The 217025-nt window shown below is 35.2% G+C and overlaps 3 protein-coding genes, 2 long non-coding RNA genes and 1 pseudogene across 17 annotated transcripts; 4 read left to right on the top strand and 2 right to left on the bottom strand.

The window, feature by feature from the left end:
• Nucleotides 1-12322: 12322 nt before the first annotated feature.
• LOC105148535 (mitochondrial import inner membrane translocase subunit Tim10 B) lies at nucleotides 12323-23228 on the bottom strand. 5 transcript variants are annotated; one of them, XM_087406845.1, is made up of 6 exons: nucleotides 23210-23228; nucleotides 22612-22716; nucleotides 22367-22528; nucleotides 22116-22211; nucleotides 21845-22040; nucleotides 18993-19470 (listed from the first exon to the last, which is right to left on the bottom strand). In XM_087406845.1, the coding sequence occupies exons 3-5, from the start codon at nucleotides 22388-22390 to the stop codon at nucleotides 21861-21863; spliced, it is 300 nt and encodes a 99-aa protein (XP_087262971.1). In that variant the 5' UTR covers nucleotides 22391-22528; nucleotides 22612-22716; nucleotides 23210-23228; the 3' UTR covers nucleotides 18993-19470; nucleotides 21845-21860. The 5 variants fall into 5 exon arrangements, 4 of the variants coding, with proteins under 4 accessions (XP_087262970.1, XP_087262971.1, XP_087262969.1 ...); XM_087406843.1 differs by lacking the exon at nucleotides 23210-23228 and adding an exon at nucleotides 22802-23020; XM_087406846.1 differs by lacking the exon at nucleotides 23210-23228 and adding an exon at nucleotides 22802-23020 and having other exon boundaries at nucleotides 22627-22716.
• Nucleotides 15111-19767, top strand: LOC147909444 (uncharacterized). The gene is made up of 3 exons (XR_015545295.1): nucleotides 15111-18672; nucleotides 18997-19207; nucleotides 19395-19767. It is a non-coding gene; the product is annotated as an uncharacterized LOC147909444 (long non-coding RNA).
• A 1902-nt stretch (nucleotides 23229-25130) lies between the features above and the next one.
• Sara (Smad anchor for receptor activation) lies at nucleotides 25131-213491 on the top strand. 9 transcript variants are annotated; one of them, XM_087406959.1, is made up of 16 exons: nucleotides 25131-25288; nucleotides 25361-25747; nucleotides 45295-47259; nucleotides 75485-75714; nucleotides 75880-75979; nucleotides 109596-109675; nucleotides 156505-156679; nucleotides 189030-189248; nucleotides 189339-189461; nucleotides 189524-189688; nucleotides 191276-191438; nucleotides 210261-210676; nucleotides 210740-210983; nucleotides 211630-211750; nucleotides 212849-213010; nucleotides 213161-213491. In XM_087406959.1, exons 2-16 carry the CDS (start codon nucleotides 25690-25692, stop codon nucleotides 213314-213316), a joined length of 4377 nt encoding a protein of 1458 aa, XP_087263085.1. In that variant the 5' UTR covers nucleotides 25131-25288; nucleotides 25361-25689; the 3' UTR covers nucleotides 213317-213491. The 9 variants fall into 9 exon arrangements, 8 of the variants coding, with proteins under 8 accessions (XP_087263085.1, XP_087263088.1, XP_087263090.1 ...); XR_015545342.1 differs by having other exon boundaries at nucleotides 25153-25747; nucleotides 212886-213010; nucleotides 213161-213267; XM_087406960.1 differs by having other exon boundaries at nucleotides 25154-25747; nucleotides 109599-109675.
• LOC147909443 (uncharacterized) lies at nucleotides 35115-35962 on the bottom strand. The gene is made up of 2 exons (XR_015545444.1): nucleotides 35343-35962; nucleotides 35115-35206 (listed from the first exon to the last, which is right to left on the bottom strand). It is a non-coding gene; the product is annotated as an uncharacterized LOC147909443 (long non-coding RNA).
• Nucleotides 150273-155815, top strand: LOC147909442 (uncharacterized; annotated as a pseudogene).
• LOC147909441 (uncharacterized) lies at nucleotides 168578-176862 on the top strand. The gene has a single exon (XM_087406987.1). It carries the CDS (start codon nucleotides 168578-168580, stop codon nucleotides 169574-169576), a length of 999 nt encoding a protein of 332 aa, XP_087263113.1. The 3' UTR covers nucleotides 169577-176862.
• Nucleotides 213492-217025: the final 3534 nt, after the last annotated feature.

Here is a 217025-nt window from a genome sequence, read left to right as displayed (position 1 = left end):
GGACTATCCCCTGACTATATGAATGTCCTATAATGTCCCAGGATGTTCTAAGACATATTCAGGATGAGGGTCTTAATCAAGGTAATGCTTAAGGCGAGAGCTTAAGATTATCTTAAGTCGCGATTATGAATCTAGACAGTGTCTTAAGAGCATACTTAAGACGATCTTAAATATAAGATCTGAATACCGGTCTCTGATTGGTTCGTGACTTCTTAAGACCATACTTAAGATGGTTTTGAGTATAAGATCTAACTATAAATACCAACCTAGAACTCGCTCGCTTTCGACAAATATCAAACATATTTGAATAGCTATTTGAAATATATATTTGAAATAGATATTGCGTGGTTTCTCGCCGTAAATGATGCAACGAAGAAGAAGAGCATGCAGTTGACAGGCGAAAACTTCGCATATTAAAAAAACGTTTGCGTAATGTTAAATTGAATATATGAGTAAAATATAAAAATATGAAATGCATAAAAATCACATGAAAATTTAAAAATAAGAATTATAATAAAAAATAGAAATTTATGAAACAGGTTAAAAAATAATCTTTTTCCATTCAGATGAAGATTTCTCCGGCCCTAATCCAGAAAAATAAGGGTTTGTGCTATGTTCTCCCATACATTTTTCTACGAATTTTAAATACATATTGTTTTTTACTACATACAATCAAGAACAAGAGCAATAAAATAACATGTTTTTACCAGTTCCATACGACTCTGAGAATTTCGCGACACTCACACTTTCCCACACAATATTCAAATTTTTTGGCATTATGTCTAACAGCATTTCCTTTTGTTTTTGAGTTATTAGGTGTTGGAATTAATTCGTAGCGTTTTACAAGTGATGGGAAGTACTTTCATTAATGTATTTTTTAATGCTCATGTGAAATAAATAACATTCTTTCATTAAAAAACGCTACGAATTAATTCCAACACCTAATACATTCATTGTTATTCTCGATTATATGTATAAGGAACAATAAATAATGAGCACAATGTGATTTCCTATCAAAATATATATGTACGTACATACTTGTATGTATATACACCTGTGAACATTTGTTAAATTTTCATAAATTTAAGAGGAACGATGTAAATTCGAGTTATGATCTCACTTTCCCGTAATATCCTTACATTTGATTTCACTTTCTCATAATTTTCTTACAAAATTACTAAGTCTGATATTGTTTGAAAGTGAAACTTTTCACGTGAGATTGGTACGTACAAAAAGTGAAAAAATTAAAGTTTCGTGAAAATTTACATAATTGATACCTAGATTCGAGACGAGAAGCGCCCTGATATTTTTTTCTGTTATCATCAATTGCTTACAGCTCAGAAGTGGGATTACTGTGACCCGTATTCATAGTCAAAACTCAAGGCAGCGTTTAAGGTCTTTTGGTCAAGACTGTCTTATTCAATCAAGATCAAGATTAATCAAGATCTTATTCAATCAAAATCGTTTTGAGATCAATTCATAGTCACGAAAATGATCTTCGAGAAGAAGTTTTTCCTTAAGAAATTCTTGTTTAATTTAAAGTCGTCTTTATGAAGATAGTCTTAAGATTGAACTTATTTAATATTCGACTGTTTCCATAATATTAGGTGTAGTAAAAAGAAATCCATTATTTTTCCAATAGATGACTTTAGTAATCTGTATCATGCATAGACGAGATACAGATTACTAAAGCCATCTATTGGAAAAATAATGGATTTCTTTTTACTACACCTAATATTTCGGTTAGATTCTCCAATAGAAACACTGCATTTGAGAAGTATAATTTTACGAAATGTATTATTATATTATCTTTTGTATAATTAGACTGTGATTATAGATTCCGATTTGAAGTGCGTTCCCTGGTGAAAAAATTTCGCTGAAGTTATTTCATGTTTGGAACATTTTAGCAAAATTGTTGATTGAAAAATTATTAAAATTTCACTGAAAGTTAATTTTTCAGCTGACATACTGAAAAATCGCTGAAATTGAACTAAAATTTCTCTGAACTTCTGTAGAAACTTTTCGGAAACTTTTCTTAAAATTTCTCTGAAATTTTACCAAAATTTTGCTAAAAATAAATTTTTCAACAAAAAATCACTGAAATTAAACTGAATTTTTTCTGAAATGCCATTCTAAAACGAGGATTAATTTCAATAAAATGTTTCCATCTGAGTTGAAGAAAAGATGTCGTGCTGCTCCGCGAACCGAAATATATCATTAAAGTTGACTATTTAGTTTATTGCTTTTAAGACACAAATTCACTACTTTAAAAATAATATAAGAAAACAATTTGTATTTTTAAAGCAGTGAATTTGTGTTTTTAAAGCAGATTTGTTTTAAAGCAAAAAGAAACTTAAGTTATTTAAAATTAATACCTTTTTAATTTTTTTTTTACATAAATTAAAGTTTAAATCCAGTATTTCCTTAAAATACATGCTGTAATTATAAACGCGACTTCACCGTTGTCCAAATTCCTATAAATTTTGAAAAAAGTTACAAATATTTTATAATGTACTATTAAATTTGTTAATTATAAAATTAATAATATTATCTAACGATTTAAGTATAAATAGATCTATCGTGAATCTCTCATGTTTCCGACATTTTATATATGCTTGTTTTAATGTGAAATATAAAATGTCATATAAAAAAATCTTTTGATGTTGCATTTATATAAAATTTACAAAATTTACAAGAATCATATTCGTTTATGATCGGATAAATCTCGATCAAAACATTTCCCGTATGAATTTTAGCCATAAGTTTGCATTATCAACAAATTTTTGAATAGCAAGCTAAGAACCTTTATTTAATTGCTTTATTAAATATATCATTTTTCAATACAATCAAATAAGAGTCTGCAGTAGAAAAATATCTTGTCTGCCTACAAGAACTTGCATACGTGATAACAACGACGCATAATCATATCGATACATTTAAGTATGACAGATTTCCTAACAACGTGATATAACAGGCTAATAAGAGTAAAAAAAAAACTTAATAGAACTCCATTATTCGTTTAACATAAGTATAATTAAAGATAGAAATAATAAATCAAACTATAAAAAGTACAAAAGTTAAAACATTAGAATACAATTACAATTACATACATGTTTCGATCTTATGTTTAGGCCCTCTTCACATGTACAACAAATTTTTTATTTCACGGCGCAGTATAATAACTTATTCAAAAATTTAAAAAGCGACTGTTTCGTTACATAATTAGATGAGAGTCAAAACAGAGAAAACGGAAAATTGCTCGTCAAATAATTGGTTGATCGATTGCGAAAATTTCTCGTTGTTCTAGAGAAAACATAAAGAAACATAGAAACGTTATAAGTTATCAAACCTAAAATTTTTTAATTTAGCACAAGCATAATTCTCTCTGGTAAAAACTCATCTCATAGTAGATAATTGAGAAAAACCATGTTAGTCTTATAAAAAAAAAACGTCAAATTTCGATGTCAAAAACAATAAAAAAATTAATGTCACATTATATGCGTGTAACGTCCAATGTATAAAATAAAATAAAAAACAGCGAAAAGCGTCTAACGTTCTCGACGGATTCGACTGTACTGCGATAAATTTTGGCAATGCGAAGTCAAACATTGTTATTATCAGAATGTATGATTTGTAAAGACCTTCTGTATCCGTCTGTAGGTTAAGACTATTACACTGTTTTTTAAGCATCTCTGAGACAAGGCGCTTATTGTAAATCGATTCTTCATCCAAGATTTATATTAGAATATTATTCCAATCAAAATTATGCGCCCAATTGCGATTGATGATCCGTTATTACCAATTTAAAGCTTCCAACATATATGATTTTGATGTTCTGAAATCCGAGTTTTCGGCTTTCTCTCCGTTTATCCCACATAAGATGCGTCACAATCATTGCAGTTTATCTTATACACAACATTAGACTTCGAAAAAGAGTCCAAGGGATTTTTAGGTATTTTGATAAATTTCATTAATTTGTTTGCACTATAATAAGAGACCTTGATATCATTTCTATTGAATTGTTTGAATTTTTCTGTTAAAATCGATGAACCAAGATGGATTAATAGATTCTTTATTATTCTCTAAATTATTATTGTAGTTCTAGATATCTTTTTCCGAATGATATCGTTGATTCTATTATTAATGGTATCAAAAATAAACTTAAGCGGAAAATTGTTTTCTATCAAAATATTTATGATGAGAGTAATATTTTTTGCTTGGAAAATAGGATCCAACAATAATAGAATGTCTCTGTCCTAAACTGAAAATTATGCCTTTCTGTTGGGACATTGGATGGTTAGAGAAAAAATTTAAAAATGCCTGAAAATGTGTTTATGATACCAATCAAACATCAAATGATTGTCTTTAATGATAATAGAAACATCCAGAAAATTTAACGAATTATCCCCAACTTTCATGGTAAATTGTAGACGAGGATGGAACGAATTAAACGCATTGAGAAAAGAACCCATCTTAGAAACCGAAACTCCCGCGCATAAGTCGTCGACATACCGATAATAAAAATACATTATCTCCAAACAACATCAAAGCGGACCTTTCTAGTTTTTGCATTACCGAATCTGCAACGAGGGGATGGGATACAGGAGAGAACCCACGGGCGTACCAAAATTTTGTTTATAAATAATGTTGTCAAATACAAAAAAAAAGTCGAATCAAGAACAAAATTAATTGCAGTCAAAAATTCTGTTTTTGGAAGTGCATATTTTTTTTAATTGTAAGTCCAATTATCATTAATACAATCCACTGCTAAGTCTATTGGTATATTAGTAACAAGTAACACCATATCTAGAAAAATTAATTTATAATTATCATTGAAGTAAATTCCTTTGAGTTTATCAACCAACTGAAAACTATCTTTAATATGACTCTCAGCTTTCGGAAGAGAGTCATATAATATATTTTGTAAAAAGAATGCCAAAACATGTGATGGACTATCAACAGACGAAACAATGATCCTAAAAAGGCAATTTTGTTTATGAATTTTAGGAAGTGCATACGCTGGGAAGAATCCCATCACTGCTGTATAACTACTTATATTTCAAGTTATCGATATAATTGCAAGTTTTTTATCTTGAGAGCGAAGTCCTAAGAGATGTTGATAGATGTTGATAGTTTCTTGATAGGATCTTTTTTTATAAACCGTATAAGTCTCTCTGTCATTCAACATATTGTTAACGTTGCTGAGATAAAAATGTTTGTCTAACACAACAATTACATTGCCCTTGTCTGCACCAGTCCATCCTTACGGATGATATTGGGATAAGAAGACAAATTTTTTGGTACTCTTCTCCAATTTCAGTTAGTCTCTCTTCAGTAGGAGATAAATTAATCAGAGTAGAAACAATATTATTAAGGATGGATATAGAGTGGTTGGTGATATCGATCCTCTATGAGTAATTTACGCACACTACTCAATGTTTTTAATACAATCAAACATAATGTTTCTTTTATTGGTTGTGGGTAAGGCAAAATTTTCACCCAACTATAAAAAGCATTGAACACCAACAGGAATATTAACAGACGACAAATTAATGAACCATTGTTTGCGGATTAGTAGATAACGTAAGAGACATATTAGAAAGAGGAAAAGAGTCAGGGTATATGACCATTGGACAACAAGAAATTTGATTTGTCGATACGTGTGCCTCAGACATCGGTGCAATCAAAATAGGTTTAATATTCATATGATCTTGTTTCGTTTTTTTATTAGAGAGCCAATTTATTTCCGAAAAATTTCTACAGAAATTCAGAGAAATTTCAGTTCAATTTCAGCGATTTTTCAGTATGTCAGTTGAAAAATTAACAATCTAGAACAACGAGAAATTTTCACAATCAGTCAATCAATCATTTGACGAGCAATTTTCTCTGTTTTAACTCTCATCTAATTATATAACGAAACAGTCGCTTTTTTAATTTTTGAATAAGTTTAATATTATACAGCGCCGTGAAATAAAAAATTTTTTGTACATTTGAAGAGGGCCTAAACATAAGGTCGAAACATGTATGTAATTGTAATTGTATTCTAGTGTTTTAACTTTTGTATTTTCTCTTTGATTTATTATTTTTATCTTTAATTATACTTATGTTAAACGAATAATGGAGTTCTATTAAGTTTTTTTTTTTTGGTTCTTATTAGTCTTTTATATCATGTTGTTGGATGTTAACATTATGATTTCTATTACTTCAAGTTTTTTATTCAGATTTCCTAACCTCGTCGTAATAGTCGTCATCTTTGATATTTAATATCTTGGTTCGCGGGACAGAGTGACATTTTTTCATTATCAAATATTATTTTTACGCGAAAACGCATCTATTCAATGTATTTTTATTAAAATTTGAGGTAAACGAGGTTTTCTTAACATTTTTAATTTTTACTTAAGTCCCCGAACTCGTCTTGATGAAGACATCTTATTTATTACATATATATGTCAAATAAGATGTCTTAGAATAACTATGAATTCGTAACTAGAAGGCAGTCTTAAGTCTTATGCTTATTTTAAACAAGATATGTTTATGAATCATGTCAAGACTGTTCGAGACGTTTTGAAATAAGATCGTCTTCGATAAGTTTTATCTTGAGATTTTATTCAAGTACCGTCTTATTTTTTGACTATGAATTTAGAAGACATCTTAAGACCATACTTAAGACAATCTTAAATATAAGAACGGATTATGAATACCGGCCTGTGTCTGCTTCTCCTCAGGGGAAGGGGATCAAGATTTAAAAAAAATGTTCTGGAGTTAAGAAATCGGAACCGATGGCGAGAATGCCCGAAGTGCTCGGAATGATTCGATAAAAGAAGAACTGGGACTTAGATACAGAACATAAAAATAAAGAATTGCTCAGATGACCAAGAGATGCCTAGACGGAGAACACGAATCGGTTGTGTTACCCGGTAAATGATGGTCATGCCCCGCTCCGACGACTTTTGGAAAAAGATCCTGGATATAGCCGGAAAATGCCATGGGAACATTCTAAGTTAGATGTGTTGTCAGACGGATCGAGCTCATTAGGGACTCCAACAATAGTTATGGTCAGGGGTCGATTCTATATCTTCAAACAAAGTGAAAATTACAAAAGCGAGCAAATTTACTAGATGTTGAATAATAAAATAATCAGTAATCTAGTAAATTCGTTTTTATAATTTTCACCTTATTTCAAATGTTACATCCAGGCTCCAAGATTCTTTTATTTCGATAGGAAGAAGGAGTTAGAAGAGGGGACCGCAACTGACTCTTGTGATTATCGCTCTGAGGCAGATGCCACAAGTCGGACGCACTTGATTATGTCCCAGACGTAGGTCAACGTCGATACGCGACGCTATTACTCAATTTAAGATTGCATCCGTCGGTCCTCTTTTAAATCAAAGAATTTAATCCTTTTGACCAGGGATTGGATCTGTACGATCTTTGTCAAGACGCAGTGAATCGGAAGGGCGGCGAAATAAAATTTAAGCAATCATTTAGAAATATTCATATATAATTTTTCTATAGTTCTCTTAATTAAGATTAGATACAAATGTATGCGCATACTTATATAATCATGTTGTTCGAGATTAGCATCTGTAAAGCCGATTTTACGAAATTAATGTATGTACAGCATGTAGTTTAGAAACGTCTAGAAATATTATATCATTTAAAATTGTTCTAGAAGTTTCCAAATGAACTTGACAATCACCTTTCTTTGTTGAAGTCAAGAGTAATCAAAACCGCATGTTGTACATACACAAAAACCAATTGTTAAAAACAGCAATTACAATTCTGATCGATCACAACGCACGCGCGCTGGCGTGACGCGAAACGCGTAACACTCCAATCATAACCGCTGATTTTATGGCGCGCATGGCAATAACATGCCGTTTGGCCATCGTCGTTAAAAATTGTCAATCGCTGCCCGAATCAAACCAATAAAAGGCCGAATCGAGCGGTCGATCAAAGCCTTAGTCGTAGTTAACGCTCCGCAATCTAGATCAATCGCCTCCGAGACACTCCGCCGAAAGAAAACCGTCGTTCGACTCGTTACAGAAATCCGAAAGGATGTTCGCCTGTAAAAAGGAAACATTGATTTCCATTCGCGTTTATTTGTGTTGTACTGTATTAAATTCATTTTAAAATTTGTTACACATTTTTGTGAAATCATCAACTCTAAATTGTTTTAAATAAAAATTGTGATCTGTTATGTGAACATTCGCGTTGATTTAATTTCCGCTCGAAAACGTCTTCCCGTTCAATCTCTCTCTCTCTCTCTCTCTCTCTCTCTCTCTCTCTCTCTCTTATTCTCGAACACATGTTAATGTATAAAATTTACAATAATATAAAAATTATTGGGATTTTTATTGCTGAATAACAAAACAAAATACAGAGCTTGGTTTTCGGAGCGTGCGAACAATAATAAAGAAACAAAGGTAAGGTTAGTACGAGAAGGGTGCTCACGCCATCTGTCTGGTAACAGATATAATAAAAACAAGAACACGTGATATATATAGTGGGACTAACGGCATACAATCAACACCCCCTCTTGACGTAGTCTCACTCGATAAAAAGAAGATTACAGCAATGGAGCAGCTTTGCATGGGGTAGAGGCTTCGTTAGCATGTCCGCTGGGTTCTCTGTGCCCGCAATATGTTTAACTTCTACATTGTTGTCTCCAACAGTCTGTCGTAGAAAATTAAAGCGAACATTGACGTGCTTGGTTTTCTTCTTTATTTCCTCGGATTTTGACAGCTTAACAGCCGCTTCATTGTCGCAATAGATTATTATTGATTTCTCAGAAGACGTTATGAGTTCTTCCAAGAGATCTTTAATCCATATGGCTTGTTTCGATGCTTCATAAGCAGCCTGCAGTTCAGCAACAGTTGTGGAGTCAGCGACAATCGTGCTCTTCCGTGATTCCCAGGATATTGGTCCACCGTTTAATACGAACACATGTCCATAAGTACTTTTAGCAGTGTCCGGACATCCTGCATAGTCTGAATCACAATATCCAACAACTTCGTTTTTACCTTCACCAAACTGAATTCCTACTGACATTGTGCCTTTTAAGTAACGGAAAATTCTTTTCACTTCCTTCACGTTATACGGTGTTGGTGCTTCAACAGCGCGAGCAGCATGATTAACCTGAAACGAGATATCTGGTCTCGTATGCGTCGCTGCATATAGTAAACATCCAATAGCCTGTCGATAAGGGAATGGAACTCCAAATGTTTCATCGTCCGTTAGTTGATGTTTCCTAATTTGAACTTCTCCCGGAGTATGGGCTTTGTTACAATTTTCCATTCCAAAACGAGCGAGCATATTACGAATATATCCCTGTTGATTTACGCGAATACGTCCTGATCTTCGGTCAACATTTAGTTCCAAACCTAGGAAACAGGTTGGCTCTTCGATCTTTATCTCGAACGCAGCCTTCATGAAATCTAGCAATTCAGTCACAACGTTTTCTGGTTGTCCAGCAACGAGGATGTCGTCTACATATATTGCCAACAACAAACGCCCCTTCTGACCATTTCCATAATATATGCAAGGATCAGCTATAGAACGAATCAAACCGAAGGTTGTGACAAGCTTATTAAATTTCTTGTTCCAATTCCGAGGTGACTGCTTCAGACCATAGAGCGATTTTTTTAATTTCCAAACTTTTCCATCATCAATGTCTACTGCATCAGGAGGTCGCACATAAATTTCTTCCTCGATGTCTCCGTAGAGAAATGCCGACTTGACATCGCATTGCTTGATCACCGGCTTCTCATGAGCTGCAATAGCTAACAAAATTCTAATTGAATCCATACGAACTACAGGTGCGAATGTCTCGGTAAAATCAATCCCGCGTTTTTGACTGTATCCACGGCAAACAATTCTAGCCTTTAGCTTGTTGATTTCACCATTTGGATATCGTTTGATCTTCAATACCCAGCCTGTGTCAATAACATTCTTTCCCGATGGTAAGACACATGTCTCAACCACATCATTTTTCGCGAAGGAATCGAGTTCATCTTGCATAGCCATTTGCCATCCGGTGGAGTCCTTACCCTCAAGAGCCTCTCTTGCTGTCTTGGGTTCTTCCATGTTTAACGCCATCAGGACTTCATGCCCTCCTTGTTGCTCTTCGTCAAGAACATCCTCACTGATGATGCTACGACTTCGGAGCTTCATGGTTAAAGGTCCACTGGGTTTGCGTACATTTGTTGACTTCGGATGAGTAGATACTTTAACGATCTCATCTACAATCTTAGTAGAATCATTTTCTTTGACTTCATAAGTTTCGTCATTGGATAATGATTTTATCTCGTCTTCTACATAGAAAGAATTTTGCTTTCCTTCATTGAATTTTACATCACGTGCGATGCGAACATCTTGAAGATCCTGAAAGTAAACTCAATACAGCTTCGTACTCGGTCCGTAACCTATCAGCTGACCTTTTCGAGCTTTCTTGTCGAACTTATTTCGCTTCGGTTTTGGGATGTGCACAAAAACATCACAACCGAATGCACGCAGATGTTCAATGGACGGCTCCTTCCCATGCCAGAGTTCATACGATGTCTTCTTTAGATCACGAGTGGCGACGAGATTGGACAGATAACAAGCAGTCGAGACACACTCGGCCCACATAAACTTTGGCAAGTTTGCATCTGCAAGTAGAGATCGAGCCTTTTCTGTAAGAGATCGAATGGCACGTTCGGCCATACCGTTCGACTGTGGTGTATACTCAACACTCATCTCATGCTTGATTTTATATTCTTTCAGAAGATCTTGAAATGATATACCAATGAATTCAGTGCCTTGATCAGTCCGCAAAATCTCAATTGGATGACCCGTCTCTTCCTTGACTTCCTGAATCACTTTCTTGAATTCTTCGACAAGTTCCTTCTTTTTCAGCATGGCAACTTTCTTGTATCCTGAGCTCTCGTCAACAAAAACAGCAAAATATTTGCAACCACCTGCCGATTCAATTGAAACCTTTCCACTAAGGTCGCAGTGAATTTTTGCACCTGGTTTGAAATCCTTATTAACGATTTCCTTGAATGGTCCTTTGGTCATTTTTCCAAAAATACAGGCTTCGCAGAAGAAATCTTCTTTTCCAGTTGCACAATATCCTTTAGATTCTAATAGAGCTTTGACCTTGTTTTTTCCTGCATGTCCAAGTCGACGGTGCCAGGTTTCCCATGATGCGGAGATCTCCTTCTGAGCCGTGCAAACCTTAGCTGGTTTCTCGACTTTGATCAGCATTCGATACGTCGAGTGTCCTTTTTTAATACCACGGACAATCACCTCGCCTTTTGAATTCTTTACAACAACCTCTGACTTACTAAAAAGTGCTTCGTAACCAAGGTCGGTCGTGGCTACAATAGAGAAAAGATTGAATGATCCAAAATCAGGAACTAACCTTACATCCTTGAGACATCTCGGTACCCACTCTTTACCGTTATGGACTGTTACATTTATTTTGCCAATAGCCGTCGCCATTAGAATCCTGCCATCCCCTATTTTCACTTCTTCCGGAGGATTCAATGCCTTTGATTCTACAAACCAATCACTATTACGAGTAATATGGCTGTACGCACCTGAATCACCGATCCACTCATCAATATCTCCTAATTGTTGTTTTGCTGGCATTGCCACACGATTGCTAGACGAATGTCCTTCTGAGCTCGTGTCTTTCTTCTCGGATGGGCAGTCACGAGCAAAATGTCCAAAACCTTTGCAGTTGTGACATTGTAGCTTCTTTCGGTCCTTTTTCCAGCCTGCTTTCTTCTTATCTTTGAAAACTTCTCGGTCTTTCTGATCTTTCTGACCAGATAACGCTACACCATGATTTCCGGATGACGTCACGTTAACGTCACGTTCGACATCTAACAATTTTGCTTGTAATTGTTCCACCGTAATGTCCTTCGTAGGACAAATCCGCCATACTTGCTTGAAGTTATCAAATTTTTGCGGTAGACCACGAACAATTTTTGTAATAATCATTTCCTTTTCGATGTTTTTTTTTTGCGCCTTGAGCTTATTTTCAATGAGCATAAGCCCTGAAATATACGACGTCACAGTCATATCGTTTTTCCAGTGATAGTCGTTGTATGCTTCCAATGCAGCTAGCTTCGTCGTGTTTGAAACCTCATCATAATGTCCCACGAGAGTCTTCCACATATCAGCGGATGATTTACAGGCGACCACCAAATTAAAATGTGCATCATCGAGAGATTTACTTAACAAAGACCTCGCCAAGGCGTCCTTCTTTTTCCAATCAGCCAGTGTGGCATCTGTTGGTTGCTCTCTCGATCCATCAGCCACATCAAACACATCGTTTGCTTCGAGATGAGCCTGAATTTCAAAACGCCAACGAACGTAACTGCTTGAGTTCAGTTGCGTAACAGACTTCAAGTTTATTTCCATCCTTGCAGATTCAAGCGATGTTACTTGGATCTCTGTCTTCCTTGCACACACTATCACTCTCCTTTTTTCTATTTATTATTATAGCCGTTCACACTCCTGGGCTCATAACCTATTGGGATTTTTATTGCTGAATAACAAAACAAAATACAGAGCTTGGTTTTCGGCGCGTGCGAACAATAATAAAGAAACAAAGGTAAGGTTAGTACGAGAAGGGTGCTCACGCCATCTGTCTGGTAACAGATATAATAAAAACAAGAACACGTGATATATATATAGTGGGACTAACGGCATACAATCAACAACATACAATACAATATATACATGAAGAGTAAGCACCGGATGTGTGATAGATGCTGTTTTACAAAAATCGATGCTAGTGAAAAATACAATAGATGTCTGCGTGCGTGCGTGCGTGCGGGCGAGCGGGCGTGCGTGCAGACAGGCGGGCGGGCGGGCGGGCGTGCATGCGTATTAAAGGGGAGGAGAGAAATTTCTTATGAATTCGATGAGGTATTCAAGTGACTGGAATATCTCATAGGATCTCGTAGGATCTGTTGTCTTTCGGAAGGACTTCCGGAGAATGAGAGGAAAGAGAGGATTCTGTTTTGGAAATTATCGAGGGTAGGAGAATAGGAGGGGGAAGGGAATTCAAAATCCAAGGTCTTAATGTGCTGGGGAACTATCGGTTGACTTGTCGGAGGTAAGATCTATCACAGGAACGTCGGGGGAGTCTTGATCTCGATATTTTTGGCATGGAATGAGCCTTTTTTAATTGATAACAGGCTTGAAGGGAGATAAATTGCCCGGTCTGTATCCACATAATAATTGGGACGTTAGCTTTTCTGAGTTTCTCGAGTTTGGCCCGTTTCTTGCGTCCTGCTCTGTGTCTGTTCCGCCAGACCATCTATTTTCTCTCGTTAAATTTTCTCTCGTTAGTGCCCATGACAGATAATTAGAAGAACGTAGAAGGAGAAGATAATTCCAAAGAAAAGGGGGAGAAAGAGATAGATTTTTCAGGAGTTATAGTTTTATTGATTAAAGCGTTTTATTGGTTAAGTAACTGTGAATACGGAAAAGAAGACTTACTTGAAGCGTTTTACCGCTTAAGTAATTTGGAGCAGAGAAAGAAGTGAATTACTTGAAGTGTTTTACTGCTTAAGTAATTTGGAGCAGAGAAAGAGATGAATTACTTGAAGCGTTTTACCGCTTATGTAATTTGTTAGGAGAAAAGATAGGCAGGGTGCGTCTATTGTTAAAGAGAGAAAAGATCGAGGAAGAATAAGAGAGGGAGAGAATATTGATAGTCATGTAACTTTGAAATTAAAGTAACATGAGAAAGAAAAAAAAGAAATTTGTTCTTACTATTTGCTGGAAGTAGTGGCGAACTATAGCGGGAGCCATCCTCGGTGATGGCTGCTTAGTGATGGCTCTTAACTTAGGATGAAAGATCTTCAACGTGGACTATTGATTTTGCTTGGATTGCACTGAGCCGAGAACCCCGCTTGGAATAATTAAACTTGTCGACTGATTTTGAATGTCATTTATGACTGTTCGAAAGATTTTTTTATAACTGACTGCACTTTTCCGAAGGGCTCTATATATATATATATATATATATATATATTGGGATGTGATGCAATTCGGTACTTGGACTTTGGATGGGTGATTCATCTCTTTTTCCAAAGATTTCTCAATTATTTCGAAAAAATAGGAGTGATTAGAATGCTTTCAATCGAACACTAATAATCATTTTCCAATTAATATTCGATCCGCCATGCTATTCTGATCCCATTATTCACATTTGAGAGAAACGGATCTTCTCGAAAGAAAAGAATCGTGGAGTCGTCAAAACGTAACACAAGATACAAACTCGATTCCCTATACTTAAGCATTCGAGGACGAATGTAATATCAGGCTGGCCGAGCTGTAAGAAATTTACTGTCAGAAATAGAGACAACAAAGAAACCATCAGCGTCAGGGCTATGTGACTCAGTAGCAGGACGAAAGTTTACCTGGAAGGAGAGACCAGGGGATCGATTCTATATTTTGAAATGAGATGAAAATTACAAAAGTGAGCGAATTTACTAGAATACTAATAATTTCATTGCTCAACAGTAAATTTGCTCACTTTTGTAAATTTTTACTTTGTTTGAAGATACAGAATTGACCTTCAGACCTGGATTCGAGACTAGAGGATCGATTTTGTATCTCCAAACAAGATGAAAATTACAAAAGTGAGCAAATTTATTAGACGTTGACCAATGAAATTATCAGTATTCTAGTAAATTCGCTCACTTTTGTCATTTTTACCTTGTTTCAAAATACAGAATCGAACTCAAGGAGCGCCCTGATATTTTTCTCTGTTGTCATAATTGTTTACAGTAGTGCGGTTAGGTCACGCATGCATAATAATTAAAAACGTACTGTCGAAAAAAGTGTTTCAGATTTATTTTACTTAAAATCATTGTCTCTTCGATTAACAGCCCTCTATATTCACTATCTTTTTTCTTACATTTTATTATTAAAAACAGCAATGAAGCACGCAACCAAGTGGAAAATAGCTTCCAATTAGTTGACAAACTAAATGGGACTTATTTTTAAGCTGACTATCAATTGGCTTCTTTAGATGTTGTGTTGTTTTTTACCAACGTATCAGCAGAATTGATAACTGAAAGTATAGAAAGAAGATGGGAGAATATATCGAAGAATATTAAAATTCCTAAAAAAAAATTTTTGATAGCTATTAAACTAATATTAGAATCCACTTATTTTTTAATAAGAAATAGACAAGTTTTTGATTCTCCTATGGGCTCTCCTTTGTCACCGATCATAGCTAACGTAGTTGTGGAAGATTTAGAAGAAAAAGCATTCCAATTATTATCATATCGTTTACTCTTTTACTTTAGATATGTAGACGATATATTACTTGCTGCTCCGTCAGACAATTTAAATACTGGAAGTTTTTAATTCGTTCCATGAACGCCTTCACGTTTGAGGTGAGCAAGGATAATAGTTTGAATTTTTTGGATGTGAATCTTATTATTGACGAGCACAGAATTATTTTTGACACCTATAAAAAAACCTATATTTTCTGAAAGATATCTTAATTTTCACTCGCAACATCCCATCTGTCATAAAAGAGGCGTAATTTTTAGTTTATTTGACAAAATTTTCCTTTTATCCCACTCAAAATTCCATTGTAAGAATATTATTTATATGATACATAATAAAAAATGGATATCCTCTTCCTTTTATATTCTCCTCAATTCAGATGAGAATTAAGTTCCATTTTTATAATAGAAAGTCCACCAGAATTCAAACTAAAGATCTTAATAAGTACTTAACCTTTCATAAGAACCATCTCGGAATCTTTTTCCAACTTCTTTAGCCAGAAGTGTCAATTTAAAGCCAGCTTTTATGATTCCGAATACTTTGAAAAAATACATTGAATACAACTGGAAAGGATATTCTTGAGACAAAAGCATCTCATGATGTAGTCTATAGGATCTCATGCAATGATTTGATGCATCATGCATTGACCAGACAAAAAGTTAAAAACAAGAATCGCGAACCATTCGTCGGATATCAATAAAAAATCAGGCTCCAAATGTCATATCTAATCACCGTATTTCACTTGATCATAACTTTGATTGGAACAAAGTTAGAATTTTAGATAAGGAACCATCGTATAATAAAATATTGATTTCCGAGATGATTTTTATAAAGAGACAAAAGAATGGACTTAATTTACAAAGTGACACAGAATCCTTACCAGAAATATACTCTCCCATTATACAAGCACTTTCCCCTTCCTGAATATTTCCCGTCATCTTTTCCCTTTCCTTCTATATTTCTTACCACTCACAATTGACGATTTTTCGTTACTTGTGGATTAGTTTAAAATAAGTCGTCAAGAGAAGAAGAACATGACACATTTTTTACCTGTGGAGTTCTGGTCTTAACACTGCTTGTTTTTTACATACTATTATGCGCTGTGAATCGTATCATCTTTGTTGGCATTAATATAGATATTATAATAATATAAATTTGCCATGATATATGACGATATTTTAATTTGCAGAAATTCTCAATAGTTTGAATTATTTTTTTACATAGTAATACATCATTAAGATTTTATGGACAAAGTGTATCCTTATGCGTTTAATAAGAAATCATATATCCAATAATCATATATCATGACAAATTATTATGGCGAATTGATAGTGACAAATTAGATGAGATTCACTCCTGAACTGATAACATGAACAGGTATAAAAGAAGATTCTATAACTTCGTGCAGTCATATCAAAATTATCGGATTGTACACGTTGCTAAAATAATAAGATTTTTATATTGTATGTATTAGAATTTCCTAGAATTTTTAGTATGTCATTGTTATAAGGTAGAGTTTCAATGTTAGTTTTAACATTGAAAAACATCGACCTAAAAGAAGGTCGAAACGTTTGTATTATAATTTATTAAATATAATGTTTTGTTATTTATAACAATAGCGACTTTGCTTATGCTCTGTGCCCTTTAACGGATTATTTTTATTTATTTATTTTGTATAAAAACGCAGTCTAATTTTATTAAAATCGATGAGGAAGACAGAATTCTCAGATGAAGAATAATAATAAATAATAAATAATAATAAATAATAAATAATTCTCAGAATTATCAGATGAATTATAAGACTGAAATATTGATTGCGTTTATATAAAGTCATAATATTGATTTTGAAATGTTTATTTGACGCAAAAAGAATTATCAAATGAATTATGAGACTATAAATATTGGTTGCGTTTATATAAAGTCATAAGGTTTAATTTAGAATTATTAATTTCATTAGCCTGGATCTACTATAGATTTTTAAGCCTTAAGTCATAAGAAATGGAATAACGAATTGTAATCGAGTATTCTCCTTGCATTAGACTGTAATTTGTCAATTTCTTACAGTTTAAGGCTTAAAACACTATTGTAAATCCGAACTTATTGATTCTAAAGCGAAACCCGGCAAGAAAATCCATCTTCTAATTGGAACAAAGGGATAATGGCTCCTATACATAAGATGACAATTCTTTTTCTCGTTTTATTGGGTAATACAAATGCACAGTCGAAACCGGTTATGCTTTTCAAATAATCGAGGTAACACAACACCCGAAACGAGGTACACATCCGACCCGCACGAGTGGTCTCACGGATTAGGTTAGGTGACATGCTTGTTCTAAATCCGTTTGTATCACTGAACATTGGGGCACATCATATATATATATATAATACTACTATATTGCTAACAATACAATTAAGACTGCGTTCGGAAACATCACTCGTTGGTGTGTTTCGGTGACTTCAGTGGAAAAATAGTGGGGGTATCGTGTGCCTTTATGTCCGTCCGTTTCGTTAAGGATACAGGATGGGCGATCGTCGACCAGAGGTGTCATAATTTTATTGGTGCAGATTGAGAATTTTACGTCACGATCACAGAATGTGTCGTCCAAAATGTCTCTAATTTTATGCCACTGCACCCCGTTAATATCGCTTTTGCAGGTAGAAACCAATGGTAAGGCGAGCTCGCTAATTATATTTAGCAGTGACGAAATCGCCTCCACTATCAGTTGCCTTCCCGTCACCTCCGATGCGCGTTCGTCAACTATTAGCGCGATAATGTACCGATTCCTGTCGCTAATTATTTTTGCGCGCCCAAGGACGGTGTTTTCAATTTGCGGTAATTGGTCTTGTTCTGCGAGCATATTTGCTCCTTGATTGCAGGATTCGCCTCGTGGCGAAAATTATTAAATTGTCTTTCCTTGTAAGAAAATTATCGGGCAGTTCTCGTATGTTAAAGCGTTGATTGGGAGCGTCTAAAGTATCGGGGCAAGGTCGCTATCGTCTGCTTCCATCGGCATCCGTACTATTTTCGTCAGAATTTTCATCGTACATGGGAAAGTAAATGGCTTCTAGGCCGCTACGGCTATCTTGTAGAGAACCTGTAGATAGTGCAGGCGTGTTTGCTGAGCTCATGTTTTGATTCTGAGTTAGAGAAAACAGTGTTTTTTTTTACGGTCTATTTTTTCTGTGATTTCGTTGAGGAAGTTATTGCAGGATTTCTAGATAGGGCGTCAGCGTTTAGGTTCAACCTAAACAGGAAATCAAAACAGGTTCAACCAAAACAGGAAAAAGATCTTGTAGACTACATCACATTTTGACATATTAGCTAATTTATCTTTTGCAGTTGTGATGTAAGCGCTTAGTTTTTTTCAGGTAAGCTGGTTTTTTTTAAGCTGGTTGTAAATTAAACATTTTTGGATATTGTTGAAAATTGTCTAGAAAAAGCTTTTACAAATGGTATTATAAAAAACTTTTTTCTTTGAGGAATTCTATTACAGTTATTGAATTTATCATTTTTATTATTATCTTCATATATATGATATTTTCTTTTATTAATCATGTTGAATATGAAATCTAGTTATTATTTAATAAAATGTTAATATTATTTTTCAAGTTTTTTTCGTAATAATCCGGATGTGTAAGTAAAATAATTTTGTGTACCATTCTATAAATTATTTCTTTTTTATGCTCAATCAGATGATGTGAATTGTAAATTAACAAAATATAATTTAAATCAGACTCTCAAACTTTACAATAATACATAACAATAAAATTAAGGCTAATGAGAGTCAGCGCGGGAAAAGGTGCGCATAAGTATTAATTCATGTAAAATACTTCCAATTGATAAATGATGTGCAACTTTATTCCGAAATCTTAAACATTTTCACTCTCTTTGGAGTCATCATCAGTAAGTCAAACATAATCAATGTTGGTTAAACGATTTGTCCTTGACGAGTTACAATTGTAATTAAGATATCTGCCTGAGAATGTGACTTTATGGAATAGATCAAATTTAATTGAATATTCTTCTCTGATTAATTTTATATTCAAAGAGTTTAATTAATTATTATTTTTTATTTTATTTTAAACTTTAGATGTTCATCTAAGGAGTTGAAGTTCCAATATGTGATTTATCTTGTCGGAAGGAGCAGCCAATAATATGTCGTATACCTGAAATAGAATGGTATTCCGAATGATAATCGTTCTAATGCTATCTCTTCCAAATCTTGCATGACCAAATCCACTACTATAGGTGATAGTGGAGAGCCATGGGTACATCACAAAAATTTGTTTATAAATGTTTATTAAACGTAAAAAACATTGATTGTTATAACCATTCTAATTACTAATTCAAATTCCTTCTTAGGAAGTGATATTTTTTCTACAAATTGCCATTTTTCTTTTCATGACATTATTTATCGCTGACACAATAGATACATTTGTGAATAAAGCAATCATATCCAAGGATGTTAAGTTGTAGTTATTATGTATCTTTATATCTTTTACTTTTCTATCAATTGGTATTTTTTATGTGACTTGAAACTTGTGGTGTGCTCTCAATAATGATACTATGTAAATTATATTAATAGAATGAATTAGAATAAGATCACTGAAGATGACCAAGTTAAAAAGGTCGAAACGTATTAATATTAATAAATTATTGTTATATTTGATAAAAGTTTCGCAAATAACATCCAGCGCGGCTCGAATAGCCTGATTACTATAATTATTAAATTAATATTTTTAAGAGCTTTGTTAATATTATAGAATACAAAAAAAAATACAAAACTTTAAAAGGAAACTTATTATTCAAACACGGATTTAAAAATTTATTTTTTGTAATTAGGTAACGAATATAATATGTAGGTAATATAATGTAATATGTAGTTATGCAATGTAGAAGGTAATGTTATATAATGTAGAAAGTAATGTTATACAATATCAATAAAAATTGTATTATGCAAATAAGATGTCTTATATATAATATTATGTATTATTTTTATTAAATATATTTCAGAAAATATATTTACATTTATTATATTATATTAATGAGATTGCAAACACTAAATAAAATCATGTCATGAAAATACTATTTTATATATAATATTTATTATAATGTTTTAGTTACTTGCAATCCTTTAAATATAATAAATTTAAATATCATTTTTGAGAAATATTTGAAGTTTATTCCAATATAAGTTTTGTAATCTATAAATAAATTACAAGACTCTTAATAAATTTATTTAACTTCAGATTGAAAGGATTACGGTCAGCAATATTTCGAAAAGATTTATTTCTGTAAATTTTTGGTAATATTTTAAGATTGTAAATTGTTTCTGTAATATTTTAGCAACCTTTCAATAAGATTTCATATGCAAGAATCGCGAATATTTTGTTATACCAGAGCTGTCTTAGAAATGTTGCAGATGTATTTCGCAATTTTTCTGAAATGTTTCACTTTTCAATTGAAATATTTCTAAATTATTTCTGAAAATTTTCAGTGTATGAGTAGGATTCCTTTAAACATAAATGGAAAATTGATATTATCCAATTATGTATTAAAAAATAGTATATAATGTTATGCAAATAAAATGTTATTGTCCTACCTAATTATTTTTATTAAGCATATTTAAAAAATCTTATTTATATATTAATGAGATCCAAATACTAAATAATACAATTTTGCAATGAAAAAACTATTTTATATATAATATTTATTGTAACGTTTTAATTATTTGCAATTCTCTGAATATATTAGGTGTTGGAATTAATTCGTAGCGTTTTTAATGAAAGAATGTTATTTATTTCACATGAGCATTAAAAAATACATTAATGAAAGTACTTCCCATCACTTGTAAAACGCTACGAATTAATTCCAACACCTAATAATAAATTTAAATACCATTTTGAGAACTTTAAGAAAACTCATTAAATGTGAGATTAATTGCTAAGTTAATCTTATTTTAATAATAACACCATTACAACTGAAGATTTATCGTTTATATAAATATCTCTTAAAACAATATTATATACATATTATGTATGCAAGAGAAAATTAATATAAAAAAACAGCAAAATTTGTATTACAGATGCGAGAGATAAAATTATTCAACTGTAAAAATATTATATTTAAAATATTTTCCTCTTAATTTAAGAGAATTCCTCTTGAGGCTTTATACAAAAAATAAAATTCTCTAAAATTGGACTCTGTTAATACTAAAATTATTTTTGTAGAAATAGCTAAAATCTTTTTGAAGTATTGACCGTAATCCTCTCAATCAAAGTACATTTTTAATAATATTTCAAAAAGAATCTTAGATTCTATCTGTAACTTTTTAGCAACCTTTCAACAATGTTTCATATGCAAGAATCATGGACATTTTACTATTCCAAAACTGTTTCAGAAATGTTGATGTATTTCGCAACTTTTGTGAAATGTTTCACTTTTTAAATTATTACTTTATATATATTTCAACAGATCTCCATAATTTATGATGCAAAATAAATTAAAAGTATTTGACAAATTAAAAAATATATTGCATACAATTGATAAAGATGTATTATTGTAGACTCTGTTCCATTTTGACTTGCTGATCTTGTGCTTCTAACGCTGCTGTTTGAGCCATGTTTATCTCCTCTATTCTTTTGTGCACCATTCTAGGTTGTACTTCCATGAATATTTCCATTATCTTATGATTAGTGTAGATGTATTTCTGTACACAATTATTTATGCAGAGCTCCTACAAATTTCAATTAATTGAATTTCATGTTCAATACAATTATACAATTCAATATACTTTCATAAAAATACTCACTTCATCAGAAGTAATTTCACGAGACAGAAAAGTATTTGCACATTTTTTGAAACACGTTTCAGATATTTGATTGTACAACAAAAGAAAGTCTTTAAACTACTGAAAACAAATTTCTCGTTAACATACTATTTAACATGATTAATATATCATTTACAACAAAAAATTGTATAGACACAACATAAAATTATTGGTTAAGTGTGGACGAACAATCAAATCTTAATAAACATAAGTGTAATATTAAAGATACGCACATTTCTTAATTGTAATGCATCCATGTACACAGCTGAATATTTTTAACACGCTACAACTATATTTGGTAATAATTTGAATTGCAAAACTTGATAAAAATATACTTATTCGACGCGTTTTCATTCGAAACAATAGAATCTGGTAGAAAAATGCGGCGGTCTGCCCTGTAAAGCAAGATATTAATTGTAGAAGTTTGCTACTAGTCTAGCAAGTTTACATTTGATACGCGGGTACACATTAAGAATACCTTCTTCAAATCTACCTTCTTCGAATTTTGATAAAAATACATTCATTCGATGCGTTTTAGCGTAAAAATAAATAAAAGATAATTGTATAGTTTAGCTTTCGCAGCCTAAAAAACAATAAAATTGAGATTATTCGACGCGTTTCTGCATGAAACGAAACTAGCAGATAAAGCGTCGCTTTGCCCCACAAACCGAAATATTGGCTTAGTTTCCACCGAGGGTTTAATCCGGATCAGAATCAATCAACTACAGTAAGAACCAATCAACTACAGTCGCGCATTCATCTGTCGTTTGACTATAATAGGGGAATATTCGACTGTAGTTGATTGACTCGGTGGAAACTATTATTCATTAAAGGCCATTATTCATTAAAGTAAACGACCATCCAGATTAAAAAAATCTGTTATTGACTCCTTTTTTTTAAGCCTTGTGTCCACAATACTAGAAATCGGTCCGAGATCTCGGATGAAGAAAGAATTGACCAATTGTGATGGTCATGTGACAAATTGTTCAAATGTGATTTGTTAATTTTTTCTATGTCCGAGATTTCTATGTTTCGGACCGATTTCTAGTATCGTGAACTTTAAGACTGTCTCACACAAAATTCTGTAACAGTATGCGTAAGGTGTAAACTTAAACTGAAAAGCCAATCAAGATGTTTTAGATTACATAATCTAACGGAAATGGAAATAACAATAAACTAATTCATAACCTCGCAATAAGGTGAATTTCAACCGGTAAAATTGTCTTATGGATAAGTTTAATGCTATTTCTATTTCCGTTAGAGTACGTAGATCTAAAGCAATATCCTGATTGGCTCATTAGCTTAAGTTCACGTCTTAAGGTTACTTACAGAAATTTTGTCTGCGGCAGCCTTTATGGCTTCGGCATACCAGCGCGATGTTAGTTGCGCGCAACGCGCGATATCCAATGACAATATACCTTTAGAATGAGAACATTGACTGAACATTCATTGTATTGATTGCGTGTCGCGCAATGAAATGTCAGAATAAAAATAATAGTTATCCATATCCTCGCAATAAGGTAAATTTCAACCGGTTAAAACTCGCTTTATGGATAAAGCAGGGAGCACAAACTCTTGCATAATACATACGTAATACATAAGAAAATGTACCAATCAACATCCTTTGTTTCTTTCCTTTCCATGAAATAAAGAACTCAGATTGGTTAAATTTCTTATGCATTACTTGTTATGCATTATACAAGAGTCTGTGCTCCGCGCTTAAGTTTACTGCTATTTTTATTTCCGTAGATCTAAAGGCCATGGCACACAAAAAATTTAAGGTAGTAAGACATAAGCAGTAAGAAAATCAACGTTGTGGATTTGCTACTGCTTGTGTTATTGCCTTACGTTCTTGATTCTGATTGACTGATTCTCTTACTGCTTACGTTTTACTGCCTTAAGTTTTTTGTGTGCTATGAACTTAGGGCTGCCGCACACAAAATTTCTGTAATAGTAACCTTAAGACGTGAACTTAAACTGATGAGCCAATCAAGATATTGCTTTAAGTCTACGTAATTTAACGGAAATGAAAATAACAGTAAACTTATCCATCTTGATTGGTTTATCGGCTTAAGTTCACGTTTTAAGATTATGGTTGCCGTACACAACGCGGCAACGCTTGCCGCGCGACGAAAGTTACGCGATAGCCAATCAATGTCTCGTTAGCTCGAAAGTGTAGATATATAATTTCCGCCGCGTGATAAAAGTTGAAAACTCTGATGAAAGTTTGAACTCTGAATCTAACTTTTGCCATGCGGCGAAAGTAATATTACATCATTTCTAGAAATGTTGGTGTGGCCGATTTAAAAACATAGAATTATTAGTGCGATAACTTCCGTCGCACGGCAAGCGTTGTCGCGTTCTATATGCGGGAGCCATTACTGTTACAGACTTTTTTTGTGTGCGGCAACTCTTACACCGAGCATTTCATACTCGATAGGATTACGTTTGGAAATATTATTCAAGGGCCCTATTCTTGAAAAGTATCGCATATGAAAAACTAGAGAAATACTATAGTATGCGTCATATACTATAGCATTTCTCTAGTTTTTCGTATGCGTTACTTTTTCAAGGCTACGTTCCAAAACTTATACCTGTATTTACAGTCAGATCTTGTAAGGCTTCCTTAAATTTATCTTTAGATACTCAGCAGCCAAGTCTTAAATATAAGGTCTGACTATGAATACGAGTATTACTCTCCGAGGAAGATTTTACTTTATATGCTATAATATACGTCACGTGTACTATATATTTCGAGTAAAATTTTCCTCAGAGAGAAAGTTTGGAACGTAGCCCACGAATAGGGCCTCTGGTGCTCCGTGTATCGTCTTATCCTTATTTAATATTGGGTGAACAATAAGGATAAAATATGCGGAACTCGATTAATATTTCTGAACGCAGTCTAGAGCATATGTACATACATTGTATGCACACTGATAGTACACACGGGCACGCAACTTCTGCTTTTGCCTTAATATGTCGAGCCAATCATCGATCATTACCTTGTTGGCCGTATTCTTATTATAGGTACTCTATCTGAATACAGCCAACGCAGGTCGCAGCCCTAAACCCTAGTTTTGTCATATGATAGAAGATATATATTGTAGTACATGGCTGCGTATATATGAGATCTGATACAATTGTTATATCGTTTTGTAAGTCATTTTAAAAACGAAGTCAAAGTGATTCCGATTAATTTCATCGCAATGTGCTTAATTTTTTTCAAGATATAAGTGTCATGTCTCAAGAATCGAATTCGACGATTGTTGAATGGAACGAATCTGAATCACGCGTATATTACATCTGATGCAGAATATTAGTGTAATCTGTTCCTCTTATTTAAGAAGCAAGTTAAAACAGATTCCAAGAACATGCGTTAATTGTTGAAGCGTGAATCATACCAATTACATTACTGGTTATATATCAAGAATCATATTTCGATCATGGAGGTTATTGATATCAATTAATGTTAATAGAATTATATATACAATTAATAAAAGTTGGCTAGTGTTGATAAATTTATTTAGTGAAAACACGATTGGAAATACATTGTATCATGGAGAAATTTATGATCGACTTAGACAAAGTCCTCAATGATTTTGAATTCAACGAAGGTAAGTATACATTTTTTCGAAGAAAATCAATTTTAATAGAATAGATTGTTGGAGAATCTTTTATATATTTGAAATTTTCAAGTTTATACTTGATTTATCATAAGAGGTTTTTGGGTTTGCATTAAATTTAAATTTGATATAAAAAATTTAAAGTTCAAATTGACACCCAATATGATTATTTTTCAATTGCAAAAATAAATTATGAAATTAAAGATGTTTTCGATATTAAAAAGTAAAGTCCAGACACGATGCAAGGGAAATAGCAATAGCGATAGAAATAACACGATTTCAACCTATCAGAACCCGGAATACATAACTCCTGATAGATTGAAATTGTAATTTCTAATTGTGTAAATTCTATTGTTATTCCCTCGTATTATGTCTAGAGCTTAATAGCGTTTTCTACTACTGGGAGAACTATCCAATTAGAGCAAGATTGTAGTATACATGCTTTAAAACGTAAGTACAGTATAAAACTAGTATAGGAATATGGCATACACGTATACAGGATGAATCAAAATGTTGAACCAATTTTTTATCCTTTGAGCAAATTGTTGACTTCATGCCTAATTGAATTATAATGTATGCAGTCAATTATTTTTTCATAGGGTCAAAAAGCTAATTCAACTCTCATCCTACATAAACTAAACTGTTCTTATACGATAATGTAATATACGTGTATAATAATTGTTTTTACTATGTGAGCAATGTAAAATATATTTTATATGTCAATAAATAGTTGAAACGTATGAAGATGTAGAATTTCATGCATGTATATAATGTGAATAAAGATAGTATAATGTTCTACTTAAATAAATTTTTTTAATATATTTATAATTTGTGAAAAGTATTCCTTTAAATAACGTATTAAGAGTAAGTTTTAATAACTAGGTATGTTACATTTAAATATGTTAATAAAAGATTGAGCATATATTTGATATATATGTTTTCATCGTGATGTTTGACTGAATAGTAAACATATTTTCTACTGACACATTGGGCGCAATTAAGATTGTTGAAAATATATTTTGTTTATGGAATGAAAAACATTTAAAAAACGTTTAGAGAATATAATAGATTGGAATCCAGATATGATCAAATTAAATTATCATCTGGATTTTAATTATATTTCGCAAATGTTTTTTTAAATGTTTTTGATTTTATAAATAAAATTTTCAGCAAATCTTAAATTAATTGCGCCGATGTGTCAGATAGAAAATATGTTTACTATTCAGTCAAACATCGTGATGAAAATATGTATAAATCTAATATATGCTCAATCTTTTATTAACATATTTAAAAAATGTAACATATCTGGTTATTAAAACCTACTTTTAATACGTTATTTAAAGGAATACTTTTCGAAAATTATAAACGCATTAAAAAAACATTTATTTAAGTAGAACATTATATTATCTTTTTATTCACTTATTATATACGTACATGAAATTCTACATCTTCGTGTGTTTCATCAACTATTTCTTGACGTATAAAATATGTTTCACATACTCACACGCAGAGTTGGGAACATTACCTTAAAAAAATAACGCGTTACAGTTACAGTTAGTTTTTGTTAAAAATAACTTTACTATTATTAGTTACTTATTTTAAAAAGTAACGCGTTACCATTACCATTACTTGTAAAAGTAATGAATTGTTATCTTTTCGTTATTTTTCGGGAAATTGAGTTGTTGAGTTAGTTCCCTCACATACGATGTTGATAAAAATTAAGCTCATTTGACGCATTTTTGCACAAAAAACGACTGATATGGCAGAAACAATCGTCGACATCAGAAGCTAAACTCAATAATTACCGAACTTAAATTAAATATTATTTTTAAATTTTAATGTCATTATTAAGAATGTATTTGAAGATTTATTTCCAATGAAAATTCGTAGTATACATGTAATATAAATTACAGATTTTCGACACTACTTCTCCTTCTCTAATAACTATCAGAATCTGCAATTTGAGATATAAATAAAATATTTTTTAAGAAATAAAAATGAGAAAATAAATATTTTATAATTATATTTATTGTAAATAATAATTTTTTATTGTACATAATATAATGTTGAATTGTAAATATATATATTTATATACTTACCATTTTTTTTAATTCTATTATTATTACAATCTGTCTTGTTATACACACACACACACACACACGCGCGCGCGCGCGCGCGCGCGCTCGCGACATTCAGTAATATTGTTTGTGTGTTTGTGACGTTGGTATCACGTTGTATGGAAGCTCGCCAAGGCGGGGTGTAATAATGACAACTCTCTTTGTTGTAATAATTTAAACTTTATTGTTGAGTCGAATTAAGATTTGTTCGAAGCGAGCGATAGACGGTACTCATAATCAATAATTGATGCATTCGGTTAGATGCGTGCATAGGTAACTTGGTACGACGTTGAATAATTTCTCGCAGCCATTAAAGAATACGTAGCAGCAACGAGACCGGCAAATCTCGCCGGAAACTCAGGTAATTCTTGCACACTGAATGCTCTCGCACTACGCATATATCAGTAACATTACGTGACAAAATACAGTGTTGATATGCGATAACACTTTGGTGTAGTTCGCACTCAATATTTAGGATAAGATTCGTTAAGCACGAATCTCACTCAATGATCCGTATTGATCGAGATCGGGAAGCGAACTGAATTTTCGCACGCAGAACGTATGCGCGATAGTCAACTTTTCGAATGCCGCGCAAGGATGGTTGCGTGCCATCTGACGTAGATGGAACATGAGCGAAATATACTCATGTTTTGAACGAAATGTCACGCCGCAGACGTGATTAAATGGGGACGGCTCAGTGTCTCTGAGCTGTTTATATACCATCCCCAAAAAGACATTTTTGAAATAACGATGATTCCGGAACAAATACGTTAAACAGTTATATAAAATCTGAGTAAAATGCATCCAATGACATACTTCCAACAAATTATTATTCAATAGTATTAGTTATGAGTTATAAAGTCATTAGAGATTTTTCTTTTGAGTCTTCGGTTTGGATGTCCTTTAGCCATAAGACGATTTATCCATACATTAGGATGATTACTCAACTTATTTCTTTAAGCTTTAATATATTTAAGGATATTTTTCTTCTTTAACGAAGAGTATATTTAAATCCTATATTGTTTCGTTGGAGATGACTTATGGGACATCAGTTATAATACGTAATAGTATTTTTGATTGAAATCTCTGTATGATTTGGATATTAGAAGTTGATCCCAAAGCTATATACCGCATGTTCAGATAGGTTTTAGGATAGCTTTATACAGCAAAAGCTTATAATCAAGACTTAACTTAGAGTTGTAGTTTAACATCCAATACATTTTTTTGCAGTTTGATATCGAGTTGCTTTTTTTTAGTAAAAATATGTTTCTTCTAGCCCAATCGTCTGTCCGAGTATAAATCAAGATATCTAACATGGTCTGATTGAGGCATTTTGTTATTTAGTTTGATGAGTGGATAAGTTTCGTATCTTGTTGAAAAGATGACATGTAGATTTGACTTTATTAGCTTTAATTCTTCAGTCATCCATGAGATTACTTTTTAAAAACTATTTTGCAATATCTATAGAGACCATTTTGGAGTCTGAATGTGATGCTAAAACTGCTGTATCATTAGCAAAAGTTCCAGTAATGACAGCCTGATCAGTAGGTAGGTCATAGGTATACAATAGATAAGAGAGGTTTCAGGACGCTACCTTGGAGCACTCCCGCACATATCGGATAGATTCCAGTTGAAGCTTCTCTGTGATTGGAAATGTCGGTCTTCAAGATAAGATTTTAAGATAATATTCTTGAGACTTCCATGGATGCTTTCTATATAACTGTTGTGTGTTTCGCGGGTTTTCTCCATGTCTAGATCCATTCTTGGAATGCCAATGTTTCGTGAGCCTTGCAGTCCACTTCATCAGGGCGAGGAGCAGTTTGATACTGAACTGTTCCTCCGGGCCTTTCTTTTTATATTACGCTGCTTGTTGGAGTGGGGGTAGGTGGGAAGAGGGGGGTGGGGTGGGAGAAGAGGTGATGGAATTTGGTTGCTTTTCAATAATCGGGAAAATCGTTTTCCATATTTTATTTATGTTGTAGTTCCATTATCTCTATTTAGATTATTAGGGTGTTTTTGTATCTCTATAGCTTCTTTATACTTTCTTGGAAAGTATGATGTAACGTTGGTTATCGTGGTCGCTTTGTCAAACAATATTTGATGTCCTGTTTCGATGTTGTGTTCTGATAATGCCAACTGCGTGGCGTGTTTTAGCCTGACATCACGTTGGTGTTCTTTTATCCGTAGGTTGACTATTTCCCCAGTTTCTCCAATGTATACTTGTCTGCAGGAACAAGGTATTTTGTATACTCCTGCGGAGCTGAGTCTTTAGAATTTCTTAAGATTTGTCCTATCTTTTTGGGTGGTTTGAAGATAGTTGGGATATTATGTTTGTTTAATATCCTGCCAATCCGATCTGTTGTTCCTTTGATATATGGAAGAATAGATAGGATTCTATCATCTGATTGTGTGTTAGAGATCGTTGATTGTATGTTTATTGATTATCTTGGTTATATCTTTTTTATCGTGTCCGTTTTTATGTAATTTTTTGTATTATTGAAGACCAAATTCCACTTCTTCTCTCACCCCACCTCCCTTTTCCCATTTACCCCTACTCCAACAAACAGCGTAATATAAAAAGGAAGGGCCTGGAGGAACAGCTCAGTATCAGGCTGCTCCTCGCCTTGATGAAGTGACTGCCAGGCTTACAAAATGTTGGCATTCCAAGAATGGATCTAGACACGGAGATTTTAAGATGTTAAAGAAGCAAGATGGAAGGTTCATTTTAACTTTATATAATAGTTCCTCGTGTCAGACTTTATCAAAAGCCTGAGAAATGTCCAAGAAGGCTGCAGAACAAACTTATTTTTAAATGATTGATGTATTTTATTATACAGTCTGTGTCCACTTGGTCTATAGTTCCATGCTTAAATCAGAAACCAAATTGATGATCACTTGCTTCTCATTTGATAGGTATTATTCTGGACATAAGTAATGATTCAAAGACTTTGGCCGTAATTGGTAACAGGCTAATAGGTCTATAAGACTTAGAGTCATCAAGATTTTTACTAGGTTTAGGAATCATTTTGATTAAAGCAGTTTTCCATTGTGAAGAATAAAGTTTAGTCTCAACATGGCATTAAAAAGTTGTGTAAAATATACAATTCCTTTATCAGGAAATTTTTTCAGAATCTAGTCAGTTATAAGGTTATAACCAAGAGTTTTCTTGTTTTTTAATTTTTAACTATACTCAAGACTTCCGTTTTATTAATTTTATCAAATTGTTCATTTTCAGAATAAGGAGCGTTTATAGTGTCCTTTTCTCGTGTTTTAGAGTTCCCATATAAGAGTGAGGTGTAAAAGCATTTTGAAGATAATTAACAAAGGTGACAACCTTTTCAATATCAAATCGAGCCCAGTTACCATCCACTTCAGCGGAGGTACTATCTGATTGTCGTTTCACCAAGGACCGGATGAGGGGAATGCGTTTTCGCAGCGCCAACGGTGTTCCTGATGGCGTGTGCGAAGATTGCTTCCATGGATCTATCAGCGGCGGTATCCTCCAGTCCGCCTCGCAGGTTTGCGTCTCAGCTATCGCCTTCTGCGACGTTGTCGGCAGGCTGTAGGCGGCGTTGGCGGCAGCGGCGACATCTTTAGCGCTATCTATCAGCGTTAATGAGGCCTTTCGCTGTCGTCGGCTATCCCACACGCTGATGTCCCAGAGGGCGTGTCCGCAGCAGGTGTCTCGGCGAAATGTCCAGCGGATGGAGTGTCCACGTCCCTGGTGCTAGTAGGCGTGGTCCCGCGGTGGCCGTTTGCGCTGGTGGTCGCCGGTCGAGCTGGGTGGCGTTGACCTTGGCGGCTCCCCGCTGTTGATCCCTGCGGCGCCTCCTCTGCTGCTGTTATCCTTGGAGTCGCCGAGGCTGCTGGACTGTTGCTGCTGCTCCCTTCCGGTGGGTGCTTCTCTGCTCGCTTTGCTGGTGGGCACCTTGGCTGGCCTGGTCAGCTGCCGGAGCTTTTGACGTGATTACAGCTCACGTAGATATCCTCTCAGATGCACCATGAGTCATGCAGTGTCACTCCTTGATTCCGCGGGCCTTATATGGCCGAGTTTTTCTTGCGTACGGGTCCGCGTTATCGCGCCAACCCTCGTGAGGGCTGTGTCGCGATATTCGCAGTTCGCGTCTCGCAAGCGTTTGCAAGAAAGTAGCGCACTCGTGCGTCCGTGTGTACGCCGGATTAGGCTAGGATCTTTAATTTCTCAATATGGTGTAACCGCCCATTGGCATTCCAGAGGACAAGCTTAATATTACTAAATTTTGATTTTAAACACGAGATCCGCTATCATGTTGGTGATAGCTATCATTTGATTTATCATAAATTGGAATAAGTTCTTAACACCCTTTATATCATTGAGGTGTATAAGGTTATTTCCCCTTTCTAGATGAGAGATTTGTTAGAATTATTATTAGGATTAAAAGTAAGATTAAAATGAGAATTATTAGAATTGAAGTTTTTTGTTATATTAGCATAAGATGCCAGTTGGGATATGTTTTGAGTAGATGGGAATTTCCTAGGTCTAGGAGATGGAAACTTATTTTTTTGTAACTCCTTATAGATAGCACAGCTCTTATAATTAGCCGGGTGGTTTCCATTACATAGGACACACGTGCTCTAAACGGCCTTCCCTTGGGCAGTTTATTGTAGTACGATCTCCAGCACACTTAACATATCTAGATCTTCGATAACAAAAACCTTTTGTGTGCCCGTATCTTTGACAATTTGCGCATTGAGGAATCTGTCTTTTAGGTCTCGGCGCTTTGAAAGTTATACGACAATTCAGGAGATATTTTACATTATAGATATTTTTATTTTCCTGATTTGGTTTAAGATCGATAAAATACATAGATAAAGGTTTTTTTTTTTATTATTCTATCGTTTATGTTCCAGACATTGGTTACCTCATGTCCAATGATTTCGATTGCTAATTTAATTTCTTCTGGGTCTGTGAAAGGATGGATATTTTTTAGCACAATACGGAAACTTCTTTCTTGTTTTAGTTTGTATGTATGAAATTCCGTTCTTTTTTTATGAAGTTTCTTAATAATCAATGTATAGGCCTCAGTTGTTTTTGGATGAATTTTGACTTCTTTTGTCCTTAATATTTTAATCTCATATTCATTTTTAACAATTTCATTGAGAAGAGTTTTTAATGGTAGTTAGTAATGCTATCAATATTGGCGGTGGCTTAATATTTCTATTTTTAGCAATAGTTGTATTGTTTGTATTTTCTTCTTCCGTCGGTTTTGAATTGTCAAGAGCAGAGAATCTATTAGGGTATTTTCTTCTTCCGTCAGTTTTGAATTGTCAAGAGCAGAGAATCTATTAGGAATTGAAACTGGAGCACTTAACCAATAACTATTATTTGCTTGTTTGAACATTTTCGACGACATATCTGGGCTGTTACGTGATCTCTTTTTATCATGTTTTTTTCCACATAACATTTCCGTTATCTCCAGTAGATTTGATTTCATTTTCTCGTTGGTAAACCTTGATGCATTTGACAAGTTGTTGTTTTTATAAGAAGTAATAGTGATCTAAATGAGAATAATCTAAGTCTAGCTGATAAGATGTGAGACTCAATTCCTATGCTGGATACAACAGTTTTAAATTCTGCCTGAGGAGATCTTGTCAATGAGCTTCTTCCAAAAGCCTCTTTTCCAATTTCATTTTCTCTTTTATTTTCACTTTCATCTTCTTTTGATAATAATGGTTGCACCTCCTCTCAGAATCCTTGGGGCCTGCCTCCTTAGAGGATGTATTATCCAGGTCAATGCCTGATATACCACCTGGGGTATTAACTTCCGTAAACATTTTTTCCATTGTTTTATTGCCGGTTTTTGATCCCTCCCCCATTTAATTTCCCTAGTACTCTTCGGCGAACCGACGAACATTCTCCTATCCGCCACCTGAGGAGACGCCCATGGGGGACCAGCAACCCCACACGGGACACAAGCATTAACAAAAATTTTAAGTATTCCGCTCATTTATTATAATGACAACATAACTTGGATAACTAGAAGTACACTTCTAGGTACACAAAAGCGAAACATCTTTTAATGCCAGTAATATTGTCTATAGATATGATCTAATCCGATCAATCCAATAAAAATTAAAGTAATGATAAAAGAAGTAATTATAAGTAGTAACTGAATCGTTATTGTTATAGCAAAAATATAACGACGTTATCGTTATTGTTAAAAACAGAAAAAAGTAATCAAAAAAGTAACACGTTATAAGTAACGTGTTATTTTCCAACTATTCTGCTCACATGTAGTAAAAACAATTATTATATACGTATATTACATTATCGTATATAAGAACAGTTTAGCTTATATATATGCCATATACCTATACTAGTTTTATATTTACGTTTAAGGGGATCCTAAAGTCGTCTGTATTAACTAACTAAACGCAATAATTTTTGTATAACGATTACTTTTTTTCTCGTTTATAAATTTGAAAATTTTTTCCGAGATTAAAGCATACGCATTAATACGTATCTGTGAAGTGGAGTTTATGTCGAAAATGAAAAAAATTATTTAAATCAAGATTTTTATCATTTTTTAGTCCAATATGGCGTTAGAGCTGTCAATATCGTAACATTTGCTTGATATAAAAGCTTTGCAATTTGTACTTATAAAATTATGATTCAGACACGTAGTTCGTATGAACAAAGTTGGAATTAGATTTAGATACTTTATCGCGACAAATTTATTATATGAAAATTGACACGAACGTGCGACTGCGTGTATCATAGTTGATATGAGATTGATAGTATATAAAGATGTGTCGATATGCATTAAAACAGTGACCTCTGATGATTTCGTCGGAATTTAGATTTCGTTCATCATTTTAAGATCCCCTTAATAAGCATGTACAATCCTACTACGATCCTGCTCTTATTAGGATGATAAGTTATTGCAGATTGTACAAATTTTTCGACTTTCGATTTACTATTGTAAATTTTAAACATAATGTTCAGATTTGGAAGTGCAATATATTTATGCAGTGCCATATATTTATTAAAAATATATTTCTCATTTTTTAAAATTTGGATTCAAGAAATGAATAAACAATTGATTCAACATTATGTATTTTATACGGCTGCATAACACGAGCTAAGTTCGGATTTAAAAACCGAATAAATTATTGCTTTATTAGTAGATATTTTATACGGCGTAAAACATAATTTATTCGTTTCTTATATCTGAATTCGTATACGTTCAAGAATAAAAATTGGTATATGAAAACGTATATGAGATGGTCATCGAAACGGGAATTATATTATACATAAAAAATATACGTTTAATACATCTACTTTATACTATACCTATTATATTAGGTGTTGGAATTAATTCGTAGCGTTTTTAATGAAAGAATGTTATTTATTTCACATGAGCATTAAAAAATACATTAATGAAAGTACTTCCCATCACTTGTAAAACGCTACGAATTAATTCCAACACCTAATATATTCTAGAAGTTATATTCTAGAAATATATGTATATGTATATCATACTTTCTTGTTTTTTTTATTGGATAGTGCAACACTCGAATGCAATTGTATTGTTCCATTGTTAAAAATCAGTTCATGTATTTTCAATTTTTCAGTGTTTAAGGAGGTTCATCTATTAATCGGAAATCAACTTAGTCTTAATTTTTTTATATGATATAGATAAATATATAGATGAATATTGTACACAAATAATCCCACAATTTGAGCAATATTGATCGTATAGTTTTCTTGTAATATTATACTGAAGTTGACCATTTTAAGCATATCTTATGAGAAGCGGTCGTTCCGAAGTAGATAATCATTGATTTAATATGAGATTTAATTGATACTGATTTAAACTCAGTCAACTTAGGACTTTGAAAAACTAGTATTTGACAGATGAAATATCAATAATTGTGTACAAAAAAGAAAAATCGAACTTTATCGTATGAATTTAAAACTTTATTGTGACAAAGTGCACGTGTGCGCGCGTGTGTTAAAGTTACCATATCGAGAGTATACAGAGCACATAAGAGTTAAATATAACGAAATATTTTAAAACAAAAACTCAAATGAAAAGTATATATTGTATAATATAATACTCTGTAATTGATTAAAAATTATATATATATGTATATATATTATATATATGTATTATATATATAATATATAATATTAGGTGTTGGAATTAATTTGTAGCGTTTTTTAATGAAAGAATGTTATTTATTTCACATGAGCATTAAAAAATACATTAATGAAAGTACTTCCCATCTCTTGTAAAACGCTACGAATTAATTCCAACACCTAATATATATATATATATATATAATATTATATGTATTATATATATTCGTTTTGTTTTAAAATATTTCGTTATATTTGACTCTTTATGTGCCCTGTATATTCTCGATATTATTTTTTAAATTAAGAGTCCTTCGTTCTTGTAAAAACTCATTTAAAATTACCTTTATCTTATGGATCATATTAAGGTGCAATTTCACGTAGTGTCAAAACCCTAGCGGCTCTCCCCACTCTGAGCTGTGTTCAGATTCCTCATCGGATGAGCCCTGGATAACTGGGTGAGTGGGCGGAGCGGCCTAGCGAAAAGTGACTGGAGTGATTTGGGAATCTGAATCCTAAGATAAGAGAGTATTCTACAGGCATCAATTACAACAAATAGTGTATTTCAGATATAATATAAATTATATATTATATAATTATATATATATATATGTATATATAAATAAAATGTAGTAATATATATATAATATACTTGTATATAGTAATGAGATAAAAGATATAAGGTAATCAATCTTATTAATATCTTAAGTCTCGATCTGTATAACTTAGTAAAGGATTAAATACTTGGCTTCTTTTGAGTTATACTGTTTATAGCAGACATAACCTGAAATTTAAAGTTTTGTGTAGATGCACGTCAAATGCCGGAATCGCATAGGAAGTTTTTAATACGTCATTACCACTTGTTCTATCCGGTTTAAGGAGCTGGGTGATTTTTCCATTCTCTCGGGTGAGCAGAGTAGAAATCTGAACGTTTCACCTAACCAGATAGCAAGTTTCCCACATGTTGCTATAAATTTGATACAAATTGCGTCGCCTGAGTTTGCCTTTTTTGAGGAAAGCGGCTTCCGATTTTGCTTATGATATTAGTGGCAATATATATTATAAACGATTATGCACAACCAATTTCCTTCTTCTTTTTTATAAGTTTTATAGATTAGGACAATTGCACGGCAACATGATGGAAACTAATTCTACATGAAACAAATTTGTTAGTAATTTGACAATAATTTGACAGTATAAAAGAAACTGTTGTAGTAAAAAGGATTAACCTCTAACAATATTTTCTTGTTTAAAATCGCGACTTAAAAGAAAACTTTAAGATATCTTTAAGAGTTCTTTAAAAAACATCTTTAAGATATTTCATAAGAACTTTGAAAGATATCTTAAAGTGACTTAGTCTAGTGAGTTGATTTTAAATATTTTACTCATTTGCTTGACAGGTGTAAGTTACTATATATGAATAAAATTACAATGCAGAACAAAATACATATTAAAATATTAGGAAATTTCATTTATTCAGTAAACATTTCAAAAAAAGTATTATACCTTTCATCTTAGAGCTCTTGGAGCTTCAAAAAATTATTTTATTAGAACACAGCTAACAAATCTTCTAATGCTGCATCTTTTATTCTATTCTATGTTGTTTTTTAAAATCAAGAAATTTAACTCCAAATGTGTCCCTCTGGTGGCAGTACCGCATACTGTTCGACGACACTCCATTTCCATTCAATTGTCAAAAATGTGGACTAAATATTTTACAAAAACGATTTCCAACAGATTGTAGCAAATTTATGGGAATAAATTTGTTACAACATTTCTGCTCGTTGCGCAAACAACCGTTGTCCGCATAATGCCTGTAGGTTGATCTAAACGAAATTATTATAATATTATTGCCGTGGTGACAGCAACATGATGACAATTGAAGAGAAACTTGTGCTAAGCACCTATTTTTTTTCTTGTACCAAAGAATGTTTTATTATCTAGGTAAGCAACCAATAAAAGCACTCGAAAGGAATCTAAATGCTTTCTGGATGTTGGGTGCACCCGGATGGGGAATCTGAACGCAGCTCTGCATGATCCCCTATAAACCATCGTTTTACCGCTTGAAGTTCGTAGAGGCCTAATTACAGCGGAAAATAATTAGCAGATGTGTTTTGTCCATAGAATTGTTTTCGAAAAATGAATTTCGGCAATGGCAGTGAACATTTTCTTTTCTTATTTTTTTGCAATTTTTGCACAGTATTTGTTATTTTCTAACCTTTTTAGCTATTACCAAAAGTATCGATAGTAATCTATTTCGCAATGTTGCTGACAAAATACTATTTAAACTGTTTAATCGCACTTTGAAACGCATTTTTAATTGTCAGTTTCAAACAGGAATTAAATGTATAAAAAAAAGATTTTATATTAATGATTATAAATCCAGCGATTAGCGATTTGTTGCTCCATGAAAAAGTAGCAGAATTTAACAGTTGACGTTTTATCGACGATTTCTTTAGAGGGGAAACGTACCACAAAGTGGAGGTAGCTGCATGGCTATATATATAATATAGGTATTCGCATCCGCCATTTTTAGTCCTTTCCCCACTTTGTTCTCTCTTCAACTTTCTCTCTTCAATCTTCTTAGTTTAGCGGCGGAGTGGAGAGAGAACAAGAGACCGAGGAAAGGAGCAAGAAAGTGAGAAAAGAATTAAAAATGGCGGATGCGAATACTCATATTATAGTCAAAGAGGATATATAGAATAAGGGAGCCAGTTAAGAATGCATGAGCAAATAGAAAGAAACAAAAAACGAGATCAACATCCTTGTTTAATCGCGCAAGCGCTATTGATTTTCACTGTTAGGTGGAGAGATTTCAGGAGAGCAATATATCGATGCCGTCCCACTCAGCTTTGAAAGTTTCATGCGCGGCGCAACACTAGACAAAGATAAAGATAGCTATCTTATATTCTTTCCTTTTTTATTATCTAACATTTCCACTTACAGGGGCCCCTATGCCTTGCCTACTCTATATATACTTCTTTGATTAGAGTGCCTTACTAGTAGCTAGCGTTTTAACGTTGCATGAAAGCGCGCCTTTAGTAATATTATAACAGATTTGGCAACGCTGTAGTGCACAGCTGATACGAAGCTCTTCACATAACTTAGAATCCATCTCGGCGTAAAGAAACAGATATGAAGATAATATAAAATCGACTTTTATACCGATTCTGAATTTCTTCCTTATCATTCACCATAACTGGTCATTGCCCGTCACATCGCGAAGTACAACGCAGTTGCCAAATATACACTCGATCTCCCGAGTCGTTGACAATTTCATACATATTTGTTAATATTCTATACTAATAATTTATTAAGAATATAGCACATAAATAGTATCCACAATTCATTACACTGATATTGCATATGATACAGAATCGCTGTAATGACAATTTATTTCAGTCGTATTTTTGATTCCAAAGTAATAGGCGAATCTCCTTAATGTTTCACTGACAATTGATGCAAAAAATTTACACCGAATTCAATTTTTTCTTCATCGTCTTTAAAGAAGTTGTGTTTATGTTTTGATCTGGGGCGTTTTTTCGTTATGCAATCAGAAGCAACCGCGCACTTTATACCAGCGAAGGCTATCTTCGTCTTCTGCCCTAAAGACGAAGATAGCTTTAGTCGTGATCATTTCTGGTTGGATAACAAAAAAGTGCTCACATTAAAGTATAATATTACATATATTAATCTAATTAATTTCATAACAACTATTGTTTTTAATTTCAGTATGTGTAGTAATATCTATGCAATAACATAAATATTTAGAGTTTAAAAGTTTTGAAATTCAAGAAAAATTAATAAAAAAGTTTTTTGTAAGAAATAAATAAATTAGAATATTATTATAAAACAAGTAATTCAATGATATGTTCTATTGAACATTAAACCTGCAATATTACTGCACTAGTGCAGATTTCATTGAAATCTATTAGGTGTTGGAATTAATTCGTAGCGTTTTTTAATGAAAGAATGTTATTTATTTCACATGAGCATTAAAAAATACATTAATGAAAGTACTTCCCATCACTTGTAAAACGCTACGAATTAATTCCAACACCTAATAGCATGGCGCTGGTGCTGTATCAGCACTCGGCTGTTGATGAGTTTTCTCAATGGAAACGTTATAATATATTAAAAAGTATGTATAAATCTAAGAATGTGTGAAATAAAACAAATAACATATATACAATACACAAACGCGAATAAAGTTTAGTATATGTACACAAAGTGAAGCAGAATTTTTTATTTGCAAACATATATGGTCAAGCATAGTATTGGGTCATCTAAAAAGCGGTACTTTGTCACTAGATATATGATCATCAACACACATCTAGTGACAAAAAACCGCGGATACTTTTTAGATGACCCAATATACAGGGTGTCCCATTTTAATTGCCCACCCCAAATATTTCGAAAACTACACATCCTAGAAGAAAAAGTTTTAGACAAAAGTTGTAGGGTTTCGAGGGGGGCATCCAACAGTGACCTTGACTATGACCATTACCATGGCCGTCAAGGTCATTTCAAGGTCAAGTCAAAATTTTCAAATGGAACGCCCCTTTTTTCACACCGCAATTGGAAAGAGGAAGAAATTTTACGTCCGAATATGACCTTCACCGTGACCTCAATGTCAAGATCATGTCAAGATGAAATCCAAACATCTTGAAAACTATGTGCTCTTGCAAAAATGTTCGACACCAAAGTTGTGAGGTTCGGCGGGGGTTACTTAATGACCATGATCGTGACCTTCAAGGTCATTTCAAGGAATTAGAAAGAGGAAGAAATTTTACGGGTCTGAATTTTGTGTGATCTTAAAGCAAACTCCCAATGAAGAAAAGTTATAAACTAGTTATAAAGGACCATTTTATGAAAATTAACCCTTACTCTGTAACCCTTTGTTTCGGCACCTTAAATCTAAACCATGGTCTTTTAGATCCTGTGCCTTTTTTAAACGGTAAAAATGCTTTGAAAAATCTGCAGAAATTCATGGAGCTTCTTAAAACCCTCAACTACAAATCCCAATTAAATATTTCGGGAAAAATAATTTTTTTATACATTTTTTATTTGAAAAAAGTGGAAAAACCTATGGAAAAATCACTTGTTCTTGCACTTGCGGCAGGATCTAAAAGACCATGGTTTACAGATTTAAGGTGCCGAAACAAAGGGTTACGGAGTAAGGGTTAATTTTCATAAAATGATCCTTTATAATTAGTTTTCTTCATTGGGAGTTTGCTTTTATGATCACACAAAATTCAGACCCGTAAAATTTCTTCCTCTTTCTAATTCCTTGAAATGACCTTGAAGGTCATGATCATGGTCATTAAGTAACCCCCGCCGAACCTCACAACTTTGGTGTCGAACATTTTTGCAAGAGCACATAGTTTTCAAGATGTTTGGATTTCATCTTGACATGATCTTGACATTGAGGTCAAGGTCATATTCGGACGTAAAATTTCTTCCTCTTTCCAATTGCGGTGTGAAAAAAGGGGCGTTCCATTTGAAAATTTTGACTTGACCTTGAAATGACCTTGACGGCCATAATAATGATCATGGTCAAGGTCACTGTTGGATGCCCCCCTCGAAACCCTACAACTTTTGTCTAAAACTTTTTCTAGGATGTGTAGTTTTCGAAATATTTGGGGTGGGCAATTAAAATGGGACACCCTGTATACCTGTAGTCGTACCAGGCTAATTTTAGTATTATTGGCTTTTTACAATAAATACCTTGGTACATAGAAAAACTTAAGACATAAGATTTAAGTAGTAAGGGAATCAATATGTAAAGTCACTTTTTCAAAATTTGAAAAAAAAAGCAGCGTTCTGGTTGCTTCCTGAAGAATTCTAGAGTTCTTTATCTATATAGTTTTAGAAAGGATTCCATTGATTAAAGCGATGAAAATACTTGAAGTATCGGGGACCAACTTCACAATTCCGAATCTTTGAAGGATTATAATAACTTCTTTATCTTTTATTTTAGTGTTTCGATTTATTTAGGATAATCGTTAGAATTCTTTGGAGGGCGGGGAGGGGGGGGGTGATTACCAGAATTCAAGAAAATATCGAATTTTAAAAAAATTTTTTCGAAAACGTTTTTTTTTACAAATTCTGACACGAGTTCTAGTAGCCTCAAAAAATTCTAACGATTATTCTTAAAAACCTGTGCGCTGAAATCGATAACTGAAGAGTTTTAGGGGCGATTCTATAACTCTTAACGACAGTCGTTGATGTCACTATGCAGCTTTTTTACTCTACATAATATCCGCAACATCAACAACTGTTAAGGACTGCTGCAGACAAAATTTCTGTAACAGTAACCTTAAGACGAACTTAAACCGATGAACTAATCAGGATATTGCTTTAGATCTACGTACTCTAACGGAAACAGAAATAGCAGTAAACTTATCCATAAGGCAAGTTTCAACCGGTTGAAATTCACCTTATTGTGAGGTTATGAATAAGTTTATTGTTATTTTCATTTCCGTTAGATTACATAAACCTAAAGCAATATCCTGATTGGCTTAAGTTCATGTCTTATGGTCCCTGTTGCGGAATTTTGTGTGCGGCAACACTAAGAGTTACAGAATCGGTTTCTTAGAACTCTGAAGTTTCCGAAAGCGGAGACTCAGAGTTCTAAATTTTTTTTACTTTAAAGGCCTTGGCATATACAAAAACTTAAGACGTAAGACTTAAGCAGTAAGGAAATCAACATATTCGATTCGTTACTGCTTATGTATGGTCTTACAGTCTTGATTGTGATTAGGGTTGCCGCACACAAAATTCCGTAACAGTATGCGTAAGGTGTAAACTAAGCCGATGAACTAATCAGGATATTGCTTTAGATTACGTAATCTAAATGGAAATAACAGTAAACTTATTTATAACCTCGCAATAAGGTGAATTTCAACCGGTTGAAACTCGCTTTCTGGATAAGTTTACTGCTATTTCTATTTCGTTAGAGTACGTAGATCTAAAATAGTATCCTGATTGGCTCATCAGCTTAAGTTCACGTCTTAAGATTACTGTTACAGAAATTTACTGTTACAGCCCTTAGTCAATTTGCTTACTGCTTAAGTCTTACGTTTTAGTTTTTCTATATGTCATGGCCTTAGGGCTATCGCAGACAAAATTCCGTAAAAAACTGCAAAATTCCGTCGGTTGAAATTTGTCTTGAAACAACCTAATTTTGACGCGGATTAGCTCGTCGGATTCGGTAGGTAATGGGCCGGAATGCTAAAAAGGTTCGCACGAAAAGGAGAGATGCAGGTCGATCGATATAATACGATTCTGATGTGAAGAATGCTTTTATTAGAAACGCTGAATATGTATATATACTATGTGTAACGGTGTCGGGTGTACAATACTTGACGCGGTGTGTATGTGAGTATGTGTGTGTGCGAGTGTATATATTTGTTTCGGCGAACGCGGTCTCGTACGCAGGATGCCACAGACAGCTTTTTCTGACGCGGCGCGGTCTGTGCTGGTATGCGGCACGTATATTCGGCAATCAGCTATGCGCGATAGTGCGCCGCTGATTGGTTGATGCGAACGCGGGTACACGCTAGGCGCGAATCCCGAACGCGGGCGCGGCGCGGTATTCCGGCGGATCTTGATGTGCGGGTATAAAAGCGTGAAGTTAGATGTGTTGGTAATCGACGATCGAGAGCTCTCGGCGGAAGCGGAGAAAGCTCCACTCCTATTGTCGATCACCGTGGATGCGACGAAGATGCTTGTACCAGATGGCCAAGAAAAACTCAACGGCGACTGAGCACGCTCGATCCCCTTGCTATGTCCGGTGCGGTCCGAAACAGTCGTAGTTGGCCGAGAAAGTTCTCAGCGGGGCAGAGTACGCTCTGGCCCCCGGAGAGAATCCCGTCGGTGCAACGGCGCGAGAGCTGCAGCTGGTCGGCGGCTGAGTACGTTCAGCAAGAGAGTTTCCTCTGTCCTGAAATTACCCCGTCGGTGCGGATGAATGCAAGAAAATCGACCGAGAGCCCTAGTAATGGAGTACTCTTCACTACTTTGTCTTGCGATGGATACGGTTGCTAGGAATCGGTGATAGTGGTATTCGTTAAGAGCGGAGAAGAATCGCAAATGCGAGCAACAATTTGCGAGTTTATATACGGATTGTTGTTCGTATTGTTCCGGTCTTACTCGGCAATTTTCGCCGACCGGTAATACGAACGGGAATGATACTGATCGGTGCCACTCGATAAAGTGTAAAATCCGTGAGCCTTCAGTGGAATGGCTGTCACCCGCGAGTTACATGCTGGTAACGATATACATCGTTGCAGCCTTGTAGATAGGTTTACTGCTACTTCTATTTCTATCAGATTATGTAGATCTAAAGCAATATCCTGATTGGCTCATCGGCTTAAGTTTACGCCTTACGCTTACCATTACAAAATCTTGTCTGCGGTAGCCTTAGCCCTTACGGACTATGGCACAAAAAATTTAAGTATTAAAACATAAGCAGTAACATAATTGGCCAATTATAGTAGGGACGTAAGATCTCTCACTTATATAATGAAATTTTTTCTTCTTTGTTTTGTCCGTGAAAAGCGGGAAAGGGATGAAATTTTTAGAATTTTAACATGACCCGTTTCTGATTATCGCGAAAAAAAAATCGTTCAATGGAGCAAAAAATGTCATTTTAATTTTCTTACGTTAAAGATACAAATTCGTAGACATTTCGACCTATATCATCCTCAGTACACCACAATATAAATAATATATAAATACTTCGCATTTATAAGATTAAAAGAGTTGAAATATATAAAAGATCTATGATTCTTAGTAAAATTAAAAGAAGAATAATAAATTAATAATAAAATTTAGTTCAATTACAATCTATACTTGTGTATATTGTTGAAAAATTTTTGCTTCTATTATGATGGCGAACTATTTATATATTATTTATATTGTATACTGAGGATGGCCTGATATAGGCCGAACTTGTCTATGAATTTATATCTTTAACGTAAGAATTTTTAATATACATTTGCAAAAAACATCCTGCTCGTAGCTGAATGCTCCTTGTATTTTATGTTTGTAATTTGCGAGCTACTAATAAATTTATAAATTCATTTTAACTGTTTTAAAATCGAGATTTTTGTTTTTAAAATATCCAGAAAAATTGTCTTGCGATCTCTGGAAGTTGAAATATAGCATCTTAAAGATTGAGAAAATTTGCAGGTTTTAAAGTAATCCCCTAATTGTTGCGTGTAGTGTATATTGTAGATAAATTATTTTAAATAAAAATTTTAGTTAATATAAAATTTTACATTAGATTATTTTTTCAGATTGCGCAGAGCAAATAGCGTCAGTCGCAACTTCTATTAAAGCTTCAGCTGCGGAGAAGCATAATGAATCTCTGGTTCCCAAAATATGTAACTTTAATCCTGAGAAAGGCATAACAATCGATGTAGTACCGTCTGTTGAAAACTATAGAGATACTCAACCAATAGACATTGACTCCAAATATTCATTAACTGAAAAGGAGATAGTGTTTATGTCGGAGAATAGAGAATCCGTAAATAATTTCTATACACATGATCGTATCAATGATATCACGTTTGGGCAGAAATCATGTGTTCATACTTATACTGATTTTGATGAAGTGTCTTCAACGATAGATAATAATATATCACAAAACTTGACGCAGGAACAACAGAATGCAAGTAGTGATTCGAAAGATGATGATAGATATGACAAAAAATTAAATCAACCGAATTTCAAGCCTAGTATCAGCAATGTGTTTAATAGTTTGAACGAATATATTAATGCTCCTACTGGAAGTTTAAATTATGTTGAACCTATATTAGATAAAGACGATTTATTTGAAAGATCCATAGATGACGCAGTGAAGAAAGATTTTAAATCAAACAGAGATGTGATCATTAATGAACTTTCTTCAATTTCAATGGAAAAAGAGATAATTAATGTAATTGACGAAAATATTTTGGACCATAAAAATATTTTACCGATGGAATTAAATAAGTTCGTCAAAGTTGAAATTAATAACAAACAGGATAATACAATGCAAAATATTATGTTTCATCATCCTATTTCGGTACAGTCTGAAGAAAATAATTCTATAATTTCTACACCAAACACGGCCATCTCGAATCATAATGATGTAATAGATATGGAATTGTCTAGTAACAAAGGTGATGTAGATAAAAAGATCATAGCTAATGATACATTTGAAGAAAATTCTGACAGATATATTAGCAAACAAAAGCAGTTAGACTTGAATAGGCGAAATTTCATCGACAAATACACATTTGTTGAAAATAAAGAAAGCATAGTAGAAACTAAAAAGTTGGATAAAAATATAACAAGTAACGAAAATCAAAATAATAATATAGAAACAATTAAAAGTGACATTTTTTCCAATGTACGTATACGTACAATTGATACCAGCGACGACTTTTCCGAAGAAGAATTAAATCAGTATTTATTAGAGTTAGAGAAAGAAGAAAGATCTAAAACGGATAATATATCACTTTCGGATAATACCTGGTTGTTACAATCATATGAATTGAGAAGAGATAGAGAAAAGAATGCCAATCATTGTCAACGAGATGACGAAGATGTTAATGAAGCGCCGATATTTGAGAAAATTATGATAGGCGAGCTTCCAAAAATATCACAAGAGGAATTTCAGAAGACGAAAAAATTTCCTGTAATTGATTATAACACGGATATATGTCATGAAAATATAGTAGATGTAAAATGTAATAATACAGTAAAATTCGATTTAAAAAGTAATCAACTAAAATACACAAAAAGTAATGAGCTAGGCAAAACAACAAAAGATAACCATGTAACTGAAATAATTGGTCAAGGTGTAGAAATACAAGAGAAAACCTTACAAACATGTATCGCTGTTCAAGAGAAAATTTCATCGAAATTTGAAAATATTGGAGAACATTTGTGTAGTAATAATATGGTACAGAAATTACAAGATTCTAATAGAGACATTCTATCACAAGATTGCAACAGTGATACTTTATTAAATTTATCAGAAAACAAAGATTGTGAAAAAAAAGTATACTGTCAAGATATTACTGAGAATAATAAAGATGTTTTTGTGGTATATGAGACCAGTGTACATGATAATGAGAACATATCCAAGATGGAATCTGTATCTAAAAACAATGATTCTCATACAAGAGGAAATGATCAAGAATTCGAAAAACCGATTCGTCCCCAGACATTAGATATTGTATTGACGCATGATAAAAATGATTCCCATACATTTGGTACGTTGTTTCAATATTTTATTTTTAAGTTTTCTTTATTATATAAATTGCCCAATATTTTAATCACACACACACACACACACACACACGCACGCACGCACGCACGCACGCACGCACGCACGCACGCACGCACGCACGCACGCACGCACGCACGCACGCACGCACGCACGCACGCACGCACGCACGCACGCACGCACGCACGCACGCACGCACGCACGCACGCACGCACGCACGCACGCACGCACGCACGCACGCACGCATGCACACGCACACGCTCACGCTCTCGCTCTCGCTCTCGCTCTCGCTCTCGCTCTCGCTCTCACACACACTCACACTCACACACTCACACTCACACTCACACACACATTGTGTACTGTGTACGAATAACAAATATATTCATATATACATATATATATATATATATATATATATATATATATATATATTATATATATGTATATTATATAACATAGAAGTTTTATGTAGAAGCTATAAATATATTTAAAAAATATAAAACGATTGACAGCGCCTATCGAAATAAGTATGGTAAAAATGCCGCCACGGCTTTTTGAATTGACCTTCTTTTCTAAGGTAACTTATATAAAAAGACACTTACATATCAAATTTTATATATATTAGGTGTAGTAAAAATAATGGATTTCTTTTTACTACACCTAATATGTAAAATCTTCTATATGGAGATGTGATTAAAAGTTAGAGCGAAAAAATGATTTTTTTATAATTTTTCGATTTTAGCTAACAATTAGTAAAAATTTAAATAAAATTCTAAAAAATTAATTTCATCTAGATATTAATGAGGACACTTTTTTTATTCTTTTTTAGTGCGAATTTCGATTCTACAAAAATGAAAATAATTTTTGAACATTGTTTTCATTCTGATTACATTGATGTATCACTTAAAAAAAAATTGCACCTTTATTCAACTTCGTACAAAATATTTTTTTTCAGATTTTTCCAAAATTGGGCCACATTAAAAAAAATTAAAAAATTTACATTTTAATTTTTTGAAAAAATGAGCGATACAAACCGTTTTTATCAATCTCTAATGTCTTATTTATTTATAAAATTCCATATTGAAATTATTTCATTTCTCACAGTCATTTTATATTACAACGTCTCTTGACACATATCGCACTATTGCTTCTTTTTATTTCATTTGACTGTTAAATCTTGACTGCGTTTTTATTGTTTGACTTTTTTTTTAAATTTACATTTTGGGCTCATATTTATTAAAAACATATATTCATACAAAGACCAAAATCCACTTAGTAGGACACTCAATAATCATTGTGAATAACTAAGAGTATGGTCAATGCGATGCTACAAACGCTTTGAAGCATTTTTAATTGGTCATTTGTAAATTCTTTCTTCTAATTGGTCCATTAAACGCTTCAAAGCATTTGTAGCGAGACTTTGACCACGGCTTGAAATTTTCGTCATATCATCATGTACACATTTGTCCACGAACGTGGTACATACCTAATTATATTTAAAATTTTAGTTATCCGAAATAATTATTGAATATCTTACTGAGTGGCTTTCGGTGAGTGTATGAATCTATGAACCACAAAACATATGGACTTTCGAATATGATACAATAATTTTATGTATTTTTTCGATTTTATATTTTTTTTTATCATAACGTACGTATAATGACTAATTTTAAATTATAATTTCAATTTTAATATAACATTGATAATGACCTAAATGATTCGATCGGTGTTGAAATGTCTGTAGTGTTTATGTTTAATACGTTAATCATTATTTTTTGAAAGAAGATTAAAGCTATTGTTCCTACTTGTAGCCTTTTTTGTCTATTATTATTAACCATATTGAAATGTTTTGCAAGTTGAAATGTTAATGATTGCTAAATTATTTTTTAATTTTTAATAATTCCATAAAATTATTAATAATTTTTAATAATAACGTAAAATTTTCATTTTACAAATTACTGAGTTGGAAGGCAGATTCAATTGATATTTATACTAATTTTAACAAACGTCGATATTTAGTTCTCATCGCTATCGTTATTAATTACAAGATAAATTTTTTTTGTAGTGAACAGATTAGTCAGAATTTCGGTACAGATTAGTCAGAATTTAGATACTATGTGATTATCCTAATGGTAGACGCATAATTGGATGTTGTTTTCATATTGCCACTGTGATATATTATTTATCTCATACTCGATATCAATATAAAATTATAAGGCTTGCCGAAATTCTAACTAATTTGTTTAGAAGAAGTTTATCCAGTAATTAATAATGATAGCAATAAGGAATAAATACGGACGTTTGTCAAAATGAACATAAATATCAATTGAATCTAAAATAATTGCCTTCCAACTTAGTGATTTGTAAAATGAAAACTTTATGTTTTATGGAATTAATAAAAATTAAAAAATAATTTTATAAGTTATCATTAATTTTCAACTTGTGATTAACAGAACATTGTAACGTGGAATTTTTTTAGATAAAATATTAGAGGGTAAATATCCTGTTTACGGAAGTCTTTCCATGATCTTGACCTTGATATGTTATCAAAGTCACAATCCTGAGTAACCTTCAACAAATTTTGGCCATCGCTCGTTATTCATTAAAAAGTTATTAAGAAGAAAAATTAAAAAAAAAAAGATTTTCTATTGTATTCTATAGAATAAAAATTCTCTGCTTTAAGATAGATTTCCTGCTTTAAAAACAAAAATTATTTTGAAAACGTTATTTTCTTATATAATTTTTGTTTTTATATAGTAACTCATAGAGGCGCATGACTTTTTATGTTTCGCGTGGAAAGTCCTGCTTGTAGCAGGATGGGAGGTGGTGTGAAAGTTACTTCGCATGGAAGTCGCATGCTCTTAAGCAGAGGAGAAAGATGGGGTGAGAGTCGCTTCGCGTGAAAGTCGTTCGTCCCTCAGCAGGGGAAGAGGTGGGGTTAGAGCTGCTTCGCATAGACAGTCGTAAAATATATTTTAAAGCAGCAAATTTTTGTTCTACATAAAACAAAATATAAAACGAGTAACAAGCGACGGTTAAAACTTGTTGGACGTTACTGAGAATCATGACTTTGACAACATATGTCAAGATCAAGAGGCTCTCATAAACAGGATATTTACCTATTCTTCTTCTTCTTCGGATATTAGCGGCCCAGGTCTTTGTTATCGAGGTAAACTTGGCCAGTCGTTTTCAAGGCTACGTTTCAAAACTCTCCGAGGAAGATTTTATTCTATATGCTATAGTATACGTTATGTGTACTATATATTTCCTCAGTAAAATTTTCCTCAGAGAGGAAGTTTTAGAACGTAGCCCAATATCACTCCAATCTTCCACAGGAAAGATAATTGTGCAAACCGCATGAATGTAACTATAAGCAGAAAGAACATTAGCGCCCCCCCCCGCCTAAAAAAAAACTCTAGCCCTCCAAATCCGGGCTGCAGTGACAGATAGCACCACACAAGAACAGAGGGGGAGAGTAAATGGAAAGAGAGGGAGAGCAAATGGAAAGAGAGGAGAGGAGGGAGAAGTTAGATCAATAATTGTAGAGACTTAAAGAAGGAGAGGAGAAGTCTGCACATTTTAACTTGGGGATTCTTAAGCATAGGAAAGATGTTAGTAGAGTTATGAGAAAAAGTTATCTTAAGGAATTTGCAGAGAGGAACAAATCTGCGGAATAATGAACAGTAAAATATTACATGATTGGTGTCCTGTCGAGGATCACCACAAGAGCAAGCCGACTAGAGAGTCAACCATATTTGTTCTAAAGAGGCTGTAATTTAAGTTGTAATGATTGGCTTGAAGTCTGTTGAGCAGAACAATTTCTTGTCGGTTGAGACTTCATTTTACGGTGAAACCAGATCTTGGTAGAGGAGTCAGAGTATAGCGAAGCATAAGTGTTGGTCAGTGGATCTAGCAGCGTCCTCGAAATATCTATTGAAGCGAAAGTTAGAGATTCTATTGGCTGTTAAAATCAGGTTAGAAAATGGAAGCCTAAAATTGCCTCTACCGTCTTCAAGGGTGACTTCCTTGACAGCCTTATAATTTCATTGCCAGGAATACTTCGGTGAGCAGGTATCCAAAATATAAATATGAGGAAGATGTCAATGCCTCTGTTTAAGGCAGTGAGAAGGCGATCCAATGGATATTTAATCCAATGGATAAAATAGTTACTATTGATAAGCGCTTAGTAGAATTAATGGATTCTAAGACGCTTCTAGAATCAGAGAAAATAACTGTCTTGGAGTATCCTGTATCTTGGATCAGAATTAGAATCTGAAGAATCGCCCAAATCTCGGCCGTAAAAATCTTGGTATCCGATATAAGCTTATATCTGAAATTGACATCCAGCTCCGGTGATATTACTGCTCCAGCGCAGCCATGCCTATTCAACTTAGATCCGTTGGTGTAACAGGTGATAACCGAATCATGTAGACAGAATTATGCAGAAATTCCTGTTTAACGGAGCAGTCTGACTTATTCTTTGTGTCTGAAAGAATTTGTTGAAATCCCGCTCGTCAGATGAAATCTGAATAAGAAGTTTCAAAGGCCGAGTGGAAGATAGATTTAAAAAGACTATCAAGGATTAGATTTATTAAAGATATAATATTTAAACGAAGGTGAAGATGAAAGAGTACATAATCTCTCTTCTGGTGTTAGAACAATTCTCTCCTGGAACGGAGACTGCGTAGAACTACGCTATTATTCCTAGACATTGACCTTAGTACAAATTTCTTTATTACAAGAGAGAAGCGAAGTTTAAGAGGCAGTTCCTTGGCTCCATACAAAATAACATTGATAGGCGTGGATTCTCTATCCACGCCAAGAGCAATTCTTATTGCTTTATTGTAGCTCAATTGTAAGAGCAAGGGTTTATTACTGTGTAATACAAAGATTTAACAGCCGTATTCAATAGCCTCTCTGAAGACAGCTCTGTATATTGTAAGTAGTAACTAGGGATGTGAGCCCTATCAAACAACAGCAAGCGATGATGTTGATCAGAGATCTTCCTTTTTTAATGACCTGCTTAATGTGGATATCTTCCTTGAGCCTGCAGTCCGAAGTGATGCCCAAAAATTTAATATTGAGTACCCTCTTCACCGGACGGAATTTATCTATGTAAATTCTTAATCTTAGAATCTTCATTAGCTGGTTTCCTTCTTTTAGAGAATATCATCCATTTAGATTTGTTGACAGTTCCAATCCTCTGGCGAATAAATATGAAGAAATCATTTTCAAAGAAGACTGAACATTGTCAAATGTGACCTCTCCTTGACCTTTACAGATGACGAATACACAACGATGTCGTCAGCATATTGAAGAAAGAGAGTCTCCGAATGAAGCTGAAAATCTAATTCTCGGCTGATGTTAAAAAGCAGTGGACTAAGCGTGGAACCATGGGAAGTGCCTTTATGAGCGCTTTAGGTATCGCTGAGGTGTCTTTCCTTCACGAAGTGAATATTTTTTTAGGATGATAGTATTTTCGACGAATTTACGTACTCTAATTTTTCTGAGCTCCGAAAGTACCATCTCAGGGAGCACGTTGTCAAAGGCGCCGGTGATGTCGAGGAAAATGGCAACAACGACCTCGTTGGGAAACTAGGAAACTAGCATGTATGTTATTTGTGAGGGTAATCTGACTATTTGTGCATGATTTGGAGGGTCTAAAGCCCATTTGCTCCTGAGATAAAATCACCTGTGATTCCACAAGCCATTGAAATCTTAAATAATCCTCTCCAAGATTTTTAGAACATAGGACAGGAGCGAAATCGGACGAAGAGTTGTTCGCTTTTGGTATAAAGATTATGAGGGAGGACTACCAGGAATGCGTGATGAATCCCTCCGCTAAGAAGTGATTAAACAAGCTCAATAGAAAATCTTTATATTTTTTGCGACAAGGAAGACAGCATAGTATAGCTTATTTGAATCCAATTTATTATGGCAACCCCAGGAGGTATGGTGTGCATTAAAATTCTCTACTATAAGAACTTTCGTGGATGTGACAAGAAGCACAGCTTTTCCTAGCGAGCGCAAGGTTAAATTCATTGGTAGGAACAACCCAGTCTGTAAAGATCTCCTCCAGGTGATGTCGATTTTCTGAGAGCATATATTCCGAGTTTCTGGTGTTATCCGGAACACAAGAGGGAGGGCAGATTTTATTCTTTGCATTCTCAAAAAGTGCACGTTGATTGTCATCATTTAAAATTGAAATGACCGGTTCCGATAAGTTATGTTTTTTGAAGGCCTTAATTAAGCGTCAGATGTCTTTAGTAAGCGTCTTATGGTCGAAGAAATCAACAAATTTCTTCCATTGTTTCCTTTTAATTTTGTGTAGAGTTCTGGAACAGGACGTTCTTGCTTTCTCAAAGTGAAGAAAATTCTTCAGAAAAGGATACTGATATGACTTAGCGGCGATTCTACGATCCAATATGGCCGTGGAGCATTCTTCCATCCACCAAGGAGGATTCTTGTGATTGGGCGCGGGGACTGATCTCGGATAGTGATGCTTTTCCGGAATAATTCAGAAATGTCCTCATAAGGTCACAGAGGTGAGCCGCAAAGTATTCATGTGCTTCATTGAATCATCTGGGACTTTGCTAAAAAAAAAAATCATCGGAAGTAGATGATAAAAGATAATATAATTTATCCATATTGCTAGAGTCGAGCGCTAATTTATATAAAAAGATGTGACGGAGATGAGAGGAGCTGCCAATTGTGATTTTAACGGAGAAATGATCACTATCCAGAGTGTCAATGTCAGTTCTAATATCATATAGAAGCGCTAAATCAGCAGAGGCAATTGTTATGTCAATAACAAAAGCGTTAGCTCCAAGCGGAGTTAATCCAAGCATTATTCGCGTCAATGGCATTTAAAAGATACCTTCTTGGATTAATGGCAACCCCAGGTGGTGTGCATTGAAATCTCCTACTATAAGAACTACTTTCTTATAGTAAAGGATGTGACAAGGAGCTGCGACAGTTTATTATACCATTCTTGAGGTGTGTGTTAATTAAAATGTTGATAATGATTGTCTGCTGTTATTTATTGATAAAGGTGGATATGTCCTGCATTTCTATAGATGGGTGATGAAGATCGGAGAGATCCATGTGAATAAAAATGATGTTATTCCTTAATAAAATGTCGATACCTCTTTGTCAGATTCCGGTAATGTTCTTTCTGATAGCGTGAAAAGTCGATAGTTGGAATGGCGAAGCGGGGTGAAGCAGAGTCTCTTGTAGACATAGAATGTTAAAGTTTTTGCTAATAGATTGAAGTTGAGGGAGCTTGCCGCAAGTACCGTAGCAATTCCACTGCATAGTTCTAATAAAATGAATGCTGTTGTTGCAAGTGAACTTGATTAATCTACCCAGAAGATATAACTGCATTGTTGAAGGAGGGAGAGTCAGGATTGCTCATAGAGTTGGTAAGAAATTCGGGGCTAAAGTCAAGTGTGGTCAATATGTCAGAAACTTGCGGAGCAGGGAGATAATAGGGGAAGTCATATCTGTAATAACAGGAATATTCATGAAAGACTCACAATTTTCCAGAAAGTCGATAATTTTGTAAATTAATGTGGCTGCAACGGAAGAGGAGTTTTTTTGCGTTGATTGACTCATATTCCTCCATTGGATGGTTGATTGATTAATTGATATCCGCTGGCCCCTGGTTTCATCTTGATGCGATCATTTGGAACGAGCAGGATATTCTGGTGTTCACACGAATATCCTGAGTTGCTTTGGTTGGATGAGGGTGAATGACCAGAAGAGGGTGCTGGTAATATCTATATCGGTATTTTTCTGGAATGGCTTCAACTTATTGAATGGTAAGTTTTCCTAGAATAGAACTTGGAGTATACTTGTTATTGAGTGAAGATTCCGTAACTTTGGCGTAACTCGGGTAAATGTCTGGTAAGTGAGAACTTACATCGTCAGAATCGAGGCGTTGGTATTGATTATGAGAGGGATAGATAGGGAAGAAGGAAAGGAGCGAGGTGCATTATGAGGAGGAACGGAAGAATTAGAGAGAAGATAAACGGGGGGATTTCAAATAGGAGAAAATTTTTTAAATCAATGCGTCACGTTGCAGGAGGGGAGGGATGACAGACTGTTTAAGATAACTATTTTTTTGGCTTCAACCATAGGGTATTTTCTTGTGCGGCTAAATTAAGGACAGTTTTGCTTAACAATGGACATGCGTGGGAGGTTGCTAAATGTTCGCCTTCGCCCTGAGGTTATTCTTGTCAAATGGTTAGAAATTAGGCGATTAGTGGCTTCCGCGATTAATGCATCTCGGTTGTGATTAGTTAGCTGTGCAAGAATGACCTTCTTTGCAGGAAAGCCCGCAGAAGAGACAGCGGGATTTAGTGCTCTTACAATCTCTATGTATTCAATTTTGTAATATACGTAGCAGATCCTGGTTTTAGATACGTATGCATCGACTTTGTATAAAGCATTAAATAAGGCAACCTTTCTGAAAAGCTTTTGTCCCGCGAATTTAATGCAAACTGTTCTCGAAGGAACATATGTTGTTTTACCATTTACCAATGTATCTTCAATATCTCTTCGCTGGATGTCCAGTATTTTTTGACTGAGGAGATTAGGTTTCCTTTAATGCACCAAGATTGATCGATGCCTCTAATAATTCCTGTGCGAAGAACTTTGAACGAAGGAATGAAAGCCCTGAGATTATTTTTGTCAAATGGTGTTAGAAATTAGACGATTAGCGATTTCCGCTGATTTCAATAATGGCTTTACCGATTTCTAATCTCTTAATAAGAAGAATGTCACTCTTGACAGACTCGGAGATGATACGCGAAAATGAATCGGGGATGACTTATCCGAGTAAACATATACGACAAAGGGAAGAATCATTATTGGAATATACGTTAACAACTCTATTATTGGTCTCTAGAGCAGATGCCTTGCCCAGGCCGGGCTCTAGTTGATTAGAAAAAGAATCTTTCTCTGAAGAGGCGACAGCTGGAACCTTAGATCTCACCTCATCATCCAAGACCTGACCACTGCGTTTGCGCTTATTATTTTCGAAGTTAATATCCTTTGGAAGCGGCGTGTTAAAGACCTCTGTGTTAGAAAGATGGCGAAGGAAAATCACTTGCAACGACTTTCGCCATTAAGTTGACCAGCTTTCGTCAACGGAATTCGATGGCGCATCCGAAAAGTTCTTGCTTACAATCGAGCTAGAATCAAAGAGTATGGACTTTTGAGAGTTTACAGATTGTATGGAACCTGATTCAAATGAAGTAGCGGTCTTCATATGCGGTGTTCGAAAAGCGGCTACCGAATCCCTCCCGCCCCATCGCCAGGCATCGATGCCTCCGACATGGGTCCGAGGGAGCGAATGTCCCGAGAGAGCACCCCGGATGGAACGTAAAGAACGTAAACAGGACCAAAGGGCAAGTCGAAATGAGGAGGAAAAGTCTCACACTAAAACTCAAACGACACCGTAAAGTATTGCAACGAGCGAACCCCCGTGTGTATCCAATGCCGTTATTCTACGTATCCGACATTTACCTATTAGAAAGCTGATAAAAACTATCACTCATTTTTTCAAAAAATTAACGAGAAAGTATAAATTTAATTTTTTTTCAATGTGGCCCACTTTTTGGAAAAATCTAAACAAAATATATTTTGTAGCAAGTTGAACAGAGATTCATGTGCAATTTTTTTTAAAGTGTAGATCAACGTAATCGGTGACAAAAATATTTAAAAGATATTTTCATTTTTTAAAAATCGAAGTTTGTATCAAAAAAATATCCTTTTTGATTTCTAGATTTTAATTGATTTTTCAGAATTTTATTTGATTTTTTACTAAAAGAGACGTTTTACAACTGTCCGGCACCGATTTTATTTTCCATGAAATATGTTTAAACACAAAAATCTAAGAATACGTATCTTTTTATATGGGCACTTTGTTTAAGAAATGGAACACTCCTTTAAAAAAAAACTGCTTTTTTTCGCAATTTTTATTTTCTCAAGAGTTATTAAGGTGGTCCGAAACTTTTTGCAAACCTTGTACAACCTATATAGCCTAATAAAGGATCTCGTAATTTAAAGTCATATTACACGTAAATGGTTAAAATTACGAAAACTATGCATAGGACCTTCTTTGTAGAGAATTTCAAGAGCTTTATTTTTTATTCAACACTTTTTTCTAAAATCAATATTTTCTGAGATATACGAATTAAAATTCTGAGATATACGAATTTTATTTTATAAAAAAACGAATTTTTTGCAGTTTTTTTTTAAATGGCGGCCAAAATATGGCCAATTTTATTATCAAATGCGTTTTCAACAGCTAAAAATATATGGAAAAATTTGCTGCCATTAATTTTCCAAGTCATGTAGTTCTTCTGAAGGTTTATGATCTTTTTTTTTCTGCTTGACTTTGTTCATTCTGGCATCTTGAATGCGCCATTTTGATTTTCCGAAAAGACCATATTTTTTTTAAAAGTAGACATCTCAAGCAACAATTTAAGCCCAAAATAAATCCCAAGGCCTCTCTGAATTTTGGACGAGGGAAGGGTGGCCTTTTTGATAAAGAATGCTTCATATTATATATACAGGGTGTCCCATTTTAATTGCCCACCCCAAATATTTCGAAAACTACACATCCTAGAAGAAAAAGTTTTAGACAAAAGTTGTAGGGTTTCGAGGGGGGCATCCAACAGTGACCTTGACCATGACCGTTACCATGATCGTCAAGGTCATTTCAAGGTCAAGTCAAAATTTTCAAATGGAACCTTTTTTCACACCGCAATTGGAAAGAGGAAGAAATTTTATCCGAATATGACCTTGACCGTGACCTCAATGTCAAGATCATGTCAAGATGAAATCCAAACATCTTGAAAACTATGTGCTCTTGCAAAAACGTTCGACCAAAGTTGTGAGGTTCGGCGGGGGTTACTTAATGACCATAATCATGATCTTCAAGGTCATTTCAAGGAATTAGAAAGAGGAGGAAATTTTACGGGTCTGAATTTTGTGTGATCATAAAAGCAAACTCCCAATGAAGAAAACTAGTTATAAAGGACCATTTTATGAAAATTAACCCTTACTCCGTAACCCTTTGTTTCGGCACCTTAAATCTGTAAACCATGGTCTTTTAGATCCTGCCGCAAGTGCAAGAACAAGTGATTTTTCCATAGGTTTTTCCACTTTTTTCAAATAAGAAATGTATAAAAAAATTATTTTTCCCGAAATATTTAATTGGGATTTGTAGTTGAGGGTTTTAAGAAGCTCCATGAATTTCTGCAGATTTTTCAAAGCATTTTTACCGTTTAAAAAAGGCACAGGATCTAAAAGATCATGGTTTACAGATTTAAGGTGCCGAAACAAAGGGTTACGGAGTAAGGGTTAATTTTCATAAAATGGTCCTTTATAACTATTATAGTTTTCTTCATTGGGAGTTTGCTTTTATGATCACACAAAATTCAGACCCGTAAAATTTCCTCCTCTTTCTAATTCCTTGAAATGACTTTGAAGGTCATGATCATTAAGTAACCCCCGCCGAACCTCAACTTTGGTGTCGAACATTTTTGCAAGAGCACATAGTTTTCAAGATGTTTGGATTTCATCTTGACATGATCTTGACATTGAGGTCACGGTCAAGGTCATATTCGGACGTAAAATTTCTTCCTCTTTCCAATTGCGGTGTGAAAAAAGGAGCGTTCCATTTGAAAATTTTGACTTGACCTTGAAATGACCTTGACGGCCATGGTAACGGTCATGGTCAAGATCACTGTTGGATGCCCCTCTCGAAACCCTACAACTTTTGTCTAAAACTTTTTCTTCTAGGATGTGTAGTTTTCGAAATATTTGGGGTGGGCAATTAAAATGGGACACCCTGTATACGTACATATATATTGGGTCATCTAAAAAGTATCCGCGGTTTTTTGTCACTAGATGTGTGTTGATGGTCATATATCTAGTGACAAAGTACCGCGGATACTTTTTAGATGATGCAATATATATATATATATATATATGTACGTATGTACGTATGTACGTATGTACGTATGTACGTATGTAAGTACGTACGTACGTAGGCTGGAAAAGTTTCTACAATCTAATACTTCCAGTGACACCAACGTTCTGCTGCTATCATATATATAAAATTAGATGTTTTTAACCTATAATTCAGTTGACAGTTTGTACCCAAGCCAACTAGTTTTGTTTGCATAGTATTTTAAAAGAAATTATTTTGTGAGAAAATGGAAATTTCGAGTGAAAATTTTCGGACAATTATTTTTTACGATTACAAATGTAATCTAACTCCGAAACAATGCATCGATCGACTTCATTTGACTTTTGGGGATGAAGCACCATCCAATAGGATTGTTTATAATTGGTTTGCCGAATTCCAGCGTGGACGTACCTTTCTTTGTGACGAATTCCGTAAAGGTCGTCCATCCACGTTTGTTATTGTCACTAATGTTGATGCTGTGCGTGAAATGATTGAGCGAGACTGGTATATGACATACCGCGAGATTCAGGTATCCTTGAGCATTGACATGAAAGCAATACATATGATTTTGCATGATCACGGAAACTTTGCAGTCGTTGGATCCCACACAATTTGACCGAAGCTCAAAAACAGTTCGTGTTAAATGGAGCAAAGAAATGCTCAAGAAATTCAACCGAGGTCGGTCAAATTTGGTCTACAACATCATTACTGGGGACGAAACATGGATCTATTCGTATGAGCCCGAAAGTAAACAACAATCCACTGTTTTGGTATTTCAAAATGAACCGAAACCAATAAAAGTTGTTCGTTCACACAATGCTGCCAAGCAAATGATTGCTTGTTTCTTCATTTATACAAGACCGTGGCTTTAGAAGATCGAAGGATTATAAATACTGATTAGTATACAACAATTTGTTTGCCAGAAATTTTTTTTAATAAATGAATTGCGTAGAACAAACTGAAATCGTCCCATCATTCTTCATCATGACGATACCAGCTGTCAAACAGCATGTCAAACCATTGATTTTTTAGTGAAATGTCGAATTGATGACTCATTGTCCGTAGTCACCTGATTTATCACCTAATGACTTCTTTTTGTTCCCAAACATTAAAAAGAAGATGCGTGGTGAGCGATTTGAGTCGCCTGAAGCAACTGTTGAAACATTTCGTATACTGATTTCTCAGGTTACAGCCTCAGAATGGAAAAAATGCTTCGAAAATTGGTTCGAGCGTATGCAAAAATGTATCGATCTTAAAGGCGAATCCTTCAAAAAACAATAAAGCCATTTATCGAATTTTACATATTTTTTTTCATATTGCAGAAACTTTTCCAGCAGCCTGCGTATGTATGTATATATACCTGTGTGTATGTATGTATATGTGCGTGCGTGCGTGCGTGCGTGCGTGCGTGCGTATACGTTTATACAGTGCGTGTCAAAAATCCCGGAATGGCTAATTATCTCAGAGAGTATTGGTTTATTGGAAAAATGTTTCAAACTAAAGTTGTAGGGTTTAGAAAGATCTATTTGATAATCTCATCAGTTTTGCTTCGGGTGGTGTTTCCAATGTCATGTCAAGATCACATTGATTTTTTTTAATTGAACACTCTACTTTTGATTCCAGAATCTAATAGCTGGTGATCGAGAGTTTTTTAAAACGCTGTAATAAAATATTTTTTCATTAAATACTTTTTGAATTATGATGCTTGAAAAATACAGTATCGCCGGCATTAGCATTACCATATGGAGATTACCTGATCAGATTTACACCTCTTACGCACGCACGCACGCACACAAAATAATTAAACATATAGAAAACTATACAAATTTTACTTAAAATATCTTATCATATATCTTATTTCGACGATAATTGCTTACGCACATAAGCACGGATAGAGTATGTGCATCACCAAAACCCAGACAAATTTCAATTAAAATTTTTCGCTATATTGGCCTCCGTCAGAGGTTGTTGTTGGCGTCCGAGAAAGCCTGATGCTTCTAGTAAACAGTTTATATTTTTAAAATGGCCGCGATGTTGAAACCAAGTGCGGAGTATAATCAAAGATCATCGAAGGCCTTCGCGCTGGATGCTTAGTAACGGAAATAATTCGGTTCTTTGGATACCCGAGATCAACCGTTTATGACGTTATGGCAAAATATATGGTTTTAGAATAGTCCAATAAAAGTTCCAGTATGCCAGCGAGGAAGAGAACGCGATAGAACGCACCGCGAAAACTCCTGCAGTCGTTGAAAGAGCTCAAGCGCTGATTTCGGATGACCTAGGGCAATCGTTGCGCGTTCTGATAGATGTGAAGCCATGGATGGAAACTGTGGCGTCCGGAAGGCCATATGTTTTTCAACAGGACGGTGCACTAGCTCATACGAGTAATTTTATTCAAAATTGGCTCTCAGACGATATGTTTCGGTCCAAGGAATTCTGGCCTCCTAACAGATTTAAATCCCTTGGAGCTATTACGTATGAAACATAGTTGAGAGGGTCACAAACAAGTCTCGGCATCCCAATATGATGTCATTAAGGACCGCTATTGAGGCAACATTCGTCGGCATGGATAGCGCTACATTACAGCGTGCGTGTGAACGCTTCAGACCGAGAATAGAGACCGTCATTCAAGCTAATGGGGGATATATCGAATAATTTTGTTCTACAGGGATCTCCCAAGCGCCATGTAAAAGGATTTTTTTGTAATATTTCATTTTTTAAAAACATTTTATTTAAAGAAATTGTTCGATTTGTCTGGATTTTGGTGACGCGTCCTGTATATAAGCGTTTATAATTAATTCTAAAAAATAATATGTTGTAATATTAACTTCTTATTATATATGATTGAATTTGGAAAAAAAAATCTTTAATTTGGTAAAAAAATTTGAAAAATTAGAGAAAAACTGCGTAGTGGGGATATACTTTAAACCAATGCTCGTAAAGATTTGCACATTTCGGCATTTGCTGATTCCGACACGCTACCCCCACTACCGCTCGGCAATCGAGTCGCCGGGCGCTCACGTGACGCTCTAATTCAGCTATCATTTTAATTAAATATAATATATAAATAGTTATTACAATATAGAATCTTTGTTACTTGATGAGACTTTGTAAGACTTTGTATGGAAAACACGGAATTTCACGTATTTTCTGACTTCAATCTTTGCAAGTCTTTTATAGAAATTTCTCAATGTAAATTTATAATAATTATTGAATGGTTTTTGATAGGCAAGAATTATTATGACAAAATGTATTTATTATTCTAGAAACTTCTCGATGTAAATTTATAACAATTATTGAAGGTTTCTAGTAGGCAAGAATTATTACGATAAAAAATGTTTTAGAAAATTTAGTATGATTTGATTTTTTTAAGGAAATAAAAATTATTTTGCAAGAAAATATTCTTTAATAACATAAGATACGACTTCCGCACGTTTAAGCTACAGAGACTTGAACTAAAGCGTCATGTGAGCCATCGAGCCTCGAGCGGTAATGGAGGTAGCGCGCCGAAATCGGCCCGAAATGTGCAAATCTTTGCGAACACTGCTTTAAACAAAAAAAAAAAATTATAAAAAAATTTGTTTTCTTCAGAATTTTGAAATACTCTTGAAACCGTACACTTGAAACAATTTTTGTTTAAAAAATTTTTTTATCTTTTATACTTTCGACGATATTCGGCTCGGAAGAGAAATACCGTTCTTTTTTAAAGAGGCGTTTCACTTCTTAAACAGGAGTTAGCGCCTATATAAAAAATACTTGTCTCTTAGATTTTTGTGTTTAATAACATATTTTATGGAGAATCAAACTGGTGCTGGACTTATGAAACGTCCCTTGCAATATAAGTTAAAATCCGAAAATTGTAAAAAAATCGATTTCTTTGTCATGTCTCCATATAAAAATCTAAAATTGATACGTAAGCGTCTTTTTTTATATGTTATCTTAGAAAAAAGTCAACTCAAAAAGTGGAGGCATTGTCATTGTACTTATTTCATTAGGCCCTTTTATAACTAAGCAGAAAGTCTATATTATTCAAGAAAAAATCTAGTCGACACAAATGAAAAGTAACATAACATCAACGTTATAACTTTGTTGACCTTGTCAACAATATGAATATAATATAACACATGGTGTTGTGTAAAATCTTTTTTATTAAGACTTTTTTGCATAAACATAAATGTAAATGATTGTAGCTACATCAACCCAGATAGCAAAATGTAGCAGAATGTCGACAGACTGGTAGCAGATTTGATCAGAAGATGTTAGCAGATCACTGATCACAATTGATGTCATATTCTGCTTCTGTTTTGCCGACAGAACCTGTTAACATTCTATGCAAATAGACTGGCAGCAGAAATTAAACAGAACTTGCAGACAGAATCTAATAGCAGATTGCAAGTAGAAAACGAACAGAGTCTGCTGACATAATTTGATAGCAGATTGGCAGAAACTGAGCAAGATCTGTCATTTTCATTTAAATCGACCTAGCTAAGAAATTTTTTGTACATATATATAAACGATAATATATAATTATACCTAATTATATATTTATATATACTGGTGAAAACTGGAAACAATCAATACAATTTTATTGCTAAAATATTGATTACTTCACATTTCAAAATATACATGAAAAAGTTATAAAATAGTAAAAAAAATATTGGAGATTTAGAAAACACATTCCGAAAGAGCTTGGGAATGTCTAGGAGATTTGCCTATTCGATTTACATACGCCAATTTTTATAGGACTCTCCTGGATGTTTTCTTCTCATAAGCAAATCCTCGTGGCGAGGCTGTATATGAAAATCATATCTTGCAGATTTTGCTCGATCTCTACTGTCAATCTGCCATCAAGTTATATCAGTAGGATCTGCTTGCAATGTGTTGTCAGATGTGCAGCAGACTCTGTTCGGTTTCATCAATTTGCTGACATAGCATGTTAGCATGTTTTGTTATATTTTTGACAATAGTTTGTTGGTATTATCTGATAGTACAAATTCTGTGTACAGTTTATTGCCTTTCTGCAATCAAAAATTGATAGGTCTGCTCAAAATCTGTCTCCACAGGTTTGGCTATCAGGGAATTAACTCATATTCTTATATTCGACTGTAATTGATCAATTCTTACAACTACATTTATGTAATTGCAGAATGGGTTTAAGAGTTGAAGAGATTATGGCTGCGTTCAGCAGAGAAAACTAATTAGTTAGCGCTTAGTTATTCTTTAATATGATTATTTTAATATGAAGATTTTAGATAGCGAATCTTTTTATAATAAAAGATTAATATCTGAATTTAATATCTGAAATGATTTACATAAAAACACAGACAGCATTTAAATAAACAGAACGATACAAAATCATTGCTTGAATCTCACCTACAAATTATACAATCTCTTTCTCCTTTATAATTAGCTTCTCTCTATACATTTCTCCCTTCCTTTTTTCCTCTACCTTTTTGCCTCCTCCCCCTCCCCCCCATGGTCTCACTTCCCAATATTTTCCAACATTAACTTTACCTTCCTTCTCTGAATGTCAATTTTAATTTATATCGTCTCAAAACTCCGAAGGGAAGAGATATCGTTTTTCACTTTAATTGCATTGTCTCCGTTTTATTATTGACTTTCTGCGCCTCAAACATATTTTAATTATTCTTGAGTGAGATTTTAATAATACTTGATTAACGCTTCATTAAGGATATCTATTCTTACGTATTTTAATTTTTACTAAATTATTTTAATTCAATATAATATATTGATATACATTATACAATTTTAACTTTTAATGTTCATAATGTATCATTTCATTGTATTGTATTCTTTCTGTCGTTCACATAGTAGTATATTTCCCCGTTAACAGAAATAATAATCATGTTTTGACAATCTCCAAGTTAAGTAAGCCAGCAAGATTATTATTCAGTTTAATTATTGATACCAGCGTTCAAATAGTTAGAGAGAGCGAAGTATTTTTTAATATTTTTATATATATTATTTCTTTGTCCATCGAACCACATATAATTTATTTATTATATTTGCTTTACCGTACTGACTATTTCATATGTAAATATTGATAATGATCCGATCGCGATTGAAACGTTTGTTTATAACCGGCACATTTTATTAAAGTTTGTAATAATTTTAACTAAAAGATATCATTGTTTATTTTTCAACTGTTTCTACTTTTAAATTAACGATTGATTTTTGGCTCGTAACCCTTTTTCTTTATTGCGTTTTTTTATTTTAATATGGTTCTCGCCTTTAACTGTTCGCTGGATCTAAGTAGGAAATATTAAAAAATCGTTAATCAGCCATTGGCTGCGTTCAATAAAATGTTTATTTTACAACTGTTGGAAGTTTTCTTTGCGTTGATTGAATTATACTTTTAGAAAAATGATTTTTTTTCTATGTCAGCATGCAATCATAAAACGGTTATAAAACTTGTGATGAACACATTCTGTTGAACGCATCCTAGAAAAACTCTAGTTGGAGACGAACTTCTTTATGCAGCAAAAATAGCATTATAATTGTTATATTCGTAATCGGGAAAGTTATCTGAAGGTTATCTCATACAGAGCGATCTTTTTTTAAAAAGGCAAAATAGAAATATTCTAATACCTGATGTGTATTATAGTGTAGTTGAAGTATACATCATTTTATTTACTATAAATTTTTTAAGAATTAATTTGTAAAATCCGGCTTTGCATGCACCTTCACAGCAAAATAAAAAACGCCAAAAAGGTCTGACGCATTATTACTTATAGGGAATAAAATATTAATATGAAAACATGTTTTTGCACTGTGAATAAAAAGAACATCATTTTTTATAGGGTGCGATCCGTTTTACGCTCACAGTGCTTGTAAGCATTATTTATTTTTGTTCAATATTGGCTGCATTCGGCAGAATATTTATTTTGCAACTGTTGGAAGTTTTTTTCGCGCTGACTGGATTATATATATGTACAGATCTAAAAGTATAATCCAATCAGCGCGAAGAAAACTTCAACAATTGTAAAATGAACATTCTGCTGAACGTAGCTATTGATAGACAACCAGGATAATATTGTTATCCGTGCCTCCGGGTTGCATCGAGCTACCAGTTAAAGACATGAAGAGCACGTCGCCGGGCAACGAACAGCTGAGCGAAGACGCAAGTTAGACAGATTCTGTGGTGAGATGTCGATTTGATCGCTCTACTAAATGTACTGCGTTCTAAAAAAAAGCGTCTGTTCTCTTTTTTTACGTATCTATTTATTTCTGCAAATCGGGAGTGTGCGCTTGTGCGGGCTCGCGGTCTGTTAAGAAACGCCGCGCGAGTGCAACCATATAATGTTTACAGCACATATAAGCGTGAAAATGGAACGCACTCATAATGTTTTGAAGAGCGAAATTCGCGCTTCTGATTTTTCAAATCCATTTGAATTAAAAAATAATATAATATGGACATGAATACATCCAAATTCAACATGATGAATAGTATTTCTATCCTTTTGAGTTCAACAATACTTATTTATAATATTATTGTCATACTTATTTATAATATTATTGTCATAAATGAGTTAATCATGAAGACATAAGCAGAGAACTTGTTTTTAATTTTGTGTTTATAAAGCAGAAAATTTGTGTAATTAAAGAGAGAATATTTATTTTTAAGAATTAATTGATGTTGGGTACGTCTGATTACGGTGCTCATTTCGCAATATTTCGTGGCTATGCTTAATTTGAATAATTGTCTTTAATGATTAATATCTCGATTCTCAGGGCAGAGCAACATTTTTTTCTACCAGATTCTTTCATTTCATGCAAAAACGCGTCGAATGAGCCTAATTTCATCAAAATTGAAATAGAGGAGGGCGTTCTAAATAATTGCCACGAATTTATGCCCTCAAGTTTTAATTTATTTCAGTTCATTTCAATCTCGTTCCGAGACTCTAAAACACGAACTCAGATAAATTAAAATGAATTGCAATTTTCAATTCATTTGAATTCATGTTCGAATGCTGGGTTGGTTTATTACTCCTGATCTTTAATAATTACATTAATGTTATATTACTTTTATATTAATTGTGAATCTTTTAAAATTATTTTTAATGCATAATATTATTAGATAGCACGTATAATGTGTTAATTGGGTCTTACTTTTTATCAAAATGGTGGTTATCATGTAATTAGAGTTTCTAAAGAATGAATTATCACTATTTTTTAGATTTTCAATTGCTCTTTCTCCACAAAATGTGAATATATTGGATATAGGAATAAGTTTCCGCCCTTTTTAAATGAAAAAGATGTGTTTACTTAAACAAATCTATATAAGTGAGTTTATTCAAAGTATGCTCCTTCGAAAGCGACAACTTTCTCCCACCTTTCCGGTAATAAATGGATTCCTCGAATGAAAAAATCTGGTTCTTTTGAAGCGAATTCCATTCATCAAGCCATTTTTTGATACCTTCATAAGAATTGAATCGTTCTCCAGAAAGGGCCGACTGCATGGATCGGAACAAATGAAAATCTGAAGGGGCAATGTCCGGTGAATATGGCGGGTTGGACAGAATTTCCCACTTTACTCCTTCTAAGTATTTCTTGACCGGTTTTGCAACGTGTGGCCTAGCGTTGTCATGTAACAGAATCAGCTTGTTGTGCCTATTGTCCCATTCCGGTCGTTTTTCTTTCAAAGCTTGGTTTAAACGTATCAGCCGATAACGATCGCCAGTGATGGTTTGAGCAGCTCAATAATATATAATATCTCTTTGATCCCACCAGATGCATAACATAATCTTCGAAGCATGGATATTTCGTTTTGGCGTGATGGACCTGGTTCACCTGGCATCACCCATGCCTTCAAGCGTTTAGGGTTATCATAGTAGATCCATTTTTCATTGCCAGTTACGATACGATGTAGAAAACCCTTTCTTTGTTGTCATGACGAAGCATCTCGCAGATGACCAAACGTCTTTCCATGTCTCTCTCTTTCAATTTATATAAAAATAAATTTCCCAATTTCCTTCTTTTTGCACTATTCCCATTGCGTGTAGACGTTTTCCAACAGTGGATCTATCAACTCAAAATTTAACTCTTTTGCCAACTTATCGAGCGATAAACACGAATCTTCTTCGAGTAATGCTTGCAATTCTGCATCTTTAAATTTTTTGGTGCACTTTCGCGTTCTTTGTCACGCACGTCAAAATCACCATTGTTGAATCGCCGAAATCATTCTTTACAACTAGTTTTCGATGGAGCATGCTCATCGTAAATATCTACGAGCAAACGATGCGTTTCCGCAGCACTTTTCTTTAAAAATAATGGAGTAAAACTTCCCGCAAATGTTGCTTTTTTGGAATAAATTCCGACATCTTCAACGCAAAAAAAGTTACTCTTTCTTACGCTTCGAACGAATGTCATCTATTGGGCTCAAAAGTTTGGACACACACCTTTCAAAAACATGTCTTGCCGTTCTATCAAACACACGAGCAATGCTACTAACGACATCTTTCTGCAATGGGCGGAAACTTATTCCCATACCCAATAATTGTATGATTGAATTTTAAGAATGTTAAATTCCAGAAATATATTTAAACATTAATATCGGCACAGCAACTACATTGTTTAATTTTTACTTTATTTTTATACGTAATGCTGGTATTCTCACTTTTGATCGACTTTGTTGACTTAAATAATGAGTAATAAATTTGAGACCGGGCTAAGAGTAATTAGTTTTGGGAATCAAAATCTCTACACCAATTAATTTGTTTAATATATTAATTTTATTCTTGTAACTTTGTATGTTTTCAATCATTTTCAAACTTATTTTGTGAATATATAATAATTTCAACGTAAGAGATATTTTGTGAGCATTTGATTCAAAAATCAGGATTAAGGAGATTTTAAACAAAAGATCGAACTTTGGTATCGCTGTTTTACCGAAAATGCGATTACGATTTAAGAATGTCAACACATCTTTATATACTTCACTAGTATCGCATTTTTGTATTGAATTAAGGGTGCACACTTCGTTTTCACACTTACACGCTGTATTAATTCATCTCGTTATGAATCAAATATTAAAAATAAATGATGCTTACAAGCATTGTAAGTACAAAATGGAACGCATCTTAAGTCTAAGTTTAATTCCAAAAACGTGACAAAAATAAGTTGTTTGTACATGTAAACTACAAATAAATTATAGGCTGGAGATTATAATTTCTTTAAGTATAGATTGCAAAGCAACTTTTGTATTAATTAAATGTTGTAACGACTTGACTTGACAATTTTAGACACCGTGTTAGACTAAGAAATTGTAAAAAAGATTTAATTTAAACAATTTTTTTTCGTTTTTGATAAACTTCACCTCATAAACATGTATGAATGTGTATATTTTAAAAATTAAATGCCTATAACGGTTGAATGTATTATAATGACAAATTACAAACTAAAAAAAAAACTAACAAGTTTTTTATAGACTCCTTTAATTGAACAATTTAGGAATACATGATAATAACATAAAGTACAGGCGATCGGAGTCAACGCTGGTTGATCAATTAGCGCAATCAAGGTCAAAGTTTATAATACGAGGTCTGTTCAAAAAGTATCGCGAATTTTGAATTTCCGCGGGTTACGTATATTCGATTTTCGATTTTTTTGTGGCGTTATGTTAGTACTCATGTCTCTCACTTATGCCGATAAGTTCGGCCATTTTGAATGTTCAGTTAATTTTTGACAGCTGTTTTGCTTGCACGTGTTTTGGCTCGTCTTCGATTTTTGCCTATTCCAAAAAATGGATCAAAGAATCTGTATCAAATTTTGTTTGAAAAACAAAATTAAGTGCGCGGATGCATTCCGAATGTTGACTGTGGCATATGGTGAAGCTACCTTGGACCGAAGCAACGTTTATCGGTGGTACAAAAAATGTTCTCAGAGGGCCGAGAAGATGTGAACGACGAAGAGCGTTCGGTCGAATGTGAAGGTTTTGTTTACAGTTTTCTTCGATTGCAAGGACGTGGTGCATCGTGAGTTCTTGCCACAGGGTAGAACGGTCAAGGAATATTACCTGCAAGTTATGCGCAATTTGCGCGAAGCAATCCGCCAGAAACGCCCGGATTTGTGGAAGAACAAAAATTGGCTTTTGCACCATGATAACGCCCCTGCTCACACATCGTTGCTTGTGCGCGAATTTTTGGCCAAAAACAACACACTAATGATGCCGCAGCCACCGTATTCTCCAGATCTGGCCTTAAATTATCAAACAATTTTAAGATTATATTAGGTGTTGGAATTAATTCGTAGCGTTTTACAAGTGATGGGAAGTACTTTCATTAATGTATTTTTTAATGCTCATGTGAAATAAATAACATTCTTTCATTAAAAACGCTACGAATTAATTCCAACACCTAATAATTAATTATTCAGCAAATATAAGGACGCTCACCATGTTCACATAGCACCATATCGCAAACATTACTATAAAAACAATTCAAGAACCGGTTTCCGATAATGTTGGCCAGTCAGTATCAGACATAGTGAGTCATTTTTTGTTTTTTAGCTAATTTTCCGAGATAACAAATGGAAAAATGTAACATTAAAGCGTTAATCAATTCCAAGAACAAGTTGGAAAGTAATCGATAAACACGCCAGAAACTCATTGCGTACGAATGACACTGACTGACTAGACGTGACAACAACTCAAGCATTTATAGCTTGTCTATGATCGAAAGATAGACCTGAAGAAGATTGGGAAGCTGAGGTCAAGAATCACGGAGCATAAGAATCACATCTGATGGAATACGTCTACCCGTAATGTCATAACGGAACATCAGTTACAAGAAAGCCATGATTTCGATTGGGACAATGTTATAATACTGGATGAGGAGCCTCACTACAGGAAGAGATTGATTTCGGAGATGATATTCATCAGGAGACAGACGCATGGACTCAACCTGCAGATGGATATGGAGGAGCTTTTCAAGGCCTACTTCCCGATCGATGATACTGACTGGCCAACATTATCGAGAACCGGTTCTTGAATTGTTTTTATAGTAATGTTTGCGATATGGTGTGAGCATAGTGAGCGTCCTTATATTTGATAATTAATTATAATTTTAAAGTTGCTTTATAAATTAGTTCTCCATATTCTATTTTACGATATTTTCTTTTCTTTTTTTCTTTTTTTTTTCTTTCACTCTTTTTGGTTTTAATTCCGACATTTAAATTCTCGGTGTAGGGGAGCTCACCATGACAGGATAACTATTATTCACAATTTTATATATGTTTATGTTTTTATATTAGTTTTTGTTGTCTCTGAGGAAGGCTCAAAAGTGACCCGGAACATGTAAACGCGTTTTAGTGAATAAAGAAGTTTCACACTTCGCAGGTATATTGTTTGCGCGACGTCCTCTGCGCTTGATTTCTACTGCTAGTATTCTTTCTAGTTCTTTGATTTATAAGGAATCTTGGTTAGTTTGATTTGTTATACGAGTTTATATATTTAATATATTTAATAAGAAGAATTGCGCTAATTGATAACCAGCGTTGATAACCTATCGTTTGTACTTATGTTATCATATATTTCTAAATTGAATCTTTAGTGCTTAAATAATACAATGCACATCGTGTTTCTGCGTGTAAATTTAAAAAACGCAGATTATCTCCGCGTTATTCGATACAAAATTTTAAAGTGCTGTAACTTTGCGAAAAAAAATCGCAGCGACTTGTTTTTTTTAAATTAAAGGGGAAAGTTCGAACTTTATGTCGCTGCAAACAGCATTCCTCTAAAAAATTTTACAAAGTCCGTGCATTCATAATATAACAAACCTCATATTTTTGACAGTGGCAGGGGTACATCAAACTTAAAATCTGGCCATAGCGTCTTACAGATTTCAAGCTTTAATAAAAGAAAACACGTTATTCTATCGGTATTCTACGGAATTTTTCATAAAGTTATCATTAGTCAGAGTTGACCAATTTTTGCCCACAATTTTTCTATGCCATTTTTTTAAGCAGTGCATATATAGAAGAAAGTAGCCGATACTGACATAGGTCTCCTAAAGCGAACCCCCTTATTTCTCAGAAATTATAACTATTGTACTTTATTAATACTAATAAAAATATGATCTGTTTAGTTAATTAAAAAAGTGTAAACCCATAATCCGTATATTTATAACTTGTTTCTATATGAAATATATTCAGCTAAAAACGAATTTTGTGTACTTATGCAAAAATAAAATTCTTACGTTTTCTTTTGCAAATTGCGTAATTTAAAAATCATAAATAAGTAACTATATTATTAATAATATTACGTCGTTTTCAATGCTTGTAGTTTCCTAAATCAGTTTTATTTATATTATTTTCTTTCCTAGTTTTTTTATAATACGGTTTTAAGATAAAATATATAAAATCGGGGTGCAGCGTAAACCGGCGGCACACCTGTCTGTAAAACAAATCATGAGCTAACTTAATCTTTGAGATGTTGCTTTGTATCAAATATCTATCGGAGCTGAAGGCAATGGTACATAATACCAATGGTACATTTTAAGGAAAGCTTAAAAAACTTATTACGTTACATATTTGCATCTTGCAGAACAGCATAAAGTAAAGCATATAATTCAACAAAAATGTTTTATATCGAAGTGAATAAATTTTGGAAAATCTTATATGCATTCATTTGTCTTTTATACAAATAATTTCTGTAAAAGAAAAAGAATAGGAATATGTGGCATTACTGCCCACTGTGTCAGTTTTGGAACCCATTTTGTCAGACGTTCATTTTTGCTTATCTTACGAAAAAATTAATTATTGCAAAATTAACAAACAATATTATAAAAACTGCTTATATTATCTGATAGACACTTTTTAGTTTATATTTATGTATTTAAAGTTTTATTTTTATCTTTTGTTTAAGAAATATTGTATAAAAACAAAGTGATTTGTCGATATCGGCAATCTTCCCCTACTAATACATGTATATGTTTTCATACATATACCGATTATTGCGAAGAATATTACTAAAGCCTCAGTAGTCTAAAGGCTTAGGACGCTCGTATGGAATAGAAGAGATCCGGGTTCGACTCCTGGTCGAGGTAATATTTTTCGTAATATTTATTTACAGTTTTTCAGCACATTAACATCTTTCTAATATGATGCCTGATTGAACATCGAATTATTAAAAATTGCTTGTCAATTTAATTTGTGATATTATTACAATAATTTAATTGAATTTATAAATCCGGAAAATCAATTCGGCATGCAGTTCGAATGACTAAATGGTGTATGTATATACATAGTGTATAAAAGGTGTCCCGAAAGTTTTTGCCAATCGCTTTTGTGAAAATAGAACGGACTAAACTGAGTCGAAAAGTCCTTTACCATTTTGCAATTTTCGCAATAGTTAACAAGATATTAATTACTAAAAATTGCCAAATATTGGTCTTGAATAATTTTTTACTCAAATATTATAACTTTACAGAAAAACTGCAAGAGACAAAAATCATTTATTTTCTTCTCATAGAATTCTAAGAATTTTTTCAGAATTTTTTATCAATTTTTTAGTACTACATTTTCTTATTTTTACCAATATGAGAAGATACGATATTAAAAAATTCTGAAAAAATTCTCAGAACTTTATGAAAAGAAAATACATGATTTTGTCTCTTGCAGCTTTTCTATAAAGTTGATAATATTTGAGTAAAAAATTATAAGACCAATATTTGATAATTTTTAGTAATTAATATCTTGTTAACTATTGCGAAAATTGCAAAATGGTACAGGACTTTTTGATTCAGTTTAGTCCGCTCTATCTACACAAAAGCGATTGGCAAAAACTTTCGAGACACCTTGTACATATATAATTCACATTGAAGCATTAAAGATTCAGCGACAATTATAGGCATTTAATTTATGATTTATCGATTGTGTTCTCACGTATGGTCTAAAATAAAATTCTTGCGTATGTTTTAATTCTGAGAAAGAAATTCCAAAATCTGTAAAAGAAATATATATGAAAATGCGTTACAAAAATTAGTGTTTAGTTGGTAAAACGGATGCCTTTAAGATCTCCTTAAACTATTTAACTTCTTATTTTTGGTCGCTTTATTTTTATATAGTTATAATAAGTGTTAGTACATTCATAATCATTCATATTTATTTCTTTTTGTACTATTTTAAAGCAAAAAGTTAGCAAAGAATTCTGGTATATCAGTTTTGTTCACAATATTTTATACACGTTTTTTTGAAAGAGAGAGCGCTAGCGCAAGTTCCCAAATTGTCAGGTCAGCCATGATCACATATTGCAAATCGTGTATTATATACTATCTTGTCAAAACTTCAGCAGCAGTCAAACATGGTCTCAGTCAATGTTGGCAAAAATACAATAGAAAGCAAACAATTTCCTGATATGCTACAAAAATGTTATAAAAATTAAGAAATTCTAAAAATAATAATTTTGTGTTGGCACAATATGTCAACAGAAATTAAATCCAAACATAATATGATTTTATACTATACTGGCAAATATCGTTAGAAATTGAACTTATTTACTTGCATGATAAAATGACAAAAACACGGTAGAAATCGAGCATGCGTTGTCTAAAAAAAATAACAATAAAAAAATACAATAAAATTACAGCATGTTGTCATTAAATTATGACAAAAATACCATGTATTATGTTAGATATGTCATCAATATCGAACTATAGTTTTTTCGTTTATTGCTATACGACGTATCTTTCTTGTATTCAAACTTCTTCAGGTAAATTTAAAGACTACAAAATGTAGCTAATGAAAATAAAGTGTGTAGTATTTGTTTCTATCAGCTTATTTTCTGACACAATTCCAATATAGGATTTAGAAAATATTAAATTGATTATTGAAAACTCTGATAACAATTCTTTCTATGGAGAATTGTTTACTTGGTCTCAAAATAAAAGTTCAATTTCTATTTCATAAATTTTGTTTGTAAATTTTACAGATTATTAAACAAATTAATTACGGAAATGCAATATTCTAATTTGTTAAAAAGTATTCTGCTTCATTTTTGTGTATTTATGCTATTATATAATAAATTATCGTATGATTTCTGCTGTGTTACAAGTTGCTATATTGCAACTTGTTCTGCTACTGATAGCTGATAGGCTATGTTCTGTCTCGAGAAACCTTGATATCTTCACAATTATTTGTTTTGTTAATTAGTATCACATGTTTTTCAAAATATAAAAATATACAATTTCAATTTTCATGTTGAAAAAAAAAACAGAATCTTCGAGTACTGCACCAGAGGTACCAGAGCACTCAGAAATTGATGTTGTTGATGAAGATCGCGGTGCTTCGTCGGATGTTTCTGATAACTCTTTAGTCGAATGTAATACAGTATTGGGAAAACAGCCTCCATTTTGGATTCCAGATAGTGATGCACCTAGCTGTATGTTGTGTGATGTTAAATTTACTGTACTTAAAAGACGTCATCATTGTCGTGCTTGCGGTAAAGTACGTATTTATTGAATTACAAAATAAAGACAAATCAGTTATTTATTGATTGATGTATTACGCAATACAACAACAATCGTTTATTTTATAAATTAATTTTTTCAAATTTGTAATATTATATTTCTTTTTTTGTAACAATATTTAAATTTACAATACATTTTGCAGGTACTATGTAACAAATGTTGCAATATGAAATACAGATTAGAATACCAGGGAAATATTGATTCCCGCGTTTGTGTCTCATGTTTTCATCTACTTACAAAAGGTAAAGAGAATTAATCTTATTATATATACACACAGGATATTTCAATTACCTAAAAAATATGGTTTTCTTAAATTAAAACGGAGCAATCCTTTTAAATTTAAATAATGTACTATTTTTTAGTTATTCAATTTTTTAATAATTGAAAAATATAAAAATATGATTTTTTTTTCAAAAAAACTAATTTTTCTCTTTACATTTCTATACAAAAATATTTAATAATATTTATAATATTTATAATATTGATAATACATGAAGTATCTTCAAAATGATTTTTTAATGACATATCTTTATATGCAGAATATTGAAAGAAATATAATCACAGTATATAAGAAAATTTATCAATTTAGTCAATAAGAATTATATTGTATAATAGTTTTACAATAGTCAGAGTAAATTTCGGTTTTTATTTAACATGTTGAAAGAATTGAATAAGAAAGAAGCGTTACCTAAATATATTACACATCAAAATTAGAGGATTATTCTAAAATATACAAATTTTGCCGATTTTTAGGAGACTATCTCAGCTTCTCCAGGAATTGCAGGACAATTTTTCAGGGTTTTGAAGGGTGTAACCTCAACTTTAAAACAATTAAAATGATATTTTTTGCCTCATTTAATGAACGAATAATAATCTTATTTGTGAAGATCAGAAGCAGTATTAAAATTCTGAAAATATCAATATACAATTTTCAGCTTTCCATGTGCAAAAGGACGAGGCGAGAAATGTCACCACATAAGTTTTAAAGTGGAGAACTTTTGTTTTAAAATAACATCACGATCATGCATCACTCTAACGTGCTTATGTTTCAAAATGAATCCTACATTTTGCAAGATTTTGGATAATTACAGCCGACATTCGCGTTATCCGATGTGCACTACTAAGAGATTGTTTGATTAAAGTTTGCATACCACATGTTTGGAGTGTATGCGTGCATGCGTGCGTGCGTGCGGGCGGGCGGGCGGGCGAACGCACCATATATATTTATATTCATGCATAAAAATTTTTTTAATACTGAATTCGTAGCAGCAATAATCAGCAGTAAGTATTAATATCGTAAATTTTAATTGTAATTTTGAAGTTCCTTAAAAAACAGCAATGTAATATTCGTCCCATACGCCCATTAGAATTGTTTTCTATCTAATCTGTTTACAACCTCATACATAAGCAGCATGGGTTGTTTTCTCTATGCGCATGGGAAAAGGAAACCGAGTTAATGCGCGCAATGAGTTCTATACATTGAAGTGATACAGAGTCTACAATAGAAGTCGCAGTGGTCGTAGAATCGTAGAAAATTGATCAATCATAATCGATTATTCTTCTCATATTCGAGTATGATTGGTTAATTTTCTATGATTTAAGATCTAACGACCGATTTCTATTATACGATTTCTATTATAGACCCTCTATGAGCCTTCTTTACACTAATGATGATGAGAAAGCGACCGACTGTGCGAGAGTGACAGCCATGCGTATATCTCTATCTCACTTTAGTACTATGTATTACCATCGTTAAAAATATCAACCTTAATTGTATGGGTTGCGGGATATTATGAGATATGTCTGTGTTTGCGATATTTAAAAAAAATTAAAATGATAAATTATTGCTTTGTTAACTAAAAAGTATTTGTGTATGTGTGCTTAAAAGGTAATATTACTTTTTATAGATAAATACAATTAAATTTAATTTAATTTAAAATATGTTCGTATACTGCAATATACGAGTATTATACTTATATTATCTCAGATAAAGAAGTCTGTACAGATAAGAGTAACAGAGTATCTATGCTATCATTGCTACTGATGATAGCAACAAAGAAATAATTTATTTTTTTATTTTTATTTTTCATTTTTATTTTTTTGAATATTATTAAAGAGTAACTCTAGTATATCGTAATCTATACATAGACATTTTAAATTAATTTTGATTATATTTACTTATGAAAAGTAATATTGCCTTTTACCCAAATACTTTTGTAGTTATTAACAAAGCAATAATTTTCCATTTTAATTTTTTTTAAGTATCACAAACATATCAATATATAGCAGGCACAATTGGAGTTGATGTTTTTAACAATGGTAATACTAATAAAGTGAGGCAATAGTCAAACATGCACAGCTGTTACTCTCGCACAGTCAGTCGCCTTCCACCATCGTTAGCATAGAGAAGGCTCACTCCAGTGTATAGAGCTTATGGCCGTAGCAAACTTTTGCATACAACTCATAATGTATAACACATAGTGTATAAGAAAATCAACCAAAGTTCCTCTTTTCCATGTAATGGAAGAAAAGGAAAAATTCTAATTGGCTGATTCTCTTGTGCACTATACGTTATGCAAAAGTCTGTGCTGCGGCCATTGAATATGTGCGCATAGACCAAGAGGTCACTGTAGTAATTTTGTTACCAATAGATGCAAGTATGGGAAATGGATAATCTTTTATTTTATGTAAAACATAAAAACTATATATATATATTTAAGCTTAATCGCGGTTGCTTGAAGAGGAGATGGACTTTTCAAAATGTGCAGACTGAGCATTTTTATTAAAAGCGTCAAGGTTGATTGTTGTTGCAATGGAATAGTTAATACTCTTGTTTCAAGGCGGAAGAAACTCCTATACCCTTCAGAAGGGTGCAAGAGGTCGCCATACTGGGTCAAATTGGTAAATTTTTTCTGAAAAAAAATCGATGGCGATAAGATCGAACACATACAATTTTCTTACTTTATGTAAAACTGTATTTGTTTGGGTAGCTATGGCTGTGACTATCCAAAAGGAAATCATATTTCTCGACAATTAACATTAAAATTAAGTAGTAGGCAAAAATTCAATTTGTCACTATCGATTTTTTTTTAGAAAAAATTTACCACTTCGACCCAGTATGGCGACTTCTTGCACCTTTCTGGGCTGCATTCAGATTGCTTACTGGGTGAGTGATTGACTGAGTGAGTGGGCGGAGCCTCGGAGAAGTACCGAGCGGTTTGGGAATTGAAAAGCACTCTAAGATAAGAGAGTGTCCTATAAGCATCGGTTACAGCAAATATTATAGTAACGTAAATTTATCAGATTTAATATAAATTATATATAATTATATATAAATAAAATACACACTCAAGTCAAAGAAAAAGCGTATAAATTGGAAAAATTTACGAAATTTCAAATGCTCATAACTCAGTAAATAATTATGATACAGAGGTGTTAAAAAAATGAAAATGAAGCTTGAAATCCGTAATACAGATTTCAAGCTTCATTCGTTTTTTTAATAACTTTGTATCATAATTATTTACTGAGTTATGAAGTTTCATAAATTTTCCTGCTGTACCACTTTTTCTTTGACTAAGTGTATATATTTATAAATTTACTAATGCCTCGCAAATTACAAACATAAAATATAAAAAGCAATCAGAATGTTTGTTGCGAATGTCATATATTTAAAATTCTTACGTTAAAGATACAAATTATAGACGTTTCGATCTATATCAGGCATCATCTTCAGTATACAATATAAATAATATAAAAATAGTTTGCAGTCATTAAGATTAAAAGAGTTGAAATAAATAAAAGATCATGATTCTTAGCCATAAGCTTAAAATAAATTAACAATAAATTCTAGTTCAATTACACTTGTGTATGTTGTCGAAAAATTCTTGCTTCTATTCGTCTTAATGAGACTTTTATATTGAAACGTAAGAAACGCCAGATTTTCATATTCTAAGAGTAAAGAATCCAAATTTTAAAACAGCAAAAACCGTTTCCTTTTTTATGTATCTATATTTTATGGATGTATCTGTGTTTGTTACAACGATCCTTAAATTATTCTCCATCAATATTAAGATTGTCCTTCTCCATGTGAGACAAACGATTACATGAGACAGAATTACTTTTATTTGTAAAAATAATGTTTTATCTGTGGATGACTTTCAGTGTATTAGAATATATACTCATCGTGGAGTGAGGAAGGGAGCTTAATGGAGGGGGTTAAAATTATTTTAGTTGAGAGGAGAGTATTAAATCATCGGTAAATATATAGGAAAAACAGTCCGTGTCACTTTATTTATTTAATCCTAATTTTTTTAATATGTAACATCTCGGAAATCATTCTTTTATAGAAAGTTCTGAGAGAATTCTGAGAAAGTTCTAAAATATTAATGTTGTTTCGGTCTAGATCATGTTCGTTATCTAACTGATGAGACACGACTGATAGAGCATTGTTTGATTTTTTTGTGTCTACCTTATTATATTCTTTTATCCGCGTGTTCAATTTTCTTTTTGCTCGACATACGAGACTTCGCAGTTTAAGCAATTGATTTTATATGCTACTTCGGCGTGCTCTTCTTTTTTTAATCGGTCTTTTCTTGTGTTATGTCTTGGCCTCCGTAGAGATATAATCTTATTCTCTTCTTTTTTCCTCTCGTTTCGCGCTGAATTATTTCTTTTATTTTATTGCTATTTAATCTCACATCGTCTATCTAAAGTATTTCGATTAATTAATTGCAGATATTCCTAGCAAGAAACTTATCAGGCGCAGTATGATTCTGTCATGCCGACATCGCGTGACACGTGTCGTGCGAACCAATCAAAACACCCGTGAGGCGCATGCCAATGTATCGCGATGAATTCCATGTGGAGTTAAGAAACGTTTCCATATGTTGGGATTGTCATGTCATTATCATCCTACACAAGATTTAAGAAAACTAATCCGATTGAAACACCTCAACGTCTATAATCTCTCAGAATAAGAAAAAGCCATCGCGCACCAATCACCGCCCGCGCGTGTCGCTTTTCACTCCGAATCTTTAATGGGATTTCTGACGCTTCGCCTGAGAATATTGTTAATTTTGAAGTTTTTAGCATTATGTTTAGCATTATGTTTGTATATTTTTGGTTTGCTTCACTATTTTTTGGTTATCGTGACTGCTTTAATTAGCTTGAAACAGATAAGTAAACGCGAATTTGTTGTTAGCGAGCGCTGACCAATCGAGAGTCGGGGAAAGAGCAGCGAGGATCACGGAGAAAGCCCAAAATTTAATTTGCTAATTACTTTAAAATCCTATCAATTGACGCGAGCCTAATTTGATTCCATCAGTCATTTCTACATTGAATTAGTGGCAACCGTGCCAAATTTCAGCACGATGTGACTAATATTTGCATAGGAAAAATCATTTTTCAAATTCGGCACGTATTACCAATTCCACCGGGAAATTTGAGCTCCTGCTGACTCACGAACGCCATCGATTGGCGCCTATATAAACGGGACGAAAACCGAGACCACGGATTTTAGTTCGGATTAGTTCACAGCAGCAGTTGGGTCGCTAGTCATTCTTGAAACACTGGAATATCTCTCAATATTCGCAATACATACAAAAAGAAGAAAGTACACATGTGTTAATTTATTTCTTTCAAACTTTCTCTCTCCAATACCCCTCGGGCTGACCGCGTTAATAGGAGCTGCTCAGCTTTTCCCTTTCTCCTGAACTAACCGCGCTCGTTACTCAGTTCATCCCCTTTTTTTTATGGATTAACCGCGCTCGTAGGAATTGCTCAATTCGTTCCCCTTGCCACTATCCGTTTGCTACAATTTACTTTCAAGTCTGCTTTTTAAATGCGATTATTAGCCCCCTGCTGGTTGTCTCCAATGTTCCTGTACATTTCCGCATCGCCCGAATATCAATCGGATATATTATTAATAAAAACGTGAAATTCATCTAGCGTTATATTCTGTTTTGCTTAATCCTCCTCCATCCCCTCCCGAAGGGTATGAAATGATGAAACGGCGCGAATTGCTCGGATCCATAATTAGTTTCCTTGCTAAATGAACGCTAATCATCTCGACTTTTGCTATGATTATAATTATTCGCTGAAGCATTAACGCCAATGATAAATTTAACAAATAATTTATAAACTCCTTAATTAAATAATTTACGATGACTCATATCGATAAAGAACAATGCTTAATTCCGTTTCAAGAGAACAGTAATTATTGATCAAATTCTTTATTATTAATAATAGCGAAATTCTTTGACAATTATCATAAGAGATCTATATAGCATGCGATACGTCGGCAATAGCATCTCATGATTTGCCGCTCGACCTGAGACTCGTTCTCACTCTGATACCTCCCCTATTCTAACAACCACTCCGCCACTCCTTCAATTCTATCTTCCTTCAATTCAATCTTCCTGCTTGCGCGCTACGCCGAATCGTCTCTCTCCCTCTCCCCACTTCGCGCTCGGCAGCGACGCAACGCATAATATAACGTCAAAGTATATAATCCGCGACTATCAGTTATCCTCCGCAATTCATAATACGTAACATAATTGATGACAGGGGTGTGATAGTAACGAGAATCGCTGCATCCTGAGACAGTAATTCATAACGCGGAAATATCTAAATTCGTTACGAGACACACGCGATGACATAACTTGTTTTAATAAAATTATTAAGCATATTCAATGACTTGTGCGTAATCCTTATGTCAAATTTTTTAGCTATATTTTTAAATTTTTCCGAGATGTTTAAGTATGGAATTACAAAAAATTTTTTTTCTATGGAGTCTGATACATTCTTATTATTTTGCTCTGAATTTTTTTCTAAATTTTCTGTGTAGGAAAGTGATTTTATTCTATTTCTTATGGTGGAAAGAATAAAAAATCTAATGGATACCATTATTGAGAAGTGTGTTAATCATGAAAAAGATATTTTTTTCTTGAAATTTAGGATGTAATAAGAGTAAAATTCTGTCCAATTGTCCTATTATTAGTCCTTTTTTATATTCAATGGATGATTAGAAGTGAAGTTCAAAAATCTGTCTAAATTCGTGGGTTTTTTATAATTATTAAAATTCTTTCATCTTCAATCATCAGTCTCACATCAAGAAAACTAATTCCCCCATCATCACTGTGCTCAATCGTAAACTTCATTCTTTCATAATAAGAATCAAAAAGACCAAATATTTCATCTATTTGATCTTGTGGAACTGTTAATATGATGTCGTCAACATAGCGATAATAAAAAGGAATGTTTGTATTGATAGTCTTGAAAATATTAATTTCTAAATCTTGTAACACAATGAACCAATATTGGGAAAAGCAGAGAACTCATGAGCATTCCAAAAACTTATTTAAAAATTGTATTGTTGAATTTAAAAAGAATCGAAAATTATTGAAATAGCATTTAAGAACTCCTCAAGTGAAATGTCGATATTCTAGCATATCCGTGCCCATCTTAATGTTTTTTATTACCAGATCTTTAGATATGTTAGTGTACATCGATACAATATCAAACGACACAATCTTATAATTGCTCTATTGGCATGCCATTGAGTTTTTTAACAAGTTCAAAGCTATTTTTAATATAACCGAAATTTTTTTCTATGCTTTTATCAATAATCTTTTAAATAAATAGTAAGATGATAGAGAGTACTGTTTATGTAGCTAACTATTATTCTCAAGGGATTCTCTTCCTTATGCACTTTTGGAAGCCCATAGATCCTTGGCAATTTTCCATCCGAAACATACAATATAATTTTTTATAGATGGTCTGATCTGTACGTTCTTTGTTCTTCCATTTCGTTAAAAGCGAATTTCCGTGATTATTTTATTAATAAGATTTTTCTTTACATTGGTATAAGTATTTCGATCCGACAAAATCTCATTCACTTTATTTTTGTAATCGTCTAAATTTAATATAATGGTGATATTATTTTTATTCGCTTTAGTAATTAAAATATTGGCTGATGATGGAAGAATTATTTTTGATAATTGAAAAAAACCCACGAATTCAGACAGTTTTTTGACCTTCACTTCTAATCATCCAGTTGAACATAAAAAAAGAGTAATAATAGGACAGTTGGACAGAATTTTACTCTTATTACATCCTAAATTTCAAGAAAAAAATATCTCTTCCATGATTAACACACTCCTCTTCAATGGGTATCCATTGGATTTTATTTTTTCCACCATAAGAAATAGAATAAAATCACTTTCCATACAGAAAATTTAGAAAGAAATTCAGAGCAAAATAATAAGAATGTATCAGATTCTATTATAGAAAAAAGATTTTTTGTAGTTTCATACTTAAACATCTCGAAAAAATTTAAAAATGTAGTTAAAAAATTTGACATGAGGATTGCGCACAAACCATTGAATACACTTCATAATTTTATTAAAACAAGGAAAGATTGGTTAAAAAAAGAAGTACACGCCGAAGTAGTATATAAAATCAATTGCTTAGACTGTAAAGCCTGTCGGGCAAACAAAAAGAAAATTGGACACGCGGATAAAAGAATATAATAAAATAGACACAAAAAATCAACCAATGCTCTATCGGTCGTGTCTCAACACCGATTAGATAACGAACAATCTAGATGATCTAGACTGGACATGATCTGGGACAACATTAATATTTTAGACTCAGAACTTTCTATAAAAGATTTCCGAGATATGTTACATATTAAAAAACAGAAATTAGGATTAAATAAACAAAGTGACACAGACTGTTTTTCCTATATATTTACCGATTATTTAAGAATATTCCCCTTTCAACTAAAATAATTTTAACCCCCTCCATTAAGCTCCCTTCCTCACTCTACGATGAGTATATATTCTAATACACTGAAAGTCATCCACAGATAAAACATTATTTTTACAAATAAAAATAATTCTGTCTTCTCATGTAATCGTTTTTCTCACATGGAGAAGGACAATCTTAATATTGATGGAGAATAATTTAAGGACGTTGTAACAAACACAGGTACGTCCATAAAATATAGATGCATAAAAAAGAAAACAGTTTTTGCTATTTTAAAATTTGGATTCTTTACTCTTATTAGAATATGATTATCTGGCGTTTCTTACGTTTCAATATAAAAGTCTCATTAAGACGAATAGCAAGAATGTTTCGACAACATACAAGCGTAGACTGTTAATTGAACTAAAATTTATTGTTAATTTATTCTTTTAATCTTATGATTAAGAATTATTGATCTTTTATTTATTTCAACTCTTTTAATTTTATGACTGCGAATTATTTTTATATTATTTATATTGTGTACTGAAGATGGCCTGATATAGGCCGAATTGTCTATAATTTGTATCTTTAACGTAAAAATTTTAAATATATGACATTCGCAAAAAAACATCTTGCGCATTTGGCTGAATGCTCTTTGTATTTTTTTGTAAGTATATAATAATGATAAAGATAATAATAATAAATATAAGATAAATTTCTTACTAATATCTTAAGTCTCGACTTATGTAACTTATTAGATGATTAAATACTTGGCTACCTTTGAGTTATGGTTTATTACTGTTCATAGCGCGCGTGCGCGCAGGCACAACCTGAAATTTAAATTTTCATCTAAAATGCACATCAAATATGCTGGGATAGCATAGGAAGTTTCTTTTAATACGCCACTATTCCATCCTCTCGGGTGGATAGAGTAGGAATCTGAAGATTCCACCCGAATAAAGGCACTCAAAAGATATTTGAACGCTTTCTGTGTGTCTAGATGCACCCAGGTGGGAAATCTGAACGCAGTTCTGAGAGCAATATTAGATATTGCGTTCGGCAAGGTAAATCTGAGATACGATCTAGTAGATGGCGAGCTTGATCACGTGATCGTCGAGCAATCCGAGCTAAGAATTAATTCCGAACGCTACAGAGCTGCAAACTGTCTTTTATTAATTGAAAATGTCTTTCGCTTTACTAGAAACTGATAATAGTCTTATATACTAAAAATAGATCATTACATATGAATGTAGCAGACTTATATGTAAGGTGTGTTTTCCTAAAAGAAAATACTATATTGCAAAATAAATTTCAACAATTTATATATCACTTGATCTATATTCGTTAAAGTCTTTAATATATTAATACAGTTTGATTTTATTTTATTCTATATGTGTAACATAAGCTTCGATATAAAAATTAACTAGCAAATTCTTTGTTTTCAAATACGTAACTTCAAATTCATAAAGAGGAAAAGAATTAAAAACTTACTTTCCTCGTTAAATATTATACAATACATAATGTACTCTATCAATTTCTATTTGATAGCATTTGTTTGAGCGTTTGTAGACAGACATTATAACAGTTCAAATACACTATTTATAAAATAGAAATATTAAAAAAGATGAATGTACGTTATGTGTTAATCAATCGAATATATTATCGTAAGTATACAGATTATGAATTTAATTTAGGCGCAAAAATCTGCATTAGCTCTGCAAGCTCGATCTTTGAATCTGGAATGGATCGAGTAGCTCGATTGACTCTAGAAATGTTAATATCGAACGTAGACGAGTTGACATAACATAAACATGCGATTTGTCGAACAATTTTCGAGGTAAAAGAGCAAACGGACGCCTCCGATTTGCAATGCCGAACGCACTTACTATGGGAGTTTCCCCATCTTGGAATAAGGGTATCGATTGCAACAACCTTGACGCTTTCAGTAAAAATGCTCAACGTCTGCACATTTTGAAAAGCCTACTTCTCCTTCAAGCAATCGCAATCGGGCTAATATGTATATATAATCTTTATCTTTATGTTTTACATTGAAAGGTTACTCATTTCTCACATACTTGTCGCAATTACTACTCGTAACAAAATTACTACAGTGGCCTCTTGGTTTAGTATGTGACGCGCTGCATCTATGCAGTCAATGTGTGAAATGAAATGAAATGTACCCCCCCCCCTCACGCACGCACGCACGCACGCACGCACGCACGCACGCCACTTGATCACGGTTCCCAAGTCTCCAGATTTCGATTGGACTCCAGTTGTCAGGACTAATCTTTAGTTCTCTAGCAGATGGGAAAAATCTTCAATTTTTTACTCGCATGGGGTGTTTATTAATTACATATTCAAGTTACGTGGAAAATAATAAGAAAGTCTGTGATTATGTTCACAGTTTATATTATTTTACGAATAACAAACAAGTTCGTAATTGTGTTCGCATTCTATGTAATCTTGTAATAATAAAAAGGTCTTTGTGATTGTGTGTAGACATTTTATATTGATTAAATATTAATAATAAAAAGAAAGTCTGTAATATTGATCAAAACACTAATTAAACCCTTTTTGTTTTTCTCTCTTTTTTGTTTAATGGAACAATCAACCGACCTCCATTCAAAATATGAATTCTCCAGCGCAAGGACCTTTGGGCTCCAGCCCAATGTTCGGGACTTGGCAATTGTGCACATGATATGTAAATTTTGATCAAGCAACCTCTCCTTGTGCATATGCAATATATAACGCTAATGCCGGCGATAGTTATCTAAAATTTTACAAAATGTAAGATTTACTTTGAAACATGATAACTTAGATCCTAGGCATGCTAGAATCATGGAAAAACTGAGATACAGCCTCTTAAGAATCGGCAAAATGTACAGATTTAATAATACTAATTTTAATATGTTGTGCATGTATAACTGAAAAAATTGCTTCGTTTTAAAACATCACACAATTTTAAGATAGTCGTTTCGGAATAATTGAATTGATTAATTCGGTTGAACATTTAATTATTAAATAGGAAGTTCCACGTCAATCGGATCGCCTGTGTGCCAAAAATCAGCGCAATGAAAATAAACGTTCAAGATCTCAAATTATTATATGCACTTTCGAAAGAAATGTGTTTTGAAAAATCCAATATGACTGATTCAATATGGAAGCGAGAAGCGATGAACATGCAAATTTAACATTTTCTTGCTTAATCCGCTATATTGATCCTCAATTAGTTTGAAAATGATTACTCCTAGGTTTCGGAATACCAAATTCAGCAACAATATACATAGTATACTGTCACAAGCCGCCTGTTTGAACGTGCGTTTAAACATTATTCCACCTGCTGAAAACTAGTGATGAAATATTTTTATGGGAATCTCGCGAGATGTCAAATTCTTATTTTAATGAAACTTGTATACTTATAGCTTACACAAAGAGATAAATTTAGAAAATATCAGTTGCGGCCAAAAACGGTTTGAAGAAGTGAAATCACCTCTTATGTGTAAAGCAGTTTTCAGCTTTTTTCATTATATACAAAAAAATTATTATTATTTAAAAAAAATATTAACGCGAATAAATACAGCTAATTTTGTTGTAAAATTTTTGTATAAAACATTTTACAACAGCTGTATTTATTCGCGTTAATAATATTTTTTTTAAATAATAATTTTTTTTTTAACAATGAAGGAGCATAAAAGTCAACGCAGAGTGATAGTGCAATAAATATATTAATTTACTTTACATATATCTTGATAAACGTTTCGACCATATATTTGGTCATCTTCAGTATCGCAAATCAAACATAGCCGCTACTTACAAAAATTGTCGTCTACAAAATATTTATAATAACATAAATGTCCATCACGAAAAGAGTCTTCTTTCTCTTTGTCTCATTATAATACAACGTCGTTGAAAATTATTGTTACTTAATTTGAAATTCCACTAGCATCTCTGACCCTCACAGGATTCCCAAATTCTATATAAATTATATAAGCAACAGTTTAAATTGTGTTGGTCAATCAATAAAAATGATAATCATAAAATATAAAAATCAAATCACAATCTTTGCAATCAATTTTAAATTAACCCATTTTTAATTATTATCATCAATGGATAAATCATACCGTATCACATGGAACCATTTTATTATACAGGGTGGGCCATCTATTGGTACGTTTTTAAAAATGCGATCAAATGAGCATACATTGATATTTTTTATTAATTTTTTTTTTGTTGTGAAGCTAAAAGTATCCGCGTCAAGAATGAAAAACGATTTCGTTCATGTGGCTCCCTCTACTGGCCTTACAGTATGCCATTCGGTCACCCCAATTATTAATGACATTTTGGACTACCTCGGCGCCAATTTCACTCAAAACAGTCGTAATATAATGTCATCCACTAACATCCCTTTCTCACGAACTTTCCTCACCAATTTGCGTATAACTCCTTCGGTGGGTGCTCTATCACGACCCATATTTCTTTTCAAAATTCGTACAGTTTCGGCGACACAGCACTGACTTTGAAAATAAGTTTTTAAAATTTCAAAACGCTCTTCAAGAGAAAACATGTTGTTTCGTGCCGCGGACGGTATGACTAATAAACTGTCAAAATTTCGGGTCTGTAGCTCGTTCGGTGTTGCCATACGACGAAATTCAAAAACGTACCAATAGATGGCCCACCCTGTATTATAGAAGATTAATTTCGGAAATGATTTTCATAAAAAAATGGACGTAATAAACAGTGATACTGAGAGGCTATAATCAGACATATACTTCCCTTTCCTTGATCACTTTCCCTCTCTTTAACCAATCCCCTCTTTTCCACACACCACTTCCTTATGTATTATATTATATTTTACAAGTCTTCTCTTCATCAATCTTTCGTCAATCTTTGCAATCAATTTTAAATTAACCCATTTTTAATTATTATTTTTTAAAATAAAAAAATAATTTTTTTAATATTCTAAAAAAATTTCACTGACGTGAATAAATATAGGCAATTTTATTATAAAACTTGTATAAAACATTATTTTATATCTTGAATAGGTTTTGAGATATAGCGGAGAAAGCTAAACATCGCTTTACACATGAGAGTTGATTTTACCCTTCAAACCATTTGTTGGCAAGAACTTAAAAGTAGACGATTATTTTTTAAAATATTATATTGATATATTATATTGATATAATAATTTTATTATAAAACTATTTGTAAGTAGATTTCTATCACAAAAAAAAATGATAAAATGCTCATTTCCGCACTATTATAAAGTAGATGGCATGGTGCGCTTTTTTTTTATAGTGACTTCCCTAGTCTATTCTACTCAGAGATCTATTCTTTTTTTTATGTATGAATTATTTCAAATACCGTCCTCTTTCTCTTGAATAGTTTGGGATATTTAAAAAATGTGTTTAAGAAGACATATTATTATTACATATTATTATTACATATATACTATATTTGCCCGCGTAATATTTAAAAAATGCTTACTGTGCGAGAGCGAACCAGAGCGAGAGCGCTGACGTGAAATTTTAGAGTGATGCGGCGTTTGTCTAACTGTCTTTCTCGCTAGTTCAAATCCGGCTCGAAGGACCAGAAAATGTGCGAGAGCGCACCGCGCGGAAAGGTTCGAGTGAGAAAACAGCACAAGGTTGATATGATGCACGACAGTAAAGAGAACTCCGTTTCTTTGTAATTTAACAAAAAAATTTTCTTTAATATGCTCAGTTACAACGTCAAAAAATATAATTAATTAAATATTAGATTAACAGAATATTGAATGCGGTCACCTTTACCAAATGATATTTTGGTATTGCGGTAATGGAAAATCTCGGCGATTTTCTCGGCACTTCTCGAAAGATTCGTTTTATCGCGATTTCACTAAGCGGTTAGCACGGCGATTTTACGAAGCGAGATTATGACTCTAAGAACTCTAAGAACTTTTAGCAATGTAAACGGTGTAAGCGATGTAAACTATCTAAGCAATCTTAGGCCCCGAGGACCGGCGAGATCAAAGCATTTATTGCTTCCGGGCTTTCTTCTTGGGAGAAATCCAATTAAATTTTGCCACAATCGTAATTATCACATGGCATTGGTTGTACAAAATTGATTGGCGCTTTCGATTCTTTTCTAGCGACGTTCAACGTAACAGTCATGCGCGACAGAAAATCCGTACGCGGGATTGGTGACAGCGCGTGACGTATTCGTCGGAGCGCGGCGCTCGCGTGCGCGAATTGAATTGTTCTAGAACTTTCGATGGTCCGTGGCCGGTGCCTGTTTGCGTGAACCGAATTGTTTTGAAAAGACTAAAGAACAATGAATCCCTGACTTTGACGAGGCTTAATGTCAGGCTCGAGATGAAATCACGAGCTCGCCTTGTGCGTGCAATGCGTTCAATAACAATTACTGTCGGTCGACCGAAAGAATTCTTACCTTTTTTTTTCGAATTACCGATCTCAAACACTTACCAAAATATTGTATAATAGAATTAACAATATAACATCCTCATCCTCATTTTCTTCATCCTGAGAAGAATAATATTAGAAATGAGACAAACTAACGGTTAGTTGTCATTTTGGTAAATATGCTGATGAGGCGAGCTAGCCCAAATGACCTCGACATATATTGTAAAGATCATGATCTTGAGTGATCTCTAACAGATTTTAACCGTCAGTCGTTATTCATTAAAAAGTTATTAAGAAGAAAATTTAAAATAACTCTCTTTTCCACTATGTATAACACAATTTTTTGCTTTAAAGTAAATTGTCTGCTTTAAAAATAAAATTTTTTTTTGATAATGTTATTTTCTCATATAATTTATGTTTTTATACAGTAGCGCATGGCTTTTCAAGATGTCACAATTTCTCTCCTTTAAAACACAAATTCTCTGCTTTTAAAAACACAACTTCTCTGCTCTAAAAACACAAAAATTATATAAGAAATTATATAAGAAAATATTTTGCGTCGTTAAAGTAGGAAATTTATTTCATCGGAACACAATCATGTCTAAAAGTATTTAGGTATTATTGGTGAACTTTTTTTATTAATAACTTTAGCGAATAACGAGCGAAGACTAAAATTTGATGAAGGTCAAGGTGACCTTGACAACATACGTCAAAGTTATCTGGCTGCTCATCGATATATTTAACGTCATTTTTCCTGTCCTCCGCTTTTAAATATTCAATATTAGTATATTCCTCTGTACATAAATTTAAGCCAATGCAAATCCGGTTGTAGTTCAATCCATCCGCAAGGAACCGTCAATGGTTGTGACAATTTTAATTTCAGTATTTTGTTTAATGTCATGTTTATTGCATCACACATTAGTTAAAACGTTTTGAATATCGAGCTCTCGATCGTGATAAGAGGGACTGAAGAACATTATATACATATTTACATACTTCATATTTACACAATACGAATATCATTTAAACGAAATGACTGATGCTAATTGTAAAGAGGAACGCTTATTATATACAGTAAAAATGTGTCATTTATCTAGGAAGTATACGTGATTTATTTGTGAGAGAAAGTTACTACCAATAAACGGTTTAAAGGGCGAAATCATGTGTAAAGCGTGTGTTTAACTTTCTCTGCTATTTATCAAAATCTATTCAAGATATAAAAAAATATTATATACAAAAGTTTTACAATAAAATTGCTTCTATTTATTCACGTTAGTAATATTTTGTTACAATATTTATTAAAAAATTTTTTTTTTAATTTTGAAAAATTATTTTAAAAAATATTATTAACGTGAATGAATATAGCTACTTTGTTGTAAAACTTTTGTATAAAACATTTTTTGATATATCGAATAGTTTTCGAAATATAATGGAAAAAACTGAAAAACCGGTTTACACATAAGGGATGATTTTACCTCCTCAAATCGTTCTTTGGTCGCAACTGATAATTTCTGAATTCATCTCTTTAGGTAAACTATAAGTACATAAAGTTTCATTAAAATTAGAATTTGAACACCTTGCGATGTTCCTATAAAATATATTTTATTACTAGTTTTCAGCAGATGGTGAATAATCAGAGTTTGCCACAGACTTGCAAAACCGGGAAAAGTCAGGGGAAAATATAAAAAATACTGAAATTTTGAACTTTGCTCATAATTCCCTTAAACTGACTATATAATAATTTTTAATAATTTCTAAATAATTTTTATAATTTTTTAAATATTATATCTAACGTTTACAGTCAAATACGTTCAAAACTTGTCGACTTTAAATAACTTTTTAAAAATAATTAAAATTTATATTTTATTCATTAATTTTATTTGATCGTTCTTTTTTTTTCATCATAACTGCATTCTTTTTTCCAATACTAATTAATTTTTTAGCTTTAATTTGCTCCCAAAATGTTATTGTGCTAATAATAAGTTTTTTTTTGAGTTTTTAATAATATAAACTAGCTTTCTTACAATTGTTGATTCTAAATATTAAAATTTTTTATGTATTTTATAATATTAAAATTTTTACATATTTTATATTGGTCATGGAAATTTTCCATTTTTATCTGGAAAACCTGGAAAAGTCAGGGAATTTTTAAAAATTCATTTTCTATGGCAACCCTGATAATGTTTAAATGCACGTTCAAACAGGTGGCTTGCGACAGTATATGTATATTGTTGCTGAATTGGTATTCGAAAATATAAGAATAATGATTTTCAAACTAATTGAGGATTACAATCAGTATAGTGGTTTAAGCAAGAATATGTTTGCATGTGATGTTCATTGCTTCTTGGCGCCATATTGAATCCGCATATTGGACTTTTCAAAACACTACATTTCTTTCGAAAGTACATGCATATACGTATAATTTGAGACCTTGAACGTTTATTTTTGTAGCACTAATTTTTGGGCAGGTGATCCAGTTAACGTGGAATGTTTCATATCTTGTACATAGAAAACTTAATAAATAATTTATAATTTTTTTTTTTAATATTGATGTATTATGACATGCTAAGCAGAATTAAGATAAAATTGGATCTGCGATACAAAAAATTCTGTGTAAAAAATATCTGCCTAGAAAAATTAAATTTTTGTTAGTTTTATAGGCAAAATTGCTATAAAATTAGATTTTTGTTAGTTTTGTAGGCAAAATTGTTATGAAAGATTTGTTTGCGAGAAGTTGAAACGTATATAACATATTAAAAATCCTTATCGCCAGCGGACTTTGAAAAAACTAATCAAATACTTTCCAGCTTGAAAACTGATCAAATATACAGTTTTTCAAAAATATCTCAGAAAGTATACATTTTATCAAAATAAAGGTTATAAAAAAAAGCTGATAAAATTGCGAACTTTTTTTTTTTTTTTTTTTTGGAAGGTTGTACGATTAATACTTTCCATGATAGAATTTTTTTTTATGAATGTTGTGCTTTTGATTATTTTGACAATTCGAATTTTTTTCGTAAGTATTCAGATTTAGCAACTTTTACAAAATAATTCTGAAGTTTGAAGATTATTAAATTCTCTACAAAATCGTTTTTTATTCATTCTCCTATACCCAAATAGTTTCCGAGATACACGTTCAAGAAGGGTTTAAGTAATTAGTCTGAAAAGAATATTTTGTTTATTTGCACATTACTCGCGTCTGGCGATGTATTTTGATGATATAATAAGTAAATTATAAATTTTTATTATACAGGTATGTTCTCGGGTTAAACCGTCAAACTTAAAATATGAATTCAGGACTTTAAAATAAACAAAAATTTTCCTCTGGAAGTATGCTCGCAAACAGTTCAAGAGATATTTACTTCTGAAGTTATAGAACTGTGGGAATGAATAATATCGAAATAAAGTCTCCTCTTTATTGCTTTACAATAATCAAAATTTAATTATTAAATGTTTTGTTCAAAATGATGACTTCTAGCCCGGAGACAAACATTACATCTATCGATGAGAGAACGAGTGGCTAACTGACATTGTGCGTCTATAATTTCTTCGCACGCTTGCACAATTCTTTGTTTTAATGATTGAAAGTCATTAACAGGCACTGCATACACTTTTTGCTTCAGAGTACCCAATACAAAAAAATTCAATGGTGTTAAATCTGGTCTTGAACACGGAGGCTAAGCCACAGGTTCCAGCACGATCGATCCATTTTCTGGAAAAATGAATTAAGCTACTGTCGAGGACTTCTGCTATAGTAAACAGGACAGTCATCCAATTGAAACCAGGAATTCATTCTCATATTTGAAGGAATGTTTTCCAAAAAGCTATAAAATTCATTGTTTATAAAAGTGCGAGAAATCCATTCTAGTGAAATTATTCAAGAGCTGGTAGAAAATGATATTCAATTAAAATATTGCCCATTATTCCTAACCATACATTACATTGAAAATTGTGTTGAAAATGTTGTTCATGGATTGTTCGAAGATTCTCATGTGACCAAACATGACTATTTCTTTGATTGAGAATACTTTGCCTGGTAAATATGGTCTCATTTGTCCATAAAATGTTTTGCGAAAATTATGGACCGTTATCTATTTGGTTTAAAAACCAATCGCAAAATGCTCTCCTGGCATATCAGCCGATGATAAATGCTGGATACATTGAAGGTGGTATGGATGACATCCATCTTGAAAGTGTCTTCTATAGTATATGATTGTGGGTGAAATTCCTAACACAGAATCAGATCTTTAAGTACTTGTTGATGAATTTTGATCGAAATGCTGTAATATGATAGCTGTTTTTTTTTCATTTTGCAGTGATGCAAAAACTTTATCAGCCCAAGGAACCATTAAATAACTCAGTTTCCTTCAGTCGTTGAATAAAGAGAATATTGATTTATCCGGCAATTTTAGCATTTCCGTCACAAAATCCATCTAAATATACAATATCGGTATATTTGCTATCAGAATACATACAAGGTATGATTATAAGTTTATTCTACAAAAGCATTTAATGAATTAATAGCTACAACTACGAGTTTTGCGAACAAAAACTTATTATTGACTAAGTTTCCACTGAAGGTTAGAATTCGGGAATTGATGGAGTGTGGAAATTGATTAGTCACAGTCGAGTATTCCCCTCTTACAGTCGAATGAGAGGGGAATGCTCGACTATGGTTAGTTTTTGCTCTGACCCAACTCTAATCCTCAGTGGAAACTTAATCAATGACCTTCGAGTTTCAAAACAAAAACAAAAGATATTTCAATTATTCATTCTTACAGTTCTGTATGACTTCAGAAGTAAACATCTCTTGAACGAAGCGTTTGCGAGCATATGGCCAGAGGAAAATTTTTGTTTGTTTTGAGATCCTGAATTCATATTTTAAATTTGGCAGTTTAACTCAGGAACACTGTGTGTATATTAATCTTAATAATAATACAATTATTAATAATAATATAAAAATAAAAATTTAATATTGTCACACAAAAAAATATTTTGCTGTTTCAGCTAGAATTATCGCTGTCTTTTGTATTTAATAAAAAATTATTATATGTATCATACGCGAAGAATTTATAGTATAACATTTTAATAATATATGTGGTGTGTGTGTGTGTTCAAGAAAATTTAGGTTTTATAATCAAATATGAATCACTGCTAAATATAAATCACAGTTACAATCATTTGATTGAACTTTATAGAAAGACTTTCTTGATAAATTTAACAAATAGTTTATATATAAATTCTGTCTTTGTCTTTTATTGATTAGATACAAAACATATCTAATATCGCAGTGCTTGCTAATTATTTACCTAATTTAGCTAATTTTTCGTATCTAGATAATTTTCGCTATAACTGCAAAATCATTCTTTGGTCAAGGAATATTATATTTGTTATCACTAATATAATTAATAATGCTAAAATTTTTTTATGTACATTTTGAAATGTACTCTCTCTCTTTCAGGGAGTACAAGGATTATTTCAGGTCTATTTTGAATTATATCTGAATTCTGCACGTATGTATCCCTATCATGGTCGCATTCAGAATCATCGTCCGGGTGCACTTAAGTGTCGTTTTATTGTCTTTGTTGTCTACCAAATATTGAACAAATATAAAATAACATGTAGATGATAATTCTGAATGCAGCCCTCTGTATATACACTATAAAAAGTAAAATGATGAAGTAGATTGTAAAGTTCATGAAACGTTGGCATTCCAAGAATGGATCTGGACATGGAGAAAACCCGCGAAACGCATAATTTTTACATAAAAGGCACCCGTGAAAGCCTCAAGGATATTAAATAAAATGTTAATTTTAACTTAAAGACGTATAGATTCTGAGACATGCAAAAATGTTAAAATTAACATTTTTATGTTAATTTTAACATTTTTGTATACTTAGAAAATCCATGCGTTTTTAAGTTAAAATTTATATTTGATTTTTTACATTGTAGTTCTTGTTTCTGTCGAGCGCTTGTTAGAAAAGGATTAATGCCTTTGTATTTCAAAGTTATTTGATACGGTAAGAGCACTTTTGTGGCGTTTATAGCACGATTAAACAAGTGTCGATCTATTTATATACATGTGTATAAACGCACTGGAAAAAAATTTACTAAATTTGAGTAAATATTTTTTTTTGAACAGTTCCAAGTATAAACATTTATTTAGAGTAAATAAATATTTGCTTAATAAAAGAAGATATGATACTTAAATCAAATTAATGGTTTTTGTATTAAATAAATATATGTGTTTAGTAAATATTTACTTGGAAGTATTAAAAAAAAATTTATTTAATTTTAATTTTTTCTGTACACGTAAACATGTCGACGCTTTTATTGCGCCACGAAGTGGCTCATGTGTCTGCCATTAATCGATTGTCCATTTTTTAGTTCTTTCGAATTTTTCCTATTATCTTGGATCAGTCATTTTTCACATTGTATGATGGTCTCAGCCTAATTTCTTCTATAGAGCGCACCGCGCAAGCGACGGCTATGTTCACCGTTGCGGTTGCATCCTTCCAGTCCCGCGGTTATCACCAACATATCGACGTAATACATTCGTAGTCGGGGAGATGGCAGTATGAAGCATCCAGAGTGGATGTTCCAGAGTAGAGACCCAAGCATGGACTCTTGTGGAACACCGCATGACGCCTCTTTGTTTTGCTGGAGTTCCTTGTCGCAGAGCTCCAGCGACCTTTCCTGGAAGTAATTCGAGACGACGGCGATCGGATAGGGAGATACGTCATATATTATACGCCGTATTGCAGCGCCTTTACTATCCGATCCAAGAAAGTGTATTAAATGCGTTGGTTATATCCACATACACATTCACACGACCATTCTTTCCTCCGCCATCATGGATTTCGTGAGCACCCGAATTTGCTAGATGGTATTAATTGTCGAGTCGATTTCACGAAATTCATATTGTTTCAGCAACAAGTCGACTCTCCCAAGTCAAGTATGATTCTGTTGGCTATTATACATTCGAAGAGTTTGCCGGTTCCAACAAACAAATCGGACTATAAGCTGATGGGAACTCCGCCAGCCAACCTCCCTTGCATAAGAGGACCAGCCTTGCCCTTTTATACTGGGAAAAAAACTTATCTAATCTGAAGCAATTGCCTCAGGTATTCTCCGATCTTGTCAAATGTCAAGGCCTTTTCCGAGGATATCATCTGCTCTCAGAGTTTTCGAGCGATCCTTTAGTCGTGTCGCCATCTCGTTCCTCGAGATCCCCAGCTCTTTTCTCCAGTTCTCCGGGGGATCAGCGTATGGAAGAATTCCTCCTTCCTCTCGACTCGGAAATAGTGTTCCTACAATTTGATCTAGGAGCTGGGAATCCGTGCATTCTGTGATGGATGACCGTACTTTATGCGCTACTATATGGCGCTACTATACGCCTCCACGCGTCGGAAGTTATCCTCATTCTTCCCCCCTCACACACATCACTACTAAGTGGTAGCGTAAGCTGAGATCTGGTATGGGGCCAGGCCCATCGTCCAACCTCTTGAATACCCCTTATCGCGGGAATTTCTAGACGTATGACAAAGGATCGCCGCCGATGGTAGTGCTAATGATAATGGTAGTGGTGGTGGGAGAATCGGATTCACCTCCATAGTCTCTATTTCCCTATCGGGTGGGGGTACTGTTATTTCTTTGTTTCCTCCCCACATTTTCTTATCCTTTCCTCCTCTATGAATACAAAGGAAGAAGTGCCATAAACTTGTCGGAACCCATGCTTCCGTTATCTGACATGAGTCTTCAATTGCGTCCTCCATTGCCCTCAGGTCGCTCATTTGAGCTCGAACCTTAAAACAACCTAACTTTTAAGCGTGGACGTAACTCATCGGTGATTTTTCGGTTCAGTAGCGCAAAAGAGGTTCAGGCTTGGAGAGAGATGCAATAATATAAATTAACGCGGAATTATACAATAAAATAAAGCTTGATTTATGGAAAGTAAATATGTGGTTACAATAGATGTGTTCTACGCAAAATTAGAGGAGTACTTTAAAATCTATAAATTTTAATCGATTTTAAGAAACTAATATCTCGACTTCCAGGACATTGTTCCTTAGTGCGATTTAAAGCTTCTACTTTAAAATGGCTTAAGTGAAATTTTTCGTTTCATTAAAATGTTTTTTTCGTGAAAACCAAAAGCAGAGAGTGTTAAAGTCCTGAAAATGTCATGACATTGCAGCCTTCTATGGGCAAAACAACGAAGAAGCAAAAAACGTTACCACATCAGTTTCGAAGCCGAGAACATTTTCTTTAAAATGACATAAAAAAATTGTTTTAACTTATCTAGGAGCTGAGTTATTAAGTTCCAAAGTAGACTATTTTTTATGATTAAGTACGTCGGCATTTGCGTTATCTGATGTGCACTACGAGGAGATTGCTCGGTCGGAGTTTGCATCATGGTTCGTGCGTGCGTGCGTGCGTGCGTGCATCTCTAGCGGGGAGAAGTTGATCGGCGATACTCGGCGTTCAGGGGAAGCCATCAGAGCAGTTGTTACCTGTGAATTATATTTGAATTTGTTTAAAATAATCTTGGGTACACCGCGCCTTTATCGTTTGCGAGTGACTCGAAGTCATTGCAGCTACATCTGACAGATTGTTATGCCGAGAACGATATGTGGAGTGCATCGTTACATCATCCCTCTCCCTCTTCTTAAATAGTGCTTGTATTTGAGGAATTATTTACTTTGGAATGTAGGTATGTTCCGTTGCTGTTAAAACGTATGTACAGCCCGTAGCAGGAATGCTTGGAGTTCGATTTTAGGAGTTCACGTTTTGTTCTTAATTATTTTTAGATTTATGACTATTAAAATCTGATACGATTGGATGTTACATCAGCGATCATAAATGTATCGTAGTATTTGTAAATTGTGTTTTGACAGCCGACTGATGTAACCTCAGTTTTTAATGAAATCTCTCTATCAAATAACCTAGTGATTAGGTTGAAGACATTTCAAGATTTCTCTATCCGGATAAAGACGGCAAAGGTTTTTCAGAGAAATCTCTGAAATACTTCAAAGCTTAATTGAAAGGAAGACTGAAGCCTTCAATATATCAGATAAGTTGTAGTTTTGAAAAAATATAATTGCTTTTACTTGCCAATAAGAAAATATACTTTGTAAGCTGTTTTTCTTACAGACAATAATATAAATAAGCGAATACGATAGAGTGTTTGTGGCGAGAAGTTTTATTAGAGACAAGCACAGAAAGGTAATCCCAAATGTTTAATCATAATGTATTTCAGGCACTCACCATGCTAAGAATGAAGGTTAGTAGCATTAAAAGCCTTTATATTGTTGTTTCTTATTCAATCTCGGTGAATATTGCAATCTCGGCATAATATATGAGTGCCAGAATCAAAATAAAATTAAATTGCGAATCACCTGAGAGTTGAATGTATTTTAAATAAGATTTTTCCCGTATATGTGTTATATTTTATTACATGCTTTTAGACGATTAAGAAACAATTTAAAAAACTAGATTTATATAATTTATACATATTATAAATATATATACAATTTAAATATCACTCAGATGTGTATCAGTACTTTACAGTTCTCGAAATTTTGTCCACATTAAATTTTTCGCGTCGATGACTTGTGTTTTAGCTCCGGAGCTTAAATTGGACATGCTTGCTGTATATGGAAGCATAGTTGCATATCTATGCATCAACTTGTATCTCCGATGTCTGAAATATGTAATAATATGTATAAATTATATATATGATAATATTAAATTATATACATTATTATATACTGTGACATGACAATTTTTGTCCGGTACTTTTGTCCGTCGCGTGCGAGCGCACCTGCGAATGTGCACTAATTCTTCAATGTCTGTTTTTGTTTAATAATTTTTCTCTTTTCGTTAAGACTTTTTTTTCAGTGATTAGAAACTCACAATTAGAATTAGAATCGCCGCAGACCGCGCTCGGCAGCTGTAATTTCCTTCTGTAATTGTGCCGTCTCACCCATAATGGAAGAAGAAGGATTACATCGCTAGAAAGAAAGAAGAGGCGATTCCTACTGGAAGATCACCTACCGGAAGTCCGGACATGCAGGTCGTATTATTTTAAATATTTGCTTGTAATCCGTGGCCGTCTTGAGCATTACACCACACATTACCCTTTGTAGAATGCGATGGAAGACGAGAGTTCCCGGCCACCAGAGGAACCAGTTGGGGGCATATATTCCCGAGCGAACTGGTGGAGGAAGCTGCTAGGACATTCTGCGTCAGCCCGGGGAAATTAGGGGCCATAGGCGAAAAGGGAACCCTGGGAGAATTGTATTACGCGCTCTAAAGCGCAAGGATTCGCGGCATGCGCGGATAGCGTGGTTGACAGGAGCCAATCGGCGTGACGGCCCCCTGAGGGAGGAGGGGGAGAATGGCCTGCGTGAATCCGCAAAGAGCTCCCGGGTCTCACTCGTTTGTGGCTCAGTCGATAGACGAGGATGTGCGACTCCACTATCGACGAGCATTCTTGAAGATTTTGAATATTACTACCGAGAGGAGAGTTGTCGTAAGGGATTGCGGAAGGATCCTGTCCCAGAAGGTGAGACGAGCGTCGTCGTCACTACTATAAAGCTGCCAATCTGGGTTCGTAATTTCAGGTGGAGCGCACGTGGAAAAGCTCGCATCGCGGAAAGCGGTCAGTTTAATGGTCTCTGTATAGAGTCATGAAATTGCGAGACACGTGCCATCCTTCCAAGCATTGTGATTAGGTGAAATATTAGTTGTCGAGTCGCGCTCGCCTCTCTTGCCTCTCGTCATTTTAGGTTTTCGTTTTATATTATATCGTTTGTGCTGATGTGATTGTGTCGCGCTTAATGTTCGATTTCACATCAGGGTGTTACCCTCCCGAGTAGCGTGCATTACTTTGGGTGCGATTTCTGTCGCGTTGTTTTGCTAATAATCGGTTGTTGTTCATCAGTTATCTGCGAAGATGACCGTGAAAAGAAGTCAGAGCTCGTAGTCTAGAGTACATTGTCATCCGGCGTTAAAAGTAAGTCGTCGTTGTCTTTAGTGAAAATAAATTATATCGAGTTCAACGGAGGGAGCGGAGCTCCGGAGATTGTATGTAACCGATTTGTAAAATACAATTGTTCTTTATTTTATTGTTTATTTATGTGATTCTTGAAACCTATCTCTCTCGTCCTCCGATAATTTTCCTACCTTTAACGACCCACCCCTGCCGTCGCGAATTTAGTACGAATGAAAGTAGATGAGATTATTGAAAGAGTGGCACGCTCTCTCGTGCCTGCACCCCACTTATTTAGCGAGAAACTCGAATATTTCACAGCTAAGTGGAAAGTTCATCTAGCTGTCGAGATATTACGCTTTCGAGTGCTAAAAGTTTTTTTAAGTTAGAGGAGATCAAGGAGCACGCGACGAAGTTGTGCCGTCGCTCGCGAGCACGGTTACAATACATTAAATTATATACATTATTTATGATTATTAAATTATATACATGATAATATAATTACATACTTATCTCTAGAACACTTCTCGCCACAAACACTCCATCGTTGACTATCTTATTCGCTTATTTATACAATATTATTACCTGTGTAAGAAAAACAGCTTACTAAGTATGTTGTTTTCTTATTGGCAAGTAAAAGCAATTATACTTTTTCAAAATTATAACTTATCTGATATATTGAAGGCTTCGATCCGCTTTCTTTCAGTTAAGTTTTGGAGTATTTCAGAGGTTTCTCTGAAAAAACTTTTGCCGTCTTTCTTCGAATGGAGAAATATTGAAATGTCTTCAATTTAATCACTAGGTTATCTAATAGAGAGAGAGAGAGACTACTGATTAAAACTGAGATTACATTGGCCGGCTATCAAAATACAATTCACAAATACTATGATATATTTATAATCTCTGACGTAACATCCAGTCGTATCAGATTTTAACAGTCATGAATGAAAAATAACTAAGAATGAAACGTGGATCTCTAAAATCGAACAGGCATTCCTGCTACGGACTGAACCATTGGGCATCCCCCGATTTAGTCTTATTGTCGGGATACGTGGGCGAAATGCAGAACATTAATTGTATGTCCCTGCTTGACTTTTACAGAGCTTGACTTTTACTAAGAGCGGCAAAAGTCCTTTCAGTCTGGCTATAGCGTTGGTCAGTTTCCGCTTTTATGACTGACTTGTGTGGCGGCAGTGGTGGTGATGGAGTGGTGAGCCATGCTAATTTCTTCTATCTTTGTCCGTGAGTTGCACTAGGCACCCGACGGTCAGCACGATTTTCTGTGAAGATGGATATCGCGATGCTGGTTCCGGAGATGTTAGTCCGCGCCAGAGTTCTTATTTCGGGATTCCCCGGATTATTTTCCTCCTGAAGATATTTGTCAGCACTTTCAGGATATCGTCTTGATCCTGTATAAGTTCCATGCCTATACTATATCCAACTGCGGACGGAGTCGGGTAACGTTTGTTTATGCGTCATTGTTATCGCTTTGATATTATTGTCTGCGTCTTTGTCTTCCGTGAGTCGATCGTTGTTGATCTTAATCTTGATCTCGTCGTTTGTTTCGTTATCAGGTGAAGCGGACTTTAAATCTTTAATGTGTATGTGTCCTATACCATCGACCGCTGTTATCACGTAGATAAAAAATAACAGGCGACACCACGCCTGTCACCTGGAGAGGTTCTTTAAATTTCAGTGTGAGTTTGGCGTTAAATGCGGCGTTTTTATTTAAAAATAGATATTCTTTTTTGTAAACTTTCTCGTTGATTTTCGGTTTCTACGGTCTTGGATCATAATAGTGCTGTTACTTTGGAAAGACTCTGGTTAAGTTTATTTGCACGAGTTTATACGCCTCCTCGAGGTATCGACGCGGGCGGCGTGGTGTCGGGCGGGTGCAATTCGCGTTTACGAGTGACAGCAGCTCACGTCTTAGATTGAGGTACGCTGGCGTATACTCGGTCATGTTGCGCGGAATTAAACGCGAATTGCAACTCCGGTAGATGTTCGTTCCAATTTTTGTGATTACGTGATTATCTATTGGGTCATCTAAAAAGTATCCGCGGTTTTTTGTCGCTAGATGGTGTTGATGGCCAATACCATCTAGTGACAAAAAACCGCGGATACTTTTTAGATGATCCAATATATTGTACGATCATCGTCTTAAGAGTTCGTTTTGTGCGCTCCACCGGAACGCATTGCGGTGCGTGCGCTAGCGTATACACATGCTGGATCGAATACGCTTTTAAGAGTTTTTCTAGTTGCGACTACTTAAATTGTGCCATTGTCTGAAATTAGCGTCTGTGGGCGGAGTAGTACGGAGTATTAATTGGTTTAAAGTTTTCTTTCGTTATTTTATTTTGAAGTCATATTGCTGGAGCTCGAGTGTCCAGCGTCCGAGTTGAACGATAGGAGAATCTAATTTTTGTAACCATCTTACTTAGTGATTGATGGTCAGTGATTACTGTGAAGGGATAGCCTTCTAAATAGTCCCTTATGCGCCGGATCCCCCTTACAACGGCGAAGCATTCGAGCTTGGTAGCGCTATAATTGTGCTCAGCTTGATTCAATGTTTGGCTCGCATAGGCTATCACGCGTTCGCCTTCGGGAAGTTTTGCGTTAAGACGGCTCTAGTGTTACTTGCATTGGTCTGTAATATGAACCATTTTTAATTTTTCATATGCGACTTTCTCTCTCCGGCCCCTACTTCCAGCGCGTGTTCTTGGGCGAGTGCGGAGAGGAGACGGTAGGGAAGTCCTGTATGAACCGGCGGTACCACGAGGCGATTAAAAAAAAATTGTCTAATTTGTTTTACCGTTCGTGATAGCGGCCAGTCGACTATCGCTTTCACTACGCCGAGCTACTCCCACCAAATACAGAGCATGACCTTGAAGCCGTGAATATTCGGTTTGGCCGTCGACGTGGAAGCATGGCCGGGAACTCCCCATGATTTTCTGCGCTTGGGGTTATCGTAATGAACCCATTTTTCGTCCCCAGTCACACACAATGCGATGCAGAAATCCCTTCCGTCTTTGCCTTTCAAGCAGCTATTCACAAGCAAATAAACGCCGTTCAACATCTCTCGGCTTCAACTCGTACAGTACCCAATTTCCTTGCTTCTGAATCATTCCCATGATTTTGAGGCGTTTTGAAATGGCTTGTTGAATCACTCCCAATGATCGTACCAATTTGAATGATTTTAACACGAGTCTTGATTTTAACACGAGTCTTGATCAAGTAATGCCTCCAATTCTGCATCTTCGAAAACCTTCTCTCTTCCACCGTTATGCCAGTCTTCGACGTCAAAATCATCATTCTTGAAGCGTTGAAACTATTCACGACATGTTCTTTCACTAATAGCGGCCTCACCATAAGTATTTGAGAGCATTTGATGAGCCTCAGCCGCAGATTTCTTCATATTGAAGCAGAAAATTAAAACCTCCCGCAAATGACGAGAATTTGACTCGTAAACTTTCAATCGAGAATGACTTTATGATGCAGACACAAATCGACTAATGTTTCTATGGGATTATATTAGATGCCCAAGTTTATTGTATGACGTCTATGATCTATTTATTTCGCCACTTACCTCTAAAGTCATCCATAAGAAAACGGCGGAAGCAAAGTTATACACCTAATAATTCGGTTCTTGCTGCGTTCATCCCCTCAGCTCCATGCATGTGAAGCTTGGACGTAAAAAAAGTTTAGGCTTGGAGAGAGAGATGATGCAATTACAAATCAACGCAAAATTATAAAATAAAATAAAGTCTGATTTATTTGAAGTGTATATATAGTTACAATAGATGTGTGTGCGTGCGTGCGTGCGTGTGGTCGGGCGGGTGGACGTGTGTGTCGCTGTGTTATCTCGTAGTTTGTGTACGCGGAGAAACGGCACGCAATCTAGCGCGCGATGTTTCAGCGTGTCGCGACGCTGGGCGCGGGCGGCGCGGAGCGCGTCTCTATGTATAGCACAACTGATTACTTCGCGGAAACATGGATATACGCCAGTGGCACGTGACGTGAGCGGTACAAAATGTGTTTATCCTCGATGCGTAAAAAATAACGCGAAATCTTAGAGACGGCGTTCGGCGATCGAGAACTTTTGGCAAAGGCTGAGAACCCCTTGATTATTGTCTAAGTCGATGTAAGTTGCAATAATAACTGCAATCAACGGTCGAGAACACTCGACGGGGCGAAATATGCTTTACTCCAGGAATTTCCTCGTCGAGGCAGCGGTGCAGCGAACGGCACTGGTCGGTGGCCGAGAACGCTTGGCGGAGCAGAGCTCTCCGTCGAACAGACGCGAATAGGAAAACCGGTCGGTCGCTTCGAGAACACTCGAAAATTGCATAGTACCGCTTGGTTTTGCTTCTGTCGACTTTTAAGACTTCGAATTGGGAAGAAATGAACTTTTATTAATACATTTTTCTATTTTATTTAACGAACTTGGGTCGCTTCGCGGTGTCTCGGTTTTTTTTCCCGCCGATCATCCCGATTTCCCGACATCTCTAGCGAGAAGAAGTCGGTTGGCAGTATTTGGCTGCGTTCGGAGGTTCTGGTGGAGCCGCTGTCACCTGTGAATTATGTTTGAATTTGTTGAAAATAATCTCGGGCGCACTGCGCCCTCATTGCTTGCGAGTGATCCTAGGTCATTGCAGCGATATCCGGCGGATTGTTATGTCAGGAATGATGCATATGTGGGGTGCATCGTTACATCCTCGTTAAGTTTAGATTGAAGGACTTTTTTTCCTCCTTCAATTTGGACATCTCCGTCCGTAGTCTTCATCTGCTTTCCATCTCCTGGTGTTTATTCAGCTTTCCTGTTTTGTCTTTGTTCAGAGCCCTTTTATCAAGGATACTGTTCGTGGCTATTAATGTTATAACTGCCTCCCAGATTTTATGGGTGAGTTCGCCCTTTATGTTGCCCGACCATTCGACGGCTTCGGTGATCATATCTATCGCTTTGATATCTACTGTCACAATCACTTCCGAAGGCTGCCAACGTATCGCTAAGTCCAATGCCTCGTCCAGCCTCCTCTCATTCTTCTTTGAGGAGGGCTTTTTGGTGAGATCAATCATAAAAATGCTGCTCTCTTTAATTTTACGAGCTGCTTTCTCCTTGGTTTTCCGTACTAAGGCCTCCTTGTGAATTTCCCGACGTGGGACGACCCTTAGGTCATACACTCTCTGTTATCCTTCCATCGAGTACCTTCACATTCACATTGGATAAAGCATCCCGTTCTTGTTTGGCTCATAAGTCCTTTACTTGCATTCTTCCGCTTTCTCATCTAAGGAGATGGGAATGGAGTGCAACCTTACCTTCTTCTGGGAGGATCGCGTCACGTTGGAGGCAATAGAGGAATCTTGCTCGCTGTCTTTCACCTCCTCTTTCCTAATTTTCTTCCATGTCTTCTTTTTAAAGGATTTCAGATCTTGTTTCTATGTGTCCGACGTTCCTGGAACTAAGGGGAATGGGGGGAGGGGGCATTGCGCCTTTAAGTTTCAAGACTACCCACTCCCTCTGTCCCGATAGATATTCCTCTCAGTTCATCGACGTAGTCTGCTCACGTTCTGAATAAGTACTTCACCATAAACGGGGCATCCCTCTGTTCAAAGTTCGAACAGCTATCCCGAGTTGAGGAGTTAAATCTGGTCTCAGGCACGCAGAAGATTCTGAGACTTCCTATTTTTCAGGAAGGCTTCTCCTTTGGAGCTTGTTGGAGACATTTCTCCATTACAGTCTAGGTTGTTCCCCTTGCCTTTATTGTTGTCAGACCGAGCGACTCAAAACTTTCCGTTTAATTTTGCAACGGTATCACACATATGTTGCCCTTTTTTAATCTCAACTTTTTATGTTTTCACACAGTTTCTAATATTACTACAATGAAGTTATTAATATTACTACACAGTTATTAATATTACTACAATGAAGAAAAAACATTACCAGTTTTGTAGAACAGTTACTATGAAAAAAACCATGGAAACATTTGTTGACGTAATTGTAAATATATTTTATACATAAATAAACTAGAAAAATTTATCCCTTTTTAACAATAAATGTGATTGTGATTAATCAACAGTAGCTAATTAGCCGAAAATGAAGTCCGAGAAGTTTTTAGGTCGCTGATTATGAATTTGAAGTTAAAATTAAAAAATTAAGAATGGCAGATCCTTTGAAGCATACATTTTTCTTTAGAATTCAGTTGGAATTCGTTACTCGAGGATTTTCGGGGTCGCTGATTACGAATCCGATCTCAGATTTTTGAAATTAAAAATGGCGGATCCAAGATGGACCGAGAAGCAAAAAGTTACTTGATCGACGAAATTGGGTATTCGGGGGTTTTCGGGTTTTTCCAAGAAAATTCAAAATAGCGGATCCAAGATGGCGGACAAAAAATTAAAAAATTAATTCTGGAGCTGTAAAATGGGGTCAAGTAAATTTATCTGGGTCGCTCATTATGAATCTGAAGTCTAAATCTTTTAATTTTTTGTTTGCCATCTTGGATCCGCTATTTTGAATTTTGAAAATCTGAGATCAGATTTGTAATCAGCGATCCTGATAACTCCCTATACTCAGTTTCGTCTCGATCAAATAACTTTGCTTTTCGATCCGCCATCTTGGACCCGCCATTTTGAATTTCGAAAATTATTTTACTTCGATACTTGATAAATAAACTCGAATTTCGAAAATCATTTTATTTCGATACTTGATAAATAAACTCGTATTTTAACATATAAATTGAGGATCCCAGTATCTTTGAAACATCATATCTTGAAAATTATTAAGGCGATTCTACATAACTTTCAAATCGCAAAACGTAGTTCGCAAACGCATACGCGGAATGAAGATTTGCCTTTGTTTTTTCGTTGCATGCAGTTGATTTTCATCTGTGTGTCTTGCGATGATCGTCATTCTGCTTCAGCAGTACTACGTTTTGCGTACTACGTTTTGCGATTTGCGAATTATGTAGGGTCGAAAGTCTCTTAGTTGAGGTTAAAAGAAAATTTTTTAAGCTAATAAACTTTAAGACTACTTTTGCACATTTTTTTACGTCATAAGCAAAATTTTATAGGCAATTGAAAAATCTTTCGATTTAATTATTAGTACTTTTTACGTAAGTGTAGCCGAGATATTTATATAAAAAATAAATTTTGTTAAAAAATAACAGAAAACATTTTTTTAAACCGTATTTTGGAAACTATTGTATGGTCGTATGTGAATAAAAAACAATTTTGTAGTGAATTCAATAAAGCCTTCAGTTTTCGTAAGAGATATTTTGTACGTAAAAGTAGTCAAATTCGAGATATCTACGAAAAAAGCGTGTAAAATTATTTCGTTCTCGAAATTATCAAAAATATTCTTAAAAAAAAATTTTTTTTTAATTCTATCACGGAAAGTATTGACGTACGACCTTAAAAGAAAATGAAATTGTGTGTAATTTTGCCAGATTTTTTTTTTGATAATGATTTTTATTTTGATAAAATGAATATTTTTGCAGATATATTTAAAAAATCGCAATTTTTTAAAGCTGAAACGTTTCTCAAGTCAGATAATGGTCAAGACTTTTAGTATGCTGTATATTATGTCATTTCGAACAAATTCTCGCAATCAAATTTTTTTATAGCAATTTTGCCTCCAAAAAATCTAATTTTTCTAAGCTACATATTGAATTTTCATTTTTATGATATAATATTTTATTTATTGAATATCTTTTTCGTTTTTTTCAGCAGAGAACGAACAGGGAATAGGTGATTGGTCAGCCAGCTATAATTCATATACTGACTGTGGCGATGTTAATTCCGTACAAGTATGTTTATTTTAAGTTCGTTTATTCCTAGATTGATTTTTTTTCAATAGTTATAGCAAAACTGTAGCTGTAGGAACAGCTCTATGAAAGAATTGCTCATTTGTTAACCTGTACAGGATGGAAAAGCCGCTAATGATGCTAAAACGGTGTCATATTTTGATATAAGGAATACAATGAAAAATATTATATAATGAATTATAAAAATCTTAATCAAGAAATATTTATAAAATTGTAAAATTTGTAAAATTAAAAAAATAGATTCCCACCCTCTAAAGGTTAATAAAAATTAAAAACTTTAATTTCATATTAAGAAATTTTACGACTTATCTATTGAATACCATGATACATTTTAAGCATTACATGAATATTAATATAAATTTAATTAAATACCCATAATAATTTGTTAAATACTTTTGTTTAAATATATTTTACTTGTGCAGACAATTTATATATATCAAAAATAATTTAATGAATATTTTGAATTAGAAATTTTAGCATATAAAAATTATTATATTGTAATGTTTTTATTTTTTGATAGGATAAGTTAATCAAAATATATTTAATCTAATAAAAATTGCATTAGATTAGAATTGCATTAGATTAGGAATACTTTTGTACAGCTACTTGCTATTACATTTTTCTTGTTTTATCGGAAGATTTTGTTTTGATAAAAAAAACGAGGAATAATTATAGTTGAGAACAAGGATTCAGCACTGTTCTAGTCGTTACCGTTGATAATAAACAATTCCTCGCGCAACCATGACTACTGGGCAGCTGTTTCTCATCGCGCGCTTAAATTTGGTGATAGGTCGGGCTTATTTGGTGATTTTTAGTAATTAATTTTTTGTTCATTGTTGTTGAAAGTCGCAAAATGATGCAAGACTTTTTGGTCGGATTCATAGTCAATTTTTGTATTTGAGACTGTCTTAAGTACAGTCTTAAGATGTCATAAACCAAGAGCGTTGCATTAGCATCTTAAGATATTATTTAAGACAGTCTTAAAATAAAAACTATGAATACTGTCCTTTGACTCAGTTTAGTGTGCTCTACCTGCACACGAGCGTTGTGTCAATAATTAGGGGATTTTGGGATCATGTTCGAAAATGCTATCCAAGTACCTTTGAATATCATTTTATCCTTGTTTAACAACAAGGATAAAATGATATTCGTAGACACTCGGGTAGTTTTTGAATGCAGCCTGGGGCGTGTTGGGATTCACACTCGAATGCTCCTTGGGTGTCATGTTGTTCATGTTTAATGTTTAATAAATAATAAAGATGGAGTGATATCTGGGTAGCATTTGGATAGGAACCTGAACATAGTCGCTTGAATGTCCTTGTTTCATATTTATTATTTCATATTATATTTTCAAATCTTATTAGCAACAAAAATCCATTAATCCGATTGATCATTTAATAAATATATACTCGTATATTCCAGATTTACTTTTATAATATCGGAAAAACGAATATTAACTAATAAAAGAACTTCCTCAAGTGTCACTCTGATTTCGAGATGAAACTCTGATTTTGATTTCGCCTTTATCAGTAAAGTATCCATGCTTCGGGAAAAATCCTCAATCTCAATTGTTTTAGAGATATTGTGGTGGAGAAGAGTGACTTTCTCATGCATAAAATACTTTTTCATGCACGTTTACTTTCGTTACTAAATATATTTTCGTTAATAATAAACTGATGAAATTTGATACATTAGCATATGCCACAAAAAAATATCTTGCAATCATAGTCGCACGCACATAATCAAAGTTATTGTTCTTTGATACGCTGTCTTCAAGTAAGAGCTATTTTTTTTTCAATGTGTACATGATTTTTGGAAGTAAAAGTAAATAAAGTAGGTACTGTCCAAAATTTTTGTTACATTAAAGATATTTTTATTACATTAACAAAATTCATACTTTTTTTTGTAAAACTATTATTTTTTAACGAATTAAAATATAAAGTCTATTATATTAAACGAGCAATGTTAGGATGATCGATAAATAAAAACATATTTTATTATTACATTTTTACAGTTTCGAGTTTTACTTAGGCTCAGTTTCACAATTCACGGTTAACTCTTAACCGAGGTTCAACTTATTCATTGTCTCTTTCCAATTCCAGAATTGGAAAGAGATAAAAAACAAGTTGAGCCTCGGTTAAGAGTTAATTGTGAATTGTGGAACTGAGTCTTATCCCTTCTCAGCCATGTATAGATTCAATTAACTTTCTATATCTTAATGAAATATCGCGATAGTTATGAGAATTTTATCTCACTTTTAACAGAGTATGTATGTTATTACAAAAGTAAAGGGTAAATATGCCGAATAGGGGAGGCTGCTTCGATGACCGACATATTGTTGATTGTATGCCGTTAGTCCCACTATATATATATCACGTGTTCTTGTTTTTATTATATCTGTTACCAGACAGATGGCGTGAGCACCCTTCTCGTACTAACCTTACCTTTTGTTTCTTTATTATTGTTCGCACGCGCCGAAAACCAAGCTCTGTATTTTGTTTTGTTATTCAGCAATAAAAATCCCAATAGGTTATGAGCCCAGGAGTGTGAACGGCTATAATAATAAATAGAAAAAAGGAGAGTGATAGTGTGTGCAAGGAAGACAGAGGTCCAAGTAACATCGCTTGAATCTGCAAGGATGGAAATAAACTTGAAGTCTGTTACGCAACTGAACTCAAGCAGTTACGTTCGTTGGCGTTTTGAAATTCAGGCTCATCTCGAAGCAAACGATGTGTTTGATGTGGCTGATGGATCGAGAGAGCAACCAACAGATGCCACACTGGCTGATTGGAAAAAGAAGGACGCCTTGGCGAGGTCTTTGTTAAGTAAATCTCTCGATGATGCACATTTTAATTTGGTGGTCGCCTGTAAATCATCCGCTGATATGTGGAAGACTCTCGTGGGACATTATGATGAGGTTTCAAACACGACGAAGCTAGCTGCATTGGAAGCATACAACGACTATCACTGGAAAAACGATATGACTGTGACGTCGTATATTTCAGGGCTTATGCTCATTGAAAATAAGCTCAAGGCGCAAAAATTAAACATCGAAAAGGAAATGATTATTACAAAAATTGTTCGTGGTCTACCGCAAAAATTTGATAACTTCAAGCAAGTATGGCGGATTTGTCCTACGAAGGACATTACGGTGGAACAATTACAAGCAAAATTGTTAGATGTCGAACGTGACGTTAACGTGACGTCATCCGGAAATCATGGTGTAGCGTTATCTGGTCAGAAAGATCAGAAAGACCGAGAAGTTTTCAAAGATAAGAAGAAAGCAGGCTGGAAAAAGGACCGAAAGAAGCTACAATGTCACAACTGCAAAGATTTTGCTCGTGACTGCCCATCCGAGAAGAAAGCGAGCTCAGAAGGACGTTCGTCTAGCAATCGTGTGGCAATGCCAGCAAAACAACAATTAGGAGATATTGATGAGTGGATCGGTGATTCAGGTGCGTACAGCCATATTACTCGTAATAGTGATTGGTTTGTAGAATCAAAGGCATTGAATCCTCCGGAAGAAGTGAAAATAGGGGATGGCAGGATTCTAATGGCGACGGCTATTGGCAAAATAAATGTAACAGTCCATAACGGTAAAGAGTGGGTACCGAGATGTCTCAAGGATGTAAGGTTAGTTCCTGATTTTGGATCATTCAATCTTTTCTCTATTGTAGCCACGACCGACTTTGGTTACGAAGCATTTTTTAGTAAGTCAGAGGTTGTTGTAAAGAATTCAAAAGGCGAGGTGATTGTCCGTGGTATTAAAAAAGGACACTCGACGTATCGAATGCTGATCAAAGTCGAGAAACCAGCTAAGGTTTGCACGGCTCAGAAGGAGATCTCCGCATCATGGGAAACCTGGCACCGTCGACTTGGACATGCAGGAAAAAACAAGGTCAAAGCTCTATTAGAATCTAAAGGATATTGTGCAACTGGAAAAGAAGATTTCTTCTGCGAAGCCTGTATTTTTGGAAAAATGACCAAAGGACCATACAAGGAAATCGTTAATAAGGATTTCAAACCAGGTGCAAAAATTCACTGTGACCTTAGTGGAAAGGTTTCAATTGAATCGGCAGGTGGTTGCAAATATTTTGCTGTTTTTGTTGACGAGAGCTCAGGATACAAGAAAGTTGCCATGCTGAAAAAGAAGGAACTTGTCGAAGAATTCAAGAAAGTGATTCAGGAAGTCAAGGAAGAGACGGGTCATCCAATTGAGATTTTGCGGACTGATCAAGGCACTGAATTCATTGGTACATCATTTCAAGATCTTCTGAAAGAATATAAAATCAAGCATGAGATGAGTGTTGAGTATACACCACAGTCGAACGGTATGGCCGAACGTGCCATTCGATCTCTTACAGAAAAGGCTCGATCTCTACTTGCAGATGCAAACTTGCCAAAGTTTATGTGGGCCGAGTGTGTCTCGACTGCTTGTTATCTGTCCAATCTCGTCGCCACTCGTGATCTAAAGAAGACATCGTATGAACTCTGGCATGGGAAGGAGCCGTCCATTGAACATCTGCGTGCATTCGGTTGTGATGTTTTTGTGCACATCCCAAAACCGAAGCGAAATAAGTTCGACAAGAAAGCTCGAAAAGGTCAGCTGATAGGTTACGGACCGAGTACGAAGCTATATCGAGTTTACTTTCAGGATCTTCAAGATGTTCGCATCGCACGTGATGTAAAATTCAATGAAGGAAAGCAAAATTCTTTCTATGTAGAAGACGAGATAAAATCATTATCCAATAACGAAACTTATGAAGTCAAAGAAAATGATTCTACTGAGATTGTAAATGAGATCGTTAAAGTATCTACTCATCCGAAGTCAACAAATGTACGCAAACCCAGTGGACCTTTAACCATGAAGCTCCGAAGTCGTAGCATCATCAGTGAGGATGTTCTTGACGAAGAGCAACAAGGAGGGCATGAAGTCCTGATGGCGTTAAACATGGAAGAACCCAAGACAGCAAGAGAGGCTCTTGAGGGTAAGGACTCCACCGGATGGCAAATGGCTATGCAAGATGAACTCGATTCCTTCGCGAAAAATGATGTGGTTGAGACATGTGTCTTACCATCGGGAAAGAATGTTATTGACACAGGCTGGGTATTGAAGATCAAACGATATCCAAATGGTGAAATCAACAAGCTAAAGGCTAGAATTGTTTGCCGTGGATACAGTCAAAAACGCGGGATTGATTTTACCGAGACATTCGCACCTGTAGTTCGTATGGATTCAATTAGAATTTTGTTAGCTATTGCAGCTCATGAGAAGCCGGTGATCAAGCAATGCGATGTCAAGTCGGCATTTCTCTACGGAGACATCGAGGAAGAAATTTATGTGCGACCTCCTGATGCAGTAGACATTGATGATGGAAAAGTTTGGAAATTAAAAAAATCGCTCTATGGTCTGAAGCAGTCACCTCGGAATTGGAACAAGAAATTTAATAAGCTTGTCACAACCTTCGGTTTGATTCGTTCTATAGCTGATCCTTGCATATATTATGGAAATGGTCAGAAGGGGCGTTTGTTGTTGGCAATATATGTAGACGACATCCTCGTTGCTGGACAACCAGAAAACGTTGTGACTGAATTGCTAGATTTCATGAAGGCTGCGTTCGAGATAAAGATCGAAGAGCCAACCTGTTTCCTAGGTTTGGAACTAAATGTTGACCGAAGATCAGGACGTATTCGCGTAAATCAACAGGGATATATTCGTAATATGCTCGCTCGTTTTGGAATGGAAAATTGTAACAAAGCCCATACTCCGGGAGAAGTTCAAATTAGGAAACATCAACTAACGGACGATGAAACATTTGGAGTTCCATTCCCTTATCGACAGGCTATTGGATGTTTACTATATGCAGCGACGCATACGAGACCAGATATCTCGTTTCAGGTTAATCATGCTGCTCGCGCTGTTGAAGCACCAACACCGTATAACGTGAAGGAAGTGAAAAGAATTTTCCGTTACTTAAAAGGCACAATGTCAGTAGGAATTCAGTTTGGTGAAGGTAAAAACGAAGTTGTTGGATATTGTGATTCAGACTATGCAGGATGTCCGGACACTGCTAAAAGTACTTATGGACATGTGTTCGTATTAAACGGTGGACCAATATCCTGGGAATCACGGAAGAGCACGATTGTCGCTGACTCCACAACTGTTGCTGAACTGCAGGCTGCTTATGAAGCATCGAAACAAGCCATATGGATTAAAGATCTCTTGGAAGAACTCATAACGTCTTCTGAGAAACCAATAATAATCTATTGCGACAATGAAGCGGCTGTTAAGCTGTCAAAATCCGAGGAAATAAAGAAGAAAACCAAGCACGTCAATGTTCGCTTTAATTTTCTACGACAGACTGTTGGAGACAACAATGTAGAAGTTAAACATATTGCGGACACAGAGAACCCAGCGGACATGCTAACGAAGCCTCTACCCCATGCAAAGCTGCTCCATTGCTGTAATCTTCTTTTTATCGAGTGAGACTACGTCAAGAGGGGGTGTTGATTGTATGCCGTTAGTCCCACTATATATATATCACGTGTTCTTGTTTTTATTATATCTGTTACCAGACAGATGGCGTGAGCACCCTTCTCGTACTAACCTTACCTTTTGTTTCTTTATTATTGTTCGCACGCGCCGAAAACCAAGCTCTGTATTTTGTTTTGTTATTCAGCAATAAAAATCCCAATACATATGTTGTCAAGATCATGACTTAGTGATCTCCTCTAGGTTTTAGTTGTCACTTATTCGTTAAAAAGTTATTAACAAAAAAAATTCATTAATAAAATCTAACTTTTGGACACAACTGCGCTCCATGAAACAAATTCCCTGCTTTAACAACGCAAAATATTTTCTTATATAATTTTTGTATTTTTAGAACAGACAACTTGGCGAGAAAGTAACTTAGCGATGGGAGAAACTTTGCGTGGAAGCCATGTGCCTCTTGACAGGGGGAGAAGTGGGATAAGAGTCGCTTCGTATGGAAAGTTGTAAAATATACTTTAAAGCCGAGAATTTCTGTTTTATATAGTATAACAAAAGAGATATTATTTTTCAAACTTCTTTTGTTAATAACTTTTTAATGAATGACGAGCGACGGCTAAAACTTGGTGGAAATCATTCAGAGTCATGACAACATGTCAAAGTCAAGATCATCGGAGTTGCTTTCCCTATTCGACATATTAGCTAAGTAAAGCGTGTTTTATTAGAAGGAGAATATCATGCAATAAAGAGTAGTCTGGTTTATTGTGTTATTTTTGTAGTTCATTAAATACATAGTGTAAAGACACTAAAGTAATAATAATAATAATAATAATAATGATTTTATTAATATGTACTATAATATAAACAGAATTGAACAATAGTAGACAAAGATGCAACATACACATACGCGTGCGCATATAGGATGAGTGTGGTAAAACGTTTACTATGTTTTTTGAAAACTGTTAAGAACATGGGAAGACATCTTTTATCAAAATTGTAGTATAAATTTGGAGACACTTTTATGACCTTGAATAACCTTAAATGTTTTTGGTTTTTTATTATCAACAAGAAAATTATTTTTAATGGGGAGAGATTATTTTTTAGTCATTCTATGTATTCTATGAAGTAATGAGCTGTGTTTGGTCATGTGGATTGTATATAATAATTGCTTGTCAAGATCACGTTTATTATGCTCACTTTATTCTTACAAACTTAAATGAATTGCTATGTCGATTTTGCTACTGTCGGGCTTGCCAACCTAACCTTTAGCATAAACTAAAATAATGAAGAAAAGAACGGGAACATTCATAATTCAAACGCTAATATATTCCCCATCTTGAATCAAGGATGTTTTAATACTAGCAAGAAATGAACGAACAGAATAAGTAATGAACGTGTCACATATAAAATACTTAATTAGTAATATAGAAAATTGATTAATTTGACTCAAAAAAATTACTGATAAAAATGATAGTAATGGTAGCGATCGATTAATAAATAATTTAATTGCCAATCTTGGATTGATCATTGTGCTCCGTGCTGAGTTAAATGTAAGTACGCAGGGCTAGTATGAAGCATTCCGTCGTGAAGTCGGACATCAGTTCCAAGTGGATGGTCAAGCAAATGAATAAGCAGATGTAAGATTTATAAGTCCTGCTACTTTGTTCTTTATGATCCTTGTTGCTAATGGTTTCGGCGTAATCCACACCCGTGCTATGAAAAGCTGGGATCGGGGTAACAGGATCGCGCTGTAGGTCAGCCATCTGAGGTACAATTGTTCAAGGCTTGCTACGAAAGCATCTGGCACAACTTGATGAGGAGTTATTGAACGCATAAGTTGTTCAAGACAAGCTTATTTGTGAATCGCTTCCATTCGGAATGTAATTCCGTTGGGAGTGGGTCGTTCTATGAAAGTTTCAGTCTCCACAATTGCTGCAACATCATCTTCGCAAGTATGATACTAGGATTGAGAAGACCCAACGGATCGAATAGCTATTAATAACAAAGATTATTAATGACAAGACAGAGCGCTTCGTTGACGATTTAATATCGGATTTTATATCCACATGGTATATTAATTCGTCTTTCAACGTCTGATAACTGATTCACGATAGTCCTAGCCTTTTCATTGCTTCGTTTTTCTCGAGTTTGACGAGATTATGAACGCAATTTGATTCTCCAATGTTTGCAAGTATTTGCGGATCCATTTTCATAACTCAAAGCATTCAAATGCTAAGATATGCGATGTCTGTTGAAAATTGAATTGCTTTCTCCCGAGTCGAAGCTCTGAATAATAAGTCGTCGACATAGTACACAGAGTGTTGTATAATGCCAGCTGGTTCAGGAAAGATTCCTTGGTGCTTTTTGGCCAGAATAGGCATCAGATGGCGAGAAATGCGCTGGAGGCCATTCATATGTAATAGTATTTAATTGATACGTGATGATGGAATTTGAATAGTTTTCTTTAAAGAATATGCTGAAAGTGCCCGTTGAGAAGGCTCGATTAACACTTGGCGATACGTGATAGCTGTGTCTGCGCCTACTATACTATCTGAAACTTAAAATGATTGATAAGAGATCTTGTTGGATGGTTGGCCTAACCTTTTACAGTTGTTAATTGATACGCTATTTGATATTGATGCGGAGGCGTTAAAAACAACGCGCAGCTTTGTTGTGACTACTTTTTTTCATTATCCCGTGAGACAGGTAACAAGTTGGAATTGTGTGATTATCGTCTATGACTCTATTTATGTGACCAAGCTCTTCATATCTGCACATGAAAATTGTAATCACTTCGCATCTCCTCATTTCTTTGCAACCTTCGCTTCAATGATTTGAGACGCCGCTTTGCTGTCTCATGAGAGTCGCTTAACTCCTGTATTGATGCCTTGAATGGTATACTGACGATGAATCTGCCATCGATGTTTCACTTGATAGTTTCTGCGAAATGTAATTCACAGCTTGTTCTTTAGAATGTGTCTCGGCGAAAGTTCTTCCACCTTCAAAAACCGCTCTAGATAATGCGAGATGTCATTTCCGTTGACGGCCAGACAAACTTCACGTCTGATGTCGGTTACCCGTCTGTTTCTTAGCGGTAGCTTCCCAGCAATAATATATTCCAATTTTGTCTTACACAAATATAGATGTCCCGACAGCTCGTAGCAGATTAAATCACAGAACAAATCGACTCCGATCAGCAGATCGATTTTCTTTAGTTTATAGAAGTTGGGGTTTGCAAGTGAAACATCTGGAGGTACGTTCGTTTTCCGAAATTTTGACGGTTCGTTGGGCAAACATGATGATTTTAGGAACTACTATGAACATGAGTTCTTTAAAGACGCTATGCATGTATCTGATTGTCGCCTTTGTCATTTCCAAAATCTTTGTTTCGACTTGATTTATATCAGTTAATAGGAAATATCCATTTTTGCAGTGCAAGGTCCTAACTTGCTGCACAAATTGACAGTCATGAAATTGGATTATGAGACTGAGTCTAAAAGTATATTACATTTGTGCTTGTCCGCCTCTGCCGATTGTGGTGAGTAATACGCGGTGAATCGGCTCCTTGGTCGGGACGTGAGTTAATACGATTTTCTTTGCATTGTCGTTAGCTCCTTGTCTCTTGAGAGCTTGCTCTTCATTTTCGTTTGTCTTTTCACAATTCAATCTCTCCTAGATCTAGGAGGAGATGGATCTTGTGAGATTTTTCACATTTGCAGCATTTCTGCGACTTGCAATTTATTGTTATATAATATGACCGGGCCTTAAGGGACCATCCTAAAGACCATCCTAAGACGATTAGTCATATTGAAAATAGCACTTACACGATTTACGTATCATTGACACATCACATATCTTACGAACGCCATACACATACATAAATTTTCGTACAACAATTACATTTTAATTAGACGGCTAAGTTCAAGAACTCCATATTGTTTCTTCATGCAAACTACTAGTTTGTGGACTAGTATTACTTCATAAGTACGGATTGCACAGCTTTTATATGAAGTAAGTGTTGTCACAATTTGACAGCTTTGCAGCGCCATATTAGATTAAGAAATGTTAAAGATCTCAATTTTAAAATTTTTTGTCATTCTCAGCATAGACTCCATCTCACAGACACGTATTAATGTGTATGCTTTCTGAAAAAGGATTTTTAAATCAGTAAGAGAGAAAAAAAGTAATTGTTAAATAAAAATTATATGGTTTAGTCGGTAATACAGACGATTTTAGGATCTCCTTAACCAGTCTTTAAACACGTCTTCTTTGTCTTTGCTTGTTTTATTCGCGTGTTTACCAGCATTTCTAAGAGTGACTTATGAGCAAACAATGCATGCTCGTCTCCACACAATATAGCTTCTTTTGAAATAATAAAAAGTAATAAAGGTTCTGGGAGTCAACGAAATTAATAGTGCGATTATCTTATATTTATTAAATTTATTTCATAAACTTTGATATGATTTCGATGAACGCAATCGTAATATAATAGAATTTTGACGTTTCGACTCCTCTTTGAGTCATCTTCAGAATGAATTGTCGATTAGATAACAAATTCTTGTGCAGTAATCAAATTTTCCATGTAATGTATAGGTTTCCTAACAGTTGATAGACTATTGGAATCACAACTGAAACCGAGTACGAATTGGAGAACACACACAATACATTGCCAATTACAATTATGTTTAAAAGATAGTCGTCCTACACTTACCATATAAGTGCCACAATCCATTACACAATTAAAATTACATAGATAATGAACATTTTTTTTGTAGCAGACAGTCATACTTATAAAATAAAATTTAAAGATTATCGTCCTAATAAAAGTATCCGTTTTGACACAACGGTTTCTAAGTAAAGACTGCGAATATTTGTTTATAATTTGGACTAATGTCACGCATTGAAGTCAAGGTATAAAGTTAAAAAATATATAAAAATATTTAATCGTTATTAGAAAACATAAAATACGCAGAGTCTTACTTGTCTGTGAATTTAGACCATTATGTTGTTTGATGTGCAACATTTCTGATATTAGTTGCTTGTTAAAAGTTTTTTCGCGGAGTTCAATATTTCCACTTCATTTCATCGAAATTCATGGTTGTAACGCGTTCTATGTTTTCTTATAACCGACTATGATGATGTGTTTCTTTTTATACAATTATAATATGCGGGAATGCATCGCGCGGAAAGATTCGAGTGAGAAAACGGCACAAGGTTGATATGATACGCGACAGTAAAGAGAACTCCGTTTCTTTGTAATTTAACAAAAGAATTTTCTTTTATATGCACAGTTACAAATTCAGAAAATATAATTAATTAAATATTAGATTAACAGAACATTAAATGCGGTCACCTTTTCCAAATTGTAATTGGAATCGCGGTGATGGAAAATCTCGGCGATTTTCTCGGCACTTCTCGAAAAGATTCGTTTTATAGCGGTTTTCACTAAGCGGTTAGCACGGCGGTTTTACGAAGCGATATAGTAGCGAGACTATGACTCTAAAAACTCTAAGAAGTCTAAAACTCTAAGGACTCTAAGAAGGAGGACGGCGAGATCGAAGCATTTATTGCTTTCGGCCTGGGCTTTCTTCTTGGGAAAAATCCAATAAAATTTTGCCACAATCGTAATTATTACGTGGCATTAGGTGTACAAAATTGATTGGCGCTTTGGATTCTTTTCTAACGACGTTCAACGTAACAGTCATGCGCGACAGAAAATCCGTACGTGGGATTGATGACAGCGCGTGACGTATTCGTCGGAGCGCGGCGCTCGCGTGCGCGAATTGAATTGTTCTAGAACTTTCGAGTGTCCGTTACCGGTGCCTGTTTGCGTGTACCGAATTGTTTTAAAAAGAACAAAGAACGACGAATCCTTGACTTTGACGAGGCTTACGGTCAGGCTCGAGATGAAATTACGAGTTCACCTTATGCGTGCGTTCAATAACAATTACTGTCGGTCGATCGAAAGAGTTCTTACTTTTTTTCGAATTACCGATCTCAAACATTCCCGCCCGCCTCGTCATCTCCGTGACGATATATGTATAAAAGTTACGCATTGAGATTACAATAAAAAACAGTAAACGCGTACATAAGACAAGCGATACAATGTAATGATTCCGTGGAAGAGCTTGAACTGTAAACGAGAGTTATATGACAAATAACATTGAAGCAATGATTAACGAAAGTACACGCGATCAATTCAAGCTCTCCTTTACATTTGATGCATTAGCGTGCGAGATAAACGCGTTAGCCTCTTCTGGTAATAAAACTAATTTGACCAAAGGACGAGTTAATTCGGATGATGTTAATTCGGTTTTGACTGTGACCACTCGCACCACGCCGTCGTCTCCAGGATGTAGCTGCGTGATCCGTGCCAGTGGCCACTTATTTGGCGGTGAGAGCTCGGAACGAATGATGCATAGCGATCCAATGCGTGGTGGCAAAGCGTCCTTGGTCCATTTCGGTCTGGTAGCCAGAGTGTGTAAGTACTCGCGTGACCATCTCTGCCAGAAATGGTCTCGCATTCGCTGGATAAGTTGCCACCTGGGAAGCAAATTTTCCTTCTTGTCCGACAAGGAAGGCTCAGGAATGGCCAGCAGTGGTGCCCCGATGAGCAGGTGTCAGAGCCGTGAGGTCGTCGGAGTCGTCTGAGAGGGCATGCATGGGCCGGGAGTTCAGGCATGCCTCCACTTGTGCGAGCAGAGTGCTCATTTCCTCGAAGGTGAGCCTGGTTTCGCCGATGATTCGGCGCAGGTGATACTTGGCAGATTTCACGGCCGCCTCCCAGAGTCCACCAAAATGTGGTGCCGAAGGGGGATTAAAATGCCAATGGATCCCCTCTGATGTGGCAACGTGTGCGATCTTTTGTCCTTCTGACGAGGAGGCTCGGAGCATCTCTCGAAGTTGCCGGTCGGCGCCCGAAAAATTGGTGCCGCAATCGAAGTAGATGTCCGTGCACAGTCCTCGGCGAGATGTGAATCGACGGAGAGCAGCCAGAAAGGCGTCGGTGGTGTAAGCTGAAACAGCCTCGAGATGAACGGCCTTGGAGCTAAAACAAATGAAAACTGCGATGAACGCTTTGTGAGCGCTGTGCCCATGCCCTTTGCTCGTCCTGATGAAGATAGGCCCGGCGTAGTCGATGCTCACGTGAAGAAATGGTCGTGCAGGAGTCACTCTTCCTGGAGGAAGGTTTCCCATTCTCGGTTGTGGAGTGGCAGCCCTCCACCGAGTGCATGTCACGCACTGATGCAGCCATCGCTTGACCACCGCTCGGCCTTGTGGAATCCAGAATCGGAGGCAAAGCAATCCCAGGGTCATCTGAACTCCTCCGTGGAGAGTACGGCGATGGTAGGCTTTCACCAGCAGGCGAGTGAGCCATGACCTTGGAGGCGATGATAGGATGTCCCTCGTCGAAAGACAGCGCTGTGTGCTTGAGGCGTCCTCCGACTCGCAGAACTCCGTGTTCGTCCATGTACGGGCTGAGGGTTCGCAGGTGGCTGGATCGTGCAAGATAGCGTTGGTTTTCGATAGCAGTCATCTCCTCCTGATAATGAAGTGACTGCACTACGCGAATCCATTGAAGGAGTGCTGCGTCGAGTTCAGCTGGGAGAAGCGCTGACCTTTGGAGCTCATTGTCCACGGATCCGACTGAGAGACTGCGGTGACGCCAACGCAAGCACCAGGAAGTCACTCTCAGCAATTGGTGTAGTGACGAGAACCTGAGGAGTTCTTCCGGCTCGTGGTTGCTCCTGATGACTGCTGCGAGTGTGGTGGCCCGTTGCTCCGGTACGTCCTTGATGGGCTCCGGATCGATGCTTGGCCATTGTGTCAGATTCCCGCATAACCATGCAGGACCCGTCCACCACAAGGAATGGTTGAGGAGCTCGCGTGGTGTCAGTCCCCGGGAGGCACAGTCGGCAGGGTTGTCCTTGCCCGGGACGTGACGCCATTGAGCCTCCGGAAGTTGCTGCTGGATTCGTGATACTCTGTTGGCCACGTAAGTTTTCCAGCGAGAGGCGTGACCTCGAATCCAGTGGAGCGTGACCTTGGAGTCTGACCACAAGATTACTGGCGTTGCAGCTAAGTTTAGCACAGAGCGCGTGTGCACGAGTACACTTGAAAGTAAGGCGGCGGCGCAGAGTTCGAGTTGCGGGAGAGAAACAAGTTTGATCGGCGCGACCTTGCTTTTGGCTGTCAATAATCGAGTCTTTGTTTAGTTGTTTGCGGTGATGCGGAGGTACACCACAGCGGCGTAACCTCTTTCGGATGCGTCTGCGAAGCCGTGTAATTCAATTTGAGAGCTCGTGTCGCCGGTGCCGAGCCAGCCGCCGACTCTGAGCTTCTCAAGCAGTGGAAGTTCTTCCCAGAGCCGCTTCCACTTTCCAGCGATGGTTGACGGCAATGGTGTGTCCCAATCCAGCTGTTGCAGCCAGGCCGACTGAATTAGAATTTTGGCTTGAATGGTTACTGGAGTCAGCCATCCGAGCGGGTCGAAGATTCGAGCGGTCTCCGACAGCAGACTTCTCTTGGTAAACGCGACGACGGTGCAAGGAGGAACAGAGAAGGCGAATTCGTCCCTGGTCGGATACCAGCGCAACCCCAGCGTTGGTTCTCTTGTTCCCACGACCGCGAGTCTCTGGTGAGACAGTACTCAGGCGGAATATCGCGAAGAAGCTCCTGGCAGTTGGCGGCCCACTTTCGGAGAGAGAACCCGCCCGCCATGCAGAGGTTGCGGAGCTCGACTTGGAGAGCGATAGCGTCGTCTTTGTTATGCGCTCCGGTTACGACATCGTCGACGTAGCAGTCGTGTCGTAACGCATGTGCGAGCATGTGTTTCCCTCGAGGGAAACGCGGTCCGTCGTCATCGGCGAGTTGACGCAGAGTGCGAATGGCGAGAAATGGCGCGCAAGCGAGACCGTAAGTGACGGTTTTCAACGTGAACTCGCGTATAGGCTCATCAATACTGTGTCGCCAAAGGATGCATTGATGCCTTTGATCGTCGGGATGAACAAGAATCTGCCGATACATCTTTTCGATGTCGGCCACTAGCGCGTATCGATGCCACCGCCACCGCAGAAGTACGTTCGCGAGGGGTGGCAGCAGGTTAGCCCCAACTAGCAGATGAGTATTGAATGACTCACCGGACCTTGTACGCTGCGATCCGTTGAAGACGACCCTGAGCTTCGTAGTGATGCTGGATTCTCGAAGGACGCCGTGATGTGGAAGGTAGCACCGATCTTCGTCAGAATTTGGAGGTTCTTGCGCCAATTCCATGTGACCTTGGTCCTCGTATTGCTTCAGGAAGGCGCGGTAGAGATCGCCGAATCGTACATCTCTCTCACAGCATCGCTCCATGGCGACTAAGAGTCGTTCGGCAGATCTTCGCGTATCAACCAGCGTCGTCGGCGGAGATACAAAAGGTAGTCGCACTATGTATCGTCCTTCGGCAGTGCGTTGATGCTGCAGCGCGAAAATGTCTTCGCATTGCTGCTCTTTTGGCGTGAGTGCGACGGGAGCGGGTACCTCTCGTTCCTGCTCCCAGAAGCGGTGCACAAGGTCGGCTAGCTCATGATCTGCGGTGCACTGAAGCGAGTGGCGCTGTGCTGAGTTGGTTACTTGGTCGCAACCGATAAGATCCAGCCGAGCAGTGTCTTTTGAGCGATAGGCGCTTGGAGGCCTCCTTTGCGAAGGCCATCCTGGAGAATGAGTGAGCATATTTCCGCTCCAAAAAGTAGCTCAATAGAGTCGTTTGCTGCGTAGCCCGGATCAGCCAATTGGAGCCCCTTTAAGTGTGGCCACTCCATTCTGATCCTTGCGTGAGAGCCTTGGTAAAGCGAAAGACGTGGCAGAATAAAGGCTCCGACGGTGAAATCGGTCCCTGTTGTTAACGAGGTCACCTTGAGCGTCACCCTTCCCCTGCTGGGCCCGGAGCTTTTGCCGCTGATGCCGATGACTTCGATTGCGGATCGAGAGCGTGGCAGGCGTAGGCGCTGGACCAGAGCTTCGGAAATCAGAGAAATTTCTGATCCTTGGTCGATGAGCACGTGTGCGGTATGCCGATTGCCGTGACGATCAGCGATGGAAACTCGCGCAGTTGCGAGCAAAATAGCCTTGTGGTCGTTGTCGCGGCGCACTGCCGACAGTGAGCTGACCTCTTGAGGTTTCGGTGAAACGTACGCGTCGTGTAATATTGAGTGGTGACGAGACTTGCACGTGGAACACGTCCTCGTCGACTGGCACTTCGCGAATGTATGAGAGCCGAGGCAGTTGAAGCACAGCTTGTGAATTTCGGCGACGGCCTTGCGGTCGACAGCGGATTTCTTCTTGAATTCTTCGCACACCATCACGTGGTGCTTATCCTTGCATAGGACGCATTGAGAAGATTCGGTGTATTTCTTGACGTGATGCGACTTGGCAGATCGCGACGGGTTGTCGGAGACCTTGAGCGATTTTGGTTTGGCGGCCTTGAGAGTACGTGCTCTTTTGTTTATGAAGGCGAGTTTTTGGATCGAAGAGCTCGACGACAAGATGATTTAGTAGATCGAAGCCATGAGAGTCGATAGGCCTGTCAATGCTCTCCTGGCCGTTGACTACCCTGGTCACGGCGTTGAAGATGCGGTTGAGCTCCTCCTCAGTTTCGTTCTTCATCTTAGCCACGGCGGTAAACTTGGAGAAATTGGAGCGTGATAACTCTCTCTTATTTTCGTACTGCTCGCTCAGCAGCTCCCATGCGCGTAGATAGTTGTCTTCGGTCATTGCTAACGGTCGAATCAGTTCCTCCGCAGGACCCTCCAGACAAGTTTTCAGGTAATGAAATTTCTTGATTGCTGAGATTGATGAATTGTTTCCGACAATGGATTGGAAGAGGTCTCGAAATGTAGGCCAGTCTTCGAATGCGCCAGAGAAAAAACTAATCTTGAGGCGAGGCAGCGACGGTTTTCCGGAAGACACATTACCTTCTGTTTTGGAAGCTGAACTCGGTTCCTTCGCCATGAGTTTCGTCCGGTAATCGTTCAGCAGGCCGCGCTGCAGCACGTACGTGTTTTCGGCGGAATCGGCAAATTGAGAAGTGTTGTACTCACTCTGATCAAAGGCGCCCTTGTAATGTACTCGAATAAGATCGTGTTGCTTTTCGAATTTCGTCCACATCTGGTCGAGAAGCGCCAAGCGGGTTTCGACATTGTGGAGGGTGATGTTGACCGTCCCCAATTTCTTCAAATTGGTTATTGACCTGGCCATGCGACCATGGAGGTCACTCTGGGCGCTCAGCAAGGTGTCTATTTCGTCACTCATGATTTCACTTGCGAATTCTTCTCTCTCTGATTTTCTTGATAATGCGCGCACTGGACGCGATGCACTCGACACTGCGGATGCGGCGAGTATCCGGCTCGAAGGACCAGAAATGTGCGGGAATGCACCGCGCAGAAAGATTCGAGTGAGAAAACGGCACAAGGTTGATATGATACGCGACAGTAAAGAGAACTCCGTTTCTTTGTAATTTAACAAAAGAATTTTCTTTAATATGCACAGTTACAAATTCAGAAAATATAATTAATTAAATATTAAATTAACAGAACATTAAATGCGGTCACCTTTTCCAAATTGTAGTTGGAATCGCGGTGATGGAAAATCTCGGCGATTTTCTCGGCACTTCTCGAAAAGATTCGTTTTATAGCGCTGATAACTCTCAGCAGTTCAGTTCGCCCTGAGAGCCGACCCAAAGCACTTTCGCGCGGAATCACATTGTCGAAACGCAAGCACTAATTCAAAAGACTTGTTACAATCGCCGCGAAGCCTAGCAATCTTTGTCTAAGTGTAATTCAAATAATACTGCTATTTAAATATATATTGTGCAGAAAATTAAAATTGGCGTTATTTCTCCCACCACGTGGATCTGGCCCTTACTACATTTCGTTGAGAACGCGTCCTTATTGCTAGACGCACTCGCAAATGATTCATTTTTTCACTAAGCGGTTAGCACGGCGGTTTTACGAAGCGATATAGTAGCGAGACTATGACTCTAAAAACTCTAAGAAGTCTAAAACTCTAAGGACTCTAAGAAGGAGGACGGCGAGATCGAAGCATTTATTGCTTTCGGCCTGGGCTTTCTTTTTGGGAAAAATCTAATAAAATTTTGCCACAATCGTAATTATTACGTGGCATTAGGTGTACAAAATTGATTGGCGCTTTGGATTCTTTTCTAACGACGTTCAACGTAACAGTCATGCGCGACAGAAAATCCGTACGTGGGATTGGTGACAGCGCGTGACGTATTCGTCGGAGCGCGGCGCTCGCGTGCGCGAATTGAATTGTTCTAGAACTTTCGAGTGTCCGTTACCGGTGCCTGTTTGCGTGTACCGAATTGTTTTAAAAAGAACAAAGAACGACGAATCCTTGACTTTGACGAGGCTTACGGTCAGGCTCGAGATGAAATCACGAGTTCACCTTATGCGTGCGTTCAATAACAATTACTGTCGGTCGATCGAAAGAGTTCTTACTTTTTTTCGAATTTCCGATCTCAAACAATAATGTTCTGATATTCTGATTTGTAATTTCCTACCCGTTTGATCCACATATTACACGTCACAATTACAATTTATGCATTTATTAATGTGGTAAATCACGTTTCTCTTAGTTGAATTCGGAAGTCTGTCCTTATGTGTTTTAATGAATTTATTTAACTTATTAAGACTAAAAAACGACATTTTTGTACATAAGTTATTGATAATTCCTCTAAATTTATTTAAGATTTTTTATGTATGGTATAGTGAAATAAATGATTTTTTATTTTTCATTATTTTTATTTTTCTGTCGTAAAGATTTATTTATTAGACATTTTAATCGGTTATTTATAGTGTCAAAAATAAAATTGATTGGATAATCATTTTCTAATAAAATTTAAACTATGAATTTCAGATTCTTCTGATGAAATCTTGAATTATAGTAGAAAGGCTCTGTCTACCAAGCTTATTATCATTTCTCTTTTTTGGCATGGGTGCTGGGAGAGATAATTTAAATATCTATCAGAATATGTACTTTTATGAAACCAATCAAAAGTGATTATTTCATTGTCTATAACGATCGTCATGTCTAAAAGGTTATTTTTTTTATTACTTCAATTGTAAATTGTAATCTATGATGATAGGCATTAAAATATTCAACGATTGTATCAACTAATATGATAGATCACAACTGTGATCATGTCATCAACGTATCGAAAATAAAAAGGTAATGGTAAATTAATTCTCCTAAGCACGTCATTCTCCAAGTCTTTCATAACTAAGTTTACTATGATTGATGACAAAGATGAACATAGGAGTACTAAAATGTCTGTCTATAATATTGATTGTCGAAGATAAAATACGTCAAATCGAGAACAAACTATACTGCCCTCAAGAACTCTTTTTTTGGAATGTCATAATCCTGCGATATCAATTCCTTTGGTTACGCTAATGTATGAGAGCGTTATTGAGTTGTTCTTGTTTGTTTACTGATCGCGCCGGTTGCGCTTCACATGATGCCTTTACATTCTTGTTCGTCTTCTCTAATAATAATTGACATCGTTTCTTTAAGAAACTTTGTATGTTGGATAACTCGTCCTGTTCTAAGATTTCCTTCTCCCATTCATTTTTGGAGGCTGTAATGAGTTTGCCTGAAATCAAATGTATTAATAGACGATCTTATTTCTCTACAGGTTGCTCTCTAACGTGCGCATGTGGTCCCGCATAACTTCTATCAATTTCCGCAGAGAAATCACTTATGACTTTTCTTTGTCAATTTCGGATATTCGACTATTCCATTAACATGTTTGTGCATCATCAGACTTTTATTTTGATATCTCTTAATCACTAGTTCCCATATCACTTCATAATGCCTCTGACACGTCAAGTCCGTCGAATATCGTCAATGTTTCACTTGATAGAGATCCCTGTAAATATTGGAATTTCGCAATTGTATCTATTTGTATGTCTGCATGGATAAGCGATTCGAACATATTGTGAAATTTTAGTCATTTGTCATACGATCCGTCAAACTGCAGGAGTTTCAACTGGAAAAGTTTAATCTTACGCTGTAGCTAACTTTTGTGATGTTTGATCCAATTCCGCTCCGTAACTCTCATTACTGCTTGTCTCAGTTTTTAATTAAGGAGTTTTTGTGTTTTAGCCATTGGTCGATAGAAATTCATCTTGAATTCAGCTGTTTGTGTGAAACATGCCTGTACCGCGCCATCGTTCACTAACTATAAGATTTCCCTTTGGCACGTGTCATTAATCTATTAATTCCTTAATTCTATCAACTTGCTATTTTAAATTTATGGTTTTCTACGTTGTCGCGATTGCATTCTAGTATCTTTAGAAAAATTCGGAATAATGTGAGTTTTGCTTTCATCGCTCCTCGTTGGCGATTAAAACTTCTCATTCTTGCTGTCGTTAGCTGCATTGAATGATTACAAACAGAGAGACAGAATGTACAGCTCTATTTACCAAGTGAACCATGTTACTCACGTTGATTGCATCGCTCATCCGTTTTTCTTAAGCTGAAAGCATAATAGGCACAGGCAATAGTAACAAGGAACAGGGAATAACAAGCCGTCTAATCAGAGCTTTTTAAATATAATATTGAACTTCGTTGGATGGCTTGTTATTATCTGTTCCTATTGCCTGTGCCTATTGTGTTTTCTTTAGGCTTTTCTGTGGGCTGTCCTAACCTTATTTGTTTTTGCCGAGTGCGCTCGTTATGCTTTTCCTCGTCGATTCACTGCTTACGCGGACTCTTTGTGCTCGAAATGCGTTGAGGTACTTATTCTTCGTTTGACCGTATTATAATCTTAATGTGTCGTTTTGTGTTGTGTTCCTATGCTCACATACTCGTACCTCCAGATTTTTCTTCTTGTGTGAGTTCTTCTATTCTATCCGGCTATCATATGGATCAAATATGTGTTTTCCATTGGATGACACAAGTCGACACAAGTTGACACAAGCATCATTCTAATCTTGTTGATATTCAGAGAATGACAAAGATAGAACGACACTTGATAGGGTCGACTTGTGTTATTAAATGGAAAGCATCCAATGTTTGTGAACTGTATACAGGGTGTCTTAGAACTCGCATACCGTCAATTACCATCATATTTTCCTTGAAATTCTAAGATGAAAAGCTCTCTACCAAAAAGCGATCCGAGTAGAATTTGAATGGTAAGATATTGAAGTTAACGAATTCCACGCGCGCTCATTCGTTAACTTCAATATCTTACCATTCAAATTCTATTTATCGGATCATTTTTTGATACAAAGCTTTTCGTCTTAGAATTTCACTCAGAATATGTTGATAACTGGCGGTATCTACGTGAGTTCTGAAACATCCTATATAATAATTGCGTTGAATGCTTGTCACATTTGTTATGCTTACTTTGCTCTTACAAATTTAAATGGGAAATCGCCATGTCGATTCTATTACTGTCGGGCAGATTGGGCTTGCCAACTTAATTTTAGCATGAACTTGAATAATAAAGAAAAGAACGCGAGAACATTTATAATTCAAACGATAATAAACTGAATATCATTGTATTAGAATATGTTTTTGAAAATTTAATTATTTTTGGAATATAAGCTACAAAAGTCAAACTATAAGTTTGATACAATTTTTTTATTGCAATAAATTTTCATCATGTTGATTTAAATTTGCCATAACCTTCTGATTTTGAATTAAGAAGGAAGGAGAATAATTATCTTCAATGTCCTATTATTTCAGAAATCATGATACAATAAAAAATATTTTTTTTGCGAAATAACGATTCAATGGTTAGAAGAAGTCCAAGCAAGCTTTCCATGTAGCCATATTTAGATCAATAGCGAACATAGTTAACATTTTGAATATTTATTGCAATAATAAAAAAATTTGTTTCAGTCTTACAATTTGATTTCTTTTAGTGTACATATTTCCCGAAAATAATGAATTTTTGGAAAAAATACTTTAATACAAAGATATTCAGTTTATTATGTATTTCGATAGAATAACTCAAAATACCCTTTCATATTAAACATTTTTTTAATTGGCAATAATGAAACGTCAAAGACGTTTGAGAGGATACTGGAAGGACAGACGAACTTGATCGATATCGAAAAACAGATTTTTCCAAATAAAATATTACGTACATCAAGAAAACATTACATACATTATAAATAAAACATTACGTATATTAAATAAACCAATAAGTAAAACATTATGTACATTTTTGTTCTGCTGTATCCTATGTATCGTATGAATGCGAAGTTGTGGACACTCAAATAATATTTTTTCTGTTATTTTTCTTGTAAGCAAAATCATAACTTGAAAATCTCATGATATTCTTATAAATTATTTAAATGTGGGAAAGTACTTTTTGTTTGGATGCATACTTGAATTCATTTATACAGGGTGTTTCTTAAGATGAGTCGGGGCCACATTGGGGGTGGAGAATGGATCAAAGGGAACAAAAAATTCTTATGCCATTTTGAGATACTCGCTGTAGTTTTCGAATTAAAAAAGGAAACGTCTAAGCCAATATGCGGTTAAGTCGCGCCGCGCGAATTCGTAGGACGGCCTACAGTCGAATGGCGACGACGGCGGTGCGCAAGGAGGGGGGAAAGAGCGCTTCGTCGCCGCTAAAAGAAGAAATAATCTACGTGATAGAAACTATAATTTGTAATTTGTTTTGGCATTTTCATACAAGTTTGTACTTTTCTAAAACTATTTTTGCGTTTTCCTTGTATTCTGGAAAAGAATTTTTTATTCTGTATAAGGAAAACGAAATAGTTAGAAAAATAATGGAATGAGCATTCCATCGATAACTCCAACATCCGGTTAAGATTATTTATGGTGAATTCGGCACATATATACTGACTCTGCTTTGATGTTGTTTTGACACAGTGCGAGTGCAGAACCTCTACTTTGATGCCATTGCACTGTTAGAAACATTAGTGTAACATTTTTTGAACTTGTTTAGTTCATTCAATTGATCTGAATATAAATTCAGCATTACACTGAATCAGTTTTCATTTGCCGAATACGATAATCTGAACGCATTGATACAGTATGTACAAGCCGAATGCGCTAAAAAAGCACTAAAAAAGCACTAAATAATAGCACTAAAAAAGTTTGCATTTAGTGCGCACTAGTGCAGTCTGCCGAATTTGTAATGAAAGTCTTCAAACTACGTCCTCTTATTTATTTCACACGGTCTTTCAACTGTTTGTGAACATTTTTTGTTGCTCTGGAAAATATTCACTTGACCTCTCGAGATCTTCCGATTATTTTCTCATTTAATTTTACTACGTTTTATGTCTCTTTTTTAAATTTTTAACCGTCATACATTTGAAGGTGGCTCAATCTCATAGCCGAAATATGTTATATGAATATAAATTTTCTAACTAAATTTTCTACTTTTATTCGACTCTTATTGCTCTGTTAATCTAATAACTCTATTTAATAACAAGAGTCCTGTATTTTATTTAATTTGTACGTGAAGCATTTTTGTAATTTCTTATAAATAATGATTATAATTAATTACAAGTAATTTACTTTTTTGGTGACGATCCTCTCTCGTGAAAATCTAAATTTACCTTGAACTGCGATTGGGTCAATTTAGATCCACCAATACATTGTTGACAACAATGTATTGAGATCAGTTTATTTTTGTTTTATCTATTGATACTAATTTCTCTGACAAATTCTGCACGATACTATTTGTGACAATTGAATGTCACTCCTCTGTACGTTGCGGGAAAGGGAAATAATAATACGTTTCATACAATAATGTTTAGCCACGTAATGTTTAGCTAAAATCGCGTGCGATTAGCATGTTTCTTACTTTTATTTCATTATATATTATGCGTGTTGTTGTTGACTATGGCCATATATTTTGAAAGTACAATAATTTAGTATTAATGGAAGTAAATATAAGTAATATAAGTTGATTCGCAAAGATTCCTTACTAATCACAAAGAAATTAGGTAAAATAGGACAATAGGAGTCAGACGCGGTAATTGTTACGCAAAACAAACACACACATTTTGTGGATATAACACAAAATTCTTTATTAGATAACCCGCTTACATGTTTCGGATCATTTTTGAGCCATCTTTAGAGACAAATTAATATAATTACAATATCTACAAACTAATTCATTCCAATGAACTATCTTCATATACTTCCAGAACTTTAATATTGAAAAATGACTCTGATGACAAAAATGTAAAATTGTATTCAAAATTTATTACAGGATAACATTATTAAAAAACAGATCGAATTTTATATTACAATAAGAAAAAAGCTCACTACAATGAGAATTCACTATACCGCAAACAATTAAATTCTATTATTTTAATCAAAAACTAATTTTTGATTCGTCAGCGAATCAGTGTCAAAATTGTCTTAATTGTCAGTGAAATAAATTTCTTATATTATATATTTATTATAAATCTTAAATTTAGTTATAATTAAGGAATATTTTTTTTTAAAAAACAATTTAATATCGATTGTGATCTGAAAGGCAATCAAGTAACAACTCAAAAATTTCAAATAAAATGATATTAATACAATGAAAGAACGACACTGACTAGCTGGCAATTCGACATTTATAGCCTATTAACAATCGGAAAGTAAGCCTTGGAAAGCTGCTCCATATTCGTTTGCAGATTGAGATCATGTGTCTGCTTTCTAATATAGCATCTCCGAAACCAGTCTCTTTCTGTACTGAGGTTCTTCGTCCAAAATTACAATGTTTTCCCAATCGAACTCGTGGCCTTTCTGCAATTGGTCAGTTATGACGGAGTGTATGATTGTGTTCCACTGAATGTAATTCCTGTGTTCAGAAGACGATTCTCGTCTTCAATTGTCTTCCCGTCCGAAGACACATTTTTTGTTGTAAAGACTGTGAGTTACTAATGTAACTCGCAGTCTTTACAACAAAAGATTATGCCTAGTTTTATAAAGAAATTTAGGCCCCGGATGAATAACTTTGAGATATGTCTAAATTTTAAGATATCAAAAGAGAATCAAAAATTCTAAGCCCAACTTTATAAGAGAGGTTTCCTGAATGTTAGAACTATCCAAAATTTGCTATTATGACCATGGACCACTAGTCTTATCTAATTTCTCTGCATCCAGGGTACCTCCCCGCGGTGACGGAGATAATACCGAAGATATTGAAGTAATATCTAAAATTATAGTATTTGGTACAGTTCATTAATCCGGCTAAGTCCTTGGTCGCGATTCATGCTGTCATGTCACAGAAATTTGGATTTGCTTGTAATGATGGCGATGCCTCTGGAGTTCGCCCTGGGAGGGAAGATAGACAAGCGGCGAATGTACCAATCGGGGTAAACCAGCCTTTGGTACGGGGTCACCCCGAAGCAGCTACTGGTCACGATGAGATCTACTGTGGGCAATGTGGAAAATATTTTAAAAACCAGTTGCGTAAATATTTGTTGGCTGAGGAAGTGCTAGATTTCTTGGAACAAGAGCCTAGTAGTTCCACAAGAGTCTCACTCAACACATTTAAATATATACGTCATGCCTGTTAGTGCCATTATAAAAAAAAACATACTGAAACGAAAAATGGAAACGTTACAGTTAAAAATACTGAACCGCAGCCTCTTTGTCAAATCAAATTGGACATTAGTAGGGCATTTTGCAATAAAAAAAAGTGTATATTTGGTTGTCTCACAGGTCGATATCGTGTGTCGGAGAACACTCGCACTCAGATTGCGAAAGATTTTCGCTTTTATATTCCTGCAGAGGTACGTGTGACCATCACAATAAATACTTGTGGATTGAGGTTCCTATTCAAACAACCCAAATTTTTGCAGCGGACTAAATAATTGATATGATCGATTTGTTACGTAACCAGATCATTAAACAACAATGATCAACAGTAAACTTTGATTATTTTGAAGATATACAGAACACTGTATGGAGTTTTGGACTGGATTAAATAAAGAAAACTGCTCGCGATTGTTAAGTTGCTATCCGACATTGCGACATTACTGTGAACAGCGTCATACAGAATGTACGCTTGCAATTTAAAATGTACCCTTGCAAAACTAAGAACAGGACATAGCGACCAAAATCTTGCTCATATTTTCGTAAATGGTAAACGTAATACTGCAGAGCGATTAATGAAAAGTGCACGAAATGCAATCGCGATGGACTTAACATTTTAATATCTAGGATTTTCACATTTGAGCAGAGATCAAATATTTGAAAAACGTACGAATATGTCCTGTAAACTACTACTTTCTAAAGAAACTTTATTAACAATATGGGCACTTATGCTTACATACATAAAAGTTCGAACAATATTTTTCAAAGATCCTGCTAGTATGCACAAACATCATTCTTTAATAAAACCTATGATATGTGTTGTTCCTAATGAATATATCATAGACGTTTTAAGACTTTTCAAAGTCATTGAAAATGATGTGAACAATTATGGAGAAGATGCCAAAGGTGCGTTATAGATTTCACAAGGGTATTTGTTGTTGACAGAGGTTTTCGTGATATTAGAGAATATTTGAAACGTAAAGCATTTGTAATCAAGTATCATGTGCCAGATATCATCCACCTGGTAAAAGTCAACTAAACGATACGCTTGCTAATAATTCGCGATTATTCACTAAAGTCAGATTTGTGAAATTATCAATGGGCATCTTAAAATTTGCTTCGTGTATTTTAATCGTTTATGGTGTATGCAATCAATTACTCATCTAATAACTGATTTTCGAAATGCCGTTGTTCTTCATAATATGCTTCATTCGATCATCATATCAGACGCTAAGCATTCGGAAGAGATTGCACAACTTACGTTAGATCGATTGCACAAACCAAATCTGTTATTTCGATTAATCCAAGAACAAAATCTGAAAACCACAAAACTGTCGCATTTGTCTTGTCGCACATGAATTAGAAGGATTTCCAGTATTGACAGAAAATGATTTATATAGAATTAGTCTGGGATCATATCAGATTAAATGGGTTTTATTATAGGTTATATTATAGAGAGTATATGGTTATTACGGGACGATATTTTATACAGATAAGTCATGGTGTTGAGGCAACAAATTGCTAATTATGGCATAGTTGTACATGATTATTTTCGTTAAAACTCGAATACAATCCATGCATATGAATCGTATTCGCTATTATGTGCACGTTTTGATAGAACGTGATGATGAAGGAGCTCAAGTCATTCCAGAATATTATTGCTCTTGCAAAAATGGCTGTCATACGATTGTATGCGTAATGACAGTTATATGGCATCTGGGATATGCCTAACACTTTGACGAAGACCATATGCCAGCAAGAACAGTTAATGATATTTTTTTATTTTTAGGGAATTTCGATGAGGAAGCTGAAGAGAGATAATGTCCATATATTAGCCACATTTTAATTAGGCAATTAAAAACCTTTTGTTTTATACTTTGAGTGTCTCTCTTCCCTCTTCATTGATTAATTTATATCACTTATAATTATTCATTATGAGGTCCAAAAATGATTCGAGAAATCGAATAAAACCAGTCCAACATGATACACAATACATGGTCATATAATAATAGTGAACTTTGAATAGTTGTAGCACTCAAGGAACTCATTTTACAAAGTTGTGCATATGGAATTTTTTAATCCTTTTTCATGTTCTACAATCCTAACTAGGTCTTAATACTGTTCAGCCGGAACCCAAACTGGACATAGTTCTTTTATACATGATATTCGATTTTATATTATACAGGAGCGGATCTTTATGTATCTTAATGAATTCCTATAATTTGTTAATACTATAAAACGATATCCTAATATTATCACTGTTTAATCTATTAAATTTTTCGGAAACAGTCGAGACGTAAGGAACAATAAACTATGAAGTTTTTACGATTTCGGTGTTATCGCTTGTGCGAGAGCGAACCAGAGCGAGAGCGCTGATCGTGAAATTTTTAAAGTGATGCGGCGTTTGTCTTACTGTCTTTCTCGCTAGTTTAAATCCGGCTCGAAGGACCAGAAAATGTGCGAGAGCGCACCGCGCGGACAGATTCGAGTGAGAAAACGGCACAAGGTTGATATGATGCACGACAGTGAAGAGAACTCCGTTTCATTTAATTTAACAAAAGAATCTCTTTAATGTATTCAGTTACAAAGTCAAAAGATATAATTAATTAAAGATCAGATTAACAGAATATTAAATGCGGTCACCTTTTCCAAATTGAGCTTGGAATCGCGGTGATGGAAAATCTCGGCGATTTTCCTCGAAGCTTCTCGAAAGATTCGGTTATAGCGATTTCACTAAACGGTTAGCACGGCGATTTTACGAAGCGCGACTATGACTCTAAGAACTCTAAGAACTTTTTGGAAGTAAGAAGGAGGACGGCGAGATCGAAGCATTTATTGCTTTCGGCCTGAGCTTTCCCTTTTGGGAAAAATCCAATAAAAATTTGCCACAATCGTAATTATTACGTGGCATTAGGTGTATAAAATTGATTGGCGCTTTGGATTCTTTTCTAGCGACGTTCAACGTAACAGTCATGCGCGACAGAAAATCCGTGCGTGGGATTGGTGACAGCGCGTGACGTATTCGTCGGAGCGCGGCGCTCGCGTGCGCGAATTGAATCGTTCTAGAACTTTCGATTGTCCGTTGCCGGTAACGACAACTTGTTTGCGTGTAACGAATTGTTTTTAAAAAGAACAAAGAACGACGAATTTGATGATTTCAACGAGGATTAAAATCATGTTTGAGATGAAATCACGAGCTCAATTTGTGCATGCGTTCAATGACAATTAATGTCGATCGACTGAAAGAATTCTTGCTTTTCTTTCGAATTACCGATCTCGAACATCCCGCCCGCCTCGTCATCTCCGTGACGATATGTGTATAAGGTTACGTATAGAGATTACAAAAACTGTAAACGCGAAAACATAACAAGCGATACAATACAATGAATTCGTGGAAGAACTTGAACCGTAAACGAGAGTTGTATGACAGATAACATTGACAAAAAATGATTCACGAAAATACGCGCGATTAATTCAAGCTCTTCTTTACATTCGTCGCATTAGCGTGCAAGATAAACGCGTTAGCCTCTTCTGGCAATAAAACTAATTTGACCAAAGGACGAGTTAATTCAGATGAGGCGGTTTTGACTGTGACCACCCGCACTACGCCGTCGTCTCCAGGATGTAGCTGCGTGACTCGCACCAAAGGCCACTTATTTGGCGGCGAGAGCTCGGAGCGAATGATGCATAGCGATCCAAGGCGTGGTGGCAAAGCATCCTTGGTCCATTTCGGTCTGGTAGCCAGAGTATTTAAGTACTCGCGTGACGAGGAGGCTCGGAGCATCTCACGAAGTTGCCGGTCGGCGCCCGAAAAATTGGTGCCGCAATCGGAGTAGATGTCCGTGCACAGTCCTCGGCGAGATGTAAATCGACGGAGAGCAGTCTGAAAAGCGTTGGTGGTGTAAGCTGAAACAGCCTCGAGAGGAACGGCCTTGGAGCTAAAACAGATAAAGACAGCGATGAACGCCCTGTGAGCGCTGTGCCCACGCCCTTTGCTCGTCCTGATGAAGATAGGCTCGACGTAGTCGCTGCCCACGTGAGGAAATGGTCGTGCGGGAGTCACTCTTCCTGGAGGAAGGTTTCCCATCTTTGGTTGCGGAGTGGCAGCCCTCCACCGTGTGCATGTCACGCACTGATGCAGCCATCGCTTGACCACTGCTTGGACTTGTGGAATCCAGCGGGAGACGTGACCTCGAATCCAGTGGAGCGTGATCTTGGAATCGGACCACAAGATCACTGGCGTTGCAACTAGTTTTAGCACAGAGCGCGTGTGCACGAGTACACTTGACAGTACGGTGGTGGCGCAGAGTTCAAGTCGCGACCTTGAGAGAAACAGGTTTGATCGGCGCGACCTTGCTTTTGGCTGTCAACAATAGAGTCTTCGTTTGGTGGTTTGCGGTGATGCGGAGATACTTCACAGCGGCGTAACCTCTTTCGGATGCGTCTGCGAAGTCGTGCAATTCGAATTGAGAGCTCGTGTCGCCGGTGCCGAGCCAGCGGCCGACTCTGAGCTTCTCAAGCAGTGGAAGTTCTTCCCAGAGCCGCTTCCACTTTCCAGCGATGGTTGACGGCAATGGTGTGTCCCACTCTAGCTGCTGCAGCCAGGCCGACTGCATGAGAATTTTTGCTTGAATGGTCACTGGAGCCAGCCATCCGAGCGGGTCGAAGAATCGAGCGGTCTCCGACCGCAGACTTCTTCTGGTGAACGCGACGACGGTGCGAGGAGGAACAGAGAAGGCGAGTTCGTCCCTGGTTGGATACCAGCGCAATCCCAGCGTTGAGTGGTTCTCTAGTTCCCACGACCTCGAGTCTCTGGTGAGACTGTACTCAGACGGAATGTCGCGAAGAAGCTCCTGGCAGTTGGCGGCTCACTTTCGGAGAGAGAACCCGCCCGCCGTGCAGAGGTTGCGGAGCTCTTCTTGGAGAGCGATAGCGTCGTCCTTTTCAGGCGCTCCGGTTGCGACATCGTCGACGCAGCAGTCGGGTCGTAACGGATTTGCGCCTCGAGGGAAACGTGGTCCATCGTCATCGGCGAGTTGACCATCGGCGTGATCGGCGGTTGAGCGGTGCACAAGGTTGGCTGACTCATGATCTGAGGTGCACTGAGGCGAGTGGCGCTGTGCTGAGTTGGTTACTTGGTCGCAACCTCCCGATAAGATCCAGCCGAGCTGTGTCCTTTGAACGATAGGCGCTTGGGGGCCTCCCTTGCGGAGACCACCCTCGAGAATGATTGAGCATACCTCCGCTCCAAAAGGTTGCTCAATCGAGTCGTTCGCTGCGTAGTCCGGATCAACCAATTGGAGCCCCTTTAGATGTGGCCCCTCCATTCTGATCCTGGCGTGAGAGCCGTGGTAAAGCGAAAGACGTGGCGGAATAAAGGCTCCGACTTTGAAGTCGGTCCCTGTGGTTAACGAGGTCACCTTGAGAGTCATCTTTCCCCTGCTGGGCCCGGAGCTTTTGCCGTTGATGCCGATGACTTCGATTGCGGATCGAGAGCGTGGCAAGCGTAGGCGCTGGACCAGAGCCTCGGATTTTAATGAGGTTTCCGAACCTTGGTCGATGATCCCGCGTGTGGTATGCTGATTGCCGTGACGATCAGCGACGGAAACTCGCGCAGTTGCGAGCAAGGTAGCCTTGTGGTCGTCGTCGCGGCGCACCGCCGACAGTGAGCTGACCTCGTGAGGTTTCGATGAAACGTACGCGTCGTGTAACATTGAGTGGTGACGAGACTGGCACGTAGCACACGTCCTCGTCGACTGGCACTTCGCGAATTTATGAGAGCCGACAGTTGAAGCACAGCTTGTGAGTTTTGGCGACGGCCTTGCGGTCAGCCGCGGATTTTTTCTTGAATTCTTCACACATCATCACGTGGTGCTTACCCTTGCATAGGACGCATTGGAAAGACTCGGTGTGTTTCTTGACGTGATGCGACTTGGCGGATCGCGACGGGTTGTCGGAGACCTTGAGCGATTTTGGTTTGGCGGCTTTGAGAGTTAGCGTTCTCCTTGTGATAAAGTCCAGCAACGTGTCATGGTTTGGCAAGTCCGTGGAATTGCTCACAAACGATCGGAATTTTAAGCGCGGCAGCGCCGACTTGGTAGAACAATCGGTTCCCGGTTCACTTGGAGGAGCTGTACTCGAATTTTCAGCTTTGAGCTTTGCCAGGTACTCGCTCAGCAGGCCGCGCAGCTGCACGTACGTGTTTTCGGCGGAATCGACGAATTGAGACGTGTTGTACTCACTCTGTTTGAAGGCTTCCTTGTAATGTGCTCGAATAAGTTTGTGGTGCCTTTCGAAGTCCGCCCACATCTTGTCGAGAAGCGTCGAGCGGATTTCGACAGCGCGGAGGGTGATGTTGGCCGTCTCCATTTTCTTTAAATTGGTCACTGACCTGGCCATGCGACTATGGATGTCCCTCTGGGCGGTCAGCAAGACGGCTATTTCGTCACTCATGATTTCACTTGCGAATTTTTCTCTCTGATTTTCTTGATGATGCGCGCACTGGATGCGATGCACTCGACACTGCGGATGCCGGCGAAAATCCGGCTCGAAGGACCAAAAAATGTGCGAGAGCGCACCGCGCGAACAGATTCGAGTGAGAAAACGGCACAAGGTTGATATGATGCACGACAGTGAAGAGAACTCCGTTTCATTTAATTTAACAAAAGAATTTCTTTAATGTATTCAGTTACAAAGTCAAAAGATATAATTAATTAAAGATCAGATTAACAGAATATTAAATGCGGTCACCTTTTCCAAATTGAGCTTGGAATCGCGGTGATGGAAAATCTCGGCGATTTTCCTCGAAGCTTCTCGAAAGATTCGGTTATAGCGATTTCACTAAACGGTTAGCACGGCGATTTTACGAAGCGCGACTATGACTCTAAGAACTCTAAGAACTTTTTGGAAGTAAGAAGGAGGACGGCGAGATCGAAGCATTTATTGCTTTCGGCCTGAGCTTTCCCTTTTGGGAAAAATCCAATAAAAATTTGCCACAATCGTAATTATTACGTGGCATTAGGTGTACAAAATTGATTGGCGCTTTGGATTCTTTTCTAGCGACGTTCAACGTAACAGTCATGCGCGACAGAAAATCCGTGCGTGGGATTGGTGACAGCGCGTGACGTATTCGTCGGAGCGCGGCGCTCGCGTGCGCGAATTGAATCGTTCTAGAACTTTCGATTGTCCGTTGCCGGTAACGACAACTTGTTTGCGTGTAACGAATTGTTTTTAAAAAGAACAAAGAACGACGAATTTGATGATTTCAACGAGGATTAAAATCATGTTTGAGATGAAATCACGAGCTCAATTTGTGCATGCGTTCAATGACAATTAATGTCGATCGACTGAAAGAATTCTTGCTTTTCTTTCGAATTACCGATCTCGAACATCGCTATTATTTTGCGCAACAATTATTAGGTGTACAAAAAAGTTCTGAGCTTTAGATTTGATACAACCGAAATAACAATTTAAATTTTATATATCTTCCCGCCCTTTTGCGGTTTTAAAGCGTTAACATTTGGCCTTCTAAAATGCCATACGGTTTGGCGTTTGATGCACATAACCTCAAAAATCAGTAGTGTTCACGATGGCAATAACAAAAGAGCATATTCGATTTTCCATCCACTTCGCGTTTCATCTGAAGAAAAATGCTGCTGAAGCCACTGCAATGATTTGTGCTGCATATGGAGAGAACGCTGTAAGTCATGCTACATGTAAAAGACGGTATCAAAAGTTTCGCCAAGGAGATTTCAGTCTTAAAGATGAATCGCGTGCTGGACGCCCTGAAAAGATTGAAACGGACGAATTGCAAGCACTGCTGGATATAAACTCTGCGCAAACTGAAAAGGAGCTTGCAGAACAGCTTGGCGTTACGCAGCAAGCCATTTCCGTACGATATTTTACAAAATTTTACAAAAAAAAGTTCAGAACTTTTTTGTACACCTATAACCGCGCCTGACTTCTATTTTACCTAATTTTTTTGTGATTAATAGAAATATTATTTATTTGCCATTACGTCCATCTATTTAGACATCACAAAAGAGTAATATGAGTTATAAGTGGTTCATACACGGTTCTAGGGAAGGCTCAAATCGTCGCAGTTCTATTGTTAACAGTTTTCGGGAAAAAAAACGTGAGTTTTTTTTATCAGAGTCACGCTATTATATGCAATGCTGGTTGCAAACATGAATCTGATAAACCTAAAGATACAAAGTGAATTGAAATTAAATTTAAATTAAATATAATAATATAATCTATTTAAAGAAAAATTAATTATCTATTTAAACTAAAAATTATACAATATAAGAAATCAAAGTAAATATAAATGATAATACAATTAAGTATGACACATTCAAAATATAAACGATACAGACGAAGAACGCTCGAAATGAAGTGCAGATTTATTAATGAACTAATTAGATCTATTAATGTGTATAATAAAACAAATTAATAGACAATTAAAAATAACTAATGATTGGATGCAATGTATTGAAAGATAGCAGATTTAAATGTAGCGAAGAAAGGAAAATGAAGAACGAATGTCGAGATAAGAAATTAAAAATTTTACTGCAACATAATCAAATGCTGCAGACAATAGGAAAGTAAAAATTGGAAACGTGTGTTAAAATAAGGGCAGGAAATTCTTGATTTAAAGTGAAGACACTTATATAGATAAGATGGATTTTTGAAATGTAAAACGTTACACTTAGCACAACAGAATAAATTTTTGGATGTTTAGCTATCCGAAAGTCTGAAATGGAGTTATGTAGTAAATTTTTTCTTAGCATAAATAAAACGCAAACAGGAATTTTGCATTAGATCTTGCTGAACAAGCTGCTATTTGCTTAAAATTAGTACGAGGGCAAGTCAATAAGTTTTTAGAAAAACATAGTAAAACACATTTTTTTTTATCGATTCATTTTTATTTCTCAACATAGTCTCCTGTCAGCTCGATACACTTGATCCAACGATTCTCCAACTTTTTCAAACCGTTCGAATAATATGATTTGTCCAACCCTTTAAAATAAGCCTCTGTTTCGGTGATAAGCTGCTTTCTGGAGGTGAATCTCTTTCCTCTGAAATTTCTTCAGGTTTGGAAATAGGTAATAGTCGCAGGGGGTTAAATCTGGCGAATATGTTGGATAGGGAAGCAATTCGTAGCGGAATTCGTCCATCTGAATTTGACCATCGGTGCCAGGCACGTGTGAACTCGTACATTGTCTTGATGGAAGAGCACTTTTTTCTTCGCCAAATGGGGACGTTTTTTCTTCAAAATGTTATTGAAACGGTCCAATAAGGCTGCGTAGTAATCGCCATTAATCGTTTGCTTCGACGGAAGATAATCGATATGAATTATACCGCTTGCATCTCAAAAAACTGTGGTCATCAACCTTTCCGGTCTTCATGATCTTCGCCTTCTTCGGAGCTGTTTCACTCGGTGAAGTCCATTGTTTTGACTGTTCCTTCGTCTCGGGTGTGAAGTAATGGATCCATGTTCGTCCACAAATGAATCGACGCAGAAATTCATTTGGATTACGTTGAAACATCTCCAAACATTGTTTTGAAATCGTCACACGGTCGCGCTTATGGTCAACAGTGAGCAAACGCGGCACCCATCTTGCCGACAGCTTTTTCATACCCAATTGTTCGTGAAATTGAAATTACTGTGCCATGTAATATGCCTGTGGCCTCAACAAGCTCGCGCAGTCGTCGATCAGTCAAAACAATATCGTGGACTTTATCGATGATTTTTGGCATAGCAGCCTCAATTGGACGTCCCGAACGAGGTGCATCACATGTGGATGTACGACCATGTTTAAATTCACCCAATTGTATACAATCGTAAACGCTGGTGCAGATGTGCTATGAACATTATCCAACTCGGCTTTGATTTTTTTCGGTATTAAACCTTTCATATGTAGATGTTTGATCATTGCACGAAACTCGTTTTTTTTCATTTTGCAAAAAATACAAAGGTTATTGTTCGCTTTAATCTTTAATCATCTACAGAAATGAAACGCGATGAATTCTGCTCAAAATTTAACAGTAATCAGCTGAAAGATGCTACTTGTCAAAAAGTAATGTGACATGATACTGCGAGTGCCCTCTGATAGATTTTCTAAGAACTTATGACTTGCCATCGTAATAAACGATGTCAACCTAACATAATTAAATAAGGATAAGGCAACTTACGAGCATTCTGCATCTTCATATTTTATAGTGATATATAACATTCAAAAAATTTATGTTTATGTTATTATGGAAGAGTTATGTAAGCCAAGACTATGGATAGAAGGAAAAGATCTGACATAAATAAAGTTCAGATGACTAATGAGGTTAGGGGCATGAGACAAAAACGATAGAGAGCTAGTAATCACAAAAAAAGATTTGGAGAGATTTAAAATAAAGAGATTTGGAGAGATTTAAATAAAGGTCATTAGAAATCGACATTTAGAAATAATCTGAAGATTATTATTGAGATAGGATGGAGAATATCTCAACATAGAATATGACGACCTAAAAGATTTGACGAGCAGCATATTATCAGTATACATGTAAAAATGTGACGCTAACGATAAAGATGCATCGGTGATAAATATATAGAAAAAGCCCCAAGAATAAAATCCTGAAAAACATTGGAAGGAATTCATAACATAATAATAGAACATAATGATAACATAATGATAGGAAGAAGATAGCATAGGAAAAGGATTCTGAGTATGCACTGAAAGCGATTTACAAAGATAGGAATAGTTTGATCATGCTGCAATTAACTACAAGTTATTTACGTTCGTTCATTGAAAAAATTCTAGGCTCCGGTTGTTGTGAGTAGTTGTGATCAATCGGTAATGTGAACAAACAGGATGCTTCCGACTTATAATATAGAATTACGATATAAGAAAGCGTAAAGAGGAAAGTATAGATAAAAATAAATCATAGATATGAAGTTTAGCTACAATAATTCATGTTTTATGATTGAAGATTTTTGAGAAATTCTAGCTGTGTGCGTGCGTGCGTGCGACAAGTCGATAAAGCAAATGGAAATCACGGTGTCAGCTGATTTTTTAGAGAACAAAGTTATGTTAGTTACAGCCCTATCAACCTCCTAAATAAAAAGAATATTGCCGATATAGCTATACGGAATACGACTTGTGTGTATGTGTTAGGGATGTGCGGAGAAGCATAAATTATCGATATTTCGTATCAATATGAACCGAAATATGCAATATCAATATGGCAATATATTGATTGGAAATGATTCAATATTCGGGAATATCATTACATTTGTGTAATGATATTTGCGAATATTGTTTGTTTTCTTATATAAAGTAGGGGACAGAACCGAAATCGGAACCGAAAATCGTTTTGGAACGCTTTTTTTTAGTGAATCGAAACCGAAACCATAAATTTTGTAGTTTATAATACCAAAACCGTAATTGAACTGGTAAAATTTTATGATTTTTTCGGTTCTATTTCAGTTCCTTTTTTAATTATTAATCTTTATCCTTGTTATTAATCTTTGTTTTGCCCGTTCCTTCGTTCAAATTCAATGTTCAATTCAGTATTACCATCGCCAACTCTCTTAATAACCAAAATGTAAATACCTCCAACACCTCATATGATATATGAAATTTGGCGGGATCACAAGACATATTTAATGTAAACTTTTTTTTAAGATACTAGCATTTCTTTTCTTTAAATCTTCCTCACATGTTGCAAGAATTTATTCTAGGTCATAAAATTCACGAATACATATATAGACTTTATGCAACAAGTGAGATCTATCTATAAGAATCAAATAAGTTGTAAGAAAGAAAACTGAGAGAAATATAATATAAACTGTTTGAAGGTGACTTAAAAATACAAAATATAAATAAAAAGGAGCATACAGCCACGACACTAGATGGTTTAAACGAAAGTCATATACTACATGGGCTGAAAAGTCCCGGGATTTTTCAATAGGTGGTGCCACTAGAAAATGAACATGATTCATTTCGAGAGATTCATCTATCATTAGTTTATGTATGAAGTTTCATGACATTTCGTTCATTCGTTTACAAGCTACAGTCGTTTAAGTGGCGTTACTTTCGCCTTCGTAAAAAAAATGGAAAAACAGGAATATCGCATCTTGATCAAACATTGTTTTTTGATGGGAAAAACTTCTGAACAATCATTGAAATGGTTGCAGAAATGTTATCCCACATCTGCTCCTTCGAGAACAACAGTTTATCGGTTTAGTGAATTTAAAATGGGTCGTACAAGCACCGAAGACGCACCTTGCTCTGGAAGGCCAAAAGAGGCTACGAATGCGGAAATCGCAAAGCAAGTGCATCGAATCGTTTTGAGTGATCGTAAAGTGAAGTTGCGCGAGTTAACTGAGGCCGTAGGCATCTCAAAAGAACGGGCAGGATACATTTTGCACGATGTTTTGGAGATGAAAAAGCTATCGGTACAATGGGTGCCGCATTTGCTGACCATCGACCAAAAACAGCAGCGCGTTGATGATTCAACGGTCTGTTTGGCGTTGTTGCAGCGTAATCGAACGGACTTTTTTCGACGTTTTGTGACGATGGATGAAATGTGGGTCCATTACCATACGCCTGAGACCAATAGGCAGTCTGCAGAGTGGCTGAAAAGCCGCGAAAGCCGACTAAAGCGGCCAAAAGACCAACGCTCGGCCGGGAAGGTTATGGTTTCCGTTTTTTGGAATGCGCATGGCATAATCTTCATCGATTACCTGCAGAAGGGAAGAACAATTACGGGAGAGTATTATGCAACGTATTGGACAAACTGAACGACGAAATAAAGAAAAAAATGGCCCCATATGGCGAAGAAAAAAGTTCTGTACCATCACGATAACGCATCGTCACACACGTCCTTGAAAGCGATGGTCAAATTGGACCAATTATGATTCGAATTGGTTGCTCACCCACCGTATTCTCCAGACTTGACCCCCAGCAACTATTATCTGTTCCCAAACCTCAAGCGGTAGCTCCAGGGAAAGAGATTCACATCGAATGAGGAAGTCATCGCGGAAACCGAGGCGTATTTCGAAGGCTTGGACGTTTCGTACTACAGAAAGGGCATCGAAATGTTGGAAAATCGCTATACCAAGTGTATCGCCCTCGAAGGCAACTATGTTGAGGAATAAATATAACTTTGCACAAAAAACGCTTGTTTTCATTTAAAATCCCGGGACTTTTCAGCCCATGTAGTATTTAAATTATCATATAAAAACGTAGGCATTTCGGTCAAAATCATCATGTATGAACTGATCCTGATATTTGTATGTCAAAAAAAATGAAATACATAAAATTAAAATAAAAATCATTAGTCAAAAAAGATGGTCAAACAGCTTTCCAATCACATATGGTACGAGTTAACAGAGTAAATTGAAGTCCAAAAAAATGAAATTAACAATATTCAATCTCTTATGAACTATTTTCTGTTACATCTAGGATTCCTTATTATAAGAAGCGAAGTGCGACTTCGTGTGAAACATACGAAATTTCCAAATTCTATTTAAAATTAAGAAAGAAAATATGTTTTCAATAATATTACTTTAACAAAACATTGTCATTCGTGATAATCAGATTAGTTTTTTTATAATACAACAATTATCACATGTTTTGTGAAATTATGACGTATTGAACTGAATGACGCATACAGACAATTATCACATTTACAACATGAACTTTTTACAAATTATAAATTTATTAATTTGTTTCTTTCGTTTGATATTTATTGTACATTTTTCCATCATCAAGAAATTAACTTTAACAAAATTTGGGATAAAAAAATTACATTAATAAAAAAATAGATAACTTAAGATCGGCTAAGTTACGTACTCAAAAAGAAAATATTAGAAATATTAATTATAATATTGCCATTATAAAATCGCTTATTAGTGATTGTCACAATGAATTTGTTCCGATTAAAATTAATAAAATTTCAACACAAGATGTTAGAAGTAATAATTCTATTGTTACACATCATACAAGGTGCGTCCCAAAATTTTCCCAACTTTTGAAATAAAACAACAACGGTTTACTTTTTTTTTCAAATTCAAATTGTTTATTCAAAGTAGTCCCCGTCGGACTCAATACAACGTTTGGCACGATCTAAAAGCATTTCAAATGAGTGTTTTATGTCGTTCAAAGGCACGTCCTTCAGAATAGTGGTACAAGCCCTTTAGATGTCTTCTACGTCCACATACCGCTTTCCTTTCATGGACAAATGCATTTTGCCGAATAGGTAGAAGTCACAAGGTGCCATATCAGGCGAATACGGGGAATGGTTGATTGTTAAAATGTGATTTTTAGTCAAAAAATCAGTGACAAGTGTCGAACGGTGAGATGGCGCATTATCGTGTAACAAGCGCCAACTTCCTCCTTCGCGATATTCTGGCCGAATACGACGAATGCGGTGCACCAAACGCTTCAAAACGCTTACATAGAATACAGCATTAACTGTTTGGCCTGCTGGAACGAATTCTTTGTGCACAATACCCTTGGAATCATAAAAACTTCGATGGAATTTTCGTTAATTGTCGATTTTGGGCGACCTGTATGTGCGTCGTCATTTATGTCCTCACGACCGTTCTTGAATCGCGTATACCACTCATAAACACTGGCACGGGCTACACAATTATCACCATAAACTTGTTTCATCAAATTATGGGTTTCGGTAAATGTTTTACCAAGTTTAAAACAAAACTTAATATTGGCTCTTTGTTCGAAGTTCATTCTCGTACCGATGTATACAACATACTGACACTTGAGACGCCATAACTTCGTTTCCACTGAACCAAATGTCATGAAATTTTTACTGGAAGTCAGCTAGGGATGTACCTTTCAAACGCGCAATCGAACACACGGATGGCGCCACCCGACCTATCCCTATTGAAAAAGTTCGGAAAATTTTGGGACGCACCTTGTATAAATGTCAGTCCGGAAAATTTTGTTTTTGATTATAAATGAAATAACATAAACTATAACTGGTTGATCAACCTTAGCAGTATTGATATTTCTGAAAACGCTAAATTCATATTACAACTAAGTTAGTTTTAATCTATCGAATAATATAATAAATAAAGAAAAAATAACAATAGAATATATCAAATATATAGAAAATAATTTAGTTATATTAAATGAAGGAACACGGAATTTAATTAGAAAAGATGTTATACCTATTCTTAAAAATATAATAAGATAGGAAACAAGACCGTTTATGTTAAATAACAACTTTAAATCCGAAGCGCCACTACGGTCTAAGTATTAAGATGTTGAATTAATATATATATTTTCAACGAATGAATTAATTTCAGAAATGATAATTACGTGCCGATGGTTGTCGGCATTAACGCAATTAATCTGAAATGTTAATAATCCCCCCAAAATTCCTCAAATTAATCTCTTAAAAAACTGTAATAAACTTATTGCGAAAAAATATTGCCTCGGCCGGGAGTCGAATCCGGATCTCTTGCATTCCGTGCGAGCGCCCTGAGCCTTTAGACTACCGAGACCTTAGCAATAATTCTTCGCAATAACCGATATGTATTGAGAGTAACGCATTATTTCAACGCGCGTTTATAAACAATAAGATAGGAAACAAGACCGTTTATGTTAAATAACAACTTTAAATCCGAAGCGCCACTACGGTCTAAGTATTAAGATGTTGAACTAATATATATATTTTCAACGAATGAATTAATTTCAGAAATGATAATTACGTGCCGATATGGTTGTCTTTTAAAAGATTTAATTCTATCACAAAAAATTTGATTTTGCTCATAAACCAATGAATTGTATGAATACCTTCATTAAAATAGGCAAAGATAAAATTAAAAAAGAAGATGACTCAAATGTGGTATATAAAATATATTGTCTCGATTGCAATTATTTGTATGTAGGACAGACAAAAAGAAAACTGAAAACACGTTTAAAAGAACATATAAATGATTTCAAACAACCAACGAATATTTTGTCTATTATCTCTTGTCACAAACTAGATCATGATCATACGATTGATTGGAATAATACTTGATTCAGAACAATCTTTTTATAAAAGATTTCCGAAATGATACATATCAAAAGACAAAAAATGCTTAAACAGAGCTGGGCTTAAACAGAGTGACAGAACGCTTTTCTGAAATCTATCTACCAATCATTGAAGTAAATCTCTCTACACTTCAATAGAATTACCCTCTCCACTTTAATTTTCCTTTCCTTTTCTGTCACATTATATAAAGACTGTCGCTAGCTATGGTGCCATCACATTTTTGTCAGTAATAATTCTTATCAGTGATTCCAATATCTGTTAATTTTCATTACTCCGAATTACATTTACTGAGGATTTGTGTCACAAAATGCTGTGGTAGGCGTTTATAAAACTAGTTATTATAAAACTAGTCTGATTATCACGAATAATAATGTTTTGTTAAAGTAATATTATTTAAAATGTGTTTTCTTTCTTAATTTTAAATAGAATCTGGAAATTCCGTATGTTTCACACGAAGTCGCATTTCGTTTCTTGTAATAAGGAATCCTAAATGTAATAGAAAATAGTTCATGAGAGATTGTTGAGAGAGAGAGAGAGAGAGAGAGAGAAAGAGAGAGAGAGAGAGAGAGAGAGAGAGAGAGAGAGAGAGAGAGAGAAGAAATTGCCATTCTATGATAATTATATGCTTGTGTGTCGATCACGATTCAAATAATCATGAAGATGACCGCGTGAAGCGCTGTGCGCCTTCCGCTTCCTTTTGTTTCTCTCCGAGGCTGAGGCGCGCTCTCTGAATCGGCCATTGTGATTGTTTTTCCTTTCATTCAAGCGTGTGCAAACATCCGTAGCAAAAGCAAGAAACGCAGATTGTCATCAAACTTGAAGGAAAATCTCTTTCAAAATAATTTTAGAAGCAGGTTGAGGGACTGATAGTCCGAGGCTGCTAGCTTATCAAAATCTCTTGAACCTGTTTTGAATATCAAAAAAGATAAGTATGGTCAGCTTAATTTAATCAATAGTTTCGAGCTTCTATTAAGATAAAATTTGTACATAAAGTTGCACAGACGACTAGCAGTCCGTTTTATAATAGTTTCATAAACGGTTAGAAGTCCGTTCTAATATATTCTGAACTAGAGAATCGCTTGTAGTTTTGCGAATTTGTTGTTTTGATTCCTTATAATTTTTTTTTCTAATATAGTCTGTTCATTAATGACGTTGTGAATGCTGCTCTCTTTAAAAATTCCACTTTTCATTGTTTTAATTAAATCGTAAAAAATATCAACAATAAACATTTTCTATTATATTTCTAAGAATCTGTCTCATTTTTTTTGTTAGTTATAATTTCTATTCATATTTCTACTCATTTTTTTTTGTTAGTTATAATTTCTACTCACAGACTTCTACTTTAACATTGCTATCGAATATTTTGGTCCTTCGAACCGGATTTTTATTGTCAGCAACATAGTTCGCGGAAGAACAATGAGAGTGAGTCATATAGAGCATCATATTGAGCAGCAGCTCAATCTTTCGAATCTGATAGCTAATTCTTATGACAATCTTATTAAGTATGAAATAGAGAATGTCACTCCTTAAAGAATTAATTTACGTCTCACTGCTCTTAAGGAGAACTGGGACAAATTTCTTGTGGTTCATGACACCATTACCTTAGCGATACGAGAATTAGATGAAAACGATAAAATTGTCATTCGCAGTAATGCATATTTTTCTGACAAACGAACGTTATTTAGAATCTACAGAGCGGATCAACTAACTGCTAGAATTACAATCAGATCGGGGAAGCATTCCAGGGACGTCGTCATCCTCGCAAACGGCAACCACATCATTGTCGTCATCTGGTCTCCCTACACTTTTTCATCCCGCGAGACTTCCTAGATTAGATCTCCCTAAATTTAACGGAACAGCTTCAGATTAGTTGCCATTTAAAGATCTATTCTGTTAGTTATAGATAATCCAACATTATCTCCAGTAGAAAAACTTCAATATTTGAAAACGAATCTGACAGGTACTACGGTTCACATGTTAAGCAATACTACTACGCTAACTGCAGATAATTTCGCAAAAGCTTGGGAATCCTTAATCTCCTTTTATGAAAATAAAAGGCTTCTAGTTAACGCAGCTTTAAGTTCTTTGTTTAATTTAAAACGCATTAGTCTGTAGAGAGAGTCTGCAGCGGATCTTGAGAAGCTATACACTATTTACGCAAATATATCGAACACTAGAAATGCTAGGGAGATCAGTAAATTCCTGAGATGACTTTCTGATCTTTGTCGTGATTCAATGGTTAGACTCTGAATCAGTCAAAGTATGGGAATAGCATATTGGTTCATCAAAAGAGCTTCCTTCGTGGAAGCAATTTCTTGAGTTCTTCGTCACTCGATTAGTGACGTTACAAAATTACGAAAAAGCTCGTACGGGTAAGCTTTTACAATCGAATCAAAGTTCTGTAAAATCTCATTTTCAGGGCAAATTCCAGGATGAGAGCTCAAAGTCATGTCCTTTTTATTCTGAGCCCCATTGGCCATATTATTGCCCGCAGTATAAGTCGAAACCACTATAATAACGAGTCTCTCTTGTAAGAAAGCACAATCTATGTTATAATTGTTGTTATAATTGTTGATCACATAGAGCAGCTAATTGTCGAATGTCAGTTCATTGCAAAAAATGCTGGAAAACATCACGTTTCACTCCATCGTAGAAACTTCGACACTACCAAGTCTAAAGCGACTTCGACTTAAAAATGAAAATGGACCATTTATAATCATAATTGCTTTAACAAACTCATGGAAAGGAATCGAAGTCTTGTTTTCAATCAACTTGTTCCATCTACGTTCGATACGATCTTTAATACTAAATCGGTCGGAATGTTCATGTATATTGAGTGTTGTTATACGATGCACCTTCACAAGATGAAAGAACACGTTTATACATAGTTATATTACATGACGGCTGAATTTAATGTCAGATATATGTAATTCTGCGTTTTAAGAATATTTGTGAATTTACTGAAGATGGCCAGATTGTGGCCGAAACGTCTAATGTTTTATTAATGTAATGATATATTAAATATTACAAACAATATCTTGTGCTGTACTTTTATGCTCTTCTTTTTGTATGTCATCAAGTTTGACATATATCACAAACCATCTTTCTCTGGGAGATATCTTAATTACCAGTCTCAACAACCGATATGAAAAGGAATTCCCAAAAAAAAAGGAACTGTTATAGTGATGATTGATAGAGTTTTTTTAATTTTAACACCCGGATTTCCATCAAAAGAATCTGGAACAGGTGGTAAAAATTTTATTAGATAACGATTATCCAAATTTAAATTTTATTTTTGATATAATATGAGAAAGAATTAAAGTTTTAATAAATAAAAAAATTTTCAATCAAATCACCAATAAGAATAATGATTCCTGAAATAAGGACATTAAAGAAAAACCAAGCTGATTCATAATTCCATATGTACAATCTATTTCCGAAAAATTTAGAAATATCATCAAAGGTACCGACATTAAACTCTCGTTTTTCAACCTTAACAAACTCAATTCAATAAAAGCGCAAAAAGATCCTCTTCCTGCAAATTGCAAAAAGAATTGTAAAATTTCTTGGTGATTGTGACGCATCTTATGTTGAACAAACATGTAGACAATTAAAAACAAGAATTTCCGAACACAAAAATGACATCAATAAAAATAAAACCTATCTTTCGGTTGTCACGAATCATGTCACAATCACTTTTTGATTGGAATAACATTCAAATATTAGACGTAGAACGTAACTACAATAGAAGACTAACATTAGAAATGATAAGCATCAAGCGACAAAAGAATGAAATTAATTTAAATAAAGATACTTAGTTTTTCATATTTTTATTATTTGACCGATCACTAAAAGCCTATAGCTAAAAATAATACATTTTCATTACGACGATTAATACCGCAGCATGAACATTGACTTATACAATATATATATTATATTTATTTAATTATCATCGTTTCGTCTTAAATTTTAATTCACGAGAAAAATAATTTGCGTTACAACTATAGTGTTAGGACCAATTTATATTTTATGTACTCCTCAAATCTCCACAGCAATTCCTATAAGTTTTTTAATATTTTTCGACTCTAATTCATTTATTATATTTAAGATTAAATATCGTTGACCATTCAGCTTATTAATTGGTTATGGGAAATTTGATGTCGAAGTGTAATTACAGGAAGATTTTTATGTAATACATTTTATGTAATACATTCACTGATAATGGCTAAGAAGTTAGCCGAAATGTTCGACAAATATATTATTTATAGAGGATTGTTTTAGATCAATCGAAATAAACGCGCAATTATTACAGCGCTGATTCCTAAAGGGAGGCTCATTTGTAATATGATAATTGTTTTAATATAAGGAATCTTATTTTATTGTAATATAATTATAATTTATATTTACGCTTATAATTTTTATATTTATAATTATTTCAAATAATAATCAAATAATCTTTGTAATATCAACATAATATTAAAAATAATCTTTAAAATTTATCGATTTTTCTTTTTTTTATCCTTTGAAGAGCTTTGATAGAGATTTTTCTTATCAACGTAACTGTAAATATATTAAGTATAAAAAGGAATCATATTTTTTTATGTATGTTTGTTTAATAAATGTTTGTTGAGGAATTGAACAAATGTTGATATTATGAGTATTCAACAAATGATTATAGGAGAGACAGCCTAATCCAAATAATCCCATGGAATACTGTTCAACTGTACCACCTTTGCAACAGTTAGCTGGCAGTTTGCCGCCACCACCAGCGGTGATGGTACCTGTGGGCGTTCTAAAAAGAGAGGGTTCAAAACATCGTGCAGAAGGACAAAAATCTGTAATATTTAGTGATGGTAGGTAATCATTATTTACAACATATTAATATTATTGTTCTTAATTCTTTTTTTCCTTCTTTTTTTCTTTTTTTTTTATTAATGTTAATTAAATTTGAAGTAATTACCTCTATTTTAGAATAAATCCAGATAGAACCAAGCCTGTCGAAAATAGAATTTAAGTATTTAAAATAATCCGTTAAAGGACTTAGAGCAAAAGCAAGATGTACGCTATTGTTATAAATAACAAAATTTATATTTACATTATATTTACAAATCAAAATACATACGTTTCGACCTTACATCAAGTCATTTTCAATGTTCAAATTAACATCTCCTTAAAATAATGACATACTAAAAATTACAGAAAATTCTAACGCATAAATTATAAAAACCTCATTATTTTAGCAACAACGTGTGCAATCCAACAATGTTGATATGGCCGCACTTTTTTACCTTTAGAGTTCTCAACACTGCTTGTTTTTACATTGTATTATGTGCTGCGATTCTGATCATCTTTTGATAGTAATATAGTATCAAGATTTTATGGACAAAGTTTATCGTTATGCGTTTAGTAAGAGATAACTATATACCATGGCAAATTATTGTGGTTAATTGATACTGTAAAATAAGATGAGACTCACTCCTGAACTGATAACATGGACAGGTGTAAGAGAAGATTCTAACTTCATTCCATATCAACATTGTTGGATTGCACACATTGTTGTTAAAATAATGAGGTTTTTATAATTTATATTTTATATTTTTATATATTTTTATTATATTATTAAATATTTATTTAAAATTTTCTGTAATTTTTAGTATGTCATTGTTTTAAGGAGACGTTAGTTTGAACATTGAAAATGACTTGATGTAAGATCGTATGTATTTTGATTTGTTAAATATAACGTTTTGTTATTTATAACAATAGCGAAGTACATCTTGCTTTTGCTTTGAGCCCTTTAATGGATTATTTTAATTTATTTTATTGTTTTACTTTTTATTTAAAGTATTTGCTATATACTATGTCGGCAGAATAGCAACAGAATTGATCTATTGCTTAGATATACATATATATATATATATATATATTTATATATATATATATAAATATATATATATATATATATATACGCTGTGGAATAACTAGTTGAAGGAAATGTAACAGAATCTGCTAGCAAAACTGAATGACAGACTGACAAAAGAAACAAATCTGGAATATATTCTGACAACAAATTATTGACAGAAATTGAATAGATCTGTCAAACGCAATGCGGTTAAATTATTAATAGAATCTGTGTTGTCACTAAATACTTGCAGGACTGTCACCAGGTGATATCCGTTTATTTCTTGTATTTAAAGTTTGCCGGGTTTTCTATATAGGATATTTTGCATAAATTGCAAAATGATAGATAATTTCTTGACTGAGTTTAATCTGGTTTACCTCATGCTCATGAGAGGTGATCCTGTAGATCTGGGGCACCTTGTATATTAATATCTTTTAATAAAACAGTTATTTTCTTAGGCGAATCTATTTAGTTTCTGACGACAATCTGCTGTTAGATCTTGTGGATTGTGGACAAGTATGTCATCAGTTTTGCTCTAATTTGTTGACAATTTACTAACAGATTTGTTAACATTTTGTTACCTGAAAAATATACACACATACGAGAGTATTTGAATACTTATATTTTTAACATTTAATGAATGAAATATGTATCAAATTGAAGCATTTAAAAGAATGTGTCAAGAGATGCGGTATTGTCTCATGCCAAATGTAACTAGCACGAGACCGTATCTTTACGCCAGCCGGCGAATTGCAAGCACCCAAGATTATCGAATCTTTCAGTAAACGGCTGAATCGATCCTCTTCTGAGTAATCTCAATCGACAATTTGGGTTTATATTATATAATAAAAGTGCTTTTATTTTTTATGTACCCTACCCTACGTATACTACTCTACGAACGGAGATATCACAATGAGAAAATTCGAAATATCAAAATGTCACATTAAGATTATCATCATCATCGCCTTCGGAAATGTCCATTTCACATTTAAAATACTGCAGATGGCACTCGTCTGTTGTGACGTTACTTATTTTGGTTCCGCTAGGACTGTATCACTAGAGAGTTAGATTGCTGTCATTTATGGCATCGCTTCGTGAAAATATATTGTTATCATAATGGCCACAGCATAAACTTTTGCATAAGTATCACCGCACAAAAACATTCGTAACGCTTTACGTTATGTTAAGTACTGATCTTAAACTTAAAGTTGTCCGTAACGATAAACTTACATGAACACACAAAGAAAATCGTAATGTAACATTCTTATATATCATTGTATGAATGTATGTAAGGTGTAATAGCCACATACAGGTTAGTATAACGGGTTGTTTATTCATACAGGTGCGCGCGTTTGTTCACAACTGCGTAGACTTAATCTCTGCGTCAGTATAATTACTCGCATATCTTTTTCGCATATAAAGTTTGTAATTATACATTTTAAAGTTTTGATATTATACATTTGTGACGGATTTCCGTAACAATTCGTTAAAACAGAAGTTAAAGTGATGATACAGATTATCTATCTATTTCTGATTCTATAGCGTGCACCTTTCAGTTTTCTTCCTAAATAGGACTATCTCTCATACATACGTCCGTACATATGATACAGATCATAAAATGAATTTTATTAAGAAAATCTTAGGTGTTATAGTTTTGTTATTACGAGAAAATTTTTCTATAATAATCGATTATAAACTAAATTATAATATAAATTATATGTTATAATATTATTACTTAAATTATTTTTTGCATAAAATGTTTATGCACAGTACGAAAGTCATCAGTTAGCACATATATGCAAATTTAAATAGTCGCTAACCTAACAAATTTGATCCACTGTAAAAATAATGATTAAATGTAGAAATGATCATTAATGAATAGTAACCCAGATCAATAATTAAACGAGCTATAATTAGATGTGACAATGTAAAATTTATTTTTTCATAATATAATTTTCCAACGATACAGTTCGACTATACTTATAAAATATTCATGAGGCAAATACACATAATATATCTTAATGAGTTAGCAGTTGTCTATTGCAATTGCAAAGTAAAAAACTCAGAGTTGGATATTGTTTACATGATAAAAGATCTTGATTGCAAGAGAGTCATTAAACGCATCATTAATCGTGTTTAAACTCTCTTACAATCAAGATCTTTGCTTCATGAATATTTTATCTAACAATAGGATTAAGAACGCACGTACAATCATTTTATATAATTTGACATCAATCTGCATCTGTGATTTTACTGGAAACTTTCTTTTACTCATACTACCCTTTCTCGCTGTTAATCGAATTGATTGGATTCATCATTATTATGTTTTATTGTTCGACGAATTGACTAAATATAATATGGTTGCGTTTATACTAACTATTGAAAATCGAAGTTGAGATGATTCTGCGACTGATGAGGAGTGTACTAAATATAGTCGAAACGTATCGTTGGAAAATTATATTGTGAAAAAATAAATTTTACATTGTCACAATTATAGCTCGTTTAATTGTTGATCTGGGTTACTATTTATTAATTTGTTTGAAAATTATACGAGCGTTAAAGAAATGTTTTTAATATAAAGATTATGCGTTTCGCGGATTTCCTTCGCGTCCAGATCCATTCTTGCAATGCCAACGTTTCGTGAATTTTGCAGTCCACTTCATCAGCCTGAGCTGTTCCTCCAGATCGTTCCTTTTTTATATTACTACTTGTTGGAGTGGTAAGGGGAAAAAAGAAAATTGTGGGGGAGAGGAAGGTGAAGGAATCGATCAGTCTTCAATAACCGGGAAAATGATTTTCCATATTTTATTTATGTTGTAGCCATTATCTCTATTTAGATTGTTAAGATGTTTTTGTAGCTATATGGCTTCTCTATACTTTCTTGAAAAGTATGATATAATGTTGGCTATTGTGATTATCGTTTTGTCAAACAGTATTTGATGTCCTGTGTCGATGTTGTGTTCTGATAGTGCTGATTGCATGACATGTTTTAGTCTGACATCACATTGGTGTTCTTGCATCCGTAGGTTGACCATTCTCCCAGTTTCTCCAATGTATACTTGCCCGCAGAAACAAGATATTTTGTATACTCCTGCGGAGCTGAATGGAGGCCTTTGATCTTTAGGATTTCTAGATTTGTCTTATCTGTTTGAGTGGCTTGAAGACAATTCGGATATTGTGTTTGTTTAATATCCTGCCAATCCGATCTATTGTTCCTTTGACATGCAGAATGGATAAGATCCTTTCGTCTGATTGTGTATCAGAGACCGTTATCTTGTTTGCATTTTTATTGTTTACTTGTTTATTGATTGTTTTGATTATGTCTTTTTTGTCTGTTTTTCTGTAAAGCTAATTTTAATTGATTGAATAATGATTAAGTTCTGTCTGTAGATGTTCTTTGTCAGAGATGTTGAAAGCTCTATTTTCAAGAATATTATCAAAAAATAATTGTATTTTGACATTTTCGAATTAGAATCTTCGTTTCAAACTTATCTCCAGAATATATCCTTAAGAGAAAATGTGGTAGTTGTGAAACACCTTGTATATATTGTAATCGTGCTGGCGAGTGATGGCACAACTTTGTTGCGTGCTCCTTGATCTCCTCTTACTTAAGTATTTTTGCACTCGAAAGTGTTATATCTCGACAGATTGTTTCTATTAATATCAGAGCTTCTCAAAATAAGTTGGGCGCCAGGCGAGAGATCGTGCCACACGCTTTCAATAATCTTTTCTATTTTCACTTACAATTAATTCGTAGGAGTGAATCATTAAAGATAGGAAAATTGTCGCAGGGCGAGAGAGATAGGCGGCAAGAATCACACACAAAGAAATAATGAAATAAAGAACAATTATATTTAATGACTCGGTTTATATGCAATTTCCGGAGCTTCGCTGGACTCGATATAATCTATTTCCACGAATGATAATGACGACTTACTTCTAACGCCGGACGACAACCGTACTTTAGATTACGAGCTCTTACTTCTCTCCGCAGTCACCTTAGGAGGTGACGGATAAACGACAACCGATTATTCACAAGACCTCTCGACAGCGTGTAAGAACTCCGAAGTAATACATGTTACCCGGGAGGGTAACGCCGACACGGAGCCGAACGTTAATTTGAAAGCGCGACACAATAATCATTTTTAGCGACACAAACGATCTAAGATAACACGAAAGTCAAAAATGATTCGACTGTGACAAGAGAGGCGAGCGCGACTCAACGACTAATAATTCATCTAACAATAATGCCTGAAAGGATGGCACGTGTCTTGTAATTTCATGACTTCACACGGCAGCCATTAAACTGATCGTTTGCCACGACGGGAGCTTTTCCACGTGCGATTCATCCGAAGCTACGAACCGAGTCGGCAAACCTAAAGTTTTTTTGCTTCGTGAGTTCAAAGCACTGTCAAGATCTCCAATATAATTTCAAAACAAGAACAAGATTATTAATCGAATTGAGACCTTTGTTTCTCGAGGAGGTTATTCATTGGATCGAATGATCTGTTATTTTTGTATGGTACTGTGACTTTATGAGTCCGAAAACCAAATAAGGAAAAACTAGAAAGAGAAGAGAATCCGGCAGCTTTACAGTAGTAACGGCGACGCTCGTCTCACCCTCTATGTCCAGATCCTTCCCCCAGACAACGTCCATTGAACGTCCAAATCTGATTTTTATTTAGTTCGAACGTCCATAGACTTAGTACAAATATTTTAAAACGTATATTATTCAACGTACAAAGTATGTTCACATTTGGACATTTAAAAAATGTTCATGTCATGCAAAAAATTTTCTAAATCTGCTCGCAACGTGTTGTTTTCGCTGATTTGACAAGTGAAAATTTTTTTAAGATCACATGAGGAGTTCCACTTTTGTTAGTATGTATGGACGTCTTTTGAACATCCCTAGGACATCTGTGCTGTGTTGAAAATTTTCAACGACAAAAAAATCTATATTGTTTAGGTACATTATGGTACATAACCCGTACCATATATCAATACGGCATGCTATTATCGACAGGAGAGAAACTGTGGCAATTTCTAGTTGAAGACGATATACATGACAACTGGTACTGTGAAAGTACAGCATATAATTTCCTAACCTGAAAATAGTCGTTGTAACATTAAGATTAAATACTATAGGCTGCTGGAAAAGTTTCTGCAATCTAAGTCCAGTGGCGCCAACGTTCTACTATCCATAAAATTAGATGTTTTTAATCTATAATTCAGTTGACAGTTTGTACCCAAGCCAACTAGTTTTGTTTGGATAGTATTTTAAAAGAAATTATTTTGTGAGAAAATGGAAATTTCGCGTGAAAATTTTCGGCAATGATTTTTTATGATTACAAATAATCTAATTCCGAAACAATACATCGATCGACTTCATTTGGCTTTTGGGGATAAAGCACCATTCAATAGGACTGTTTATAATTGGTTTGCCGAATTCCAGCGTGGACGTATCTTTCTTTGTGACGAATTCCGTGAAGGTCGTCCATCCACATCTGTTGTTGCCACTAATGTTGATGCTGTGCGTGAAATGATTGAGCGAGACCGGCACGACATACCGCGAGATTCAAGCATTCTTAGGCATTGATATGAAAGCAATATATAATTTTGCACTTGAGCGTACGGAAACTTTGCAGTCGTTGGATCCCACACAATTTGACCGAAGCTCAAAAACAGACTCGTGTTAAATGGAGCAAAGAAATGCTCAAGAAATTCAATCGAGGTCGGTCAAATTTGATCTACAATATTGTTACTGGGGACAAAACATGGATCTATTCGTATGAGCCCGAAAGTAAACAACAATCCACTGTTTTGGGTATTTCAAAATGAACCGAAACCAACAAAAGTTGTTCATTCACGCAGTGTTGCCAAGTGATTACTTGTTTCTTCAATTACACTGGACATGTGGCAACCGTGGCTTTAGAGGATCGAAGGACTGTAAATACTGATTGGTATACAACAATTTGTTTGCCAGAAGTCATAAATGAATTGCATAGAACAAACCGAAATCGTCACATCATCCTTCATCATGACAACGCCATCACACAGCACGTCAAACCGTTGATTTTTATACTAAGCGGGGGCTAGACCTATGGGGCTAGAGAGGAGCGCGGGGTGCGGGGAGTACTCGTAGGCGCGGGGATCACGTAACGCGGGGAAGGAGACGGGAAAAGGTTCCGGCGCTATTATGTAAACATAAAACCCCGTCCTTATTTTTATTGTCACCCGTCGCTCTCTCTCCAAAAATGTATCGGCAATAAAGGCTTGCATACACTTACCGCATACTACCATCTCTCTTTCTCTTACGTTTCATCTTTTCCGCCGTCGTCGCATTGTCACTCTCGTTATATCTTCTTGCACGCAACATATTTTATCATACGTTTTTATTTAAAAAGAGAATGTTTAATACGATCGTGACAGTACCGTCCAATGCGAAGATGCTCGCGTAATTTAGCAGCGCGGAAATAAGAAAGAAACAAATAGATGCGAAATCCGAGTAATATAATTTACATATATTTTTTACACTACATAAAAATTTTATTATAATAAAAAATTTTAATTAAAAAAAATTTTTTTAATAAAAATAAAAATTTTAATTAAAAAATGAAAATTAAAAAAATTTTTAAATATATGGTGAGACGCCATCGTTTCTGTAAAACAAAAGCGTTACATTAGCATGCAACATATAAGAAGAGAAATTCGCATATATAATAATATAAATTTATGATACTTACAATTCCAATCTTCTGGTTCTGGATCGGGCTCGTACGGTCGTAGGCCGAACAGTTCGGCTAGGAAGAAGTCACTTTCCTTCCATATATCAATTTGTTCCTCCCAGTTCCACTGTCTGTCACTTCGTACCATTTGCCACGTAACTATATTTATAAATCCTCTTATTTGAACGTAACCAGGTACACCCTGAAAAATGGACAAAATGAATTTAAAAGAAGTTATTATAAAAAAAATGAATTAGAAAATAAATGTATTTGTTATACTTACTGAGGGGATAATTTGCACCCCCACCTCGTTTCGCAACCTGTAGCCGGACTTTTATCCGGCTTTATGCGGCTCGTCATAATTATCGATCATAAGGTACTGAAAAAAGAAAAATAAAAAGACGTTAGAAGCGCAAATCACTAAAATATTTGATTAAAAAAAAAATTATTCCTTCAACGGGATACTCGTAGCGGATTCTAAAAAAAAATCCTATAAATTACTTATCGTTGCTGTTATGAAAAATATTCTGAAAAAAAAATCGATGAAATTTTTAAAAAAAAATCGCAATATTATCACTTTCACTATCACAATCACTTAATAAACGTGTAAAAGAATTCTACTAGTTTGCGTTAATGGAAAAATACTTTTGCACTTTGGGGAAAAAATCACTCACGTTATATATAAAACTCTTCTGTTAGACTCGCACGCGGATTCAGCAAAGACTGACGCTGAGAAGCATCCTTTACGATAGCGAGGCTATCTAGGAAACATTTGCGCTGCATATGAAACACTTAAAATCATGTTCACAGAAAGGATGGAAGAATCAATAGAGTACAAGTTTCTTTTTTACGACAGTTTTTTTAATACAGTTTTTCCTGGCGAGACAAAGGAAGTAAAAGAAAATACATACGTAATAATGCGAACAAAAATTTTTTATTCACATCTTATTACATCGGTTTTCGTACTTATTAAAAACTAAAGCTAATAATTTGCAGCGTACGAATGCGATCGGTGGCTCGAACATCGCTAGCAGCGCTTTTTGGAAAAAGAGAACGAAAAAAATTTTTTAATCACTATTCGCTTTTTTAGCAGAGAATAAAATGCATTAGTACTAGTCACTCTAAATACGATACCTTATGACTTATATTTTGATGACATTGATGACGATGATGAGCAACACGATTTTGATGCTTTTTCATCAGGACATTCCCAATATCTCTCTTTTTCCCTCGATGGTGGTGGACTTGGCGGACCTGGTGACAAGGGACAGTACCTCTTGCGCTCGATCGATTTTCGACGTATATATTCTTTTACTCGATCCATGTCTTATCGCTCGTAACTAATATTTACGATTGAATAAAAAAAGCGCTATATGTTTATATATATATATAAATAGTATATATAAATATATATATATTATCAGATCGGTGACATGTCGCCATGCGTTAATAGAAGCGCCGATGTTTTGCTAAACAAAAAACATAACTCTTCTGCAGTAAATGTGGAAGACAGGATGTGCAAGTATTCGCACAAAGGCGAATTCCAAGTCGAACGCATCCTTTTTTGTCATCGATTTCTTTTTTATTACTTATTTTCTAGACGAGAGAACATGCGTTCTCTCGTCTAGAAAATATTTACTTAAATTTTACTATCTAAAAAATTAAAAGCTACGTTTTGTGATTCCTCATTTATTTTACCAATTTCCTGTTGTTGACGAGAAAATGCCCTTCAACTTGCTTTTACACGTTTGGAAGTATGAGTCTTTATTTACACAGGATCCACATTTAGATTTTGTACTTACTGAACCGATCGTGTATAAATAGGATTTTCTCTACATAATTTGCAACCTTTGTCGGAAATTTTTGCCGTGGATCTGGCGATTCTGAGGATCTATGTTTTTGTTTATGTTTCCAATATCATTGGGAAGATTTTCTAATACGTTTCTTGAATATTATCACACTCGCCGATCGGTGACCGTTAAAGCTCGAGTTTTATGTTCGCGCTTTGTATTAACGACTGTTTTGTCGAAATTTTCATGAAACAAATCTTGGAGCCCACTGGACGTAACGAAATATATAATAGGTCAATAAGTGCTCGACACCACAGTTGGTGTCCTGGAAGACGAACGAATCGATCGCTTCAGTTATTGACGATAAGCATAAGTATGGCTAACCATTGTGCGAACATAGCCAATGTAGTCGAATATATTCGAAACGTGGATCCGGAACAGTTCGCGAATATTAGAGACGAAGTATTCGAAGTGCTCGAAGAAGTGAATTTCGAAAAAATAATGGACCAAGAAATCGATTCCGACGAAGAAATATTATCAGACGACGCTGGCTATGCTAGCGATTTGAGTGAGTGTGATACAGATTATGTATTATAGAAAGATTTGTGCCGTCTTTAGAAATCCGTGCACTGAACGGTCGTACTAAACACTGCACAATCCATTGTTATTATATGACGGGTAGTGCTTTAAGTGTATGTGCAGTATGCATGATCCGTTTGGCTGATACTGATATCGCAGGATTGTATCTTGTAAGGAAACATGACGATATCGGTTATATTGATGCTCTAAGCGGTCGGTCTTGCACGAATTGCAGAGTGCCCACATACATTATATTTCTGTGCAACAAGTGTCCACACTGTACACATTGAAAAAACTATTGCGAATAGTATTGTGGGCGAAACATTACACTGGGAAATATGTGGGAAGATACTATAATGTAAACGATGTTCTATATGTTCTCGGTAATCTGCAAAAAAGAGACACAGGCGCGAATATCGCCGGTGCAATTTCTACGCGATCGCGAATTAGGTATACGTGGTGAGAAACATGGAATATTTATTAGAGAGCCTGTTTCTGACTGGTCTTTACTCGCGCGACAGAAAGTGTACTCACGGTTACGAGACAAATGTTACGAGGATGAATATGAAAAGAGACATTGGTGGAATAGAAATATTCAAGTAATAAAGGACTATTATTGGGCGAAGAAAATCACAGATAAGAGCCAAGGTTGGTGCATATGCATTAAGATTCCCGCGGGTAATGAAAAGTGCATCGAACTGCTGATTATCGACAATATATGGATGGATTTTCGTGATCGCGATCTTGCGCTAAAATTATTTTTCGATAGATGCGACGATCAATGTTTTGAATGTGAACAGTGCACTTTCGCAAACAAATATAATGAAAAAGTATTAGAACATTATGACATTTTAGATATGTCACGATGCTGCAATGTGTGTGAACGAGTCACGTGCAAGTACTCCATAGAAAAGTGTGACGTGATCTAAAGATTGTAAAAAAAAAGACATGGAAAATCACGAGCGAGTGGAACGCGAATTGTTGGAATAGTGCGGCCAGGTCGCTACTCTGGTGGAGTATTTCGCGTGGCTGCAACGATGCGACGAGTGCATCGAGCGGCTCGAAGAACTTTGTCGTGCCAAGCGTCTGCGTCTCGCCGTTGGACACAGACAATCCGTGGTGGCGAGGATCGCGCGACTCGCGGATGCAAAATTGACTATCAACGTGAACAAATTAAATCCCATGCGCGCGGGATGTCATATCAAAGTGCCGTGGGAAATAGCGACGAAACGAGTGGTGATCAGTGTGTGTACGATGGACAATGCGTGCTTCGCGTGGTCGGTGATCGCCGCGCTGTACCCGGCTGAAAAATATACGAATCGGGAATCATCGTATCCGCATTATACGACAGTATTGAATCTCGCAAACATTGAGTTTCCAGTGACTTTAAAAGACATTTCTAAATTCGAACGGTTGAACGTGGTGTCGATCAACGTATACGGCATCAAGAATAAACAGGTCCTTTCTCTGCGACTCACTAATGAAAAGAAGGAGAAACACGTCAACGTGCTGTACGTGTAAAATCCACGCAACGACGGTGTTGGACATTTTGCGTGAATAAAAAATCTATCCCGTCTCGTGAGCTCGCAGATTAGTGGGAAAAAGAATAAGAAATTTTTCTGTGATCGGTAAGCATACATGAAAAATTATTATAATTTTCCGTCTTACTAATAAAATAATGGTAATAGTTATAATTTTTTTCTTTTTTTCAGATGTTTGCACTACTTCAGTACCAATGAAAAATTGCAGTCGCACGTAATGGACTGCAAGAAGATCAACGACTCCGCTATCCGACTGCCGAGCGTGGATGACAAGTGGCTCGAATTTGAGAACCACTGCAATAAGCAGAGCGCCCCATTCATTGTCTACGCTGACTTGGAGTGCGTTTTACGGAAAATGGAACTTGACAGGGAAAATGCGTCGTCGTATACGTATCAACGGCACGAGGTATTTAGTATAGGATACTACGTGCGATGTTCGTACGATGCGTTATCGTCATATCGGTTCCGTCGCGATGAAGACTGTATAGCGTGGTTCGCGCGACAACTCAACGAGTTGGCGCATCGAGTGAAAAATATAGTATCCGTCAACGTACATATGGAAACGTTGTCGAAAGAACAATTGGAGGCATACCGTAGCGCGACGCGTTATCATATTTGCGAGAAACCGTTCACGCCGGATGATACGCGGGTCCGCGATCATTGTCATCTCATCGATAGATTCCGTTGTCCAGCGCATGCAAATTGCAATCTTAATTATAAAAATTCATTTTATATTCCGATCGTTTTTCACAATTTATTGGGCTACGATGCGCATTTTATAATTAAAGAAATTGCTACTGTGTACGAAGGACATGTAAATGTGTTACCAATAACCAAAGAAAAATATATTTCGTTCACTAAACATATTCAAGATACCGCCGAGAGAGCAGACTCGCGAAAATCCATAAAATTACGGTTCATCGATTCTTTCAAATTTCTAAACGCAAACCTCGATAAATTGGTATCATTTCTAAGCAGAGACAAATTAAAAATCGTACGTTTCAAATTTTCAACACTATCGGATGAAGAATTTGAATTACTGATTCGTAAAGGTGTCTTTCCGTACCAGTACGTTGACTGCGTCGAAAAATTGCTTACCACCGCGCGAATCATTTTTCAGTTCGTTAACGAGCGATACAGTATCCGAGAGCGATTACGCTCACGCCGTGAACGTCTGGAAGCGATTCTCCATTCAAACGCTCGGCGAGTACAGTGATCTGTACTTGAAAACCGATGTCTTGTTATTGGCCGACATTTTCGAAAATTTCCGCGAAAGTTGTGTGGCGAGTTACGGTCTCGATCCCGCGCATTACTAAACATTGCCTGATTTCACGTGGGACGCGATGCTAAAACATACGCGTATAAGATTCGAGTTATTCATCGACATCGATATGATCATGTTCATCGAGCGCGGTATACGCGGTGGTCTCAGTCAATGTTCCGGTAGATACGCACAGGCTAATAACAAGTACATGCGTCCGTACTACTCATCGAAACAATCGTCGTACTTAATGTACTACGATGTTAACAATTTATACGGATGGGCGATGTGTCAACCATTGCCATACGTCGAATTTCGATGGGTCGAAGACGCTGCGAATTTTGAGCGCGATCGCTCTGGATTCATCCATCGATTACATTCTCGAAGTCGATCTCGAGTATCCACAACATACGATCTGCACACTGACCTGCCGTTCTGTCCGACGCGCGATAAGCCGCCCGGCGCGAGGCTAAACTTTTAGCGACGCTGTACGATAAACAGCGTTACATCATCTACTACCTGCAGCAATGTACTCGTCACGGCCTTCGCGTAACAAAGATTCATCGAGTACTACAATTCGCGCAATCTCCATGGCTTCGCGATTATATTGAACTCAATACAAATTTCAGAACTCGCACTAAAAACGATTTCGAGAAAAATTTATATAAATTAATGAACAACGCGATATTCAGTAAAACTGGAGAAATGGAGAATGTGCAACCACGTTGACGTAAAATTATTAACAAAATGGGACGGACGATATGGCGCGAAGGCAATGATCGCGAAACCGAATTTCCACAGCCGTAGCATCTTTACGGAAAATTTGATCGCCGTCGAACTGCGCAAGCTCGAGGTGAAGTTCAATAAGCCGATTTACGTGGGTATGTGTATACTCGACATATCGAAAGTCTGCTTGTACGAATTTCATCACGAGTATATGTTACCACTGTTTCGCGACAAATGTAAAATTATGTACATCGACATGGACAGTCTTGTATACAGCGTCGAATGCGAGGACGTTTACGAGACTATGAAACGCGATATTGCTAGATTCGACACGAGCGATTATCCGATGGACAACGCGTACGGACAACGCGACACGAGCGATTATCCGATGGACATGTCTCTCGCGAACAAAAAAGTATCCGGTCTGATGAAGGATGAAAATAACGATGTGATAATGACTGAATTCGTTGGTCTCAGAGCGAAGATGTGAAGGTGGACGACAACAGAGAAACTGAAAAAGCGAAAGGCGTAAAGAGTAACGTCGTAGCGCAAACGATAACGTTCGATGATTACACGCGGTGTTTGAATGAAGAGATCGAAATGATTCGTCGTCAATCGTATACGATCTAAATTGCACGATGTGTATCCGAATCGAAAATCGCTCTGAGACCATCCAATGACAAACGATACGTCGTACCGGACTCGATGTTACCGTGGGGGTATTGGCGGATACTTTTGTAATATATATAGATGCGTGCGTGCATGCGTGCGTGCGTGCGTGCGTGCGTGCGTGCGTGCGTGCAACATTTATATTACTATTATATTTTTTACATTTTTTTATATTTTCATACAGTATATATGTATTATTATTATGCTTTATATATTACCTTAATTTGTACTTTGTGTATGTTTTTTCTATATTTTTAAATATTTTCATACAGTGTACATGTTACTATTATCATTATAATTTACACGTAATGCATTTTTTACATTTATATAAGTATTACTATTATATAACTAATCTGTGCTTCGCGGGTTTTCTCCATGTCTTTGTCCATTCTTGATGAGCCAACGTTTCGTGGGCCTTGCAGTCCACTTCATCAGGGCGAGGAGCAGCCTGATACTATTATGTTTTATATAGTATCATTTGTTAGGTATTACTATTATTTTCATTTCATGTATCGTACATTTATATACGTATTTTATATCTGTATACTGCAAAACGAAGTGAATGGGAAGTAATAAAAAATATACGTTTATATACTTATATTGATATATTTTTTATATGTAGAAATAAAATATATGAATCAAAATTTTATCAAATAACATTGTTTTTGTGTATCCATCGAATCCCAGCCACTTGACGTACACCTTGTTTCCTTTCCTGCGTAGTACTTTCTCCACGAGATACACATCTGTATGAGTAGCGCGATGCAACTCGTACTCATAGAATGTTCCAGCGACGGATTTTCCGCGATAATCCTCGAGTAAATAGGTTACAGGATTGGTATACCTTAACGATCGTAAATACCTTGATGGTCCAATTTGGCGTGTAACCCTTCTCAAAAATTGTCTTATACTTGCTCTCGCGTACCGAATCGCCTACTTTGAATTTTGCAGGACTCGCGATCTTTATCGCGCTGCATACCGTGTCCAAGAGTCTTTCGGCGATCGCGGGAGTTACTTCGGCGGGTCGCATGCCGATGGTGTGATGCTTGCGCGCGTTGTAATCTGACAGGAGACTCGTCGACCCATGTGTAATTGACTCCACTTGTAATTGTCGTTGAGCGTAAACATCTTCCACATGTCGTTCTTGAGCGTGCGATTGAACCGCTCGACCACTGACGCTTTCAACGTCGAATACGTGGAATAGTGATTAACATCGTGCTTTTTCAAAATTTTCTGCACATCGGCGTTATAAAACTCTTTCCCATATCCGTTTGTAAATTTTTCGGACATCTACTCTCTCGAACGATCTCAGCGATAGCGTTAGCCGTTTCGCTTCCTCTCTTGCTCTTGAGTGATACGGCCCACGCGTATTTGCTCAATGCATCAATGACGGTGAGTATGTAGTGGTGGTCTCTGTTGAAGCCCGAGTACGGGCGCATCTCAACGATATCAGCCTGTCACAGACCGTCGTATCCTCGAACTATGACGCGCCTTCGCGGAAAATTTCTTCTCGCAGGAGCGTGCAATTCCTCGACGAGTCGACGTCTCTTGGAGCTAATTTTCTCTCTCTTTTTCTCAAATTTCTTTTTCATGATTCTATGCGTAATACACTGGGTACAAGAAAATAATGTATTAGGTGTTGGAATTAATTCGTAGCGTTTTACAAGTGATGGGAAGTACTTTCATTAATGTATTTTTTAATGCTCATATGAAATAAATAACATTCTTTCATTAAAAACGCTACGAATTAATTCCAACACCTAATATTTTTTCTCGCTGACCTTACTCGACTGAATCGTTTCATGGATACGCGATTTAATTTATAATAAGACCAGCTTCGCGAAGTTCCTCGATGATCGACAGCATCTCGTTGTCGTGAGCGTTGTTGCCTGCTCGGTGCGAGGCGTCGAGCAATCGTAGACGATCCACCAGCTCGTTGGGATCATCCCAGTGCTCGTAATCGATCGCATTGTCGTTCAATGTCATTGCATGAGGTAATCTCTTTCCAGATTTCTTCTTCTGTTTCTTGGGTGTGATCGACATCAACGGCGCGATTACGTATTTGCACTTGTATCCCCTGTTGCTCAATAATCGACCCTGCGAATGGTACTTGTGTTTGTGCGCGTTCGTCATCAACAGCATGCTCTTGTATTTGTGCATATCGTCTTCCGTGTAGAGGGCATCGTCGGGAATTCTCTTGAAAATCAACTCGTAAAGACCAGGTGTACCGGCGTATCGTACGCCGTCGATAATTATGTTGTCCGCGTCATCCACGTCGAAACGTTTATTGCCAAACATCAGCCCATCCTTGTGTAGGTAAACGCCGTACACATGATCTATACCGCTCTTTATTTTGCACTCCCCTCAGGACAGCCTCGACGTACTTACCCCCAGCGGGTCCAAACCAGCTTGTAACGCCTCTCGACCTTCCGACGTTTGCAGCTGATTTTGAATCTTCATCGCTAGCGGGTCTTCCGTTTCGAAAATGTTCTCCAACGACTCTATCGTCGGTACGATTTTTCCACGCGGTGTGGAGGTTATCGGCTGTGCACGATCATGCGATCGATCATTGGATTTATGCAGAATCATGGAACGCTCGAACGTCTCGTTCATTTCTTCTCCCTCCTCCTCCTTCTCTTGTTCCTCTTCCTCTTTCCTCTGCCTCGTTTAGAGGCAGACGTTGCATCTTCGTTGAGTCGCGTCGCGCGCACGCCGGGGGCGACGAAAAGTCGCAGCGGCTCGATAAGAGGTTTAAAATATCTGTCCAACGTGATGCCCTCTTCTCGCGGTCTTCAGAGCGCGATGTTTCTTGCGGATTGACTCGCTCGTCTTCTCGATCCCCCTCGCAATTTTTTCACACTCGCGCACATCTGCCATGTTCGTCTCTGGCTAACGACTAGTCACGTTACGGTATCGCGAATTCGTTAAATCCTTTTCTGTATCATCCGTTTGTGAGCCCACTGTCTTTGTCTATCACTAGAAATCCATATTTTTGCGGCACAACGTGCAAAATTCATCGTACGACATGTCGGTATTCACATGATCGTTGTAAACGTGTTTCAAGTTGGTACCGTTCTATTTGAACAGGATTAGCAGGTTCGCGTTGTCGCGTATCAGATGTTTAGGTTAGGTATCCTCGCGTACGTCTGACAGAGATAGAAGCAGTCGACGTTCACGTGGCGATCCATCGAAAAGTATTGTCTCACCGCATTCTGCTTGTCACATGCCATGTCATCAAAGATAAAAATAGAATTTGGACGCGCCTCGCTCGGTGGAACGACGTCGCTGTTATTGGAGAACGTAAAGTAACCGATTTCGTCGATAGACGTAAACAAGTTTTCGAGATATCGATACTTTGGCTGTTGCAACGATTTCGAGTAGACGTACACGTTTTCGAAACGTACGACGTTCGGGCTCTCGAGTAAGCTTGAGAACATTGGTTTTACCACAATTCAACGGGCCGCAAATGATCGCGCGTATAGTACTCGGCAGCATTTCGCCATGCTTGCGCTTCTCCACGCTGCCTCCCATTCGCGATTTCGCGTCGCAGTTCGTGACGCGTATCGACAGCGGTTGCAGCACGAACTTCATGCTCACACTAAGGCTACGCACTCTCTAACGGCTATTTAAAGGCGCGCGAATTTACGTCGCGCAGTAGCAAAATGTATCTCGCGCTGTGTCATCCTTTCGACATTCAGGACTTGAACGTTGAGCAGCTGCAGTATATACCGAAGGTTGTACTCTTACGCGTGTACGGTGACTATATCGACTACGTGTGGGACAAGTCCTTCACTTCCTGAACACGTGAAGGCGGATTCGGAGGTTCAAACGTATCGTCACTGCGACATCTTATCAGATGTATGATCAGAGCTTCTGCGGACAAATGCGGTTTCTACAAACGGTAGACGCGCGTGAATTTAAAAAGCTCGAGATGCTGTAAAATCTCAGTATTAGTCGAACGCTTTTTCCGTCATGTCGCTGACACACTGAGCGAAAAGAGCACCGTCCTCGCGGCGAACTACTTTCCCTCCATAGATTTGAGTGACGGCGATTATGAGCTCGGTCTGGCGATTTTTAAGACTTGTCACACGGTACCGAATGTAAACGAACAATAAATTTTATTTTGACAAAGACGACGCAGAAATTACAATTTCCGAAGATTCGTACGAAGTGCGAGACATAAATGAATTTTTGAAACGTACGATTTTACGGAAACGTTCGCACGGCGACGCACTTGAAACCGTTGATGTAGTGCGTGGTGACAATAACAATAACAACAACAACAACAACAACAACAATGACATTGATGATGATAATGGTGAGGATGGAGAATACCCGATCACGCTCCGCGTAAACTACAACACGATGAGATGCGAGATCAGATGTTCATATAGAATAAACTTTGGCAAGCCCAATAGCATTGGATCGCTGCTGGGATTCTCGTCGAAGCGTATACTGCGACGGCAAAGATGGCATCGGACATGTCGATCAACATAATGAACGTAAACGTTATCCGCGTAGAGTGTAATGTGACCGCGGGCACGTACAGCAACGGCAAAAGCGCGCACACAATACACGAATTTTCGCTGAGCGTGCCACCAGGATATAAGATATTGGAGAGGCCGGCGCAGATCATTTACCTGCTGATCACGGAGCATTATGGATCTAACGATACGCGTCGACCAAAACGGACGATTGCTCGAGGACGATTTTCGCGGAGAGGAGATCACCGTCAGATTGCACGTGCGACAGCGACAGCGAGCGTGAGATGCTCGTATTGAACGGAGCAGAGCGCACGCAGAGAGATAATGCATTCTTTACAAGGCTGGTAACGTCACCACTCGATAACGCTCGCTCATCCAACTGCGTCAGCAAGAAGAAGCTCAACGCGTCGAACGTTAAATTTTTACTATCTTCGGGATTCGCGGTGCGCAACTTTTGAGATGATTGATATCTTGAATATTACCGGTGAGCCGATCTTTGACGATCGTATCGTCAAGATTGAGACTTACACGTACAATCCGTTCGCTAATAACATTCGGGTACAGCGACGAGATAAGAATACCCATACAGCAGGATTTGTACACGTTGTCGTGCGAAAGTTTTCTCTACGTCGAAGGAAGATTGACGGTGAAAAAGGAAAACGATGCTTGTAAATAATTGCGTGGCGTTCATGTTTGATGAAATTCGATATGAACTCAACGAGTTCATGACTGTGGAGATTGATCGCAACCGAAACGTGGGCATAACTAGCATGCTCAAGAATTACGTGTCAATGATGTACGATAAAGCTTTGATTGCGCTGAACGCTGGATGGAACTCTAGATCCGACACGGAGGAAGGACACTTTAATTTTTGCGTGCCGCTCAGCATGCTGTTGGGTTTTTGCGAAGATTACAAATGCCTGATTGTCAACGCTCGCCATGAATTAATTTTGATACGAGCGCGCAACGACAACAATTGTTTGGTGGGAAATCTTGTGACGGAGTCTGAGGTTGAATTATTTAAAGTACAGTGGTGGATGCCTCACGTTACGTTAAGCGAGGTCAATAAATTATCAATGCTGCGAGTATTGGAAAGCGGTCATTATCTGAGCATGAGTTTTCGCTCGTGGGATCGGTACGAGTATCTTCTGTTACAGAATACGACCAAGCATTCATGGACCGTCAAAACGGCGACTCAGCTTGAGAAGCCTCGATACGTTATCTTTGCTCTGCAGACCGGTCGAAAGAATATCATGTCACGAGATGTTAGCGTGTTCGACGATTGTAATTTGAGTAACGTGAAATTTATCTAAATTCGGCGTTTTATCCGTACGACGATTTAAATCTGGATTTTGGCAAAAAGAGATACACTGTTCTATATGATATGTGCGCACGTTTTCGTAGAGCATATTATGGAATCGATTGTTTCGAAACGCTACTTCCGAAACGTGCTTTCATTTGTCGAGAAAGAGCCTTTTGTGGTCATTGATTGCTCGCGACAAAACGAATCCGTCAAGAGTGCCACTGTGGACGTACGCATAGAATTTGACTGCAAGGAGAATGTGCCCGTAAATACAACAGCTTATTATATGTCTCATCATACACGATCGTGCAGTTCAGTATAATCCATTGACCAACGTAGTGCGCAAAATCACCTAAATGCATCTCTGACACAATATAAAATCTACGTTACATCGCAATCGACGTCGCAGTCTTCTCGACAACATGTCCATGCCAACGTTCGTGGATCTGCAAGGATTCATCGTTAACAAGAAATTTATCGTGTAGTGGCGGTGCTGAAACAGGGGACCGTTCTCACGCATTATATTTTTACGAGTCCCGTGCCATGGAAATTTTTGACAAGATCTGACAGATCTTGCGCCTCCTGGTTGATTGCTTATCACCATGGATTGCAATGGAAGAACGGGACAGTCCCGTACAACGAGGCGAAACGTCTAATTACGATGGCTGTATATGAAGACGATGCTGTCGTGTATGTCAAGGGACGCGAGAAACGAACGTGGCTGTGGAACTTGCTTCTGGACGATGAGCGAGAACGCATGTACATCGAGACCTTAGATGCAGTTTACGAAGATACGGAATCTTTATCTAATCTAGATGTTACTATTATACGATGTGGATAACATGTTAAAAATTACGCGTTACAAAATGTATTGAAAATATATAACTAGTTGCAAAAGAATTTTTTAAATAAAAGTACGTTAACGTATTTATTATGTATTTCTTTTCCCTTCCTTTGTAACATAAATGTTTGTATGAACGTACGTATGTACGTATAAACTTATGAATGAACGTATGTATAAACGTATGAACATATAAACATATGTATGTACATATAAACGTATGTATAAACGTATGAATGAACGTACGTATGTATAAACGTATGTATGTATAAACGTATGTACATATAAACGTATGTACGTATGTATAAACGTATGCATGTATAAACGTATATACGTATGTATAAACGTATGTATAAATTCGTGATAAAGAAAATACGTAGAAAGACTTGATAAAACGTGTCGCGACATATTCGAAATTCTTGGAAAGAGGAGGAGGACCTGCCTTCTCTCATCGATTCCAGAAGTATTACGTCACAATTTATGCGGATGCAATCAGTCTTGCGATCGTACCCGCTTGTACGAACGGCTGAAAAAATGTACTTCGCTAAAGAGAGCAGTGCATCGTACGATGTGAAGAAGGAATATAACATGTAAGTTTCAACGTTCTATACACAAAAGTAACGTTTTTTAACATTATGTATGTATACAGTACGGAGCATCGTGCGGTGCGTTTACTGAGCAGATATTACGATCCGACGTATATGGGCTACAAATTTTTGGAAATTTTTGGAATCAACCCACCGAGTAGAGGTCGCCCTTGGAGATCATCGCGGACACGAACTATCGCTGTCTCTCGAAACGTGGAAGAGCCTCTACGAGCAGCGAGGAAATATTTACAAGCTGTTTCGAAACGAATACAAGGATAATTTTATAAGCGTTGGACCGCTAACCGTCAGTGTTTGCATGCTGAATGATGCTACGCTCGTATGTCTCGATTCTTCATCCGAACGCATTACGATGATCGAAACGACGCTACGCCGTATGTTTGACTTTAACGGGTGTATCGATGTAATGTTCGAATGATTAGCTCGACTCGTTGATACGGTAGATACCAAGTATACGCGATTCTCCAACATCGCATCTGAGAACATTATACGTGATAGCGACATCTTCAATGGACATCAGCTCGTTGATTGCGAACTATTAGCTTTAGTTTTTAATAAGTACGAAAACCAGTGTAATAAGATGTGAATAAAAAATTTTTGTTCGCATTATTATGTATATATTTTCTTTTTACTTCCCATCCTTCGCACTCGACGGTACTGTCATGACCATATTAAGCGTTCTCTTTTTAAATAAAAACGTATGATAAAATATGTTTGCGTGCAAGAATAATATAACGAGAGTGACACGCGGCGGCGGCGGAAAAGATGAAACATAAGAGAAAGAGAGATGGTAATATGCGGTAAGTGTATGCAAGCCTTTATTGCCGATGTATTTTTGGAGAGAGCGGCGGGTGACGACAAAAATAAGTATCGGGATCCTATGTTTACGTAACATCAATAGCACTGGAACCTTTTCCCCCTCCTTCCCCGCGTTACGAGTATCCCCACGCCTACGAGTATTTCCCGCGCCCCGCGCTCCCCTCTAGCCCCATGGGTTAGAACCCGCCTAGTATTACTACTTTTTCATTCAGTAAAAATGTCGAATTGATAACTCATTGTCCGTATTCACCTGATTTATCACCTAATGACTTCTTTTTGTTTCCAAACATTAAAAAGAAGATGCGTGGTGAGCGATTTGAGTCGCCTGAAGCAGCTGTTGAAACATTTCGTACACTGATTTCTAAGGTTACAGCCTCAGAATAGAAAAAATACTTCGAAAATTGTTCGAGTGTATGCAAAAATGTATCGATCTTAAAGGCGAATACTTCGAAAAACAATAAAGCCATTTACCGAATTTTACATGTTTTTTTTTATATTGTTTGCAGAAACTTTTCCAACAGCCTACGTATTAGACAGTAACTGACTGGATGTTTAGTTGAACTGCACAAATTTCTATCAAGACCATATTGAATAGATGTATCATAACTATACATCCATGATTATATAGGTGTTCGTGGATCATCAAAGTACAGTGGTTTTCATACGATTTTAGAAATCAAGGATAGTGGATGGCGATGTGCAACCGGATGGGTGATCGTTTCGAAGCACTATAAAATTAATTCCCGAATTTAGGGAAAAATTTTTTTTTATCATAATTTTATTATGTGTATTCCGAAATAGAATATTAATCAATAATAATACTCATTTAAGAATCATTTTGTCTTGATTGTGGTCTAAAATTTGTTTAATATATTAATTTAGTCCATTGGGACTAAATTAATATATTAAACAAATGGACGTTTTTAAAAAATAAAATAGTAACACTGGATGTCTTTAAACTCTTTTACGGTTTTAAAATATGGATCTATGAATCTAATCTGGATGTTTTCAATATGTCCAAAATGTCCATATGTACGTTTTAAATATATTTTTAAAACATTACTGTGCTCTGAGTCGCACTTCCTCGCAATAGCTCTCTATAGTAGCGATGCTCAAAAGTCCTCTTGGTAATCGTCGACAACGACTTCACACGTCCTCTTACAATGTCTCAGCTCAGTCGCCGAACGACTGAGGCTCGGGAGTTTCTTGCGGATCCACGCAAGCTGTTCATCCCTCCCCCTCCCTCCCTCAGGGGGTCGTTATGCTGATTGGCTCCTGCCACGTTGCCGTTGCGTGCCGCATAGGTCCTCGCGGTTGCGAATCCTTGCGCTTTAGAGCACATAATATGATTTTTCAAGAGCTCCATTTTCGCTTATGGCCTCTAATTTTCTCGGGTGAAATGTCTTAGCAGCTCCTCCACTGGCTCCGGTCGGAAACATATGCCTCCGACTGACATTTGTGTGGTCCTCAGGTGGCTGGCAGTTCTCTCTTTTTGTCGCACTCTGTAAGGGATGTGCGATACTAATAAGGTTAGAGAGCTTCACAGGGAGAGAGTGGCAAATTGCATGACATGACCTGGCTTTCTCTGATTGGACCTGGTAATCAAGCTCCGTAGAGCCATGGCGGGGGCACAGTATATACAGCACAACTCTCTGTTGGCACCTTTGATGTTAGTGTTTCCTAAAATGGAGTGCGCACGCGTGAAATAAGTAAGTTCCCTAGTAGCGCCATCTGAATTTCTTTCTCAGTTGCTCTTTATTTTTCCGCTCTCTCTCTCTCCCCCCTCCCTCCCCCCCTCTCTCTAGATCGTTTGTACATCAAAATATATATATATAATCTAAATGTAATAAAACTAAAAGAAATAGATCTATAATTGTATTGTAATAAAAAAATATAAAATTATATAAATGTTATATGATACAAACATTATACTAAAAAATAATTCATGGCTGCAGCATACGATGCTTGTTTTCCTGCTAGATCGCTTGCGTTTTAGTAAATTATTAGAATTGCACATAGCAGATTTTTAGCTAAAATGAAAGCAATTATATATGTATATCATAGTATTTGAGCCACACTGACTTGGTGTGTGTAATTGGTTGCAGGTATGTGCGTGCGTGCGTGCGTGCGTGCGTGCGTGCGAGATTTTCTTTTCTTCTATCTCTTTCTCTGATCCGTATTTCAGCTACTCGAACATTTAAATAGCCATTAACATTTAAATGAAAAAAAGAACGCATAAAGAAGTGAGATGCGTTACTACAACTTATTTATTTCGAGCATGCACACTTCATTTTGGACAACATAAAATCAGAAGAGTTGCGCTACTGTATATACTGTGGCGGGGGTATGCTGTTTAGGTTAGATGTCTGCAAAAGCAGTATGCTTGTCACTTTGTGCTGCAATTTTCTCCTCAATTTTACAATTAATAAGATCTTTGTAAGTGATATATATTATTAATCTTGGAAATACATACCTTCCTCTATTATACATATATACATGAAATACGAGGGCAAGTCAATAAGTTCTTAAGAAATTTGTCAGAGGGCACTCGCAGTGTCATGTCACATTACTTTTTAACAAGTAACATCTTTCAGCTGATTACTGTCAAATTTTGAGCGGAATTCGTCGCGTGGTTTTATTTTTGTTGACGATTAAAGCGAACAACCTTTGTATTTTTTGCAAAATGGAAAAAAACGAGTTTCGTGCAGTGATCAAAGATCTACATATGAAAGGTTTAACGCTGAAAGAAATCAAAGCCGAGTTGGATAATGTTCATAGCACATTTGCACCAGCGTTTGCGACTGTATACAATTGGGTGAATGAATTTAAATGTGGTCGTACATCCACATGTGATGCACATCGTTCGGGACGTCTAATTGAGGCTGTTATGCCAGAAATCATCGATAAAGTCCACGATATTGTTTTGACTGATCGACGAGTGAAAGTGCGCAAGTTTGTTGAGGCCACAGGCATATCACATGGCAGAGTGATTTCAATTTTGTACGAACAATTGAGTATATGAAAAGCTATCGGCAAGATGGGTGCCGCGTTTGCTCACTGTGGACCATAAGCGCGATCGTGTGACGATTTCAAAACAATGTTTGGAGATGTTTCAACGTAATCCAGATAAATTTCTGCGTCGATTCATTACTGTGGACGAAACATGGATCCATTACTTCACACCCGAGATGAAAGAACAGTCAAAACAATGGACTTCACCGAGTGAACCAGCTCCGAAGAAGGCGAAGACAGTGAAGTCGGCCGGAAAGTGATGGCCACAGTTTTTTGGGATGTACGCGGTATAATTCATATCGATTACCTTCCATCGAAGCACACGATCAATGACGATTACTACGTAGGATCGTTATTAGACCCTTATTGGACCGTTTCAACAACATTTTGAAGAAAAAACGTCCCCATTTGGCGAAGAAAAAAGTGCTTTTCCATCAAGACAATGTACAGGTTCACATGGTGCCTGGCACCGATGGTCAAATTCAACGAATTCCGCTATGAATTGCTTCCTTATCCAGCATATTCGCCAGATTTAGCCCCCTGCGATTATTATCTGTTTCCAAACCTGAAGAAATGGTTCGGAGGAAAGAGATTCACCTCCTCAGAAAGCAGCTCATCACCGAAACAGAGGCTTATTTTAAAGGGTTGGACAAATCATATTATTCGGACTGTTTGAAAAAGTTGGAGAATCGTTGGATCAAGTGTATCGAGCTGACAGGAGACTATGTTGAGAAATAAAAATGAATCGATCAAAAAAAATATGTTTTACTATGTTTTTCTAAAAACTTATTGACTTGCCCTCATAAAACTATGAATTCTTACATTTCAGATATCTGAACTGGATTTGTGCATATTGTAAAATGCCTACCAGGTACAGTGCTCCAAGATGCATAAATTCTAAAGAAGAATATTGCTACACTACATTTGCAAGACCAGATCCAAACTCGAGACAAAAATGGATTGATGCTGCCGAATTCCTGATTGGAAATTCCTATTTCAATTTTTTCTTCTTTCTAATTTGACAAATTCATCACATTTGTATAACAAACTTGGTATAACCTTTTCTCATAATTTTTTTGCTACTAACATACAATAGAATAATTCTGATGAATGGAAATGAACCTAAAAAATAAGAGGTACACGTTAGAAATAAATATCGGTTCCACCAACTATCATTAATGTAACATCAATATGTTAGAATTTTTCACGTAATTACATAATCATTATATACACTCGTATTATATTAAATTTAATATATTGATATTGAGTAAGAAATTATAATATTTATTATATATTATTTTTGTTGATGATTACGCGAATTACATTATAAAACATTTGTATGCACGCTTCGGTACCAATCTCACATAATATTATAAAACTGATTTTGAAGGTTTCCAATCAGAAATTCGACAGCATCAATCCATTTCTGTTTCAAGTTTGGATCTTGGGCAAATCTTGTGTAGCATTATCTTTTATTAGAGTTTGTACATTTTGGAGTACTGCACTTGGCAGTCATTTTATAATATGCACAAATCCTGATCAGATGATCCTGATCATCTGAAATGTAAAAATTCGTAATTTTATTTCATGTATATATGTACAGTAGAAGAAGATATATATTTCCAAGATTAATAATATGTATTACTTACAAAGACTTTATCTAATAATTGTAAAATTGAGGAGAAAATTGCAGCACAAGGTGACAAGCGTACTGCTTTTGCAGTCTAAGCTAAACGGCAGATCCCCATCATGGTTCTATGGAGCTTGATTATCAGGTCCAATCAGAGGTGATTAAATCACCTCATGAGGCAGTTTGCCACTCTCTCTCTCTGTGAGGCTCTTTAAATAAAGTACAAGGCGGCAGCGGATTTCAAGCAAATATTTGAAATAATACGACCTGCGTCCGAACTCCCGGGTAGGGATCTTCCAGCGTAGCGTCGCCTCTTCTTTCTTCTTGGCGATGTAATCTTCTCTCTTCCCATGGTGGGTGAGATAGCATAATTATAGATTAAAATTGCAGCTACCGATCCGTGGGCAATTCTAATTCTAACTGTGAGACCAATCACTAAAGAAAAAAGTCTTAACGAGAAGAGAAAAAATTTATTAAACAAGAACAGAGAATTGAGGGAGTAGATCCGCAAATGCGCTCACACACGCTTTTGCGTGCGTACTCGCCTTCTAAGCTAGGAGGACGTGCGATTCTGACGGAATGGCGCGAAAGTGAGGGACAAAAATTGCACGTCATAATATATATATATATTTATTTCAAATTTATATAGATATATACATATATATATATGTATATATATATATATATATATATATATATATGTGTATATATCTATATAAATTTGAAATAAGCAAATTAGTAAGAGAATTATTAGTGAAGTGATATAAAGAAAGAAAATCACGTAATGGAATTGCACGACTTGTAAACAGAAGCAAGTCTACTGTTTATTATATTATATTATGAAAAAATGTAAAAAATGAATGTGGTTATCATTTAAAAAATATATGAAAAGAAAGAGCATAAAGAACCACAGCACAAGATGTAGTTAGTGATATTTAATTATTTTTGCATTACGAATTACAATAAAAACATTAAACGTTTCGGCCACAATCTGGCCATCTTCAGTAAAATTAATAATATTCTTAAGACGCAGAGTTACATCAAGTTGGAATCAAATTCAACCCTCGTGTGTTATAATTGTAAAGATCGTGTTTGCATCAAAGCGACGCTGCTTCATATAATAATGTTAGAACGTCAGAAGTCATGTAGTAAAAAGTGTAGAACGAGAATTTCCGAGAGATTCTAATTTATAATAATTTATTTAATTATTAATATCTTTTAAAACGGAGTATAAAACAAAGGAAACATTACCTGTTTTACAGCAAAATAATCGATGAATTACAAGTATAGTCATTTCACAGATAGAAATTTGTCGTGACACTATGTGTTGTTATTGGTCGTATCACATATTTTTCGGCTATTTATATCCATAAGTCAAATAGTTTAGAAAGTTCTAGAATTGTTTATTAAGTGCGAGGGAGATCTTTCTTTAGAAGAGGAAGATAAACATCAGGCAAACCTTCAGTATCACTTTGTTTATTGATCCCACTTATTTGGTTTTTAATGTGTATCATTTCTGAAATTCTTCGTTTCATCAATGATTGTTCTGTATCTAAAATTTTAATGTTATCCCAATCAAAATCATGCATTTCATTCACACGTGACGTGAAATAACTGATATCTCAGAAGTAGATTTCTTAATATCAGTCTTATGTTCTTTAATACGAGTTTTTAATTTTCTCTTAGTTTGGCTCACATATGACGATTCGCAATTCAAATAATTAATCTTATAAACTACCCCACAATGGTCATCCTTAAGCAAGGGATCCTTTCCTGTTTTAATAATTGTATTTAATTTATTCATCGGTTTATAGGCTATATTAAACCCATAAATATATGCGAGTTTTTTGAATTTCTCAGAAACCTTACTTAAGTATGGTATCGTAAAAAATTTTTTCTTGTTGGAATCATAATCATTATTATTTACTTCACGATTTTTTTCCGGATTAGTTCTATTTTCCAAAGTTTTTATTCTATTGTTAATCGTCGAAAATAAGAATTTGAGCGGATAGCCATTATTGAGAAGAGTGTGAATTAAATCCGAGATGTTCTTTTCATGAAATTTGGGATGGGACAACATTAAAATTCTGTCAAGCTGCCCAATGATTACTCCCTTTTTATGTGCTAATGGATGATTCGAAAAATAATTTAAATATCTCCCCGAATTTGTCAGTTTTTTATACATATCAAAGATGATGTTTCCTTCTTGAATCATTATTTTAACGTCTAAAAAATTGATACCGTTTTCATCGCCAAAATCAACCGTAAAATCAATGTCGTGGTATGAATTAAATAAATCTAGAACCTCCTCAACCTTTTCCTCATGTACAGCTAACACAATGTCATCGACATATCGCAAATAAAACAGAGAGATAATATTATTAGTAGTGAAAATTTCTTGTTCTAAGTCTTGTAAGACTATATTCGCTAGTATAGGCGATAGAGGAGAGCCCATCGACATGCCAAAAATTTGCTTAAATATTTTTTTGTCAAATTTAAAAAACGTGGAGTTAATTATGATCATCACTGCTTTAACAAATTCATGCAAAGGAATCGAAGTCTTATTTTCAATCAAGTTCCATCTACATTCAATGCTTTTTAATACTAAGTTCGCAGGTATGTTAGTGTACATGGAGACCACGTCGAATGATATGATTTTAAAATTTTTTCCGATAACCTTTCCATTAAGCTTGTCAACCAAATCATAACTATCCTTAACATAACTGAAATTATTATTATTACTTTTATCAATAATTTCTTTTAAGAAGGTCGCGAGTGGATAAAAGGCGCTATTAATGCAACTGACAATTAATCTTAGTGGATGACCTTCTTTATGAATTTTTGGCAGTCCGTAAGATCTCGGAAGTTCGCAATCAGAAACATATAATTTTTTGTATATGCTTGGGTCAATGTACCTCTTATTTTTCCAATTTTTTAATAAATTCCTAATTTCTAAATTTATCTTGTTTGTAGGATCTTTATCTATTACCTTATATGTCGTCTGATAGTTAAGAATTTCATACATTTTTTTTCGATAATTTTCACGATTCAAGATTACTGTGGTATTTCCTTTGTCCGCTTTCGTGATTAACATCTCAGGATTCTCTGAGATGAATCGTTTAACCTCTCTTACACTCTCTTTCACAATTTTGTTTTCAGCTGATTCGATATCACAGTTATTAATAGACTTGAGGATGTAAGATGTCTCATTTCTGACCGATTTGCAAATATCCTCGTCAGCTTTAAACAAATTATGTTCAACGTGTTTAATGAACTCATGTGTAATTCATTCTTTATTCGTTAAATTATTAGATAAATTAAAATGCTGACCCAATTATAAAACTATTTTAGCTTTACTTGGAATGTCAACCTCACTCAGATTAATGAGCCATTTCTCGTTAGTATTTGAGATATCAAATTTTGTATTAAAGCTACCAGGATCGATCTTGATATTGTAAACCGAATCTGTTTTATTTGATATCATTTTATCAAAAACATTTTTTGTAATCAATATTATGAAAAAATTTAATTTATCATTTTATCAAAAACAGTTTTTGTAATCAATATTATGAAAAAATTTAACAAGGTAGCATTGCAAATAAGCTTCGCTGTGGACGATCAAGAAAGCTAATTGTGAGAGAAGAAAAGACGATTATTATATGGAAAATCAAACAAGATCCTTTCACTTCTAAATCACAATTGGCATTAATGGTTACGTTTTCCAAAAAGAAGTACAGAATTGTGTTGTCGACTGTTGCAAAGAAATGGTTTACATGAGTTCCAAGGAGAAAAAACCATTAGCAAGAAAAATAAAATTCTACATTTAAAATTTGCTAAAGAATTTATTAACAAAGACAATTCGTTTTGAGATACAATATTATTTTCAGACGAATATAATTAAATATTATAATTTTTTTGATAATGATATTGATTTGATAATGATGAACATAAAAGTGGAGAAAACAAAACACACAATTAGAATTGAAAATTCTACGGCCATCAATAAAATCAATAATAGTGGAATCGTAATGGCAAAAGCGTAATGGTTTAGGACTATATGGCAGCTAGTAGAGTGAGAAATCTTGTGTTTATAGATGGAATTTTAAGTAAAATGAAGTACTTACAATTTTACAAGACAATTTGAAAAACAATGTATTAAAATTGAATCCATCAAATAATTATTGTTTCCAGTACAATGAGTCCAAGCATTCAATGAAAATTGTCAAAGAATGGGTATTGTATAACGTCCCGCACATATTGCCACATCTACTAAAGTTTTGATTTAAATCTTATCGAGTTTTGTAGAGACTTGTGGAATGAGTGGAAAGAAACTTACGAAATATTATTACTCGAAAGAAGTATTAAAACGGGATATTATTGATATATGACACAAATGTTACTTTGAAGTTAGTCCAGTCAATGAAAAATCATCTTAGGGCTATAATAAAAGCAAAAGGCGGATCAACTTTTACATTGTATATTAAAATTTAAAATTATATATTAAAATTTTGGATTATCTGATTTAAATAACTATTAAACGTATCGTTATTAAATGTATCGAATATTTTTATGAGCCACGTATAATGCGTGTTTACAATAAATTTATAAAAACTGAATACATTGTTAAATTATTTTATAATTTTACTTGTAATCTTAAAACCTCTTTATCTCTTTTACATGTAATATTGTTTAAAAGGCTGCAATTTAATATTTTATTTCAATTAAATATTAAAAATATAATTTAATATAATATTAAAAATATAATTAATTCTAATACTTTCGTGTATGTGTGTGTGTGTACCTTAGATTGTATAATATACATATTTTTATATATTTCGTACTGATTACAATTGTTATATTGTAAATTCATGAGCATAATACCATTATAAGTTTATATGTTTCCATTTATATATCGATTATAATGTATATAATTTATTATATGCAATTATTCTACACAATAAATAAGTTTGCTATTCAGTCATTTCTGTCATAACGTCCTATATACTAATCGAAAATATCAAATTCATCATCATTTCTTCTTCACGAGTTGTACACGTATATCGGTTACTATTTATTTTTCAAAGGTATTGTTATTTTCTAATCATATTTTTTTGCAATATTTTTTGTTTTGTGTCTCATTTTTATTTATCCCCCCCCCTTTATCCAATATATTTTGTATAAAATTATCGCTCCAATACATTTAATAAAAAATTATTAGTTATTTATTTTTCCTCTCTGAAACATGCCAGTATGTTGTCAACTTCTCCTTCCCCAGCCTCTCCTGTTTGTTTTATTTTTACGCACCTATAACTAAAACAGGAATAAGGCCTGGCTGTGACCTGACAGAGTTAGACACGTGTTGGGACCCAAAACTACCGTACCGTAAGCAGGGAAATAAACGGATTTTTGCATCGGGGTCTGTGTTGACGGATACTGCAATGAGAAGACAAAATCATCCACCTTTAGATAATACGACCAATAGTTACATACCACATGATTCTAATTTATTTCCTCCGACTGTCACGATACATAAAGGCCGTAAGGATATCATATTATATAAAAATATTTGCAATTATAGTAGTTATGTCATTTATATTACTTTATTTTCTTTTTCTTTATTATAAACAGAAATTATATACCATCCACCTATGGACGAAAGTGTGCTTTATAAAACGCTGAAAAACGAATGCGAACCGTCAGTAATGTTCGCAATTAATCATAATCTTTACGCATATGTGAAAATAACTAACTGTAAGTATAAATAAATTATATTGCCAATATATCTGTAAGAATCTTATTCATATGATTTGTAGTAAATTGCTGCGTAAACAAGATCTGCTGGAATGTGACATCGAGAGGTCTTGCTTGTATTGGTCAGGATGAAATTATTTTATTAGTTGAAGTTTTGCCAGATGAAACACGGATTCCAAAGGACCTTCTCACATACATTAATCAATTATATCTCGAAGCTATTAAAGGTAATATCTCGTATGTGTACATAGAGAATGTATATATTATCACTTGACATATATTGGGAGTACAAATTAGTTCGGTCCGTTTTCCAAAAGATGGTTCCGGTTGTGAATGGTTCATAGTGATAGCTGATTTTGGCGTTTTCAGAGAGGTTAGACATCTGCTGATAATATTCAGTTTATATCGCTTTGAGTTTCATACAAAAACCTTGATTTTTACTGTGTTTGAAATGTCAAATTTTGTGTTAACCAAACACCATTTGCGGGAGGTTCTAATTTTCTGCTTTAATTGGAAGAAAAGTGCAGCTGAAGCCCAATGCTCGAATGCTTGTCGAAGTTTATGGTGACACTGCTCCAACTGATAAATCATGTAGGGAATGGTTTCGACGTTTCAAGAATGGAGATTTCAGCGTTGAAGACAAATCTCGCTCTGAACAGCCAAAAAAATTCGAAGACAAAGAATTAGGGGCATTCACTCGAAGAAGATCAGAGTCAAACGCAAGAGGAGCTTGCAGAATCATTGGGAGTAACTCAACAAGCTGTTTCTGCACGATTGAGAGCCATGGGAATAATTCAAAAACAACGAAATTGGGTACCTTATGAACTGAAACCGAGAGACGTTGAAAGGCGATTTTTCAACGAACAGCTGATTCAAAGACAACAAAGAAAAAATTTTTTGCATCGGATTGTGACTGGAGATGATATTCTACGACAATCCCAAGAAGAAAAAATACTACGCTAAGCCTGGTCAATCGTTGCCATCGACCTCAACATCAACACCAAAGCCGAACATTCATAGTTCGAAGATCATGCTCTGTATCTGGTGAGACCAAAAGGGTGTTGTTTACTATGAGCTGCTGAAACCTGCGATTCCATTACGGGCGATCAGTATCGGCTACAATTGATTCGTTTGAGCCGTGCATTGCGAGAAAAACGGCCGGAATACGAGCAAAGACATGATAAAGTTATTTTTCTTCATGACAACGCTCGGCCTCATGTCGCAAAAGTCGTAAAAAAATATTTGGAAACGCTCAAATGGGATGTTTTGCCGCACCCGCCGTATTCTCCGGACATTGCTCCTTCTGATTACTGGTTGTTCCAAAGGATGCATGATTTGGCAAGTCACCGGCTCACTTCTTTCGCAGAAATCGAAAATTGGCTCCAAAATTGGATCGCCTCCAAAGACGAGTCATTTTTTCGAGATGGAATTCGAAAATTGCCTGAGAGATGGGAAAAAGTAGTAGCCAGCGATGGACAATACTTTAATTAATCTGTTCATTCATTTTGTTTTGAAATAAATGCATTTTTGAACACAAAAAAACGGATCGAACTAATTTGTATTCGCAATATATATATATATATGTATATATATATATATATATATATATATATATATATATAAAAGGTATGTTCGGGAAGACGCTATTAGTGTTTTTGAGTTATTCTATCTTTATCGTTTATCAAACGTAAACAGGATGACACAAATAATGCTAAATAGCGTTTCCTCGAATCGCATCTGTAATAGTCGATATCTTAATAACAGTAATATTCAGATTTGTATTGCAACTAATTGTTTCGAGTTTGTTTTGCTAGGTAATACAGTGACGGAACTCGGCTTCTCAGTATATCAAAGTACCAACCTATTATTAGGTTCACGCGAGCATGTGGGATTTCTTTTTATTCGTCAGACATTGCAATGCTTACAAAAGATTATTTTACCGCCTGCACCTTTTTTGATTGGTCTGTTGGTTCACAGGTAAATATAATACAGTTTCGCAATTATGTATTGGTATTTTATCTAAATGTGATTCTATATTGTATGAGTGTGTCTATTATGTCGAGTATTTTTCTGATAACATAAGCGGGCAGGTATGAATCATGCATGATTAGTGAAATACAATTAACAATATATTTGTGTTAAAAAGATTATATTTGTTTATACATTTATTTATTTTGGCTCTTCTTTGGATCATCTTCAGTGAATGTTCATAAATTATAAGATATTCTAAACTCCAACTTGGAAAAGGTAAAATATATTATTGGCAAATAAATGTGTATCATGCACTTGAATATATTATAAAACAAGAAGATTGAAAATATCCAATCAGAGTAAAGAATTAAAAAAAAATTTTTATTATACATCTGCCAATGATGTGTTCTATCTTTTCCAAATTGTAGTTTCGACTACCTTATAATTCATCATTGACAACACTTTCGGAGAAGAGCCGAAATGTCTGGACAAATGTAATTTTTTATATATACATATTTTTAATTGCACTTCATTAACCGTGTTTGACTATCATCTGCCTGCTTTCTTGTTAGAGTTAACGAGAATCTGTAAACTATTATTATTTTTTGACAGAGCGTATAAAAACTGCCGGAACGCATTATCAATGATGTTTAACTTAATAATTAAAAAAAAATAATAATAAAGTATACGGGCAAGAGAGCGTCAATATAGCACAGAAATTAGTATGCAAAATTCTTATAAAATTCATATATTATAATATTCACATAATATATAAATCTACTATGAGTATACACAATACAAATATAATGTCGATACAAATTTCTTGGACGTTTCAGTTTATTTTTTTCATTATCAGCAAGTTGTGCATAATTTTCATCGATGTCTTTACAAAAATTTAATCCTCTAATGTTAGAAATATGTTTTAAATGAGATCGAGAATGAGCATGTCCTTATTGCCTGGTATTGAGAGTTGCAAAAATTATTTCCTCGTTGTTTAAATGACTAACCTTTGTCCCTATAGATCACAATGAATTATTCCAAGCGTATCACGTCAATTTACAAAATAGAAAGATTATAAGAATTAACAATTGTTAAACATTGAATATAAAATATACAAAAATATAAAAATATAAGTAATTTGTTTCTCATAACATCGAAGAAAAGGGATATGGATTTCTCTCTCATTGCATTGTCTATTGCGCCTGATACATATTTTAATAATTTTTAATAATTTTTTTTGAACTCTCAACTACAATCATGAAAGACACCAGTCTTATAATTATACATCGACATTCTTTTATTGTACATTTCAACCAAGACGAAGATTCATTTTAATTATTGATATAAACGGTTATATATATAACGGTTATATAGTTAGCAATGCGAAGTATATTTTTATTTTTTTATCGATCGACTATATGTTACGTTTTTATCGTTCTGACAAATTTTGTAAACATTAATAATGATCTGATCTCTCGTGATCGAAACGTCTGTTAGCCGGCATGTTTTGTTAAAGTTTATAATAATTAAATAAGACTTTATTTATCCACCAATCTTTCTATACTTATATTTATATTTCTGGCTCGTCCTTTCTCTTTTAACTTGTTTAAAAATATATTGTAAAATTCAGTTAGTATATAATAAGGGCTTTTCAAATCTAATAAGGCAACGTATGCTATTATTAAATTGTTTTATTATCCTTCATATAAACAATATTTCAAACGTTTCGATCTTTTTTCAATGGTCATCTGCAGTGAATGTTACAAAAATTTATATATTACCGTAAATTATTACATATTTCATAAGCCTATAGTGAATATAATAGTCTTAATTATATAATGGTCCTGAACTTAATATAATGGTCTTCATGAACTTAATATAAATTGTCTCAGTACGATCTTTGTTTGACAAAATTTACAATATTTTTTCGATAGAAGCGACATTTGAGAATTATGATTGGTGGATAACCATATACAGGGTGCGCCAAAATCCGGACAAATCGAACAATTTCTTTAAACAAAATGTTTTTAATGAAAAATTAAATATTATAAAAAATCCTTTTACATGGCACTTGGGAGATCCCTATAGGGCACAATTATTTGATATATCTCCCATTAGCTTGAATGACGGCTTCTATTCTCGGTCTGAAGCGTTCGCACGCACGCTGTAATGTACCGCTGCCCATGCCGATGAATGTTCAATAGCGGTCCTTAATGGCATTGGGATGCCGATACTTGTTTGTAACCCTTTCAACTTTCAAACGCTCCATACGTAATAGTCTAAGAGATTTAAATCTGGGCTGTGTTAATTCTTGTAATTTTCCTATTTCGTAAATTGGTGTGCTACGCTTGGAATTCATTGTGATCTATAGGAGGTTAGTTATTTGGTTTAACAGCGAGGAGACAATTTTTGTAACTCTCAATCTTCGATCCGATATCATATTATAAGGGTATTAATGTGCTGAAAATCTTAAATAAATTTATTGTGAAAAATATTACCTCGGCCGGAACTTGAACCCGGATCTCTTGTATTCCATACGAGCGTCCTAAGTCATTAGACCTCAGTGATCTAATGATTTACGATGATTTACTTGTCAATTTAATTTAACTTGTGATAATTGTAGTAGTTTAATTGCATTTAAAAAAGTCCAGAAAAATTTCGGCGCAGTTTGAATACTACAAAAATATAGTATATACATGCATATACATATAGTATATATGCATGTACATATAGGATATTGTAGATCACTGTGAATTATTTGAGAAGATTTAGCTTTGATCGTTATAGGCTTGAATATGCTTACACTTAATATTTAATTTCATGTCGGTCTTAATAAAATCTTATTATTACTTTTCAAAAGTTATAGTTACCAAGTAGAAAGAATAACAAGTTATCGTTATCGAATTTTAAAAGTAATTCGAATAAAAGTATCAATTAGAGGACCCAGCCCTAATGACCTTTACATATGTTGTCAAGATCATGACCTCCAACAGATTTTAATCGTCGCTCGTTATTCATTAAAAATTATTAACAGTCTAAGTTAGTTAATTATCTCCCTGCTTTAAATAAAGAATTAAATAATTTTGGACAAGAAGAAAGGTGGACGAATTCAAGAATACAGCTTTCCACGCAGAGCGTCTTTCACTCCCCCCATGCCAAGAGGCGCGCGATTTTCCATGCGAAGTGACTTTTATCCCATCTTCTCCACTGCCAAAGGCGCGCTCCAAGCAGAACAACAAGTCATTATGATATCAAAATGATGTCAAAATGACTCCAAAATGATCATTAAAAATCATTTTTCAATCATTTTCCGATTCGTTTTAATATTATTTTGATGTTATCGTGACTTGTTTTTTGACATTGTTCTGCTTGGGAAGACTTTCCACGCGAACCGACTTCCACTCTATCTCCCCTTCTGCTAAGAGGCGTGCGATTTCCCACGCGAAGCGAGGTCCATTCCATCTTTGAGCGGAAAGTCGCACGCTCCTTGATAATAGGGGAGGTGAGGTGAAAGTCGCTCCGCGTGGAAAATCGGACGTCGTTTAGCAGCGGAGCAGGTGATGAAAGCCATTACATAAGCAAGGAAGAGTATAATTTTTAATACTATATATAGCAGAAGTAAGACGTTATTTTTTCAAACTTTTTTGTTAATTTTTTAACAAATAACGAGCGACTGCTGAAACCTGTTGGAGATTACTCAGGGTCATGACCTTAACATATGTCAAGTTCAAGGTCATTAAAGATGGGGGGGTTCTCTAATTGGTACTACCGTAACAGTTACCGTTACTTGAGAAAGTAACTTTACATTACTTTTTCATTTTTGAAAATCGACGACCATCTATCACAGCGAACGAGTGCCTAAGGGCTTTCTAGTCTCAAGCGCTATGTGACTAGCTTGTGTCCAATCAATCGTGTCTAATGTGTGCAAAGTAACAATAAAAGTAACTATGAAATTTGTTATCATTACCTAAAAAAATGTAACCACGTTACTGTTACAGTTACCAAAAAAAAGTAACGCAATTAATAATAAAGTTTTCAAAAACTTGTAAGTGTAACTTCGTTACAATTAATGAGTTACTTTCATTCCTTACTTTTTAATGTTATTCAGGATTATGATCTTATTAAAATTTGTCAAAATCAAGGCCTTTTGAGGTTGTTTTTCTTATTTTCGTATAAAAAATTTAAAAAATTTGGGAGAACAAAATCAATTGTCATGAAACTTGACAGAAATGTAATACGAGGTAAACTATCCGTGATAGCAGATAAACCTCCGGACACAGATTTTGAGTAGCGTCTGCTACCAATTTTTAATTGCATCAAACTGTACACAGAGTTTGTACTATCGAACAATGTCAGCAAACTGCTGTCAAAAATATGATAAAGTCTGCTAACATACTATGCCAGCAAACTGGTGATAGAAATCGAACAGAGTCTGCTGTATGTAACTTAACAGCAGATTGCGAGCATAAACTGAGCAGAGCCTACTAACATAATCTAACGGTAGATTGACAGTAAAAATCGAGTCTTTACCATTTTCATATACAACTTCGCCATGAGATGGACTTGCTTCTCGTCGTCCAGGAGTCAATTGGCGTATGTAAATCGAATAGGAAAATTTCCTACAGATCCCAAGCTCTTTTGGAGTGTGCTTTCTGAATCTCCGAATATTATTTTTGACTATTTTATAATTTTCTCATGTATATTTTAAAATGTGTAATTAATAATATTTTTAGCAATAAAACAGTATTGATTGTTTCTAGATTTTACAGTAGTATATATAAATATTTAATTATATATAATTATATATAATCGTTTATATACGAGGGTCGTTCGATAAGTCAGATGAATTTTTGCGAGATGGTGCCATATAATGAACTGTGTAGTTTATGGCCAGGAAGTAACACTATTCAAACTGTCTCATCAAGTTTCAGTCAAATGTGACGCTTAGTTTATGTGTGGCTCACATTGGAAGTGAGCAGCAGTTGTCATAAAAATGGAGAAAGACGAATTTCGTACAGTGATTAAACATTTTTATTTAAAGAAGTGGACGACTGCGTAAATCAAAACCGAGTTGGACGAAGTTCACGGGGCACCAATGTTGAAGATCGTTTATTTTTAGATTAATGAATTCAAAAGAGGCTGGACATCAACCAAAGATAAAACACGTCCCGGACGTCCAATTGAACTTATTACGCCAAATGATTGAAAAAACCATCGTATCGTCATGGAAGATCATCGAATGAAAGTGCGTGATATAGCTGAGATTATAAGCATCTCAGTAAATAGAGTGCATAATATCCTGCACAAAGAATTAGAAATGAAAAAACTTTATGCACGATAAGTGCCGCGATTGACCATCGCGACCAAAAACGCACGCGAAAAGACATTTTCAACAGCAGTATTTGTCAATGCTTAAGCGCAATCTATAAGACTTTTGGCGTCGATTCATGACCGTAGACGAGATTTGGAGCCATCACTACACATCCGAGTCAAAACAGTAGTCGAAGCAGTGGACAGCGTGAATGTACGCCGAAGAAGGCGAAGCCTGTTTTGTCGGCCAGAAAGATAATTTTTTGGGATTCCCAAGGAATCATCTTTATTAAATACTTACAGAAGGGTCAAATAGTCACAGAAGCATATTATTCTGCACTTATGAATCGTTTCGATTGTACGAAGAGTTATGAACGAAACGGCCAAGATTGGTGCGCAAAAAAGTTATCTTTCACCATGTTGTCAACGTTTCGGCTCACACCTCCACAGTCGCAATGGCAAAATTGCATTAAGGTTGCATTAATTGAATTAAGATTTGAATTAAGGTTTGCTGCCCCATTCACTATATTCTCCTGATTTGGCTCCTTGTAACTTCTTCCTATTTCCAAATTTCAAGATCTGGCGGAGGAAAAAAATTTTCATTCAATGAGGAGGTCATCGCTGTTGTGGATGCGTATTTTGAAGGCCTCAAGACTTCTTACTTTTCCGAAGGGATCAAAAAATTGGAACACCACTAGACTAAGTGTGTAGAGCTCCAAAAAGACTACGTCGAAAAGCAAAAAAGAATTTTCCGGAAAATAGGTGATTTTATTGCTTTTTCCTGACTTCGAACGATCCTCGTATATATACACAAAATTTTTTATGAGAAATCAGGTCGATTTAAATGAAAATGACAGATCTTGCTCAGTTTCTGCTGTCTATCTGCTGTCAAATTATATGAGCAGACTCTGCTCGGTTTCTGTTTGTAATCTCCTATCAGATTCTGTTAGCAGGTTCTATTCGAGTTCTGTTGCCAATCTGTTTGCATTAATGTTAACGATTCTATCGATAGAATAGGAGCAGAATGCAACATCACTTGTGGTCAATCTGCTAACATCTTCTAATCAAATCTGCTACGAATCTGTCGATATCCTACTAACATTTTGCTATCTGAATATGATGAAGAAATCTCATCAAAATCGAATGGTTAAATGATACTGTTAAAAATTATGAAAATATGTCCGGTGAGCGGATTTGTGTTCATTTGCCACTTATATATCACTTTGACAAATAAATTAAGAAAAAATTGACCAATGTGTGCCAACACAAGATGTTCTTTTGTGAAAATAATTCATATATTATAAACCATAAGTATAAATTACAGACGTTTCAACATCATTATTGTGTCCTTTTCAAATGTTTAAATAACATATTCTAGATATAATAAGCGTCTCAATAAAATAAAATAAAGCTGTCAGAAGTAAAAAGATTGTTAGTAGTATATGGGCAGCCATGGGACGTTAAAACGAACCCTCTCCATGTCTCCTCCTGGGCATGGCCTAGAGGGATCTGTCTGGAAAAACGGCGCGCTCTGATTGGTCGAGAAGTGAAGGGATAATAGGATAATTAAAAGGCGCGTTCTGATTGCTTCGCACTGTACTTTCCCAAGAGGTGATTGGAGAAGGAAGTGGTAGAGAACCTCCGACAAAATAGAGAGCGAAAAAATGGCGACTGCAGCATTTTTTGTCGTGGGGAGGGATATGAACAACAGACATGAATAGCAAATAGTTTTACGACTGTCATTTTTTGTTGACGTGACCCAATGTCTCCGACGTACTGACATTTTAGTGAAAATGTTTTTTTATTTATGATGAGAATTGTTATGAAAATTTTTGAATTCTAGGAAACTTACTTTTACTTGGAAGAAAGGGGAAGTAAACAGGAACATGTTTAATTGACATGGTGCGATGTCTTCAAGTATTACTTTTAAAAAATTTTTTCTATATTTTATGTATTTTATGTATTCTATATTTAATGTATAATACATTATCTAAGTCTGAAATACAAAGGAAAATGTGTCTATTGTAAAATGGGAGTGAGGTTAGAAGTAAGAAACAAAATTTGCAAAACGTTCATTTAAAAGAGATATAATATTATATGATATTTTACTTTTTTAAAAGAGTACACGTTTGAACATGACAGCATACAGCATCTGAATTTACGAATTTACGTTTACAATGATGAAAAATTTTATGAAATAACTGTACGATCAATCGGTCATTGTGTTTACAATCAGAGATAAACAGACTAAGAAACTGGCTAAGATTATAACCATTACACATTAAATGTAGAAATACATACCAATATTGTCCACAAGTTTGAGAAAGCATTCTTTGTAGCGTTGTCACATTCCAGCGATACGTGGTGGAATTTCGGCGAAGGCGTAAAAGGAATTTTGGAGAGTGGCATGCGTAGTTATCGAAATATGTTCGATGTAGAAGGCGACACAATGTTGGCCAGGTCGATCGTCCGTATTAGCGACAATGGCAATTGACCTCATCCACATCCTCGGCAGTTGGTCAGCAGGATAGAATCCCGCATGTTGGACACTAAAGTGATGTAATGCATTTAAAACTTCCAATGAATTTATTTCTCGTTGTAGGAGAGTATGAGAGAGGAAATGTTTGAGTAAATTCAAAATTTACCTTTTTTGTCAGCATATGCGATGTGGAATTTTCAAAATACTTGCCGTTTGCGAGACGCTGCGAGTATTAGCTTTATCGGTGGACGAGTCGAATTTTGGAAGATCTTTTTTCTCTTTGCCTGTCGCTTGTTCGTCCTCGCTATGGTTTGCCTTTTCTGTTGCGTTATTTTTCCTCCAGACTTCAATGTTGCGGTTTCGCACGACGATATTTGATTTTTAAATTAAATTGAAAATTTTTCGCTGTTTTTTCGCTCTCCACGTCGTTCTCACTCCAATTTTCTGAGGGGAGACTATCGTAGTTCGAATTGCTGTTATTGCGTACAATTAGCCAACGTTTCAATTTGTAAGGCGTGTAAGGCGCAATGTGATTCGACGTTGATTCGAAATTCATGATGCATACAACGTCCTCAACCATCGAAATCTAGTAGATTTTTCACTGAAATCCGGAGAAATTCCTTCGATTATATACGTTTCTGGAGAATAGATTACTTAGATAACGTCTTCTCTTGTCCTCTGTTATAGATATAGCGTGCATGTCATGTAATGTTTCGCAGATGTATCGTAAATGTATATAGGATTGACGTCTCCGTCGAACCATTCGATTCCGTGATAATTTCGTGTAGCCAATTGTTTTCTCATCTTACTGTTCGGGTAAATCGTCAAATGGGTAAGATGGCTTCATAATCCAGTGACCAGTGATCGTTGCATTAACCGCAAGAACCGCGACTTCGGAATAAAGTTTTCTTCGACATGATGAAAATTTATGTCGATGACTATATCCATCATGATGTTCGAATTTTCGCTACCCTTTTTTACGAAGCGTTGACGTCGGCGTCACGAACAAGACTGAAGTTTTTTTGTTATTTTATATGCAATTAGATTAGAAAAAAATGTGTAGTGGGGAAAGATAATTATCTCGCGCAAGATATAAGGAAAATTAGAAAAGTTAACAATGATTTGACGCGAGGAGTCGATTTTCTAAAACGTTATTGAATTCGGCATAAACGATACAATTAATAGTCACGGAAAGAGCTTTATTGAATCTCACTTCTAATCCTAAGCTCCCGTGTTTCACGAAATTCCAATGTCCTGCGCAATTAGCGGATAGATCTGGAGCAAGGTCGAAAGCGAAAAGAATGTAACCATCGGTAATTGTCTCTACTTATATCTAATTATCTTCATTCAGAAAATGAATGCTGGTTCCCGAGAATAAAATGTGATAAGCTTCAGCGTAGAGTTCGTCTTTGGAAAAATTTGGTTATAACAGTTTACTGGGAATTTGCATACTATCGACGTATCGCGAAAAGAAATTTATTCCGTAATTTTTAAAAATTAAATGAGTTTAATTTTCTATCAGGTAACTGTCTGAGCATTGTCTGTCGATTCCCCATGCCAGCGCATTATGAATGTTTTAACTTCGACTCGTAAGGGGATACTTGGTGATAGTTTTACTCAGCACTCTAGCATGTGCGAGTAGCACAACGGGGCTTCTTTTTACTCTTCTTACGAGTAGACTGGCGTCACGAATGTGAATTTTTATAAAAAATTTTAACTCTCCTGTAAGACCTATAAGGCAAAACGAATCTTTCGAACGTATGAATTTCATTTTAACTTCCACTCCATTAATTAAAAATTTATCCTAATTGAAAACGTCGCAGTGAAGGCCTATGAGGTCTAGCGCGCGATTTCTCTGAATGTATTGCGCGCTTCTCTTGTGGGCGTATTTGAAGTCAACGAATCTAATGTGTCGTCCATGTAACCGGGAATATTCGCGTCCCATAAACAGGAGGTTAGATGGGAAGTTTTTGTGGGTAAAGCATAATTTAATAATGTCTCAATATAAGCGCGGTAAGCATAAACATTGTTTGATGGCGACACAAGCTTTTGATTGAAATATACGTCGATGGTTGAACATGGAATGCAAATTTACGGATCCTACTTTTGCTGTGTCGGATGCGACCTATGTGCTATCTTCTCATTCGCTTTCTACGCGTATGTGAAGATTCAATATAGTGTGAGTGAGATAGTCTTCTTCATGTCCGGGTATGACGAATTCTATGGGCGAGCGAAATTATAGGTTTGTAATAAATTCTTTGCGAGCTCTCAATGCTGGTTTGCTAGGAGGCAAAGAAAAGAAATCGAGTTTGCTCTTTATACATTCGCTTGAGTGAGTATGAAGAAAGGACATGCTTTTCCTCCTATCTTCTTATCTCAATTAAGAGAGTATGTCGAATACATCACGTTTTCTTGACTCGATGTCTCTTAGTGAAAGGTTTTTTGATTTTTTTTCTGCAGCGCGAATTTTCTTTTTCTTCGTTATTTTTTTACTCCTCTTTTGTACTACTTCTTCCCATACTACTTCTCAATGATTTTTTTTACCATTTCACGTCATTTACGAAGCATGATACAACAATCTCGATCTTAGAAATGGAAATGTTGCGGACTTCGCGGATATTTTATATCCTCACCTTCTCATCAGAGAACTTATTTTTTCTTTAGTTTTTCTTTTCAGATTATCCCTTGATTCCGCGAGCCGACTTTTGACCGTTTTCTTCAAGGCTTATTATTTTCGACATCTTCTATTACGTTAATTCCCACACGTAAAACTTCTTTTCCGACAACACGTGCACCTTTATTTAGATAAGGTAGTATTTTTCTAAATAGTCTACCGAGTAAGCTTCCGATTCCATGTCCGCGTTGGTAAAGCGAATCGATGAAAACACGTGGAACTCCACCTCGCCTGAGGAATATTTTGCCGGTATCCCGTACATTAAAATACTCCTCATATTCTATCGCTAGTTTCTGACTAAAGATTGTCACTATTGACACGCTCGCGTACACTAAAGAAAGGCTTACGTTTAAAGTGCAGCGTCACTGTCAACGATCCGAATTCGAATGGAATTTTTTTTCCAAGATGATCTCGTATATTTATTTCGATTGTTTTGACATTTGTTTGTTGCAATAGGATATAATTAGGAAATGAGAAATGCTTCACCAAATTTGCATAATGCTTCACCAAATGCATAATTATGGCCGTGTATCTCGATTGGTGCTACTCTGAGAAGAGGAGTACGTACATCACCTGTTATGTAAGACTCACAAATATCGCAATAAACGAACATTTTATCGGGGAGAGCGCGCTCTACAACAAGCTCTACTGGGTTCGCTACTCCAGTAACCGTCTGCATGTCGTCGTTCCGTCTTCTTATTACATCCGTAAGTAAGAAAAGTTTTCTCATTGGAATTAGGTTTACATATAATGAGCTTGAAATAAAATTCATGTTTATTAGAAATTGCTGATGAGAAACCTAGCATTCATAGAAGATTATCGGAAAAGTTTATATGAGTAGCATTTCTCATCGCAGTTAATACTTGTCAAGAGTTGTACTTTGCCATCAGTCGCTTTTTGCTGTTCAAAATAAAATCGAATCGGCATTTTTACACGCAATATTGATCGCCTCAATAAGTTCAGAGATATCACTGTAAATTCTATTTGGAAATGCAACTCCTTTTGCCGTAAACGGGCTATTCGTCCCTTTATCGGGTTTAACATCCACGAATCTGATCACATTTTCGTCATGTCTACGTGTAAAAAGGTACAGGGAAGTTAAATCTCGCAACCTCCCATTGTCCAACACTATAAAGTGAGATAATTCCCTGGTGAAAGACGATGTTCTATTATCTGAAAAATGTTGCATATTGTACTCGGAAGTACCAGAAGAAATTGTTCCTCCGTCATCGCGAAGAGAAATGAATTGAACTCGAAACCGGAATCCAAGTATCAAACTTACTGGGATAATCGCGCCAGTTAATTAGTAGTGCTTATTAGCTCCTCGTACTCTTTGTCACGATCAATGAAAATAAAGTATTCTTCCTCTAACTTCTTTTCGTTTTTCTCAACTCGAGCTAATTCCTGCTCATAAAAAATATTGTTTATGACTTCATCCATTAAATCTCGCTGTTTATATATAATACGTGAGGGTTTCGCTAATCGAGAACACGGTAAATTCAAAATATCTCCTCGCTCCACTTAGCTTCGTATCCTTTCTCTTACTTGTCATTCTACTGATGCGAACGAGATCTCCGACAGGATTTAACCTTTCGCACGTTTTTTTAATGTTTCGTTTTTCCAACGTCGAACTATATTTTCACGAGCAATACGTGCGTTTTTTCTCTACTACCGCTGGTTACATTCTCGTGGAGTGATTGTAAGCGCGTACAATGTCTTGCAGAACTTCGATGTGGCATTGCGTACTTTTTTTTTGCGTAAAATAACGCCACATTTGCTTCAGTGTTCTGTTGATGCGCTCGATGATGGCGGTTTCGACATCTGGATTGCGTGTTACCCGAAAATGAATGTCGTTTTCTTTAAAAAATTTCTGCATTGATTTCTGCGCGACAAATTCTTTGCTCTTGTCCGTTTATAAGTTACTGATACTTCCTTCGTTTTTCGCTAGTACGCGTTAGAAAGTTTTTATGACGCAATTATTCGTTTTGTCATGTAATGTACTACCCAGATGTATTTACTTAGTACACCGATAATCACTAATAGATAGGAATAGCTGTCATTGTAACTTTTTAGATTTCAGAGTTCGATTAAATCTGCCTCTTACACATCATTAATGTTTGTTACGTTGTAATATAATCATGGAAATTTTCTTTTGCAATGGTCGGCGGAACGTGTATGCATCTTGATTTAAGCCAACGTACGACTTCTCCCCGAGAAATTTGGTTTAACAGCACAAGTTAAATTATCTATCATCGAATAACTCACATAATGCGATCGTAGTATAATTTTTCAAACATCATCGTTATCTTAGTTTTTCTTAACTGAGTAACCGATTTTTTCTTGTCTGTAAAGATATTAATTTTTCGTGTACGAGAAAAAAATTGCGAATTTTCTTCGTCTTTTTCTTGTTCTTGTAATTTTTACGTTTTTCTCTTTCCTCGCGCAATCTCGATGCAATCGATGTGAAACTCGCGCTTTCGATAAAATTGGCATGGAAATCGCACAAGATCGAAGTTTTATGCAGTAACATCATACGTGGACAATAATCCTTTATTTCTCACCAGTGCAGAAGGTATGTTTAACGCACGGGGGTAATTTCGCGCCAACTGATTTCTATTGCTTTCAGTTTTTCTCTCGCGCATCGCGTCGTTTATCAAGTCTGTGATATACTAATCTTCCACGACGTTATCATTTATTTGACTAAATCTCATTCTTATCATGTATATAAGGAAGTTATTTCTTCGTTATCTCATTCAAATTAAATAATTTTATATAATTTGAAAGAGAAAATGTAAAAGTTAACGTAAGTGATTGCGTAAAAAGAAAAAATACTAGATTTATATTACAATAAATGTGTATAGATATAATGATATTTTCATAAGTTTTACCTCCAAATACCCAAACACATGAAAATTTATTTCTTGAGGTCAATTATAAGTTAAACTGTTTGTAGAAAAACACTATAAAATGCGTGATACAAACTTACAGTACAAATTTACCTTTTTAAAAAAGGTAAAAGTGCTAAGAATATACATGTTTCTCGAATAAGCCTAAGTATCTCACTCAAATAATAGTAGCTTTTAATTATTCTTCAAGGATATTCTTTTACAAAGGATATTTAAAGTCTTCTTATTCCCAAGTAATGACAACTTTAATTCTCTCTGTCAAAAATTAGTTCTCGAAAAAAACTAATGTACTAAATGAAAAATTAAAAGATGCTACATTCTTAACTAATCAAGGTAAATTCTATCAAATTAAAAATTCTATCAAATTAAAACCTAAGTGTAATACTATCTTTTTATTTACTTAACTCTAATGATATATATCATTCGTATAAAAAATTTGATATCAACAAAACTGGCGCCAAGTTAAATTCCACAAAATTTTATGTATCATTCATAAAAAAGACATTAACAATTGGCCAAGTTAAATTCCATACAAAATAAATAATATTAATTTTTAATGATATGTATCACTTGTACAAAATATTTATCTCGGTAGTCTAAAGGCTTAGGACGCTCGCACGGAATGCAAGAGATCCGGGTCCGACTCCCAGCCGAGGCAATATTTTTCGCAATAAGTTTATTACAGTTTTTTAAGATTAATTTGAGAAGTTTGAGGGGAATTATTAATATTTCAGATTAATTGCGTTGAAAATCCGACAACCATATTAGCACGCAATTATCATTTCTCAAATTAATTCATTTATATGAATATACGAGGTCTGTTCAAAAACTATCACGAATTTTGTGTTTTTTCAAAAATTATTTATTTATTCATGAATATCTATTTTGTCCCCTTCAAAGTAATCCCCATCAGATATTATACACTTGTGCCAACGTTTTTTCCAATCTTCGAAGCACTTCAAAAAATCATTTTTTGTGATCTTGTTCAGCTCCTCCTTCGATGCCGTCTTTATCTCCTCAATCGTAGCATAGCGTCGTCCTTTCATGGGCCTCTTCAGTTTCGGGAACAAGAAAAAGTCACAGGGGGCCAGATCTGGGGAATACGGTGGCTGCGGCATCATTAGTGTGTTGTTTTTGGCCAAAAATTCGCGCACAAGCAACGATGTGTGAGCAAGGACGGAGGTTATCATGGTGCAAAAGCCAATTTCGCGGCGACCTGTCTCATGCCCAAATCATTGGTAAAAATTGATGAATGGCATGAGCCAATCGATATGTTTAGGTCCTCAGCAACTTCTCTAACGGTGATTTGACGATTGGCCAATACTATTTTCTTCACTTCATCAATGTTTTCGTCTGTTGTTGACGTGCTCGGGCGTCCGGCACGCTCTTCGTCGTTCACATCTTCTCGGCCCTCTGAGAACATTTTGTATCACTGATAAACGTTGCTTCGGTCCAAGGTAGCTTCACCATATGCCACAGTCAACATTCGCAATGCGTCCGCGCACTTAATTTTGTTTTTCACACAAAATTTGATACAGATTCTTTGATCCATTTTTTGGAATAGGCAAAAATCGAAGACGAGCCAAAACACGTGCAAGCAAAGCAGCTGTCAAAAATTAACTGAACATTCAAAATGGCCAGACCTTGAACAGACTATATAGTTCAACATCTTAACATTCAGACCGTAGTGGCGCTTCGTATTTGAAAATAATGTATTTAACATAAATAGTCTTGTTTCCAATCTTGTTGATTATTGGTTTTGAATTAATAATGTACAAATAATGATGTGTGTGCGTGTATGTATGTATGTGCGTGTGCGTGCGTGATGTGAGTACGTATGTAGTATATGTATAATCTTATAAAAAGAAAAGTAGTTAAAAAATCACAATCCGTTCTATTTTAAATTTAGTCGGTATGTACTTACAAAGCTATCTCTTTATGTGACACACGTATCACTTGACGATACGACGAATGAGTATAATCTATAATGGAGTATAACGGTCCTGAATGAAATCGATACCATCGATGGAATCGAAAATTTACCGATTCATCGCTGCTATTATTAGAGTAAATGTCCAGTCTCTAATAAAGGATCTCTCTAGCGAGCCACTATCAGATAGACTGACGTATATGGTATTGTAAGATTGGAATTATAAGATGCTAGAACTCTATAAACGCATAATATTATTTAATATTAATTAATATTAAGTAATATGCTAACCGAACGACTGGCTGTAACTCTACATATACGGTTACGACGGTTAAATTACATTCCTCTTGGAAAATTTAGGCAAAGGATCTTTGTGTTAGTAAGACTTCTACTAACAAGATTAAAAAAGAACATATCAGATGGTCCATAATTCCTTTTATCAATGGAATATCTAACAAGTTTTGCAAATTTATTAATGGTCTATAATAAGGTTGCTCATTACAGTATTAACAAATTCATTAAAGTACACAAAGATCCTTTGCCTAAATTTTTCAAGAGGAATGTATTGTAGTTTACAAGATCGAATGTCGTGATTGTAACGCTTTCTATGTAAGTCAAACGGGAAAAAAATTAAAAACGAGATTAGCAGAACACTGTAACCATACATAGAGTTGCATCCATTCGTTCGGTTATCATATTACTTAATATTAATTAATATTAAATAATATTATGCGTTCTAGCATCTTGTAATTCTAATCTTACAATACCATATGTCAGGCCTATCACTAGAGACTGAACATTTACTCTAATAATGGCAGCGTGAATCAATAAATCGATTCCATCGATAGTTGTCGATTTCATTAATGACCATTATACTCCATTATAGATTATACTCATCATTCGTCGTATTGCCAAGTGATGCGTGTGCCATGTGGAGAGATAGCTTTGTAAGAAATAGCTTTGTACATACCGACTAAATTTGAGGTAGAACGAATTGTAATTTCTTAACTATTTTTCGTTTTATAAGATTATACATATACTACATACGCATTCACATCACGCACGCGCGCACATATACATATATACACGCACACACATCATTATTTGTACATTATTAATTCATTAAAAACCAGTAATATCATTTTAAATTTCCAAGAGGAATATGATTTACAACATCGAATGTCGTGAATGTAACGCTTCCTATGTAGACCAATGAAAAGAAAATTAAAAACGAGATTAACAGAATACCACAACCATACCATATACGTAGAGTTACATCCACTCGTTCGGTTATAATAAAGCATAGAGTGATTTGCAGTCATGACTTCGATTGGGAAAATGTGAGAATTCTGGATACTGAAAGAAATTATAATAAGCGAATAATGTCGAAGATGCTCTACATAAATCGCTAATCCAATGGTCTCAACAAGCAAATTGACAATGAGGCAAACCACGATTACATAGAAATTCTCAATAAGTTATAATTTGTTTATTTTTACAATTGATCGATATGCTTCTGTTCTCATGATACATTTCTTAGTGTTTCAACGATTATTCTGTGACCAACATTGTAACTACATGACTCTCTTTTATAGTAAAATTATTTTTAATTTTATTTTGACAACGTGAATGTTAAATTATTTAATTGCATTGATGAAGTTTGAATTCACGTGCGATCATTGTTGGAAGCGGGATGAGTTATTTGCCATCATATATATATATATATATATATTAGGTGTTGGAATTAATTCGTAGCGTTTTTAATGAAAGAATGTTATTTATTTCACATGAGCATTAAAAAATACATTAATGAAAGTACTTCCCATCACTTGTAAAACGCTACGAATTAATTCCAACACCTAATATATATATAAAACTATATATTATATATATATACATATGTATATATATATATGTATATAACTCGAGTTATCAATTACAACAGTAATTTTAAATAGATGGAGATTTAATTTATGTTTATATATATATATATATATATATATATAATAAATCTCCATCTATTTAAAATTATTGTTGTAATTGATAGCTCGAGTTCCACCACTTAGCTTTGCAACTAGTTGGTACAACATTAGACTATGTTGATGATGCTTGTTTTTCATTGCGCTTTCACTGCGACTGCATAATTGGAGGTCGGAACTGCGATTTTGTACATAGTTCGACAATATTGCGTACGATAAGCGGTAATTTATTGCTGAAGATGACTCAATACATGAGTCGAAACGTACAAATTTAATTTATTATTCATATTTAATTATTGCGCAACATAGTGCAGACTCCTAACGCCCAGTTGAATTTCAATGCAATATATATTTGGTAAAAAAGTTATGAAAAAAATATTTTTAGGCTCATAAATACAAAAGTGTGTAAAAATATTACAAAAAGTACAAAAACATATAAACATTGATTTTATTCTAATCCAGAACATTTGGCGCAAAATTAAACGCGGTTTTGACCCACGAAGAAGAACCACGAAAGATTAAACTGTCTTTAGGATTGTTAATAATTAGGAGATATTTATGCAAAATATTTAACTGTATATTAACCATCGGACAGTTTTAACAATCGATCGTTGTTCGTTAAAGAGTTATTAAAAAATAAAGTAAAAAAGTTGAGATTGCCATCTCAGATGCAATTTATGTAAAATATAATCTTAAGTATTTTGCATAATATCTGCAGTCTATTAATAATTGTCACACTTGCACAGTTCTAAATACGTAAAATTTAATGTTTTAACTTTAATTTAGAATGAAATTCTTGTATAATTTCTATTTTGATATAACAGGCTATTATTCCTGAAGTATTTATCGAATTTTTTTAATGTCAATTTTTTTGGTTATTTTTGAGTAAAAAAAAAATAAGTGTCGCAGCGTTTATCAACATGCGACTTGTGTTATAAATTTGTGAAAATCCGAAAAATTCAGATTGCGTTTTTCAAGGAAAACTTGTCAAGAAAACATTTAGAAAATTTTTTTCTTTTGCAATAAATAAATCGTTTTGAGACTTCTTCATCTCGAAACATACATGTCATTAATAGTTCTTGTATGCGGAACTAATTTTTTAACAATTTAGAAACGTTTTAATATTGTTTTTTTTTGTAGGAAATATTATGATGTCGATTCTAATTGTTTGAAAGAAGTTACAAACATATTACACAATAGAACATTTACTTTAAAAAAAAAAAGAAAAGTTGATGAATCTCAAATGCGAATCCGATTCGTAGGAAATCGTTCAATTCGTAGCGAATCGTTCAATTTTTCGGATTTTCAAAAATTTATAACTCAAAAATAAAGCCGCATGTTGATAAACGCCGCGACATGTATGTATATTTTTTTGGATCATCACCTTAAGAATCATCACTAAAAAAATTGTCATCGAAAAACTTGAATACTTCTAGGGTTGTAAGTAAAATTGAATTTTTATGGCGAACAGATTTATGTATTCTGTAATTTATTTTGTACAATGCCATTTATTTGACGATTGTAATTTCATTTATATCTATTCATTTTAGGTGGGAAACTCCATGGGCTAAAATGTTTCCATTAAGATTACTTTTACGACTTGGAGCGGAATATCGTTATTATCCTTGCCCATTGGTGTCTGTTCGTTTTCGAAATGCGTTATATTTTGAGATTGGACACACTGTTATGAAAGTATTAGCAGATTTTAGAAATTTCGGATATACTTTGCCAGGAGTGAGGGGCTTAACAATTCACCTTAAAAATCGTACAACGGACGTTATGTTTCCTAGAAATCGATACGACCAAGTCATAAAAGGACTTCATAATTCGAATGATCACGTCTTAGCTTATGCCTCAAATTTTAGTATAACCGCTGATTCACATTTAGTTTGCATACAAACAAATACTGGTGACGAGAGCAGTTATCAAACGCAAGCGATAAACATTCACAACAAGCCAAGAACAGGTAAGAGGTTTATAAGCAATTGATATAATGATATCTAAAAAATATAATTTTTCTATTATGTAGTAACTGGCGCCAGTTTCATCGTCATCAATGGTGCTCTAAAATCTTCTATGGGTCTTTCTGCCAAATCTAGTATTGTTGAGGATGGATTAATGGTAGAAATAATGCCAGAAAAAATGGAAGCTTTGAAAGCTGCTCTCAAAAATATGCAAGATTTTTCGATCGGTTGTGGACGCCAAGGAGCATTGGAACCGGACGAAGTTGTAAACATAAAGTGGGTCGATAATGATATGCTGTTTAATCTAGGGTAAATTCTTTCGATAATTTTAATCATTATTATTATATTTAAGATATCTGCACAAACTTTGTCAATGCTTATTTCTTCCCTCTTTTCTTCCTTGCTTGTTCCCTCCCCCTTTCCTCTCCCCCTCTCCCCTCTCTCTCTCTTGAAAACAAATTTTTGTTACATCACGCCATTTGTTAGTACATATAAGTATATGTACACATTTTTGTATGCACGACCGCACTCATACACATAAGCACATATTAATTATTTCTTTTGTTTTTTCTATTTCTAGATTATTATTATTATTATTATTCTTTATTATTATTTTTATTATTTTATTATTATAATTTTTTTTTATTATCTGTAATGTTATACAATTTACAGTATAATAAATCCATGTATAAGTTTTTTTTTACGCCTGAGGGTATCTGTTCCAGGGTGTGTAATAAATAGCGATTTCCCTCTCTCCCCCCTCTTTTTCCCTCTTTTTCTCCTTTTGCTTTCATTTCTTTTCTTTTTCTCTTTCTCATACGCACTTAAGCGTGCGCGAGAATAAATCTTTCAACATGGAATTTATAAATATATTTATGTAATATTAGAATTCTCTTTTTTTTCTCTTATTTCATTATCAAACACATTAAATATAACACTTTTCTTTTGTTGTCAGTGTTAAAAGTCCCATTGATGGACAATTAATGGATGGTATACCATCTATTAGAGTGCATAATGGCATTGATTATAAAGGTGCAACCCGATTTATACGCTGGACGGAAGTATTTATTATAAAAGTATGTATTTGTGTTACAGAATAGTATTTTGAATATATTATATATATATATATATATATATATATATATATATATATATATATATACATATATATATGTATATACATACATACACACACAAGGTATCTGGAATTTAAATGTCAAACTTCGGGAGCGTGTAGGGGATTGATAAATTAAGAAAAAAAATCCTGTAGAGATATGGTCGTTTTTACTTCGTTTTGGAGAAAATTGCAAAAAAGACAAAACGTAGTTGCTTCGTTCTTGCACTGCCTCTAAAGTATTATCGTCGCTAAAATCATACGAAAACAATAATAATAATTCCGTTTTCAGGTAAAAACTTTTTTATTTGTTTTTGTCTGGGACATTTTTTTACCCGACAGATAAATGCAGCCAGATTTTTTGCAGATTTTTTGAAGACCGACTTCTTTGATTATTTAGAAGACACCCACCTGCAGCAACGGATTGAAATGTGGTTTCAACTCGATGGGTGTCCAGCTCATTATAGCAGAATTATTCGAGCTTGGCTAGATAGACATTTTCCACATAGATTGTACTGGATGAAGGAAGGAAAGGATGGAGGAATAGTACTTTGACCACTCCGCTCATCTGAGCGGACACTACTGGACTTCTTTATGTGGGGGATCCTGAAGCAGGAAGTTTATTCGTCGTTAATCAATTCAAGAGAACAATTAAGAAATTAAATCGAGGCTGTAGTGCACCAAATATCGCCAGATCAGTGTTTAGCTGCAACACGAGCTGTCTGTACTAGATGCATGCATTGTTGCAAGAGGCCAATATTTTGAACAATATCTACATTAAGCGAGTGAATAAATACAGTGAATAAGTAATGAAAAAATTCAAAAATGAATCTTACGTTTTGTCTTTTTTTGTGAGTTTCTTAAAAACGAAGCAAAAACGAGTATATCTCTACAAGATTTTTTTCTTAATTTATCGATTCCCTACATGCTCCCGAAGTTTTGATATTTAAATTCCAGACACCTGATATACACTGAAAAAAAATTTTTTCAGTGTATAAATTAGAGTAGTAAAATACATATGTATATAAATTAGATTAGTAAAATAATATTATTTCAAAAGTCAGATGATCACTCAAGTGGCGTGAATGATCCTGTAGATATAAATAAACTATCTGGCAATATAGCAAAAGCGACATGTGCAGCATTAGTTAAATTGCTGGATCTTTTGGCAACAGCAGGTTTAACAAAGCTCGGTGTGCGGACAACGATTCATCCAGATAACGTAAATATGACTCTAAGATTCATATAATTCATTTTATCCCATTTAATTAAGATTATATTTAAATATATATACATATATATATATATATATATATATATGTATATATATATATATACACTCAATCATATATATATATATATATATATACAGGTGGGATATGAAGCTGGAAGTGAAGGTACAAAATTACCGCCAATATATATGAAAAGTTTAGACAATGAATTGATTCAAGTTTTACATAAAGCTGTGCAAAGCAGTCAGGATGCATATACCGTGCTTGAATTGATATTTTATGTGCTTGAGGATTAAAAGGAATATACAGTATTTCAATTGCTGATGACATTGAAAAATTTTCATTGAACTACGAAGATGTGCAATTGTGTCGAACATCATGATGCAGTGATTATATAATCTCTATGTTATTTTTTATTGTATATTTTGTTTTATATTATTTCCAATTTGACTATTAAAACTGTGAATGAAATATTTTTAATTTTATTACAAAATATTTAACATGTATAAAACATATTATAAATATGAATTAATAATCGAAAAGAAACAATAGTGATATATAATGATGGTAACTTTATTGATTCAAAAAAAATTTTAGCTTACATTTTTTGCTTCTAAGATAATATTATATATAATAAATGATAGTGTAATGCAAATATATATATATATCATGAGTATGACAAAAATATCTTCTTTATATGTAGATGGAAAAGTTACGGTAATATTGACAATTAATAAGTGGATATAATTAATATTATATTCGTATTATATTAATTAATATTGCATTGTGTGTGTGTGTGTGTGTGTGTGTGTGTGTGTGTGTGTGTGTGTGTGTGTGCATGTGCATGTGCAGGTGCGTGCGTGCGTGGATACGTGCGTCCATACATGTGCGAGTGCGTATTTGAAGTTTTATTAGTCGCAGAAATATATTTCTTGTTTAAATCTCTTGAGTAGTCACTGTGGCCGTGTTGAATCGTGACGTAAGCTAGAAAAAATACATTAATTTTTGTTACATGAGTAAAGACAATTTGGATAAACAATACGAATCTTATTAGATCATACATGTGAGAACATAATCAATAAGAAATAGGAATTAAGCTCATAACAATTGAACCGGATAGAACAATAGAATGAACAATAGAATGAACAATAAAATTGCTTTAAAACACTTGTATAAATGGATCAAAACTGTACTTTCTTTCTGACAGTCATAAATAATAAAAAGTACGTGAAAATGGGGTGCGTATTGATTAAATGCATTTCACGTCCCTTTTATCACTATTTACTGATTATTAGGGAAAACAAGAATAGTTTCGATCCATTTTTACAAGTATTTTAAAGTGATTTCATTATTTCATTGTACAAATGATCTTTATTTACAAACAATATGTAACAAAAGTTAATGTCTCATTTTTCTCTCACGATTCATATCCGCAGCAATCCAGGAATTTTAATTTAGAACGAGTTTTAAATTTATATATAAAAAAAACTTAATTTTTTTACAATTTTCGCAATTTTTCTTCATTACTAAACAGTATACCAATGATAACAGAATATCTAAAATTAATGCATAAAATAACTTTAAAGTAGTTTTTTTTTATAAAGTGTCGCAAATTTGAGATATCTTAGAATTCACTTAAAATCGCAAATATCTGTATAATTTGGATAAAATATTAAAACGTATATATTTGGATAAAATATCAAAACTACGTGTATATCTTAATGAAATAGTATGAAGTATAATATATAATGGTAAATCATATAAGAGCTACATCTTCACAAAACGAAAACAAGGTAACGTTATGTTTACTTTTCGAGATTAAATTTATATGCAAGTTTATGCATATATATATATATATATATATATATGTATATACAAGGTGCGTCCTAAAATTTTCCGAACTTTTTCAATAGGGATAGGTCGGGTGGCGCCATCCGTGTGTTCGATTGCGCGTTTGAAAGGTACATCCCTAGCTGACTTCCAGTAAAAATTTCATGACATTTGGTTCAGTGGAAACGAAGTTATGGCGTCTCAAGTGTCAGTATGTTGTATACATCGGTACGAGAATGAACTTCGAACAAAGAGCCAATATTAAGTTTTGTTTTAAACTTGGTAAAACATTTACCGAAACCCATAATTTGATGAAACAAGTTTATGGTGATAATTGTGTAGCCCGTGCCAGTGTTTATGAGTGGTATACGCGATTCAAGAACGGTCGTGAGGACATAAATGACAACGCACATACAGGTCGCCCAAAATCGACAATTAACGAAAATTCCATCGAAGTTGTGCGTAATTTCATCAAGCATGAGCCAAAATCTTCAGTGAGATACATGGAAATGGAATTGAACATCCCCAAATCAACGATTTATCGCATTTTGACCGAACATTTGGGCCTACAAAAAGTCTGTGCACGATTTGTTCCACACAAGTTGACTGACGACCAAAAAATGCATCGAATTCAACATTCAAAGGACATTATTAAGGAAGCAAAAAAGGACCAAAACTTCTTTTATAGCATTGTTACTGGTGACGAGACGTGGTGTTTTCAATACGATCCAGAAACCAAGCGTCAAAGCGCGGAATGGAAGGCGCGAAACGACCCAAAACCCAAAAAATCGCGTTTAGAGAAGTCAAAAGTGAAGACAATGCTCATTTGTTTTTATGATTCCAAGGGTATTGTGCACAAAGAATTCGTTCCAGCAGGCCAAACAGTTAATGCTGTATTCTATGTAAGCGTTTTGAAGCGTTTGGTGCACCGCATTCGTCGTATTCGGCCAGAATATCGCGAAGGAGGAAGTTGGCGCTTGTTACACGATAATGCGCCATCTCACCGTTCGACACTTGTCACTGATTTTTTGACTAAAAATCACATTTTAACAATCAACCATTCCCCGTATTCGCCTGATATGGCACCTTGTGACTTCTACCTATTCGGCAAAATGCATTTGTCCATGAAAGGAAAGCGGTATGTGGACGTAGAAGACATCCAAAGGGCTTGTACCACTATTCTGAAGGACGTGCCTTTGAACGACATAAAACACTCATTTGAAATGCTTTTAGATCGTGCCAAACGTTGTATTGAGTCCGACGGGGACTACTTTGAATAAACAATTTGAATTTGAAAAAAAAAGTAAATCGTTGTTGTTTTATTTCAAAAGTTCGGAAAATTTTGGGACGCACCTTGTATATCTTTCCAGAATGGTTAATCTATTACTTTTTTGTATCATTACAATCGTAATTTTATAAACTATTATAATCTTGTTTTTTAGAAAAGTCTATGGTAATATTTGTGTGTAGTTAGTTCAAGAAGTGCCTCCGATCCTTATCTGTCACTAATTTATACGTTAAAAGTTACAGTTTGAACACTTTTTTCTCTTATTTTATCATAAACCTACTCTAGAATTTTGCATACGTCAAATTCGGTACTTCAAGTTCATTATATAAAGAAATTAGACATTTCTATGATAACTCGAATTACTAAAGAATCACCTTAAGATATTTTTCTTTTACATAAAACTTTAAGATATTTTATAAAGAACTCTGAAAATATCTTAAAGTTAAGTTTTATGCGTCGATTTTACTCGCTTATTCGGCAATCTTTAGAAATTAATATCTTGTTAATTGTTACGAAAATTGCAAAATAATACAGGACTTTTTGACTCAGCTTAGTCTAACTCAGCTCTAATCTACCTACTCATAAGTAGTGTGTCAAAGAGTTTAGGACATCCTGTATATTTTACAAAATTCATAATAAATAGACATTATTCGCTATTGTAATCAGACTGCTATATCAATACGTAGAATATTTATTGCCAAAGACTTGTGCAGGTATTTTTTATAATCTTTGTTGATGAATATGAATAAATATTTACACTTTTTCGATTGTTTTACGAAGTATAGTCATTTCATATGTAGAAATTTATATTAACCTGCAATATTATCATAAAAATTCTTTATAAACGTGAGATTTTCTGGTATGTGATTAATAATTATCAATAATTA

This window comes from Acromyrmex echinatior, chromosome 6 (assembly GCF_024713525.1).
Source record: "Acromyrmex echinatior isolate Ae372 chromosome 6, ASM2471352v2, whole genome shotgun sequence".
Classification (NCBI taxonomy): Eukaryota; Metazoa; Arthropoda; class Insecta; order Hymenoptera; family Formicidae; genus Acromyrmex; species Acromyrmex echinatior.
Note: the sequence above shows the minus strand (reverse complement) of the source record. Positions and strands in the feature narration are given on the sequence as shown.

Coding starts and splice junctions, on each gene's coding strand:
- Sara (XM_087406959.1), top strand. CDS start 25,690: ATGGAGAAATTTATGATCGACTTAGACAAAGTCCTCAATGATTTTGAA. Junction 75,715..75,879: donor ATTGTCGTGCTTGCGGTAAA/GTACGTATTTAT, acceptor TACATTTTGCAG/GTACTATGTAACAAATGTTG. Junction 75,980..109,595: donor TTTTCATCTACTTACAAAAG/GTAAAGAGAATT, acceptor CGTTTTTTTCAG/CAGAGAACGAACAGGGAATA.
- LOC147909441 (XM_087406987.1), top strand. CDS start 168,578: ATGGACTGCAAGAAGATCAACGACTCCGCTATCCGACTGCCGAGCGTG.
- LOC105148535 (XM_087406845.1), bottom strand. CDS start 22,390: ATGGATGCATTACAATTAAGAAAT. Junction 22,212..22,366: donor ATGCATTACAATTAAGAAAT/GTGCGTATCTTT, acceptor TGTTTTCAGTAG/TTTAAAGACTTTCTTTTGTT. Junction 22,041..22,115: donor GTGAAATTACTTCTGATGAA/GTGAGTATTTTT, acceptor TGAAATTTGTAG/GAGCTCTGCATAAATAATTG.